We start from the raw sequence: 237,400 nt of genomic DNA, 5'->3' as shown, positions 1-237,400 counted from the left end.
TGGAAATGACCGAGTCCCCGGCGTGTCCTAGGTCCCTCGGTTTTGTTGGGGCACCTCACACTAAAATTTCAGACGAAATGGTTGCGGTAATGCGATGTACTGAGCCCTTATCGGGTACCTAGGCCCTTTGTGTGCATTCCTGAATTTCTCCTTGGAACAATCTGGGGAGGTAGGGGATAGGTGTGATCGTTGTCCCCACTTTCCAGGTAAGCAAACTGAGGCTCTGAGACGTTACGTCGTTTGTTCCAGGTTGACAATCAAAAGGAAACCTTTACATGCTGCGTCATATTACCTCGAGAGTCTGGGTCTCCGCGTTTTTCTCTGAATTCTGTGTGGAGACTTTATGTGCTTCTAATCTGTGGGCTTTATAGGGATAGATCTTTTATAGGGAGGTCTTCAGTAGCGAAGGCAGTCGTTGGGTCCCTTCTATCACCGCTTTGTCAAGAAGTTGCCGAAGAACGTGCTTATGAAAATCGCCAGTAGACTAGCCAGGTTTCGTTTTTTTTATTATTATTATTTATTTGTCAGAGAGAGAGAGAGAGAGAGCGAGCACAGGCAGACAGAGTGGCAGGCAGGGTGCAGACAGAGTGGCAGGCAGGGTCAGAGGGAGAAGCAGGCTCCCTGTGGAGCAAGGAGCCCGATGTGGGACTCGATCCGAGGACGCTGGGATCATGACCTGAGCCGAAGGCAGCTGCGTAACCAACTGAGCCACCCAGGCGTCCCCAGGTTTTGTTTTTATTTTTTATTTTTTTTTTAAAGATTTTATTTATTTACTTGAGAGAGAGACAGTGAGAGAGAACATGAGCGAGGAGAAGGTCAGAGAGAGAAGCAGACTCCCCATGGAGCTGGGAGCCTGATGCGGGACTCGATCCCGGGACTCCAGGATCATGACCTGAGCCGAAGGCAGTCGTCCAACCAACTGAGCCACCCAGGCGTCCCCCCAGGTTTTGTTTTTAAATTGTGTTTTAGCTTGCCGTAGAAGCGATGCATGCTCCTGGTGTGAAATCAATCCAGTGAAAAAGGAGAAAGTAAAAAAACCACGAGTGTGTTGTATGACGGAATACCATTCTGGACGTGTTCATTGGAACTAGGAAATGAAATTAACATATTTTAATATTTAATATATTTTAATGGCCCTAATGGGCTGCACTCAGGTTGGAAAAAAAAAAAATCAGTCAGGAAAATACAGAATAGGGAAAGGAAGAATGAGGGAGTCAGGGAACTCGATTTTTTTTTTTTTTTAGCTGTGTGCAATTTTGGTGAAATCATGAATCTGAATTCCTCCCTTGAATAAAACACTGGTACAGATTCTGTCACACCCTCTGTAAGGACGAAAGTAGGGCACTAAGGTGGAGCCAGGAAGACAGAGGCACTGTTTACTAGTTGGGGAAGCATATCTCTTCTTTCTCCAACCTCTGATCTTTGGCCCTCTGTTATATACATACTAATCTTACATCTCTGAACAGAATTTTTATCTGATCTTACTGCGTCATTTCACAGACAAAGAAACAGAATGAGAAACCATTACTTTAAGAATCCAAGATGATAGTAGTTAAATTTAGTTATCAAGTGACTGAATTTCCAACTATTCTGCTCAGTACTTTATATATACATTATCTCTTTTAATGTCACAAAAACCTTATAAGGTATCTATTTTTATTCCCTTTTTTAAAGGATGAGGGTGGGTTAGATTACTTTATTCAAGGGCCTCTGCTTATTTATAAATGACCCAGATGGACCGCTCATTCAGGCCCCAACCGCAAAGCCCAGTTTTCATCTCTGTCCTGTGTTGTTATAAAAAAATCATTTGCATATTAGGCTCGAAGGGTTCTTAGATAATCAACAGATACATCTAGCTGTTTAGCAAATTTGAATACAAATTCAAGGCACTGAAATGACTTGGTCAAGATCATACATCTAGTTGTTAATCTTCTGCAAGTATCTTTAGAACCAGAACTCCAACCTCCTCTGCTTCAGACCTGGGTCTGTGCATCTCATACTATAGCTTGCAAGGTTTTCTAAGTCTTACCATTTCTAATCTTTTAAAAGATTAAAATCCCAGAATATAAGTGACCAATGTGTTATTAAGTGAAATGCTAGGAGCACCTGGATGACTCATTCATTAAGCATCTGCCTTTGGCTTAGATCATGATCCCAGGGTCCTGGGACTGAGCCCAGCATCCAGGGTGTCTGCTCAGTGGGAAGCCTGCTTCTTCCATCTGACTCCCCCTGCTTATGTTTCCACTCTTGAAGTTTCTCTCTCTGTCAATAAATAAATAAATAAAATCTTAAAAAAATAAAGAAATGTTAGAAATAATTTCAGAAGGCACTTTAAAAATCAGCAAAATGAGGGGTGCCTGGGTGGCTCAGTGGGTTAAAGCCTCTGCCTTCAGCTCAGGTCATGATCTCAGGGTCCTGGGATCGAGCCCCGCATCAGGCTCTCTGCTCTGCAGGGAGCCTGCTTCTTCCCTCTTTCTCTACTTGCCTCTCTGCCTACTTGTGATCTCTGTCAAATAAATAAAAAAAAATCAGCAAAATGAGAGAACATAGTAGGAACATAAGTGGTACTTTCTTTTTGGCATCGAGAGATTTCAGAGATAGCTGATTCTCACTTCACTGTGAAAGTAGTTGTTCAAAGAAAAGGTGATTTTAATTGCAGTTTCATTTTCAAAGGCAGTCTGCAATGCTTTGGAGTATTTCTGTTGTTTACTTTTTAAAGCAAGGTGCCATTTTTGAGACTCTTGGTTTTCAACTCGAATATACTAATAGGCTTCTAAAAATGGAATGATTAGGAAGAGTCTTAATTTCATTAAGTGTTACAACCGCCATGAAATATTTAAATAGTTTACAAAATAGAAAGCTTTTGTCTTTTAGTTTCTGGGAAACAGTTTTACAAGGGCTTAAAGTTGGGTTCTTATTCTTTTTTTTTTTTTTAAGACTTTATTTATTTGACAGAGATCAGAGGCAGGCAGGGGGTGGGAAGCAGGCTCCCTGCTGAGCAGAGACACCCCCCACCCCCGCAGATGTGGGGCTCGATCCCAGGACCCTGAGATCATGACCTGAGCCGAAGGCAGAGGCTTCACCCACTGAGCCACCCAGGCGCCCCTTATTCTTTGCTTCTTTTTCCTTGGGAGTTACTATGTGACCTTCACAGGGGTTATTACATACCAATGGTATCTATCCAGAAGTTTGTAAGGAATCGCTTCCTTCAGGTATTTCAGAGCTATAGTGTGCCAGTCATTTGTTTGAAATTGAGAGAAGAAAGGGAACACTAGTTACAAAGACTTAAAATGAGGGGCGCCTGGTGGCTCAGTGGGTTAAGCCTCTGCCTTTGGTTCAGTTCATGGTCTCAGGGTCCTGGGATCAAGCCCCACATCGGGCTTTTCTGCTCAGGTGGTAGTCTGCCTCCCCTACCACCCCTCTCTCTGCCTGCCTCTCTGCCTACTTGTGATCTCTGTCTCTCCAATAAATAAAATCTTTAAAAAAAAATAAAGACTTAAAGTGAAGTGGGTTTTAGACAATTACTTTTCAAATTTGGTGAAAACTATCTTGGCAATTATATTTAGCACATAATTTCAGAGTTTCAAGAAAAGATTATTTGCATAATCATGATGCTGTAACTGGAAACAGACATGTTGAGTAACAGAACAAGTTATGCCTGCTTCTCCCTGGCACCATTTTCAAAGGGACATTAAACTTCTAGGTATCGACTGAAAAAGCCTGGAGGAGCTGGAAAGACTCTTCTAAACCTGACTTTTAACCTCGCTCTCTTAGTCAAGTCTATTTATTTTTCCATTTCCTCTAACTTTGCAAGATCCACTAAAGTTTGCCACTAGTAGTTGAATTTATAATTTGAACCTAGTACTATTAATGACATTTGATACTAGTTTAGAAATTTCCAGAAACCTTCTGGAAATGAGTGAGTTAATATTTGGTGGTTGTAATAAGGTATAATTGTCATTTATTTTTATCAAAAGAGTTGATATTTCAGACCAAAAACCTCTGTAAACAATGTGTGAAGAACCAGAGGTGAAATTGGTGACTGGCCACACATTCACATGTGAAATATCACTTTCATTCTTTGACTTGAAACGTTGTTTCTTGGACCATGGGGGAAGCCCATCGAATCTTCTGGAAGACAGCCACCTTGGAAAAACTAGGGCCTGGCATGTCTTAAATCCTGTGAGTCGGAGAAAAGCATCAAGTTCACTTCCCCTCCATTTGGTGGCACAGTGTGTAACTTGCTCAGCCGCAGGACAGCTGGTTTTTCCTGATTTCATGCACATCTCCATAGACCTTCAGGGGAATTCCACAATCAGGTACAAAAATTGGTTGCGTTTAAGATTCTACTCACCCTAGAGTAGCTACTTTTATCCCACTCCAACTTTTTCCACTTGACTGCTTTCTTGGGTCCTTAGTGAGAAGTCTGAATGCTAAACAAATGGCGAATTTTAAGCTAGAAACTAGCGGAAGCTATTTTAAAGGGGGAAAAAAAAAATCCCAAGAGGTTCATTAGGAATAGTACTTCAGCAACAGACAACCAATCAATTGTAGCTCAGGTGAGCCACTTTGCCACATTAGAAGTGCGTCGAGGATTGTGTTCCTTGATAAAACAAGTAAAAATCCCCCAGAAAACAAGAGGAATGGAAGAGGACCCAATATTGGGGCCCTTGTGTGCTAAGTATTTTACATATATTCTTTAATCTTCAAAGTGCTACTACAAATCTCCATGACTCGGAAGTAAGTAGCATTATTTCCATTTTTTAGAGCTCTCCAGCTTTCCGTGCAAGGCTCTCCCAGTCCGCTATCACCAAAGCCGGTGCGCGCTGCCAGCTGCTTCATTCAGCCTCAGGACAACCCATGAGGTCCCTGTTTTACCACTGAGGAGCCAGAAGCTTGGTTTAAGTTAACTTACAAAGGTCACACACACACATCTAGTAAGTAATGGGACACTAAAATCTTGATTTAACAGTTACAAAACGTATCTCCCGTAAAATGGATAAGATAGAGACACCTATACGTCAAAGGTCCTGAATGAGATGTTTATTATTTGCTAGCAGCATTAGAATTGTTAAGAACCCTAGTAGAATTCTTGGCCTCTAACTACATAGCGACCTGTCTAGGGTCTCTAATAATGTCCATGCAGTCGCACTTTCTGACGAAAATTTATATAGTCACCCACCGAGATCAGAACTTTGTAAATCAGTGTTCTTCAACTGTTCCTGAGAGGTGAATCAGGTTGGCTTAACCCCAACTGACCTGTGTAATTGACGCACTTACATACAGAGTTCAGAATACCCCTTGTGACGCACTTACATACAGAGTTCAGAATACCCTACAGATTACTAAGTAGGTTACGTCACAGTGATTTGTTCATAGTGAGAATTCTTTGTCTTAGAATTATTCCTTCACCATAAGAGAAATGGAAGTGGATTTAGTTGTTGGAAAATATTGTACTGTATTTTATCATTTTAAATTTTTTTCTGCTGGGTTCTCTCTCTTTTTTTTTAATACTTTTTACTTTTTATGTTTTTTTAAAGATTTCATTTATTTATTTGACAGACAGAGATCACAAGTACAGAGGCAGGCAGAAGAGGGTTTGCGGGGAGGGGGGGTGGGAAGCAGAATCCCTGCTGAGCAGAGAACCAGATGCGGGCTCGATCCTAGGACCCTGGGATCATGACCTGAGCCAAAGGCAGAGGCTTAACCCACTGAGCCACCCAGGCACCCCTGCTGGGTTCTCTTTATCCTGAACTGCATTTGTTTCCATTGCCTTGAAATCAGTGGTGCCTTTTTCCTTTCCTCCCTCTCTCTTTTCTGGAAGATTTTGACAGGTTACTGCCCAAACCTAATAAGGTTAAAGATATTTGCAATGTGGTCTAGTTAACCTGGTTTCAGTTACTTCTGCTACAGATACAGAGCGCAAGCACAGGCAGACAGAGTGGCAGGCTAGAGGCAGAGGGAGAAGCAGGCTCCCCGCCGAGCAAGGAGCCCGATGTGGGACTCGATCCCAGGACGCTGGGATCATGACCTGAGCCGAAGGCAGCTGCTCAACCAACTGAGCCACCCAGGCATCCCTGCTACTGTGACTTTTAATGGGTCGCTATAACTATTTCCTGCTTACTCACCTTAAAAGGTTTCACTGTCATGTGGCCTTTTTTCCTTCGGCTGTCCCTTCCTCTTCTTTACCTTCTTTAGAGCATAACATATTTTCACAACTGGTCACTCTGTTTTTGAGAAGTCTCCAAGAACTCAGTCAAGATTAGATCATTGTATTTGTCTAGGAAAATATTTAAGCATTGGCAGGAAGGAAAATTGAGTTGATTACTGAGCAAGGTCTTGTAAGTTAAGCTGCATTTCACTTACCATTTCCAAATAGCAAACTAAATTGTGAGGCATTGTTTGAAATTCTAAGCCCTCCAACTCACTCTGGCTATTAATCGGCCTTGGGAGTAAGTAGGGGGTCATCCTGATTGTTATAGTCTGGTAGGCTCCGGAGTAAAGAATTCTCAGCTGGTTAACAGTGAGAGCAAAATATTTAAACACACACACTAAAAACAAATGAGTAGGGGGCGCTTGTAACTCAGAGAAGACCAAAACAGTTTTGACAGTTTAAATTTATTGTTAACTGTGTCCAACAAAGGAAGTAGACTTGTTGGTTTATCTGCAAGGGTTTTCAGCTCCACCCTTTCATGGTGGAGAATGTAAACTTGTTGAGGCTGCTGGTTGGGGGTGGGTGGGTCTTGGAGAGGTATATCATTGTGCAGTATTTCTAAAGTGGGGCCCATTTTAGTTCAAAGTTACCTAGAAAAGCCTGCAGTATTAAATAAGAGAGAAAAGTGCAGGAGAAAGGACCCAATGATTCAACATAGCTTCTTGGGAATATTTGTGTAGACCTTTGGAACACAGAGAAAGAAAAGGAGAGTATCTACCTAAAAATCAAGTCAGGAGGAGCTTGGCTGGCTCAATTGTGGGAGCTTGCAACTTTTGATCTCGGCTGTAAGTTCCGGCCCCACTATGGGTGTGGAGATTACTTAAAAATAAAATCTTGAAAAGAAAAAAAGAAGTCTGCTGTTTCCCAACCAAGTTCCGGGTAACAGGTGTTCATTTCCTGATCCTCACCAGCACAGGGTAAGATGGACAGTTATCACCTCCATGTGGCAGATGGGGGTGCTCTGAGAGGTGGAGTCATTGTCTGAGGCCACCCAGGTAGTGCATGCGGGAGGCTGGATTGGAACCCAACGCGTTAACTGTGGACCCAGCGTTTTTCCCACTAAGCGGCAACGTGATTTCACGTCTGAGCGTTTCTTGGCTGAACAAGTTGGGAACCACTGGTTTCAGAGATCGACAATCACTGCTTGTAAGCCCCGCGTTCCTTCCCCAGCCACTCAGAGCGGCTTGGTCGCTCTCGGCCTCGACGTCCCTCCCTATCTGTACCCTCCACGGCATCACCAAACCAGGCCCCACTCCCAAAGCGCAAGTCTGCAGGTCACCTTGTGCCTCCGCGGCTGCTGGGCGCTGGGGAAAGAGCATCCCGAGCGAACTCTGATCGGCTCGAATGGGTGCCAAGGGAAAGTATTGTCCTTAAGTCCAAATTAGTGCTTGGCGCAGGGGAGCAACCTCAGGCCTCGGTAGAGCACCGGTAATAACAGGGGCCGGCTTCGTTCAAAGGCGAGGGGTGGTTCTAAGAGCAGAGAGCGTGGTCGCTAATGATAAAGTGGGCGGGGACAGTTCTCCCGGTTCCCGGTCCCGGACGCCCTCCCGCCTCCCTCTCTGCGTCCTTCTGGACCCCCGGGCGGGGCGGACAGGCTGGAGGGCGCCCAGGAGGAGGGTGGGCCGGGGGAGGGGGCGGGGCGCGCGCGTGCGCGAGCTGTCAGGCCGGCCCCGCCCCCGGCGCGGCCCCGCCCCCTCCCACCGCCCCTCCCTCGCTTCCCCCTCCCCTCGCTCTCCGGGTGTGGGGCGGGCTGGCGGGCGCTGCGGCGGCCGCGGCGGCTGCTTCCTCGGGCCATTTTGCAGAGGAGCGACGGGGAGGAGGAGCGGCTGAGGAGACCCACGGCGAGGAGCGGCGAGCCAGAGGAGGCAGCGGCCGCGCGCGTGCCGGGCTTTCCTCGATCGCGGGGATCTCAAGGGGCGAGGGGACCGCCGAGGAGGGGGACCCGAGAGCCGCGCCTGCCGCGCGGCGCGCCCCTTCCCGCCCCCTGCACCATGAGCTGGGGCACCGAGCTCTGGGTAAGTGAGGGGCCGGGCCCGCCGGGCTGGGGGGAAGGTGCCTGGCGCGCCTGGTCAGGGGGCGCGCGGGCCGGGCTGCCTCGGTGGAGGCGATGGCGCGCTGGTCGGGGTCCCCGAGGCCTGCGGAGGAGACGGAGGGGGGGGCCTGGGTGCCCCTCGTCGGCCTCGGCCCAAGTAGGAGGTGCAAGCCAGATTCGCCCTTCCGAGGCGAGGGGAGCTGGTCTCAGTACTTGGCCGCCGGAGGAGGGGGCACGGATCCGGGTCCCCCCGGCGGCCGGAGGAGGGGGCGCAGACCTGGGGCTTCTCGGCGGCCTGATCTGGGGGCGCGGATCTGAGTCCCCGGCGGCCCGGGCAAGGGGGCACGGACCTGTGCCCCCCCCCAGCCCCGGTGCTTGGGTTGGCGTCCGGGTCCCCCCCACTCCGGCGGGCTCGGCTGGAGGTGCAGATCTGAGTCCCCCCGCGGCCCGAGGAGGGGGCGCGGATCTGGGTCCCCCGGGCGGCCGGGGCAGAGAGCGCGGGCCGGCCTCCCTCTCCCCGGCGCCCCGAGGCCAGTGTGGTGTGTGGAAAGAGCAACCTTAATCCCTCGGGGCGAGTAACCGTCGCGCGGCTGACCAGCTCCGAGGGGGGCGTGGAGGCCCTCGGATTTTCCCGGCTGCGTTATTTGTTCGGGCGCCCCAGCCGCGACTGCCTAGGGCTGTTCCCCCCGGCGGCGGTGCTCCTCTCGGGGGCGGGGCGGCCTCGGCCCGGCCGGGTCTCAGGTCTTGGATTTTGGGGTGCAGAGGCGAGAAGTGGTGTCTTCCCTCTAGAAGCGAGGACTTTTGACCTGTGGCGGCGCGGGGCGCACTTGTAGTTCTAGCCGAGCAGCTCAGATCCTGGATTTGCGGCGGGGACTGCGGCGTTCGGCCTGGAGGGGAGAGTAATCCGAGTTAGGGGGAGAGCTTGTGTGACCCTGTTCAGGGGGAGGCTTCGCGGGAGAAATCATTCTTTTAACTGCTCAGAGGAAACAGTTTACAATGGGGAAGGTTGGCGGCGAGGGGAGCCCTCTGGGATCCTTAACCTGGGACTGCGGGTGGGTAAACAAGACGCGCCGTGTCTGGAACCTCTTGCTGGAAGCTCTCTCCCCGGAGCCGGGCGACCAGGGGATGCCGAGGCAGTGCACAGGCCTCCCCGGGGAGGAGAGGCTGTGGCTGGTGGCATGGAGCTTGTTTCTCTGCCTTTCCCTGGATTCCCGGGGAAATCCCTGGGAAAGAGATGGGCAGTGCGGCGTCCGGGGAGAGGAGTGGATGAAATCTCTCAGTCATTGCTCTGAAATGTTCTCAAGATGAGCCATTTCCCATGATGAACTCAAAAAGTGCCTCCTTTCGGAATTCCATTTGTAAAGGGTGTGGAGGAGAAAGTGTGGGGTGGTGGTTGCTGTCTGAGCTGAGGCCAAGAAATCTCCCGTCAAAATAAAACAAGGTTAGAGCAGCTATAGAAACAGAGCGCATCCTCCCTTAATTTATTTATTTATTTTTTTTGGCTTTAATTGTTTTTACATAACCGTTTCTTAGGCTCAGAAACAGCTACTGTCATTGACCCCAAAATCCTGAAGGCAAAAGCTCCCTTAAATTAGTGATGTATTCTCTAAACATCTTCTTGTCCAAAAGGACTCAAGATTTCAGCTGATGTTTACAAATACTCATTTTTAAAAGAAAATAACTGATGGTTTTCAGTATTTGTACATCTTAGGCAAAGTCTATCATTTAAGTGCAGTGTTTCTTTCCTCTTCCATTCCTTTTCCACTCCCTTTGGCTCTTTTTAGCTTATCTGATTTAGCAAATCAGAAGTAAATTTTATCCAGACAAGAGAAATCCTGGCCCGCTCTCTCTTCGCTTGTTCAAACGAGAGAAAGGGCCATGGAGGAAAAAATACAGTATTTTTTAAGTGCAATAGGCAGGGTTAAAGGGGCTGAGTACAACGTGGACATCCCAGGGATGTTAGCGAGTGGCGTAAATGGTGATGGGGAAAGAGAAGGTAGCTGTGGGAAGAAAAGAACAGCTCTAATCACCTGCATTGTTCTGTGTACTTCTTTTAGGGGGCCGCAGGGGTGGGGGTGGGGAAGCAAGGACAATGTTGTTGGAAATAAATAGGAACTGAAATATCTGTGATGTATGATACGAAGTCTTGATTTGGTTCAAAATAAATGGGGGTAGGGATGTTGGCAAACAGGCGTGGTGAGGAGGTGGTGCTTGTTGAAGCTGGGTGATGGGCATAGAAGGGCTCATGATGGGGTGCTTCCTACTGTGTATGCTTGGAATGTTCTACAATAAAAGTGAGTGGAAAAGATTTCTAAGGAGGGGGTGTGTGAAAAAGCATTTCACTAGAGTAGGAGCTTTTGGGCTTGAGTGGTTTATAGTTTAATAAGGGGAAAGGAATAAACACATTATTTGCACTAGTAAAAGAAGTGCAGTATTCGAGTTATAGAGTGAAATGCTAAGAGATTTAAGGGCAACAAAATGTCTCTTTTCTGCTGCTTTATTTTATCAGTATTTGAGTTTTTTTTTTTAAATTGGCATAATGAAGGATTCTGAAAAAGAAGCTTCCTGTGCTTCGGTGGTAAGAGACTGGGTGAAGTGTCCTGTTGGGCAGCGCCAGACGGCCCAGCGGAGAGCAGTCATTGAGGGTTTTCCCTGAATGGTGGCTTGGACTCATGCACGTGGGTAATGAGATAACGATAGGTTGCAAAGCCCAAGTTGGTAGAATTATGTTTCTAGGTGGGGGGAGGCCGCGCTATGGTTTGGATGGGCCTGAGTTATTTGTAACAGGTGGCTTCATAGACCTTCGCAAGTAACACCAGGTTTTACACATTTTTTTAGGGCTTTAGTCAAGATCAGCACAGGCTTTTAAGACCCATGGGTTTCTAATGGGCACATTACGCTTGCTAGGCCTGCTTTCACTGCACATCCTCCTTTAGGTGAAGAACAGCTTTTCTTTCTGGGGCGCCTGGGTGGCCCAGTTGTTGGGTGTCTGCCTTAGGCTCGGGTCATGATCCTGGCATCCTGGGATCGAACCCCATGTCGGGCTCCCCAGTTGTTGGGGGGCTTGCTTCTCCCTCTCCAGCTCTCCCATACTTGTGTTCCTTCTCTCACTATCTCTCTGTAATAAATAAAAGAAATCTTTAAAACAAACAAACAAAATCCTTTCTCTCTCTCTTTTTTTTTAAACACCTCTCTGTAGGGTTACACTTTCATATTCCAGGAAACTTTGACAAATCATGAAATGTCAGGAAGTTATCATACCACTATAAAAATGAACTCAAACCCGTAATTTATAATAACTTTATTGGATTAGCTTGTATTTAAATGGTGGCTTTCTATTTTTGTATCAGAAGTTCATAACAAATGGCTGTTTTTTTTTTTTTAAGATTTTATTTATTTATTTGAGAGAGAGACTGTGAGAGAGAACATGAGCGAGGAGAAGGTCAGAGGGAGAAGCAGACTCCCCGTGGAGCTGGGAGCCCAATGCGGGACTCGATCCCTTGACTCCGGGTTCATGACCAGAGGTGAAGGCAGTCGTCCAACCAACTGAGCCACCCAGGCATCCCACAAATGGCTGTTTTAAAGTGATTAGGATATAATTAAGTAGTTTCTGTACAACTCTTAAATTTTTATTTTTTGTGGTTTTTTATTTTTTATTTTATTTTTTTTTAATTTTTAAGTTAACTCCACATCACACACGGGGCTCAAATTCACAACCCAAGATCACGTTGCATGCTCTACTGGCTGAACCACACAGGGCCCCCCACCCCACTGCATATTATTCCCTTTTAATAAATTCTTAATTTTTTAATTGAACAATTACTGTATGCAAGATACTGGTCAACTCATGTCATGTACATTGAAGGATATCTACTTATTTTGGTGGAAGAATATAAAGCAGGTTTTAACTCTAGTCTGCAAAATCAGAGTCAGGAGAGAGATTTATGTTTCTGAGATTAACCAAACTGCATTTACTCAAGCCTTTGTTACAAAAGGTAATGTTAGGGACACCTGGTGGCTCAGTTGGTTAAGCATCTGCCTTCGGCCCAGGTCCTGGTCTCAAGGGTTCTGGGATCGAGTATCACATCGGGCACCTTGTTCAACGAGGAGTTTGCTTCTCCCTCTGTCTGCTCTGCCTGCCGTTACCCCTTCTTGTACTCTCTCTCTCTCTGACAAATAAATAAATAAAATCTTAAAAAAAAAGTCATGTTAATAGTGTAAATTGATTGCACTGGCTTGTTGAAGTTGTGACTGATCGTTGGAGAAATGGCCAAGCAAAAATTTCTCACATTTGAATGTTTTTTGTTACTTACTTACTTCGTAAAGGGAAGTGACAAGTTACTGAAGTATCACTTCAGCTTTTTATTCACTTGCTCATTAATGCAAAGTATAAATAAACCCACTGGAAATTTTAGCTTTCCTCATAATTATTCTAATCTTTGCCGCTAACAAATGACTAAATGACAGAACCCAGTTTTGTGGTCTCCCAGTGTCCTCTCTGCTATCTTCATGGCTTTACTTTGGTGCTAATAAGAAACGGAGTCACCCCAAATCTCAAAAGCAAGAAAGCAAGCAGCGAGATTTTTTAACCTGAGTTTCTAAGGCAATGCCAGGCATGCAATGTACATTTCACAGTATGTTGAATGTGGCGATACTGATGGTGGGGTGCACTTTGTAGAGGCAGCCGTGAAAAGAGTTATCTACCAACTGTACTGAGAACAACGCCTGACTCATAGTAGGAATTCAGTAAATATTTATTGAATAAACGAATGGATCTTTTTTCCCTTTTTAACATTTGCTTTTTTTAAAGTGGGAGGGTAATTTTAACACCTTTTTGCCCTTTTGCAGTCGTAAACATTTTTGATAACTTTAGGCATCTTTTTTTAAGAAAATAGTACTTCTATTAAATATATTAAATATATATATTAATATATATATTAAATAGACTTTATTTTTTAGAGCCATTTTAGTTTCACAGCAAAATTAGGTGGAAGATATAGAGATTTCCCATATACCTCCTGCCCGCAAATACGCACAGTCAGGTAACTTTTTCACTTTTATTTTTATTTGTTTATTTTTATTTTTCTTTTTTTAAAGATTTTATTTATTTATTTGACAGAGAGATTGCAAATAGGCAGAGAGCCAGGCAGAGAGAGGAGGAAGCAGGCTTCCTGCTGAGCAGAGAGCCCGATTAGGGGCTTGATGTGGGGCTTGATGCCAGGACCCTGGGATCATGACCTGAGCCGAAGGCAGAGGCTGTAACCCACTGAGCCACCCAGGCACCCCCCCCTTTTTCACTTTTAAAGTAAGGCTTGAAGACTTATCTCCCCTGGGGTTCATGGTGCTGATGCCGGCTGAGTATGAGTGTGCTTGATAGAAGAACACTTTACACTGAGTTAAAATTGTAAACCAGGCATTACTGATTCTTTCTTAATCTTGGAGTAATTGACTTAATAGTTCCCAGTTTAGGAAATGAGAATGCAGGATGCGAAATGTAGGGCAGAATTCGCAAGGACTCCTAGCTCTTTGCCTTTGTTCTTAAGCATTCAGAGATTTCCACTTGGGATAAAACATAGCCAGACCAACAGGGGAGAGAGATGTTCATAACTGCCAGATCTGTGGTGAGTGGAGCAGAACGGCCTTCGAAGATAGGCTAAATGGAGTTTAATTCTGTCATCCCTGCCTTGTCATTACATGGGCTTGGCACCACCTTTTCTGGTTAGTAGATAGAAAGCAAAAATGGGAGCTCTGGCAGTCTCGGTTCCCTCATCAGCTTGTTGACTTCACTTTATCTAGACATAAACCTGAAAATTTGTGTAAATGGCATTTTTGGTCAGTAACACTGTACTTCAGGCACTCTGACGGAGTCTTGTACATGTCTGTGCTTACCTTATAATATAACTTGTGCTTTACATCTGTGCAACACGGAAAATGCTCTCTGGAGGACTATTCAAGGATCACCCACTTCCTAGCTAAAGCTAATATTATGTTTCCTGCAAGTATTACTCATACTTGTTTCATCAACACCGCCCACATTGAAAAACAAGGCTTTATTTTGACACTTAAAAATTGCAAGCTACCAAGAATACATGAATGTCCTAGGAAATTATCTAATTAGATTTTAGAATGTGGGTGTGAAATCTTTTAGAATTAGTGTTTATAATGAAATATTTGTTTCCTTTTTTAGTAACATATACTCATACTAGTTTCAGGCTACTAATGTGTCTCGTTTAAAAAAATGTTAAAATCTGGGGTTATCTAGCTGGCCCAGTCAGTAGAGTGTGTGACTCTTGATCTCGGGGTCGTGAGTTTGAGCCCCACATTGGGTATAGAGATTACTTAAGAATTAAATCTTTAAAAGAATGTTAAAATCACAAAAGGCCAAATTATGTATATTATGTTACAGAATTTTGAGAGTATAAAAGTTGGTGGGGTTTTTTTTTTTTTGGAGAGTATACAAGTTTTTTTTGTTTATTTGTTTTATTTATTTATTTATTTATTTGACAGAGAGAGAGAGTGATTACAACTAGGCAGAGAGGTAGGCTGAAAAGCAGGCTCCGTGCTGAGCAGAGAGCCCGATGCCTGGGATCATGACCTGAGCTGAAGGCAGAGGCTTTAACCCATTGAGCCACCTGGGCGCCCCGAGTATACAAGTTTTTAATATTGATTAGTCACGGTCCTCCAACTGGACCAACTTTTAACTCATAAATCTCATCCCCTTCGTAAATTCTGTGCTAAATATATGGAAAGTTTAAACAACTTCAGTTTAAATAGATTCAAACCACCACCCACCCCCAACAACCAAAAGAGGAAACTTCCAATTTCATATTGTAAAAGTTACAATACCTGCTCACATTCAAGCTATACTATCACAATAGCTGTGTTGTGCATTTTTTGACATTTAGAACCTGCCATTCTAGTAAATAGAATGAAGGTTTTACGAAGAATTAGCTCTTAGACTAATGTCGGTCATTCAGTGTATAAAGTTCAGCAGGTACAGCCTCCCTTTGTGCTTCTCTACCCTCTTTATGGATTAGGAAAGTAGAAGTCGCTCCTCAATTGCATAAAATCTATATAGTTCTTGTGATCTTTTCGTTTGCACTGTGCCCTGTCACCTTACACACAGGGGGTGGGGAAGCAGGCTCTCTGCTGAACAGAGAGCCCAATGTGGGGCTCGATCCCAGGGCCCTGAGATCATGACCTGATCCCAGGACCCTGGGACCATGACCCAAGCCAAAGGCAGAGGCTTTAACCCACTGAGCCCCCCAGGCGCCCTGTTATGGACGTTTTCAAACATGCTTACACTGAGTAATACCATGAGCCTTACAGCCTCACCATCCAGCTTGAAAGTCATCAGTGTGTTGCTGTTCTTTTCTCTTCTTCTTGGCCCCACCGGGTTTATTTAGAGCCTCTGGTTTCCTTCACCACGTCTCGTAATGCTAGCCTGCTGCCTCCCTTTTCTAATGTATCTTTTACTATTTATTAATTTATTTTTAGAGAAAGAGAGGACGGTGGGGGAGGAGCAGAGGGAAAGGGAGAGAAAGAACCTTTTTTTTTTTTTAATTTTATTTATTTATTTGTCAGAGACAGAAGGAGAGAGAGCGAGCGAGTACAGGCAGACAGAGAGGCAGGCAGAAGCAGAGGGAGAAGCAGGCTCCCCACCGAGCAAGGAACCCGATGTGGGACTCGATCCCAGGACCCTGGGATCATGACCTGAGCCGAAGGCAGCCGCTTAACCAACTGAGCCACCCAGGGGTCCCAAGAGAGAAAGAACCTTAAGCAGGCTCCATGCCCGGTGTGGAGCCAAGCCTGAGATCATGCATGACCCCAGAGCTGAGATGAAGACTCAACTGAGCGAGCCACTCGGGGCTAACCCACTTTTCTGAGCAATTAGGCAGAGAACGAAAATTCTTCTGCCCATCTCTTAAAATGCGAAGACAGGAGAGAACCCCGTTGTTAAGTGCCCAGTGCACCTTGATTAGAGGACTTAAGTGTATCCTTTTATAAGCTAACAAGGACTGTGTAAGCTTAATAGTTTTCTCCATTTATTTATTTATTTGTTTATTTATTTATTAAATATTTTATTTATTTATTTGACAGACAGAGATCACAAGTAGGCAGAGAGGCAAGCAGAGAGAGGCGGGGGGAAGCAGGCTCCCCGCGGAGCAGAGAGCCCAAGGCAGGGCTCGATCCCAGGACCCTGAGACCATGAGCTGAGCTGAAGGCAGAGGCTCAACCCATTGAGGCACCCAGGCACCCCTAGTTTTCTCCATTTAATAAAGGAGACTCCGAGCGGTGAAGCTACTGACCAGACTCTATCAAACCACGAATGCTCGCACTCGTGCTACAGGTTTACGTTGGTTGTATTTTTGTTTTTTGTTTATTTGTTTGTTTTTTCCTGATACAAGACAAGCATAGTTGGGGAAACTGTATCTTCTGTATTCATAGCTTACAAGCCCTTTTTTACCCATTGCTCACTCATACTTCTCCATGAGTGATACCGGTTTGGCTCTGTACACCCTTTGCCGTTACTCATATCGAGAAGCCTGGAGAGCCAGTGACTCCCTGGGCTGAGCACTGCAGCCCCAGCGGAAACTGTTATGAATGAAGCATATGTTCCAGCAGGTGTCTCGTGTGTGTCTAGTGGTTCCTTCATTTTTTCAAATCCAAAGTTAATTTTTTTCTTCCTTTCTAGTTTAAAGAAATTAACTTGTAAAAGTATTAAGAGTAAGGTCAAGTTTCTGATTTCGTTGTGTCCCAAAAGTATGTCTTGCTGTAAAGTATTTTTGTTGTTCTTGAAGAAAAGCATTTCTTTTTTATTAAATTGGGAAAGAATGAAGAGGTTCTAGAAATTGACCATTTGGGGGTGCTCTGGCAGTCCCATGCAGGACCTGCAAAGTTTTGGTTCTCAGGGACTAAGAAAACAAAAACATCTCCCCTGCTATCTACAGCAAAAGAAAACATGGCACCTTTAAAGGGATCTATTCCCTTTATATTTTGTTTGCACAACCAAAACTGAGAGCGGGTTCCTGAAATGCATTAAAATACCCAGCAGGTTCTTGGGAGAAATGGTGTGGGCGTTGCCAGATGAGAGAGAAAGCACAGCAGGGCCCAGCGAGGGCTGTGCTCCTTGCCTAACCTTACACTTACTAGCATTAGTGCTGGGCAAGCCCTCGCATTTCTGTTCCTTGGTTTCCCCACCCGTAAAGTGGTATGATGACGTTTGCTTCCTCTTCCCGAGAAATCAGAAAGGTGAGTGCTTGTTTGTGAAGTGCTTTGAGAGCACTTCACAGTGAGAGGTGATGGGTGAATCCGAATTAATGTAATAATGGGGAGGAAAAAAGCTCTGTTCCTTGGAAACCAATTGCAGAATTCTGCTGCAGTCAGGACTCCTGAAAAACGAGCAATTCACTGTCCTAGCCTTCTGGTTTTCACAGTGAAGTCTTTGTCCTTCGATTTAAAATTCTTTTTACATGTTAACAATAAAATAATAGTGGGAAAATGCCTGGAAATCGTTGCTTTGGAAAGGAAGTCTGGGTGTTAGGAGACCATGAATGTTTATCTCTTTTCTTTAAAAAAAATGTTTTAATATGAAATGCACTCCATGGGGACGTGGGTGACTCAGTCGGTTAAGCATCTCCCTTCGGCTCAGGTCATGATCCTCGGGTCCTGGGATCCAGCCCTGCATCAGGCTCCCTGCTTGGTGGGGAGTCTGCTTCTCCCTCTCCTCTCCCTCTGCTCCTTCTCCCACTTGCGCTCTCCCTCTCTCTCTCAGATAAATAAATAAAAATCTTTTTTAAAATAAATGCATTCCAAAACGCTGACCATACCGATATTTAGCAATATACTTGGGTCTGCTAAGATATAATTTTAATGTTACCTCTCCAAGGGAAGTAGCTTTGTTTGGCTATTATTACCACTTTTTTTTTTTTAATTTTTTATTTTTTATAAACATATATTTTTATCCCCAGGGGTACAGGTCTGTGAATCACCAGGTTTACACACTTCACAGCACTCACCAAAGCACATTTTTAAAAAGTTATTCTGTGGGGGCACCTGGGTGGCTCAGTGGATTAAGCCGCTGCCTTTGGCTCAGGTCATGATCCCAGGGTCCTGGGATCTAGCCCCCCATCGCATCGGGCTCTCTGCTCAGCAGGGAGCCTGTTTCCTCCTCTCTCTCTGCCTGCCTCTCTGCCTACTTGTGATCTTTCTCTCTGTCAAATAAATAAATACAATCTTAAAAAAAAAAAAAAGTTATTCTGTGGTTGGGACCCTGGGCTGGCACAGTCTTTTGGGCATCTGACGCTTGGTTGGTTTTGGCTCTAGTTGTGATCTGTGGGTGGTGGGATGCAGCCTACATCTCCTCGTCTTTCTTCTCCCTCTGCCCCTCCCACTCATGCGCTTTCTCTCTCAAATAAATAAATAAATCTTGAAAAAAAAATTTAAAAAGTAAAGTTATTCTGTCAGATCACAAGAAAAAAATTGTAACTGTGTATGTTAACTAGACTGTAGTGATCATTTCACAATACATACAAACAGAATCATTATGTTGTACATCTGAAACTAATAATGCTATATGTCAGTTCTGTCTCAATTTCTAAAAAAAGTTATTCTGAAGTCACATTATGTCCCATCCCCCCGCCCAAAAGCTGGATGTTTGCTGCTTGAGACCACAATCTGATGAATTATTCTACATATTGGCTTAGTTTGAGATTGACTTCTACTTAACAAAGAAAACTAAGAAGCTTAAAAGTATCTGCCCTAGGATGGATATATATGGAAATGCCTGGCATTGTCTGGGCAAAGAAATTTGGATTTTATGAGTGTGTTTGTACATATAAATTTAGTTTTTCACGGTGACTTCAAATTTTTAGATTTAAATTTACTTAGCCTTAAAAGTAGGTTATCTAGTATTATTTGTTCTAGTTCTGTGAAAAGTGTTGGTATTTTGATAGGGATCGCATTAAATCTGTAGATTGCTTTGGGTAGTACGGGCATGTAAACAATATGTGTCTCTACCAAAATAAAAAGCATTTCTATGGTGAAGGAAACCATCAACAAAACAGAAAGATGACCTGCTGAATGAGAGAAGATATTTGCAAATGATATATGTGATAAGGGATTAATATCCAAAATATATAAAGAACTTGTATAACCCAGCACCCAAAAAACCCCACAAATAATCCAATTAAAAATGGGCCGAGACCTGAACATTTTTCCAAAGAAGACATCCAGATGACTCACAGACATATGAAAAGATACTCGACGTCACTCATTATCAGAGAAATGCAAATCAAAACCACACAGAGATATTACCTTACACCTGTCAGAATGGCTAAAACCAAAATGACAAGAAAAAACATATGTTGTGAGGACGTAGAGAGAAAGGAGCCCTTGTGCCCTGTTGATGGGAATGAAAAATGGTGTAGCCACCATGGAAAACCATATGGAGGCTTTTCAGAAAACTAGAAATTGAATTACCATATGATTCAGTAATTCCACTATTGGGTATTTACCCAAAGAACACTAAGTAGGTTCCCAAAAACTCTAAGTAGGTTCCACACCCAGCATGGGCTTGAACTCATGACCTGAGATGGGAGTTACCTGCTCTACTGACTGAGCCAGCCAGCTGCACCGAAGACAGAAACTCGAATTTGAAAAGATACATGCACCCCTATGTTTATTGCAGTATTATTTGCAATAGCCTAGATATGGAAGCAGCCCAAGCATCTACCCACAGATGAAGGGATCAAGAAGAGGTGGTGGCATATGATTTAGCCATAAAAAAGAATGAGATCTTGCCATTGTAAAAACAGGGATGGACCTCCCAGAGCATAAAATGCTAAGGGAAATAAGTCAGAGGAAGAGATCTCGTTTGGCTTCATTCATAGGTGGAACTTAAGAAACAAAACAAACAAAGAAAAAAATAAAGAGGCAATAAAATAGAATCTTAAATACAGAGAACATGCTGATGGTTGCCAGAGGGGAGGGAGTGGAGAGATGGGTGAAAGAGATCAAGGGAATTCAGAGTGCGCAGATCCTGAGGAGTGCGGAGTAATGGGTGGAATCATTATAATGTATACCTGAAACTAATATAATGCTGTATGTTAATTACACTTTAAAAAAAGATTTCTCATTGGTACAATGAGGATTTAATCATTAAATAATGTTCCATTTAAAAAAAAAAAGGTTGTCTACTTGCGTTGTTCAATTTTCTAAAGATACTAAGGTGTACATGGAGAGTTTCATCCTAGGATAGATTATTTATGTATTTATTTATTTATTTTTTAAAAAGATTTTATTTATTTATTTGACAGACACAGATCACAAGTAGGCAGAGAGGCAGGCAGAAAGAGAGAGGGGGAAGCAGGTTCCCCGCTGAGCAGAGATTCCCAATGCGGGGCTCCATCCCAGGACCCTGGGATCATGACCTGAGCGGAAGGCAGAGGCTTCAACCCATTGAGCCACCCAGGCCCCCCCCCCACCAGGATAGATTTAATTCTTTTTTTTTCTTTTTTTTTTTTTTTTTTAAGATTTTGTTTTTTTATTAGAGAGTGAGCACGAGCAGGGGGAGAGGAAGAGGGAGAGGCAGGCTCCTCACTGAGCCGGGAGCTAGACTCTGGGCTCTAGCTTTAAAGTCATACAATGGTATGTCCAAACCTAAAAGAGTACATGGGACTGGGGAGTGAACAGAGCACATGAAGAGGAGCCTAAAAAGGTAGACTGAGGTTGACAGCTATGTGAGCCCTGTGGCTTGACCTTGAGGGCACACAGCTGGCCTTGAAAGGAGGAAAGCAGGGAGTCACGTTGTCTCCTTCCTGCAGGGTGGGGGTTGGACAGAAGCTAATTGCTTTAGGCCCTGGTAGGTTCGAGGCTGATTGGGTTCATTGCATGGGTTGGAGTACAGATCAGCCCCTAGTACTGTTTTTATATGGGTGGAATTAGCTTAGAATGAATTGCTAGGGGGCCTTGGATGCTTCTAGCAGGGTGCGTCTGGGCTGGCGAGCCGGGGGATTGGGAGGATGAGGCCAATTCACCGCTTTGGCTTGTGGGTTAAATAGTATGTCAGCCTCAGGTCTGTTCGTCCCTCAGCTGGGCACAAAACCAAAGCCTACAGTCACTTCTTTCTGGTTCTCTTTCTGGTCCTGCTCCAATGGCACTACCGCGGTTGGGTTTGGCCAGGGGTCTCTACTTCGACTTTATTAAGCTAACGGATTTGGGATTTTCAATATGCCTGGAGGTGACTCCTGCTCACCAGATTCCCAAGACTGACAGATAAACTGAAATGCACATTTTAAATATTTCTTTCTTTTTTTGTTTGTTTTGTTTATTTATTAGACAGAGATCACAAGCAGAGAGAGAGGGGGAAGCAGTCTCCCTGCTGAGCAGAGAGCCCGATATGGGGCTTGATCCCAGGGCCCTAGGAATCATGACCTGAGCCGAAGGCAGAGGCTTTAACCCACTGAGCCACCCAGGCGTCCCTGCACATTTTAAATGTATATTGAGAAGTGTATCCATAAAGAGACGAGATTTTCATATTTGCTGACCTGCACGTTTTCTCCCTGTAGGCTACTCTATGTGGAAAGCTAAATTCTATACCAAGTTTCTTGGAGAGCATCAAAGCAAAATAAATTTGGATGAATTTCATGTCTCGTAGCACCAAGTTATGGAAACCTGAGGCCTCTGTCTCTTCTGGAGGGATAGATTTGCATTAAGAATAGAGTAGTCTGTTTCACACATGCTATAGAAATGGTTCCTTTTTCTTTCTTCTTTCTTTAGACAGTCTGCAGGGTATTTGATTATGTTTAGACCTTTTTAATTCAAATCTCTGTTCAGTCTTGCATCCCTGAGATTACATTCAAGGACCCAGATTTGGTACTGGGTGTTCATCAGTTTCTCACTTTATAGCATTTCCCAAACTGGCAAGTCTGAGCATCTGTCATTTGAAAAGCTCTCCTAGGTCATTCTGATACGGCTCAGGGAGCGCTGTCTCATGCTTTGATTCCTTCTCGTGCATTCTTGGTTTCTGCTCGCTTTAGTTCTTTTTAAGAAATGTAAAATGTAGCCACATTTTGGAGCTCCTTATCCCACCAGCCACTGACCAACATAAACCATTCTAAGATTCTCTTTGTATTCTGTGCTTCTCCGGTTGTGATTTACTCCGGTGCTGCCTAGTCACCACGAATTCATCCAACAAATAGTATTGACCACTTACCAGAGGCCAGACATTATTCTGGGCAAAGGGAAAATGGCAGTGAACCAAAATGTAAAAAATATTGCCCTTCTGTGTGATCTTTCTATATGTATCTGTATTTTTTCAAGATTTTATTTTTAAGTAATCTCTACACCCAATGTGAGGCTTGAACTCAAAACCCAAGATAAGAGTCTTCATGCTTGGAGCACCTGGGTGGCTCAGTGGGTTAAAGCCTCTGGTTTTGGCTCAGGTCATGATCCCAGGGTCCTGGGATTTGAGCCCCGCATCAGGCTCTCTGCTCTGTGGGGAGCCTGCTTCCCCCTCTTCTCTCTGCCTGTCTCTCTGCCTACTTGTGATCTCTGTCTGTCAAAAAAATAAAATCTTAAAAAAAAAAAAAGAGCCTAATGCTCTGCCAACTGAGCCAGGGAGGCACCCCTTTATATAATATATGTGATCATGATAAATGCTATGGAGAAAGATAAGGGTGTAAGATACTGGGAACTGAAAGATTGGGGTTGATGTGGAGGAGAACAAGAGTATCGTGCTGTACGTCTTTGCAAGTTGCCTGTTAGCTATTGACGTATATTTAATGCCAAGTCAATAGTTAAATACATGCATTTGGAGCTCCAGGGACAAGTCCAGGCTATTTGGGTCTTTTGGGGTCGGATTGCCCAATATATGTTTAGGTGATCAGAAAAACTAGAATTAAAATGGTAAAATTCTGAGCTCTTGTTACAGTGATATTCCTCCAAGGACTAACTTTATTATTACTATTTTTTTAGTAATCTCTATGCCAAATGTGGGGCTTGAACTCACGGCCGGAGATCAAGAGTCGCGTGCTCTTCTGACTGAGCCAGAAAGGCGCTTCCCTCCACGCACTCTTATTTAACTTCAGGACTCCCATCTTGTAGCAAAACTGTCATGATATGCTGCCCTTTTGGATAGTGGCTGATCTGTTTGCTGAACTATTTACCTTCCTGAGAATCATTATGTAGGACTTGTTTTATAGAGGGAGGAGTACAGGCAATTAAGAGTTGATTGGTTTTGTAAATTCTTAGAAGAGTACCATAAACAGATCTTGAAGCTTTGATGTGCTTAGAAGTAAAACTAATGCACCACTTCAAAAATGAGCAAAATAAAAACAAATGGCCAGTGCTGGGCATTCTGTTTTTGGTAATGATCAGAGAAATGAATGTCACACACGCATCATTTTAATAGGGTTTTGGAGATGGTATACTAGGGTAGATTCTACCCCTTTGAGGGTTGCCTGCACACTTGTTCTGACATTGGGCGATGAGTAGGGAATGTTCAGGATTATTCTATTCGCACCTTGTAGACGGAGATCTCTGTTGTACCCGATCCTGTTTCATTTTTCCTCTTTCTGTTTCTCAGAGATGATTTAAAATTGGTAATACTGGATCATCAAATAAATCGGCTTTGGGGAAAGATAAACTTCGAATGGTGTCAGAGTCTGCTTTGCATAGATTGCCACAACAATATTTCCCATTCCACACGTTCTTAAAAAAAATTTTTTTTTTAATTTATTCATTTGCGAGAGAGCATGAGTGAGGGGGAGGAGCTGAAGGAGAGGGAGAAGCAGACTTCCCACTGAGCAGGGAGCCGGACATGGGGCTCCACCCCAGGACCCCAGGAGCATGACCTGGGCCCAAGGCAGATGCTTAACTAAATGAGTCACCCGGGTGCCCCTCTCATTCCACATGTTTTTGTTTTTTTTTTTTAAAGATTTTATTTATTTATTTGACAGAGGGAGAAATCACAAGTAGGTAGAGAGGCAGGCAGAGAGAGAGGGGGAAGCAGGCTCCCTGTTGAGCAGAGAGCCCCGATGCAGGACTCAATCCTAGGGCCCTGAGATCATGACCTGAACCGAAGGCAAAGGCTTAACCCACTGAGCCACCCAGGTGCCCTTCCACATGTTCTTAGAATGTGACTGCTTCTGTTCAGAGGGAAGAGAGGCTTACATCCCCTCCTCTTGACCTTGGCAGGTCTTTGGACTGCCTTGACCAACAGGGTATGGCGAAAGGGACGCCCTGTGATTTCCATGGCAAGATCACAAATATGGTGTCCACTTTCGCCTTGGTTCTTTCGGGATGTTACACTTAGAACCCAGGGCCACCTTGTTAGGAAGCCAGACAGTCCACATTGTATGAAGAAGCCAACTCTAGAGGTTCCTGCTGACAGCCCAATTGAGGTCTCAGCCAACAGTGAGAATCAGCTGCTGGCCATATGAGTGAAAGGCTTCCAGATGATTCCAGCCCTTTGCCATTGAGTCCCCACAACCTGTCAAGCTTTTTCACTTGGGGCCCCAGCCATGGAGGAACAGAGATAAGTTGTCCCTGTCAAATTGCTGACCCATAATAAAATCGTTGTTTCCCACTAAGTTTCAGGGGTGGTTTATTTGACAATAATAACTAGAACAATATCCTTGGATGTCATCATAGACAATAGTAATAGCAGTAGATGTCATCGTAGATGATAGTGACACTGCCCCTCTCTATTTAGTCAACAACAGGACTACCATGTACCCTCTTATTCTTCCCTAAAGAGAAAAATAAGATCACTTTCTTTTTGAAGAAATCCCTCAGAATATGAAGTTGAAAAGTGGAAGAACATTAAAGATAAGTTTTTATACTTATTTTCTCTGATCCCCCCTGTGTCATTCTTGATAAAAATCACATTTTGTATCTTGTGGTCAAAGCCATCCACCTGCAGAAGAGGACGCTTCATTGTGATTCCCTTTTGTGAGAAATCATTTTGCCAGGGCACCTGGGTGAATCAGTGTTAAAGCCTCTGCCTTCAGCTCGGGTCATGATCCCAGGGTCCTGGGATCGAGTCCGTATCGGGCTCTCTGCTCAGCAGGGAGCCTGCTTCCCCCTCTCTCTCTGCCTGCTTGTGATCTCTCTCTCTCTGTCTGTCAAATAAATAAATCTAAAAAAAAAAAAGAAATTATTTTGCCAGTTTTTCCTCCTCCAAATCCATCTCCTCTTTAAGATGGAAGCCATGCTGATCTACTTTAGAAGTGTCGTTTGAGAAATATCCAATAAAATGCGAATTTTTCCATGTTCTGGAGGCAGTAAATCTGCCAGACAGACTAAAGCTAAACATACGGATCTAGTTCTGTCTGTGCTACCCATTCATAGTGCGTCTTCACTCTCTGAGTGAGTGACTTGGGCTAGATAGTCTCTAACGGGTGCTTATTTAAAAATCACTCTATTTTATTTTCACGAGACTTCTACAACTCAGTCAGTGTGCCCTGTTGTTCGAGAGTTCTGGTCTGGAGCCAGACTGCTTGGTCCGTAGCCTGATCCTAACTAACTGAGTAATTCAGGCATGTCATCTAACCTCAGTTCCTTCATCTGTAAAATGGGGATAATCGGAGCACCGCCTTTCTAATAAGTTCAATGAGAATGTCAAGTGAGCTAATGAATAGTTTTGAGCAGTAAATGTCTGACACAATAAGCTGTAAGAGCACTGGCCATTGTTAGTCACCTTTATGTGCTGCTGGTCCTGATAATACTTCATTCATGTCTTGAATCTCACGTCCAGAAGAAACTGAAGGGCCCTTTCCTCATTAGGGGTGTAGAAGTGATCCGTGAATTGGGTATAAACTAGACTGTGCGACCTTGAGTCCATTCAACTCCAGTGTTGTAAGGTAACCTGAATTCTGGGATCGATGGACGCTGAGAAAGTTGTCCTAGGAGTGAGTCCTAATGCGTCCTAAGTCGGGAACGCATCCATGTCAATTAGGGTAGAGTAGCTACCTCCAAGGCTAGAAGCTCTATTGGGAGATTTTATGTATAGTTCCCACACTGTAGCTCAAAGAAATGCTAATAATGTTAATAGGAGGTTTGTAAAAGGTTCCACAATTCCAAAAGTGACACATAAATAGAACCATTGGACACATTCCTTGAGTTGTCAGGCACTCTATGGGGATTGAGTGTCTTGGGTGTGACACCGTAGGCAAGAGTATCAGGGACTGTTTTTGCTCAACAAGAGCTGTTTTGGCCGAGAAACCTGAATGGCTTGTTGTATGATTTATTTGTCACTTTGGTAGATCAGCAAATAAGGGAGGTAAATAAAGCCATTCCAGAAAGACTTTCCGTAGTCAGATGCTTCGTTTCTAGATAAAAATATTCAACAAGCTAATGGAGAAGAATGCCAGCTGATGGCTTCTTTTTTCTTCGCTTTCGGGATTTCTGTGGCTGTGAAGCCCCAGAACGGTCTGGGTCAGAGGAGAATTGTCTGTCTAATTGAGTCAGAGGAGAAGAAAGCTCTCACGAGGAGCTGGAAACATTTGGCTGAGAAAGAACGTGTTTCTGATGAACTCCAGGCAGATGTAGAGTTTACCTTTCATTATCTGAAAAAGATTGAAACCTCTAATAAAGCCGATTGCAGAAATGTCAGTTGTGTTCAGTCGGGTATCACCAATATGTGGGGGTCTATAAAAAAGATCTGTTTGTTTCAAAACGGGTGGTGTTTGCTTGAGGGATAGACCCCGCCCAGATCACGTGGCTGGAGTGTGCAGCGGGGACTGTTCAGTGATTGCCAGGGTAGGCCACGCCGAAGATGACACTTATCTTGGTTTCTCAGTGTGGCAGAGACGAGGGTCACTCAAAGGGACAATGAAGGATACAGTCATATGCTCTATTTACTTGGTAGTCTTTGAACTGCGGGCCAATCCTTAGGGATCAGGCAACCTCCTAGGGAGTGAAGTGAAGATAAAGAAAGCCTAAGAGAAAAAGACAGAGCCTAGGGGGAATGTAGGATTTGCTAATGTGGATGAAAGGCTGAGTTCAGGGAAATTGGGTAAAATGCTAAATGCCCAGAATTTAAAAACAAAAACAAAAAAACCCATCCTCTGGATACTGTAGGCAGCTCCAAGGGTGCTGTGGGGAGAACACTTAGGAACCTGGATTGCCTAATACGGTTGGAGTGGGTGAGCCTCAGACCTGAGTGCAGACCTAACAAGGCCCGAACGCCCCAGAGTGGCAGCTAAATTTAGACAAGCCCAGCACTCTGTGTCTTCCAGCTGCTCATGGTTTCTCATCCTTCAAGCAAGAGAGCCTGCTGGAGCCTCAGCTCCTACTTCTTGGTCCTAGCTCCCCCTCCCCCCACCCCCCACCCAGCCCCAGCCCGAGGGAAAGAGCCTGACCCAGGTAGCTCCCTGGTCCTTCCCCTCCTCCGCTAGCCCTACTTGCAGACAGTTTCGTTTCAATAACATCCTTCATGTAGTTACACACGGAAATGAACGCTGACCGTTCAGCATGCTGGGAGTCTCTGTTAAAGATGCAAAATTGGGGAAAAGTGGTGACCTCGAAAGCATGACGTATTTCTTGATTCTTTGTGTATTTTTGAATGAGCAGCTGTGCTCGTGGTACACACTTCCCCCAGTGACCCCTGCCCTTCCCTGGAGGCAATCAAGTTTACTAGTTTCTTGTGAATTCTTCCAGGGAGCTCTCACGTGTTTGTACATAAAAGCCCCTTTCTTTACCATTCACACCTTTGGTCCCTTCCTTTGTATCACTTGCACTGTCTTGGGGGTTCTCTTTTCCTTTAGCTGCCTCCTTCTTCTTGATGTAACTGTTAATCTTTATTATTATTATTATTATCAATTTTTTTTTTTTTTTTTTTTTTAAGAAAGCCCTAGACCCAAAGCAGGGCTTGAACTCATGATCCCGAGGTCAGGAGTCACATGTTATACTGACTGAGCCAGCCTACCGATATCAGCTGGCTCTGAGCCTAACCCAAAAGTATCAATTCTTCTTCTTTTTTTTTTTAATCTCTCTCTCTCTCTCTCTCTTTTTTTTTTAAGGTTTTATTTATTTATTTGACAGAGAGAGATCACAAGTAGGCAGAGAGGCAGGCAGGGGGGGGGTGTAGGCTCCCCACTGAGCAGAGAACCTGATGCGGGGCTCAATCCCAGGACCCTGAGATCATGACCTGAGCTGAAGGCAGAGGATTAACCCACTGAGCCACCCAGGTGCCCCCCCTCTCTCTTTTTAAAAAAAGATTTATTTATTAATTTGCAAGAGAAAGAGGAAGAGAAAGCATGTGCATGGCAGCTGCAGGGGCAGGAAAACGGGACAGGAGGGAGAGAGAATCCTCAAGCAGATGCTGGGCTGAGCAGGGAGCCTGATACGGGACTCAATCCCAGGACCCCGAGACCGTGACCCCAGTCGAGACCAAGAGTTGGCTGCCTAACCAACTAAGTCACCCAGGTGCCCCCAAAATATAATGGATCTACTAAAACTTACTGTGGTCATTTAGATTGTTTTCAATATATTTCCTTATTAAAAATAGTACGGATTAGGGGCGCTGGGGTGGCTCAGTTGGTGAAGAGTCTGACTTAGGCTCATGACTCAGCAGCTCATGATCTCAGGGTCCTGGGGTCGAGCCTTATGTGGGACTCCCTGTGCTGTTGGAAGTCTGCTTCTCTCCCTCTCCCTCTGCCCCTCCGCCGCTGGCACTCACTCTCTCAAATAAATAATAAAGTCTTTTTAAAAAAATAGCACAGATTAATACTCTCATGTGTTGTTTTGCCTACATGTTTGGAGAATGGACACCAGGAACTTGGATATGCCAAACCACCCTCCACAGCGGCCTGAAACAGCCTGGGCTCTCTCTGGCAGATGTTAGAGTCCCATGGTACTCCATCCCCAGGGACGGTGTGTGGCCAACCATTTGGCTAATCAGTGGCTAAAAATGTGATGTTTAGATGTGGTTTTAATTTTCCTGCATCTTTTCAAAGTTTAAGAACCATCTTTTTTTCTGTCAGCTGTTCTAGTCCTCTATTCAACTTTCCATTTAGGTGGTGCCGAGCAGGATGCAAATGTGGTTTAACCAGTGAGCCCACAGCTAAGAGGCTAACGCAAAATGATCTCATCTTAGGTACCCAGAAAAGAGAGGCTAGATTAAATCTAATCTCTAGAACAAGCAGACTTAGACAAGAGCTTCTCTCTCTCTCTTTCTCAAGTTTATTTATTTATTTTTTTATTTATTTAAGTCATCTCTACACCCAATGTAGTGTGTAAACTCATAACCCCAAGATCAAGAGTTGCACGCTCCCATGACTAAGCCAACCAGGCGCCCCAAGAGCTTGTCTCTTATTTTTTTAGAAAAGATTTTACTTATTTATTTGACAAAGACATATCGAGGGAGGGAACACAAGCAAGGGAAGTGGGAGAGGGAGAAGCCGGCTTCCTGTCTAGCGGGGAGGCCCATGCAGGACTCCATCCCAGGGACCTTGACTGAGCCAAAGGTAGATAGATGCTTAACGACTGAGACCCCCAGGCACCTTGAGCTTGTCTCTTTTAGCACTATACCATTCACCACTTAGACTGACTACCGTACCTGTGTCCTTTTTTGTCAGACCTTTACCGGAAAAAAAAAAAAAATCTCCTAAGACGGTATTTATAACTGTAACTTGGTGTGCAATAGCAGTTGAGTTTGAACAATTGAATTGAGTTCACTCTTGGTATAAAAAACAAGAGTGTGGCTATCGGACATTTTTATTCTCGAGGATATTAAAACAGAGCCTATTGTTCTATGCCTTTAGACCTGAAGCTTTGTAAACTCTTAGTAAATTTGTGCATTTCCTAGTTGTGATTACGTCAAAGATGCCTGATTCATGTACCAAGAAGTACTTTTTTTTTTTTTAAAGGTTTATTGAGTGATTTATTGAGTGAAAGCAAAGTGATCGTACAAAGCTCCCAAGGAGGGAGGGACTTGAAAGGGTTGCCTGGGAGTTTCTAAGTCTGCCAGTTTTTAGGGGCTTGTTGGTGGGCTGTTTTAATCTGATTGACCCTCCCTGTCACAGTGAGGTTTTGGTCTTGTGGGAAAGGGTGGAGGACTCCTCCTAGGGCTGTGTAAAGTTCTTTTTTTTTTTTTTTAAGATTTTATTTATTTATTTGAGAGAATGACAGTGAGAGAGAACATGAGCGAGGAGAAGGTCAGAGGGAGAAGCAGACTCCCCATGGAGCTGGGAGCCCGATGCGGGACTCGATCCCGGGACTCCAGGATCATGACCTGAGCTGAAAGCCGTCGTCCAACCAACTGAGCCACCCAGGCGCCTCCTCTGTGTAAAGTTCTTTTAAGGGCGGTTTCCTCTTAGGGTGGGGGCCCATTGTCCCTGCCGGCCTGCCTTCCGATTGTCCCTGTCATTCCCCCCTCTGCAGAGGTCACCCTAACTGTGGTTCGCAAAGAAGGGCAATGACCGACCATAGCCACTTCCTGCTGGTCAGGGACGTTGGGTGGGGCAGCAGTCCCGGTTCCTCTCATCCCCATCTATCAGGGGGTCCCCTGCACGTGTCTGGTTTGGCTTCCACGAGAGGCTCCATCTGAACCATCGCCTTTTAGAGTTAGATGGCTTTTCCTGGTTAGTTGTCCTTAACAACGGTGGATATCCTGGATGAACCCCCAAAAATGTCTCGGGTTTTTTTTTTCCTCCATTGGTGCCCATAGTTCTTGGTCACACCACTTTGAAGAATGAAGAGGTAGACCAGAGAGTGGTGGGCAGCAAAGCAAAGTTTGTTGAGCGATAGCAAAGGATAAAGCTCCCAAGGAGGGAGGGGACCCAAAGGGGTAGCCCCCAAGCAGTACTCTTTTTTTTTTTTTAAGATTTTGTGTATTTGACACAGATAGTGAGAGAAGGAATATAAGCAGGGGGAGTGGGAGAGGGAGAAGCAGTCTTCCCGGGAGCCCGATGTGGGGACTTGATCCCAGGACCCTGGGATCATGACCTGACCCAAAGGTAGATGCTTAACTGACTGAGCCATGCAGGCACCTGTGAAGGGTCTTTAAAAAGTAATAGTAAAGATTAAAATTATTTTTATTTATTGTCACCGAAGTGAGGGATACAAAGACATTGGTTCTCTAAAGAGGTATACCTATGTTCGACCATCACATGGAAAGATGGTGAGCGTCTCAATTAGTCAGCAGGAAAATGGAAATCAAAACCACAAGATAGTACTTCATTCTGACTAGAATGACTATGTCCGAGAAAGTGGAAAATACCAAGTGTTAAGGAGGATGTCGAGACATCAGACCCCTCGTACATTGTAGAATGGCTTAGCCACTGTGGAAGAAGGGTTGGTGGACCCTCAGAAAGCTCAACAGAATTCCTGGGGGACGCAGCCGTTCCTGTGCATAAAGCCCAAAGAATGGAAGATAGATATTCTAGTAAATACTTGTATAGGTGTTTGTAGCAACACTATTCACAGTCACGAAAAGGTGGAAACAACCCAATGTCCGTTGGGGATGAATGAGTAAACAAAGTGTCATCTGTCCACACAATAGAATATTATCCAGCCATAAAAAGGAATGGAGTACTGACCATGCTACGACTTGGATGCACCTTAAAGACATGCAGCTCAATGAGAGAAGCCAGACACAGAAGGTCACATGTTATGTGATTCTATTTATATAAAATATCCGGAATAAGTAAACCCATAGTGACAGAAAACAGATCAGTGTTTGCGGGGCTGGGAAAGGGAGAAACCAGGAGCAACTGTTTCATGGCTACAGGTTTTTACTTTAGGGTGATGAAAATATTTTGGATCTCGATAGAAGTAGTGTTGCATGACATTGTGACTGTACTAAATGATACTGAATTATTTACTTTAAAATGATTAACTTTATGTTATGTGAGTTTCATCTCAATTTTCATGTGTTTTTTAAGAGTTTATTTATTTATTTAACAGAGATCACAAGGAGGCAGAAAGGCCTGGCAGATAGAGAGAGGGAAGCAGGCTCCCTGCTGAGCAGAGAGCCCGATGTGGGGCTCGATCCCAGGACCCTGAGATTATGACCTGAGCTGAAGACAGAGGCTTTAACCCACTGTGCCACCCAGGTGCCCTTCATCTCAATTTTAAAAAGGAAAAAAGATACAAGACAGATTGGTACTGGGCATCTTAGTTGTCTTTAGGAGAGTAAAGAAGTAATTCGGGAAGCGCATTGGTTTTTGGAAATTCAAAAGCCGTTGTAAATGCTGTATGAAACAATTGATCTTTAACTCTTCAGAAGGTTCTGTAAATGTTTCCCAAGTAATTAAAGGATTGCTGTGTTGTGTTTGAAGTCTCCCTCCTGACTGCCTACCTAATCATGTTGGAGAACAGGTTGTAAGGGTATATTAGGCACTATTTAAAATTGTACCCACCACATTAAACCAGACTTAAAGGATTAATTGGGAATTGTTCTTTCTGCAAATTAATTTTCCACCAATCAGTTGTGCATCTGTCTACTAAAACCAGTATTTTTTTTTTTTTTATTTTTTTTATTTATTTTTTTTTTTTATTTTTTTTATTTTTTATAAACATATATTTTTATCCCCAGGGGTACAGGTCTGTGAATCACCAGGTTTACACACTTCACAGCACTCACCAAATCACATACCCTCCCCAATGTCCATAATCCCACCCCCTTCTCCCAAACCCCCTCCCCCCAGCAACCCTCAGTTTGTTTTGTGAGATTAAGAGTCACTTATGGTTTGTCTCCCTCCCAATCTAAAACCAGTATTTACTGGCTTTTAGTCTATCCGGCTAAGGGCAGTTTTCTCACAGTGTGTGCAAAGCGTGAGCTGAGGTAGGAGGGAATGAGTGGAGCTGACAGTGAGCGGTCAGGGTTGACTTTTTCACACCTTACTGTGATTACAGCGTGTGACTGAAAATAACTATTTAGTTCTTTTTAAAAGCTACTAAAGTTAGGGACGCCTGGGTGGCTCAGTTGGTTAAGCAGCTGCCTTCGGCTCAGGTCATGATCCCAGCATCCTGGGATCGAGTCCCACATCGGGCTCCTTGCTGAGCAGGGAGTCTGCTTCTCCCTCTGCCTCTGCCTGCCATTCTGTCTGCCTGTGCTCGCTCTCTCCCCACCCTCTCTCTGATAAATAAATAAAAAATCTTTAAAAAAAAAAAAAAAAAAGCTACTAAAGTTAGATTGGCTATAAACATCATTTATTTACCTGTGTTGCCACTCACCTCCACAAACACGTGTGCAAGACACGGAATTGGCTGCCGTGGGGGACAGATACGAAGACCTGATAGCTGTCCCTAAGTTTCATAGGGATGAGGCTTCTGGAAATTGCTATAATAATTTTTCATTACCTAGAAGCCCATCTGTTCTGAATGACCAGTTTCATGGGATCTTTTATCAGGGGTGCTTTGGAAAAACAGGCAGCAATTTGACATTGTTTTGGAGAAGTCTTTTATTTTTTTTAAAGCAGAAGTGGGAATCTGTGTGAGTGGGTTCATTAATGATTTTAATTAGTCTTAGTAATTAGTCCTTAGTAATGGAGGATGTTCGAAGGAAGTCTGACTCTGTGCTGGCCTCTGTGCTCCGTGTTCTTCTCGGTTGCTCCTAGAAGCAGAATGAAGGGCTAAAAGCTGCTGGTTGCTGGAGATGATGGAACTTTTCTAAGTTCTTGAGCGGTTACCTCCCTAGAATCTTTTTAGGCACTTCAGAGCAGAGTGCAAGAGATTTCAGGTTTCAGTGAGACCGAATTTCTGCTGAGCTGGTGCGGCATATCATTAATTCATCTTCTTGTCGGTAACTCACTGTTATCACTAGCACCTTTTGGTTTTATGATGAAGTGAAATAGTTTACATGCTACAGAAATAGTCCTTTTTTTTTTTTTTTGAGATTGTATTTATTTATTTGAGAGAGAGAGAGCATGAGCATGGAGGGGCGAGGGAGAGGGAGAAGCTCCACCCCACCCACGACCCTGAGATCATGACCGGAGCTGAAACTCGATGCTCCACTGACTGAGCTGCCCAGGCGCCCCTGGAATTAGTAGTTTTAAAATGATTATTGTTATGTTTCGTCTCAAGTATACAACATTTAGTAAAGCAAAAAAGCGGAGTTGGGGAGGGAGGAATGATGCCAACACAGGAGAAGTTAGAGGCGTTTCTGAAGTAGCCTGATTGGGTGCCTGGGTGGCTCAGTCGGTTAAGCATCCAACTCTTGGTTTTGGGTCAGGTCATGATCTCAGGGTTTTGAGATCGAGCCCTGCATCAGGCTCCCTGCTCAGCTAAGAGTCTTTCTGGGATTTACCTTCTGTTCCTCCCCTCACTTGGGCTCCTTCTCTAAATAAATAAATAAATAAATAGGAAGTGCCCATCTTTGTGTGTATTGCTGAGGGGAAAATAAACCTGGGTCACAGGGGTCTCTTCCTTAAGGTGAAGTCACTGCCATGGAAGCCATTTGTTTTTTGTTTGTTTTTGGAGATTTTATTTTTCAAAGAGAGAGCACAAGCAGGGGCAATGGCAGGCAGAGGGAGAAGCTTCCCACTGAGCAAGGAGCCCGATGTGGGGATGCGGGACTCGATCCCAGGGCCCCGGAATCATGACCCGAACCAAAGGCAGACGCTTAACTGACGGAGTCACCCAGGCGCCCCTGTTGATGCATTTGTTTCATGCCAGGGTTTCAAGAGCCAAAGGAAATGTCTCCTCTTAGCATTCCCATTGAGAAATGTGATTAAAACATAGTTCTGTTGCCCAAAAGGCAAGTCATCAGAACAGCTCTAAACAGTTACTTTCCAGTTCTGGAGGCTTTTTTGTTTTTGATCTAGTGCAGGCTTGTTGAAATAGTCCAGTATTTAGATAGATAAAATCAACATTGTGCTTGGGACCACTCGAAAACCTTGAGGTTTCTCCCTGGCCAGCCTTTGCTGTGAAAGCCTAACTAGACAACAAGACAAACAAATCACACAATTGTTGACTTCTTTCCAGCTAATTATTGCCAAATTTGAATTTATGCGGCAGATTTTGGCTCCAGATGGAGTAGTCATGATGATCTGTTTTGGAGCTTTATTCATTGATTTTTGTAAACATTAGAGCAAATTATAAAATTGATATTCTGAAATATTTTCTTAAATCTCTCCATGGATGTATCTTTCATCCAAAAAAAAAAAAAATCACTATCAAACCCATAAAGACTTTTTATGAAACCAGTGCATTCAACTTGTCAGCTTAATCCAAAAATACAATGTTGGCTGCTTGATGTTGGATTTTATCTGAGGAAAGAATATATTAGTTTGATTGTCTTGTCTTTTTTTTTTTTTTTTAAGATTTTTATCTATTTATTTTACAGAGAGATCACAGCAGGCAGAGAGGCAGGCAAAGAGAGAGAGAGAGAGGGAAGCAGGCTCCCCACCAAGCAGAGAGCCCGAAACAGGGCTCGATCCCAGGACCCCGAGATCATGACCTGAGCCCAAGGCAGAGGTTTAACCCACCGAGCCACCCAGGCACTCCTGATTGTCTTTTCTGATGTATGATTTTACTATTTCTAGCCATCAAAAGGTGTTTCTTATTTGCTTGAAATAAAGTCTCCACTTCAGGTTTTCAGGGGACAGAATTTTCAGAGTTTGTAGAAATTCTGTTAATATAATCTAGCTATGATCTAGTCTTCTTTACCTCCAATTTTACTTTTTTTTTTTTTAAGATTTTAAAATTTATTTCAGAGAGAGAGCGCAAGCTGTGGGGAAGGGTAGAGGGAGAGAGAAAATCCCAAGCAGACTCCACAATGAGCATGGAGCCTGGACCCTGAGGTTACCACCTGAGCGAAAGCCAAGAGTCTGACGCTTAACCCGCTGAGCCACCCAGGCTCCCCTACCTCTAGCTTTATTGAAATGTAACCAGCATAAACAAAACATTGTGTAAGTTTAAGGTGTAAAACATTGATACACTTATATATTGCAAAGTGGTTACTACCATGGAGTTAGCTAACACCTCCATCAATCACATAATTACCCTTTCTTTTTTTGTGGTGAGAACATTTAAAATCTCTGCTGGCAACTCTCAAGTGTATAATACAGCGTTATTAACTATAATCACCAGGCTGTACATTAGATGTTCAGCACTTACTCACCCTGTAACTGGAAGTCTCTACCCTTTAATCAATATCTCCCCATCCCCCCCACCCCCAGTCCCTGGCAACCACCACTCCACTCTGTTTTGAGTTCAGCTTTTTTAAGAGTCCGCGTATAAGTGAGATCATACAGCGTTTGTCTCTCTGACTTATTTCACTCAATGTAATGCCCTCGTGGTCCCTCCGTGCTTTTGCAAATGGCAGGATTTCCTTCTTTCTCGAGGCTCAGTATGCCATTGTATGTATGCAGACCACACCTTCTGTATCCATATATACTTATTTTTAGTAGAAGGTAAGTAACTCTATGTAAAAAGAGACTCTGGATTACATATAAAATAACCCAGGGGTTCTCTGTATGCTGTATGTCACATCTAATTATACGATCTTCAGATAATGAAAATTAGAGGGGGCCTTAGCAATTCTTTTCTTTCTACAAGAATTTTTAATTAGCTGTATATGAAATGTCATTTGAATTGTCTCAAAACCAGAAGTATGTTTATAAGTTTAAAAGTACTTTTGCAGATATATTTATTCTTTCTGTTATGCCCTGGGGAAGTACAGGGCTGAGCACAGACAGACAGAGGGGGCTGCCCGCACAGAGCTTCCTAATCAGATAAATGTGGATTTATGCTCTGATTCTTGCCACAAAGAGCAGAATACATAATGTTGAGACCAGATGTGAGGAGAAGCCAGCTAAGTGGGGATTTCCAAGAGGCTTCCCTAGAGAAGTGAATCTTGTCCTGCTGATTTATGCTATCTTTACAAATAGGGCCTGAAAAAAAAATTACACAGGCATGCTGACAATTAAGTTATTCATAATTCTCAAACAGAGGCTCTGTGTCTTTTTTGTCTTTTAGCATTTCTTAGAAATGCCTGATGGTGCAGAGAAAACCATCCAAGAGAACGTTCACTTAGTTTGAGGAAATCCTGACTTTTCTGTATAGAGTGCTTTAAAAAAAGTTCTGTAATTGTTTTGTTAATCAATGTTGCTAGGAAGGAAGGAAGGAACAAACAAACAAACAAACAAACAACCCTGGGAATAAAAAAGAATTTCTCTTTTTAAAGGCAAAATACTGGTGCATGTGGAAATTTATAGCAGCTTTATCTGTAATTGTCAAAACTGAGAAGCAACTAAGATACCCTTCAATCAGGTGAATGGATAAGGCAGGTGTGATACATCCAAGCAGTGAAATATATTTCAGGCAATGAAAGAAATGAGTTACCAAGCCACAGAAAGACACAGAAGAAGTTTAAATGCATATTGCTAAGTCAAAGAGTTGTCTGAAAAGTTTACATACTCTCTGGTTCCAGCTCTGACCTCCTGGAAAAGGCAAAACTATGCAGACGGTAGAAGGATCAGTGGTTGCCAGTGGTTGGGAGGAAGGAAACCCAGAGGATTCTCAGGGCAATGAAACTTTTCCGTATGATACTGCCATGGCGGATATAGGACATTTTCCATTGCAAAACCCATACCACAAGTGAACCCTAATGTAAGGTATGGACTTACATTAATAATAATGTATCATTCAATATTGGCTTATCAATTGAACAAATGTGCCAGCCTGATAATGCAGCATGTTAATAATAGTAGAAACTGGCGGAAAAAAAATAATAGTAGAAACTGGGGGGTTGGGAAAGGAGGTGCAGTGTATGGAAACTCTGTACTTTCTGCTCAGTTTTTCTGTAAACCTGAAACTGCTGGGAAAAAGTGTATATATACACTTTTTAATAGACATATGTATATATGTATATATATATTTTTTATGTTTAAAGATTTATTTATTTATAGATTTTATTTATTTATTTGACAGAGAGATAGAGCACAAGCAGGCAGAAGCAGGCTCTCTGCCGAGCAGGGAGCCCGATGTGGGGCTCAATCCCAGGACCCCGGGATCATGACCTGAGCCAAAGGCAGATGCCCAACTGACTGAGCCACCCAGGCGCCCCAAGATTGATTTATTTATTTTAGAGAGAGAGGAAGAGAGTGAGCAAGCATGCATGGTGAGGGGAGGGGCAGGGAGAGAGAAGAGAGAGAGAGAGAATCTCAAGCAGACTCCCTGCTGAGTGTAGAGTCAGATGCTGGGCTCAGTCTCAGGACCCTGAGATCATGACCTGAGCTTGAAACCAAGAGTGGAGTACTTAACCAAGTGAGCCACCCAGATGCCCTGGGGGAAATTTTACATAGAAATTTATATAGAAACATTACATAGAAAAAAATCGGTTAAGTACACTAAGATCATTAGGTAACCTATTATAACATTGACTACTTTTTTTTAAACTCTGTTTTTTCAAAAGATTTTATTTATTTGAGAGAGAGAACTCAAGTGAGTCCACACGTAGGCAGAATGGCAGGCAGAGGGAGAGGGAGAGGGAGAAGCAGGCTCCCCCTGAGCCGGGAGCCTGATGCAGGGCTCAATCCCAGGACCCTGGGATCATGGCCTGTGCTGAAGGTAGACGCTTAACTGACTGAGCCACCCAGGCACCACAATTGCTGACTGTGTTGTTGGAGCTGTTAGCTGTTGAATAGGAAAAAAATTATCTATGGGTTTTATTTTAAACTTAAAAGAGTCTGCATTAGTTGAAGGAAACAGAAAAATATAATTTTGTTTCAGTATTTTTTTTTTAAGATTTTATTTATTTATTTGACAGAGAGACACAGTGAGAGAAGGAACAAAGCAGGGGGAGTGGGAGAGGGAGAAGCAGGCTTCCCACTGAGCAGGGAGCCTGATACGGGGCTCAATTCCAGGACGCTGGGATCATGACCTGAGCTGAAGGCAGATGCTTAACCCAGGCGCCCTGTTTCAGTATTTTGTAAGTTAACATCTATAGTAGACATTAAAAATTTCACATTTTAATATTTGCTTAATGCAAAACTCTACTGTTGAATATTCAAGAGTATTACTACTCTCTTTAAGGCTGTTTCCAGGCCAGCTCCCTCCTTTCTACTTAAAAATTTCAAATATACTCACTCAACCTTTGATTGGTGGGTTTCTGATGCAAGTGACCACCATAAATACCCACACCCCCAACCCAAAAAGCTGCTGAGTCTTTTGCTCATTACCAAGTTCTTTCATGACTGTTCCCCAACTCTTTTTCCATCTCCATAGAGGCTAAAATTACAGACCTTGGAATCACAACTGGGTTCAGATTCCAGTTCTGCCATTTACAGCTTGCTCTGTGACCTCAAGAAAAAAAAAAAAAATGGACTTGACACTGGCCTTGCCGTGGGATTACTGCAGGGGTGAAAGATACAAGATTTAGAAAGGAGCTAGCACCATGTGGGCAACCAACACCGGAAGAAATCAAGAGACAGGATCATCTTGAGTCGACAGTCTAGAGAAGCCCACAGACTCTAGAGCTGTGGGTTCAAATCCATTCTGGTTAATCACTACGGGGAGTGGATGCTTATACAAGATCTTTAACCTTTAACCTTTCTGTGCCTCTTTTATCCTTCTGGAGTTGGGATAGTAACAGTGTCGACCTGCTAGGATGGTTGTGGGGATTGAATAAACTGTGTAAGTGCTTGGACCAGAGCCTGCGCACAGTAAGGACACTGGAAATTGTAGCCACCATGACTGTTATCCGAGACCCGAACATCTATACTCAGGAGACTGAGAACTCAGGTTAGATGATGTCTGTCTCAAATGAATCTTACCAGATCCTTACCTTTGATTGCAAAAATGGGAAAAAGACTAGCCCGACTGATATCTCTAGTAACATCAGATACATTGGAATTAAACCCATTAACACCCTTGCCCAAAGATGTAGCCAGTTCGCTGACCTAGAGATTATCTCAAGTTGCCAGTACATCCTGGATCAATAAAATAGCTTGCATTTGTGTAATGTTTTGAAGAAATATAGGCACTTCCCTCTAAATTTGGGGTTTCCTATGGTCCTGCCCCAAATCCCTGGAACACTAGGATTTCCGCTTACAAACTCAGGGCGATGGACCTATAACCACCAGCAGTGTGGGATAAGTCATAAGCTCACACCATGACTAACTGATGTGCCGAAAGGGAGAGTGCAGTCTAGTGTTCAAGATGGCTTTGCCTGTGCTTTTAGGACACAAATGTTAATGGTTTGGCCTGTTACGATACTGCTGTGATGTTTAATTTGTCAGTAAGCTATTATTTAGCTATTTATTTTCTCGGTGCTGGTTTTAAGCACTTTACTCTATATTGACTCATTTTATGTCTCCGCAGCTCTAAGTTGGTACCCTTTTTTTTTCATTGCCTCTTTTGGTTTTGAGATCTCATGAGAGTCCACCTTGCTCTAGAAACCCAAACCCAGATCCCTAAGTCTGAGAAACACAGTGTTTTGCCTTGCAGTCTTTATGATAAAGTGGAAACTTAGAAGGGGTAAAATGCATACAGAGGGTCAATAAACAATATTGGTATAAATTCATTATTCTCCAAGTATGTCAGTGACATCCCAGCGGACCCCAGAGTTCAAGTTCCTTTTAGTGGCCAGCATTGCCTCAGATGGTCTGGCCCAACATGATCTTTCTGACTTCTACTAATACTCTTTTTTTCCTATAAACTTTTTTTTTTTTAATTGTGGCAAAAGACACATAACGTATAATTTGAGATTTTAACCATTTTTTAAGTGTACAGTTCGGTGGCATTACATGTGCTATTGTTACTGTTTTCTCTTCTGGGTAAGGAAACTAAGACAGAAGTAAAGTGACTTTTTTTTTCTTTTTAAGATTTTTATTTATTTATTTGACAGAGAGAGAGATCACAAGTAGGCAGAGAGGCAGGCAGAGAGAGAGGGAGAAGCAGGCTACCCGTTGAGCAGAGAGCGCGATGTGGGGCTCCATCCCAGGACCCTGAGATCATGCCTGAGCCGAAGGCAGAGGCTTAACCCACTGAGCCACCCAGGTGCCCTGAGAAATAAAGTGACTTTTTGCTGGAGGGGCGAGGGTATTGGCTGGAGCATGGGCCGTCTGACCCTCGTGCCTCATGCTGCAGAATCTGGGGTGCCGACCCCCCCCCCGCACTCCTGCAGAAAATGCCTCGTGTGATTGACAGCTCTGTGCATGCTCATTTTACTTGTTTTGGTTTGTTTTTAAAGCACAGAGTGCTTCACGTGTTGGTTACATTAGCGTTTGCCCAAAATAAATTCGTAACGAAGAAATAGGAGCTCAAACCATTGAAGTAAAGTGAAGCTGAAATAATTTACAGCCCCTCCAGAATAGAGCCAAACATGGTGGGTTTTCTTTGAAATATCTATTAATGGTTACTTTTACAAAACTTGAATAGCTTCTGGCTATTAGGAGAGCGGACTGCCCTGTATAATTAATGAAAGGAAAACACTTACACTAGGATTATAGGTAACTAAACATTTAACTATCTCACATTCCTTGGCAACACCTTAGGAAAGGCAGCCATGCGCCAGAATTTTTTTAAAAACTTTTTTGCACCTGATCTTGGGGACTTGAGATCTCCTAATGGAATGACTGGAAGAAAAAAAAATCATATATATAACATTTTGTATGAATGTGCTTTTTGTAAATACCATTTTCAGTAGCTCCCTGGGGCCAGAATATTCTTCTGTTGCTCTTAGTCGGCATGCCCCAGCACTTGGGAGAGCAGCTGGCACACATTCTCCTAAAATCCAGAATAATAAACTACAAATGTGAAGTAAACTTACTCTGGCCATAGGCTGGAAGGAATTACACAGCAGGATTGCAGTGATGGTTGGAGAAGTTTCCATGGACTAGTTCATTCATTCAGCAAATACTTATCAAAGGGTACACAGGTGGTTGTGCATGTGTGTCTTGACTGATGGGGCAGGGTGTGGGGTCAGGTACAGGTGAGGTGCGCCGAGTGAGAGAGGTGACTAGTGTTAGCACTCCTGGTAAGAGCGCCGAGAGCATGGGGGCGCCTGGCTGGCTCACTTGCAGAGTGTACGACTCTTGATCCCGGGGTTGTGAGTTCAGGCCCCCACTGGGTGTATTGATTACTTAAAAATTTTTTTTAATGTTTAAAAAGAGTGTCAAGTGCACCTTTGGGAAGTGGGTTAGTGTAAAGGTAGCAGCACTTGGCAGTAGACTCAGGAATTTGGAGGAAAAGACAGCCAGACATGAATCCTGGATTTCTTTTCTTCTTCTTTCCTTCCTTCCTTCCCTCCCTCCCTTTCTTCCTTTCTTTCAAGGAGGCTCCATGCCCCACATGGGACTTAAACCCATGACCCCCCAGGTCAGGAGTTCCATGCTGTACAGACTGATCCAGCCAGATGCCCCTGAATCCTGGATTTCTACTTAATGTTCTGTAACGTATCAGTAGAGACATTTTTCCTTTTACTGAAAACATCAAACTTGAGTAAAATGGCAAGTTTATGCTATTTTGTCATTAGTTACTACTACCAAGAACAGAATGGTAATTCCCCAGTAAAGTGATGTAGAACTAACTTCATAAGACATTTACTTCTGTGATTTCCTTAGACCCGTTAATTACATTGGTATAATACTACATTGATAATCAGGACAAATGCTCACTGAAGAAAATTTTGAACCCACAGAGAAGTATAAAATAGTGGTGGGGGGGGATCCCTCATAGTTCTAAGCCCCTGAGATAAACACACATTCATATGTCTCCATGCCAAAAATGTCTGTAAAATTTATAATTAATCAAACCAGGAACAAGTATACCAAAAATGACAGAATTAGTATGGTAGCCCCCCCGTGTATGAAGGGATTATGCAAAATATAAGATTAAAAACAATGTTCTAGGGACGCCTGGGTGCTCAGTTGGTTAAGCGGCTGCCTTCAGCTCAGGTCATGATCCCAGCGTCCTGGGATCGAGTCCCACATCAGGCTCCTTGCTCAGCAGTGAGCCTGCTTCTCTCTCTGCCTCTGCCTGCTACTCTGTCTGCCTGTGCTCACTCTCTCTCTCTCTCTGACAAATAAATAAAATCTTAAAAAAAAAAAAAGTTCTAATAAATAAATAAGTAAAGATTAAGAAGTGGAAAAGTGGGGCGCCTGGGTGGCTCAGTGGGTTAAAGCCTCTGCCTTCAGCTCAGGTCATGATCCCAGGGTCCTAGGATTGAGCCCCACATCTGGCTCTCTGCTCAGCAAGGAGCCTGCTTCCTCCTCTCTCTCTGCCTGCCTCTCTGCCTACTTGTGATCTCTCTCTGTCAAATAAATAAATAAAATCTTCAAAAAAAAAAGAGGAAAAGTTATGGGGCGCCTGTTTCAGTCGGTGGGGCATGTGACTCTTGACCTTGGGGTTGTGAGTTTGAGTCCCGTGTTGAGGATAGAGGTTACGTAAAAATCAAAATAAAATATTTTTTAAAAAAGAGAGAGAAAAGTTACAAGTGGAAATTTCAAAGGCTAATGAACATATCTGAAAAGGTTAATTTCCGAAATAATGAAAGAAATGCGTGCATAAAGCAAGTTGCTTACCAAGTAAGCAAAGCTTTCTTCCTCTTCCTCTTTTTCTCTGTTGGTTGGTTTTTGTTTTATAAATGGTGATCTTCAGTCCGGGTCAGGGTTCAGTAAGATAGCAGGACCCTGTTGGTGAGCACGGAATTTGGTCACCTTTCTGGAAGGGATTTGGGCCACAGACAAGGTGGTTTTCAGCCAGGATGCCTCAGCACGGCTGGTCTCTGTTTTGACTGGATGGGGAATCTATTGGTAATTGTTTATTAAATACTTTGACGGTCAGCTCTGCTAATAGGTATCCATGGGCTTTTAAGTGTTGCTATCTGAAGACCTAGTAGTTCTTATGGGAATGTAAATTTCTTTATAGTTCTGTACAGTAAAGGTCTACTGGTAGTTAAGCTCCGTGAGAATAGGGAATTTCTGTCTTCTGTTTGCTGCTATGTCCTTAGTTCCTAGAATAGTGTTTGACATATAGTAGGTGATCGATAAGATATTGTTAGGTGAATGAATAGGTAAATGTGACTTTGGCATAGAATAGAAACAGATAAGTGTGATTTTGGCGTAGGTTATGTTGGTTACCATAATATTTCGTGTTCTCAAAGCCTTCATAAACATTTTACTTGAGGAAAATTATCTATTATGTTCCTGTGGCGGTTTGTGAAAAATATTTTTGGCTTTTGGACAATAATAGTCCTGGATTTTTTTTTAAGGTTTATTTATTTATTATTTTACAGATAAAGAGATTGGGACAGTCCGTGGAGCTGGGTGGGGGGCTGGGCAGAGGGAAAGGGAGAGAGCGAGCCCCAAGCAGACTCCCTGGTGAGCCCAGGAGCAGGATGTGGAGCTGTATCTCACCACCCTGAGATCATGACATGACTGGAAACCGAGAGTCGGACACCTAACCAACTGAACCACCCAGGTGTGGCCCAGTCTCGGATTTTAAAAAAAGGTTTTCCTCTAAGTGTGGCATCTTTAACAATCAATAATCAATCCATACTTGGGTATTAAGAGATGCCCATTTTCTAAGAATGTTTTATATTTTCTATGGGAACAAAATAGGAGGTCCATCAATCAAGGAAAAAGTAATAGTTCAGTACTTGATATAATAGATTTTTCTGTTGACTTCATTTTTGCTTTCATAAATGTTTTAACTTCAGTTTTGACCTCCAGTTGGCAGAGGCTTGAATGATCTCAAGTTTCTCTTTACACTGAAGATTTTCCCATCAACCCAGATTTAAACTAACAATTACAGATTAATTATGGCATATTACAAAAGAATGTATGGAAACATGTATGTATACAAAAACAGCAGTAAAATGAACCCGGGCGTACATTCCACCCAGGTAAAGAAAAATTACTCTGCCCCCCAGAAGCTTCCTATGGCCTCTGATCACATTCTTCTCCCTACTTGAGTATTATCCAGAATTTTGTGTTAAAAAATATTCTTGGGGCACCTGGGTGCCTCAGGGGCTTAAGCCTCTGCCTTCCGCTCGGGTCATGATCTCAGGGTCCTGGGATCGAGCCCCGCATCGGGCTCTCTGCTCAGCGGGGAGCCTGCTTCCTCCTCTCTCTCTGCCTACTTGTGATCTCTGTCTGTCAAATAAATAAATAAAATCTTTTAAAAAAATTCTCTTGTTTTTCTTTTTCTCTCCTTCCTTTCATCTTTCCTTTCTTTTATTTTTTAAAAAGGTTATTTATTTATTTGAAGGAGAGAGAGACAGAAAGAAAGAAAGAAAATGAGTTGGGGGGGTAGAGGGAGAAGGAGGATCCCCGCTGAGCAGCGAGCCCGATGCGGGACTGGATCCCAGGACCCCAAGATCACGACCCGAGCTGAAGGCAGCCACTCAGCCAACGGAGCCACCTACGCACTCCTCTCTTGTTTTTCTTTATAGTTTTTTGTCACTTATGACTGTTATCAGTAAACAATATATTGTTTAGTTTTTCCTATTTGGAGACTTTATATAAATGAAATGAGATGGACAGTTGAGTTTTTTCTAGTATTTTGCTGCTATGATTTGCTGCTACATACATTCTTACTCATGTCTCATTGTGCGCATGAACAAGAATTTACAGTCTGGGTTCTAGACCTTAAGATATATATGTAGGGGGCGCCTGGGTGGCTCAGTTGGTTGGACGAATGCCTTCGGCTCAGGTCATGATCCTGGAGTCCCGGGATCGAGTCCCGCATCGGGCTCCCAGCTCTTTGGGGAGTCTGCTTCTCCCTCTGACCTTCTCCTCGCTCATGTTCTCTCTCACTGTCTCTCTCTCAAATAAATAAATAAAATCTTAAAAAAAAAAAAAGATATATATGTAGGGAAGGAATACCTAGGTGTAATGCAGGGCCCAAGTTCACCTTTACTAGGCAAAACCAGTTTGTTTTCCAAAGTTCCCAGTAGGGTGTGACCCTTTCCATTGCAATGCACTGTTAGCACTTGTATTTTCTGACTAAATTTTTGCCAGGTTGGTGGGTGCGAAATGGTATCTGACTGTAGTTTTAATATGCCTTTCACTGGTTACTAATAAGGCTAAGTATCATTTTGTGTTTAAAATTCTTCTTACTTTTGTCCCTTTTCCAATGGAGTCATTTAGTCTTTTGAAGAAAACTGATTTGAAGGTATTCTTTCTATATTATAGATAATAATCCTTTGTTGATCCTAGTGTCACAGATACCATCTCCCAGTTTATCCTTTATCATATCACTTACCGTGGGGTATCTCTGCTTGACAGAAGTTTTTAGTCTTTTTTTTTTTTTAAGATTTTATTTATTTATTTGAGAGAGAACATGAGAGAGAGAGAGAGGCACAAGCGCACAAGTGGGGTGAGGGAGAGAGGGAGTAGCAGGCTCCCTGCTGAGCAAGAAGCCTGATGCAATGCCAGGCTTGGTCCTGGGACTCCAGGATCGTGACCAGAGCTGAAGGTAGACTTTCAACCAACTGAGCCACCCACGTGCCCCCCAAATTTTTAGTTTTTATACATTCAAGTTTATTAATTGTTTTTCCTTTATGGTCTTAACTGTTACATTTAGATCCTTAACCTATCTTTAATTAGTGTTTGTATATTATAAGAAACAGAGATTTGATTTCATTTTTTTAATAGATATTCAGTTATCCAGCACCCTTTAAAATTATTCATTTATTTATTATTTTTAAAGATTACTTTTTTATTTGAGAGAAAGTGCGCACAGGAAGGAGGGACAGAGGGAGAGAGAAAGTTAAGCAGACTCCGATGAGCACAGAGCCCAGTGTGGGGCTTGACCTCACAACCTTGAGATCAAACAACCTGAGCTGAAACCAAGAGTCAGATGCCTAACTGACTAGGCCACCCAGATGCCCCTAAGGATGTTTCTTTAAGTCATCTCTACACCCAACGTGGAGCTCGAACTCACAACCCTGAGATCAGGGGTCTCAGGCTCCCTGCACCTTCCATGGGACAGCCTGTTCTTTCCTCATTGGCTGATGGTGATGGTAGTGGGGGCAGTGGTGGTGGCCGTCATTCACACTTGGCCCAGGGCTTACCATGTGCCAGGCAGTGTTCTCAGCACGAGATAACACTTAATCCTTACAGTAACCCCACACATAGATCCTGCATTTAGCCCCATTTTTTAGATGCAGAAACACAGGTTAAGTAGCTTACTCCATGGAACATAGCTAGAATGCCAAAGAGCCAGAGCTCAGACTAAGCCATTCTAGCTCAAGACTCCAGGTCCTTAGCCACCAGGTTCTCTGTGTTTTCTGTATGGCTTCCTCTTTTCCATACGAAATTGTTTTTGCATACCCTCGTTCTGTGCCTTGCATTTTCCTGCTTTTCTGCTCCTGGTTGGTACCACACAGCTTCTTAATTAGCTTTATTATGAGTCCATGTACAGTATAGCTCTAACCCCGACCTGTGCTTCAAGTGTTTCGGCTCTTGCTTGACCTTTGCAACTTCCATTTGAAGCTGTGAATGGTGTTCTCCAAAAACTTGCTGGGGTTTTAATTGAAACGACACTGAGGGCGCCTGGGTGGCTCAGTGGGTTAAAGCCACTGCTTTCAGCTCGGGTCATGATCACAGGGTCCTGGGATCGAGTCCCACATTGGGCTCTCTGCTCAGCAGGGAACCTGTTTCCTCCTCTCTCTCTGCCTGCCTCTCTGCCTGCTTGTGATCTCTGTCTGTCAAATAAATAAAATCCTTAAAAAAAGAAAAGAAAGAAAGAAAGAAATGACACTGAATCTACAGATGATTTGGAGGAGAGTTAATATATTTACAGTAGATAGCCTTCTAATTTATGAACAGGGCTCATACCTCTCCATTTATACCAGTTTTTTTTAATGCCTGCTTTTTTTCTTTCTTTCTTTATATTGTTTGGCTAAACCATTTTTTAAAATGATTTTATTTATTTATTTGACAGAGAGAGACACAGCAAGAGAGGAAACACAAGCAAGGGGAGTGGGAGAGGAGAAGCAGGCGTCCTGCTGAGCAGGGGGCCTGAGCTGAAGGCAGATGCTTAACGACTGAACCACCTAGGTGCCCCAATGTCTTCTTTTTAAAAAGAGATTATTTTTTTTTTTATTGAGAGAGAGAGTTTGCGCAGATGTTGCGGGGAGCAGAGGGAAAGATGAATTGCAAGCAGACTCCTGCCAAGTGGAGAGCCAGACGCGGGGCTCGACCCCACAGCCCTGACATCATGACCTGAGCCAAAACCAAGAGTTGGACACTTAACCGACTGAGCCACCCACGTGCCACTTATTTATTTATTTATTTTTTAAAGATTTTTATTTTGGGGGCACCTGGGTGGCTTAGTTGTTAAGCGTCTTCCTTTGGTTCAGGTTATGATCCCGGGGTCCTGGGATCGAGCCCCATGTCAGGCTCCCTGCTCGGCAGGAAGCCTGCTTCTCCTTCTCTTCTTCATGCTCTCTCTCTTACTTGCTCACTCTCTCTGTCAAATGAATAAATACATAAATAAAATCTTAAAAAGAAACAGATTTTATTTTAAAGTAATCTCTACTCCCAAATGGGGCTCGAACCCGGAACCCTGAGATAAAGAGCCTCACGCTCCACTGACTGAGCCAGCCAGCCAGGCACCGCTCATTTAATCATTTTATTTTGTTTACTTATTTTTTTTTAAAGATTTTTATTTATTTATTTGACAGAGAGAGAGCACAAGTAGGCAGCGAGGCAGGCAGAGAGAGAGGAGGAAGCAGGCTCCCTGCCGAGCAGAGAGCCCGATGCGGGACTCGATCCCAGAACCCTGAGATCATGACCCGAGCCGAAGGCAGAGGCTTTCACCCACTGAGCCACCCAGGTGCCCCATGTTTACTTATTTTTTAAAGATTTTATCTATTTTTATGGAGAGAGAGCACGAACAGGGGGAGGGGGAGAGGGAGAGTGGGGCAAGCAGACTCTGTGCTGAGCGTGGAGACTGACGGGGGGCGCTCCATCTCAGGACCCGGAGATCATGACCTGAGCCGAAACCAAGAGTCAGATGCTTAACCAACTGTGCCATCCAGACGGCCCTCATTTAATCATTTGAAAACACAGGCTGTAAGGCACAAAGAAGTCTTAGAGAGAAAGAGGGATTGTATTAGTTGGCAAACACTCAGAGCCGTTCCGTGGAACCCTGGCTGCGGTCTCCAAGGCCCTGGCTGATCTGGCCCCTGGCTTTCTCCCTCTTTATCTTCACGCTGGAGGGAGACGGGGCGGCCTGCATCTCCTTCCGTGTGCCGTGTTCTTCCCTTCCTGGGGCCTCTGCACCTTCTCTTCCCTCCGCCTGGTCGGATGCCCCTCCTCTGCCTTCTCCCGGCTTCTCCCCATTTTGCGTAGCTGGCTTTCCCTTTTCCTTCTTGTTTCAGCTTCAGCATCACTTCTCCTGAAAGGCTTTCCCTAATCCCGCATTCAGAACCGATCCCACGCTTCTGTGCTCCCACTGCCTTTTATCTTAATTAAAACTTCACTTGTCCTCTGGAATTCTAGTGTCTGGCACAGAGCTCAGCTCATGGTCTGCTCTCAGTAAGAAGTGTTGAATTCTTGCAATTTATTGGAAAGACACAGGGTTGTATGGGTTAGATTGAAAGTAACAGACCCAACGAGAAGGGTTTTTTTTTTTTTTTTCCTAATTTGGCATGCACAGGGCCAATTTTCACCTCTTAGGTCCAGCACCTATACCTGGAGAGTTTCTGATTGGCCTATCTAATCTGTCACCTGGGTCCTTCGCGTGGGATGTTCGACTGTGGCAGTGGGCTGGAGAGTTGGGATCCCGTGTCTTAAAAAGAGAACACCACCCATGCATTTGCTTAACCATCTTTTTTTTTTTTTTTTTTAAGATTATTTATTTATTTATTTATTTATTTGACAGTGACTCAGTGAGAGAGGGACCACAAGCAGGGGGAGTGGGAGAGGGAGAAGCAGGCTTCCCACTGAGCAGGGTGATCAATGCAGGGCTCCATCCCAGGACCCTGGGATCATGACCTGAGCTGAAGGCAGACACTTAAGACTGAGCCACCCAGGCGCCCTTGTTGAATTAACCGTCTTTACTTAAAATTAGAAGTGAGTTCCTTGCTAAGTGTTTGGAAAATCTTCTGCACTGATATTAACTAAGTTTCAGGTGACAGGGCTTAGAATTTTTTTTTTTCCCCTGTGATATTTCTGTACTATTTTGCTCCCCTTCCCCACACACATGGAAATATTTATAGAGTTGAGCAATGAGTCAGGCCTTTAAAAATCTGAGGGTTGTTTTTTTTTTTTCTCATTAAAAATGTAGCTGATACGCTTTGTTCTCATTTAGCCTTTGGATCGCCTTCAGTGTTCTGGTATTTAGAGCCTGGTTTCTTCCTTCTTCCTCTCCCTCTTACCTTCCTCCCTTTAGTTGGTCTTGAACTTCTTTCTTGGGGGCGAGAATCACCTGTAGAGAACAGTGTGGGATGTTGGAGAGGTATGCCTCGCTCTCCAGGGTTTAAAGAAAGGAACAGGGGGCAGCGGAGGAGGGCGGATAACTGGACTCTTGGGTCTGCTGGTTGAGCAGGCTTGGGACCAGGTCATATACAGTCAGTCTCAATGGAGCGGTTGTGCAACCACCAGGAAATGAACAAGTAGATTCCGTTTCCAGGCCAAAGCCAGACGCTCCTGATACTGAACATTTGCGCGGAAGATGTTCATGTCGGGACGCCTGGGGGGGCTCAGTGGGTTAAGCCTCTGCCTTCGGCTCAGGTCATGATCTCAGGGTCCTGGGATCGAGTCCTGCATCGGGCTCTCTGCTCAGCGGGGAGCCTGCTTCCCTTCCTGCCTCCCTGCCTACTTGTGATCTCTGTCAAATGAATAAATAAAATCTTAAAAAAGAAAAAGACGTTTATGTCACAGTCAGGGCTGGACCAAGCCCCTCTTGCATCCTGTCACAGGGAAACGGCATTTCTTTCTTAGAGCGAGATTTTGCTTTCTGTAACCGGTTTCTGTCTTTCCAGGAGACTGATTGGTTCAACCCACTCTGTTCCACATTAGAGCCCTCTTCCCAGCCCTGGGTTTTACAGCTCCGTCATCTTTCCTACCTTTCCTCTTCTGCTTGAGATACTTGACAATGTCTGGACAAAGGAGTGATTTTTATGATCGCTTTAAAAATGACTTGTTTTTTAAAGAGATATATAAAAATAAAAATGACTTTTTTTTTTTTAAAGATTGTATTTATTTGACAGAGATCACAAGTAGGCAGAGAGGCAGGCAGAGAGAGAGAGAGAGAAGGAAGCAGGCTCCCCGCTGAGCAGAGAGCCCGGTGCGGGACTCGATCCCGGGACCCCGAGATCATGACCTGAGCCGAAGGCAGGGGCTTAACCCACTGAGCCACCCAGGCGCCCCAAAATGACTTTTTTTTTTATTAATGAAAAAAGTAAACACTCTTTAATCCCCCCCCCCTTGAAAAGCATAGTCTTGTGATCTCTGTCGTTCAGTATATTTGGGGTGGGCACAGGTGTTTATATTTGTTTGTGGGTTGCTTTTGCTGTATCCAGGGGAGTGGAGGGGGGAGAAAGTGACTGTGGTGTTCTAAGAACATTGAAATAATAGGCCAGAGCTTATTGCAGCTTCTTAAAGGACTGCATTCCATAGCAGTCTCCCCTCCAAATCTCAGCCGCTCAGACTCCAGGAGAGTCAGAATTCTGGTGCTTTGGGCATGAGTTACATCTTTCTCTTGTCATTTCAGGATGCAGTGCTAAGACTCGGCCTGGGCCATCCCTGCGTCCATCAGCCCCAAGTCGGCTGCTGTCCACCCCATTCTGCCTGGTGTACGTCCCCCACCGGCCTCCTTGTTGCCTTTTTACACAATCGAATTATTGTCCTAAAACATGAAAATGCAGCTTTTCAGATTCTGTGTGCAAAATTTTCCACATTGTTTCTACCACTGACTTCATCTACGTGCTGTTGCCCCGTCGGCTTCTGCTAAAGTTTGGGTTTGTTTTTTTAAGATTTTATTTATTTGAGAGAGAGAGCGAGAGCGAGCACGAGGACAGAGAGAGACAAGCAGACTCTGTACCGAGTATGGAGCCTGATTTGAGGCTCAGTCTCAGGACCCCAAGATCATGACCTGAGCTGAAATCAAGAGTCAGACGCTCAACTGATTGAGCCACCCAGGCACCCCTGAAGTTTTTTTTGTTTTGTTTTGTTTTTATTTTTTTATTTTTATTTTTTTTTTTAAGATTTTTATTTATTTATTTGACAGAGAGAGATCACAAGTAGGCAGAGACGCAGGCAGAGAGAGAGAGAGAGAGGAGGAAGCAGGCTCCCTGCTAAGCAGAGAGCCCGATGCGGGACTCGATCCCAGGACCCTGAGATCATGACCTGAGCCGAAGGCAGCGGCTTAACACACTGAGCCACCCAGGTGCCCCCTGTTTTGTTTTGTTTTTAACTCATGCATATGTTTTCATCCTGTGTTTACATTCTTACTTCTTGGGTTCAGAATGCCGTCGCTGGAAGGAGCCATGAACAGAATAGTTCCTTAGTAATTTCATTTTCGCAACAGAAACAGAGTTAGATAGATTATGGCTGGTGATTGAGGCAGATATGCCTCCATCGGTAAACCTGGTTTTGTGGCAGTTTTTGGACTTGCATTTTAGAGATTCAAAGTTCAGTAAAACTGTCCATTGTGGGCACTTTTCCTTCCTCATGAAAATCTTTTGTATTAACTTGACTGTCCAACTTGACACTGTGATGTTGGAGCTCCTCTTTTGTTAATTATGTCATAGACTCCTGCTTTTCAACCCAATTTTGGGGGAGAACCCCTCCTAATTCAGAGAACCTGTTTCAGAAATAGCAGATGAATGTGTGATTTTACAGAATCTCTGTCTACTTGGTATTGTCTAAGCAGGTGTCTGTGCTCCTCGAAATAAACCACCTACTGCTGTCCTTGACCTTTTATTTTTATTTATTTATTTTTTTTCCTGAGTAAACAGTGACTTTCCTTTGGGTAGTAGTTCTTCATCACGTCAATTTTGATGCTGTCATGGTGAAAGTATATATTTTGGTATTTCTATCTTTTTAAAAAAGACTTATTTATTTGAGAGAGAGAATGCGCGTGCCAAGTGGTGCAGTAGGAGGAGGGGTAGAAGGAGAAAGGAGACTCAAGCAGACGTGCCCTGGTTTCATGACCTGAGCCAAAACCAAGAGTCAGCTGTCAACTAACTGAGCTGCCCAGACACCCCAAAAATATTTCTGCTTTTGACATTGTATGTGAGAAAAATTCTTTCTCCTTGTCCATGGAGATTAATTGAAGTCTGTTTCAAATTTGAGATCTAGAATTTCAGGTGGCATTTGTGATGACACATTTTTGTTTGTAAAGTTTTGTCAAACTTTTTTTTGTTCCTATATATACAGCTACTTTAATATTCAGAACCTAATTGATTTTTAAAAACATTTTAAATGGAGGTTTTGTTACATTTACTCTGGGTAGATCTAGACGTGCTGACACTTTTCTCTTAAAGATGCGAGGAAGCTAATACCAGTAATACCATCCCAAGGGATTCTGTTCAGATAGAGCCATTTATTTTATTTTATTTTTTTTTTTTAAGATTTTATTTATTTATTTGACAGACAGAGATCACAAGTAGGCAGAGAGGCAGACAGAAGAGAGGAAGGGAAGCAGGCTCTCTGCTGAGCAGAGAGCCCAATGCGGGGCTCGATCCCAGGACCCCGAAATCAAAGGCAGACCCGAGCCAAAGGCAGAGGCTTTAACCCACTGAGCCACCAAGGTGCCCCCAGATAGAGCCATTTAAAGTCTATTACTCCAAGTGCCCTAGTCCTTTGGAAAGTGGATTTATCCCGAATTAGAGTATCCTAAAACAGTGGTCTATACAGCATGGACAGAAACATACCCAGTGATATGGAAGAGCGAATTCTCTTCACTGAGTGAGTCACTTGGGGAGAGATTCGTGGAAAGCTGGCCTCAGGATACCCTCCTCTTGAGTCTGAGCCACTGACACTGACATAACCTCAGCAACTTAGTATCTTACCGGATTGGCTTGTTCAGGGGACTCTGAATTTGTGTCAGTTTAGTACACTTTCTAGTGACAGGAAGTATAATATTAAAAACTTGACCTATACTGTGGAGAAAAATTTCCTTGAGGCAGACTTGGGTCTCCTCATTTTATTTAATTTATTATTATTCTTTTTTAAAGATTTTATTTATTTATTTGACAGAAATCACAAGTAGGCAGAGAGGCAGGCAGAGAGGGGGGAACCAGTCTCCCTGCTGAGCAGAGAGCCCGATGCAGGGCTCGATCCCAGGACCCCGAAATCGTGACCCGAGCCAAAGGCAGAGGCTTAACCCACTGAGCCACCCAGGTGCCCCTAGTAACTAGCTTTTCTGAAAGTACTTCCTGGGTCATTTCTTTTGCAGACTTTCAAAGAAAAATCAGATTTCAGCAGACAACTTCTTAGGCATAGCCAAGAGTCTTCATTCTCCAGGGACGTAGAGAGACCAGTCTCGACACCGACCGATGAGTCGCTCTTGTAGGTACAGGAAGGCAACATTTGTATTGAACTTGGTGATGCTTTAGGAACTCTGATGAAGTTACAACAACCCAGACAGCTGCCCTGGTTCATACTTCTCTCGCTTCGGTCTTCCGCGTGCAGACAGCCAGACCTGAAAATGATCGATTGGAAAATGCAGTAACTGCGTTTGATTAACGCACTCGTGCTCCCCTCGTTTGTCCCTGCGGCCTACTCCGCGTCCTGTGGCCGACAGCTCCTGCCGTGAACCTTTGGTTGGAACTCGAAGAGCAGTAGGCGGTCAAGAGGGGGTATCGCCTTCCACCCAACTCCTTGGAAACATCCATTGCCGTTCTCTTGGCAATTGCGAGTTAATTCCTGAGCGTATATATAGTTGGCACTTAATAGTACATTAAACATCATTTTCCATTAGGTCATATATGATCTGCCTTTCTTAATCTTTGGAAACATGAAGCTTTCAAAGAGAAATTGTAGAGCGCATGTCATGGGGGACGAGTTCTTGCAGTGCAGCCCCTGGGCCGCCTCTTACGCAGTCCGCAGAGTCAAAACTATTTTCATAATCACACAAAAACACTATCTTTCTCACGGTGTGGATGTTGAGGCTTGTAGCATAAAGGTGGTGACGGGAAGGCTGCAGGCCCCTTGACGCGAATCAGGGCAATGGGTCAACTCAGCAGGTCTTGTTTCTTAACTGTTAGAGGTTTTAAAAAAAAAAAATCCCTTTTATTCAGAAATATCCTCAGTGGTGGTGCCTGGGTGGTTCAGTCGGTTAAGTGTCTGCCTTTGGCTCAGGTCATGATCCCAGGATCTTGGGATCGAGCCCTGCGTCGGGCTCCTTGCTCAGCGGGGAGCCTGCTTCTGCCTTTGCCTTGTGCTCTCTCCCTCTCTCTGTCAAATAAGTAAGTTAAATCTTTTTTAAAAAATTAGAAATAAAAATGCCCGCAAGGAAACAGTAAGAGGAGTAATTTTATTAAATCTCAACTGTTGAGTATACACTTTTTGAATAGTATGACAGGATGGGAAATATGCCTAAAGCACTTAGTGTCGACCAGGATACTTCAGTGATTGCGTTGTGAGCTGGACTAACTTGTTTTTTCATGGACACCATTTTTACTTAAGAGGACAGTTGGCACGGCGCCTGGGTGGCTCCATCATTAAGCGTCTGCCGTCGGATCAGGTCATGATCCCAGGGTCCTGGGATCGAGTCCCACATTGGGCTCCCTGCTGGGCAGGGACCCTGCTTCTCCCTCTCCCACTCCTCCTGCTCGTGTTCCTTCTCTCACTGTTTCTCTCTGTCAAATAAATAAATAAAATCTTAAAAAAAAAAAAAAGTTGGCAGATGAACTCGGGCATTTGGCAGGTATTTTCTCAAAAAGGAATAATTGAGCCTGTCCCTTTATTTATTTATTTATTTAAAGATTTTATTTATTCATTTGAGAGAAAGAGAGAGACAGAGCACAAACAGGGGGAGAGGCAGAGGGAGAGGAGAAGCTGACTCCCTGCTGAGATGGGAACCTGACCCGGGGCTCCATCCGGGGACCTGCCTGGAGATCATGACCCACCCGTCTGAGCCACCCAGGCACCCCAAGCCTGTCCTTTTAAGGAAACAACTGTTTGTTGCCAATGATGGAATTCTACCTTTTAAGTGAAAATTGGTATTTTGGGAAATTCGTATTTGCCACTGTGACCTTGACAGCTCCCCAGTATTTAAAGCCGCCTCAGATTCTTGACCTCGGGTCGTGAGTTCAAGCCCCATTTTGGGAATAGAGCTTACTTTAAAAAAAAAAAAACCCAAAACATAATAAATAGGGTGCCTGGGTGGCTCAGTCAGTTAAGCAACTGCCTTTGGCTCAGGTCATGATCCTAGAGTCCTGGGATGGAGCCCCGCATCAAGCTCCTTGCTCAACAGGGAGCCTGCTCCTTCCTTTCCCTCTGCCCCTCCTCCCCACTTGTGCTCTCTAACAAATTTTTTTTTAAAGATTTTATTTATTTATTTGACAGAGAGATCACAAGCAGACAGAGAGGCAGGCAGAGAGAGAGGGGGAAGCAGGCTCCCTGCCAAGCAGAGAGCCCAATGTGGGGCTCGATCCCAGGACCCTGGGATCATGACCTGAGCCGAAGGCAGAGGCTTTAACCCACTGAGCCAATCAGGCACCCCACTCTCTAACAAATTTTTAAAAACAAATAAAAATTTAAAAATAAAGACATTGGAAAAGATGAGATAGGTAGCAATATAAACAAATATGATTTGAATATATTTTTTAATGAAATGTGGCAACATTTGGAAGATCTGCAAGTTATCAGTGACATGATACTTTGTAAATGGTATTTTCTAAATAATGTTACACAGTCACATGTAGGCAAAAGATCCATTCAGAGCACGAGATCAATGAGTGCATTTTATTGTAACCTGATGCGAAAAATTCTTTGGGTTTCAGATTTCATATTGCAACTAGCCTTTAAGAAACTACTATTAGTTGAGTCTTGGGGCGCTATCAGGAGGTAGCCAGCATGACCTAAAAAGGCTCTTGAACTTCTCCTCCACTTTCTTACTACATATGTGCATGAAGTCTTATTTTTTTGCATGTTTCAGCCAAAGTAAGGAGTCGACCAGATTGAATTCAGAAGGATCTGAGCATCCAGCTGTCTTCTATGAAACCAAACATTAAAGAGATTTGCAGAAAAGTAAAACAGTGCCAGTTTTCTCACGTTTTGTTGTTGTTTTGGAAAGGAAATTTCTTTTTAAAAAGAGCTGCTTCTTTTGACATGGGATGGATTTAGTGTCGTCTTTTTTTTTTTTTTTTTAAAGATTTATTTATTTATTTGACAGAGAGAGATTACAAGTAGGTAGAGAGGCAGGCAGAGAGAGAGGAGGAAGCAGGCTCCCTGCTGAGCAGAGAGCCCGATGCGGGACTCGATCCCAGGACCCCGAGATCATGACCTGAGCCAAAGGCAGCGGCTTAACCCACTGAGCCACCCAGGCGCCCTAGTGTCGTCTTTTTAAATAAATTAATAAGCATGTTTAAAACTTGTTTTTAATTTCTGATACAGTAAATATTGATGGTCATAACCCACATAAATAAAAGTTTTCAAAGGTTCTTAATGATTTTTAAGAGGTCTGAGAGGGCCTCTTAATGATTTTTAAGAGAGCAGAACTGCTGTCCTGTAACATCACAAAGGAAAGGGTCCATTTTTGCTAATGGCCCCATCTCCAAAGTGCCGACTGTTTTTTTTTTTTTAAATATTTTATTTATTTATTTGACAGAGATCACAAGTAGGCAGAGAGGCAGGCAGAGACAGAGAGAGGGGGGAAGCAGGCTCCCTGCTGAGCAAAGAGATGCGGGGCTCGATCCCAGGACCCCTGAGATCATGACCTGAGCCAAGGCAGAGGCTTTAACCCACTGAGCCACCCGGGCACCCCCGAAGGCTCTTTTTTAAAGGGCCCTTTATAATATTTGCTCACAAAGGAGTCTTTTTAAGATTTGGAATGTTTTTCCATTAAGTTTTCCAGATTTTGGTCAAGAATGTAAGTGGGTTGATTAGTTTTTCATCTGTTTTGAATTTGCTTTTAGCTGCTGTCAGAAAACTCCATGCCGTGGCAATCCATGTGATGGGAGGGGTAGAGTGTGGCATCATTAGGGAGGTTATAGTATTTTAAAAAATTTTATTTGTGACAACATGTTATTTCATTTTTTTTTTTAAGTAAGCTCTACACACAGCGTGAGGCTCAAACTCATGACCCCAAGATCAAGAACCGCATATTCCACCTGCTAAACCAGCCAGGCCCCCCAAGAGATGTTCTAATATAGCATAAAAAGAACGATCCTAGATTGACAAACAAGTACTAGTTTATTTGTTGCTACTGAGTAAGGTTTTTAGCATCAAGATCTTCTATCTTATTTTGACCTTATTATAGCTTGCAGAATGTTCCTGAATACAGATAACTTTATTGAAAACATATTGTTGGATTGGGGCCAGTAATTTTTAAGGTAGACTCAATTCAAATGTAGATTAAAAAAAAAAAAAGAATTTCGGTATCAAAAGCTTTTGCTCTGTATTCTATACACCAGAGCGTTAAAAAAAAAAAAAGAACCACATACTCACAGGGAAAAATATGTAATGAGATTATCATCAGGACAATTTAAAAGCAGATGCTGTTAGCAAGCTTTCTTTTTTTTTAAAGATTTTATTTATTTATTTGACAGAGATCACAAGTAGGCAGAGAGACAGGCAGAGAGAGAGGGGGAAGCAGGCTCCCTGCTGCGCAGAGTCCGTTGTGAGGCTCGATCCCAGGACCCTGAGATCATGACCTGAGCCGAAGGCACAGGCTTTAACCTACTGAGCCACCCAGGTGCCCCTGTTAGCAAGTTTTCAAGGAAACCCCTTTAACTCCTGAATATAGTAAGCCTCTGGGAATGGGAGATGAACCAGGACTCAAATGGAGGGAGGGGTCTAGAAAGGCACTTGTTTTTTTTTTTTTTTTAATATTTTATTTATTTATTTGACAGAGATCACAAGTAGGCAGAGAGGCAAGCAGAGAGAGAGAGAGAAAGAGGAGGAAGCAGGCTCCCTGCCAAGCAGAGAGCCCAATAAGGACTCGATCCCAGAACCCTGAGATCATGACCCGACCTGAAGGCAGAGGCATAACCCACTGAGCCACCCAGGCGCCCCAAGGCGTTTTAAAAATAAATAGGAAACTAGCTATGAAACTAGGTTAGCAGAGGGTTACCAACCAGCCCAGAGCTTTAAACAAGCCTTGCTCTGAAGAGCTAGGAATGATTTGTAATCATGACTTGAATTGTTTGTATATTTGTTCTCTGAGTAGTTTGAAGTGACCTACCGTCTTGTTTACCCTATCAATTTGCTTGACCACCCTTGTCTATATGGAGGATATAAATAAATCACCTTCCTGACTAGTATTCCTTGAAGTAGAAACTAGATGTCCGTGGAATATATTATTGGAGGCCAAGAATCAATGAAAACCTTACAGAGTTGTCCCTTGTTTTTTATGATAATGTAAAGAATTATTAGATTTGAAGACGTTTTGCAGTGATTCTTTTTCATGAGAAAACCATTCCAGTAAGTTAAAACCTTAGTTTCTCAACCTGTTCTGTGGGCCTGGGTGGAAGTAAGAGGAGATGAGTTTTCTTCAAGAAGAGAATTTCTTGGAGAAAAAATGTTTTGGGGGGCGTCTAGGTGGCTCAGTGGGTTAAAGCCTCTGCCTCTGGTTCAGGTCATGATCCCAGGGTCCTGGGATCGAGCCCCTGGGATCGATCGGTCCTGGGACTCTCTGCTCTGCAGGGAGCCTCCTTCCTCCTCTCTCTCTCTGCCTGCCTCTCTGCTTACTTGTGATCTCTGTCTGTCAAATAAATAAATAAAATCTTAAAAAAAAGAAAAAGAAAAAGAAAAATATTTTTGGCTCTGCAGGGCCCCCACTCCCACCCAAGGTGGACCTCTAGGGAACAACTTGGAATGGAACGCAGAATGAGAGCACGAGGACCGGTGTCCATCAAGTGGCAGATGCTAAGTTTTAAAACCAAGCTGAAGTTTGGCACCGACTGTGTCCTTAGGATCTCACACACCTGCGATAGGATTAAACTGTGGCTTTGTATTTTTTATACTCGATTTGACTCTTCTCCATTTCCTGTGATCCTCATGACTGAATTGTGAAATTAGGCCGTGACTGATTCGGCATCTCTAGGCAAATGGCTACATTTTGGCTACATTCTGCGGCCCCAGGTGGTGGAGTTCCAGGCTGGGGCCAGAACGCGCATATTTCTCTTTTCCTGCCGTCTCCCAGGAGACAGCGGACACAGTCCATCTTTCCCTTCCCTACAATGTCGCACGGACACTCCTGTCGCTTTCCCAGGCCTTTCTGGGCGCTCCCAGAGGCCAGGCCCCTCTCCGCTATCAGGGCGTCGCGGCAGCCCGTGTTGCTGACCTTCTCCGGGAATCCCTTCAGACCCACCAGGTCACAGCCCTGCCTCCTTGAGCTCCGAATGGGTCTGTGTTTGCAGCTCCCCTCTGGACATGTCACTCCCTTGGGCATTGTGTTACGTCACCCCAGCCCCTCGATTCTCTCGTCCCGGGAGCCAGAGGCAGGGGGGCCCCCAGAATCTCGCCCCGCCCTCCTATTCCTTTCCAGCCTCCTCTTGCAGTCGGCGGCTGAAGCTAGTGGATTCTAGTTGTTATGGGTCTGTGGACCCTCTGCTCCCGTTTTCTCTCCTCTGGACTAGGGAACACTCTCCCGGCTTCCACCTCCTGGCCATTCTCAGCATGTCTGTGGGCGTGCCTCTCCTTCCAAGTTCAACGGCTCACTTGTGTGCACTGAAGAGGCTAAGCTCCTTCACTCTCTCTGTTTGAGGCCTGGGGTGATGGGCTGGGACTTTTTCCAGTTTCTTACCCACCACCCTTCTTCCCTTGAGCCCTCCCCCCGGCCCCCCACTTTCCCTCCAGAGGGACAAGTGCCACCCCCCCCCAATCCCCAGATTCCTGGATGTGTCCTCGCCTTTGCAGTAGCTGTTGCTGAAATACCCACCTCCTCTCATTCTTCCAGGCTAGGAACCTCCAGGCGAGATGGGGCTCTATTTCTGTGCATTTCAGTTCCCCGGCTCCTTTCCTAGCCCACACGGTGTGGGTTTCATAAATGTTCGAATGTTTGAATAAAGTCCGCATGAGTCATTTCATTTATCTGTTTGAAGAAGGCAGTATTTTGTCACTCTTTCTGTTCCCATTTGCTTGCCCCAAATTTCAGAGAGCTGGTTTGAATTAACTCAGAGGCAACAGGTGAGGTGCTGGCGAGCTCGACTGAGCTGATGTGTGTTTCAGCTCTCGGTTTTTGGAATCTGGAAAAGATATTTTCCTTTGTACCAGAATGTTAACTATATCCCCAAACTGTGTTTCTAACATGAACGAATGGGTCAGAGTTCAGTACCCCGGGCAGTTTTCAAACCAAATTTGGTAATGTTGATTTAAAACGGCTCCACAAGAAAAGCACCCAGTACAATCATGGAAAATACTAGAACTGCTTTCTGTACCGCCACATATTGTTGAGAGAATTGTTCCCTGAAGTTATATTAATCGCAGAGAAGGATTCTAAAGCTCTCTCTCTCTTTGTTTTTTTTTTTAAACAGGACCAATTTGACAACTTAGAAAAACACACACAGTGGGGAATTGACATTCTTGAGAAATACATCAAATTTGTAAAGGAAAGGACAGAGATTGAACTCAGCTATGCAAAGCAGCTCAGGTAAGTCGATATTAAAAAAGGTTATTTGTTAATTGCAAAATGGATGTAGTGATAATTTATATACTCATTTATCCTGTGAATGTATAGTACTTAAATATTTTCCCCCTTTTATGTAAGGTAATATTTCAGTTAGAAACCATTGCTTTTGGGGCGCCTGGGTGACTCAGTCGTTAAGCATCTGCCTTCAGCTCAGGTCATGATCCTAGAGTCCTGGGTTCAAGCCCCGCATCGGGCTCCCTGCTCCACGGGAAGCCTGCTTCTCCCTCTCCCACTCCCTCTGCTGTGTTCCCTCTCTTGCTGTGTCTCTCTCTGTCAAATAAATAAATAAAATCTTAAAACAAAACAAAAAAAACCTTGCTTTTGATAGAGAAAATTTATTTTCATAGAACAATAAAAATAAAAACTAAGTTATTGCTATTAGGCTCTGTTTTTCTTTTTCTTTTCTTTTCTTTTTTTTTTTTAAAGGATAGTTTTTGAATTTTGGGGCTACTTTTTTTTTTTTTTTCAAGAAAACTCCTAATTGAAGTGTAATATATAGAGAGGTAGAAGTGCATGTCATAAGTGTATAGCCCCAGAAATCTTCCCAGAGTGAACACCCCCGTGTCATCAGCTCCCAGGTGGAGAAATAGGCAAATCCAGGCCCAGAGGTCCCCTGGCCCCTTCCAGTGCAACACCTTCCTCCCATGGCTGTTCACACTTCTGACTTCCAGTGACACAGACGGTTTTGCCTGCTTTTGAACCTCATGCGAAAGTACTCACTTATTAAGCACTGTTTGCGTTTGGCTTCTTTTGTTCTACTTTAGGTTTGGGACAGTCATTTGTGTGGCTGTCTGTGGGGGAGCTTGTTCCATTCACTGGTGGTTGGTCTTGGGTGTGTGAGTATACCACAGTTCACCCACTTCTCGGCCACCAGGCTATTGCTTGGCCCCTTTTTGGGGATACGAACTCTATATACACCCAAGACTGGAATTGTGGGGTCACAGGTGTTTAGCTCTAAGTAGATAGTTTTCCAAACTGCTTCTCCCGATCCACGCTCCATCTAGAAGCCTGTACGAGTCCCGTGGGCAGCATTTTAAAAGTGCTTGGACCGCTTACATATTTAATGGTGAAATTATCCGAGGAATCTGTGCTTTTAGCTAGAATGTGTAAAAGTTGTTGGTAGAATGAAGCTGGAACTGGATGTAGTGGTCACAATCTTTAATGATTTCTTGTTTGGTGGAATGGGTTGGTGCCGATTGTTTGAAGATCTGTTAAAGATCCAGATGACTTTTGGTCTAGAAACATTTCGTTTGAACCCAAAGAGTGTCTGCAGAAGGGATATGTCAGGGGCCCTGAGAGAAGGTGGATTCTCCTAGAGCTGGTGTTGTTTACAAATAAGGCCCTGAGGGTACATGTGGATGTTTTTGTGAATGACACGTGCTCTTTCCATTGAGTAAATCAAACAAAAACCCATTGCTCAATGAAACAGGCTTATGACTTGCTGAACCCAGGTCGATCTCTGGCACTGCGTGTGTGCATCCGCCTCCCATCCTGAATGTAGCAACAGGGAAGGGGCTGCTTCGTCCTCATTAGCCAAATATCACACTGTTCATCGTAATGCCCTTCGTGGGAAAATGGGTTACATAACGTCCTTAGCCAGAATACGGTCTCACTGCATGGATTTACGTGTTTGTTCCCTTTCTTCTTCTGTTAGCTTACACTTGTCTTCCCGGCACCTTTGTCATGATCCTGTTTTGTTCAGGAGGTTTGGGAGTAGATGCTGTTAATTCAGCTTTTAGCAAATGTCTGCTCCTTTCCGTGTCACAAAGGGAAAGGGCTTTCTTGGCTCCCCCTCTGAACTGCACCTGGCTTCTGGCCCTTTCTTACCGTCCTAGGTGAGGGGCGGAGGATGCAGGTAGCAAAAGGGGGGGGCTGTTGGAAAAGAATGCAAATTCCAGTGTGGGTTTAGGGTCAAGTGCGGTGGCTCTCCTTGACTGTGTACCCTCTTGTGGATCACAAGTTGAAGTAGATGTCAGGGTTCTCACGGCAGCCTCTTGAGAAGTGCTTTTCCTGAGATTTAAATATGTATCTAGTAGGCTCTGTGCCCAACATGGGGCTCAAATGCACAATCCCTAGACCAAGAGTCGCATGTTCCTCTGACTGAGCCAGCCAGGCGCCCCCTGAGATGTATGTATTAACATTGTTTCATTCCATCCCTAGGCCGTGTCTGAATTCGTTCTTGTTGGCAGAAGTTGATGTACCGGATCAGGAGTAATTGAACTAACCCTTCAGACTGGTCTCCTCCCCCTCGATACTGAGCCCTTAGCCAGGTCCTCAGTGCCAGTACATAAGCCTCCTTCCTGTCCTTGGCTGATTTGCTTGCCCGCTCACCGAAGAGACTCCGTTCCCCTTTTCTGCAAACCCAGCATCTCCTTTCCCATCCTCGCCACTTGTTTGCTACGTCCCCGAGAGCACGGAAGCAGTCAGAAGAAAATGTCCTGAGACTCTCAGCATCTGTGCCCCCTGCCCCGAGATGCTTCTGTCTACATCCAGGCCTCCCCTCTTGTGCACTCGGTGTCCCCCCTCCCTCCGGCTCTGGAACCGAGCCCCAGTGCTTCTCTCTCCCACGTCCTCAGATCTTCTCTCCCGGGTTATTATCCCCGTCGACACCCGAGCACGCCATCATCCAAAAACAAACTTTCCTGAGATCATTCTTCCTACCCGGTGCCACCGTTTCTTTGTTCCCCTTTGCAGTCAAACGTCTTCAAAGGGTTCTTACTTGCTGTCTCCAATCCCTCCCCTCTCGCTACCTTAAACTCACTGCACACCTCTCTGCCAGCACTGCCCTTTCAGGGCCCCTGTGACTTCCGTATTGTTCAACCCAATCGCCTGTCCGCAGTCTGGCGTCCTTGACCTATCGGCGGCTTTGACGGGGCGGATGCTTCCTCCTCCTGGCTTGGCCTCAGTCTAGTCTTCTGGCTTCCTTCCTCCCTCACTGGGAACTCCTTCTTAGCATCTCACGGGGTCCTCTTTGCCTCCTGCCTCTTCACCCAGTATGCCCTAGTTCCCAGTCCCTGTCACCTCCCCCTCTCGGTCTGTGTTCCCTGGGTGCTCTCATCTGGCTTTAAGTGTGATCCACGTGACAGTGGCTCGCAGGTGTGTGGACCTCCAAGCTAGCCCTCTGTCCTGGACTCCAATATAGATTATGCATTACCTCCTAAAATCTATCTGAAATGGAAAGTGTCCGAAGCCGAAGCTGCCCACCTACAGTGTGCGTCTGCATGGCCCGGCTTTTCCCATGCACTTGAAGGCAGCTGCTCCTTCCCTGTTAGGTCAGAAACCCTGTTCTTCGTTATGTCAGAAATTCCCTCTTTCTCTGCCACTACCCCGCCCCCATCCCGTGTCCCCAGTGTAAGCCATCAGGAAGTCCCAGTGACTGTACTTGGCAAATTTACCCAGGATCCGACCCCTTCTTCTGACCTGCACCTCGGCCGCTGTGGTCCAGTCCCCATCACCTCTCACCTGGGTTATTCCGAGGCTTCTAACTGGTTTCTCTTATTCCCCTCTTATCCCCTCTTGTCTGTCTGTTTTCCACAAAGCAGCTAGATCATGGCACTCTGTTCAAAATTCCAACGACTTCCCATTTCACTCTGTAAATCCAGAGCCCTTAGCATGGATGTCCTGCAAAGCCCTATGTGACCATATCCCCCAACCTCTCTGACGTCTCTTTCCTCCTCTTCCCTCTCTCTGCTCTAACCATACCAGCCTCCTTGCTGTGTTCTCTCCTGATGCATGATAGGAACTCAGGAAATAGTTGTAGGAAGGCTGAATCGAGACGTCCAGGTCTGAGATGTTTGGTCCCCACTGCTTCAAGGAGAATCATGTGTTTGCATAAGCTATGAGAGCTGATGAGGGCTTACCAACAAACAGAACAACCAACAGTGTGTGAGCAGAGTACCAGGGGAGCTCAGATGAACAAGACACCTTGGAGCTCACCTTCTCACTGTGGAAAACAGACCACATGCAAATAAGCAAACAAGATTTTTTTAAAGATAGCATTTATCAACCCAGGTAAATAAAGCCAGTGGTGTAATAGAGCGTGATAGTGGGTGGGGGTTACGTAGCTAGACTGGCCAGGGAAAACCTGTTGCTTGAGAACGGAAACACAAAGAGAGAAGACCAGCATGCCAAGGTCTGGGTTTAGCTCTTCCAGGCCAAGGGGTCAGTGAGTGCAAAGGTCCTGAGGTGGAAACATGTTCAAGGAATGGAAAGGCCAGGGTGACTGAAGCATGGTCAGCAAATGCTTGCTTGAAATACCAGTGTGATTTGAAAAAGCAACACGATCTTTTTGGAGAGATTTCTGGTATTAAATCATTTTTAATTTTTTCAGCATTAATTAGAGGAAAAATAATGCTAACTTAGTTTTTTTTTTTTTTTTAAGATTTTTTAAAATTTATTCATTTGACAGACAGAGATCACAATAGACAGAGAGGCAGGCAGAGAGAGGACAGAGCAGGCTCCCTGCTGAGCAGAGAGCCCAATGTGGGGCTCAATCCCAGGATCCTGGGATCATGACCTGAGCTGAAGGCAGAGGCTTTAACCCACTGAGCCACCCAGGCGCCCCAGTTTTTTTTTTTTTTTTAAGATTTTATTTATTTATGTGTCAGAGAGAAAAAGAGCGCACAAGCAGGCAGAGTGGCAGGCAGAGGTGGAGAGAGAAGCAGGCTTCCCGCCAAGCTAGGAGCCCGATGCGGGACTCGGGCATTGTGACCCAGGACCCTGGGATTGTGACCTGAGCCAAAGACACCAGCTTAACCAACTGAGCCACCCAGGCGTCCCTATGCTAACTTATTTTAGAAGCAGTGGGTGTTCATTGGGGCTTTGATTTCTGTAGGTTGGGGGGTTGGCAAACTACAGCCTATGTCCCAATCCATCCACTGCCTGGTTTTATAAATAAAGTTATGCAGAAACATGGCCACGCCCATTCATTAATGTGTTGTCCTATGGCTGCTTCTGAGAACAATTGCAATTGACTAGTTGCAACAGGGACACCTGAGCATGACGCCCTTCCAAGTGTAAAATACTATCCGTCTGACCTGTTTCAGGAAAAGTTTACTGACCCTTGCCAGAATTACTATTTCTTCAAGGCAATGTAAGGTCGAATTCCTAATCAAAGTTTAAAACATTCCATATGACCTATAGAAGAGAACCAACTATCGGTTGCCCTTAGCTCCTGTTAAAAAAGCTATATTATTTGTTAGCCAGATAATGAATTCACATGATTAAAAATGCCAGAGGTAGAAAATGGTGTGCAGGTAAGGGTCCCTTCTCTTAACCCTGACCCTGGGGACAATAAATGTTATCAGTCTCTTGTTTATCTTTTCCAAGAAATTTTATGACACCGCAGGCAAATGAGGGTGTGTTTTCTTCCTTGCTTCCCGAGCAGTTCCGTGTGTCCTTGTCTCTCTACATCCTGGAGATTGTTCCGAGGACTCATTATTTTTGCGGTTTTACAGTATTGCTATGGCTTGGTGGACATGTTGATTGTTTCCAATTGTTTGCAACTCGGAACAAAGTTGCAATGCATAACCTTGAGTAATGCACTTGGACAAGCCGTTCCAGAAATAAAGTTCCTGAATGTATCACTCTGGTTCTGGTAGAGTTCACCAAGTTGCCACTCAAAGGCTGTGACCCTTACGGCTTATGGCACAGCGTGGGGCAGTGCCATTGACCTTGACCCTCAGTGCTCCTTGGTACCAGTCTTGTCCTGTCTTTGCCAATGTGATAAGTAAAAATAGGAGAGTCTGAGCCCTAGTTTGTGTTTCTCTTATTATCAATGAGGTTGAGCCTGTTTTTATACCTTTGAGTCATTTATACGTTCTTTTTGGTGAACCATTCATGTCCTGGCCAACTTTTTTTTTTTTTTAATTAGAGTTAATTGTCAATAAAAGGTAATTATGTAGAAATCATTTTATAAAATATATTGTGTATACAAGGAATTCCACTTATATTTACTTTCACCATAAAAAAATACATACAGATGGAACTGAAGGATTTGCTGAACCATAAATATTGAATTCTTACAAGATTTAGCAGAAAAATTATTAAAAACTTGTAGGATGTCATTACTGGTTTTTGTTTTTGTTTTTTTTAACTTCTTGTTATAACTTTAAGCAAGCTCACTTGGCTCACTGCTAAGTAAGAGAAAGGAAATAATCTTTACATGTTTTGCTTCCTCTTCTAGTTGAGCTATATAATGTGGTCTGTAACACAGTCCCACAGTTAACTTGTCTTAATTCTGCATTTATTTGCTTACTTACTTATCATTTATTTCTTTATTTATTAGAGAGAGAGTATGTGTGAGCATGGTAGGGGAGAGGGGGAGAGACAATTTCAAGCAGATTCTGTGCTGAGCGCAGAGCCCGATGCCTGGAAGGATCCCATGATCCTAACATCATGACCTGAGCCAAAGCCGAGAGTCAGAGGCTTAAGCTGAGAGTCAGAGGCTTAACCGACTAAATCCCCCAGGCGCCCCTTAATTCTGTATTTAAATATAAATGTATGCTCACCTCCATTCGTCCTAGCACAACCTCTCCCCCTGTCTCTTGGCATCAAGAGAAATATGAATATTTCCTTCCCTAATAAGAGTTTGTGGAGTAATTCTCCCGAGTTTGTTTCTGTTTGAGAATGTCCCCATACTTGATAATAATTTGACCTGGTTATTCGCCAGTCATATTTTCGTCCTCTCCAAACTTTGTCGCTGCATTGGTTTTTGGTGGAAAAGTCTGGGGCCAGCCAGATTTTTTTTTTCTTTTTTTGTAGGTGAATTTTTTTGACTATATATGTGAGGAATTTTTTGTTTGTTTAGCGGTTTGATGGCATCGCCAAGCTCAGCCTTGTTGATCATTCTTGGTCAGTTTCCTTAGAGCCCATTCACATGCAGATCCAATCCCTCATTTACTTCGGGATCACTTTCTCCAGTTACATCTGAATATTTTTTCTGTATGATTTACTGGCTTTATATACTTCAGAGATACAGCTTTTCCTTATGTTAAAGTATCCGGTTCTTTAGGTAATCTTTTCTTCTGCTTTTGTTAGTTGCTTTCCTTACAATGATCATCTCAAAGCTTGCTTCTGTTACATTTGATACCCAGCCCACTGTATACATTAGTTCTGTAGTGGTAGCTTCCGTTCTTAGTTCATTTCCTTACCTTTGCAGTCTGTTTGAGCCCATGGCCTGGGAATTCTCGACTTCATTGGCTTTGTGTTTTTATGAAGTTTTCCTGTAGTGTAAAATATTCTGGAGGGGTTTGCTTTTGTTTCTTTTGCTTCCTTTCTTCCAGATTGTTTGTTTGCTTGGTTTTTTGATTTGTTGTGGGGTTTTTTTGTGTTTCTTTTTTTTGGGGGGGATTCCCTCGCTCCCTTCTTTTTGTTCCTCCGAATCTTTCTTCCTTCCTTCCTTCCTTCCTTCCTTCCTTCCCTCTTTTCCCCTTCCTTCCTTCTCTCCTGTATTACATGTCCTATGTTTTCGCCTCACTTATGTTTAATATGGGCAGTTCGGCGAAACAGTTGACAGAACGGACGCTAGAGCCCCAGTACCTGGGATGCATTCTTGATTCTTCTGTTCAATCGTCGCACAGCTTGGGGCCCATCCTGTCTGTGCTTCATCTTTTTCATCTGTAAAATGTGAATAATAGTAATTCCTCCTTTCCAGGGTTGTTAAGGGGGCTTCATGAGATACGGCACATGAACTTCCTAAGCATGCTTTTCTTACCCACCTAAGCAACCCTAGTGCTGCTGTAGGTTCTGATAGAGGGTAGGTGAGCGTTCCTGGCCGTGCTTCTAGAACGGTTGGCCTTTCCCTCTGAGCTCTGTTACGGGGTAAGGGTGAGGCAAAGCATCTGGCTTTGTACTTTTCATCTTTGAGACTCTGAGTGTGTTCCAGAACTCTGCTAGAGGTTGTGTTTGAGAGTTTAGTCCGCTAGGTCAAAGATAATCCTCGTTCCTTTGGGATGCCTAGGTTAGGCGTGATCTCCCGCGGGCATCCAGCTTCGAGCCCTGGAGCGTGAGGATCCAGGTGGTGTGACCCCTGCTCCTGCCTGAATTCTGGAACCTGGGTGGTCAGCCTGCACATCTTCTCAGAGCTTTCCTGTCACTGTCCTCGATTGTTTACTCACCCTTCAGTGTATATTGTCGAAACTGATATTAAGGGTTTTATGGGCTTATTCCTACCCCACTTCACCCCCGGCCGTAGTGGCAGCAAGAGTAGGGACAGCATCCTTCTCCACGGCCCCAGAATCTTCTGTCCCTCACCACGGTCGCCACTTTACAAAGTGCGTAGACTGAAATTATGCTTCTTTCCCCATGGGCTTGTTTTCTGCTGTTGATCATTGTCCTGGCTTTTCCTTCTCACCTCTTGTTGGGAAAGCACAGTTCTCTGATTGAATTTTATTCTGCTGTCTTTGTCTGGAAGTCTTGTGGTGAGCTTTGAAAAAAAAAAAAAGAAAGAAAGAAGGAAAGATAGAGAAAAAAAAAACCAAACACATTCTTGGACCCAACCCTGGACCTTCCATTTCAGAGAGCCTGGCACTGGGCCCAGGTATCTCCTTTTTTTTTTTTTAAAGCTTCCCTGTGGCTCTTCGGATCAACCAAGTTTAAACCCAGTATCCTTATGAAAGGATTATGTTTTTCTCTTACCTTTTCATTAGCCTGTCTGAAGAACAAGTGTAATACATAAAACACTTAAAATTTCTCAGAAAGATCCCATAAATTTAAAGCTGCTCTTTGTGGTTTATTTCCTTGCTTGTTTTTAAGTGACCCCATACAAAATAACTTTCATCTCTAATGGAGATGAAAGTTGATCCTTCTGTCTAGTGGTCCCTGAGAGAAAAATTCTCATTTTCCCTTCCATACCTCTTAAGCTTTTAGTTTTCTGTTGGCATTTATAGAGTGAATTACTCACTGGTGCTTTTAAGAAGCATTTTGAATGCTGTATATGCCAACATGGTCAAAGTGAGACTCATTCATCCCAACGTGACCGTCTCCACAGGTTGTCACCCACAACAGACCTCCCCCTATTGTCTTTAATCCCGTTTCGGTTTGGACTGGTGAGAAAGAACTAAAAAGAATTCTGGTTTTACCTGTCTCTAGTCAAGCTATGTTTCCTTCAACTAGATATAAAATTTAAAATTCTTTTTATGAAGGCTTAGGACTGGAAACTGAAAAGAAAATGTGTATTTATTAAATTTTTTAATTTATTTTTTAAAATGTGGAGTGGGTTTTTGCTTGTTTGTTTTATTTAAGTAGTCGCTACACCCCACCTGGGGCTCGAACTCACAACCCCAAGATCAAGAGTCTCACACACTTCTGACAGCTCTGGGAGGTTGAGACCCACGTCAGGCTCCTCGCAGGGCATGGAGCTTGCTTAAGATTCTCTCTCCCGCTCCCTCTGCCCCCGCCCCCCAACTCCTCTTCCTCTCTGCCAAAAAAAAAAAAAAACCAATCAAATTAAAAAAAAAACACATGCAGCCAATAGGCTTTTTAACACTCCAACTTCCCATATATTCTACTCTATGTCTATGTGGAAAAGAACCTCTTGGTTTTATAGTCATGTGCTTTCCATGTGTTCCCCTTTCCATCCTGGCCACCTGTTAAGTACGATGGACTGTTTTTACTAAATCTGCCTTTTAAGGAGTGACTGTGGTGAACCATCTCGCTGTACTGTGCTTTCAACAAGGAAGATTTCTCTCCTTTGCATTATTTGTGTCTTTAAGCCACATTATTAATGAATTAATTTATTTATTTCAAAGATTTTATTTTTGAAGTAATCTCTATACCCAGTGTGGGGCTCGAACCACAATCCCGAGCTCGAAAGTCACATGCTTCACCTGCTGAGCCAGTCAGGTGCCCCTAAGCCATATTTTTAAAGGAAATGTTTTTCAGCATCCTTTTGGATCTAGATTTATTAGGAAAACTGTTCTATGCGTCCAGAGTATCAGCAGAGAAAATATGACTTGGTTTATTGAAGCATGGGTCACACCAGAGCAGCCTTCAAGCAGGAACGTTCTCTTCTCATCAGTTATTAATTATAATTAATAGTCAAAAATTAATTAAATTTTGAAATGATCATATGCTCATGTCTTCATTTTACTTTTATTTCATTACTATTGATGATATTACTGTTATCATTACTATTTTAAGTAAGCTCTGTGCCCCACGTGGGGTTTGAACTCATGACCCCAAGATCAACACTCACATGCTCTACTGAGTGCACCACCCACGTGCTCTTCATATCTTCATTTTATTTTATTTATTTTATTTTTTAAAAGGTTGTATTTATTTACTGGTCAGAGAGAGCGAGAGCACAGGCAGGGGGAGCGGCAGACAGAGGGAGAAGCAGGCTCCCTGCCGAGCAGGGACTCGGGACTCAATCCCGAGACTCTGGGATCCTGACCTGAGCCCAAGGCAGATGCTTAATAGACTGAGCCACCCAAGCATCCAATAACTTCATTTTAAATTGCAACAATTGATATTCTGTTGGGTGTTATATACTGCATCAGAAAACTTGAAGGGGCAATAGAGGTCATTTCATCCAACTCCCTTAAACTCCCAGATGACGCCCAGACTTGCTCACTGATTTGTCTGGGTTCAACCCATCCCAGAGCAATGTCTTTTTTTTTTTTTTTTTTTTTTTTTTAGATTTTTATTTATTTATGTGACAGACAGGGATCACAAGCAGGCAGAGAGGCAGGCAGAGAGGGGGAAGCAGGCTCCCCGCTGAGCAGAGAGCCTGATGTGGGGCTCAATCCCAGGACCCCAGGATCATGACCTGAGCCGAAGGCAGAAGCTTAACGCACTGAACCACCCAGGCGCCCCTTTTATACTGAAGTCCATTGCCTCACGTCATCTAGTAACACCTGTTAGAGATGTAATCACATCCACTTTGTATGTAAAAAGTACCATGATCAAGATTGTAAACTTATGATGGCACATTTTTCTAGGCGAATCTGTAGATTCAGGGAGAATAAAAGAAAATGTGAAATAATGAAAGTAGCTACTAGGAAAGAGGAATAGAAACGGGATAAACAGGGAAGTGAGTACTGCATTGTGGTCAAGTGAGGACCCCCGTCATGGACCGTTAGTCAGCCTCTCCTGGCTGTTGCCACCCAAGTCAGGGGTGGGATCCATGGGAGTGAGTTTCATTTTTTTCAGGGTTACCTCCTGGTTTTTGTGTAAATTTAAGTGTGTTAAATGTAAAGATTGTCTGGATTCTTGACCTGGAGGCGAGATTAGAAAGAGAGATGTGAGTGATTTTGTCTCATCTGAGTGTGGTCAGTGCAAATCTCCTGGGCAGGCAGGTCCTCCTAATTAAACGTCTTATGTTAACAGCCCCTAAATTCCTTTCCTTTTCATTAGCTCTTTGCAGGAGCAACCACACAGCCCTGACAACATGCCTTTGGCACTTGTTTTTTTTTTTTTTTTTAAGATTTATTTATTTATCTTAGAGAGCACGAGTGGGAGGGGCAGAGGGAGAGAGAGAATCTCAAGTAGACTCCCTTCTGAGCACACAACCCCGAGATCATGACCTGAGCCAAAACCAAGTCAGATGCTTAACCACGGTGCCCCCTAGGCACCCGGTACTTGGATTTTTAATTTGAGCATTTGGACATAGTCCACATGCTTTTCTTGGATCATCGTGAAGATGATCGGGAGGGAACGGTGGCCCGGAGGGAAACTCACCCTCAGCTCAGTGCTGCAGATGAAATCGGCCGCAGGTGCACACATGGTCTGTACTCTCCAATTAAAGTCAGGTTGTAACAGCCAGGTTAGCATCAACTCCTGACCCTTTCTGTTCTCACGTGCTCTACCTTTGGGGTAAAAGATTAAAAACGATGCAAATCTTTCACAACCAGAGCTTTATCTCCCATGCAGAAAAGATGCAAGGAAGCAGGGGCACCTGGCTGGCCCAGCTGGGAGAGCTGGCAACTCTTGGTCTTGGGGTCGTGAGTTCCAGCCCCACATTGGGTGTAGAGATGACTTTCTTTAAAAAAAAGGAAGGAAATAAATGGATTTCAGCTGCGGACATTTTGCGTTTTTTTTTTTGTTTTGTTTTGTTTTAACTTACGCACAAAGCACTGACTTCATCTCTCATTCCCGATTTCTCAATCATCTTTCTATAGAAGGTGATATGTCTGCATTTTTGTTTTAGGAACCTCGCAAAGAAATACCAACCTAAAAAGAACTCGAAGGAGGAAGAAGAATACAGGTCTGTTTAACGCTGATAATTATGTGCTGGTAATCTTTACACCGGCCGTGATGCTGATGAAGGAAAGGGGAAAGGAAATGTACAAAAATAAGCTGCATTCCCCACCCGTGTTTGTGCTAGTTTTTAAATTGGCATCAAGAACGGTAAAAACCCGGCTCGGCTAACTTGCGCTGAGTCACTAGACCTATTCCAGATTGTTTCAATTAAGGTAATTGGGAAAAGCTCAGAATGTAATCTCAGCAAATACAGGAAGTGAGGATTGTGCATTCCATGGTCTTGATTGGCTTTTGTAATGTCAGGCGTCTCTTTGAGAAATCTGTCCATTCCAGTAAGCAACTTAGGCACCTTAGCATGGACAGTGCAAAAGTGTTAAATCTCCAATTTAGATCTAAACACCCATTGAATTAATGCATAGTTGGCATGTACGGTATCTGGGGTCATATTTGAACCAGGATTAACGAGGCTAAATACTGCCTTACATAGAGCGGTTCGGCTTCACAGAATGTAGAGTGCTTCAGTGGTAATTAATTCTGAGCCATTTCAACGAGAACGCTCTTATGAGTAATGAACTTTTGGGATCCTATGGGACATTGACGCACATTAACCTGATTTTAATTAATATTTCGTCAGCACATACAGTGTTAGAACGGACGGGGCCCCTGTCTGAAAGCGTGGCGTGTGCTCATTTCCGTAGGTATACGGCTTGTAAAGCCTTCCTTTCCACCCTGAATGAAATGAATGATTACGCTGGGCAGCATGAAGTTATCTCCGAGAACATGACCTCGAACATCACTGTGGAGTTAGCCCGCTACGTCCAGGAGCTGAAGCAGGAGAGGAAATCGGTAACAGAAGTTTGTTTTTTCCTTCCTAAGAGATGGACCAGGGGCAACGGGAATACTCCTAGAAGCTTTCAGATTAAACACAGTCCTATAACGTGGTGCGTCTTGAACTGAATCGTGGAAAAAGTTATGGACCCTGTTCCTAGAAGGTGTTTCTAGGTCTTTGCAAGGGTCCCTCAGACACTGAAACTTATCTGAGGACACCCCTCCCCCCCGAATAAAATCCCTAAGAGGAGTTTAAATGTATTTGAGGATCTCACACATAAAAAGAATAAGCGATATCAGGTAGTCCACGCGGCGTGGAATAAGGAGTATTAACTTAAATGCTTATAATGTGTTCACAAAAGCCAGAAAGATGATCTCAGTGCCATCAACTGTTTTCTGGGTCCTCGAAGGAAGAGGCCCTTTTTGGTCCTCCTGCATTCATTATCATCTTATCATAGCTCTTACTGTTAACAAAGGAGAAAAACATGCACTCACATAAAGTTTATTCATAGTCAAGGTTTTGTCCTAAAAGGTTTAATTGTAAGCTGCTGTTCGTGTCCTTGTTCTCTGATGGCTTACACAGGGCATCATAATTTGTTAGGAATAAAGTACTAAAGCTGCCCCACGATAATGCTTTTCTCATTTAAATCCAAGTCCACCATAATTCTTCTGGTGCCCTGGACATGCAGGAACCAACAGAGAAGGTGGGATTGCTACTGAACAAATGGAAGAGATGTTAAATAATAATCATCAACATAATTACTTAATTGCAGTTGTGATTGTTGCTGTGAAGTATGCGTGTAGGTGCCACAGGAGGAGATGATAGGAGTACCTAACATGCTTGTGCTCAGGATCGGGGAGAAGCTTTCCAGGGCCCTAAACAGCCAACGTTTTAATAAGACTCAAAGGATGAGGTAGAGTTGCCTGGGACAAGCAACGGAGGTAGCAGCCAGTGCAAAGGTCCTGGGACAGGAAAGTTTTTGGAACATCTGAGGAGTTTACTTCTTTCTAAGTAAGCTATAAATAGGTAGCACATAGCTTTGGGCGAGTTTAGTAGTTAGGAACAGATATATGCCTTAAGAACAACCATTGGTTTGAAAAACAAAGCAAAAACCACGGGTTCATAAACTGAGATGACATATTTTATCTGTTCACATTAGAGCAGTGGATCTCAACTGGGCACAATTTTTCTGCCTACCCCGGCAACACTTACCAGTATCTGGAGATAGTTTTGACCGGCCAGGGGGTTGCCATTGGCATCTGGTGGGTAGAACCCAGAGATGCTCGTAAATATCCTACAATACACAGGCGGCCTCTCCAACAAAGAATTACCTGCCCCATAATGTCCATAGTGCCCAGATTGAGAAACCCTGCACTAGAGCCCCAAATTAGATGACAGCATCTTCCAGACCGTTCATTAAAGATCTTTTCTATGATGGAAAGGAAGCAGTGCACAGAATACTGAAGTTCAGAATGAAGCACAAATGTCTAATATAATCATAAACTAAATAGAGTAAATCTGAACTTGATGTTGGACTGCTTCCCAGGTTCTTGAACTTCCCTCAACCTTGCAAAGTTTATACCTTCTTCCTGTTTGTTTCTTTGTTCAGTGCTTTGTGTCTTTTGACTGACCTTCAGCTACCCATGTAGCTTAGAAATTTAGCAAACACCCTAAACCAGAACTTTCTGCCTTTACTTTAGTACAGAATATAAATTCTGTTTCTGAAGTGAATCATGAGATATGAGCCCACATAAACTGGCTTCCTGTTAACTTTGTTGAATGCCTCTCTTCCAGCCACATGGCCCCCTTGCTATTGCTCAACCTCACCCTGTGTCACCCTGGCCCAGGGCCTTTGTACTGGCTCTGTTCTCCTTCGAAACCTTTGGCTCCAGATATCTACAGAGCTCGCTTACTGACTTCTCAGGAATAGCGTCTTCTTGAGGTCTGTCTTGTCCACCTTACTTAAAATTACAAAGTCTCTCCTCTCTTTCCCCGCCTCATTCCCACCACCTTCCCTGCTTTACTGTATTCCCATAGTGCTTACCAACATCTAACACTTTATATATTTGTTTTCTTTCGTCTCACACTAGAATGTAAGCTCTTCAAGGGCAAGAATTTTCTTGGCTCCTGTCGTATCCCAAGCACCTGGAAGAGTGCCAGGGTGGAAGTAAGCATTAGGAAGTAGAGAGGAGCCGTCTTAGACTCAACTTGATTCACTTTGTTCTTGGACTTTGTGTCATTAGTGGAGGATCCTTGTATTTCCTTTTCATTGTTATGATTGGGTCCTTTTGTTTTATTCATTCACTGCTAATCATGTCTTTTGTACAGTCCGTCATATCTGTAGCTTGAATTCTGTTCCTTTTTTAATCAGGAATTATAGTCATTTATAGAGTAAATTATAGGTGATACAGAGACACATTAAATAAGATCTGCAGTTCGTAGTGCTCCTTTTATTTTAGGGAGAATTACAAGCACACATCTGAGTCAGATGTTCCACTGGGAAGAGCGACAACCACCGGGCTCTGGAAGCATTTCGTAATTACATGAAATGACATTTTAGGAAATTGGGAACCCTTTTAAAGTTCTAGAAAGAAAGAATAGCCATACGTAAATGTGTATTTGTGGTGTTTCAATGGAATGCATCATGAACCTTTGTGCTTTTTTCCTACATATTTATCATTATTTTGAATGACCACGTAATGGGCCATTAGGTTGTATATTGATACGCGGCGACTTTAGAAATTATTCTGGTTATATTGTCTGTTTAATTGTTTCGCCTTGAGTCTTCATTTTTGTGGATTATAATAACTGAGAGCTATTAGGCTTTACATTTTCTCTTCACAGCACCCCTTCGGGAGGGCGGACAGTGACACATTTTATCCCAGACCAGGAGGCTGGAGGCAGCAAGGTGGGGGTCAGGCCCTTCCCCGGGGGGTGGCTCTGTGTGGCTCTCGGGGCCATGCATGTTCACATGCGTGTTTTTGTTTCCACTGAGTGACGTTCTTTAACTTACATTCAAGGATGCCGGGTTAGACAGTGTCCGCTTCTTCACGGGCAATCAGCTCTAGGTAAGGCCCTCCTTGAGGTTGAACCATAATGACCAATATTTCTCCTTTAGAGCTTTCCCTTTGGGCTCCTCTGACTCTTATTAATGAATGATCTTACTTATTCTTGAAAAGATGACTCGTAGGGCACCTGGGTGGCTCAGTTGGTTAAGCAGCTGCCTTCAGCCCAGGTCATGATCCTGGAGACCCGGGATCAAGTCCCAAGTCAGGCTCCTGCTCTGTGGGGAGTCTGCTTCTCCCTCTCTCCCTTAACACCCCCCCCCATGCTCTCTCTCTCTCTCAAATAAATTAATTAATTAAATCTTTTTAAGAAAGAAAAAAGTGAAGATGACTCTTGGCGCGCCTGGTGGCTTGGTCCGTGAAGCATCTGCCTTTGGCTTGGGTTATGATCTCAGGGTCCTGGGATCGAGCCCCACATTAAGCTCTCTGCTCAGCAAGGAGTCTCTCTCTCCCTCTGTGTGCGCTCGCTCTTGCTCTCTCTCTCTCAAATAAATCAATAAAAATCTTTTTAAAAAAGATGACTCTTATTAAAAACACAGCAGAATGGGATCTTCTCTACTTTGTGGTGACATTTGTGACCAGCGGAAGTGACACAACAGAGCTGGAACTCAGATCCAGGTCTTCCGGTGTCCCAGCCAGGGGCCTTGTTGCCATGCTGCTGTGAAGGGCTGACCGCGTGCTGCACATCTTCCCTAGGAGAGGGAGAGCCCAGACCAGCTGTGTGTCCACAGCTCCCTGGGAGGCTGTCAGGCTAGGAGAGGAAAGGATGTTCTGGTCAACAAATGGGCTTGGGATTCAGGCAGCCCCACCAGCTGTGACACATTAGACTGGGTTCCGAGGGCTCTCTGAGCCCCATTCTGAGTCTAGTGAGCTCCTCGCTGAGAAAGGAGTTGGATGCAGGACTCGATCCCAGGACCCTGCCACCATGACCTGAGCTGATGGTAGACACTTAGCCGACTGAGCCACCCAGGTATCTCCCCTCGAGTGTTCTGATCAGGGTTTATTACAGAAAGCAGGAAGGTATACAGGCTTCCCTGAGACCGTATGTCATAACAGTATGGCCCGGTGCATTTAAAAAGAACTTTCTAAAAATGTAGAATTGGTGGACAGCATTGAAATGAGAGGCTTTCACCATTTTAGGTCTAGCTAGTAATTCTCAGAGCTAACCAGAAATCATGTCTTGCTTAAGTGCCAGTCTTAACCATTAGTATAATGCGTTTTGGGCCATTTGGTACAGCGGCGAAATCCTGTCTGCCCAAAGGGATGATTTCAAATTTATAGGATTACTGCTGGATCTCATTACTGCATATCGAGTCATTTCCAAGTTCAGTTTGGAATACTACTGGAAAATTATTTCTCCTCTAGATTTTGCTGTGTTTGAATAGATGAATCTCTAACAAGGGTCTTTGTGGTGACAGAGCTCATTCTGTAAAGAATGTTTCCTTCCTTTGAAAGGAAGGTAGTAAGAGGGAAGTAGAGGGAGAGATGGACATTCTTCTCATCCTGGGGGCCACTTCATGATAATGAGCCAGCTGTGTGTCCTTGAAGTCTTAAAAATCTCCCATTATAAAACAGAACAACACCTGCGGTTCACGTTCTTTGGAGAAAAGGTGGGTTTTAGGCAGCCATGTCCACACCTCCCTTGATCCCATAAGACGTGCAACTCTCCCACATAGTATCTTAAGGAAACAGTTTGTTCCGAGACACAAATTTATAGGCTCGTTGCTAGGAAAATGCATTGATTTTTCAAGAATAACTTTTTTTTTTTTTTTTTTTTAGTTTATTTGAGAGAGGAGATCACAAGTAGGTAGAGAGGCAGAGAGAGGGGGAAGCAGGCTCCCTTCCAAGCAGAGAGCCCGATGTGGGGCTCGATCCCAGGACCCTGAGATCATGACCCAAGCCGAAGGCAGAAGCATAACCCTCTGAGCCACCCAGGCACCCCAGAAATTAGATTTTAGCAAGGTACTCACCTTCTCTTTAGAGAGAATCAGTGGCCTGTCTTTGGGGAGAACATAAGTCAGAGTACACACTGCCGGTTCCTTTGCTTTGTATTCAGTTTTTTGTCTACAGATGTAAATTATCAATAAATCTGTACTATGTGACAATATTTGGGATTTACTGGTGTTCAGGAGAAATTACTGGGAAATCAATATTCTTTTTTTTTTTTTTAAAGATTTTTTTAAAATTTATTTATTTGACAGAGAGAGACCACAAGTAGGCAGAGAGGCAGGCAGAGAGAGGAGAGGAGGAACAGGCTCCCTGCTAAGCAGAGAGCCCGATGCGGGACTCGATCCCAGGACCCTGAGATCATGACCTGAGCCAAAGGCAGCGGCTCAACCCACTGAGCCACCCAGGTGCCCGGAAATCAATATTCTTTATGAGGCAACATGATTAGTTTTAATGTGTAAAATCTGGAAATTTTTATACTTGCCTGATTTTCCTAGATTTTGAGAGATTTGCAATAAATAGAATAGTCATCTCTTTTAGCTGACATGCAAAAAGAACTTCTGTTTCTTTTTTTTTTTTTTTTTTTTTTTTTAAAGATTTTATTTATTTATTTGAGAGAGAGACAGTGAGAGAGAGCATGAGCAAGGAGAAAGTCAGAGGGAGAAGCAGACTCCCCGTGGAGCTGGGAGCCCGATGCGGGACTCGATCCCGGAACTCCGGGATCATGACCTGAGCCGAAGGCAGTCGTCCAACCAACTGAGCCACCCAGGTGTCCCAGAACTTCTGTTTCTTGGGGCACCAGTGGCTCAGTCGGTTGAGCATCCAACTCTTAATTTATGCTCAGGTCTTGATCTCCGGTCGTGAGTTCAAGCCCTGCGTCAGGGTGTGTGGAGTCTACACCCTCCTCCGTCAGGGTGTGGAGTCTACTTTAAAAATTAAAAAAAAAAAAAAAAAAAAAGAACTTCTATTTCTTTTATGTACTCTTCCCCCTTTTTTGAAGGGGGGAATGTTATGATTCATGTATTAATTGTCAATATTTTTAAAGAATGTTACCAAAAATCTGGATTAAAGAACAAAAACTTGAAATTTTTAAAAGTAAAAATCCTCATTTTTTTCCAAGTTATTTTCTAGGTGTCACTTATAGACACAAAGATATTGATGTTTACAAAGACTGATATAGACATGTATATGTAATATGTCTATATAAATATATTTCCTATATATAACAATTAAGCATATTAGTCCTATATGGATATAACTTACATTTTTCTTTATTCCCCATTTAATTTCATAAGCAGTTTTTATTTTTCTGCATGAAAACAGGTAGTTTTCATCATTAGAATCTTAGTGGCTATGCATTATTCTAATGCTCGTATCATTCACTTAACTAATTCTTTACTATTTGACCTGTAGGCTATTACCAGTTTCGGGTTATTTACGTACTTTTAGTTATATAAAGAGTACTGCAGAGAACTCGTTTCTTTCATAGCTCTTTTGTGCGTGGGGTGGGCACCGTTCCTCCAAGCTAAATTCCCAGGAAGAGAGTACGAGGTCGAACATACGTGATTTATGGTTCTTAATTAAGCTCTGGTCATTTACAAGAGTGATGGTCTTTGAGAGAAGTGTAGATGAGATTCCTAAGTCACGGAAATGATCAACGAGGTTGTGAATTACCCGATCTGAAGTGTGGGTAGTTCAGAGTCGCTATCAGATAGATTCCCCTATAAGAATGAGGGTAAAGATACCCTTGCTGGCGATTTTTGCCCATTGAATCAAGTTGTTAAAGAATTTCGGAGAGGTGGTTTGGTTCAGCTCGAGCCTTTGAGTGTGTTTCAGGGTAATGCACGGTGATCACCGCGAACCGTGTAAGAGGGATTTTTATAGAGATTTGTAGCTCCAGAAGGGGAGTCAGGAGGTGCTGGCCGACATTGACTGGAACTTCCAAGCAAGCTTTTCTCAGCAGGTGGAAAGTATGGTTCATTACCAAATATTGCCAGGAACAGAATCGCTTTTTGGCAGCGGCTATCTGAAAAGTTCTAGAGGAAACGATTATACAGTACCTTCAATGACTCACTAAAATTTTTATAAACTCAGAGAGTGCTTACAAGACCCCACATTACTTAGGTTGGCCAGTTATATCTTTTCCCTGAGGTCCCAGAGGTGTTTAAAAATTGATACTAAAAGATACCATGGTCTCCAAGTTAGCTATTGGGTAGGTCCTATTTAGGAACTTAGGGAAGGACTTAATATCCTATAAGGCAGTTTTGTAGCGTGGACTGACCCTACTATGCATCAAATATGTTTTTATAAGAGATTTCAGCAAACAGACAAAGCCTAGCGTGAGGGAATGCAGAAACTAAAACGGTCTTACGTGTGTGATCAAGTCATTACAAGTCAATTTCTGATCTTTCCGGTCCCATTGAGACGCACCTGGGGTGCTCCGTTATAAAGCCAGGCAGGACCTGTGAGGAGAGAACACAGAAAGCCAAGAGGGACTTTTCGATTTCATGACCTGGAGAGGAGGGTTTCCATAATACCTCCTCTTTACTGGGGTTACCACCTTTATTTAAATAAATCCGAAAGCAGGGAGCCCTGTAGAAGTTGCTGGTCTAATGCCTATGTCCTGCTGGTGGGACACCCACGGATAGCTCCTGGTTTAATGTATCTCTAGAAGGTGTATTTGGTTTTGTTATGTCTCCTTTGTTTTGGGAGGACATGTGACAGGCGCGTGCTGTTCATCAAGGCCCTGTCACCGCTGTGGTTCTGTCATTTGCAGAATCATTAAAATTTCACCCGAAATTGTGGGCTAACATACCTAGTTATAACATACCTAGTTATCAGGAGGCTGACATTCTGCTCTTGATTCCCTGGATTTGAAGTGCAGCTTTGGGTTTTGTGGTGCTCCCTCATGAGCTAGAACGAGACCTTCTTTTTCTTCTTAGAACCAGGAATTGTTTCACGGATGTTTTGTGTCCCAGCTGACTCTCCTGTATCCAGGTACCCACTTGCCATTTCCCTGGATGAGCCCGATGCAGCATCTCCGAGCACCCCCTTGTCGGGGGAGGGAGTGTCCCTGGAGCCCAGCAGCACTAGGAGTGATGCCTAGCTGTGCGATGCAGAGGGCTTTTTATCCCATCCAAAAAGAAACTGTGGATCCCCCAAACCCCTTTATCATACCCCTGTTCCAGTCTGCATTTCCTCGGGTCGTTAAATGGCACTCCTTGTTAATGTAATGGTTCTGGCCCAAACAATAGGGCGTCCAGGACTTCTTTTTCCTTCACACCCCATATAATATGGGCCCTGTCTATATAATACAGATCAGGTCCTGTCCGCTCTACCTTCAGTAAACGTTCTGAATCCAAACCCTTCTCACCCCTCATCCGGTCCCTCATTGTCTCACCTGGAGGACTGCCCCAAGCCTCCTACCTCATCCCTCTTGCTCCCAAGGTCTGTGGCGCAGCTCCCCGTCTCCACCTGTGCCACCAGCTGTCCCGTGAACAGGTGCAGCAACCTCCTCCCTGTCCCTCCGCCGCACCTGCCCCATTCGGTGCGTTCTCCGCACGGCAGCCGGTGCAGCCTTGTCATCCTGCAGACAGACCCCGTCCCTCCCTTCCTCGGTCCTTCCCTAGCTTTCCCTCACCCTCGGCGCGGCCCGGGAAACCGCTGTCCGCGGTCCAGCCCTTGCCGGCTTCTGTCTTACCGCTCATCTCGGTCTGATGACGTTGGCATCAGCCGTCGAGGACCACAGGAAGCCCGTTCCTGCTTCAGGGCACCTCCACTGCTGTTCCAGCCGCTCCGAAGGATCTTTCCTTCCCTAGACCTTTGCAAGTTCACGCCTCCAGTTTGTTCAAAAAATGTCATCCGGATCTGTTGAAAATGCTGCTGCACCCACAGCCGCCCTCTCTGTGCCTCGTCCTCTTTCTCTTACCACCGTGGCCACAAGGACAGCACCCAGCATGGGCCGCACCCTGCACCTGGGGGCGTGTAATTCATATGTGTGGAATGAATAAAGTTGATTGTAAGAGCTTTCAGCCTATTGGGGAAGGATTACTGCCTCTAACGTCTCACCCTCGTCAACCTGGCGCCTTATCTGAAACTCTTACTGATGGTGATGCGCATTGTCTGGGATTGGAAGTCCGGGATTGATACCCTCAGCAGGGGTCGAGTGAGGGGCATCACTGCTCCATGTTGGTCATTTTCAGACTCTTTCATCCTAAGAGTTAATCAGGAGGCGCCTGGCTGGCTCAGCCCATAGAGCATGTGACTGTTGATCTCCGGGTCGTGAGTTCAAGTCCAAAAAAGAGTTAATTGAGATTCTTCAAAAACAATCAGAATTTTAAGGAATGTGAGAGAAGGGGTTATTCTGAAAGACAGATACAAGCCTCCTGGAGTCCAGGTGAATTGTCAGTGTGTGGAGAGGTCTGGGTAGCAAAAGCCGGCATGAGAATGACAGGAGCTGTGGGGAGACGGCACCCCAGGAGAGGACAAAGGCCACTTGGCACCGGCTGCTGGATCGCACGTGGGGTCCCCTGCCCGGTGCCCAGATGGTCGAGGGGATGGGTAGGGTTAAGCAACTGAGCCTGACACTGGGAGGTAGTTCACTGGGACAGTATTTGCGTTATAAATAGATGGAGGAAAATGGACCTTCCTGAATAAATCATGTTTATTTAATCCTGTGACCATCCCACACAGATCAGAATGCGCTGCCATCACCAACGCTTCTAGGTCTATGGTTTGGGGTTGCGGTGGCTCCCGTGAGCGGGACTGACGGTGGTTGAGTTTCCTTCCCCGGTCCCCAGCCATGTCTCTGCAGCAAGGATTCGTAGTTGTGCTAATTAATCCCGAGTCAGGCTTGGAAGCTGCTCAGACCCACCACGCTGTGGGTTTTGAGGAAATTATAATATTTGTCACAGACATATTTTCTGCAAGCCCCTTTTTTCTTTGCCCTTTTCAAGTCTTGTGTTCCTTTGTTTTCATCTGGGGAATCTGAGTTTTATTTAAAATTCCAGATGGTTGACTGTCCTCAATTGAGTGTTTATTCTCTCTCTCTCTCTTTTTTTTTTCCCTTTTTTTCTGGATTTGGCTGTTCTCACATCATTGCCATATTTTGCTTTTTTATGGAGTTTTAAAAATCAGTGGTCTATTATATATAAATAGTGTAAGAACGAGCAGCTGTTGTACCTAATTGTGGAGTGTGAATGATAAACATTTTCACAGTCTAAGGGCGATCTCTTGCAGCGCAGTAAAACCTTCTTGGAAGCTTTGTCGTTGTAGTTTTTCTTAAAGTTTGTGCTTGCTTAATTTAGGTTTCCTCTGATTCTTATCTCAGCGGCCCCTGCTTACTGGGAGAATCCTAAAAAATCTGGAAGGATGCTTTTATTGTATACGTAGACTCTACCCGTATATTTTTAAGGTCTAACCAAAAAGTTGAAATGAAAGTAAGTTTCGCTGTCTGCTGAGATACCATCAGGCATTTTCAAAAGTCTGTTATTACTGCTGAAGAGAAATGAAAGCACCCTGCTTCCAGGAGAAAGTCAGCCGCATCTCTCTGGGTCCCCAGAGATGCCATTTCCCATCTCTGCTGATAGGAGAAAAGCACTGTGATGACTTCACTTTGTGGCTCCAAAAGACTTACTATCTTTTTCTAGAGAACAATTCCTCTTTATTTAGAGCTCGGAGGCACACTTTAAAGAGACACACTTGCTCACTGTCCTGGGAAGCAACGCTTTGCCATTGTTTGTTAGGCACACTTTAAAGAGACACACTTGCTCACTGTCCTGGGAAGCAACGCTTTGCCATTGTTTGTTAATAAACAACACGCACATCTGGCAAGCCGGTCTGTTTGTTTATCTTTGTAACTGTTAGCTAGCTTTTCCGACTGAAGGAGGAGAGAGAGAGAGAGAGGTGGCCCCAGATGACTGCTGTCGAGGTCGTGGTACGTTCAGGACGGTCAAGAGGCCTTCGGTACCACTCTCTGATTTCCTAAGGGCTCAGGCACCACCACGTACCGGGAGAGATACGTTAGAAGGAAAATCACGGACACCTTGATTTTTCCTTATGTCACGGGAGACATTAGGATCTCAAGTGTAGTTCTCAGATGGTTGTTTTAGTCGGACAGGACTGCGGCCAAGGAGTCCTTCGTGGGAGAAAGCTTCTCTGTCAGGTCAAGGTGCACAACCGTGCTTGAAAAATAAGATGATACTTATTTTTGAGTATTAAATGAAGGAGCAGGGAGAAAGTTTACTGTGTGGGTTTTCAATCAAAATCAGCCTTCTGTTCCCAGAATATGACTCTGTGTGTGTGTGTGTGTGTGTGTGTGTGTGGGGCATGGGGGGAGGGGGAGTACCTATTGTCTCCAGAGAAGATTCCTTTGATGATACAGCCGACTCAGCCTTTCCTGGCGGTGCCTGTCACTTTCTGCGTATTCTTGTGTGTGTTTCCTCTCAGCCCAGGCCTGGCCTCGCATTTTGTGAAAACACCCATTTCAAGACCATAAACCTAGAGCACAGGTCTGAGTTTGGTGCTAAGGGTTTTTTTTTATGTCTTTATGTCTGTCTTTAAATCTCGAAGTAAAACTGGGCCGGGGGATAGGGAGATCTTTCCAGCAAATCGCAGAACACAGTAATTCTGCTTGCGAAATGGGGGATCGTCCTCTTGACAATTCAGGAATGTAGCTTCTGACCGGGCAGGGCTCCAGGAGCCAGAGAGGGCACCGCTAAGCCTGTTCCTCTGCCTCGCTGTCCGCTCTCTCTTCCCCTGACTCCCTGCCCGCAGGACTTCCCTCCCTCCTGCCCTCCATTCCGTGTTAAAGTGATGTCTGTTTGGCTTTCAGAAAACCCACTTGCCTTTTGTACTTCCTCCAAGGTTCAGGATCTTCCTAGCTCTGCCCTCAGCCTCCTCCTTACTTCCACTGCCTCGATCCCCGCCTTGCTTGTTTATTTCTAGCCTGAGACTCGATCTCCGTTCAGTTTCATCCCTACGTCTGTTATGAAACTTGAGGAATGAAGCCCCCAGGGGGCTCCTCTTGGATTCATGGAGACAAAAAAAAAAAAAAAAAAAAAAAAGAAAAAGATATTGCTGGATGGGTAAAACTTGCCACAAAAAGGAACTTAACAACAGTGAAACGTGGCCTCAAAGGAGAGAGAGATAAGAAGAACGCTGTTGTTAAAAAACCAAAATCTGATTTCGTCTCCTCCTTCCTGTCCACCCCCCCAACCCCCGGTCCCCGGCCCTCCTTTGTGGCTCAGCCGGGCCCTAGGCTCTGACTAGGGGAGGATGGAAAGGTACAAGGCTACACGGAGGGGACCTGTTCCGCCTGTCCTGCTTTCTGCTTTCTTTCTGGCCATGGACCCCCCCCACCCCGTACCCCCACCGAGGTTTATACCTTGTCCATTGGAACACAGATGCACATTGACACCCAGTCACTGAAGGAAGGTTGTCTAGTAAAAGGAGCATTTACCCTGGAGAAGCAATAGTGCTCGCGCAGGACCCTGGGGCTAGTCAGGGTGGGGAGCTGCTGTGGCCCCTCGATCTGACGGGGACAGGGGAGAATTGTAGGCATTTCCTAGGAGTGCCTGACCCGAGCTGTGGCCTTAGGTCGAGGACCTAGCCAACCTGGAGCATCATAGCGAGAGCAAGCTGCAGATAGATAGAAATTCCTGCCCTCTGCTATGCCGGAACCTCTGTGGCAAATCGGACAGAGCCCGAGGGCAAGGGAGCCTGCATGTGGTCCATGCAGGTCAGCCTCTTGGGACACAGTACAGGGCAGAGAACGGATCTGGGAAATTCCCACCACATTGACAAAGTTGGTGACGTCACAGTTGAAGGCTGGGTCAGGATTTAGGAAACCCTGGTGATTTTAGGGCCCCGGATAAAAAGGACCCTGTTTTCTTCATACTTCCATATGTTTCTAGCTGGTCTTTCCTTGGGGTCCTATCTCCTTTGGTGATCTCGTCCAGGCTGTAGCTTGACATCGAGCTCCCGTTAGATGGCCTGTAACGCTGATCGTTACAGCATTGGCCGCTCTCTGGGTTCTCCTGCAGCCATCCAGCAACCTGGGAGGCTCTCCACTTGGGGGTCTCCTAGAATGTCAAGCTCACATGTCGAAAGCTGTGTCTGATTCCCCTCAGACCTGCTCCCCACCTGCACGGCTACCCTGTGGTCAGGGTTGGAGAAAGGCTCCTACCTAGAACCTTCCTTTACATAACAGGGCACTTCTGTACTTGGAATGACCCATGGCTCCCAGCTCATTCAGGCCACAAGTCTATAAAATGCTACGCAGTCTGGTCCTTTCTTCTCTGACCCCCTCTCCTGATATTCTCGAGGCTCACCCTGGTCTAGCCCCCTAGGATCCTTACTAGTCAACACGATGCACTTACCTGCCTCAGGGCCTTTGCATATAGCAGGGGGGAATGAATTTATTTTTAAATCTAAAAAGGCCTAAGTCATGGAAACATCCAACTACACAAAAGTTTTATACAAATGTTTGCAACAAGCATCATTCACGACAGCCCTAAACAGGGAAAACCCCAGTGTTTATCGATTGTGAAAGGATAAACAAAATGTTTATATATGTCCAGACAATGGAATGTCACTATGTCACTTGGCAGCAAAGAGAGATAAAGTGCAGATACACGTGACAACACGGATGAACCTTGAAGACATCCTGCTGAGTGGACATTATGTCCTAATGGAAACATCACGTCAGTCACAGAAGGAACTCATATTGTATAAGTCCATTCACAGGAAATAACCCAGAACAGGCAAATTTATAAAGACGGAAAGTGGAGTAGTGGTTGCCTCGGGCTGGTGGGAAGATGACGGCTCAGAGGTCCGGGCTCTCTTTTTGGAGGATAAAAAAGAGTTCTCAAATTGATTGTGATCATGGTTGCGTAATTCTGTGATTACAGCAAAGGGCGGTGAATTGTACAACTTAAGTGGATGGATCGTGAGCTACAGGAGTTCCTTCTCAAAGCAATTAAAAATGAATATGTCTTAACAAACATTGCTGTCTTTTTCCAAGTGCTGTATGTAGGTCTTAGAATTCAGTATTATCATATCTGAAGTTTTAAAGGGAACTCTGACCGTTTGCATGTTCACTTCCTCTTTATTTTTTAACCCTTTCCTTTCTTTGGCGTGCACGTGCTAGATCGTATTTCAGTATGATTGGGGAGGAGGGGGTGCCTGGCTGGCTCGGCCGTTAGTGCACATGACTCTTGATCTCAGGGGCCTGAGTTCAAGCCCCACGTTGGGCATGGAGACCACTTTAAAAAAATGAAATATGATTTTAGGCGGATGGATCTTTTTCTCACGTACGAGTATGACAAAGAGGGTGCTAATCCCCACGTGTTTTCTGTTTCCAGTACTTTCACGACGGGCGGAAGGCACAGCAGCACATAGAGATATGCTGGAAACAACTCGAATCAGTAAGTGCACAGCAGACACTGGAGAAATGCCTGTAGACTTTCGATTTGAATGTGAGCTTGCATCGATCCGTAAGTGCAGAACAAAAACACCAAAGGGATGGATGCCTTTAGAAATCTTCTCCATTTTGAATCACCTTTATCTCTAGACACCATGATTGAGACTAAAGTGTGGAGCCCAAAGAGCTCAAGCAAAGTGTTTCTAAAAACTCCTATGGAAAGTATAAAAGTTAGAAAGCTGGGGTGGAAATAAATGCAGATTTTAGAAGAGCTCTTTGACTTTCGGATGTATATATAACCAAGCAGCTTAGAGGAGAAAGCTCTTCCAGTGATTGAGACAAAATGATACGTTCTCATAGGAATCTTATGGTTTCATTCCCAACTGCTCCCTGTCACCACTTGCCTCTGCTTTCAGAGTAAAAGACGCTTTGAACGTGACTGCAAAGAGGCAGACAGGGCGCAGCAGTACTTCGAGAAGATGGACGCTGACATCAATGTCACCAAAGCAGATGTGGAAAAGGTAAGGTGGTCGTGAGCTCTGGCCTTTCCCTTCCTCTGATGTCTGTCACCGCTCCTCCGGGCTGCCAGTCCCCAAGCTCTCCTTTCTGATGTCCCCACTACAGGCCACTCAGCCTGGGATCAGCTGGTAGCATTTTGTGTCACGGGTTGTGGGGACCAGAAGCTGACTTCTGGGGAGTCTCCAGTGTTGTGATTGGAGCAGGTTGTAGACTTGTGTCGTCCCCAGGATGAAGACAGGAGATTTAGGAGTGGCTCATGGCGGGTGGGGAGCGTGGTTTCCGGAGGCTGTGGCTTTCTCTTAATGGCTTTTCAAAGAAAAAGTCAACCCCTTTAAAAGCCAGAGCAGACCGGTTCTGCGCCATCTGGAAGAGCTCTGCTGCTTCTAATGCTTCCGTTGGGGAGATAAAGGGACACACAGGCTGGCCTGATTTTCTAGGTGATTCATTCAGGTTCTTAGCGGGTTGCATCCTGGGCGTCCCTCAAGGGCTCTTCTCTAAGTGGACTTGCGTCGCAGTTCGGAATGTGGTGAAGTTCATACTGTACCTGCTTGTGGTTCCCTATCTGTTTTTCCCTAGAAGCTGAGTTTTCTTTTTCTAAAAGTCATCAATACAGTGTAAACAGCATTAGACTGTTAAAGGACTGTATTCATCCCACGGCTGCCTGGGGCTGTCTGGGCGTCTGCAGCGTCATGTTTTACGTAGAAAGAGGCACAGCGTCTTCATAGATTTCTTTCACTCTTGCCAGATTTGTGGGAGATGAGTTTAGTTGGAAAATAGTGTGGATTACTTAGTTATTTGTCCAAGTCTGCCAGATTCCTTGCTTAAAGCTTCGGTACATGTTAGCATGGCTTCCTCGATAATGACCTAATATATTTAAGTGCACACCAATGTCTCTGAGCAGGAGTGGGGATACTTTCCTGAGAGATATATTAATGTGCTGGTAAAGTGACCATAAATCACCATTCATTTGTTGTAAATTCCTAAGAAAGAGCCAGCTCCCCGAAGGATTGAAAATGTGACTCAGATAAAATAGATTGATCCAGAGTTGATCAAAAAAATCATTTGGGGCTAAATGTTGTAAAGGTATGCATTCTTTATAAAATATTTTACTACCTAAATGTAAAATCAGAGTGATTTTTATTCGAGATTTTTTTAAAAGATTACTTTTATGACTTTTCTTTTTTTTTTTTAATGAAGATTTTATTTATTTGACTGAGCCAGAGAGTAAGGGAGCACAAGCAGGGGGAGGGGCAGAGGGAGAGGAAGAACCAGGCTTCTCTCTGAGCAGAGAACCTGCTACAGAGCTAAGACCCAGGACCCTGGGATCATGACCTGAGCCAAAGGCAGACACTTAACCTACTGAGCCACCCAGGCGCCCCTACTTTTATGACCTTGCCTTAATATAAAAGCTGCCCGGGCGCCTGGGTGGCTCAGTGGGTTAAGCTGCTGCCTTCGGCTCAGGTCATGATCTCAGGGTCCTGGGATCGAGTCCCGCATCGGGCTCTCTGCTCAGCAGGGAGCCTGCTTCCTCCTCTCTCTCTCTCTCTGCCTGCCTCTCTGCCTACTTGTGATCTCTCTCTGTCAAATAAATAAATAAATAAAATCTTTAAAAAAAAAAAAAAAAAATATAAAAGCTGCCCATGCTGATTACAGAAATACCTGAAACTGCAAACAGCTGAAGGGAAAAAAAAGAATAAAACATGCAACTATTATTAATAAAAGGTAGTTTACCTTTTAAAATAATGTATATTATATAAGTACAGTGTAAAGAATAGGAACCAAAAGAATACTTGTAATCTACAAGCTAGCTTAAGAAGAAAAATCTTACTCATGCCTTGGAAGTCTGTCCCTAACTTGCTGCTCCTGGTCCCCTCCCTACAGGGGTATTTTTCCCTTAATTTGGTGTTAATCGCCTCCTTGCTTTATGTCCCAGCTTTACCACAGGTATATGTATATTTCCAAGGAGTAATATTTATAATTTTGTCTCTTTTCCATCATTATATAACCAAAATCATACTTTCATTTATTTTCTTTGGACTTGATTTTTTTTATCCACTATTATGTTTTTTTACTTAATTCACATGGAGTATAGAACACGTGACTTTGGGGCGCCTGGGTGGCTCAGTGGATTAAAGCCTCTGCCTTTGGCTCCTGTCATGATCCCAGGGTCCTGGGATCGAGCCCCACATGGCGCTCTCTGCTCAGCGGGGAGCCTGCTACCTCCACCCGCCGCCTCTCTACTTGTGATCTCTGTCTGTCAAATAAATAAAAAAAAAAAAAAAAAAAAAAAAAAAAAAACACTTTTATGAATTCAGGTTAGAGGCAGATGCCTTGCTAAACTCTCTTTTTTATTTCCACTTTGGTTTTTTTTCGGTTTTTTTTTTGTTTGTTTGTTCTTTCTTAGAGATAGTCGTATCCCAGCAAATTTCTTTTTCACTCCTTACGGCTTTTTTTTTTTTTTCTTATCTTGCTCTGTTGGCAGTGACCATCATTATGGGGACAGGAACAGCCGTTGTGGCCCTTCTTATCTGGATTCCGATAATGAAGAGAGTACTTTAAATGTTTCTCCATTAATTAGTGCACGATTTTAATAAACCCTTAACAAGCTCAGGGAGTCCCTTCTTTTCCTTTGTTGTCAGGAGGTTTTTTCCAACTTGACTTGATATTCAATACCAGCCAATACTTTTTCTGCTTCCTTTAATCTGTTAATGTGATAGACTACATGAGTCAGTTTTCTTATATTGAACCAAATTAGCATTCCTGTGACAAATCCAGCTAGGGGGTGATGGGGTTTTTAAAATACTTGATCTGAATCTGTTTTGTTACTATTTTACTGAAGCAGCTTGAATCTGTGCCCACTGAAATTGATCTGTAATGTTTCTTGTCCCTCCTAGTTGGCTTTACTTAGTAGTTTCAGAGTGTTGCTTTTTTTTCTCTTCTCTGAAATAATACATGTGAATTGAAATTAATTGGTTATTGACTGTTTTGTAATTCTTCACTGTGGGAAAGTCTCTAACTACTGAGTCGATACCTTCATCGTCGTCTGCTTCCTCTTTGGTCGATACTGTGGGTTGTTATTTTTCTAAACATAAACCCACTTCATCCTAAGCTTTCAAATTTATTGCCTTAAAGTTGCCTGTAATATTCTCTCACCTTACTGTTTGCTGCCTATGTGGTTGTGTTCCCCCCTTTATTGACTCCCAGTATTGCTTATTTATACCATTTTCTCTTGGAAGATCAGGTTTCTGAAATCATTTTTATTCACATTTTCAAGAACCCCAAATTTATTGTTGTGGAGCTTCCCTTGTCTTTTTTAATTTTCTGTTTCATTTCATTTCTTTTTCTTCTTTGCCTTCCTCTTTGGAAATAATTCTCTTGCCTTTTCAGAGATTTCTTTCTTCTTGCCCACCTCATTTCCGTTTTTCGTCTTTTCTAATGTGAGCATTTAAGTGACCCATTTCTCAGGGCGCCTCAGTAGCTCCGTGGGTTAAACGTCCGACTCTTGATCTCAGCTCAGGTCTTGATCTCAGGGTCGTGAGTTCAAGCCCTACATTGAATCTACTTTAAAAAAAAAAAAAAAAAGTAACACATTTCTCACTTCCGTACAATTTTATCCGCAACCCACATATTTTGGTATGGAGTACTACTGTTGTTTGTTTCCATTACTATTGAATCTCTCCTGTGATTTATTTGGAAGCCTGTATAAAAATTTCCAGTTGTGGGTGGCTGGGTGGCTCAGTCAGTTAAGTGCCTGCCTTGGGCTCGGGTCATGATCCCAGGGTCCTAGGATCAAGCCCCATGTGGGCTTCCCTGCTCAGCTTCTCCTCCTTCTACCCCTTGCACCCCGCTCAGGTCTCTCCCGCTCTCACTTAAATAAATATATATAATCTTTTTTTTTTTTTTTAAGATTTTATTTATTTACTTGACGAGAGAGAGATCACAAGCAGGCAGAAAATCAGGCAGAGAGAGGGGGTGAAGCAGGCTCCCTGCTGATCAGAGAGCAGGATGTGGGGCTCGATCCCAGGACCCTGAGATCACGACCTGAGCCAAAGGCAGAGGCTTTAACCCACTGAGCCACCCAGGCACCCCTATATATAATCTTTAAAAGAAATAAAAATTTTCAATTATATGAACATGTAAACGTATCTTTTCAGTATGAATTTCTGTAATTTCATTGCATCATCATTCTAGGAAGTCTGAGTTTGAGTCTTGGGTGTTTGTTGAGACTTGTTTTATGGCCCAGTACATGGTCCGCTTTTATAGGCGTTCTGGAAGTAGTTGAAAAGAGCATGTATTACCCATCTCTATGTATTTTCATTAGATCCAACTTGCCGATGATGTCACGCAAATCTTCCCATCGTGAAGTTCTGTTGTTGTTTTCTGCCATGTGTTGTATCATTTTTTGAGAGAGATCTGTTACTTCTCTGTGCTTTACTTTTCCTGTTTGTCAAAAGGGAACACAGAACAGGATTGACGGGAGGATTAACAGGGTCAGTACGTACGGGGGACTCAAAGCCGTTTACTGCCATGGTCGGTAATCCCCAAGTTAACCATCCTGATGATGGCAGTGGAAGAGCTGTCATTTTCTCTCATTTTTTTCTTCCATTGTAAAGTTACTTTAGGAAAATATTAACTTTAGGGCTGCCCACTGGCTCAGTGGGTAGAGCAGGTGACTCTTGATCTTGGGGGCGTGAGTTTGAGCCCATGTTGGGTGTGGAGATTACTTAAAAAATTAAATTTTTTAAAAAAAAGCTTTTAACACATAAATAAATAAGTAAATTTTAGAATTGTAGTATCTTCAGTGTGTTTTGACTTTTCATCCATGTGTAGTGAACTTCTTTCTACCCTTACGTTTTATACCTTGAAGTCTGTTTCGCCTGATACTTAGCAGCTCTCTGGGCTAGTATGTGCCTGGCAGATCTTTCCCAAACTTTCTCTCTATTACTCTGTTACCCTACCTGCTTCTTTGTCCTTGTATTTGGATGGGTCACTCAGAAATGGCACATGACTCGATTTCTTTTTCTTTTCTTTTTTTTTTTTTTTTAAAGATTTTATTTATTTGACAGACTGAGATCACAAGTAGGCAGAGAGGCAGGCAGAGAGAGAGGAGGAAGCAGGCTCCCCGCTGAGCAGAGAGCCCGATGCGGGGCTCGATCCCAGGACCCTGGGATCATGACCTGAGCCGAAGGCAGAGGCTTTAACCCACTGAGCCACCCAGGCGCCCCTCGATTTCTTTTTCATCCAGTCCAATGGTCTTTTCCTTTTCCCTAGAGAAAGTTTGGGTTCATGTATACCATCTTGTCTTGTTTTCTCTTTGTATCTCTCTCTCTGCATTCCCTCACCTCTTGCTCTGACACTTCTTGCCTTCTTCAGTTTTGACGTTTTGGTCTTGTTTCACTTTCCTCACTCCATCTTTTGCCTCTACGAAAGATTGGAGATGATCTATTCTCTTTCTGTGCTTTTATTGGTTAGCCTAGATATTTTAACGTACGTATTAAATCTAAACTACAAAGTAATTTGGAATCTTTACTAATGTTTTCCCAAACAATTCTTGGGTCATTGCAGTTTGTGAGTCTCTGGGGTTCTATTATACAAGTTAGGCTTTCATAATTTTACACAGTCCTGTAAGTATGCTTTCTACTTTCTTTGTTCACCATTCTTTTTGTATCTGAGATCTTATTCCTTCTTCCCAAAGGACATCCTTTGGAGGTGCCTTTAGCAGAAATTTATTACAGTAAAATCTCAGTTTTTGTTTGTTTGGGATGATTGCTACTCTCATCCTTGAAAGATGATTTCTCCATGTATAGACTCCTAGGGTGATTGTATTATACCTAGAGGAGGAACTTAATTCTACCATCTTGTGGCTGTCTTTTGTGTTAAGTTGTAGAGGGGGAGAAGCCAGCCTAACTGTTAATCCCTTGAAGATAACGCCCTTTCTTCTTGGTAACTATGGAGATTTTTTTTGGCGGGGGGGCGTCTTAGTTCTTCACTGAAATTTTACTGTAATGTATCTAGCTGAGAATTTCTTTTTTCTCTTTTTTTGACTTGGTGAGTTTATTGGCTCCTGGTTGGAGCTTTCCCATGCGTGTCTAGCTACCATTCTGCTAGTTCATCTGGAACTCTGATTATTAGGTGCAGGGTAAATTTTACTCTATAGATTCTACAAGCAGGATTCTACTCTGTATGTTCTCTGCCTGTTAAGCTCTATTTCTGTTTCTCATCTTTTTGTCTTTCTCTGCTATGCTGCATGTAATTCCTTCACATTAGAATTTTCATGTCACTAATTCTCTCTTAAGCTGTGTCTAATCTGTGGTTTAATACATCCACTGAAGATGGATGAAGATAGAAGTTGTTACATTTTCACTTCTAGAAGTTCCTTTAGACTCTCTTTAAAATCTGTGTAGTCTTTTTGTTATTTTCTTGTGACTTTGTCATATTTTACTTCTTGAAACATATTTAATATACCGATTTTATATTCCCTATTTAATGAATTTCAGTGTCTACGTCTTTGTGTATTGATTCTTCAATTTGTTGTTTCTGCTGACTTGCTCATGGTGACTTATTTCCTTGTGTGTTTCTGTGATACATACATTTCTGCTATAATGTCATAAATGCATTGCTACAAAACTTATGTTCTGTAAAGACATGGCTGAAAAAACCAAACTGGGCTTCTGGGGGAAAATAGGCTTAGAAACAGATCAGTTAACAGTGACAGAACTTTGTAACCAGACCACCAACATAACAACAGCCCTAGTAAAACTAGGCATCTGTATCGAGCACCACAACCCTTGTCCTTTAAGACGCGAGTCTTTCAGAGTATTAAGGCCTCAGACATGTAGTTTCTTGGGGGAATTCACATATGATGAGACTACTTGGGTCAAAATGAAAAAATCTGATCCATGCTGGAGTTTTTGGTATCATCCATTGTTTTCACACTAGGGTAAATAGCTTCCCAGTTAACATTAACATACTGTGAAAACTGCGCAAAGAAAGGGCTTTCATGTTACACCAATGTCATGGTCCTATATTTCAGTCCTATAAGAAGGTAAAAACCACAGCAGAAAAACATGTGAGGTATAGAACAGATTGTGTGATTATGGATATGCGTTCCTTGGGATTTTATCTGTGGCCAAGGTTAAAGTGAGTTCTCCAGGGAGCTGGCATTCCCTTGGGTCACTTGCCAGCCAAGACTGCGTCAATCTAAATTTCCAACTGGAGGTTTGAGATCCACACATGCTGTGTGAGTTCTGGCCCTTTGTGTGGTTCAGAAATTTCCATGATGATTTTTTTCCCTTTGTTTATCTCCCTCAGGTCAGACCCAAGTTTGTTATCGAAAGTGCTATTGCTGGGTCCAGTTACGGCTTTAGGACTTTCTGATAGGTCCTGGCCAGATTGACTTGTTCTCCTTGACTCTTACTTTTTCCAAGGATATATTGTGTTTCTGTATCCCGAGAGCATCATTTTGTTATTTTTATGCAAGTACCACTTACCTTCTCTCTAAGGATATGATCGGTTACCGGATTTTAGCATCCCAACATTGGAGCAGGTAAAGCAGTGTCAAAACATTGGAATTCATAAGTTCTTTTGCCTGAGAGTGTGACTTGGAGCACTGTAATTTCCCCAAACAAACAGCGGTTTGACTGTTATATCCCTACTTTGTTTTTTGGTGGTGGCGAAGCCTCCTCAGTATCAAGCTGAAAAGATACAGTGTTTCAGTTCTTCTTGCTACATAATGTAATTACCCATTGTGACTTCTGACAGTCTTTGAATCTAATATAAATGTCTTTTCCCCCAGTTTCCACAAATGATTAAATTATCCAGTGGTCTTGGAAATAACTCAGGCTCTCGTGCAGCAGTCGGCTCTGCGGCACTGGGAACCCTGGGACTGGGTTAACCCTTCCCACTATCAGCAGAATGGACTTGTCTAAATTACGTTTGGGTGTGATGATACAGGAGAAGGGACTGCATCTTTTCCAAACTAGTACTGAGGATCTGGGTTTGAGCCTGATTTTCTTCTTTTTTTAAAATTTAAATGCCCCACACTTTTCATAAGCGCTGTGTTCAGATCATCTAAATCTGTCCAAGTCCGTGTGCAGCATCTATAGACTCTCGCTTTGTGCCCAGTGTCCGTGTGTGCCCAGATACTTACTAATTTGCTTACAAGAGGGTTTTTGTTGTCCTTGAGGCACCCAGTTTAACTAAAAATAAATTTATATTTATATTTATAAAATAGAAAAAAAGTGTTAGTTTTTGTCTTTGGGCAGATGAATAGATTTGGATGTTGTGAGGCTGGCCATGTTCCTCAGAGGAACGATGAGGGGAGGAAATAGCTCAATGGAATGGATTTTACTGGTGATGAAACTCAAGGAAGTATGCAGTCTCTTTTCTCTTGCCATGATGCAGCTGTCAGAAAGTTTTGAATGTCAGGACTTAACATGGGTTCTAGTGAATGGGAATCAGGGGATCTGGATTTGCAAAAGGACCAGTATATGTTAGTTTGAATAGGTCAACCTGGGGCTCATGACCCATGTGCTTAAATTGAAGGTAAAACCAGACCCTTTCTTCCTCCCTTTTAATGTGTTGGAAAATATAGCCCTTATCATCTCTTTGGTAATACTGAGAAGTCCAAGTACTCCAAGGAAACATGGGAAAATCAAACCATATATCTTACTCAAATATAGGGTCTCTTATAAAATAATAATGAGGAGAAGGTGAGAATATTCTGTGCTGTCGCACCTCCCCCCTTTCCAGGTCCTCCTCAGAGGTGATCACTCTTGCAGCTTGATACATGTCCTTCTAGAACATCTAAAATAATTACTGTTGTTTTTATTGGCGGCACCTGGCTGGCCCCCTTGGTAGAGCGTGCAAGTCTTGATCTCAGGGTCATGAGTTCAAGCCCCACTTTGGGCATAGAGCTTACTTTAGAAAAAACGTTTTTTAGTGAGGTGAATTTAGTAAAGCGGCCACATCGTAAGTGGACAGCTCCGTGAGTTTTCACATATACATGAAATCATGCACCACCACCTAACATAGGGGACGTTTTTAGAACCCCAACAGGCTCCGTTGAACACTACCCCACCCCAAAGGTAACTATTATTCTGACCTCTATCATACATTAGTTTAGCCTGCCTCTGTTCTTCGGACGAATTACTCAACACATGTTCTTTTGTCTGGCTCCTCTGACTCGATATGTTTGTGGGATGCATATGTTTGTTGCGTATGGTCATAGCTTGTGTTGCCCTTTTGTGAATCCCATGTGGCGTGCTGTGTGGGTATACCACAAGCTGTGTATCTGTTCTCCTCTTGGTGGGCATTTGGATTGCTTCCAGACTGAGGCTAAGTTAAGGAAGAAGCTGCCGTGGACATTTTTATACATGGCTGTTGGTGGACCTGGTCTCTCACTTTTCTTGGGTGTGGCGTCCTGGGTCATGGGTGCGTACCTGGCTCTGGCAGGATGTCAAAGACATTGATGAGGTAGTCGCATCGACGGACACTCCTCTAGGGGATTGTCCCTCGTCCTCACCAACAAGAGGTGTCTGTCGATCTTTTTACTTGAGCCTTTGGGTGAGTGTGGAGTGGAATCTTTCATGGTTTTAGTTGGCGCTTGCATTTTCTGGATAAGGAACGATGTTGAGCATTTGTGGAACCACGTGAATAACCTCTCGTGAAGTGACCCAGTCCTCTGCTCATTTTAAAAACAGATTATCAGGACGCCTGGGTGGCTCAGTCCGCTAATGTCTTCGTTCTGCTTGGGTCATGATCTCAGGGTCCTGGGATCGAGCCCCACATTGGGCTCCCTGCTCAGTGGGAAGTCTGCTTCTCCCTCCCCCACTGTCCCTCTCCCGCCCGCTCATGCTCTTTCTCTCTCTCTCTCTGTCAAATAAATAAATTAAATCTTAAAATAAACAAATAAAATAGATTTTCTTCCTTTTGGTATACAGGTATTCTTTATAAGTGTGTATTTATATGTGATTAGACATATGTTCATAGGTATGTATATAATTATACAATATATTTTTATGTCTGGCTTTTTTTTTTTTTAGATTATATTTATTTATTTATTTATTTGACAGAGAGAAACACAGTGAAAGAGGGAACAGAAGCAGGGGAAGAGGGAGAGGGAGAAGCAGGCTTCCCGTAGGGTAGGGAGCCTGATATGGGGCTCGATCCCAGGACCCTGGGATGATGACCTGAGCTGAAGGCAGGTCAGGCCATGTCTGGCTTCTTTTAATGAATACAACTTACTAATTTTAATAAAGTCCAATTTGCCAGTATATATTTTTTTAAAAGATTGGTACCTTTTGTTTTCTGTTTAAAATATCTTTCCTGGGGTGCCTGGGTGTCTCAGTGGGTGAAAGCCTCTGCCTTCAGCTCAGGTCCTGATCCCAGGGTCCTGGGATCGAGCCCCATATTGGGCTCTCTGCTTAGCAGGGAGCCTGCTTCCTTCCTCTCTCTGCCTGCCTCTCTGCCTACTTGTGATCTCTGTCTGTCAAATAAAATAAAATCTTAAAAAAAATAAAAAATCTTTACTTACCCAGTAAAGCCTTTTGATGTGCCTTTAACTGATAGGTGGGTGATGCTTTATCTTACAGTTCTCGTCATTGCTGTCAAAATATTGTTGTGCAGTGGAAAAGCCTAGACAACTGGAATATTATTGTTTTCAAGTCACACATTTTTAAGGATCATGCTTAGTAGTACGGAGAGCCTGTGTTTTGCTGGTTCCATCTCTCAGAAGCGCAGTGCCATCAGAGCTGACTTGGTGCCAAAGGACCATTTTTCCATCTAGTTTCCCTTTTGTTCCAGGTTTAGAGCATAGAATGTAGACAAATGGGCAACAGATTCCTTTTTCATAGAGTCCATATTTCAACCTTTATGTAGTTTGGGGATTACTTTGGGAGACTCAGAATTTTAAGTAACTCTCCATACAGTTGGGGTTTTTAAAAGATTTTTATTTATTTATTTATTTGACAGACAGACCACAAGTAGGCAGAGAGGCAGGCAGAGAGAGAGATAGGGAAGCAGGCTCACCGCCGAGCAGGGAGCCCCATATGGGTCTCGATTCCAGGACCCTGGGATCATGACCCGAGCTGAAGGCCAGAGGCTCTAACCCACCGAGCCACCCAGGCGCCCTTGGTTTATAACAATGTTTCTACTAATTCTTTTCTTGCACTTTGCTTCTCCTTGGTACAGCTTTTTACCCAACCAAATTCTGAAGTTGTCTATTTCTGTTTTCACATGGAGTTATCCTATACCTATTTTTGCTTTTTTAAATTTTAGGGAATTCTACTGGAATCATGACTTCATGGTCTCAGTCTCGTTTTCAAGAAATATTGAACAGGTTGAAAGATTCCTAAATTGCAAAGTGATCTCATTCACTGGTCATCCCCTGACCCATTATCTGCCGACTGTGTGCTGCCCAGTTGCGGGGAGGGAACGAACACCAGCACATAAGCACACATTCCTTGACTTTAAGGAGCTTGCCTTTCATTTTCTTCCTGGTACTCCGCTCTCCTTTTTGTGAATTTTCCCATTGCGCCTCTTCAGTAGCATTTTGGTGACAAAGCCTTTATAGTCGGGTTTTATCTGTCACTCTGCTTTGGAAAAATAACAACGCAGACAGACTTCAGTGAAGAGCAGTTCCTAATCTCTGCATTCTGATGGACCCACAGTTGGTTAGTGTGGTGTTGGGATGGAAAAGGAAAAGGTTATCAAAATGAATGGAATGTGAACTAATATTTCTGAACAGAGAGAACAGTGTTTTCTAAACGCATGCCGTACACGGAGTTCATCCATGTCAGGCAATGAATAATTCCCTTTCTCTAATTCGCCCTTGCCTTGTGACTGTTGGCTCTTACATAATTTCTAAATGCAAAATAGGATATTGTTTAACAAAAACTGCAGTTAGTGGTTACAAGTAGCTACAGTAATCGTTAGTGAGTTCAAGTTATGTTTTTAAACTCTGGGTGTCAGTTTCTCCTCCTCATAGGTCCAGCTTCGTTAATCTTGTATGAATCTTCTCCTGCCAGCATCTAAATTTTATAGGCAGCTGCTTGCCATGAAACAGTTAACATGACTTCTTTATTCAAATTCATTCCAATTCTGAATATTGACTAACCAGAGGAATTCTCTGTATAATGGGAGAGGCTTCCTTACTGGGCATACTTGTGAGTGTTGTTATATAACCTGATTTGAGGGAATGTTTTAAAAGTTAAATTAAATTCAAATCCTGACCATCAGTACTCAGAAGAGCGGGTCAGTTTCTCAGGGAGTTTGCATTTCCATTTCCGTGTAATATTATGGCTTCTAAATGACATGGCCGTAAGCTTTCTAGGCTTTAAATTCTACAGAGATGTCCCTATAACGAGGTAGATTAGGAACTTCTGAGCCACTTATGAATGAAGGTAGAATTGTAAGGAGTTGGGACAAAACTTCATGTTTCTAATTATAATAAAAATACACATGGGCTCTTTCTTTATATCCTAGGTTACATAATAGAATATTTTAAAGAGAAAAACAAAATAATAATCCATGCTAATTGTACATAAGAATGAAGGCATTTACTTCGAGTGATGATCAGTTTGATAATTCTCTCAGTAAAACAAACGAATGGTAGCAGCTGGGGAAGGTTTCTTGAGCTGGAAGCTGTGTTGAGGGCTCTCGTAAGCCCCGACAGGGCAGGCTTGCTTGTGTTCTAACTGAAACCGGATGAAGACCAGAGTGTTAAATTTTTTTACCATTTGGGGAAACAGTCTCTTGCAAGATGACTACTTTAGTCATTGTACGTATAAGGAATTGTACTATTAAATTTTTTCACTGCCCTTGCTGTAACTATGAGGTTTGACATCTTTATTGAACATGGTGATATCTTGAGTGTTTTCCCAAATTTGTTTCATATCAGACATCTCACTGGTTATCTGAAGGAATGGTTCACTGTAACAATTTAGAAAACAACAAAAAAATTATTTTGAAAGAGGAAGTGGTTGGTCTGAACGCAGGAAATACATTTTGCAACTGCAGCTTGATCTTTTGGTTTAAGATGCTTTTTTACTTACAACGAGAGAAAAATGTACAATTTCAAAGCAACTCTCAAAGACGGGTATTGTTGCTATAAGTGGATCAGTGTTCAGATCAAAGATTCTAGAGAAAACACCTTTGTTACTCTCTTGTTTATGTCTCTATCTGTAGAGTTTACATTCTGAGTTTATTTTCTCCCAGGTTGCCTGTATTAAATGAACAGCCTGAATGGTTTTGGTTGTTTCCATTCTTAATATTTGTCCCGGGTGGTGATGGATATATTTTCCTCTTAATGCTTCTCACGGGAAATGGAATTTAATGGAAATTTTCTCCAATTATTAGATGCGGAGTAAATGTAATTATATTTAGAAATGGGACATAACTTCAATCTGTGTCATAAGTGAATATTAGTAGGATGAGTTGTGTGTGTGTGTGTGTGTGTGTTTTTTTTTTTTAAAGATTTTATTTATTTATCAGAGAGAGAGAGGGGAGAGAGAGCGAGCACAGGCAGACAGAATGGCAGGCAGAGGCAGAGGGAGAAGCAGGCTCCCTGCTGAGCAAGGAGCCCGATGTGGGACTCCATCCCAGGACACTGGGATCATGACCTGAGCCGAAGGCAGCTGCTTAACCAACTGAGCCACCCAGGCGTCCCTGTGTGTGTGTGTTTTTAAAGGCTGTGGCATTCATGTTAGTTTTACCATTAAAAATGAATTTGTAGGGGCACCTGTCTGGCTCAGGTGGTAGAATGTGCAACCCCAGATCTCTAGGCCATGAGTCCGAGCCTCACGTTCAGTGTAGCGATTAATAGATAAATTAATAAATAAACTTGGAAAAAAATGAGTCTGTGATAGGAATGTTGAAACATGCAATTATTTACTACAGTTAAATGTTCCACACAAAAAGTATTCAAGTTTTATTCAGCTCCAAGTTTTAGTTCGTCGGCTACCCATTGCTACTATCTCTGTATTGTAAACTGTAATTTTCACTTACATGTTTCTGAAGTAAGTGGTTTTTAAGCTTAAAAAAATATATATATGGAGTTTGGTTCAATAAACATCCAAAAAGAAACAAGGGGGTCAAATGTCAAAATCTCAAGTGTGTCAGGAATACTGGGGTGGAGGTACTACCAAAAGTGGATTTATGTAGAGTTGAGATAGTTCAGAAAGTCTCTTCATTGAAATATTTCCAGTATGCGTTATTTCATTTACATTAAAATGTTGACAAGGGAATCTGCCATAGCCTTGTTTTAGTGTTCCGGAAAGCATCAACTATCGACTAACTCCAAGTTAATCTGCCAACATAGCAATAGAACCCATTAAGACAATAGGTCATTCTCCTATCCCAGATCTGACAATTAAGATGACTTAAATAAAAATGATATGTGGGCACCCAGGTGGCTCAGTGGGTTAAGCCTCTGCCTTCGACTCAAGTCATATCTCAGAGTCCTGGGATCAAGCCCTGCATCTGGCTGTCTGCTCAGTGGGGAGCCTGCTTCCCCCCCTCTCTCTGCCTGCCTGTCTGCCTACTTGTGATCTCTCTCTCTTTCTCTCTGTCAAATAAATAAATAAAAATCTTCCAAAAAATAAAAACGATATGAATCTAAATATTCATATTATGTATGAGCATATGAATATGCATATAAAATAAAAAGGAATTAAATACATAAAAATGATACTCACTTATTGATGTGTGTGTAGCGTGAGACCCTTTGCACTTGCTGTTCTAAAGGCTTTCCTATGCCAACTCAATAAAATATTTTTATTTTATTTTACTTTTTTATTTTATTCTATTTTATTTTGAGGGGCAGGTGGATAGAGGCAGAGGGAGAGGTAGAGAGAGAATCCCACGCAGGCTCCACGCTCCGTGCACAGCCCGACTGAGGCCTCGATCTCACAACCCTGAGATCACGACCAGAGCCAAAATCAAGGGTTGGTGGCTTAACTGAATGAGTCACCCAGGTGCCCCGTCATTTAATAAGACATTTTTCATTTGCAGTCGTAGTGACTGGCCTGCTTGGCCAAGAGCTTGTTCTTAATCTTGCTACTGGGTAGAAGTGGGTTTGGGTCTTGTTTTCGCCGCACACTAAAGGTCTGGCACAAGGCAGTTTGCTTCATCGCTGAGCATGTTTCCTAGTCTATGAAATAAGGGTAAGATTGTGCACCTCAGGGGCTTGTCTGGGGGTTTCAGTGGTATGTGATCTACAGAAGGAGAGGCCTGTTTTTGGACCACAGTCAGTTGGTCAACACTGTTGTCATCATCTGTATTTTGTCTATTTGTGTCCTTCTCTTTTGATTACTTCTGGCTCCTTCCTCCTGCGTCTCTCTCCTTCAACCTACTGCAGATCGGTCGAGTATATTTTGCACATTCTAGGCATGTGGGCATTCCACAAGAATATTTACTGAACAAATAATGCATAGCATTGATAGGATTATAATAGGTACCCATCACGAGGGCCTTGGTTAGCCAACAGTGACGAAATGGACAGACAAGGAAAACTTGAGTCCATTGGAGAATAAGACAGGGTATCCTATGTCATGTCCCCACCTGCATCGTGAAGGTAATTAGAACAACAGCAGTTTTTTAAAAATTGGTTTATGAGCTACATCGTATGTGTAAGATCACCCAGCCCTCTGAGCGGCAAATACCAGGAGTTCAAAGCCGCTCATGGATTCCGCATCTGTAAAAGCTCTGTGCAGATTACAGGTTGCTGAGAAAGGCGTGATGATGGAATTGGGGCATGAGGATGAACAATGTATAGTAGAAATGGAAAAGATGGACCAGACAGAGAACAACTGAGTGGAAAGAACCCCACGCAGGGCTCTGAGGGGAACATGGTGCCCGTGTTGACCTGCCTGGTGGGACAGGGGGCTGAGCAGGATCTCCTGGGGAGATGAAATGAGAACAGATTATGACAGATATTAAAAGAAAAGCCAAATGGAAGAATGAAGGTGACCCTGATGAAATGCTGTTGAACCTCCTTCTCCAAAAACTCACACTAGAAAGATGCTTTATATTTTCTAAAAGGCCTTTAATCCCTTCTAGAATTCTTTTGTCCCTCTCTAGATAAAAAGAGTAAGGCTATAAGCTGTGGAATTATCATTAGCCATAAATGGCCCTGTTGGATATGGGACAGCCAAGACTGATGCACATTTCTATACCTCAGAGTCAGTTCTTGCCAGGGGACCATATGGCTTCGCTACTGGGTCATGTTAAATGAGCTCTCCACTGTTAACTGCTGTTCTTGCCTATGGAATTACGCGGGTGATAGTGAGTTGGCGTAGAATGATGAATAGCAATTGACAGGAGGCTCCATATCAGGGAGCCAGGGAGGAGAAGCAGGGATTGTGCTGGACTAGGACGTCCAGGCACCATCTGTCTACCATTCGTCCTCACAGCCTAAACATATAAGGCAGACCCAGTGCTGCTACTTCTTACATATGATCCCTTTCTGGGTTACATTCCCTCCTTCCTGGATGATAGGTTGTTTTACTTTATCTTTTTCCATGAGGGTTTGTGAGCAGTAAGTTCATTATGTGAAATAACTTTATTTTGTCTTCCCTCCAGTGTGATAGTTTAGCTAGGTGTAGAATTCTCTGCTGCCGGTTATTTTCTCTCAGCATATTTTGAAACATCATCCCACTGTCTTTTATCACTGGCCATTCCTCTTGGGAAGCTGGCAGTCTGCTTAACTGCAATCCCTCTGTAGACACTTGACTTTCTTTCCCTAGTTGTTAAAACCTTACCTTTGCCTTTGGTGTTTTGTAGCATCACTATGATGGTTGAATATATATAATTTTTTATTTTGTGTTTTTCTCCTTGGGCCTTCAAATGGGAGGTTTTTTTTGTTTTGTTTTCCTTTTGTAAATGTAGGAACACCTTCCAGGTGTTAACTCTTAAAAAGTTGCCCGTGTTTCATTCTTCCCCATTGTTGATCCTGGGACTCCCAGTAGCTGTGTATGAAACTTCTTGTTCTGTTTATTCCACAGGCTTCTCAGCTTCATTGTCATTCCTTCCTTTCTTTATCTCTGTATCTTACATTTTGTGTAAATCTCTTAGCTACTGCATGAATTCTTCTCAGTTATCTGTTACTTAACTCATCTATTACATTTTAAAATTTCAATAACTGTATTTTTTTGTTTCCTAGCATTCCATTTGGTTCTTTCTCAGATATCCTTTATCTTTACAATGTTATTTTCTTGTGAGCTCTATTGCTTCTTTTTTATTCCTTTAATTGTTTTAAATATTCTTGCCCCCCCCAACAAATAAATAAGGGGTGGGCACCTGAGTGGCTCAGGTCACGATCCCAGGGTCCTGGGATGGAGCCCCATTTTGGACTCCCTGCTCAGCAAGAAGTCTCCTTCTTCCTCTCCCTCTCCCTCTGCCCCTCCCCTTGTGCTTTCTCTCTTTCTCTTCCTCTCTCTCTCCCTCTTAAATAAATAAGTATTTAAATATTTTTGTTTTCTATTTTCTCCCAAATTGTGCTTTTACCTCAAGTTCTTATGGTGATAATTTTTCTCTCTATTGGATCACCTCATGGTGGTTTATTTCCTTGTGCATCTATGATTACTATTGTCTTTTTCATATGAGTGTGTCTTCAATAGGGATGGTTTGTTTGTTTGTTTTTTTCTTCTGAGAATCTCATAAAAGCAGGATTATGTGAAACCCAGCAAGGTCTTACATTGGTTTCTTCCAGACAACCTGGGACTAATTTTTATATGAATTACTTGGATTGAGAATTCTTGAGCCATCTGTATAATACTTGCAAGTTTAAGATTTTGTTTCACCGAGGGTGCACTTCCTGTACTCTGTCCCACAGCCTGAGACCTTAAGCTTCCTTGCTGACTTCTCTGGTCGCTAAGAAGTTTTGTTAAGTGTCACCCAGCTTAAAAAAAACAAGGAAGATTTTTAGTATTAAACCTTACTGATTAAACATCTGTTGTGACTTGGGTGCTAAAGATGGTTTAGCTGCTAACCTACCACCAAACATCAGGTTTCTTTAGAACAGGAAGCTTGCATTTCTTTCCTCTCCCTGGGGAATGTAACAGGACTATTTTTTCTCTCTTCTGAGGGATGGATCTTTTCCAGAACTGCCTTCAGTATTTTTGTTCCTCAGTGTAGCACCACAGCCATAAGAGATCTCGTGATCCTTTGGGCATTAACTTTCTAGAATCTAGACTGTCATTTTCAGCCATATGTATCTGAAACCTCAGGAGTGTGGTATTCTGGAGTGCAGTTATTAAGGGGGGAAGGAGAAGAGAAAGAGATCATCAATTTCTACCCTACCACAACTGAGAACTCAAGTCTCTTGCCAATGACAGTGCACTAGAAACCAGGAAAAAGAAGGGAGACAAGTCTTAGAGACCATGATTTATACTTTACCAAGATCCCTGAGCTCATACCGCATTTTTGACCAGCCTACCTTGGGGCTTTGCCAACCTCAAGATGAACAATATGAACATTGGCTTCTCTTTTAGCAGAAATGGTCACTTACCTTGAGTAAATAGATATTTCAATTTCTACTTTTCAAATGAGGCAACCAGGGTATAGGGGAACAGAAGGCCTTTTCTTAAAACTGTTTAGCAAGTGAATGGCCCATGTGGGATTGAGATGCTGGTCTCACTTGCTATCTTCCCATGTTCTCTCCTTCTGTTTCAGTGGCTGTGCACCAAAGTAACCTACGATACTGGGGCTAGAAGTTGTAAGACTGTTAAGGAAAAAAAAAATCCGGAAATTGCTGAAATATTTCAAGCATATTTCTTTGGTTAACTTATTTTGAAGTTTTTCTCTGTTTTGTATTTTCGCTGCCTTTATAATTTATCAAAGACAGACTCATTGTTTTGGCAAGTCCCAGGCCTGGAAGGCTCCAACAAAAACTCCCAGCACTCCATCTGAATAGGAATTTTTAAATGCATTCTTAGTCTTGAATTTGAAAATGTATTCTAAATTCAACAGTTTGCTGGGAAATTTAAACAATGCCATTTATCATACAACAACATTGCTCTAGACAGAGAACTCTTTCATCTCTTTCCTTGTTAGTATCCCTCCTACTACATTATCTTTTTAGAGCTTTTTTTTTTCTTTTTCTTTTCTTTCTTTCTTTCTTTTTTTGAATCTCAAAGGCGAGCCATATCTCTCCATATCCATATCTCTTCAGTTTCTAAGTTCCTGGAATTCAGCATTAGAATTCGTTTCTTTACCTAATCTTTCCGGCAAAATAGAATTCCTTAATCACTCTTTGAAGCAGTGATCACTATTAATATTTTATTTTTATAATAATCAAATTATGCTATGAATACTGTTTTTGAAACGTAAAAAAAATTTTTAAACCACATACAGCTTTCACTTTCTCTTATCATTAAATACTCTTCTACAGTTTTTTGTAATAGTCTGCGTCTTAGCCAGGGTATGAGATATATTTAACCAATGACATTACTGGGCATTTGTTTCAAATTATGTCTATTATAAATAATATTGTGCTGGATATCTTTCATGAACATTTAAAATTTATTTCATTAGTGGGGTGCCCGGCTGGCTCAGTCGGTGGGACGTACAACTCCTGATCTTGGAGTTTGTGAGTTCGAGCCCCATGTTGGGTGTGGAGAGGACTTGAAAAGGAAATAAATATAAAAATGAATGAACGAGTAAAATGGTTTCATGAGGATGAATTTCCCAGAAGTAGAATTGCTGAGATAAGAACTAGGAAAGATAATCTTTACAGACAAATCGAAAGAGAAATCCGGTAAACCAAATAGAGTTTTCAGAGATTCTCTACCAGTTGCTGGTTTTTGCTTTTTTTTTTTTAATTTGTTTGTTTTTTATTTTTTAAGATTTTATTTATTTCTTTTGACAGAGACACAGCGAGAGAGGGAACACAAGCGGGGTGCGGGGGAGAGGGAGAAACAGGCTCCCCGCTGAGCAGGGAGCACTGCGGGGGGCCACCAGTGGCTGCTTTTATGGGTCTCAAAACTACCCAGAAAATAGGTCACAGTATTCAGCGGTCCCTTCCTTCCTCACACCCTGCCAAAGCCTGTGTGCTTCTCATTAACCCGGCCGTGGCCAAAGGAAGGGTGAGCTGGCGGTTGGAGCTCCTTGCTACTCTGAGAATCACCAAGTTTGCCAGCTGTCCATGGGGCATCGTTGTAATGTGCTGGTGTCATTCGGTGGCATCACTACAGCTGTTCTTCTGGAACTTTCCATTGACTTGCCCCAGCTTGCCTTATCTGCTCTCAGTGTTGTCACAGATCACAAATTAAGGACTCCAGGTTGTCATGTTCCCAGTGATTGTCAGACTGTGGAATGAAATGGGCAGGCACTTCGACTTTCTAAACCCCACAGTTCTGTAAATTGGAATTATTTACAGCAAGCAAATTTGGGTAATCGGGTGAAAAAAAGAACTAAAGGTAGAGAAAGGCTGGATAACCCAGGTTATTGAATTTTATTAGTTTAATTGTATCCACTGTATATATTTTTTAAGACTTTACTTTTTTAGGTCATCTCTACAGCACCCAGCGTGAGGCTCGAACTCAAACCCCGAGATCCAGAGTCACTTGCTTTACCGACTAAACCCGCCAGGCTCCCCAGTTTTATCCACAATGTTAAGTCAGTGGCTTAGTTGGAAGAGGGGTGAATTTGGAGCCAAGAGCCCCACTGGATCCTGGCTGCACCTGCAGCCCTGGCTGTGTACCCTTCTGGATCCCAGTGATGGCGGCCAAGACCCGGAGCTGCCCCGCGTCTCCAGCTCCTGGATAATAATGATGGGTAGCCTGGCAGTGGTGCAAAAATCATGAATTCCCAGTAAAAATCTCAATTTAGCCCCCTTTTCCATGCAGCCTAAAATACACTTGGTGTCTCTTTATTATAATGATGAAATAAAACATTGATAGAACCGCTGCTCGGGAAAACCTTTACTGTCGTTGGAGATACCAGTGGTAACTGTGAATTATTTCACACTGCTGTCCCCAGATTTGGGGGGTAAAGGATGGGCCTTGTAAATGTGTTCTATAACATGCGTTTAACAAAGGAAAAGAATGGCTTTCCAAAACCTCTGAACGCCACTGCAGGAAATGGCTTATCACTCAAGCAACAACCGTGTATATAAAAATGCGGGAGGTCTGCAGCCATGTTCAAAAAATTAATAAACCTTATTATTTATTTATAGTAAATACATAAATGGAATCAGGGCATCTTTGACCATTTCTGTGAAAAGGTCAAAAGCCATGAGCGGCCCTCAGAAGAGACGTGAGTGTCTAATTTCTTCAGCCAATCGACCGTGTGCCCCGCTGGAGAGCGAACACATTTCTTAGGACGCCTGTGCCCTCTGCTCCTGACGGCTGAGACCGGCAGCAGCGAGCGTTGCTTCCTCCCCTCATATCTGCAACATTAAGGGAGAAAATAACACTGAACTGGACAGGAAGTCGCAGCACAGTTTGGCCAGGGCTAATAGTCTAAATTTAACTAACTAAATGGATTACAGTATTTTTATCTTTAAACCCATTAGGATTTAGAAGCATCAGGCTGCAACAGAGTTTCTAAATTATTGTTTTCTTTATTTAGAAACTGCAACTCTGACCTTTTGGGGCATCCAGCTTTCTTCCCGCAGGACTTGGAGTGGGGAGGGTGTGAAAAGTCAGTGAAGTCATGCCCAAGCGATAACATACATGGGCCTGTTTGGACTGATTTGGGGGAGATTCCCAAGGGTCTGTCAAAGAAATTCTAAAGTTTAAATTCGGTCTTTCTGATTGACGGCGAAAGTGGTCTAGATCTCATTCAAGGATGGCTGTGATTTACAGCCTTAGGCGATTGTGGCCATTCTGTACTTTTTTAGAATATTTTCTCTAAATTCTATGACTGACTCATTAAAAAAAAAATCCTCTGAACTTCCCTCTGCCCTATAGTCTTGTTGCTCTGAGATGCAGCGTCCTGTATTCTTAGAATGAGAACTTTAATTTAATTGCAAGATACAGCTTATGGTGTGGCCTGGGAAGGAAGTACCTCTTGAAGATAATAGTCACTATTTTTAGACTGACTTAACAGAGAGAGAAAGAGTGATGTTTACAGTCTTCCTTTAGTCTTAGACTAGGAGATGCACTCTCTCAAAGTATCTTGTTACTTGCCAGTTACTCCAGAGTTTTCGAAAGCCCTTTTAAAGATATTTTTAAAAATGTATTTCTAATGAGTAACTGACTCAGCCCTAGGTTTAGAGAAAGACTCTTTCTCGGTTCCATTGCAAAATAAATATAACAGCTTTACTAAACAAAAATAGATTTTCCATAGTAAAACTCGCTCAGAACAATGGCACATTCCTGGGCCTGGGATTCAAAAGTGGGTATTAATTCAAAGCAGCTGGACGCTGGGATTGAGAACAAGACTGTCCTGTCTTCGTGCCTCAGCCCTGCAGAATTTGATGTGTGACAATATTTTACTGCTTTTAAGTGTGAGAGGGGGTGGGGGAAGAGAAAGACTCTAGAAAAATTTCAACAGAGACTATAAGAAATACACACTTTGCAACCTTATGTCCACATTTTTGCATTGAAGAAAAACTCGCAGAGAGATCATGCTTCTTTAACATAAAAGGTAGACCTGTTCCCTCTGATTGTCTGATTTGTTTTCTTCTACACGACTAGCATTCCAGGGCTGGAGTTTTACACGTTTTTCCCAATTTCAGCTTCTTCCACAGTCTAGGGGCTCCCTGGTTATGTCTCGGAATCACTGCAGATAAAGCTTGTAAAGGGCATCGCAAAATGGTTATGAGTTAATGTGCTTACAAAAGCGGTTATATAACCCAAGTGAACACATTATTATTAGAGATTTAGGGGAACTGAGAGAAGAGGACCATGGCCACTTCCAACCAGAGGGTGGTGGGGTACCTCCAGCAGGGCGCCCGCCGGTTCTCATGAGTAAAACATTCCATGGTTAGTGTGATGGGTTAATCGCCAGGAAGCTTGTGTCTGCTCGTGGTATGTGTGTGTGTGTGTGTGTGTGTGTGTGTGTGTGTAGGTCTGTACGTGCAAACCTACACATGCATAATGATGACATTCTGCTCTCTGTGTCAGACCTTACACTATTTAAAAAACTCAGCAACTTAGAATAATATCCCCCAAAATAAATAAGGGGACTCCTGTCTTGTTACTTTTATTTACAGAGGAGATGAGGAAACAACCCACCCCCTCCCCCTTGAATTTTGGTAAGACTATTTCTGAGGAAGTTTTGTAAAGGAAATAGAGAATTTTTTAGAAATCTGAGGTCTACCTCGGAGTTTCCTTGTTTTGTTTTGTTTTTTCCATATTCATAACAAAGTGATACATGTTAAACTCTTAAGTAATTGAAAGGGTTAAAAGGCTCTTTGCGTTGGAAGCAGTAGGGGAACAGATGGTGTGCACGTAGGTGGGGAAGCTATGATTGAAACAGAGGAGAGCTAGTGTAGACTGGAAGGGCATGGATTTTTGAGGGGAGCTGGGGACTTAACATTTTGGGGACCAGATTATTATAGTTACTAGTGGACACGGTAGAAGCAGAAGCCAGAGTGTATGGCCATAGGAGGAAGTTAAAAGGCTGCCCTCAGGGGCGCCTGGGTGGCTCAGTGGTTAAAGCCTATGAAACCTCTGTCTTCGGCTCAGGTCATGATCTCAGGGTCCTGGGATTGAGCCCTGCTTCGGGCTCCCTGCTCAGCAGGGAGAGCCTGTTTCCTCCTCTCTCTCTGCCTGCCTCTCTGCCTACTTGTGATCGATCTCTCTGTCAAATAAATAAATAAAATCTTTAAAAAAAATAAAATACTGCCAACAAAGAGGACGAATATGGCCATTGAACTAACCAAGGGGAGATGAGAAGGGGGTAAAACTGGTTTTGAGATTCCGAAAGGCCTTGAGAACTTCAAAGTTTGAACTTCAGGTAATAAGGAAATCAGTTTGGAAATATTTAGATGGTTAACCTCTGAGAAGTGTTCGAGAAGAGAATGAAGGAGGCAGCAGTGAATGACCACGCTGGGCTTTCACCATCATGCAGATGAGTGGAAAAGTGTCAAGGAAGTGAAAATCAGATGAACCCTCCGAGTCCCAGAGGCAGGAAACCATAAGGAACACCGAGATGCGCAAAATCTGGTCGTGGACACTACCGATGATCAGACAGCAAGTGGGCCGTCGACTTTTCCTTTTGAGCATGTCGGTGTTCTTTTTTGTCCTTTTAAAATATGAGTGGGTTTGGGGTGCCTGGGTGACTCACTGGGTTAAAGCCTCTGCCTTCGGCTCAGGTCATGATCCCAGAGTTCTGGGATCGAGCCCCGCGTCGGGCTCTCTGCTCAGCCGGGAGTCTGCTTCCTCCTCTCTCTCTCTCTCTGCCTGCCTCTCTGCCTACTTGTGATCTCTGTCTGTCAAATATAAATAAAAATCTTTGAAAAAATAAAAATAAAATATGAGTGGGTTTAGTAAAACGAAACGAAAAAGAAACAAAAAGTTCCTGTAGTTACGCTGGAACAAGGCCCTTTTCCTGTTGTGTTTTTGGCTTGGTGGGGTAGCCGGCCAAGTCACCTGCAGGCCAAGCCACTTCTGCATCTGGCAGGGGCTAGTTTTTGCCCTGCAGGAAGCTCAGAGTCATTTAGAGATTCAGGAGGTCATATTTTTGAAAACATATCCAAAGCGCTAGATGAGTCCACAGTGGGCTCACCAGCGTAGCCATCAGTGGTATTTGTAGATGACGTCAGAGTTCACAGGCTTTCTGTTCAAGCTTTAAAATCAATTCTGCAGGGCGCCTGAGTGGCTCAGTGCGTTAAGACCTCTGCCTTCGGCTCAGGTCATGATCTCAGGGTCCTGGGATCAAGCCCCACATTGGGCTCTCTGCTCAGCAGGGAGCCTGCTTCCTTGTCTCTCTCTCTCTGCCTGCCTCTCTGCCTACTTGTGATCTCTATCAAGTAAATAAAATCTTTTAAAAAAAATGTATACTGAAAGTAAGCATCTGCATGCTTCCCTGGCACAGTTGTGGAGCGTGCAACTCTTGATCTCTGGGTTCAAGCCCACACTGAGTGTAGAGATTACTTAAAAAAAAAAAAAAAAATAGGGACCCCCGCGTGGTTCAGTTAGTTAAGCATCTCCGTCAGCTCAGGTCATGATTCCAGGATCCTGGGATCGAGTCCCGCATCGGGTTCCCTGTTCAGTGGGGAGCCTGCTTCTCCCTCTGCTCGTGCTCGCTCGCTCTCTGATAAATAAATAAACATGTTTAAAAATAATAAATAAATAAAAATAATTTAAAAATAATAAACATTGCAGAGATTATTAGAAAGGTCTGTTTAGATCAGGGCTCCTGTGCCTTTGTAATTCATGAACCCCACTGAGAATTGGATAAAAAAAATTTATGGATTGGGGCCCCTGGGTGGCTCAATTTGTTAAGCATCTGCCTTCAGCTCAGGTCATGATCTCAGGGTTCTAGGATTGAGCCCCTCATCGGGCTTCCTGCTCAACAGGGAATTGTTTTTGTTTTGTTTTGTTTTGTTAAGATTTTATTTATTTATTTGACAGAGAAAAAGACAGCAGGAGGAGGAATACAAGCAGGGGGAGTGAGAGGGGGAGAAGCAGGGAGCAGGGAGCCCAATGCGGGGCTCTATCCCAGGACCCCAGGATCATGACCCAAGCCAAAGGCAGATGCCTAATGACTGAGCCATCCAGGTGTCCCTCAATAGGGAATCTTGCTTTTGCCTCTCACTCTTTCTCTGTGCACTCTCTCTCTCTTTCAAATAAATGAATAAAATCTTTTAAAAAATTAATAGATTCCCTCATCCCCTCCTTAAGGAAAAGGAAAAAAATATATATATATACACACACACACACATATACATACATACATACATACACACACACATATATATAATATAAAGTATATGTACATAGCATAAAAATATATATATAAGCATAGGTTCCCACAAGGCCCACCTAGGTAAGATAAATATGTGAATTGGGCCAAGTGCAGACAATAAAGAAGAGAGACACTTGGGTCAAACTAGAAAGTGATGCCAAGTGAAGACAGAGAAGGGTAGGGTTGGTGAAAAACTAGGGTACACAACCTTACCTAAACGAAATTCAAATTCCAAACAATTTCTAGAAAATAACACCTGCCTGGTAGAACACATTGGAGGTAAAGTGGACTGCAGACCCCTCTGGTTTGCAATTCTAGACTCTTATCCTATGTAAACATGGGGGTCTTCTCATTTTTTGCCCCAAGGCGCGACAGCAGGCTCAAGTACGACACCAGATGGCAGAGGACAGCAAAGCTGATTACTCATCCATCCTCCAGAAGTTCAACCACGAGCAGCACGAGTATTACTATACTCACATCCCCAACATATTTCAGGTAAGTCATTCAGGCCTCTCAGATCGGCTTTGCCTTTAGAGACTCGTGTCTTTGGAATCCTGATGGCTGGGCTTACGTTCGGAGCATTTACAGAATTCTAAATTCCCTCCAAGTGAAGCCACTTTTGAAGCATCCAGGGAGTGCCTGGGTGGCTCTGTCGGTTAAGCATTTGACTCTTGACCTCAAGTCTTGAGCTCAGGGTCATGAGTTCAGGCTCTGTGTTGGGGTCTGCTCTGGGCTTGGCGCCTCCTTAAAAAAAAAAAAAGAAAGAAAGAAAGATATATATATATCTATATCTATCTATATAGATATTGATAGATATAGATATCTATTTATGGCATTGACTGGCAATAAGATGAAATATAATATTACATATTATAATTTGTATTATTATATATAATATGAATCTCAAGGTCAGTGACCTTTGCAGTTGTCCTCCGTTCACGCCTGTAGCCTTTCTTTGCCAGTCTTAGAAGTGCAATTCTGAGATTAGCGCCCTCTTTGCTAAAAGGAGCATTCAGATCACAAAATGCCAACTTAATTTTAGGAGTCCTAATAGAATTCATACAGTTACAGGATTTGAACAAATACAGTCCTTGTCTTTGGATTGTTTTTCTTTTGGGCTACTCTAGGTTGTCAGAAGTGGCATGAGTAGAGTTGGAGACATGTTCTCCCACTTTGTGAATCTTTCACCACTTGTGTCCGGTTGTGGAAAAAGTAACAAGTATTTGCTTCTTCGTGTCTACACCTACCACATACAAGAGCCTCCAGCTCGCAGGCGGAAGATACACTAGTTACCTCTCAGCCCGTGTTGGGTTGAGACCATTAACCAACACCAGGCTTTTGGTAAACTAATTACCCCAGTCAAAGGTAGGGAGATGTTTGGTGTGTCCCCAAGTGACATCAGTGATAGAAGCACTTGAGCTTGGGGTTCTCTCTGAAATTGGAGAGGAACCCTGGAAGGTACACATTTGGACAGCCTGACCACTCTAACATACGTGTGCAGCCGGTGAAGAGGGAGCCGGTCATCCACTCCAACCCTACCGTCTGGCTGTTCCCATCCCAGACGATTTGCTCAAGGTGACAGTACTGCTGCAAACAATTCCCGTGAGTCACAGTGGACCCGATTAATTTCGTGCAAAATCTAATGTTGCAGAAAATACAGGAGATGGAGGAGAGGAGGATAGTAAGGATCGGGGAGTCGATGAAGACGTACGCGGAGGTCGATCGGCAGGTGATCCCCATCATTGGGAAGTGCTTGGATGAAATCGTGAAGGCAGCGGAGTCCATCGATCAGAAGAACGTAAGTATTCCAGTTTGGACATGATCTACAACGAAGGGTTTCTGGTTCCATTGTTTCTTCGCCGCCGTCCACAGCGAATCATCTCGAGATGGGTGGCTCCTCCCAGGGTTCGCGAGTACTTTGCAGCAGTAGTAACAGCACTTTCGAGTGTTCTGTTGTGCCTTCAGTCTTCTGGATGTAGCTCCCGAATTTCTTTTCCAGAGAACACAGATAAGTCTGAGCCATTGCAGAATGGTCAGTTGGCCGAGTTACCCCCATGCCGGGATCTGGTTCTGTAGGGCACTGTTGACATTTTGCTGGCCGGAAAATTCTCTACTGTAGGGGCCTGTCCTGAGTGCTACAGGGTGGTTAGTAACACCTGTGTCCTCTACTAACCAAATGCCGTTAGCACCCTTCCCTGGTTGTAACGGTCAGAAGTGTCTCTGGATGTTACCACATGTCCCCTTTGGGGCACTGTCGTCTCTGTCTGAGAACACTACTCAGGGCCAGTATCATTCATTCGGATTACTTTCCTAGAAACCTATTTCCCTCAACAAAAATATCAGCTAGGACACCAACATAGGCTTTTACAAACATTTCATTAATTTGTAAAACCAAATATCTAAGAAAAAGCAATGTCATAAGTATTATTTGTCGTAAGAGCGTCTTAAAATGAGTCTAGGCAAGAGATCAAAGCCATCTTTCCTGTGAACATGCCTTAGTGTATAGATTCTTCCTCTAAGGATGTTCTAGGTGTATTACCATATTTAAGGCCATCTGTGTAAAAAAATAATTATCGACCCAATGTGCAGAAATACTTCAAATATGTTAACTAATAAGTGTTTGTAGGAGGAATGGTTCTAGTAGCAAGCATTATTTATTTTTTTTATTTTAGGATTCCCTGATCTCTATTTTATTAACATCTGTTAACCTGGAGCTTCCATCTTCGGTGATTTCAGCTAACATTTTTGGGGAAAATTTCTAGTGCTTATTAATTAATGGTGTTTACCTCACAAAACTACATTATGCTAAGAAGGAGTCGCAGGTGATCAAACCATACTTTCCTTATGCTGAACACATGTCTTGGTTGAGACACATGTGACTGGTCATGCCCCCAGGCAGTCCGGTTTTTTTCATTTTCTTGCCACTGTTACTTCATCAATTTTGGACATCTCTTCATCATCCGTTTCAGACAAAGTCATTTTTTTCTTTTTTTCTAAAGATTTTTATTTATTTATTCAAGAGAGAGAAAGCATGAGCAGGGGGAGGGGTAGAGGGAGAGGTAGGCTCCCTTCTGAGCAGGGAATCCAACTTGGGGTTCTATTCTGGATGGTGGGATCATGACCTGAGCTGAAGGCAGAGGCTTTAACCCACTTGAGCCACCCAGGTGCCCCAAAACAAGCCTGATTTTAACTTCTTATATTAGAAGCTTAGAAATGTCTTCTTCCTTGAAACTTCACAATTTTACAAGATCATGTCTGAATGATGGTTTCCCTTCATCAGTTTTATCTGGGAAATTGTGAGCTCCCTAGATTTATAGGACATTTCTCCCATTATGGGAGACTTGTTTTCCTGTTCTATCACTGATCATTCTTTTTCACCTATGACCTTCATGCTAATTACAAGGGTCTCTTCTAGGTCTGCGTTCAAGTTCTTATTCAAGAACTTAAACTGTTAGCAGCACCGGCCCCCACTCGACCACTCTCCTACCTGCTGTTCCTTCACTTGAGTCCCAGGAAGCCACACTGTGATGGCTTTTCCCCTTACTGACTCAGTCTCCTTTGCTTGTTCTTCTTCTTCTTCTTATATCTAACTTGGGTGCACCTCTGGGCATTGATCTTGGACCTATGTACTTTATGCCTTTGCTCCTTGGAGTGACCCATAGACTTTCGGAGCGTGAAGTCCCATCTCAACTCTGAATCACACGTGTGACATGCCCAGCCTGGACCTGTCCCTCCACGGCAGGTTCATACATTCAGCTGCCAGGTGGCTTCTCCACTTGGATTCTACTCCGTTCCTCAAGCTCAGCGTACCCAAGGGGGAACTCCCGATCTGTCTTGCCAAACTTGCACCTCTCATAGTCTTCACTGTCTCCGTCATGGCATTTCCATCCTTCTGGAGTCAAGATCTTTTTCTGACACCTGCATTAATTTATCAGCCAATCCTCTTGGCTTTACCTCCAAAATACATTAAGAACCCACAGAGCTTACCTCCTCTGTTGTTACCCTCCTGATCCAAGATCTCCATGAGTTGGGTTGTGCAGGAGCAGCTTGGATTACTGCAGGAGATGCCTGATGTCTCCCTACCTTTGCCCCCTCCCCCCGCCATTCTTAACACAGAGACCAGAGGGCTTCCTTTACAATAAGTTAGATCACGGGTCTCCTCTGTTCAGAGACCTCCGTGAGCTTCCGTCTTACAGGAAAAGTCAGAACCACTGTGGGCTCAAAGCCCTGAACGATCTGGAACACGCTCCCTCCCTATTTATCTGTCTGATGTCACCTCTTCTGTATTCTCCCCCGTGCTGTGGCCACAGCAGCCTGCTGTTCCTCAGAAACTCCCCAAGTATGCTCCTACTGTGTTCCCTCTGCCTGGAGTATTCCTCCCACAGACATCTGCATGGCTCATTCCCTCGGCCTCCTTCAGGTGTGTCCTTGAATGAATGTTTCATTTTGCTCTTTTTTGAGAATTCAAGGGTCAGATATTTCTTAATCCAAGCAGATCACCTTTCCTGGCACGTTCCCTTTCTCTTTCCAGACATCCTGCTCTGTTCTCCTGGTGCGTCTCGAGTTTATCTTCTTGTGCAGGTTCAGCTCGTAGCTAAGGTAGCTGTGGTGTTGCTGCTTTTGATTCTTTGCCGTTTTTAGTCTAGCTTTTCTTTGCTCACACACTTGTCATCTCCACGTCTTCGTGTTTAGCTGCTGGCCTTCAAAATTTTCATCTTGAGAAACGTTGATGGTATTTCATGACACGGCTCCCCGAACACTTACTGCACACCTACTTCCTTCCGTGCAGGGGGTGCTCACCACGACCCACCGAGGAGAACCTTGAACCCAGGGAGGTGACAGCCTTGCCCAGGGCCACACAGTGAATGTGTCCATCTGGTTCCGAAGCCATGTGCTTTCCCTTAGGCCCCTCCCCCCGACCTTGTGCTTTTTATTTCTAAAACAAGCACCGTTTCTGGCAATGTTCGAATCCTTTCACTCACTCACTCACTCTCAAGGGACAGACCATAGCAAAATAAATGAGAATCTATTTTTTAGAGTGTGCACATGGGATGAGCATTTGGGGGAAATCGTGAGGTAGGAAAAGAATGCTAGAAAGTGCCGGAGGGGACGGGGCTGGCTCTTCCACCAAGAGGTTACATTTGAGCAAAGAGTTGAAAGAGGTGATTGAATAATTATTTGAGTGGGACAGAAGGACGGAAAGCTCCCCGCTCTGTCAGCCCCTTCTCCAACAAACTGGATGTCCCCTCTGCCCCTTGATACAGTCTCAGAATCACGTGGTTACTGAAAAGGTCAAACTGGTTTATTTGTGTATGGTTAATTTCCATTTATATCAAATGACCATGTTTCATTAGAGCACATCAGTGAGTCACTGGCACACCTGGGCTTGTAGATCTGAACCTGCTTGCATATGTTTAACCGTAACGGGAACAGTGGTGTCTTACACAGGGCGGTTGGTTTTTCCTCTCACGTGAAAGATGTCTGCAGGCAAAGGGCTCAGCCCCGGCTGGACAGCTGGTCTGTAAGTTCTCAGGGACTCGGGCTCCTCCTAGTTCACAGCTTTGGATGGTGTGACCTTCAAACTCTGCATGGCTTCTGGAGCGCCAACTATCACATCCAAATTCCAGAAAGCAGAATATGGAGAAAGGCCCGTGCTATCCCTTTAAAGAGTCTTCCTAAAATTACACACCATCCTGGCTGCATCTCAGAGATCTCAGAGGTCAAAACTTAGGTGGCCACCTCCTGTTGCCCAGAAGGCTGGGGAATGAAGCCTTCAGGTAGGTGGCAGGGTGTGCAACTTAAAATCAGGGTTCCTATTCCTGAGAAGAAAAGACAGTTGGCTATTGGAAGACAGTTGGCAGTCTGTGGCCCATCTCCAGAGTAAGGGATAACTAAAATAGCTATATACCCTACCGACTGTGGGCTTATATGAAGAATTGAGATCTTTCCATATGGTCTTCTGTAGTGTCCTTTTTTTTAAGTCAGTTGATCATTGATTTCAATTGTTACTACAAATCACATGTGCTTTTGTAATGCTTTATGTATGTATCTATCTGCCTGTCTGTCTATGACATTCTGGTTATGATTGCCTTACACGTTTGTCTGTACCACAGACAAACCCTGAGAAGGTGTAGCACCCAGAGTTCCTAGCAGAGTGCTTGGACTCAGGGGCCTGTGGAGTAGGCATTCGGTTCGTTGAATTTTTTCAGCAAACATTTATTGCACACGGTTCTCGCCGGCACCATCTCGGTCTAGGGATACAACAGAGGAAAAACAGACGAGAGCTTGCATGTGGATGGGGGAGAGTCTAAGAACAAATGTATCCATAAGGGAAAATCCTACAATAAATATAATTTAATATGTTATATTATTATATATATTTATTTTTATATATTATATCATTATATATCTATTAAAATTAATATCCCTGAACCACGATGAACCAAAGAAGTGATAGAGATTACCTACTCTTTGATTTGATTTTGTGTATGCTAAACTACCTTAAGAACTCCTGGTGAGAACCACACTTTTGTATTACTGTATTTTTCAAGGGAAGTGCCTAACAGTGGCTCTTTTTTCTCTGCTTTTAGCAGAGTCCTTCTTACTTAATATTTGTTTCTCCAGCTGCAGAAAAATGGCTGTTGAGAGTATCTTCCCATCCAGCTAGACTTGTAGCTTTACAAATAGTGCTTATTCTTTCTAATGATAAAACTAGGGACGCCTGGGTGGCTCAGTCGGTTAAGCATCTGCCTTTGGCTTGGGTCGTGATCCCAGGGTCCTGGGATCGAGTCTCGCATCTGGCTCTCTGCTCAGCGGGGAGCCTGCTTCTCTCTCTGCCTCTGCCTGCCACCCTACCTGCTTGTGCTCTCTCTCTCTCTCTGACAAATAAATAAATAAATAAATAAAATCTTTTAAAAACTACCATTAGAAAAACTCTGTTACCAATCAATGTAGATATAATTCTGTAGATAACTATAGAGATAAAGTTCTTTACGATAGCCTCTGTATGGGGCCATCATAATTCGTTGTGTAAAAAGTATTCGCACGTGTCTGCATGCATTTGTGTTTGATGGCTATAATTTCAGGATTCCCAACTGGTAATAGAAGCTTATAAGTCCGGGTTTGAGCCTCCCGGGGACATCGAATTTGAGGATTACACCCAGCCGATGAAACGCACTGTGTCGGATAACAGCCTCTCGAATTCCCGAGGAGAAGGCAAACCAGAGCTCAAGTTTGGTGGCAAATCCAAAGGAAAGCTATGGCCTTTCATCAAAAAAAATAAGGTACTGATGGTTGGACCCAGCGTGAAATGAATTTTATAAAGTGTGGCGATTGTCTCGGTTAGTCTTTAAAAAACAAAATCAAACCAAACTAAAGAATGTAAGCCTGTAGTTCACAGAATGCAAAAAAAGAGCTAGCGTGCTATTTAAGAACCATGATTTCTCTTTGGTGGTGGTCCCTTTGCCATGGCCGTTTGTCTTATTTCGGATGCATTGCCACCTGACTCCTGCCATCCACACTAACACTGACCTCTACTGACCTCTTGGCCATCTCCCATCACGCCTTTCACCGCTAAGTCCACTAGCCGCCTGGTCCCCTCGGCTGGGAGAGGGGTGCTGTGCGGGATTTCTCCTAACAGCTGATCAGCAGCTCTGATTCGAAATCGTGTCCATGGGTTAATAGCTTGGGTTTTGACTTCACGTTAACATGTGCCTCCATGAACATTTTGCGTTTTCTTTTGGTAGCGCGGTCGTAGGCGCGGGACAGCGCTGACCTGGGCGTCCCGTGTGGTCCAGGCACCCTTACTACGCTCTCCCGAGAATAACTGCATATTTAATTTCCCAAAGACTGTCTTGCTGTTTTGACAACTTTGGCATCTAAGGTCCTCTATGTTGTCCCATCCAGCTCTGGTGGTTTTAGGTGGTTTAGAAATCTTGACCCTTTTCTGGCCTTAACTGGTTGAGCGTAACTAACGTAGTTTTGCATGGGAGAGCCTGCATGAGCTTCTGATCGCAGATTTCTTGCTCTTCTTCCGTCGCTTTACTGACTAAAACCTCCACTTTTCGTCATGTTCTACATGTTTTCTTTTGGACCATGGCCTAAATATGTAATCGTTTGTGTTTTACTTGCTTTGGATTTCAAATATGATTTGATGCTTATTTTGTTTTGTGTCTTATCTTCTTGTTTCTGATTTTACTCTCACTGCTCCATCTTACATGTAGCTTATGTCCCTTTTAACATCCCCCCATCAGCCTCCCCCTCCCCCCCCTGCCTCTGCCTCACCCTCTGCTGTTCCCAACGGCCCCCAGTCTCCCAAGCAGCAAAAGGAACCCCTCTCCCATCGCTTCAACGAGTTCATGGTCTCCAAACCCAAAATCCACTGCTTCAGGAGCCTAAAGCGTGGGGTAAGTTCTGCTCTGGAATCCTGTCTCTTGTGCGCTCTGGGCGCATGTGTCGTTCTGCATGACTTATTTTGTTTGTGAATGAATCCATTGTGTTTTCCCATAACACGGAACAGTAAGGACCTGGGCTTCACCGTAGCTAGAAAGAAGAACCCCAGCGGGGGAGGAGAGAAGTAAGAAGGAAGCAGAGTGGATAGAAAGAAGAAGAGAAAGCGAGCCGGCCGGCCCAGAGTCCTCTGGGTCTCGAGCACATTTCAGAAAGGCTTTCTCCACTTCCCTTTGAAAACATCTAAGTCATTAATGTTCTACCTTGATTTTACCCAAAAAGGAAGCTTAGATTCGGTTTCCAAAGCCAGCGACATCCGAGATGAGGAATTGGAAGTCACTGTAGATGCAGAAAACATTTGCTTGATGGTTGCTGAGAACAGCATGAGGGTCACAGAGCTGCTTCTGTCTGAGCTAAGCCTCAAGGTTCGAGGGGGAAATGTCCGAGGTTACGGTGGTTTCTTGAGCTGTGTTGGGGAACTTAGAAGATAGTGAGAAAACGTTGGCTGGAAGAGGCCTAAGGCCAGATTTATCGTTAGAGGTGGAGATAATAAGCAGCTGACATTTACTGAGCGCTGATGGGGGACCAGACTCTGTTCCGTGGTTGTCTTTGACTGCCCTGTGAGCCTGGGCACTATGACATCCTTATTTTACTGGTAAGAAAACCGAGGCCCCAAAAGATGAGGTTAGGAAGAGGTGAAGTCAGATAGCGTGCTCGTCGTCCGAGGTGCTGTGACGTCCACACTCGGGGAGCATCCGCTAGGACAGGGTTGACTTGGTAGTGGACATCCTCTCGTCTCAAGCTTGCCCGTTCGGTTAGGAACACCTGTGCCAGACGCACAGGGTTTTGTGCAGCTGATCCAGGAACCAAAAGGAGTTTCCCGTTTGGTTGCGAGGACAAAAGTGGAATAAAGTCATTTGGAGCCTCCCAAATAAACCGAACTGATCCATGTAGTCAGAGCCATCCCCAGATCGAGGCATGGCGGTCAGGAGTAAATGGACACGTGGACCCAGTAAGGTCTTTTATCCCAATCTGTGGGGGCTGCAAGGCAGTGGCTGTGGGACGTGTTCTTGTAGAAACATAATTTTTACTCTTCCCTTCCTTTGGGTAAAAAAGAGTATCAATGTATAATAGCTGGGACTAAAACGAGGGGTGGGACATATACTAAAATTGGAATGATACAGAGGAGATGAGCACAGATGACATGCAAATTCTCGAAGCATCCCGTATTTTTAAAATAAGTAAATAAGTAGAAAGAGGGACAACCCCCCCCCCCCATTCTGTAAAGGATACAGATAGTCGGCGAAATTATCTCGTCTTAAGGTTCCCCAGCATATCAGGTTAAGAATTAGCAATGTAATTTCCTCAAGATTCCAAGAGAGCCGTTGTTAGAAGGCAGGGCGTAGCTTCGGAAGTGGGTGATGGACCGCGTTGAGCTCTATAATGAGATCCCAGTTCCGGGCTCGATCAGGCTGGCTTTGAAAACTCCCCTGCCATCCCACTTACTCCTGGAAGAATGTCCAGCATCTGGCCAGGGTGTTTTTGCAACACTTTAAAGTTTTATGTTAACTGTAAGTCAGTTAACCCATCTCTCGGCCACTTGCAAGACCTTTACCAAAGCACTCGTTTATTCTGTTTCTAACAAGTACCTCTGCATGGTCTTTTGGAATCTCACGATGGAGTATGCGGAATATTTGTGATTGTTTACCGTTCGTTTCTGTGTCTGTGTCATTCCCTCAACACCACCACAGTGTGTTGGTTGCAAATGGTTTTCTGAATCTGTATTTCATGATGTTCTCTAAATGTTTGGGGAAAGACCAAAGAATGTCAGTAATCAATAAGTGTATGAGAAAGACGGCTAGGAAAAATATACCCCTTTAAAAAAGGGGGGGGATGAGGAATGGGTTATTATGATGATTTAGAGGAAAATCCCTCTTTTAAAAACTGTAAATGAGCAAAATGAATTTTATTGCCTACTCTTTAAATCTGTGCTCAACAAAAACTCGGTTAAAAAAAAATTTTTTTTTTTCTCCCTGCTTTGTTTTCCTGAGAGTTAACACACACGTTCTAGGATGTTCTAGAAGAATGAGTGAATAAATAGAAACATATTTCTGCTTCCTTCATTTTGGGTCAGCCTGTTCTCAGTGAGGGTCAGGTTGGAGGTCCCTTCCTTCAGGAAGTAGAAGTGAACAAAAAAGAAAGAAAAAAAAAAAAAAAAGGAAATGCATCACAGAAGTAAAATTAGGAAGTTCAAAAATGAAAAATAAATCTGAAGTTTGGGGAAATAAATTTCATTTTAAAACAATCTCAACAGAGAAGGTACACGGATTATGGGGGCCTGTCATGAAAACAATACTGTTCTTCTGTTTCCTTTATACCTCATTTAGAACTTTAAGACTGTTGTGCCAAAGATAGGACAAGTGACCTAGAATAACAGATCTGTGATTTTAACACATCTATTAATTTATTGTGTTTTGCAGCTTTCAGATCCAGATTTCAGTTTTTGTTCCTATTATCCGAATGTGTGACCCCTATGCAGACATTTCTTAGCATAGCTGATTTTGTGTCTAAATAATGAACCAGGATAAAATATTTTTGTTGTTGTGAATCACCGGCATCTGTAAGAAAATCTTGTTTCATTGAACATTTCTAAAGTATGCCACCGAGCTTTCCTAACCATTTCTTCATCTTTACCTAAGACAAGGAAAAATGAAACCAGACAGTGTGGTCTCTGCTTGCAATTTACAAATGTAATTTTGTAGTCTTAAATTAAGATTTCTCTTTCTGGTCTCGACAAGGGCCTTCTAATTCTAAAATATGGGCCCATTGCCCCCCATGTGTTAGATTTCATGGCATGGAAAAAAATCCCATCGCAGTTGATCAAAAGGTTTGGAAAATCCTTACTGATTGTTTGTCAGATGTTACAATTTTATGGTCACTTTAATTTTATTCATTTTATCTTGTTCTCTTGCTGATTATTGGCAGACTCAGTCTTTCTGTTTTCACAAAGAACTCATGAAGAGGACAATAGGGAAACCCACGTATGCTTTTGAAGCTAGGGACTATGTTGTAAGTTGACCTGTGACGGCCAGGGCATTGAGTCATGGCTCAGGTACTAACCCCTCAGACAGCACCAAGACTGGGGACCCGGCAACGAAATTCTCCCCTGGGTGACCTGGACATGGGAAGAGCCAAGTTATTACTATAAAGTCAGCCCCAAGTTACTTCATCTGGAAAGCTCGGGTGGGAAAAAGGAACCAACTTCCCAAGAACAACCAGGCTTCCCCAAAACGGCAGTGGACGGAGCTTGGCTCTGCCTGCTCTTTGCCGATCGTGACTGCCGTCTGAGAAGATGTCCACGGGTGTGATTCTAGGGCAGAATCTCACCCATAACCACAGCCGCAGAGCGTGGTCCCAGGAGGACATTCTTACAGACGGCGGTCGTGTAGATCGTGCGAGGACACCCCCCCCCCCGCCCCCCCGTGTGAAAGAGATGGATCCGTAAGGGGGTCATGCCGTGAAGCTTGGGGAACCAAAACAATCATCGGGGTGTGGGCGAGGTCACAAAGTAGTCCCGTGACTTTCCACGGACCATAATTCAACCGTTACTTCTGTACTTATTTTCACTGTCCCCTTTCTTCGTACTTGAGGTTCGTACCTGTGGCCGTGCAGTAACACATGGACCCGCTGGCTCTGTGTCCCCTCATGTGTTATTGACATGTGTGGCTCCCAAGGCTCCATACTTGTTGCCTGAAACTGACCGCTTTCTAGTTCCTCGGATGTCTCGCGGTGCACCTAATGCAGTCTTTGCAAGTATTTTCTCAAAGGCTTCGGTTTCCCATGTTAAATGATCTAACTGGCTGGCTTACAGCTTAAGATGGAAAACCGGTGTCTGATCGTTATGAGGATACCACACCCCGTGATGGTGCTTCTTGTAGAGGGCCCATCACTGTCCACTTCAGAAGACGGCGTTTGGCTCAAAAATCCGGGATTTCCTATGGGTACTCAGATTTATTTTCGATCCTAATGACTCGTTTTTATTATGAAGTGGTAATCATTCCTGTGCTGTTAGTTTCGATGTTAGAATTCTTCTTTTGGAATGCTTAAGAAAGAACATATAATTGATATGCTCATGTAAGTAACGGAAGTAGCCGAAGAGAGAACAGGTAGTGTATGTAGAGAGTTCAAGTGTCAGGTGTTCGAATTTGCCACTTTTAGACGATCCTGGGTGAGAAAACATTTGTAGGGGGTAACGTGCTTTGCCGGGGAGATATTTGCCAAGTTTTCCGCTGTGCACCCTGAGTGTTGTCTGTAAAGAACTCAAGATGTGATCAGCCGATCTGTGCTAAGGCTCACAGGAGGGGCCACAGGGAGAGTCAGGAGCACGCCTGTACCTGCTGCCTCGTTCTCCCAAAAGTTTTGTCTTGCTGCCTCTTAAAGTCTTTTCCCCCATAGGGGCGATTTCTTTCAAAGCTTAATGCCTATTTGAAAAGAAGTGTCCATTTTTAGTTCATCTTAAGAATAAGATTTTTTAAACCTGGTTAAGGAATTTTTTAACGCCCTGCACTCCCAATTTAAAATCAAAGGGCTCGTTCTTTGGTCCTTGGTCTCCAACATATTTTTGATCCTACTGCAGCTGCCTGAGCTTTTAGAATTGACAACAGCTAAGTTAAAACGCACCATGCTCTCAAAACACTGCTTCCCGGCCATAGAGTATATCTCACCTGTTAACGAAGAGCCAAATGTTTCTTTCTTTCTTTTTTTTTTTTTTTTAATAATTTGGAGATGCCCTTTAATCTGTTTTGTGTCCAGTAATCACTCTACCTTTGCTAATCTCCAGGCCCAACAAAATTGCACCTGCTGCCTCCTGATAATGGTCAGGAAATGCAGAGCAAGGAGTGCCCCTCAGTAGTTGAGATAACTGGGAGTTTCCTAACAGTAACTCTCAGGGCAGCTACTCCCGTTAGCTTTCCAGGTGCTTTGTAACCCCCGTGGGTAGGGCTCAGAGTGCATGTGAGCCTCTGAACACACCTTCCACAGTGCGGGGGTTGGTAAGCAATGCAAGGGCATCGTCCTGCCTCCGGCCTGGTGCAGAAAGGCTTTCTGGATCCCGCAGATGGTTTCCTGGAGCAACTTCCAGCCCCCGGTTACCCGTTCACCCACTCAAGAGTTTGCCTTTGTGTCTTTGAGAAATGACAGTCTTCACGTTTATTAGAGTTCCTTAAGATAAATAAATACGTTACTTACTGCGGAAGTCACTGCTCTTCAGCTCCCCCCTGTGAGTAAAACTTTCCATGTGAAATGTGGTGAACAAAAGCCTGTGTGATTATTTTTGTCTTTTATTATCAGCATGTGTCACCAACTGCAAACTTATTTCAGCTTATAACCAGACCGATGTGACCCACACAGAACTGTGAACAGAACCTCTCCTTTTCTATCTTTATTTTTTTGCTCTGGCAACGTGGCAGTGAAAGGAAGGTTTTGGCAGGGGCCAGACCCTCTTGTGAACGTTTGCACAGATCCACTGCAAGTCATTTTCACAAGCGACAGGTGAATTTATGTGTTATGTTAATACGGTGCAACTGACCGAATTCCTCTTCTTCTGATGTGTTGTCTCTCTCTCTCTTTTTTTCCCCTGTTACCTCTTCAATTTTTACATGAAGCTTTCTCTCAAGCTGGTAAGCACAATTATTCTATGCATGTCCCAAATCTAATCAGGTTTTTTGGGTGTATGTTTCTGTTGCGTATGCTTTCGTTGGTGTTTCTTCAGTAGAGCTGTGCAATCCAAAGGTCCAAAATCCACTGGGGGCGATCTTAATCTTTTCAAGTTGCTAAGAAAATTAACGCTTAACTCATGATTTGGTCTCCTTTCTTACTGGGGCCTTAAGAGGATGGCAGATATTAATAAACTTTATTTAAAATGTGACCAGAAATACACATATTTGATATTGGGGAGTTTATTTGTGGATCATTTGGAGTAAAAGTAAATTTAACAGCTAAAGATGTTCTCCCTGGGAGCCACAGAAGTAGGTGAAAAGCACAGTGAGCCCGAAGGAGACAGGCAGGAATGGTGCCAGTCTCAAACTCAGTTCCAATGCAGCCTGGGAGAATTACAACCCATGGGATCTTTAAGTCGCTATATAAATATGTGGGTTCCTTATGCATAGCTGATTTAAGAAATCACAAGATGACTTTATGGACAGTGAATTTAGTAAATTCTAAAATAATTTACTTAGTGTCTTGTGTTGTTCCTACCTAATCGCATAGCCCTAGTAAACAGACTAATCATTAAATTTATTAAAAGAAACTTTTAACTCTGTAACCCCTAACTGTATGTCAGAGTTACATAGTATTCTAAGTTACATAGTATTCTAAACACCACAGCTGAGAATGTCTTAAAATTATGGACAATGATACACTGTAACAATTCACCCAGGAATAAGGTCAACTACTTTATGCATTGCTGTTGATGATGCAGGATAAGAGTTTCTGGTGGTCCTTATCTACACATTTGTGTGTTTGTACATGGATACATATACATGTGGATTTCCAGAATTTTTTCAACCTGACTCAGTATTTGGCAACCAGCCCAACCCCAGAGAAAACGAATATCTTGTTAAATGGAACATATCTTAGACTGTGAAATAAAATCCCCAGACGAGTCCTTAATTAAGGTCTCTACGAGAAGGAAAACACTCTAAATGTTTCAATGAACTGAGTTGGGCAGCAGCATGGATTTGGGAGGAACTGGGTGAATTAAGTAGGAGTCTCTCAGGTACTGGGGTTTCTTCCTTGCCCTGTCTGTATTTCTTCTTTTGCTGAAGCGCTGGAAGCAAAAGATAACAGTATTAATAAAATTGGGCAGTCTTTCTGCCTGAAATAGAAATCATTTGACCAAGCTGGTATGGAACTGTTGCTTTTTACCATTACTTGGAAGCCAGTAAAGAAGGGAAGTGTTGCCCAAAGATGCCTGGAGTGAAAAAGGTGTGAACTCCAAAGAAGCCGCTTACACTTCTTGTGCTTGTAGCTTGTGCTCCTGTGGGGAGAGGCACAGAGCAAACGTTTGATTCCAGAAGTGTGGAAAACAAGGTCCTTCCAGAGCAGCAGCCACTTAAAATATCCCCACACACGTTGACCCATCTTGCAAAACCAGTGCCACCCATGGGGCCAGTCTGTTTCCAGACTGGACCACAACAAAGATTTCAGAAAGTCTACTCTGAGTCAAAGCTGGAAATATAAATTCCTTCATTGCAAAACGAATCCTAGGTCAGAGTATTGCTTAAAGTCATCCAAGACTTAATGGCCTTTCAAGGTACTTCCAGACACCTAACACTCCTTCAGATCTAGAAGAAGCCGTGACCTCAGCCTCCAAGGGCAATGCAGTTTGTCTGAGGCACAGTTCATGAGATTAGTTTCTAAATAACAATACAGAAACATAGAATACCTATCGAAAGGGACCTAACTTATTCCTTTAGTTAGTTAGTTAGTTCTCGTAAGTAATTGAAGTTACAAATTTTTTGCTGTGTAAGGAATCTGTTTATAAGTCACAAGTGTTTATACACCCCTGCAAACTTTACACATGCTCACAGTCTACCCCTGAATCCCGTATGCTGGCCATCCATCACACAAGCCTATTCAAATGTTTGTTAATTAAAATCCAATAAAAATGTAGAATTCAGTTCCATGGTCGTCCTGGCCACATTTCAAAGGCTCAGTAGCCGTGTGTGGCCGCCGTATTCACGAGCGCAGAGATGAGAACTTTTCCATTCTTTGTAGGAAAAATTCTTTGGGACTCTTAGCCCGCAGTTCAGCTTAGTAACTATTAATGAATTCACATTGGCGCCCTCCCTGCCTTTCCTGGCTTCCGAAGCAGCGCGCCTTTTGTTTTATGGCATTCCAGCCCTGAAAACAAAACAAAACAAAACGATCCCCTCAATTTTAGAAAACACTCTGATGTGATTTAAGTAACCTCAGCAGGAAGAGAAGGTGTTGTGCTTTTGGGCTCGGTGCTGGAGCTGAGCGAAGTGAAAAGCACACGATTCAGGTTCCAACCCGAGAATCGCCCGGGGCCGGAAACAAGCAGCCTGATTGATTTCTGTGCTGAAAGATGAGTTTGGGTCATTTTCGCTTTACAGGCAACTGACCTTGCTTGGCTTGCCATGACGGACTAGCCACTTGTGTTCTGGTTTCACTCCTCTCTCTCTCTCTCTAACACACGCGGGCACGCACACACACACACGAGTCTAAACATCAGCCAGAAGGTGTGCGCGTGGCCTTGCGGTAAGCGCGGTTGCATCGCACCTCCCGGCACAGCAGCCCTGGCGCTCGGTCCCAAGCAGCCAGGGAGCCGGGGTCACCAGCACCATGTCAGCTGCTTTGGCCAATTCAGCTCGATTTTGGAATTACATTCCCCGGGTCCTCTCCTTTCCACCCCCGCGCCCCAGCCAGCCTGTTTCATTGGCTCTAAAGTAAAATCTCTTTTTAAATTTCTTGGCTTATCCCTGGCGATTGAATCCATTTCTCTTTGTTTATGAAAATCCCTTCATGGAATCAAAGGCACTTGATCCCCCAACAGCTCTAGCCGAAGCTCCTGACTCGTAAGCACCTGGAAGAGTCTGGAAGCTCGCTGTTGGGGTTTTCTACTGAGACCGTACGCACCGAGGAAAGATCCTAATTGTTTCTGAAAGGGGTTCCAGATATCAAAACAGGCTCCTTCTGCTGGATTGGAAACAGCTGGCATGGCTTTCGGATGCTGGGGAGTTGGTGTGGAGGTCCGGGAGCCCGTTCTATGTGGATTTTCTGAGGTCACCCTACAGATGTCAGAAAGGAGTGACCCGACTTTTAGAGGCAGCGGAGGGGAGCGTGCAGGGGGTGGGGGGGAGGGGGAGGATAGATGTTTTAGTGACCCTTCCCCCCACATACCTGAGGGACCAGACGTCCCATCTGTCCCTTGGTGGGGATGGAAACTTTGGGCCTCAGCCTGTGTGGGGAATTGGGAAGAAAGACCCCGGATAGGGAGTAAAGCGGGGCGTTCAACACGAGACCGTGGAAGGGGGGCACTTGTCCCTGTGCGGTAGGAAAGGAGCAGACACCTCAGATGTCCTTCACGCTCCAGCGCTGCCGCCAACACTGACGGGCAAGGGAAGGCTCTGCCTCAGAGTGTGGTCTTCCTCGAGTCTTGGGGGGGCCGGAATTTCTTCTGCCCCTCCCCGTCTGCAGGCTTGCTGCTTGCCTTGGCCGAGGTGGTTGGGCGAGCGGACCTGGACCCCGAGCCGGTGTGTGGGACTTCTCTGCAGTTTGCATGCATCGATCTTACGTCTCAGCTGGGTGTCCTGGGAAAGAGCTTCCCTCTTGGTCATGAAAACACACGCGGACCTCGGCACCCCCGGTGTCTGGGGGCTGCGTCGTGCAGGCGTCCTGTGTCTGTCCTCAGGGACGAGCGCGGGCTCATGCCTGTTTGTGTCCGCAGGGTGCGACGCCTGAGGATTTCAGCAACCTCCCACCGGAGCAGAGAAGGAAGAAGCTGCAGCAGAAAGTCGATGAATTAAATAAAGAAATTCAGAAGGAGATGGATCAGAGGTAGCGTGGAGCGACGCGACTTATTACGAGATTCGGGTTTAGTGTGAAAGATGGGAAATCCCAGATTAGCTTCAAGAAGAGTGAGGATTTCAGCGGTGTGGGGTTTTGTTGTTGTTTGTTTGTTTCTTTCACGGAGGGTCTACCGGATGGCTTCATTGCAGAGCGGGAGAATTCTTTTAACAAATAAGTTTTACTCTGAGTTTGGGGAACAAAATACATTTGGTTATCTGGTTTTTTTCTTCCTCTGTATTTCCATACTTCTTTTTTTTTTTTTTCCCCAATTTTTATTTCTTTTTAAGTTTTAAATTTTATTTCCAGGACAGTTAACATCCAGTGCTCTGTGAGTTTCAGGTGGACGCTACGGTGACCCAGCATTTCTGTGCGCGACTCGGGGCTCATCGCGATAAGTGTCCCCTTCTTCCCATTCACCTGTTCTGCCCATCCCCCACCCTCTTTTCTTTTAATTACAAGTATGTACAAATGAGGAAGAGGAGCGTGGCGTGAGTCCCACCCCCCTCCCTTGCCCCACATTCTAGTTTAGGGTCTAAAATAACCTTGTCTTCCTATTTGAGGATAAGTGACAGCCTTCCCAGAGGTTCTCACGTCTCTGTACCTTGTTGTAGAGCCTACTGATAGTGTCTAGAAAACAAATCACGTTATGTCTTATTACACACACCACCAGCCGCCTGCGGGGTGTGATGTTTTCCCATTCTTGAGAAGCTCCTGTGTCAGGATCCCACGGCTGGGGTTCCCCGTTTTCTGAGCCGTTCTGTGAGTTTGACCCCAGGATGTTGTATATGCAAAAAATAAGACGAAAAGAGTTGATAATCTCTTCATTTGCGCTTCCCTCCCCACATTTGTAGCCCGTAGGTCTTTGCTGTCACTTAGGGGCTACTTGCTAGTGATCCTGATGGAAAAACCACTTTCTTTATTGTCTCTCACCTTATAAATTCTCACTGAGTGAATCGGGGAATCATTCATCTATTTGAGATTTTCTAAAAGATAACTTGAGGTTTTGTGGCCTGTAAACAGGCCAGAGAGGGATTCTACATAAATTTCATTGTGGCAAAGCTGGAGTTAAAATTTGGTAATGCGAAAAAGTAAAATAAAATAAATAAAATAAAATTTGGTCATGCAAAAAGCCAACAAACAAAATCGGTGGTTTTATGGACACTGTTACTGTGCATAACAAATAGCAACACAGATAATTAACTTTGTTCTGTGTTAGAAATACACCTCATGAGGGATGCCTGGGTGGCTCAGTTGGTTGGACGACTGCCTTCGGCTCAGGTCATGATCCTGGAGTCTCGGGATCGAGTCCCGCATCGGGCTCCCAGCTCCACGGGGAGTCTGCTTCTCTCTCTGACCTTCTCCTCGCTCATGCTCTCTCTCACTGTCTCTCTCTCAAGTAAATAAATAAAATCTTTAAAAAAAAAAAAAAAGGAAATATACCTCATGAGATGAAAGTTTTCTTTATCCTTTTTATTACACGCAGAACCAAATATAAAAAGGGTCCTGCATGTATCAACCCGTTACACCTCAGCCTGTGGAATAACTGAGCAGTTATATTCCGTACTGGAGTGAGAAGTTCTGACTCAGGTATTTGAAATGACATTGTAGAAGGTCATGGACACTGTTGTCCAAGAATTAGGTAGAAAACTTTCTCTGCCACTTGGGTTGTGGCCGTAGAAGCTGGTTAACCTTTTAACGCTCACAGCGGCCTTGCTGGTAAGAAGGCCAGTGCCAGGGGCGCTGGATGGCTCAGTGGGTTAAGCCTCTGCCTTTGGCTCAGGTCATGATCTCAGGTCCTGGGATCGAGCCCCGTTCTAGCTCAGCAGGGAGCCGGCTTCCCCCTCTCTCTCTGCCTGCCTCTCTGCCTACTTGTGATCTCTCTCTCTCTCTCTCTGTCAAGTAAATAAATAAAATCTTACCAAAAAAAAAAAAAAAGTCCAGTGCCATTTAACGGTTTACTAGATGACTATTTATTGAGCATTTACTGTGTGCAAGGAAATATCCTAGACCCTGGGAATAAAACGATGAACAAAACACATGAAAACATCTGCTCTCACGCAACTTATGTCTTGTCCAAGAGGAACAAGGCAGGAGTCATCAAAGCACGAAGCATGAGGGTAGATTTAAAATACCCTGGGGTTCAGGGGCACCTGACTGATTCAGAGGAGTGTGTGACTCTTGATCTTGGGGTCGTGGGTTCAAGCCCCATGTGGGGTGTAGAGATTACTTAAATAAATAAAACTTAAAAAAAATTTTTTTAATACCCTGGGTTCAAACCTGGTTCCACCTATTTCTTTTTCTTTTTTTTTTTTAAGATTTTATTTATTTATTTGACAGACAGAGATCACAAGTAGGCAGGGTGGGAAACAGGCTCCCTGCTGAGCAGAGAGCCCGATGCAGTACTCGATCCCAGGACCCTGAGATCATGACCTGAGCCTAAGGCAGAAGCTTTAACTCACTGAGCCACCCAGGCGCCCCTGGACAAGCTTCTTAACCTCTTCTTGATCTTTTTTTTTTTTTTTTTTTTTTAAAGATTTTATTTTATTTATTTATTTGACAGAGAGAAATCACAAGTAGATGGAGAAGCAGGCAGAGAGAGAGAGAGGGAAGCAGGCTCCCTGCTGAGCAGAGAGCCCGATGCGGGACTCGATCCCAGGACCCTGAGATCATGACCTGAGCCGAAGGCAGCAGCTTAACCCACTGAGCCACCCAGGCGCCCCCTCTTCTTGATCTTAACCTCTTAACCTTACCTCTGTTTCCTCATCTTGAAAAGGAAGTTAATAGGATTAAATGTGTCGGTATATGGAAGGTACTTGGACCAATGCCTGGCACATAGAATCTGTAAAATAAAATGAGTATGTTCAGTGTCAACAGACTACATGTCCCAATTAGATTTTCAGACTAGACAAAGCTACAACAACCCCAAATCCACAGCCTATAAAAGGCACAGCTAACTCATAAGGTATTTAAAAAAAAAAAAAAAAAACACCCCAACATACAGGTATAGAAAGGTTGAAAATAAGAGAATGGAAAAAGGTACTGGTTGACCAGTGCCAGCCAGAAGATGACTGACTTTCAGGCCAAAAAAACCCCTCAAACTATTCAGCTTAGGAAGGTCAACTTCGTAACATTAAATTGAATTAAAACATTAAATGTTTCAAGGAACAAACAGTTCAGTTTAAAGCTGTAGGACTGTACAATCTTAAAACATAGAAAAGGTTATACTGTTAACCCTTTGACATGAGTATGTACAAGAAATACAAACATGTCGTTGGAAGAGATTTTTTTTTTTTTAAGATTTTTTATTTATCTGACAGAGATCACAAGTAGGCAGAGAGGCAGGCAGAGAGAGAGGAGGAAGCAGGCTCCCTGCAGAGCAGAGAGCCAGATGTGGGGCTCGATCCCAGGACCCTGGGATCATGACCCGAGCCGAAGGCAGAGGCTTAACCCACTGAGCCACTCAGGTGCCCCGTTGGAAGAGATTTTTAATGCAGTTCTCTGAGTGACTGGTAGAACAGATTAACAGATTCAGGATAGAATTTTTTTTTTTAATTTTAAATCTTTTTATTAACATATAATGTATTATTTGCCCTAGGGGTACAGGTCTGTGAATTGCCAGGTTTACACACTTCACAGCACCCACCATAGCACATACCCTCTCTAATATCCATAACCCCACCACCCTCTCCTGACCCACCCTGGCAACCCTCAGTTTGTTTTGTGAGATTAAATCTCTTATGGTTTGTCTCCCTCCTGATCCCATCTTGTTTCATTTTTTCCTTCCCTACCCCCCAAACCTCACATGTTGCCTCTCAAATTCATCATACCAGAGAGATTATATGATAATTTTCTTTCTCTGATTGACTTATTTCAGTCAGCATAATACCCTGTCGTTCCGTCCATGGTGTTACAAACGGCAAGATTTCATTTCTTTTGATGGCTGCATAGTATTCCGTTGTATATATAGACCCCATCTTCTTTATCCATTCATCTGTCGGTGGACATCTAGGTTCTTTCCATAGTTTGGCTATTGTGGACATTGCTGCTATAAACATTTGGGTGCATGTGCCCCCTCGAATCACTACATTTGTATCTTTTGGGTAAATACCCAGTAGTGCAATTGCTGGGTCATAGGGCAGCTCTATTTTCAACTCTTTTGAGGAACCTCCATGCTGTTTTCCAGAGTGGCTGCACCAGCTTGCATTCCCACCAACAGTGTGGGAGGGTTCCCCTTTCTCTGCATCCTTGCCAGCATCTGTCGCTTCCAGGACAGAATACTTAAATAATATAATTGACAAAATTGACCTCAGACATGTCTATCCAATAATTTCATGGTGCACATTCTTTTCAAGCACACATAGAACATTTCTAACAACCTGAGCATATCCTGTTTTCACAAAGCAGATCTCAACAAACATCCAAGGCTGGACACCATTCAAGGTGTGTTCTCCGAAGCCTGCAGTGAAGTTGGGTACCAATAACAAACATTGAGAAACTAAGAAATGTAGCTCTAGATAACTCAGAGACTAAAGAAGAAATCATGAGACACATTGGAAACATAGACCTGTACCCCTGAAACAAATAATACATTATATGTTTAAAAGAAGAAAAAAAGAAAAAAAAATACACTGAAAGCGCGATTAAAAAAAAAAAAGACATTGGGAAATAATCGGAGCAGAGCTGAACCTGAACCCATATTCCACGCACCACTGGGCTGTCACTGAGGCAACACTCACAAAGGGAACTTTATAGCTTTCCATATGTATTAAAAACAAAAAACACTAAGCATCAGTGAGCTGAGTGTCTATCACAGGAAGTTAGAAAAAGCACAGCAGATTGAACCCAAGAAAACAGAAGCAAGAAAAGAGTGTAAATTAATGACACAGAAAAACATACACACTCAACAAAAAGGATCAGCAAATCCAAAAGTTGGTTCCTTGAAAAGACGAATAAAGTTAAACATCTATGGAGACCTATGAGGAGAGACAGGAGTTGGAGAATCAGAGGTAATGAATCTCGACAAGTCTTTGGAAACGTTTTGCTGAGAGATGGGGCAGTAGCTGGAGGTGTAGCCATAAGGTCAAGAAAGGAATTTGGTGGGGCGCCTGGGGGGCTCAGTGGGTTAAAACCTCTGCCTTCTGCTCAGGTCATGATCTCAGGGTCCTGGGATGGAGCCCCGCATCGGGTTCTCTGCTCAGCGGGGAGCCTGCTTCCTCCTCTCTCTCTCTGCCTGCCTCTCTGCCTACTTGTGTGATCTTGTCAAATAAATAAATAAAAATTTTTTTAAAAAAAGGAAGGAAGGAATTTGGTAAAGGCGGACATTACAGTTTGTTTGTTGTAAGAGCATTTATTCATCTCAGATACTTACTGAGCATCTGCTGTGTGCCCCGTAGTGCCCCACCCCGGGGAGATACCAAGTTAACAAAAGAGCTTGAGCCCATAGAGCTTCCTTCCAGAGCTTCCATTGAAGTAGGAAGAGACCGAGGATGAACAGTAATAAGCGTAATAACAAACGTATGGAGTTGGAAAGTGACTCACGTGGTGGGAAAGAAGGAAGGGGAGCGGAGTCAGGGGGCAGGGAGTGCAGGGGAGATGTGCAGAGGGGAAGCGGAGGGGGCGGGGGATACCCACAAAGGCTGGGGCTGGGCTGGGGGGGCTCAGATGCAAGGGGGGGGCGGGCCCAGGCCCGATGGGGACTTTGGGAAATTTTCCTCCTGTTATTTCTATAGTTTCAGTTAAACTATTTCCCATGACTCTAACTGGGTTTGCTTCATTGGTCCTATGTTGTATAACAGGTGCCTTTTACTGAAGCTCATTAAAGTTGGCCCCTTACCACTTGCAGAGTCATTTGCTCTAAACTTTGAACATCTCCGAACCCTACCGAACCCTATGGAGCCAGAATTCAAAATTAATAGAGCCTTTTGGTCCCAGAGATAGCCCCAGGCATGGTGGCCACACGCCTGGAGGGATTATCCGTTCAGGCCGCTGCGGGCCGCTGCCCTCCGGGTTCAGGAAGGGCGTGGGGCCTGGCGATGGGTTGCCTTGAGGCTCGGTTGCCCGCTGTCATGGACACCAACTGTGGGTTTGGCTTCTTAATAGTTAAAAGAGTGTGTCATAAAATTTCCCAAGCAGTTAACTGTGCTCCTGCACGAGGGGAACGCCTGGGAGCCCGTGGGACCCAGAGTGCCACTGGAGCTCTGTTTCCGTCGTTGGGGGCGAAGGCAGGGCCGTGACTGATTTGTTTCTCAATCTCAGAGGGCAGTGGGAGGTACCAGATACCATTCAGAAAAGGCAACCGAAGTTTTAATACCCGTCTCTGGATTATACAGACCTCGGGAGCAGAATTCTCACGGAGTTTTAGGATGAAAGCAGCTCCGAGGACTCCCCTCCGACCTGCGCCGTGATGCCATCATCCCGTGTGCCGGCGCGTGCGGCGTGCGGCGTGGTAGGAGAAGACACTTGGCGGATGACCTTGACCTTTACTGTGTCCTGCTCCCTCTTTCTTTCCAGAGATGCCATCACAAAAATGAAAGATGTTTACCTAAAGAATCCTCAGATGGGAGACCCTGCCAGTCTGGATCACAAATTAACCGAAGTGAGCCAAAATATAGAAAAACTGCGACTAGAAGCCCAGAAATTTGAGGTATGGAAACGCTGTGCGTGAAAAGCCCTGTTGGAAGAAAAAGAAACCGCGGAAAGGCTGGGTGTCGTGCTGGGTTCATGCCGTAGCACACCAGCGATTCGCGAAGACATGGCTGGAGGGTGTCGGGAGGGGGGAGGTTGGCGAGTCATGATAAAAGGAAGAGTGGTCACACCCCCTGCTGTTCTGCCCCTCGGCACGCCTTCGGCCCAGGACTCCCCTAAACCCAGCACTGATCAATGTATTTGTACGCCTTGTCCTTTGTGCTTGGCTTGGTCGGTCCTGTTCCAACCCCTGCCGATGAAGGGGACAGCTGTGTGTGGGCTGTCGTGAATCCAGAAGTTAAAAAAAATCAAGTCAGATACATTACGGTTCTTCCAAAGAACCCATTATCAAAAGGTTATAGAGGTGACAACCGCTGAGAGACACCAGTTAGAAATGAGTAGGAAAGATAAATACTACAGTTTTTTTTTTATTTAAATTTAAATCTTTAAATTTATTTGAGAAACAGAGATCACAAGCAGACAGAGAGGCAGGCAGAGTGAGAGAGAGAGGAGGAAGCAGGCTCCGCAGAGAGTCTGACGCCTGTCTTGATCCCAGGACCCTGGGATCATGACCCGAGCGGAAGGCAGAGGCTTTAATCCACTGAGCCACCCAGGCGCCCAAATACTATAGTTTTTAAGGAGGGAGAGAGAGCACTCAAGAGCGATGGGCAGAAAGCTGCTTTTACCCACAAATTTTGAGGCTACAGAACATTGAAAAATAGAGCAGTGACTGATTGTGCCAGTCGGAATCGGTTGCTTCTAGCAACGAAGGGTCAGATACGGCTTTTTAAGACTCTTCCCGGCATCCGCCAATTAGTTAGAGGGTTTAGAACCTCGAAATGTCCTTTCCTGGTCATTTTTCTCCTCTGGCCTTTTCTTTCGACACAATTTTAAATGTTGCCCAAGATAAGTTTATCTTTTATCTTAATTTGATTTCTTGGAAACGCATTTCTTTACCCTTAAAAAGAGAGACTCACTCCTCAAAACAAAAGGTGCACATAGCTTTCACACTGAGTCTCTGCTCCAGTGGGACAGGAGCCCCTTCTCCAGCGGGAGCTCACGGTCACAGAATTTTGGAGCCAGAAGGAACCAGAAGCGACTTACCTGATCTCACACAGCTGTTTTTAAAAGCCCAAGAGTAGTGGGGCACCTGCGTGGCTCAGTCATTAAGCTCCCAATGCTTGATCTCAGCTCAGGTCTTGATCTCACGGTTGGGAATTCAGGCTCTGCACTGAGCTCCACACTGAGCATGGAGCGTACCAAAAAAAAAAAAAAAAAAAAAAAAAGCCCAAGATTGTAACACAGTCCAGGGCTCTTTCTGCCACACTGTGACAGTGGCCTACGCCCGCTTGCTTCTACTTCTCCAGCGTGAGATGCACTGGGAGCCGTTGCGTGTGGGCACTTGGTATAGCTGCATGCAGAGACACAGGGGACCCCCCCCCCAAGCGTGTGGCCCTTCTTGATCAGCCTCAGGGACCATCGAGCCCCCTGAATCTGGGGACTCTTGGGTCGGACCCTCAGCTGAGCTGTCTCTGGTGGCTTCTGCTTGCAGGCCTGGCTGGCGGAGGTGGAGGGCAGGCTGCCGGCCCGCAGCGAGCAGGCCCGCCGGCAGAGTGGAATGTTCGACGCCCAGAACCCGGCCACGGTCAACAGCTGCGCCCAGGACCGCGAGAGGTACAGTATCTGTGCCGCGCCTGCCGTCCAGCGGGGGCAGATTTGCTTTGTGTCCATGTTGCAGTTCTGGAGTCTAGAAACGAGCAAAGGCACTTGCTCCGTATACCAAGGAGCCCAAGATGCCAGACCTGCCCTTTCCCCGTGGCGTGGGTCCCTCGGCCCACATGGGGTGGCAATGGAGCATGCAGGGTGACCCGAGATGGCCTTGGTGGCAGCGGTCGGGGGGGCAGGGGGCGAGCACTTCGCTGGGCAGTCGCTATAGTTGCTGCGTGGTTTCCTCTCTTGAGCAGCCCGGATGGCAGTTACACGGAGGAGCAGAGTCAGGAGGGTGAGGGGAAGGTGCTGGCCACGGACTTCGACGACGAGTTTGACGAGGAAGAGCCCCTGCCTGCCATCGGGACCTGCAAAGCCCTCTACACATTCGAAGGTGACCCACGTCCGCCTGGTTCCCCTGTTGTGCACACTGTCCCGTCTGCTGTGACTAGACCTTCTTCTGAAGCCTTCCGGATCTTTCTCGGTTGTTTTACCCTGTGTTCCGCTCACCGTCATCATCATCAGTATTTGGTTCAAGGCTGCATGTTTTGCCCGTTGGTCCACCCGATGGAACAGCGTTCATGCAGCTTACTTGCAGCAGATAGTGTGGAATACTGATGATTTTTTTAAAAATATTTTATTTAGGGCGCCTGGTTGGCTCAGTGGGTTAAGCCGCTGCCTTCGGCTCAGGTCATGATCTCAGGGTCCTGGGATGGAGCCCCACATCGGGCTCTCTGCTCAGCGGGGAGCCTGCTTCCTCCTCTCTCTCTCTGTCTGCCTCTCTGCCTACTTGTGATCTCTCTCTGTCAAATAAATAAATAAAATCTTTAAAAAAAATTTAAAAATAAAAAATAAAAAGATTTTATTTATTTGACAGAGAGAGAGATCACAAGTAGGCAGGCAGGCAGGCAGAAAGAGGGGGGCAGGAAGCAGGCTCTCCACTGAGCCCGATGCGGGGCTCCATCCCAAGACCCTGAGACCATGACCTGAGCTGAAGGCAGAGGCTTAACCCACTGAGCCACCCAGGCACGCCGTGATGATTTCATCCGTTCATCCAGTATCTCCAGGAGATCCTGTCTTGTAAAGCCCCCAGAGGGATGGGGTAGAGGATGGGTTGGTGTGGCGTCCGCCCCTGGGGAGCGAGGACAGACACACATTTGGGGGAGGTCCGCTGGTGGCACGTACTGGAGGTGGGGTACGGAGTGCTGGGTGCTCAGGGGACAGGGCGCTCACGTCCTTCAGAGAATTAATTCAGGGAACTCTCCAGGCCTCTGTGCATCAGAGGGAGGAAGGCGAGGGAATCGTGGGCTCGTGGGGCTGGAGCTTAGACGTCTGAGGTGGGAGTGATAGAATCTGAGACTAGGAATGATGTCGTTGGGGGGTGAGAGAGTCGTCTGGATTCCATCTGGCAACACTTGAGGAGCTGTTGAAGACGTTTGAGCGGGGCGTTGGTACTGTTCGAGCTGCGCCTTCGGATGCGTCTTGTCACGTGTGGGGACCAGTGGGAGAACAGGCATGAAGGGTTTGAAAGATTAGCAATTAGCCCGGAGTCGCCCGAACGATGTCGGGGAGAAAGACACACAGGATGGTGTGGGAGAAGCAGGCTGAGCTCAGGTAGCTTTGGGAAGCTCTGGGACAGAGGGATCTTCCAGATCTTCTCACGACAGGCCACCTGTGTGGTGGGACACGAAAGCTCCAGGTTCAAGGTCGCCATCTTAATCTCATTCCCACGCGTCGGCCCCACCCCCACGGCACCCCTGTAAGCCGCTCCCCGGCCAGTCTGCCCTTGAGAACGCTGTGTGAGCAGTGGGCGCTGTTCTGGGGGCAGTGACCTCAGCAAGTGGTCTTGGGGACCCCAGTTAACGAGTGGGGACAATGTCTGAAAGGGTGTCATTAAAGCCATAAGCACACGCTCCCTGCAAGAGATGAAGAGCAGACCAAAGGTGTCCCCTGGAGAAAGATGTCCCCTGGGGAAGCACTTGGATTCCTGGAGGGGGGGGGGCTTCCTGGAGGACTGGAGAAGCATTGTTGGGGGGGTGGGTCTGGAAGCTTCTGCGTGGGACGAGCCCTGCAGGGTCCACGCGTCTGTCCCTCCCTCACTGCCCCTCTTCCCTTGCTAAGCTCCGCCCGGCTTCGGCAGGAAGCCTGACCCCTTCTGGTGTTGCTTCTCCAGGTCAGAATGAAGGGACCATCTCCGTGGCTGAGGGAGAAACGCTGTACGTGATCGAGGAAGACAAAGGTGACGGCTGGACGCGCATTCGGAGAAACGAAGACGAAGAGGGTTACGTCCCCACCTCGTACGTCGAAGTCTATTTGGACAAAAATGCCAAAGGTGCTAAGACTTATATTTAATACAACTTAAAAAAAAAAAAAAAACCTGTAAAAAAAAAAAAAAATTGGAGTTGTCTGTCCCCACAACTATGACTGTTCCGGGCGGTTCTTCCAAAGCCGGAGGACCCCGGAGTGCGAGCTGCCCCGTGGCCACGTGGTGGGCTGGTGGGCGCTCGGCACCCGAATTTCCTTGGCCGGTGTTGACTAGAAAACGTTTCACTTGCTCGTGGAATAGGACACGGAAAGCTGCCAACTGCCAGTTTACAATTTTGTCATTTGAACTCAGATAAACAGTTCTTCCTCTGGCAGTATCTGTAGGTATCCAAAAAAAAGAAAAAAGTTGCCTTCTCGCTTCCAATTGCTATTTCTGAATTTTAAAAGTTCACACACATCAGCAGGGTGGGTAAGACTCCCGTTCTGTTTCTCTCTCGCAACTGCGGTGAGCGCAACCCCCTTAGGATGTTACGTTTTGAAACTTCGTAACTTGAGCCACACTGGTTGGTTTGGTCTTACAATCATTTGCTTTGGAGGAAGTCATCAATAAAACCTCCCCCTCCTCGAGGAAAGAATAAGACGAGTCCTAAATTGGTACTAAATGTGTGTATTTTTCCTTCAACGTGTTTAAGATCATTGGTAGATGGTCGTGTTTTCCTCTCCCGTCTGCATGATCCCAGACAACCAGCTGAAAACTGGAAAAGCTTGGTTAGCGGTTAACCAGTAGACTTGTACACGAGGCCCTGAGCTGCCCGCTGCCCTTGACAGAGACGATCAGATGCCCTAGTGCTGTTTTGGTGACTGACCAAAAACCCAGCGTGCTTCTGCCGGAGCTTTCTACACACAGACCTCCCCCTCCCTGGAGGACTGGAGGCTCACTGCTTTTGCAGACGTGTTTTGGGTCGGTTGGTTTGTTTTTTTAATCCTTGGCATCTTTAAGACCCAAAATATGAATTTACTGAAAAATCATTTTAGAATTGCTTGCTCGTTTTATTTTACATAATGAACCATAACCAGACTAAAATATTTCACGGTCTTGAAAGGGATCTGGGTGGGATTTGCATTTTTTTAAATCGGCAGCAGCGTAGGTAGTAAAATCGACCACAGGTGTGCCCCGCCCCAGCTGTGCGCCCATTTCGAGAATCTACCATGCGGTCCTAGAGAACCAGCTAGCTATGAAGGGCTCACGACCGAGAGGTCAGGTTCTGATTTTATTTGGCTTTGAGAATTACTTATTTTTGTCCTTCCTACTTTTAAATAGGAAATTAGCTCCTTGCTTTTACACTGTGAGCTCCTTTTATAAGCGCAAATCGATTTCAAGTTGATTCTACAAAAAAAAAAGCGGATTTTAAAAACAACAGCAGGGGATCCCGATGTTACCGGTTCTTGTGGATTCTGTCAGAAAGTTTTCCTCATTTCCCCAGGACCACCAGAATGGAACTTCATGAACGTTCATGACAGCCTGATTTTTAATACACGGTCTGTTGTTAAATACTGATTGGTTGCCAGGAAGTTGCAAAGACCGTACAGAGCCGTCCCGTGTACCCTGCGGCAGGTGGCCCCCAGTGGTGGCTTCTGAGGGACCTGCAGTACAAAGGCCCAAAGCGGGAAACGGACATTGGTCAGCCCGCTTTTTTAAAATATCATTTTGTGATTCTGGTTTCTTTTGCCTTGTTCTGCCTTTACTGACATATTATCGATAAAGCCATTCACCCCGGACCCCAGGCCCCTCAAGAAAATTTGTTTCTGTTCCCCTTTGTGAGTATTTGCCACAAGTAGCTCGGCTGACCCTGCTGAGGCCGCGGGGTTCCTCCTCTTCATGAGCTGGGGGAGGTGACAGCGCTGGGCATGGACCCAGGGGAACAGGGGACCTCAGCTTTTAAAACCAGAGCGTTCTGTCTAATGATGGGACCCGGTGCCAGCCCGTGAACTGCTACAGGAAGTGAACCAAACACTGACAAAGTCTTAAAATGGCCAAGAGGACCAGAGCCTTTGGAAGCCTCCCTTGGAAAGTATTGCATTCCATGACGTTGTTGTGGGTTTATTTATTTAGGTGTTTTGTTTTTTTTTTCTTAACAGTTGTGCAAATTTGATTCAGAAAACGGCTCAGTTGGTTTGTAGGGCCAGGGGTGGGGGTGGGGTGTTGATTTGGGGTGCATAATTGAATACTTGTGATGTTAAGTTGTGTGCCCCAGGCCCTTAGCACAGGCAGCTGCGGATGAGGGATGGAACAGTGCCTCGGTGCCAGCCGGTCAACACACCAAGTATTAGAAGTCCTGAAACTACTCCCAAAGAATCAGAATTCCCATTTCTGCCCAGAATATGCTTGGGTATTTTTCGACCCCCTCCCACCACCCCTGGTTATCTGCTAAAATGAAAGAAGCCAAGTCTCGGCTTGTGGGTAAAGTTTTCTCCTTTTATTTTAGAGACGCATTTCGAGGTTCCTTGTATAGGCATAGAAGCCTGTCTTCCCCACGGGTTTCTAAGCTTGCGGGCACCCCCAAGAACGCTGCCTCCCACCAGACCCCTCCCAGCCCGAGGGGCTGCTGCTTCCTCATGCCCAGAACTCAAAGCACTTGTGTGTGTGTGTGAGTGTGTGTGTGTGTGTGTGTGTGTTGTCTACAATGTGACTATTTAATAATTGCCAAAATATTTAGACTAGAGGAACGTCCAGTGGTCAGTTGGATCGCGACTCTCTTCTTTGATGGTTCAGTTTGGTTTTTTAAGTTGCTTTCTGTTAAATATGTCCGAAATCCCCCCGCCCGCCCGCCCCCCATATATTTGTATATACTGCCGTTTAAAAACTAAAAGGATGACTTGAATTCCTTGTTTTAACGTTTGACTCTCTTGTCTGTTTGTTTTATTGGTGATTCTGCTGCCTAATGACCGTTTTTGTTTTGTAACCGCTGGGGAGGCCGGAAGGACTAGGTCCCCCGCCGGCTGCTCAGCCTTGACTTTATTGTAGACACTTGTGTTCTGAGTAAGTTTTGCTCCACCGCGGCCAACATGGTTGTCTCTCTCTCTCCTCACCCTGAAAGAAACGAATCTGTCTGGCTCCTCCTGGTTGTACCCTCGGTATCTGCCTCTCTAATAAACGTATTTTTCTCAGTGTTGTGTATTTTAAGTGATTTTTCACCTTTTCCGAGAAAATGATTCTGTGTAATCTGGGCATTTAACTCTGTTGTCTTGAGTCCTGGGGACCTTTTCCGGCCAAATGCTTTTTTAAAATTCTGCCCTTCCCCCCGCCCTTTTAAATGATGACACCTGCTCTGTCTCTCGCCCTGTGTGCACCTGAGGGCTTTCCGAGCCTCTGTCTCCTTCCTCTCCTGCCCCCTCCGGATGAAGAACTTTCACTGTTGATTGCTGAGTAACAGGTTTTTTCTTTTCACCAAGATTTTACTGGTTTTTGGTTTTGTTTTTGTTTTTGTTTTTTGGTGAAGCGCCGACAGTGTCGGTCAGGGGAGAGAATCAGGCCTCGAAATTCCTTGCATCCGCCTGGAAAGCGGGTTGCATTTCTTTCTTCCAAAGCTCAGCGGACCCAGAAAGAGGGGTCGGGGGTGGATGGGCGTGGGTCTGCCGCGTGGACCTCTCTTCCCCCTGAAGGGAAGGCTGGCCCCTGAGGCGACCAGAGACCGTGAAAGTTCCTTATCTCCGACGTGTGCCCCGTGGTAACACTCCACGCTCTAGAGCTGTCCCCCTCCCGGGCGGTGCAGACCAGATGCCCGCCCCGGGCCGCCGGCCTCCCTCTAAACACTCTTTCTCTTTCTGTCTTTTTGTGTTGTAGATCCCTAGAGGCGGTTGCAGGAGCCAGAGCCTCGGTGAGCCTTCCCCGGAGAAACCCTTCGGTCTGCTTGTCTCCACAGGCCTGGGCGCCCGCTCGCGTAGACAGCTCCCGGGCCGGGCCGGGCCGGCCTGCGGTCCCCTCTGTCTTCGCGGCCTGAAGCCACATCCTCTCCTGACCTGCCACGCGGCTGCTTGCCTTTTCCTTTCTTTGCTCCCGACAGCATGCTTCTCGTGGCCCGTCGCCCCCCGTGGCCCCGTCTGGCCACCTCTCCGGGGGCAGGTCTGTCCCTGTCGCCGTCCCCACCCCCCCCCCCCCCCCCATGGGGCCACAGAAGGCAGCTAGACGCGTGTTCCCTCCTTCCCGGGCCCCTGCCTTGGCCCTCAGTCTACCTGGCGCGTCCTGGCCTGTCCATGGTTCACACTGTGCCTTCCGTGAAAACTTCGCCACCGGTCTCCCCCCGGGAGACTAACAGAATCTGGACAAGGAGGGTCAGGCTTGCGCTGGGCAGACTGAGCGCCTGAATGTCACAGGTGGGTTCCCGGGTCCCGAGTCCCTTCGGTGGTCCTTTTCTGCCTAGGGGTCCTCGCCTCATACTAATCATCAGCTCTTGCAACATTTCCTGGCCTGAGAGGGTCCATGGGGCACACGCAGGCACACAGCCCCCTCTGTGGCGTGCACGCTTACACACACACACACACACACACACACACGTTTTGATTTGGGGCTTGTGCTCCGTGGCCTGAAAGGTCTACACTGGAAGTCAAATTCCATCTCTTGAGGGCCACACGCAGAGGCTTGTGTCCTGCCATGGAGTGAGGGAAGGTCCCAGCCCACCGTCTCCCCCACCATCGCCCTGGGAGCGGGGGCCGCCGGGCAAGGCACTTGGCGGAGCCAGAGGCTCACCTGGGCGCTAGCTCGTTGCAAAGTGAGAATTCCCGAGATTCCCATCATAGGATTCTAGCACTTTCCGCACCAAAGACCCCGTGCTGCTGGCGGTCCTTCGGGTGACCCTGCGGCTTCTTATGTTCTCACGTGCTCCGCGGGCCATGGAGACTGGATTGAGTTGGGTTTTGAGCGAAGTTCCCTTCCTCTTATGGATCCTTGAGGAAAACGTGAGACCACGTAGCCCATGGCCAGGCATGCCTTAGGGCGGCGTAGCTTCCCGTCTCTGGTGCCGACACAGTCAGTCAGAAGTCACAGGCTGTGAGTTTCTGTGAATGAGAACCATCCGAAGCCCAAGAGGGAAATCGGGCCTCTGTCTTCTCTCGTGTGGCTGTTGGTACCTGGGTGGTCACCTCGAACATCCTTCATTCTCCTCGACATTTATGAATCTAAGACAAGGATGTCTTCCGGGAGCCGAAGGGACAGGGACAGGAAGGACAGGTGCTAAGGGATGGGCCTGTGTTCAGCGGCCACAAAAGGGTTCCTCTCAGCAAACCAGGGTTGACCACGACTGCACACCTGCTTCTGAGAGCAGCTTGGTGACAAGAAACCTCCAGCAGGCAGATGCCTGGGGTAAGCAGGTGACGAGGAAGTGGCTTTGGGTTTAAAGGCGAGCGAGTGAGCCTGAGCCGCCCCCTCTTCTGTCTTTCTGTCTGCGCCTCTGTCTCTCGCCCTGAAGGGGGCAAACCCTTCAGCAGAAGACCAGCCACCCACCTGCCCGAGGGGCTCGGGGCTGCTGTGTCAGCAGCGCACCTCCCCTCCCCACGGCGGCTGCCCACCTCCCCTGCAGCGGGGGCCAGCGCCTCGTGAGAGGGCTGCTTGTGTGTCCTTGCAAACCAGCGGCTCCACAGAGGGCTTCTCCACCAGTCGGGGTGGGGAGCAGGGAGTCGGTATCTCCACGAACTCCCGAATCTCCCCAGGCCAAGCGGACCGCTGTCTACTCCGCAAGGATGCTAAATGGTTTTTTTAAATCGGTTTTCAGGCCTCGGGAATGCATGTGCATTGCATCTTCCATACTCTGGGGTCAGGATAGATTCATTTCTCGCAGCGTAGGGAAAATGGTATCAGCTACAGTGATTTGTTCTTTTAGTGTCTGCTAAGCCCAGTATAGACTATGCTCGTATCTTGTAACCCCTGTGCCTTTTTGTTTTTTTTCCTTCTGTACCGCCTGCGTCCAGCAAGGAACGGGTCATAGGTGCTTCTCCGTGTTAGCCTTGGTGCGCTCCTTCCGGCGGGGCCGTGCGGCCGTGTGGGAAGGGGGGCGCTGCAGACCCGAGCTCGTTCAAGGAGATGAGTTGTTAGAGGGTAGATGAGGTGTCTTCTCTGCTCTGGGGATCCTCCTGGGAAATTCGTCTAGAGGACTGTGGACCAGTTCCCGTAGAGTAGGGGAGCTTCCCCATCTGCTCCGGGGGATCCCCTCCCTCCCCTCTTGGCCTGTCACTTCTCCCCAATGCTAGAATAGTGTTATTGTAAGAATGACTAAGTTTTAAGACAACCTGCCCTGAACGTGACCTAAAGACAACGTGAAAGGGAGGAACTTGTCATTTATCCTGTTTTTCCTTTGCAAGATAAAAAGGCACGGAATGCTGTCCTGGGATTTTCCTTTGGGTCTTTCGCGCACGCTCCCCTCGGGAAGCTTCCAGGCTGTGAGGCTCAGGCCAGATAAGCTGTAGCTTATCTCGAGGGCAATAGCCCAGGGCCCCCGCTTAGGCGTTCTGGTGACATTGTAATTACGGGAGAGAGTTCAGTGCACGTGGAAAAGTGACATGGATGCTGAGTATTTTTCCAGAAATCTTAGTTTCATACTTCCTCATGCCTCTGCCTCCCTGCGCTTGTGACGTCAAAACACTTCTTTAAAAGAGCGATCCAAAAATCTATTTTAACCTGATGTTGAGCACCTTTAAACGTTTTGGTTTATCTGTGTGTGTGGCACTAATTCTCAACTTTGGAGGCATTTCAGTGTTGTAACGGCCCCCTGCCATTGTGAAGGATCTGGAGTTGCCCGTTTGTCTCTGGAGATGGAATTAAACCAAATAAAGTGCTTCCATTGGAAGGCTTATATTGACCTTGTAACTATATGTTAATCCTCTAAACGTTAAATAAAAGTATAACCTCTGTTATGTTGTCATGGGACTATTTCTGACACGAAGAGGGGACCCCGGGCCTGGAAGCAGGCGGGGCCCCGGGGCTGGGCCCGTGTGCCCCTCACTGAGTCACCACGTGAACCCGGACAGTCCCGCAGCCATCCACTCCGGCCAGGCTTGCCAGTTGTACCCACCACCCCATCTGCTGGAGGACAACAAGCTGCCTGGGACCCTGTGATGTGGGATTCGGGTCGGTTTGGTGCAGGGATTGGGGTGGGTGGGGCTCCTTAGGAGCAGCAAATGTGTTTTCTGTGCATCTTCGGCAGTCGGCTCCTCTAGGTCTTCAGGGCTCCCATTGTGGGGGGTGGGGGAGCCAGGACCACAGGGCACGTTTGCTTTCTGTGGGCAGTCCGCTGTGACCAGTGCTGGAGCCCACCCTCTCGGGAGCCTGGGGGCAGTAACCAGGGGCTCCCGCGACACTAGAGTGGGGAGGACCGCCAGCCCTGCTGCTTGCGGCTGTGCGCAGCGGGAGGCCCCGATTCCAGGTGCTGGGGGGGGGGGATCCCAGCCCAGGCTTTGCGGGGAAGGTACAGTGATTGGTGCCCACACCTCTTTAGGTCCTAAAGCCCCTCAGAGCCGTTTTAGAATAGTCCGGAGGGAGTGAGGCTGCAGAGGTGCCAAAAGGCGGGAGGCCACCAAGAGGCTGGGCTTCACCTTGGCCCCAGCCTCCCCCCAGAAATGGATGTCGGTGGCCTTCAGAAAAGCAGGGGCTCCTGACTTCGAAGGCAGCAGCGCGGCAGGGGCCTCGCCGGCTCCGCAGCCCGCCCCGGGGCAAGGCCAGGCCTTGCGGGCCTCCCCCCTGGCCTCACGCCGCACCCAGGCCGAGCCGCGCGGCCGCGCAGGTGGTGGCGACCCCTAGCGGGAGAGGGGCCAGCACGCGAGGGGAAGGACGCCCCAGGGCAGGACCCGGTGTGTGCGCGGGGTGTGTTCAGGGGCCCCTCTTTTAGTTAAAGGAGAGAGATCTCTGGAGTTGCCGGACCCGCAGGACAGCCCGGACATCCAGCTCTGAATCTGCAGCCAATGTGAGGCGCTGGGGGCCTGTGCGAGGGGGGCGCTGGGAGGGAGGGGTTGCCCAGCCAGCCAGCCTAGCCCAGTGGGGCTAATGTCCCCGTGTCCTGGGCGGTGAGGAACCCCCATCCCTGGCTGGAGGAGGCCTCCTCTTCCCTCCCTGGCCTCTGCTGTGCTGTTCTGAGAAGGCGAGGCAGTAAGCCTATGGCTAGCACCTTCTCGGACCCAGGATTGAAGTGCAAACCCGGCACTCAGCAGCCACTTTGTGAACACCAGGAGCTGGTTCCCGGAGGTGCCTCTGAGAGGCCCTGCTTCAAACACTACCTGTCCAGATGGTGCAGTGAGGGACCCGTACTGGAATGACCTCCCGTCCGCTGGGGGCATTGATGGGCCCCACAAGGTGGAGCAAAATCTGAGAAAGGCCCCAGCGTGCCCTTGTCCTCAGAGCTAAGGGGCCAAAAGCTGGGAGAGGAAAAGTGGGGATCTCCTCATTCGTAGCTGCTGGGCCCCAGGAGGAGACGGGGGTCGGGAGGTGGGAAGGATCCCAGGCAGCATTCTGCCCCTCGGCGTGCCCGCCCCCCCACCGCACCAGGCTGAGCCCTGTCCCCACTCCCGGCTCCCCAGACCCCACCTGGGCCAGGCCGCTCGCTGGTCTCAGATCCAAGGACGGGCTGGAGACGGCGTCCTAACACGTCCCTGGGCCAGCTCTCCAGAACAGTGTCCTGCACCGTCCCCGGGCCAGCTCTCCAGAACAGTGTCCTGCACCGTCCCCGGGCCAGCTCTCCAGAACAGTGTCCTGCACCGTGGACTGCCCTCTTCACAGCCTCTCCTGAGGGCCTTCATCTCTTCCACACCCTGCTCCTTGGCGGCAACCAAGGCTCCTCTCCGCTGCAGAGAAGAGAGCCAGAGGGAGGTGTGATTCCAAAACCCCACTCGCTTCCCCCAAGGCTCTGGGGGGCTCCAAACCAGGCGGTGTCGGACTGGCAGATTCATTTGTGTTTTGCACTGAACTTGGGCGAGAACAAAGGTAGGAAGCCATACTCCGGGGAGCGGGGACGGGGGGCTGCACCTTGCAAATGCATTTTCTGATGCAGGTTTGTGAGCAGAAGCTGTGCCCAGGCAGCAGCTGGGAGCGTGTGGGCGCCCCCGTCCGTGGGGGGAGGCAGACTCTGGCTCCTCTAAACGGGGCTGCTGGAGAGAGACCCGGCCCGATTGGGGCTGGGGGGCGCCTGCGGAGGGAAGACAGGAGGTGGCCTCCCCCGCTGCCCGCTGCTTCGCGGCCTCACTCAGGGTGGGAAGTGAATGAACACACACAGTCTCCTGTTTTGTCTGCCGATTCCAGCCTCTGAGTTTGGTGGAGCCCCTTAAAGCCTGGTGTATCGAGGGAAAATAGGAAGGAAAGACTGAGGTCAATTGGTACCTCCGTTTTCTCCCCAACCTTCCTGCCGTACAAGAACCGAGTGTCTCCAAACCTCCGACATCGGCCAATGCCCCGGACGGAACTTCTTCTTTCTCATCTCCCGCAGAAGACAAGAAAGGCCAATCACAAAACCCGTACCACGGAATTCCGTGTGCACGACGTCCCAGTGGGAGCGGAGCTGCGCGGCAGATGCGGGAAAGCTAGAAAGAAGAGCGAGGGATGAGAGACAGGCCCGGAGCTTCTTCTGGGGCGGGACGAGGTGGCCACTGTGCTCGAGGGAGCCGTAGGGGTTCACGGGGCTCGGGGTGCTCACAGCGGGGGGAACCGTTCCTGACGCCGAGCACCGTCCGCGCCCGCTCGCGTCTGATGGGCTTTCACAAGCATGTTTCAAATAACACAAAACTCTCCTATTCGTCTCTCCCCACCAAGCCCCAAGGAGTGTAAACAAAAACCAGCCAAAACCACAGGGAAGATAAAACGCGGGGAGCTCCCCAGGCAGGACCTCAGCAACCGCGATGCTGGGATTCAAGGAGCCGATGTCCGCTGTCCGCTGAGGAGGGAACGGCTCCTCCAGCCGTCGAGCCCTTGCCCGGCCCCGGGAGGGTGACCCCAGCCCAGAGGGGTTATCCTGAGTGGCCAAGGCGCCAGTACGGGACCAGCCCATGGATGTGCTGGCCTTACTGCCACCCCCACAACTGGCCCCACTTCTCTGGGGCCAGGGCTGGTTCCAGGAAAAGGCGGCACACGTGCGTTCGCCGCCTCCCTTCCCTGTCCGCTCCCGCGGCCCCCAGGGGCGGGCTGGTTTCCGAGCCCTGCCAAGCCCTCTCCTGTGTACGCTGGTGCGGGCGGCTCATCTGCGCACTCCGCCGCACCCCCAGCGCAGGCCCCCCACTGACAGCGTGACCTGCCGCGGGTACAGATGACAGCCAGGCCTGCGGGGATGCATATGTATTTATTAGGACATTCTGAACACCAACAAGGCCGCGCCGACGGCGGGGACAAGTTTACGACCTGGCGCAGACTCTGTCACCAGCAGGGCAATGCCTGGCCACCCAGCCCCGCCGCAGGGACTGGCTGCAGCAGGAACTTTCAAGACTGTAGCAAGCGTCAGGGGATTCCAGAGCGGCTTGTTCTCCAATGGTGATTGCGCGCTGCCTCGGTGGCGGAGGACCCGGGTAGAAGGACCGTAGAGTGAGCTTCCCGGGCTCTGCCGGAATTCCAGCCGCATCTGCTTCTAGAGACTAAAGGCCACGGTGTGTGGGGGCCCAGGTCCCAAGGCCCCTTCCCCACGCCCCCTTCCCTCCAGTCCCAACGAGGTGGGCATCTCGCCCCAACTGCTTCGTCCAGGGGCGTGGGTATCCCCAGAGGCAAGCCCGGCCCCTTGCGCTTGTCCCAGCGCCCCAGCGTGGCCCGTTTCAGCATCCAGAATGGGCTTCCCCGGCCGATGTGAGAGCTGCCCTGGCGCCACATCTCCCCAGGCTCCCCGTGACAGTGTGGTGAGAAACAGGGAGCCACCCCCCCCCCACCCCAGGGAAGCCACATCCGCAGCAAAGGATAGTGACGCAGGGTACTTCTGTCTCATCATCTGGTTCCCTGCTGGGGACGGCGACAGCCAGTCCGGGGAGCCAGCTCGGCAGCACGGGGAGCCATGGACCAGCTGCCTCCAGAAACAATCTCGCTCAGCAGAACCAACCCCCACCCTGGGTCCCCATCACAACAGAGTCCAGAATCGTCAGTCTGCAGGAGAAACGCTGAGAGCAGCCCAGGGTTCCGGAGCCTTTCTGTGACACCAGGGAATCGGGCCAAAGCGGGGCCTAGGGCAGAGGCACCCCCCGCTGCTCCAGCTCGGCCCTCTGTGCCCCAGCTTCCTGCTCTGCGTGCTGGGTGCTGCGCAGCACCCAGAGCTCCTCCTGCCCTGTGGTCTCTCGGTCACAGCCCCTGACTTGGAGCTCCAGGGACCCAAGCTGGGCCTGAACAAGCAAGAGGGCAGGTGGGGGACACAACGGCCTTGACAAGTGGACACAAAGACCCAAGTTAAGGAACGTCGTAGAGCCCTGGTTGTTTGAAGAGCCCGCAGCAGGTGTATTTCCTGATCGCGACCTCACTCACTGGGACCCAGATAACTTGCTGCTTCTGGGCAGAAAACTTTCTGCCTGGATCTCCCCAGCCGCCGCCTCTCTTCGGGGCACACACACGCCCTCCACAGGGAGAAGGGCCAAGGCGGGGGCCTGTGGGGACACTTGGGTCACTCGGCCCAGCGGGGCTCACGAGAGGGTTTTTCCAAACAGTCTCCCGGAAGGTGCGTTCAGGGCTGCGTTCTTCCAACACACGGGGGGCGGGAGAGGGTCTCTGCAGAGCGAGGGGACTTACAGGCTGGCCCAGCAGGTCACATGGCCCGGGTCTCGGCTTCAATCTTCTGCTCCCCATGCAGGCTCTCTGGGTCCTGGAGCTGGGCCATGCTCTGTCGGATGGCGATCTCGGGGCCGCCGCCGTACAGGTTGTTCAGGTAGACCCAGGTCTCCTCTGAAATCTGCCCATAGTCAGCTCCTGCGGGGCCCCAGAGGCCAGGTGGTCGGGGCTGCGCCTGCGCTGCCCACTCACCTTCCCTGACCCCAACTCCCGCCCCGAGAGGCCATGTCTTGGCAGGGGGCTCTAGGAGCTCCGTGCGCTCCCGTGCAAAGCTCTTCCAGAGCAACCTCAGGACACTCCAAGGGACGTCGCTTCTCCAAGGACCCCGGAAGGCACATCTCTGGCTGCCACCCGTTTCCCAGGGTATGGGGTGCCCGCAAAGGGCAGGCAGAGGCTGGCACAGGGCCTGGGTAGGACAGGCGGGGGCTTCCAGTGGGACTGTGACCAGCAGCCAGGAGGGACCGTGGGGAGGCCAGGGCTGGAGGCGGCGAGACTCACCCTGCTTCAGCTGGATGTGGCCGCTTCCTTTGACCTGTGCGATCCTGCTGTTGTCGATGGGCCCGGGGGGTTCTGGAACAGACCCAGCTCAGGCTCAGCGCCTCGGAGCCTCTGCGGCAGCGGGAAACCCACCTGCCCCCACCATGGCCCTCCACCTCTCTGCAGGCAGAAGCCATTCTCAAAGTGTGACTCCGACCCCATGACCCCGGAGAGGCTGTCCGGGGCCCACAGGGGCTGGGTGACGTGCTCACGGGGGCACGGGCCGGGCACCGAATGCTGGGCCATCAAAGCAGGAGAGCCGGAAGGGACCTAAGGCATCCCAGGGATTTCTGGGACTTTAGACCCTCGCTGAGCACCATCCCCTAAATCACGCAGCATCCTCGGCAACCACGTGACTTAAGAGCTGTTTCCAGAGGCCAGGGAGAAAGTGCCCCAGGAAGAGCCAGCAGAAAGCAAAGCTGGGGCCTGAGGGCGGGCTGCAACTCTGGAGCATAGCCCCGGCCCTACACCAACACCAGGGAGCCCCCGGGCCCCTCCCCTCGCCCTGAGGCCTGACTGGTGCTTAGGCCCCGAAAGGCCCATGTTGGCCTGCTGCTGGCCCGGCCAGGCCCCAAGCGCTAGTCTGGGAGCCCGTGTGTGGGGCTCGAGGGTGGGAGGGTGTGCCGTGGGCAGGACAGAGCTCGGGCTCAGCCGTTTCTTGCTGGGGCCTGTGGAGGCTTCTGGGAGGCTGCCTGGTTCCAGCTCTGGAAAGTGAGCGGTCAGAGGACACCGTATCCACGTTCTTCTTTCCCAAGAGCCTGAAGCCATCTAGCCACTAAAATCTTTCTTTAGGGCAAGCAAACCCCCAAAGAAAAGTGCCCGGCAGGAGGGAAAAGCACCCGTGGGGACAGGACACGAGGGAAGGGACAAGGAAGACCACGCCAGTCCTGCCGCAGCAAGAAGCCCCCCCCCCCCCCCGGGGGCAGGGAGAACAGGGGTGCGGCTGGGCCAGGCCGTGCTACACTCACCGGCGTCCTTGCCCTTGCCCTTGACAAAGGCCTCCCACTCCCGGAACCACTGCATGCTGATGCAGTAGATGACGCCAGGGGACTCCTCGGCCTGGAAGGCTTTGTTCAGCTGCGCAGAGGGAGGGGAGGGTCAGCCCCCTGCCGACCGCCCTGTCCCCCCGCCCTCCCCACCTCTTAGAAAAGCCTGGGCACTCTAGGTAGAAAACTGGGGAGCTCCCAGACAAGCTCGGCGAGCGCTCTGCCGCGGTCCCAGCCCCCCGCGTCTGCAGGGGACACTGAATTTCTTCAGCTGAGGTCCCAGGCCGAGGCCCCCCCCCGCCCCATTTAAGGGAAAGCACTGACTTCTTCCGTTAACTCTCCTGACATGTCGTCTTCTCCTGGGCACAAAGCTCAGCGTCCCTTAATGTCTTTTACCCACGCTCCACTCCGGAGGGGCGGTGGTCCCCAGTCACCCTGTCCCCAGCAGCCCCAGGCCACACACACACACACACCTGCTTCCACTGGCCATTTCGCCACTTGTTTTCACTGAATGCACCTTTCCACGTCACTCTGTACAGCCCCACGGTTCTCACTAGCGGGGAGATCTGCCCCCCAAGGGACACGGCCAACGTGTGGACGTGATTTTTGCCGTCATTGGCATGCGGGGGCCAGGGACGCTAACTGTCCTTTCACGCACAGGACAGTCCCCGCAGCAGTCACCCCGCCCCGAGCGGCAGGGCTCTCTGTCCTTTCCACGGCGGCTCAGCAGCTCACCCAGCGGATGGACCTGAGCCTCCGGAACCTGACCCTCCGGCCAGCAAAGCCTTCAGTGTCCGGCCACTCTGTGCTCCCACGGGACAGGTCTTCCACGCGGAGCCCAACCCCACAGGGCTCCTCAGTCCCCAGCTCCCCACCTGTCCCCCACAGAGGCCCCCATCCCTCCCCAGTGCCCCTGACCATGCACACCTTAATGAAGGTGTCGATCTCAATCCGCCTGCGCTTGGCCAGCGCCTCGATCTCCACCTGGCAGATGGAGCACACGTACAGATGGTTCACGGCAGGGCCACCCCCGAATCTGCGCCCGGAGGAAGGGCAGAGAGAGAGAGAGAGAGCGAGAGCGAGCGAGCGCACCCTGAAGGGAGAGTTTCAGAACATACCAGAGAACCAGGACTGCCCTCTACCTGGCAGCTTTCTCCTGCTCCCGGGGGGCTCCCTGATGTCTCCCCTGGCCCAGCCGCGGAGCAGCCCTGAGCGCCCTGGTCAACAGACCATGGCCTGTTGACTTTCCTGTCGCCCTCAGACTGGCAGGGGGACCTGAGTGTCAGCAGGCCCACGGAGCCCGGCGGCCACTTGCCCCAGGGTGGGCGTGTCACAGAGCTATGTTTACAGGCTGAAGGGCAGACTAACAATCTTGCTTTCCCTCTTGGCTACCAGGCAGGAGCTGCTGAGGCCCGTGGCCCACCTGGCCAGACCCTGGGGACAATGTCAAAGGGAGGCAGAAGCTGGTCCCTCTGCAGGCAGGAGAGCGGATTCCCACAGGATATGGGGACACACTTCCCTGTGGGACCCTGACCCACCTGCCTACCTCCAGGCTGAGTTTTTGCACCCGACCTGCCAGCGGATGGCAAAGCCTGTCTGGGGAGCGGCCTCCTGGCCTATCTGACTGCTCTCCCAGGGGCTCACATCCTGCCTGCCCATCTGCACGGTGACCCGGGCCCAGGTGTCCGCAATGTGAGAGCCCCGTTCTGGCCCTGAGGGACTTGAACCTGGAAGCCCAGGCCACCCGAGCCGGGCAGCTGGAGCCAGTGCCCCGGGGACTCTCCGTGAGAGGGACCCGCGGGCCACGCAGGAGCCGGTCTCCCTCCCTCCCAACAGTCAGGGTCTGACAGGCGCCCCCAAGCATCTTCTCCGCGGGCTTGTGCAAGGGAGGCTGACGGCTGCTTCTGGGCAGCGTGGGCCCACGGTGGCCTTTGTTCCCCGGGCTCCCCCCGCCGCACCGGCAGCGCCCTACCTGTTGTACAGGTGCTCCCACACGTTCTGGGGCAGGATCACCACCAGGTCGTCGATGTAGTGGTACTTGTGCGGCGGGATGCCTGTGGAGGAGGCGCAGGGAGGGAGCACCAGGGGCTCGGCCGGCTGCCCCCCGCAGCCCCCACGCCCCGGTCCCGGAGGAGGCCCCCTCACCTCCGTGGGAGCAGAGGAACGTGTGATTGGTGATGGGCCCAGGCTCGGCAAACGTGTTGAACTTGTTGAGCCATTCCCGGGACACGTAGAACCGCAGCAGGCTGGGCTCCCGCATGGCAGCCAGGGACACGACCTGCTGCCGCTCCCGCACCGCCTCCTCGCTGCTCTTCCTGCCGCAGGGCCGGGGCAGGGGGGCGGCAGGGTCGTTCCGGGGTGGTGCAGGGTGGGCAGAACAGGGGTGGGGCGGGGTGGGCAGAGCAGGGGCGGATAAGGGTAGAGCAGGGGTGGAGCAGGTGTGGGGGCAGGTGTGGGGGCAGGTGTGGGGCAGGAGTGGAAGGGGTGGGGCAGGGGAATTAGGAGCAGCTGTGTCTGGGCTCCCTGCCAGGGGTGTGTCCGCAGCCACCAACCACTGCCCTCCCCACCCCCAAACCCCGTAGCAGCCCGGCAGCCTCTCAGAGGCCCCACTGCCCTGGCCCGAGTGCTGGCCACGATGGCTCCATGGGAGCGCCACGGAAGACCCAAACTCAACTTCTTGGGTTCCCTGCTTTCCCCACGGCCAGAAGGTTCTTTCTTACAACCTGACACCCTTACTGCCTAGAGCCTAGAACCTTCCAGGTTCCACCTCCCTCCAAAAGCACCCGGAGCAAAGCCCCAGAGCACAGGGGCTGGCCATCCCAGGCTCACAGGCCACCCATCTGTCCTTGAGCTGGACTACGCCCCACTGTGACAGCTGCCAGGGGACCTACCGGTAGAAGAGCACATAGGCCTCAGCGTTCTGCACCACCGTCTCGTGGACCTCGGTGACATACTGGTCGTCAAATTCGTACCACTGCCCGTTGATCACATTCTGGCAGTAGGCGATGTAGTGGCCACCTAGTGGCGGGAGGGGCAGGCTGATCACAGACACCCTGGGGGACAGGGACAGGGGTGATGTGGGGAGGGGAGGGGGCTGACTCACTGCCTGCTGTGCCATGGTGGCAGATGACCGAGAGGAGGTCGTAGGTTGTGATCTGGGACTTGCACTCCTTAGCAAGGAACGGACGCAGGTCAAGTCCCTCGAGGGGGAAGGTGACGTGGCTGCTGATTTTGAACGAGTACATGACCTCGTGCCGGAAGCGCTTCAGGTGGATGCACAGGATCTGGAAGGCAGGGAGGAGGCGGCCGTCACTGCAGGCAGGGATGCCCTGAGCCCTGTGACCAGGAGGGGGCTTGGGGCCGGGCTCTGGGACACCCACTGGCCACTGTTTGACCCACTCAGGGCTCGCCCTCCAGGCGAACACAAGAAACCGAACGCCAAGAGCCTTCCAGAGGCCCAGGCTGGCTGAGGGCTCCCGCCTACTGAGCGCCTGGACACACGGAAGAGCTCCACATGGGAGCCGAGTTGGCCCGTGGCCTGTCCCCTGACCAAGGCACACGAGACGGCAGGGCCATGGAGACAGCGCGGGCAGCCAACACAGTCCCCGAGGGCAGCACTGGTCCGTGAAAGAAGCTGACCGTCAGAACCCTGACCACAATTTTTTTCCACGCGGGCTTCCAGAACCTGCCTCCCGGGCCACACTCCTCTGTGCTCTGGCCACACGGCCCTTCCTGGGCTTGGCCAAGCCCATTCCTGCCTCCACACTCTGCCCACCTGCTCCTTCCCAGCTCTCCCTCCACAAGGCTGACGCCAGCCCCCGTGCTCAGGGCTCACGTGACCCTCTTCCTCAGAAAGGCCTTCCCCAGCGCAGACAGCATGGTGGCCCTGTCCCTCCCCACACACCTGCCCTCCTCCAGGTGGCACCCTCTGCCCCACACCTGCAGAGCATGGGGGAGCTGACAGAGGGTCCCAGCAGTTCTCTCGGACAAAGCAGCAGACACCCCCCTGTCCCAGGCCTCTTCAGCTCAGGCTCCCTGGGATACAGGGTGACCCACTGCGCCACCGCACGTCAGTCAGCAGCAGAGAGAGCAGGCGGGAGGCTTCTCCACTCACCTCAGGCAGCCGCAAGACTTTACAGTACTTCACCCCGTTCCGCAACCTGGCAGGGAGGAACAGGGGAGAAGCAGTGAGTGTCCTGGTGTGGGGACAGAGGGGCCCAGTGAGCACCCTCCCCCCACGGTCACCTCTGTGAGGTCTGGATCAAACTCTCTGAAGGAACCGGGGAAACACGTGGGACACAGACAGACCGAGGGGTCAGAACGGGAATTTGGGGAGAAAGCCCAGAGCACACACACTTACTTTTTACACCGTTCACAGCTGTACATGTTGTCACCTAGGGCAGGAAATGCAGACAACGGTGAGTGGCGGCAGGACGTGGGAGCAGAGGTGGACATAACAATCTATACTTACGGGACACAACCCGATACGCCGCCTGCAAGAGACTCGCTTCAGCTCTCAGGGCACACGGGCTGAGAGAGAGGGATGGAAGACATTCCCAGCAGACAGAAAGCAACAGAGCAGAGGTGCGTCTACCGACATCACATACAACAGATTTTCCGTCAAAATCGGCCAAAGAGACAAAGAGGGTCACTGTACAGTGGCAAAGGGTGATATGCAGCCAACGCCACAGCACCTAGATATTTCAAAAGAACATTAACCAAACAAGTAAATTGTAAATGGAAGGGACAATGAGTCAGCAGGACAATAATACTTAACACTTTAATATCCTACTTTCAACACTGGGCAGATCATCCAGGCAGAAAATGACTAAGGGAACTAGACCTGAATGACTACAGGCCAAAAAGACCTAACAGACATATATAGAACATTCCATCCAACAGCACCGGAATGCACATTCTCAAGTGCCCACAGAACATTCTCCAGGATAGCTCCAGGAGCTGGGCCACAAAGCAAGCCTTAATGAATTTGGGAAGATGAGTGTATTTCCAACCACAGCGGTATAAAACTAGAAACAATGAGCAGGAAGAGAACTAAAAAATTCACAAACAACACACACGTCAACAACCGACAAGTCGAAGAAAAAAATCAAAAGGGAACTCAGGACGTATCTCAAGACAAATGACAATGAAACCGCAATGTACTAGCATATATGGGGTGCAGCAAAAGCAGCTGTAAGAGGGAATTTCATAGCAATAAATTACACTAAGAAAAAAGATCTCAAATGAACAACCAGACTATACCTCAGGGAATTAGACAATGAAAGACAAACTCAGGACCAGCTTGGCAGGAGGCAGGAAATGAGAGAGATTACAGCAGACGTAAGTGAAAGTGAGATGAAGAAAAGAACAGGAGGGCGCCTGGGTGGCTCAGTGGGTTAAGCCGCTGCCTTCGGCTCAGGTCATGATCCCAGTGTCCTGGGATCGAGTCCCACATCGGGCTCCTTGCTCTGCGGGGAACCTGCTTCTCCCTCTGACTCTGCCTGCCACTCTGTCTGCCTGTGCTCGCTGTCTCTCTCTCTGACAAATAAATAAATAAAATCTTTAAAAAAAAAAAAAAGAAAAGAACAGGAAAATAATCAGTGAAACTAAGAGTTGATTTTCAGAAAAGACAAAATTGAAAAACTTTTAGCTAGGTTAGCAGAGAGAGAAAGAGAGAAGACAAGTAAATTGTAAATGGAAGAGCACTCTTGGAACTGACGCCACAGAAACACGGAGGATCATAAAAGGCACGAGAGAGTAAACTGTACACGAACAAGCTGGACAGCCTAGAAGAAATGGGAACATCCCTAGAAACATACAACCTGCCAAGATTGAATCATGAAGACAGAAAAGATCTGAATAGACCAATCATGAGGAAGGAGATGGAAACAGTAATAAAAAACAAACATAAAACTGCCCAATAAATAAAAGTCCAGGACCAGATGGTTTTGCTGGTGAATTTTATCAAACATTTAAAAAAAGAATTAACACTAATCCTTCTCAAACATTTCCAAAAAACTGAGCCGGGGGCGGGGGGTACTCTCAAACTCACTTTAGGAGGCCAGTAGCACTCTGATATCATAGTGAGATAAGCACATGATAAGAAAAGAAAATGACCGGCCGATATCCCTGATGAATATCGATGGAAACTTCTCGGTAATATTCTAGCAAACCAAATTCAACATTGTATTAAAAGGATCACACACCATGTTTAAATGGAATTTGAATGTGGAAGGTAGGTATAGTTTATCATACACAAATCAATACACACGATACTCTACATTCATTGAGTAAAGGATAAAAATCAAATGATCCTCTCAACAGAGACAGAAAAATCACTTGACAGATTTCAACACCCTTTCATGATAAGAGCTCTCAACAAATTGGGTGTAGAGGGAACATACCTCAACATAACAGAGGCCATCTAAGACAAGTCCACAGCTAATAACATCCTCAACAGTGAAAAGCTAGAAGTTTTTCCCCGGAAATCGGGCACAACAGAAGGGTGCTGCCTCTTACCACACCTACTCAACCCAGTATTAGAAATCTTAGCCAGAGCAATTAGGCAAGAAAAAGAAATAAAAGACATCCGAATAGGAAAAGAGAACGTAGGAAACCTAAGATTCCACCAAAAAACTGTTAGGACGAATCCATGACAGAAAATACAGCCCAAGGTTCCTGGCTCAGAGCCCCTGAAGTCCTTGTACTTTCCTAAGTACTAAGAGCACTGGGAGCATCATTTGTTCTGGCATTTGCTCTCTGACCCTGCTTCCTGCCACAGGATTCGTAAGTCCCCTGGAATTTCCTAGGTAATGATGGCGACTTTTGTTCTAATGAGGTGACTCTGGGGCACCTGAGTGGCTCAGTCAGTTAAGCCTCTGACTCTTGGTTTCAGCTCAGGTCGTGATCTTAGGGTCATGAGATCGAGCCCCACATCGGGCTCTGTGCTCAGCATGGAGTCTGCTTGAGATTCTCTTCCTCTCCCTCTGTCTGTCCCCCTACTCACATGTATACTCACTCTCTCTCCCTCTAACATAAAAAAATAAATAAATAAAATCTTTCAAAAAATAAATAACAAGATGACTCTGGATGGTTCCAGAATCAGGGCTGGTCACCAGAAAGACCAAGCCATGATTAGAAGTTGGGAAATTTCAGCCACACTGGTGTTCTACAGAGAGGAGTTCATAACTGATCACGCGTACGCAAGGAAGCCTTCATAAAATCCCAATGGCGTGGGGTTGGGAGACCTTCAGAGCTGGTGGATGCATGGAGACCAAGGGAAAGTAGGAGTTCAGAGGCTGTGGAAACTCCACACCCCTTCCCACATACCCTGCCCTATGCAGCTCTTCCACCTGGCTATTCCTAAGCTACAGCCTTTTACAATAAACCAGTCACCTAGTAAGTAAGGGCTCTAGCAAATTTATCCAACCCAAGAAGGAGGGGTCAGAACCTTTGATCTATAGCCGGTCAGTCAGAAGCACAGATGACAAGCAGGACTTGTGATGGGCTCTTGGGGAGGGGAAGTCTTATAGGACTGAGTCCTTGACCTGTGGGATCTGATGCAGTCTCCAGGTATCAGTACCACCACTGAGTTGAATTCTCAGTACCCAGCGGGTGTCACATAGCTGCTTGGTATGGGAAAACCACCACGCATCTGGCACCAGGAGTCAGGGTGATGGGACAAGGACAGAGCTGTTCCTACACAAAGACCAAACTAAGTGAGAAGATCCCGCATTCATGGGTGAGAACGACAAATACTGTCCACCCAAAGCCATCTGTAGAGTCCATGTAATCCCTGCCAGAAGTCCAGTGACACTGTCCACGGAAGTAGAAAATAATCCTAAAATTCATACGGAACTACAAAAGATCCCAAACGGCCAAAATAATCCTGAGCAAGAACAAAGCTGGAGACACCACATTTCCTGACTGCAAACTACGCTACAAAACGACAGTCATTAGCACAGTATGGTACTGGCAAAGCAGCAGACACACAGACCAAGGAACAGAATTGAGAGCCCAGAAATAAACCCGTGAGTCTCTATGGGCAACCGCTATTTGACGAGGGAGCCAGGAATATTCAACGAGGGGAAAAGAGAGTCATTCAGTAAACGGTGTTGAGAACACTGGACATTCACATGCAGAGGAATGAAACCGGAGCCTTGTCTCATACCCTGAAATGGATTAAAGGCTTAAACAGAAGACCCGAAACCATACAAGTCTAGAAGAAAACATAGGAAAATGCTCTTTGACATTGGTCTTGGCAACGCAGGTGTGGATAGAACACCAAAAGCAACAAGACCAAAAATAAACCAGTGGGAGCACATCAAGCTAAAACGTTCTGAACAAAAGAAACAATTTGCAAAATAAAGCAGCAACCTACAGAACAGGAAAAAATATTGAGAAACCATGTGTCAGATAAAGAGTTAATATTCAGAATATGTAACGAATTCATTCAAATCAAGAGCAAAACAAACTGGGGCGCCTGGGTGGCTCAGTGGGTTAAGCCGCTGCCTTCGGCTCAGGTCATGATCTCAGGGTCCTGGGATCGAGTCCCGCATCGGGCTCTCTGCTCGGCAGGGAGCCTGCTTCCCTCTCTCTCTCTCTCTCTGCCTGCCTCTCTGCCTGCTTGTGATCTCTCTCTGTCAAATAAATAGATAAAAATCTTTATAAAAAAAAAAAAGAGCAAAACAAACAACCCCCCCCCAGATAATCCGTTCAAAAAGTGGCAGAGGACCTGGAGAGACATTTTCCCAAAGACAAACAGATGGCCAACACGTACATGAAAAGATGCTCAACAAAACTCATCACCAGGGACATGCAAATCGGAACTGCGGTGAAATACTACCCCACACCTGTTTTAGAATAGCTATAATTAAAAATATTTTTTTTTAAATGAGGTAACAGGTGTTGGCAAGGATGTGGAGAACAGGGAACTTGTGCACTACTAGTGGGAATGGAAATTGGCACGCCATCAAGGAACACAGCATGGAAGTTCCTCAAAAAATTAAAAATAGGGGGCGCCTGGGTGGCTCAGTTGGTGAAGCATCTGCCTTCGGCTCAGGTCATGATCCCAAGGTCCTGAGATCCAGCCCCGCATCGGGCTCGCTGCTCAGCCAGAAGCCTGTTTCTCCCTCTCCCACTCCCACTGCTTGAGTTCCTTCACTCGCTGTCTCTTTCTGTCAAATAAATAAATAGAATCTTAAAAAAAAAAAAAGAAAAATAGGACGGCCGTATGCTCCAGCAATCCCACTGCTGGGTATGTATCCCAAGGAGATGAAATCGGTCTAGAAGAGACAGGTGCACAGCCATGCTGGTTGCAGCAATATTCACAATAGCCAAAAGGCAGACGCAACCCATGTGTCCACTGAGAGATGAACAGATAGATAACACGTGGTCTATCAGTGGAATACGACACAGCTTTAAAAAAGGAGAGTGCTGCCTGGGTGGCTCAGTCAGTTAAGCGTCTGCCTTCATCTCAGGTCATGATCCCAGGGTCCTGGGATCGAATCCCACATGGGTTCCCTGCTCAGTGGGGAGCCTGCTTCTCTCCCTCTCCCTGCTGCTCCCCCTGCTTGTCAAATAAATAAATAAAATTTTAAAAAGAAGTAGTAGTAGTAATAGTAGTAGTAGTAGTAGTAGTAGAAAAATTAGTAGTAGTGGTGGTAGTAATAATAGTAGTAGGAGGAGGAGGAGGAGATTCCTGGCATCTGGGTGGCACAGTCGGTTAAGCATCTCCCTTCGACTCAGCTCATGATCCCAGAGTCCCAGGATCAAGCCCCACGTTGGGCTCCCTGCTCAGAGGGGAGTCTGCTTGTCCCTCTCCCTTTGCTCCTCCCCCGGCTTGTACTCTCTCTGTCTCTTGCTCATTCACTCTCTGTCAAATAAATAAATAAAATCTTTTTAAAAAGGAAGGAGATCCTGACACCTGCTACAACACGGATGAACCCAGAGGATGTCACATTGAGTGAAATAGGCTGGTCACAAAAAGACAAACACCGTATGAGCTGACTTAGATGAGGTCCTTAGAGCTGTCAAGTTCAGAGACAGGAAGTACAAGGATGGGCGCCAGCGGCGGGGGAGGGGAGAACAGAGAGTTGCTGTCTTGGGGTAGAGAGTGCCCATTTTGCAGAATGAGAAAGTTCTGGAGAGGGACTGTACTACAGCGTGAACATAGTCAACACTACTGAACTTTACGCCTCAAAATGGTTAAGATGGTGCATTTTAAGTCATGTATATTTTGCCACAATTAATTTTAATTTTTAGAAGAGCTTTCCCAAAGGTCTGTTAACATGCCAACCACGCGACAGAAAAATGGGAGAAGCACAGGATTGGGAAATTTCAAAATAGGAAATAAAAAATCGTCAAAGCACTTACGAAAACTGCCCAAACTATTGGTAACCAAGGAAATGCAAAATTAAAGCACGCATTGTTTCTGCCCAACAAACTGGTAAGCAGAAGCAAGAGAGGCAAAGCCCTACGAGCGCTCTAGGCAGTGGGGCTGGGAGGACACGCAGGCCCCGGCCCGGCCTGACTGATGGGGGCCTGTGGGGAGGGGCGGAGGGATGTGGAAAGGCGGAGGTGGGTGTCACTGACAGTGAGTTCCAGAAAGCAGCCGCGAGCTCACCCGGCAACCCCCTCCCCGGCCCAGCCCACTCCACTCACCCTTCAGCTCATCGGCGGCAAAGAAAGCAGCAAGGCAGTCCTCCAGGGTGACGACCGGCCCCCAAAACCAGCTGGGGGTACAGGATACCACAAACCTAGGGAGACAGAATGGGGGTGGTGTGTGCCGCCAGGGCCCAGGCAAGACTAAGACCTGGTCACTTGGGGCCCAGGGATGCATCTTGGCCGGGTGGGTGGGATGAACACCTGGGACCGGCAGCCCAGTGGCCCCAGGAGAGGGACACCACCTCCCCCGAGCCTCGTCTTCCCACCTGTGAAGGGACCTTGGTCACACTGGCCCGTCCTCCAGGTAGATGGGACCCTGACATCACGTACGTGTAAAGAGGGCCTCGTGGCACACAGTGGGGGCTCCCGAGAGCTGCCCACCGCTCCCCCCACTGGGCCAGGCCCCTCTCCAGCTGCCGCCTGCTGACTCCCTGTCGTTACCTGCCTTCAGTCCCAACCCAGGCCATCCCAGGGTGGCTGAGGAAGTCCCCACCGCCCCCTCAGGAAACAGCTGCACATCCAGCTGTGGGTGCCTTCCAAATGCCTGAACTTGGCCCTGCAAATGCCTGAACTTTGCTGTTCACGGTCTGTTGCCTGCCAGGTCCAGGGCAGTCTCGGGTCTGCCGAAGGCGGGAAGGTGGGAAGACAGGTGCACCTCCGGATATACTCCACGATGAAGGCGAGCCAGCCCTGGGCGGCATAGCTGTCCCCGCAGGCGCCCGGCTTGGCCGGCACGTTCTGGTAGATGGCCGAGTGCAGCTTGGCCAGGTCCTCCTTGCCAGGAATGGGCAATGACAGGTCCTGGAATGTCTCCACCGTGGTGGAGACCTGTGGGGTTGAAGGTCAGCCTGGGTTTCCACCTTCCGGGGCTCCACCCTGCCCAGACCAAGCAGAATCTGCAGCCTGAACCCCAGCCACCCGATGGCAGGTAGAGGACAGAGTGTCTGCTCCCCGTCCCCTGGACCCTGGCACCAGGCAACCAGAGCCCTCCCCCTTCCAGAAAGGCAGGGGCCATCAGGTGGAGAAGCCACTCCCCTGCCCCCACCCCGAGGGGGGACCACCAGGCCCCTGAAGGCTGGGCCCTGGCTCTCCACTCCCAGGGCTCACCCTGTCACAGGTGAGACACTGCACGAGGCTGAGGATGGAGCCGTTGAAGATGTCGGAGATGACGCTGCGGTAGGGCTGCTCCTTCCGCCTGCGGCTGCCGGCACTCAGCACCTGGGCTGGGGGCATAGCATGGGACTAGGCCCAGCCCCACCAGCCTGTCTGGGGTAAGGGGCAGCACTGGGGCTTGCTGGGCCGGGACTCGGGGTCCTGTGTGCGTCACGTGTTGGGATATGCAGTTCCCTCCCAGGGCCTCGGTCATGTCAGTAAGAGGGGCAACGCCCGCACCCCTATGGCATTAGAGGAGGGCTGGGAGGCGCCGCTGCTCAGACGCCCCGCATTCCCAGCCCCAGCTGCATGTGTGGGTGCCCCGCAGACCCCCTCCCTGCCCAGTCCTGCCAACCTTTCTTGAGCACGTACGAGGGCCCCATCCTCACGGGGCTCGAGCGGGGAGGGCTGCCGGCCAGCTTGGCGTGGCCCTCGTGGTGGTGCGCGGGGCTGCAGGGGCGGGACGAGCTGTGCATGTGGGCCTCGTTGTCTGGCTCTGAGGGCAGAGAGGGGACCGCTGCTGGGCTGCGGTGGGGAGGCACGTCGGCTCCACAACCCGGCCAGGAAGAGGACCCACTGGTACCTTCCAGGGCCCAAGGCCCATTGTATGTTCTCTGCCCTCTGCCCACCCCGGCCCCCAACCCAACCTGCAGGACACCTGTCCTCCAGTGTCATGGGGGTGCGGGGCGGCCGGGCAGGCTGAGCCACACCCCGGTTCGGAGCGGGTCCGGCCTGCTACAGGCGTGTAGGAGGTGCTGGACCAAGTGGCTGTCTGGCACCTGGGGTCCGGAAGGGGCTGGAGGAGCCCGGCAACGGTGGCTGGGCCTCCGAGGGCTGGTCGTCAAGGGCGGCCATGGCCGTGTCCACATCGGCGTCCTCGTCCACCTGCTCGGAGCTGGCGCGCTGCTGGCCCCAGGAGAACTTGCGGTCCTTCATGCGCTCCTTCTCGGAGATGGCGCGGCCCGCCTCGTCGGGGATCAGCAGCTCCGCCTCGGCCTGCGAGCTGGCCCCGCTGCGAACCTGCCCGTCGCCCTCACCCCGGTCACTGCTCGAGTCGCAGGACAGGAACTCGTCCTCTGACGGGCTCCGGTCACCCTCCCGCTTCTCATCCGTATCGCTCGAGTCTGAGTCCTGTGCCTCGGCCAGCACCGTCGCAGCCGCCACCTCCGGTTCCTTGAGCTCCTCGTGGAGCTGGTCCATCAAGCAGCGCAGGAACTCCTGGGTGTCCTGGAAGCAGCGGCTGCATCAACAGGGCTTTCCAGGGCGGAGGACTCTGCTGCCAGCGCCCCGCTGCTTCTGGGGGCAGGGACAGCAGTGGATCCATCTCTGGGCCCTCACAACACCCGCTAGAGACCTACGGAGCGGCCCTAACAGCCTCTGTGGCAGTTCCATCCATCCCCGTCCTAAGGTGGACACAGCAGCCGGAGCCTCCCCTCCCACCATACGGCCGGCCGCGAGGTGGCAGAGCCGCGCCCCCCGCCCCCCAGCAGGTCTGTGTGATGCCCCAGCTCCTGCTCCTAAGCACCCTGCCGCCAGCTCAGTGCGGGAGAGCGGAGGGGTCGCGTTCAGCCTCGAAAGTCACCTCGCTTCCCATAGGAGGGGACTCCAGGGATGGGCAGGGAGCCTATGGAAGCAGGAAGGGGCCCCCAAGACGCAGGTGCACGTGAGGGCTCAGCTGAGTTTTGTGGGGGTGACGCCAGCCGCCTGCACCCTCCAGCTGTCCTCTGGGCCTCCCCGCCCTCCCCGTCCACCCACCAGGCCCCTCAGGCCCCCCCCTTCCCTTGCCACTGCGGCTTGTGGTAGGGCACAGGCTCCGGAGGCCAGATGGCCCCTCCCAGAGATGTGGGCACGACGTGTCTAAGCCGCCCCTTCAGGCTGGCTGGGCGTCGAGTCACAGCTTTGATTCTGGCCTCTGACCAGGTCACCCAACTGATCAGAGAGCCCGGGCAGCGCGGCTCCCAACAGCTGACCACGGGGCCCAGCCGAGCGCCGGACCCCCAGGTGCTGCAGAAGGCCCGAACACCGTGGTGGCGGCTGGTCTCCAACAGCCGGGGGGGCCAGGTGCCATGCTGGGCCACGGGGTTCAACGACATGCCCCTCATGGCGCCCGGCATCGGCAGCAGTGCCCCCGACCCCCACTGGCCGACACGGTGCCAAGCCCCCCCAGCCCTCCGTCACGGGCATGGAGACAAGGGCCTCTTCCTCTCGGTCCTGGGAGACGGAAGGGAGGCTCTGGGTGGATTTCCTCAGCAAAGTGCTGAACGTGAAGATCAGAGTAATTAACCACTAGCTTATCCTGCATGAGGGAGCAGAGAGGATTCGTGGGTCCTGTGTCAGAGGCCTACAAGTTTCTTTTAAAAAACAGGCCCCAGTACACCATCTACTTTTCTCTCTGGTTCTTCCTTTTAACACAGGTATGTGTTTGTTGCTAAAATCTGTGGTCAGTCCGTGGTCATGAACAGAGGCCCACAGCCGCGCCCATGTTTCAGACTCAGGAATGTTCCCTGTGTTACATCTAAGAACCAGAGACAAGGATGCTTCTGGAGTCCAGGTGGGTGTGCGGCAGCAGCCCAGCTCCACAGGGCCCTCACAGAGAGCCTGGGCCATGGTTCAGCTCTGTCTGAGTCCTGCCCTGCCGCTCTGTGCTGTGTGACCCGAGCGAGCTGTAGAACCTCTCTGAGCCTTAGCCCCGTACCTCTAACATGGGGGTGACGACAGAGCCCACCTCAGAGGGCTCTGTGAGGATAAACAGAGCTGTCCTTGTGGGGCGCGGAGGGACAGCTTAATGAACAGTGGATGGTGAACCGTGATCATGGAGGGCATTATCACTGCCCGGGAAGAGCGGCGTTCGGGCAGCACTGGACTCCTCACGCGGGCGTTATCTAATCGACGGTGTGAGCCCAGAACACCCAGCGACCTTGGCCCAGGAAGGGATGGCAGGGAGGGTGCTGGGGGCCGACGGAGAGGCGGGAGGCGTCCCTCACCTGACCGCGGCTCTGCCCCTGGCCCCCATGTTGGGGACACAGGAACGGCCCCGACAGGTCCAGCTCCTCCCACAAGCCCAGCAGTGAAACCCCAGGTTGTGTGGCAGTCTGAGGCAGGGGACTGGACCCCGTGAACGAGCCGCTCTGCCTGGAACTGGGGCATACATGGGCTTGCACTCCACTTCGTTTGGGCCCCATGAGTTTAGACGGCAGAAAGTATCACTGATTTCCAAAGGGTTCCCTAGACTTACAAAAACTTGTAATCAAATGTTTCCTTTAATAAAAGTGAAATTCTGCCTGACTCTACAGTCAGACTGCCCGAGGTCAAATCTCCAGCCTTGTGGCCAGGCAAATGACTTCTTAAGCAGGAGGCTACTGTGTCCTCACAGACACGAAGGGCTTAGGCAGTGAGGGGACCCGCCCCACCACCCCGAGCTGCACTGCTATTTCCCATGCCGATCTCGGCTTCGGAGCCAGGCCTGCTAATAGCCCCAGGTGTCCCCCGCGCAGCTCCGATGGCTTACCTGCTGTGCATAGCCTCGGAACATCGGGTTGACTAACTTGATCCCGTGAGACAGGCCGGTGGGAACCACGTAGCTTGGGCTGTAGGAAGACCAGACCCATTAGTGCAGGTGGCCCACTCTGAGCGTCCTAATCCCATCAGGGTTGCTAAGGCAAGTGGCCTGGGGCAACGGATCAGACCCAGTGAGCGGTCCCTGGAGCCCCTGCCGGTTCGCACATCCCCGGAGTCACAAGGTACCAGCTACCAGGCAAAGACTCATGATTGGTTTGGGCTCATTTCCCACACAGGCCGGTGGGAACCACGTAGCTTGGGCTGTAGGAAGACCAGACCCATTAGTGCAGGTGGCCCACTCTGAGCGTCCTAATCCCATCAGGGTTGCTAAGGCAAGTGGCCTGGGGCAACGGATCAGACCCAGTGAGCGGTCCCTGGAGCCCCTGCCGGTTCGCACATCCCCGGAGTCACAAGGTACCAGCTACCAGGCAAAGACTCATGATTGGTTTGGGCTCATTTCCCACCCATCTGGGACAAGCCTTGAAAACTGTTTCCTTTCTGAAATACTTCTTGCGGTTTTTTCCTAATTTCAAAAGCATTACGTGTTCATTACTGAAAAGTCTAAAATTTCAGAAGAGCCCAGCAGAGAAACATCACCGCTAATAGCACCACCCAGAGATGACTGCCATCAACATTTCCAGACTTTTCCAGGAAAACACACACACAGAAAATAAACCTAGCAGAATTCTGACAGAACGGGAGTTATACTACATCACACTGTTTTATAATCTGCTTTTACACTCGGCATATTTCTATGAACTCATTTTAAGTTATTCCCAATTTTCCTGAGGAAACAGGTCTAACCCAAACTTCTGGTCTGCAAATTCATTTCACACTGAGCTAAGCCCCTCTGGGGTCGTCACCAGCCACCGCCTGTGAGAGTCTCTCCCGCACGCATGGTGGCAGGTAGGACTGGGACTAGTCACGGCACGTGTCTGGGCCTCGGCACACAGGTCAGGGAAGTGGCTACAGGCTCGGGGCAATGCCACTTTCAAATTCAAGCTCCTTGAGCAAGACACATAAACTCTCTCCAAGCCTCAGTTTCCCCAATTTGTAAAACGAGGTTGCCGCGCGGGTCACCCAGGTGACAAGCACACAGTGAGGGGCTGAAGGCACAGGGAGTGCATGGTTGAGGGGCAGAGAGAGAAATCCCGGGCCCCGGGCGCCTGCCCAAGGTCAGGGGCTCAGTCACTCACCGTCTCCTGTGCCAGACCTCAGAGACCAGCTTCTGGTAACTTTTGCACAGCGCTGGCTTCTTGTCTGTGCGCACCAGGCCTCCGCACTCCAAGAAGAACTGGGTCAGTGGAGGGCTAGGGGCAGGGTGCGTGGCATTGGTTAGAAAGAGCTGGTGAGAGAAGCAAGAGCCTACGGTGGGGGCGGCGGGGGCATGCTGCTGCCCTTGAGCCAGAAAGGCCTGCAGATGACCCATCACAGGGTGAATTGGGTCTCCCCAAATTCCCATGTTGGAGACCTCAAAAGGTGACTGTATTTGGACTCATAATTAGGTTCAAAGGAGGCCCTCAGGGTGGGCTCTGGTCCTATATGACTGCGTCCTTCTCCCAGGAGGAGATGTGGACACAAACACGCCCAGAGGGAGGATGACATGAAGACACAGGGAGAAGGCAGCCATCTGGCAGTCAAGGAGAGGGGCCGCCCCTCCCCCTGCCCCCACCCGCACCTTGACCTCAGACTTGTAGCCTCCAGAACTGAGAGAGAATAAATTTCTGTTCCGAGCACCCTGCCTGCCATGCTCTGTTACGGCCGCCCCGAGATGCCGAAACAGCCCCCATCCCTCTCCCAGGGCTGCAGCGCTGCCGGCTTCGGGGGCCGTGTGGTCAGGGGCCAGCTGCTGCCTGACAGAGAGAGCGCGCCTGTCCCTGACCCCAGCCCACTCCGTGGAAACCTTCCCCAACCTGAAGGCATCTTCCCTTTTCCTCAACTTATCTCATTACTTGAAGCAATACATATTCATTGTAAAAACACTAGAATGTCTAGAGATGGGCAAATAGTAAGTGACTTTATTATTTATTTATTTATTTATTTTAAGATTTTATTTATTTATTTGACAGAGAAAGATGACAAGTAGGCAGAGAGAGAGAGAGGGAAGCAGGCTCCCCGCTGAGCGGAGAGCCCGATGCGGGGCTTGATCCCAGGACCCTGAGATCATGACCTGAGCCGAAGGCAGCGGCTTAACCCACTGAGCCACCCAGGTGACCCTATTTTTTTTTTTTTTTTTTAAGATTTTACTTATTTATTTGACAGAGAGAGATCACAAGTAGGGAGAGAGGCGGGCAGAGAGAGAGAGAGGAGGAAGCAGGCTCCCTGCGAGCAGAGAGTCCGATGCGGGACTCAATCCCAGAACCCTGAGATCATGACCTGAGCTGAAGGCAGAGGCTTAATGTACTGAGCCACCCAGGCACCCTCAGTAAGTGACTTTAATCCTATCTTGTGAGGACAACTACTCGGGAAGATTCTCGGCATGCATCCTTCTGGACGTTCCTACGCACACATCCCCCCCCTCCCTCACACAGGCAGGCACCAAGTCCCTCCCAAGCAGGACACCTATGTACCAGGAAATGCCCTGGCTTCACAGTTAACAGCCTATCCTAGACAGAAATGAGGAATCCAGGGGCGCCTGCCTTCAGCTCAGGTCATGATTCCGGGGTCCAGGGATCGAGCCCCGCATCGGGCTCCCTGCTCAGTGGGAAGCCTGCTTCTCCCTCTCCCACTCCCCCTGCTTGTGTTCCTTTTCTCGCTGTGTATCTGTCAAACAAATAAATAAAATCTTTAAAAAAAAATTCAGGCTGCCTCCCCCAAATGGGACTGCGGCACACAAAGCTTCACAACCTCCTTTCTCCCCACGGCCACATTCTGACCCCTTACGTTCAGTAAATACTGTCCTGTACTCATTGTAAATCTAGCCTGTAAATGGGGACCACTGGGGTGCCTGGGGGGCTCAGTAGGCTAAGCATCTGCATTAAGGTTCAGGTCATGACCCCCGGGTCTTGGGATAGAGCCCCACATCAGGCTCCCTGCTCAGCCGGGAGGCGGTTTCTCCCTCTCCCTGTGCCATTCCCCACTGCTCACCTCTCACATAAATAAATAGATAGATAGATAGATAGATAAAATCTTTACAAACACATGTGGACCATCAAACCTTCCCGTGAACACAGGATAGAGACACCCCCCCCCACCGCCCCAGGCAACATGCTCCACACCTCAGCCGACCTTCCTAGGACTAATTCTGACAGGAGGGACAGCTGGGCCAAAGGCCATGTGTGTTTTTACGGTTTTTGATGTGGATCCGTATACACGCATCTGGGGGTAACATGCACGACAGAGCCCAGGGGCTGCGGCCACCTTCAGGGCACCCGGCGACGGCTCCAGGCCCCCCAGCCCCTGGGCGAGGGCACCACCTACCAGTTGGACAAGGCCTGCAAGGCGGCGCTCATGTAGCACGAGTTCCCGAGGTTCTTCATGCCCGTGAGGCCTAGGAACCAGTCACACGGGGGAGGGAAAGTGAGGGCCCTGCCCCTCCCAGCAGAGCTGCGGCATCATCCAACCGGGGCGGGACGGGGGGGGCTGGTGTCCCGCCCCAGAAATCTGCCAAGTACGTTCATGTGTTTCTGCTCAGGAGAGCTGTGGGTCCCTGAGAGTTTCAGACAGACGGACCCTTCCTCCCTCCACCCAACTTGGCCCAGCGTCCGCCCCGCACAGGTGAGGAGGCAAGGGGCGGCAGGGCCGGCCCGCGTGGGGTCACGGGACTGAGGAGCGGGGTGAGGGCTGGCAGGCCACTGGGACTCAGCCGGACAGCCGGCACTCCAAGGGGAGCCACTGGCCGTCAGCCATCAGGCCGTCGGTCGTCGGTCGGGAGGCCCTCCCGGCCCATAGCCGAGACCCCCCCATGCCCCACACCACGGCGCCCCCCGTCCTGGGGTTGGGCTACCTCGAGGCTTCAGGTCATCATCCTCGGACTCGGAGTCTCCTTCGTCGGCCACAGCAATAGGGACGGCTTTCAGAAGGTGGGAGGGCAGGGGGGAGTCCTGTGAGGGAGACTCCGTGTGAGGAGCACGGGGAGGTGAGGCGGGAGGGGTGGGGACAGAGGCCCATGCGGCCCCTCCCCCCGGGGGGGAAAGGAAGCCCAGCCCCCAGCCGCGAGTCGGCACCCAGTCAGCCCGGCTGAGCAGAGGGCACCCCAGAGCCGGCACTGGTGGCCCCAGCCCGGGAACTTGTATTTTAGTTACAATAATGAAAAAATTATCTTATTTGTAACAGATCTGGAAAAAAAAATAGAAACGAAGAATAATGACAATGTAAATTTCCTGAGATAATTCGAGATGTCCACGCATAGCTTGCAGATTTTTAACTGTTGCTAGGCACAGGCCCCCAAAACAAGCTACTGTCCATATGCTGTATGATAGTCTTTTGGGGTAAAAATCATAAACATCTTCCACGTTTGCAAACATCTTTCACAAACACGCAGGGAGCGCCTATGTGACAGTGGCTGTGTCAGTGTGGGGGAGGCAGGCACACACGGACACGCGGGGTCCCCCGGGCTCTCACTGCAGCTGGTAGCTGGCCGGCCCCAATCAGCGCACTGACCCCAGCCCGAGGCTGCCCTCCATACGGGGCCCACTGCCTTTAAGTGGGGCGCAGGGACTGGTCAGCGCCTCGTTAGACGGGTTTCCAGGCCTTTCCCAGAGAGCACAGCACTGCAGTGACTACTGGGGATACAGCTTAGAGCTGGGGCAGCAGGGGCCCCCCACAGGCCCCAACCAGGCTCCCACAAGTCCTTGCACACAGCCTCCCTATGGCCTGTGGACTCCCAAAGGGAAGCCCTTCCCATGAGGGTGTCTGTGTCCTCAACCCTCCACGTGAGCCTTGGCTCAGGGCTCAGCAAGCATTTGCAGGCACTTGAGAACACTGCCCGGGGACAGGTGCCATCTGGGAACCACCATCCCGGCTCCACCGACGCCTGGGTCACAGGCGTATGTCACTACCTCCGGCACTGACTCCATGGCACCCCCTTACCTGCTCCGAGAACCTGGGTGAGGGGCCTGCCGGCTGCGCTGCCGGCCTCTGCTCTAGGAACACCTCCTTCTCGCAGGCGTAACACCACACCCGGAATGTGGTCAGGTTCACCGTCAGGTTATGGTTTTTTGCCTAGAGGGCAAGATCCAAAACGAGGTTGAGGATACACTGGCCCAACAGGGGCCCCACGGCAGCTCGGGGCAACCTCGGTCAGGACAGAGGCCTGGAAGCTCAGAATCTGCTCACCCCGCAGCCGGGGACACCTAGGGCTGCCGCTGACCAGATACCCGCAAGGGCTGGAGGCTCGCACCGGCAGATCAGCTCGCGCTTCCTGCTGCCCTTAGACCCATCTTACAGACACGGCCGTCGAGGCCCAGAGGGGGCAGACGGAGCTGAGAGGCCGCAGAAGCAGGGGCTCGGATGCGGGGCCGTCTGCCCGCGGGGCCCATGCTCCCGCCACAGCTCCCGGCCACAGCTCCCGGCCACAGCGCTCACCTGAGCATGAATGGTACTGTGGTCGGCAAAGGATTCTCCGCAGCCAACGTAAGGGCAGGAGACCTGCGGAGAGAGGGAGGGAAGGAGCAAGGATGGGGCTGGCCCTTTCCACCACCAGGACCCACAAGCGACTGAGGTCCTGTCACCCCGCAGGACAACAGCTTTATACACCCTGTGGTTCCAGCTGAACGGGACAGCTACCGTGCCAGCTGCCCTGGCCTCTGAGTAAGGGGGAGCAGGGTGCCCTGGGCTACTGGCCTCCTGCACGAAGCCCAGACAGGGTCACAGTGAGATGGGAGCCAACTGAGGCCTGGCTGCATGGCGCCCAGACCCATCCCCTCACTCTAGTGCCTTCTTGACTTGGGCCCGGGGCCTGAGACAACCAGGCCCCGTGTCCCCACCTGACGTTTCCAGCAGCGCCCACCAGAGACAGATGCTCCCAGCCTAGGGTCTAGACCAAGCTCCCCGCCCCCAACGGTGACAAGGATGGCTTACCTGGAGACAGGCCCACAGGTTCGGTCCAGCAACACCACACGACTGACAGACTCCCTGTGCGAGGGGAAGAGCCGAGCGTGAGCAGCCCAGGGGGGCCACTCCAGCCAGAGGCGCCAACGGCCGGACCCCAAAGCTCTCCACTGAAAGACTTTTTATACCTTGGAAAGGCTTTCACCAGCCTGCCAATCTGCATGTCCCCCCTCGCAGGGCACTTCACACTTCACTTCTGAATTTTGTTTCATTATGTGCTGCAAACACATATTCTGTAAAATCACTTGAAACTTAAATCAGTGGACCCATTAATGTGCTCTTAACTCACACCCTCCTCTCTTCCTTTGAAGACTGTGTAAGCCTTTCTCCCCACCCAGACCCTGGGCTCCGTGAAAGAGGCGTGGTCTGCCCAGTCTACCCCTGTGACTTCCCAGCGCCTAGCACAAACTGCAACGTGGCTACGTCTGAGGTCCCCAGAAAACACCGAGGTTTCTGGTCTTCCGGGTGACAGAGCCTGTCCATCAGTATCTCCCCTTCTTGTTTCAGTAACAAAACGCACGGATTTGGGCTGAGCACATGGCCAGCCGACTGCAGACTGTTTCTCAGCCCCCACTGGGGTCACAGGGCTCAGTTCTTGTCATGAGATGACAGTGAAAGTGATACATGCCGCTTTTGGGCTGTGCACACCCCTAGTTCCTTCTCCTCCTTCCCCCGGCTGGAATGTGGATGCGAGGGCAGGAGCGCAGGCAAGCACCTTGGTCTCAGAGATGAAAGTCCTGTGGTAGGGCCGCCCTACCACCCTACCTAGCTCGGAACGATTCGGTGAGAGAAAAAGAAATGTCTCTCTCATTTAAGATACTGTATTTCAGGGTCTCTTTGTTACAACTTAAAATGTGCCCTACATAAGCCTGTGTGCACATGTCTAGAACAGCAGTTCCCAGCTAAGGCTCCACAATGCCCAAGGGACCTCCGTCTTCTGAAGTGGACTCTGAGGGCCAGGTCTGACAGCAGTTACAACAAGGGGCTCAGTCAGAGCGAAAGGTCTATGTACTGAGGAGGACTGGGCTCCGTTCGTCACACACGGTTCACATCACCCCACCAGTCCGTGCAGACCTCCCTCGGACAGATGATCAACTGAGGCTCAGAGGTCCTGCCGTGCTACGGAGCAGGCTTGGGACGGGGAAGCCGGGGAGCCGGGGCTGGAAAGCAGGCCTCCCCCCACCACGCTCCCTCAGGAACATCTCATTGGCACGAAGCCCAGTTTGTGGCCATGTCTAAACTCGGAGCTCCGCGTCAGGCTGAGGTTAAGCAGGCTGGAACTGGGGTCCGCAGCCCGACTGGGACTCCCGCTGGGGGTGCTGCGGCCAGCCCGGGGAGCCGTCGGCAGCTCTGGACCTTCCTGAATTTGCCATCTCTTTTGTGTTTTCCTGATTTCACAATTCACTTCCTTCATCTGGGGCTTCCTCTTGCTTTCAGTCATTGGGATGACAAAAGTGTCCCAGGCTTTTAAGTAGGCTCTAAGTCCACGTGGGGCTCGAACACACAGCTCTGCCATCCCGAGTCACACACTCTCCCGAATGAGCCGGCTGGGTGCCCAGGACACTTGTTTTAACAGTGCAGACGATGCATACATGTTACACACAGTCTGAAGTAGAGGATTACCGTATAGTAAATCTATGTGCCAGAATAATCAGACACAGGTCCCTCCACATTTTCTACTGATACAAAAGCATATGCATACTCTTGGGGAAGGTGTGGCTTTAGGAAAGATCAGATCATACTGTACATGTTTCTCCGACACACGCTTCTGCCACCTTTTTATGGTCATCGTCCCGACTCTGGACACGGACATCACACCGCGTCCCCCGCAATGATCACACGGGCCCACGCCGCGGGCGCAGCGCAACTGACCCCGTTCCCCTCCTGATGACTACGCGGAGCGCCGCCAGCTCCCTCCTCTGGCACGTGCTGCTCTGTGGACACTGCTGTGCTCGTGTCTCTGTGACGGTACTTACGTCGCTGCTGGACAAGTTCCCCGAAGGGACAGGAACGCCGACCCAGCCCCACCGCGCGTGGGTCTCCTTCTCTCCATCACGGCAGCTCCGAGCCCACCCGCCTGCGGCTTCTCTGGCGGACAAAAACACTCTCATCCCACCCCCTCAGCAATCGCCCCGAACTGCTCGTGAGGTTAAGCATCTTCTCTGAGGAGTTTCTCGGCCATCCGCATCTCCTACAACCCGCCTGACCTGTTCATAGCCCTCCCCCTTCTGGTGCTCTAAAACAATCGTTTCAGTTTGTAGGGCCCAGGATGCTCAGGGCAGGGTGGACGACATGCTCCCCGAAACACGGGCCCGAGACAGATGCTCCTCCAAAAGGCTGCTGTGCCCCAGCCCGGATCTGCCCTCCTCGCTCGCCAGTTTGAGCCAGATGCCCCCTTCCTGCCTCCTCTGGAGGAAACTCCCGTCGGTTGGCCTCGCTCATTCCTCCGCGCAGAGCCCGGGGTCAGTGCAGATGCACCGCAGCCTCGCTCGGCCCTCCTCCAGACCACAGAGAAGCGAAACTACTTCAGAAGAAGCCGCAGGTACTGAGAGCGCCGGATCCCTCCCACGGGCCCAGGCTAAGCTCAGGCCAAAGGCCAGCCGGGACTGCGGCTAACGGGGAGGCTGAGGGACCAGCATCAGGTGCCCGGAAAGAAGAGCCGGACGCGAGTCTGGGAATCTGACCCCAGACCCACTCCCAGGAGTGCGCCCTCCGCACGCTCTGCCCCGCACCCAGCAGCACTCCCCCGGGGCCACTCGTCCCAGCATCACATTGGCCACATCAAAGAGCCACGCCGCCACCCACAGACGCTGAGTCCTGCAGCCCATACAACGAGACACCAGGCAAGGCCAGGGCCAAGAGCGAGAAAACTGTCTAGGTACCAGGGCTGAAAGAGCTCTGGGACAGGCTGTCTGGTGAACAGAGCAAGTTACAACAGCGTCTGCAGTAATGCTACCTTTTAGGGAACGCAGAGGAAAATGAAAAATAAGCATATTTGCATAAAGAAACTCTGAAAAGGTCCAGAAAAAACTCCTGTAAGTGGTGCCCTAAAGGGGGGAAGGGGAGGGTGAGCACAGAGGGCGGGGGGACTTCTTGAGGTTGGTATTTTCATGTTGTTTGATTTTGAACCACAGGAAAGTATTACACAGATTCAAAACATTTTTCCAGACAAAGACACATCCTCCCCACTCAGAGAGGCCCACCATCTCTCACTGTGGGCCCCCCCAGGGCCCTCCTCGGGTCACATGTGTCAAAATCTCCGTGGGCTCTCAAAGCATGATCTACGCCCTGCCCTGAGAAGGCTCTGGGCACCTGCGCCAGCCTCTAATGCGCAGAGCATTAGCGGCTCCCAGATGGAGTGAGCTAAGTACTAATTAATGGCCATTAGGATGCACCCCCCCCCCGAAGGCCTCCCGAACAGACGCCAGGCCCTCCATTTACACAAAAGCCTAAGCAGAGACTGTCGGGAAGCCAGTTCTTCCACTGCCTTTGGAAACATCTGCATCTCAGGAACGCAGGGCCCCCGGGAGTGGCTGCCAGCCTTGGAAGGTCTAATGCTTTACCTTAGATTTGAACACCAAGTCCTCCTTGGTCACCTCCCCTATGGAGTCAAGGTGAGGGCAAAGGTCCCTGGAGTCCCCCATTCTGGCCTGGGCTCACCTATGAGAGAATGCAGGGAGACTGGGTTAACAGCAGCCGCTGCGGGAGGGAAGCATGGGCTACTGGCTCAGTGCACAACTTTGGTCTCGGGCCCTGGCTCTGCCACAAATCAGGCGATGACTCGGGGAAGCTACTTAACTGCTCTGAGCCTCACTGGCCTTCTCTGAGAACTGGGCGTGATGGTAATATTGATCCCAGTGGGTTGCTCAAGGACTCACAAATGGGCATGAGTAAAACTGGTAATTGTGAGTAAGCTCTGTGGGGTGTGCCGCCGTCAGCTCTACCGGCTGGGACACCATCCTGCAGATACACCAAAGATGTGGTACCATTGGGGGAAGCTGCGTGACATTTGTGGCAACGTCCTGTGAGTTACAATTATTTCCAAAGAAAATGTCAAAAAAGAAATACCTGAATTTGCCTCAGCCACCCAAAATTTTGGCAGAAATCGCACCCAGGAATCCGACTATTGATTCTAGCTCCAAACTGTTGCCAAAAACGTCCAAACCAACCAGAGATGACGTGGAGCCCAGGTGGCTGGATCAACAGCAGAGGCTGCGTGTCCTGCCGAGGGAGGCGGACCCCCGCTCTCCCAGAAGGCCCCAGCCACAGCTGCTGTTCCCGGCGGCTGCTAAGGTTCCAGGTAACACCCGAAGTGGTCTCCCGGCATTACTTGACTGCAAACTGCCCCAGCCATCTCCCAGGCAGCTGTGATGAAGCCCCATTTTATAGATTAGGAAATAGAGGTTCCTCCTTCTCTTGGGTCTCACAGAAAGGAGTGCGAGGCCAGGGCTAATGCCCAAGCTGGTTGGACCCGCGAGGCCCCGCCTGTGGTCGCTCTCTTTCCACCTTGGGAAAGTGCAAACACACGCAGAAGCAGACGGAACTGCGTGGCTCACTCCCACGGACCGTCTCCTAGCTTCACCCAACCTCCCTCTTCCTTTTGGCAGCAGAACCCACATACCCTATCATTTCATCTCAGCATGTTCTTCTAGAAGATAAGGACTTAAAAAAAGAAAAAAAAAGATATAACCACAATCCCCTTATTTCACCTAAAAGACTTCCCTCCTGGGTCCGGGTTTCAGGCCCCCCGCCCCTCCCCAGACAGGGAGGCTGCAGGCCTACCTCTGTGTAGAGCGCCACCCCCAGGAAGCAGCTGACATCCGCATTCTCCGTGGACAGCTGGCAGTGGTGGGCCGCGCCTGCTGGGGTGAGCGTGGGCCTCCAGCAGGGAACCTGGAGTGGGGAACAAACCAGTGGACTTCATGCAGCTCTGTTATTTCAAAATCCCTCTTTGCACTGACCAGAGGCTGAAAATAGGCCCGAATTCCTCCGGAGGAGGGCAAGTGAATTTTTGAACATTTGAGGCATCCACGGGCTGGACAGGCTCCTCAGTCCATTCACAGGGACAGTAATAACACACCAGTCCCAGGGTAGCTCGAGAAGGCTTGTGCAGAGCTGGCAAATAGGACCTGCCCCTCTTTGGGGGTGTTGGGCCCTTCCTTCACTAGCCACTGCTGGGCATCATCTCTATGATCCCCGAGAGCAGAGACCTTCAAGGGTCTGTAAGAGAGGGCCACAGGCCTCGCCCAACTAATGCTCCCTCTGGCTGCCACTGCCTGTTAACCCTCTGGACAGAAGGTCCAGCCCCTTCCACGAATGCCCCTGGGACCCTCAGGTCATCCTTGGTGCCTCCCGAGGATCCTGTGTTGCTCAGAACCCCCAAACCCCAAGTCTTGAGCAACCCCAGGCGAGAGGCACAACTAAGTCCATCCAAGTGTCGCCACTGCCCCCCCTTGCCCTGCTGGGCCACAGTCTCCCAGATGCGGGCAGTTTGAAGAGGGAGAGGCAGTTAGAAGCTAACATTTAAAATGGTCACATGACAATGACAAGCTCAAGGTTCTAAATTCCAAGCCTCTTCACTCAAAGGCAGATTTTTAGGTTTTTTGTTGTTTGTTTGTTAGTTTTTTTCATTTCCACCAAGGTCAAGTGCACCAGGCTGACAAGCTACAATACGGTGAGGACACTGGAGAGAGCGGGGAGGAAGTGACTTTGGTGTGGGGCCCATCTCTCCAGCTGGATGGCAGAGTCGGCTTATGAGCCTGATGCCCAATACCAGGGGTGGTGCCCAGGACAAGGATGACAGCGATGGGCCCATCCGGAGGCACACATGCAATCAGACTACTTAAGTTTCTCCAACTTGAGATAGGGGAAAGGGAAAAAAAAAAAAAAAAGAGCCCTGTGGCTAACAACCCTCCATGTACCCTCACTGACCCTGTTTTATAGAAGACACAGAGCTGGAGTTCAGTATCTCCAGGACTAAGCCAAGGTCAACCCTCAGCTAGTCAGTCAGTCCTTGGGTGGGTCCTTGATCAGACTGGTACAGAGCCAAGCTCTGAATCGGGGCTTGACGAACCTTGTCTATAAAGTATTAGGCAGTAAATGATTTAGGCTTTGTGGGTCATGTTTATCTTGATCACATATTCTTTGTATTTTTTTCTTACAATGTACTAAAACTCTTTTTCAAAAAAAAATTCATAGCTCCAGGGCTTGGCAAAATAACCCAGGCCTGCTGCCAGAGTTTTGCTACCTCCTCTTCTAAATCAGTGCGCTGCTGGGGCCTCCCCAAAATAGGCCCAGACCACTGACATTCCCCACCTCACTGCACACAAATCACCAGTTTAAATGAGGCAGATAGCAAAGAAGAGTCCAGAGGGTTAAGGGGACTCCAGATTTTTTCTAGGTAAGTAATCAGAGTATGTGCAAAGACAGAATGACAAAGGTATGTGCTGTTTATAATGGGGGGAACCTAAGGAAACAGTAATAGCCATTGGACAAATAATGACACAACCAGACTCTGTTGTACACTGCAACCACTAAAAATGTATATATTGAATCTTCCTATTCATGAAATTAGATTAGATCTAAATATAGAGGAGAGATAAACCATGTTCATGGATTGGCGTACTCAATATTAAGATATCCATTCTGGGGGGCACCTGGGTGGCTCAGTGGGTTAAGCCTCTGCCTTCTGCTCAGGTCATGGTCTCAGGGTCCTGGGATCGAGCCCTGCATTGGCCTCCCTGCTCGGCAGGGAGCCTGCTTCCCCCTCTCTGTCTGCCTGCCTCTCTGCCTACCTGTGATCTCTCTGTCAAATAAATAATCTTTGGGGCGCCTGGGTGGCTCAGTGGATTAGGCCACTGCCTTCGGCTCGGGTCATGATCTCGGTGTCCTGGGATCGAGCCCCACATCGGGCTCTCTGCTCAGCAGGGAGCCTGTTTCCCACTCTGTCTCTGCCTGCCTCTCTGCCTGCTTGTCATCTCTCTCTGTCAAATAAAATAAATAAAATCTATTTAAAAAAAAATAAATAATCTTTAAAAAAAAAAAATCCATTCTGCCCCAAATTGGTCTACAGATTCGATGCAATCTCAGTGAAAATCTGAGCAAGCTTTCTTGCAGAAATTGTCAAGCTAATTCTAAAATGTATACAGAAAAAAAAAAAAAAACTAAAGGAGCCCAAACAATTTGGCAAAAGCACAAAATCTGTAGACTTATATCATCTGACTGAAGACTCTTTATAAAGGTTTAGTAATCAAGTCAGGGTAGCATTGGCTCGAACACAGACACGTGGCTCCAGGGAACAGAAGCAAGAGTCTGGAGTTAGACCCACACATATGTGGTTGAATGATTTCAAAAAAGGTACTGATAGGGGTGCCTGGGTGGCTCAGTCAGTTAAGCATCTTCCCTCAGCTTGGGCCCATGATCTCAGGGTCCTGGGATTCAGCCCCGCACTGGACCCCATGCTCAGCAAAGGCATCTGCTTCTTCCTCTCTCTGTCCCCCCACTCATTCTCTGTCCCCGCCACTTCTTCTCTCCCTTACCCTCGAATAAATAAAAATTTTTTTCAAAGGTACTGATATAATTCAATGGGCAAAAGGCAGTCCTTTCAACAGAGGCTCTGTATATGGGGGGAAAAAATAACCTTTAACCCCTACCTCACACCTTACACAAAACTTATTTAGAAATGGATCACAGACTTTATGTAATTGGTGGTCAACAGAGGGTTTAAAAGATCCTCCCTTTCTTCTAATTCTACTCCAAGTTTCTGGCAGAGTCAAGTTACTCTAAAATACATCCTTGAGATGCTCCACTTGCTTTTTCTTTTTCAAACTGCTGACATCTTCCCCCAATTCTTTTTCCTCTAGTTCTTCATTTGCTTGTGGCTGCCAGAGCTCAGCTTCAGAGCCCTTCGGTTTTCCACCTTTTCCTCTGGCCTTCACACCAACGAGCTGCTGCATCTACAGCTCCTCCAGCTGAGCCACGAGCTCCCTCCTTCCATGTGCACCGGAGGGCTCTGGGCAGCCACCCTGGCTCCTGGCAGCTCTGTCCTGCTGCCACACATCTCAGCACCTAGGTGATCAGGGACATCATCCAAGACCTGCACATGTGTTCTTAGAAACACACTTTTTGGGATGGTAAAACCCCAAGGTCCACCGTTCTCAACCCCGACAGCATCCTGCCTGCCTCCGACTCTTCTGCCCTTCAATTCGTTCTGCGACTACTGCCTGCCACAGCAAGAGGTAAACAGTCCTTCGTGTTTTTAACAAGCTTTCTCTCTTCCTCCACTTCTGTTTCCGGAAATTTATGTTTTTTTTATTTTTTTTTTAAAGATTTTACTTATTTCAGTGAGTGAGTGAGTGAGAGAGAATGAGTGGGGGGAGGATGAGAGGGAGACGGACAAGCACAGTCCCCACTGAGGGGGAAACCTGCTATGGGGGTCAATCCCATGACCCCAGGATCATGATCTGAGTCAAAATCAGATGCTTAACTAAGACTGAGCCATCCAGGTGCCCCAACACCACCTCCTTTGATTAAAACTCTCGAACTGTTCTGGATACACAGTCTCATCTATTGTGGGGGAAGCACCTCGATGTTCTGGAGACGACAAATCTGTGAGGCACAGGACTTGATTAACATCCATGTTCCAAATCCAGATTCACCTACTGCCATCATGTGAGTTCAAGCCCCCTGCCCACCGATTTTTTGTACACGTGGTTTGGGAGCTTTGCAAAGCCCGCAGAACCTTCGAGGTCCGTCTGTGGAGCCACCACGTGCTGCTGCAGGCATGCCTCCCCCAGCAGGGGTGGACACACGCTACGCCACATCCCTCTCCCCTCCCCTAGCAACCCCGACATGGCCCCGGCAGCCAGTTCTCCTGACCTCAGACTTAACAGCAGCAAACATTAAAACTCTAGAACTTCTAGGGGAAATCCTAGGAGAGAAGCTCTGCCACTCTGGCATCTGCAAAGGTCTTAGGACATGGAAGGTGTTCGTTATACGAGGAAGCATGGAAAAAACTGAACTTTTTTCAGGTGCCTGGGTGGCTCAGTGGGTTCAGCCGCTGCCTTCGGCTCAGGTCATGATCTCAGGGTCCTGGGATCGAGTCCCGCATCGGGCTCTCTGCTCAGCAGGGGCCTGCTTCCTTCCCTTCCCCTCTCTGCCTGCCTCTCTGCCTACTGTGATCTCTCTCTGTCAAATAAATAAATAAAATCTTAAAAAAAAAAAAAAAAAAAAAAAAACTGAACTTTTTTCAAAATTAAATACTTTTCTCTTCAAAAGATGCTGTTAGGGGAATGAAAAAGCAAGCTACAGTCTGGGAGAAAATGTTCACTGTACATGTATCTAACAAATATCCACGATATATGAAGAACTCTTACAACCCAGAGAAGAGTAAACTGCACAGTTTTGTGAAACAGGAGAAGGACGGAGCAGGCACTATACCAGGTAAGAAGGGCCGACAGACACACAAAAGCATGCTCAGTGTCCTCTGCAGAGAACACCTCACAGCACCGAGGACATCCAGAAATAATAGAATCTTTAACACCAGGTGTTGCTGAGGATGTGAAGGAATCTGCCTGTATTGATAGGACTGTAAAATAGTATCAAAAGCTGGAAAAGAGCCGAGCAGCTTCCTACAAAGTCAAGCTTACACTTATCCCATGACCCTGCGATTCCACCATTGGCTATTTGCCTGGGAGACGTGAAAACACACCTCCACACCAAGACTTGTAGGCAAACATTCGTAGCAGCTTTAGACGGCACAGGCCCAAACTGCAAAGACCTCCCAGTGTCCAACTGCAGGAGACTGAAGCTAACGGACATTATATTCATCTAACGGGACACTACTCGAAATCAGAAAGAACGTGGGTCAATTCCAGACACATTAAGTTGAGCAAAGAAGTCAGATACGGAAGAGTCCACATTCTAGGATTCTCTTTGATACAGACAAAACTAACGGAAGGTGTTAGAAATTGGGTCAGTGGTTGCCTGGGGAGGAGGCGGAGGCTACACTGTTAAGACGCCCAGAGGGAAGGGTCCGTGGTGTTGTAATGTTCTAGATCTTGACTGAGATGGGATTTAGCCACGGCTCTGTACCTGTCAAATTTCAGGAACTACTTCCTTAAAGCACATGCATTTTACTGTGTGTAAATTATAGCTCAACAGAGTTAACTAAAAGCCCTTTATTATTTTAAAGATTCTATCTTATTTTTAAGTAGACTCCATGCCCAACGTGAGGCTTGAACTCATGACCCTGAGATTAAGACCCACATATTCTACCAAAAGAGCCAGCCAGGTGCCCCTAAAAGATTTTATTTTAAAGTAATCTCTACACCATGTGGGGCTTGAACACACAACCCTGAGATCAAAACCTGAGCTGAGACCAAGAGCTGGACACTCCACTGAGCCACCCAGGTGTCCCCCACAATAAACAATACACCCCAAAGCATTAAAAGCAGGGACTTGAATAGATATTCCTACACCCGTGTTCATAGCAGCACTATTCATAAGAACCAAAGGAGGAAGCACCCCAAGGGTCCATCAAAAGACATGAATAGACAAAATGTGCTCTATCCATACAACAGAATGTTATTCAGCCTTAAAAAAGGAAGAAAATTCTGACTCATGCTACAACAAAGATGAACCTGGAGGACATTACACTGGGTAAAAATAAGCCAGACACAAAGAAGATAAATACTGTATGTTTCCACTTCTCTGAGCTACCTAATGTAATCAAGTCCAGAGAGTAGGAGGAGAGGGAGGAGTCGTTTGTTAACGGGGACAAAGTTTCAGTTTGGGAAGAAGGGAAAGTTCTGGAGACGGGGGGGGGGGGGGGGGGGGGGGGGTCCGTTCCCTCTCAAGAATGTAAGAAAGTTCTGGTGACGACTGCTCAACAGTGTAAATGTGTTTAGTGCCCCCGAACCCCACACCGAAGATGATTAAGGAGCTTCATTTTATATGTATTTTAATGAAATTTCAAAATAAGATTTTCAAAAATAAATAAAAATTTCAGAAGTTGCAGACAGAAAGAGAGGATGACACTGTTAAAAAGACATTTTAAAGTGGGGGTAGGGGGCTGAGAGAAATAAGCCAATCAGAGGAAGATAATTATCACATGATCTCTCTGGTATGAGGAATGAGAGGAGTGGGGGTAGGGAGGGAAAACATGGGACAAGATCGGGGCGCCTGGGGGGCTCAGTGGGTTAAGCCGCTGCCTTCAGCTTGGGTCATGATCTCAGGGTCCTGGGATTGAGTCCCGCATCGGGCTCTCTGCTCAGCTGGGAGCCTGCTTCGCTCTCTCTCTGTGCCTGCCTCTCTGTCTACTTGTGATCTCTCTCCGTCAAATAAATAAATAAAATCTTTAAAATAAAAAAATAATGGAACAAGATGGGATCAGGAGGGAGACAAACCATAAGAAACTCTTAATCCAGGAAACAACAAACTAAGTGGGGGGGAACAGGGTGGCTGGGTTCTGGACATTGGGGAGGGCATGTGCTATGGTGAGTGCTGTGAATGTGTAAGACTGATGATTGACAGACCTGTACTCCTGGGGCTAATAATACATTATATGTTAATAAAAAAAAAAGAAAGAAAGAAAGAAAGAAATGGGGGTAGGGGGCACCTAGGTGGCTCAGTTGGTTAGCCATCCGACTCTTGATCTCAGCTCAGGTCTTAATCTTGAGGTTCAAGTTCCTTGCTGGGCTCTATGCTGGGTGTGGATCCTACCTTAAGTAAACAAACAAACAAAGTGGAGGGAGGGGTGGGGAATGCCGAAGAATTGAAATCCGAATTGAAATCCGTAATGAAGAAAGATACTGGTCCCCCTTGGGCCCTGCCATGCCATCCACTGTGACTGTCCTCTCTCCACTTCACTGTCCCCTGACTGGGAAAGGCACCTGTCGGTCACCCTGCTGAATGCAGACCCACCCCGCCCCACCATCCTCTCTCTGAGGGAAGGCCCCCTGTCCATCCTGGTCCATATTTGGCCTGGTCTGTAATCACGTGGGTCACTTACCTGTTTTTTTTGGCTAACATCCGTTCCCTCTCAAGAATGTAAGCCCCGTTCTGTTTTGTTCACTGCTCTATCCCAAATACCCAGAATGGCAACTGGACAGTGACTTCCAGTACACAAAGCTGTAGGGCGCCTGGGTGGCTCAGTGGGTTAAAGCCTCTGCCTTCAGCTCAGGTCATGATCTTGGGGCCCTGGGCTGGAGCCCCAAATCGGGCTCTCTGCTCAGCAGGGAGCCTGCTTCCTCCTCACTCTCTGCCTGCTTCTCTGCCTACTGGTGATCTCTGTCAAATAAATAAATAAAATCTTAAAAAAAAAAAAAGTACTCAAAGCTATAAAACACTATCACAGGAAAATTCCATTTTGGTAAACTAATCTCACTTTGCGCCTACAACAAAAACCATTATCATCATTCCAGGGCGGATGGGATCGAGTGATTTGTGTTCCCTCTGTCGCTTGCTTGCATTTCAACAATGAACTGGTGTTGCTTTTGTTAATACATGTCCTGATAGGTTACGGGTATTATCTTTAAAGTTTCCAAAATAAAAAGAACGAACATCTGGCCTCTTTGGTACTTAAGGTGTCCCTCCTGGGCCCTTGTTTTTCCCCAGATCCCTGGCAGGGCGCTGAGGGGGCACGACTCTACCCCTGGGGGGGGGGGTCCCCAGACCCTCAGGGTGTGAATAGGATACCTGAGGTCCCTATTAGAGAGGGGGTAGCACGTGAGTGGTCCCAGAAGCTCCAAGAGAGGAAGGGCCTCTGCGGCTGAGCAGCTTGGACAGCTGACCTCCCAGCACGCGACTCACTCACTTGAAGATCTGCTCTTAAGGCTTTTGCTTTTGTCTCACTAAATTCCGGGCTGGGTTAAAATTTTCATCTCCTTCCACCAACCCTGTAAATAGAAAAAGGCTTTTTGTGTGGCTTCAATACAATTAATACACACGTCTGTAGAAGCTGGAGAACGTGGACAAACACAAAATGGCATAATGGTCACCTGCGATGATCTTGGGGGCGGGGGAAGATCACTACCGTGTTGGTAAGTCCTGCTCCCGTGCAGGAAGGTCTAATTTACAAAATGAAACTAGAATATAACAGAGTTTGCATACAAGGTTTTTCTGTTTATATCATGTACATTTCTCCTGTCACTAAACTTCTTTGCAACAACTTCATGTCTAATGGTTAATCTCCCACATACAATTTAAGCTACACCTTACTTTGCCACTTTCCTACTCTCAGAAGCTTAGGCTGTTTATGTGTGTGTGTGGCCATTATCAATAAGGCAGTGAGAAATATTCTGAAATATAAATCTTTGACTACATCTTTGACCCAGGAAAAATTACTAGGTCAAAATGTATGTGCTCGACGGGACACCTGGGTGGCTCAGGTTTAAGCCGCTGCCTTCGGCTCAGGTCGTGATCCTGGGTCTTGGGATCGAGTCCCACATCGGGCTCCTTCCTCGGCGGGGAGCCTGCTTCTCTCATTGCCTCTGCCTGCCTCTCTGCCTGCTTGTGTGTACTCTCTCTCTCTCTATCTCTGGCAAATAAATAAAATCTTTAAAAAAAAAAATGGATGTGCTTGAGGCTCTAGATACACATTGACCGGTTTCCCTCTAGATCCACTACATAAATGTATCTGCCTACCAGCAGTATATAAGCATGCCCAACATAGTAAGTTTGAGGTTTACTAACACTTTTTTCCCCAAAGTTGATGTTTAAAAACATCAGTTTGTAGGAAGGGCAAAGTTAAGCAGGAGCACTGTAAACTTTGGGTGTTTACTCTTCTGCACGCAGGACCCGAGATGTCAGAAGTGCCTGGTCTACGAGATTGGCACTCTGCTTATCTTGGGTGCCTACAAGCTTTCACTTCGTTTTATCTTGGTACCCAACTGGCCTGACTTGGGGTAATGGAACACAAGCCAGGTTTGGGGCCTGGCCTCATGGGGCACAAAGGCCTGCATTTCAACCCCAGGGTAGCTATATGTAGCCACCAGGGATGAAATTACTAGCGGCAGCTGCCTTCTCCTGCTCTTACCCGTGGTCAACTGCTTCACTTACGTTAGCTCTGGGCCTGACCCTAATTCCGGAAGGAAACGAGACAGTGAGCCCTGTGTTCGGCCCCTTGCTGGTCCCTCGCAAGCTGTGTATCTTTAGATAAATCAGTTGCCCCTCAGTTTCCGCATCCATGAAATGGGGACAAAGCAGGCAAACAGTATTACAGGAGGGCGCAGGGAGACAATGCATAAGGAGAATTTAGCATTCTGATCATGTGGACTTCCAGGGTGGCTCAGAGTCTGCATTTCCGGGCAAAGCAAGGACGCTCAAAAACGTTCTGGGCTATAATTTGTGTTACTGGCCATGCTTTATAGATCAGGGGACTGAGACGGGTAGGAATGTGAGTCATACGCCCAAGGGTGCCCTCCATCAGCTGCTCAGCCGGGGCTCCGGGGCCCAGGACAGCGCTGACTCTGACCAGGTGATATGCCCAGGGCTTCTCCTACACTCTTCATGTCAGGAAAGCTGTTTCTCATCTTAGGGCAGAAGAACAGAGGTCCAGACACAGGAAGCCATTTGTCCGAGACCGTACAGCGAGGAGGCGACACAGCGAGGAAGGAGCCAGGCTGCATCTGCCTTCACAGCGCTTCCCACCCTTGCCTCTGTGCAAATAGTTGGAGTGCACACAGCAGGCACCTAATAAAGACTGAAAGGGCAGGAAACCTATGCTGCAGAGGGAGCTGGCTCCCAGGAACAGGCCCTCTGGGAGCCGCTGTGCTGCTGGGAGTCAGCAAGTCATCTCTCCCTCCCGAGTGGCCAGGCCAGCCTCCTCTCCAGGGGCAGAGAAAGCTGGCGGAGGGAGGCCCTGGCGGGTCTGGCCCAGAGCCCACCCACTGCAGGCCCCGGGCGAGGCTTCCGAGAGGGTTCAGCCGCAGGAGGGCAGGCACTGGGACCTGCAGCAAGGAACGGGGAAAGTAACCCCAGGCAGGCAGCCCATCTGGGCCTGGCATCAGCTGCTCAGACCAGGCCTAGGATGCCCATTACTCATCATTTTCCTGGCAGTTCTGGCCACCTACTCCTCCCAGCTAGGAGGCCAGTTCCTTAGGATGGGAGACGGGATGCGGCCAAGCCCCCGCCAACACAGAGACCTGCCATGGTCCTTATTAGACCAGCCATCCCACACCCCCCACACCTGCCCACACCCCTCCATAACCCTCCGGCTCTCAGAGGCTCTCTCCTGCCCTCCTCTCTCAACATTTCCCCTAAAGCCCAAATTCATCCCGCCCGTCAACCCCGTCTTAATTCCCCAAGAATCCAACGACCTCCTCCTGACTCCCAAGCAGAACCCTCAGCTTCCTCCTGCCTTGACATGTCTTGCTTGCCCCACACCTCCGTTCTCCCACATCTCCAGTTCTAAGCGACCTCACTGAATCCTGACCACCCTCCTGGAGGGCCAGCAACAACTGAGAGCTAAACCCATCTCCACTTCCATCACTAAAGGAGGAAAGGCTGAGACTCAGAGAGTAGAGTAACTGGCTAGAGGTCACACACCTACTGAGCCCCTGATCCAGAATCTGAACTTGGGACTGCCCACCCAGAAAGTGCTCTGAACTCTCAGCGCCACGGTCTTCCCAGCAGCCCCAGCCAGCCTGGAGTAGGGATCACCTCTACTCCTCCAAACCAAACACCCACATTCGGAGGGCAGCTCCCTCTGGCCTCCTTCACAAGAGCCACTTCTGAGTCATACTTCAGAGCATTTTTCTGCTCAGCTTAAACTCCTGAAGTCTACGATAACACCCCTGAAGCCTAGCACTGCAATTTGTTGCAGGCTCTGGAAGAGTCAGTTAATTGGAGAGGGCATGGGTTTGGACCACCCCAGGCTGGCAGTCATTGGGGGTTAGCAGGCTGCAAGCAGTGACTGACCCCAGTCACGGAGAAGCCACAAACCCTGGAGTGCATAAGTATAAGCGGAAACTCAGACTAAGACCCCTAAAACCGCAAAGCAGGAAAGGGTCAGACAGGTTCACACCAAAGGTCACATAGCCAGTAAATGACAGAATAGGGACCCGGTGGGGAAAGAGACTCCAAGAAGGGAAGGCTCCTACCCAGAGTCACCAGGTTAGGTGGCAGAATGCGGGCCTGAACTGAGGGTCAGGACCTGTAACTCTGTCCACTGCTTTATAATGTTACCGATCTAACCCCAAATGAGAATACACCAATTTAAATTTGCAACTCAATCCCCCCTCCCATTCATGATTCTCTTGCCTCGCTCTATTTCCATACCACTCATCACCTTCTAATATACTTTACATACTTAATGTTATTAGAACCTGAAAAAGGGGCACCTGGCTGGCTCAGTTCGTTGAGCTCGACTCTGGATTTCAGCTCAGGTTATGACCTCAGGGTGGAGGGATCGAGCCCTGTGCGCAGCGGGGAGTCTGCTTATCCCTCTCCCTCTGCTCTCCCCAACCCCACCACTCATGCTCTCATTCTCTCTCTCTCTCTCTCTCTCTCTCTCTCAATCAAATAAATAAATAAATAATATTTTTTTTTTTTAAAGGAAAGAAAGAATGTCCACTAGATCAAGGATCTTTAATCTCTTTTGCTCCCTGGCATACTTCAAGCACCTAGAACAGTGCCTGCTCCATATAGTAAAAGCTCAGTGAATATCTGAGTAAGTAAATTAGTCCAGCAAACTTTTCTACTGAACACTTAACTAAGCCACACTGCAAACTGCAACTGCTTTGCTCTGTCCCAAGTCTACTTAGACATTAATGTTCACTGAACCCCGAAACAAGCCAGGCTCCAGGAAGGAGCTCGCAAACCAACCCAAATTCAAGCCAAATGCGTACATTTCCTTAAACAACCAAACTCTCCAAACTACAGCAGGACACATCTCTGAATGGAAGAGAACCCACATTTCCCGGCAGCTCCCTCTGAGAGGCCGTTTTATCTAACCCCCCCCCCCCGACCACCCCCAAAAAAGGCCCAGCGAGACTTGGAAAGTCTGCAGCCCCTTAGCCCAGCCACCCATTCACAGCTGCTACTTTTCCAACACCGCTTTTGCTAAACAGGTCTCAGGGAGACCAGCCACAACCCAAGGGCTGAGGGGCACTGGGCACTCTGGCCCCCCAGCTCATTTGTACCAGACTCTCTTCCTGGGATGGCAGAGGAGAAGAAGGGTCCAGAAATGTCCTTGGCCTTCTGGCCCTCTCCCTGGTGCTGTCCAGTACCTCCTAGTGGGAAGGTTGCTGGGTGGGCAAAATCAGAGTCACCTCTGGAAGGGTGACATCTGCAGACACGGACCCCTTGGGTTCCTGCAGCAATTCCCGGGGAGCCTCCCCTTCAGCCAGCAGGGACAGGGTGTTCCGCGATACCCAGGTGCATCTGGGGTTGGCTGAACCAGACTGCAGAAGGCAAGACTTGGAGATTTGAATATATGGCTTTTGACCAAAGCCAAAAAGCTGTTCCAAGAAGTCCTGAGTTCATTTGTCTCAGTCCAAGGGACAGAACAGCAATCTCAGGAGGGACTGTTCCAGAGAAAAGGAAGGTATTCCAGAAAGTGCTGCCCTGCATCTGCATGGTCTTCCAGAAGAGGAAATCAACACAGTCTCCGTCAGCCCCTCCCCCCAGCCAAGGAGCTGTAATACCCGCCGCTGCAGCAAACATTTACTGAGCTTCTCCTGTCTAGGTATCCTGCCCAACCTGTAGCAGAGGCGCACCTGCCACGGACCCCTACCCCACCTTCCAGCTGTTTAACCTTAGGCTCCTATGGCCTCTGTGAACCAAAGTCTCCTCATTCGCAGAATGAACGATAACTCGATCTACTTCCTAGGCTTGCGGTGGGAGTTCACGGAGATAATGCTTAGCCCAGTGCCTGCCACATAGTAGCGCCGTGCTTTCAAAGAAAAGGACCGGCCTATACAGAGAAAAGGAAAACTGTGTAAGCGGTTCCTAAAAGTCCTGTAAACCATCACGGACACACTGAGTTCTCTCCTAAGCGTTCGTTGCTGCCTGTTTGTTTTCAAATAAACTTAATCCTCACAGCATCCTCGAGGTGGAAAGGGCGGAAGGCAGGGCGACAGTCCTCGTGACAAAGGACGACAACAAGGCCCCCGGAGGTCCGGGGAGGCGGCCGGCAAGCACACGAGGAGGGGCCCTCTCCCCTCAAACCCTCCGGAGCGGGTTCAAAACATGGGAAGCGGGGACGAAGGGGCTGGAGGCCATCATTAGCGGGGCAGCCGGCGCCAGCACGTTAGTTCCCCACTGCTAAGAAGTGCTCATCGTTTATCCCTAAAGAAAAAAAATGCACGTCAGGGCCCAGACCCTGGGGAAATAAGTCAGCGCCCCGAGACGCCACACTCGTGCTTTCAACGCTGGGCCCGGCCCCGCAGAAATAAAAGAGATGGCGGTCCCTGTTCCGGAGAAGCAGCGAGCCCCCCCCCCCCAGGGCTCCAAGTGGGGCCCCAGAGGACACCCCTGGGCGCCGGCCGGAGGAGGGGAGAGAGCGGCGGCGGCCGGGGGTCCCGGGCTCCGCTCACCTGGCAGCGGCGTTCTGCGCACCTGGCAGAGCCAAGCCCCAGCCGGCCCGGAGCCAGGCTGGGGTGCCCCTGCTCGGAGAGGCCCGGCCCGCCGAAGCAGCCGGCGGCGGCCCGGAACTCACCTGCCGTCGCAACCGCGCCGCCACCGCTTGTCTGTCAAGCGCGCTCACAGCTGCACAGCGCAGAGCCTTGGGATCGGCGGGCCGCGTCCCGCCTCCTCCCCCTGGCAGCCCAATCAGGAGAGGGGGACGCCACGGGTGTGGGTGGGGCTAGGCGGGCTGTGCAGGCCGGGGGCGGGGCCAGGCGAGCTGGGGGCGGGGCCGGGCGGTGTGCGCTCTGACCTCACTGCTGCGCGCCGGAAGCCATCCCGGCCACGGTACGGGGGCTCGGCGGCGGGACAGCGGGGCCGGGGCGACCATGCCGGTCACCGGCAAGAGTTTCCGCCGGCGTCGGGCAGACTCAGAGTCGGAGGAAGATGAGCAGGACTCAGAGGAGGTTCGGTGCGTTTGGGGTGGGACGTCCAAGGGGCAGAAGAGAGAGCCGGCTGTGGGACTTATTACCGGCTAGGCTCCTCTTTGTGAGCCGAGATTGTTGTCCTTCTCTGCAGACAAAAACTGAGGCTCCTAGGGGATGACGCCGCCGCCTCTAGGCCGCGCAATTGGGAGAGGTGTCCCCACGATGCACGGTGGATCTGACACCCAGTGGGCCTGAGCGCAGGGTCGCCTTCCGGACCATTGTGCTGGCGGCTTAGCGTCTGGGCAGGGGTGCCAATAGAGGCTGCCCTTGGAGTCTGAGTTCCATGGAGGGTCTCTCAGTCTGTGCGTTGCCTTTTTTCAGATTAAAACTAGAAGAGACCCGCGAGGTGCAGAACTTGAGGAAGAGGCCCAACGGGGTGAGGTGGGTATCGCGCCGGGGGACCGGGAGGAGGAGGAGGTGGAGATGACAGAGACCCGCCCCCGCCTCGGTCGCCATCACAACTCTCTCAGGCGTACCTTCTTCTCTTGACCCTCTGTACACCTTCCACTGCCCTCCAAGGAGTCCACCCCTCTTCATTTTATTTTATTTTTTATTTATTCCACTGTTGTTTAAAGAGGTTTAACCAGGAGATGGCCTGAGCTGTGTGGTGTTGAGTTTTACCCCAGAGGAGCAGAAATGAGTGATTAACTCCTACTTTTATTGCCCCCGATTGTGAAATGCCCGTTGGTTGTTAAGAGTTTGGAAAATTTAGAAAAGTGTAATCAAGAAAATAAGCAGCACCCATAATTCTCCCATCCACAGGCAACCAGTGTTAACACTGAATGTTCTGGCTGATCTGTTTTCTTTCTCTTGTAAAGGTTGTGAGTACTTTTCTTCTATGCTGTTTTTCAACTCACTTTCACATTTTGGGCATCATGTGGTTTATTTTTCCAAAATCCTTTTTAGTGGCTGCATATTAGCCCACCACATACATGTGCCGTAGTTTGCCAACTAACCTCCTACTCAGGGGTCATTTGTAGGGGACAGTAGGTCATTGTTTCACCAAACAGGAGTGCAATAGGTACTTTTTTCTACATTCGTCTTCAGCTTTGTGTTCTCCAAAGGCAAAATCTTTTTTTTTTTTTTTAAGATTTTATTTATTTGACAGACAGTAGTAGGCAAGTAGGCAGAGAAGCAGGTAGAGAGAGAGGAGGAAGCAGGCTCCTCGCTGAGCAGAGAGCCCGATGTGGGGCTCGATCCCAGGACCCTAAGATCATGACCTGAGCCGGAGGCAGAGGCTTTAACCCACTGAGCCACCCAGGCGCCCCTCAAAGGCAAAATCTTAATGAGATTGCCAAGCCCAAATAGTATCACTGGCCTTGAAGGAGAGTATACACCTTCACTGCACACCCCCCCCCATCCAGCATCTAAAGTGCTTGCTGAACTCTGTTTTATGCTTGTAGGCTTTTCCAATTGTCTTTGGTGCCCACTCCTCAGATCTTGCCTTTGCTCTAATGTAGCCACATACAGACTTTCTAAGTGTATTTCCTCATATCTCAGTTATGCGATTTCTATCTCTATCTCTCACTCACTCACTCTTCCTCTCTGTCACTCTTTCTTTTTGTTTTTGCTCAGTGCTGTGGCCCTGCTGGTGGGAGAAAAGGTACAAGAAGAGACCACCCTAGTGGTGAGTTGTGGGGGCCTCCCTGGGTAATGGGGAGCTGTCGCTGCTCTCCAGTGGGTGACTGTGTTAAAACAAACAAAAAAAAGTCCATTCCCAATAATATAGATGCTTCCTCTCAGCTGTGTTTTGTGCTCATCCGACTTTCTGCAGGATGATCCCTTCCAGATGAAGACAGGCGGTATGGTGGACATGAAGAAACTGAAGGAAAGAGGCAAAGATAAGTAAGTGTAGACCTCATGGAGACACACACTGACCTGTAGCCTCTGCCTGGGTCTATGTGACCCCAGATAGTGGGGGCCTGTAACAGCAGCTTTAGTGGGACATCCTGAAGTATCCTTGGTGCTTTATAAAAAGTAGGTAGCTTAAAACCAAGTGAAAGCAAAACTCTTTTTTAAAATTTTATTTCTTCATTTGAGAGAGAAAGTGTACGCCCATGCACACGCTGGGGGGAGGGTGGAGGGAGAGCGAGGGAAGATCTCAAGTGGATTCTCTGCTAAGCGTGGAGCCCAGTGTGGGACTGGGACCCATGACCCTGAGATCATGACCTGAGCTGGAATCAAGAGTCAGATGCTCCCGGTGCCTGAGTGGCTGCATCAGTGAGGCGGCTGCCTTCAGCTCAGGTAATAATCCCAGGGTCCTGGGATCCAGTCTCCCTGCTCAGCGGGGAGTCTGCCTCTCCTTTTGCCCCTCCCCCTGCTCTCTCTCTCTCTCTCTCTCAAATAAACCTTAAAAAAAAGGAAAAAGATGTTCAATGGACTGAACCACCCAAGCACCCCAAAAGCAAAAACGCTTGAAAAGTTAGTTTAGTGCGCTGTGGCCATTCTCCTTCATAAAGGTGAATTGTTTAGTGTGTTTCAAACCTATGTGGAAGTTTTGTTTTTCTTCTTTTTTTTTTTTTAATGTTTTTCTCTCTTAAGAAACGCAAAAATGCAATTATAAAAATAATAGAAAAGCAAGAAATAAAAGTATCTACTCATTCCCCAGAGAAATCTCCAGAGGACAAGTTTGCTTGCTTCTATTTCTTCTTATTTCCATATCACATATATATTTTTTCCCAACCAGAAGCGGGACATACTGTCTGTATGTGTTTTATTTGTATAATATCGATTGCAGCCTCACTGAGTTGTAACTTTAAGACTCCGCTTCATTGCTTCTTCCCTTAGGATCAGTGAGGAGGAAGATCTCCACCTGGGAACATCATTTTCTGCAGAAACCAACCGAAGGGACGAGGATGCTGACATGTAGGTATCAGTCTGGGTATTAGCGATTCGGAGTTGGCTGCAACTAGAGTGTAAGATGTTTAGTTTTAGATGACATTTCTAGAATTATCCAAAGGCAGCGGGGAGCCCGATGCAGGGCTTGATCCCAGGACCCTGAGATCATGACTTGAGCTGAAGGCAGATGCTTAACCGACGAAGCCACCCAGGCGCCCCAGAAACAACTAATTTTCAAGACAAGTTTTGTGAATCTCCTGGCTCCCTCCCTGAGGTATGTGACTTTCTCGTTTCAGGATGAAGTACATTGAGACAGAGCTGAAAAAGAGGAAGGGGATTGTAGAACACGAGGAACAGAAAGTCAAGCCGAAGAATGCAGAGGACTGTCTTTACGAACTTCCAGAAAACATCCGCGTTTCCTCAGCAAAGAAGACCGAAGAGATGCTTTCCAACCAGATGCTCAGTGGCATCCCCGAGGTGGACCTTGGCATCGAGTATGTTTCAGACCCCTGGTCTGGTCCCTCTCCTGCCCCAGCCCCCCGAAAAGCGCTCTGGTTTCCAGTGAAGGGGACTGTTTCTTGCCTATCTCCTTGGAAAGCCACAAATACACAAATAATAACTATTTTCTCTGGCAAGCTGAGATACGTGTGCCAACAGTGTCTCTGAAGGATTTGGTCAGTGTTATTAGACTTAAGGGAAAGTCTCCTGAACGCAAAAGTTAGATATTTTGTGTATTGAGACATAATCAACATGTAACATTATATTGGTTTCTGGTACACAACATAATGACTGGATATTTGTATACAGGTGTTTATTTTTATTCAGTCTCTGTTCACAGCCCTTAAGATAATCAGACCCTTATCTTCCTCTTTTATTCTAGCAGGAGCAATGTTCAAGGTTTACCAGCCCATGATCCTCCTTTTTATTTTTTGCAAAACATCTGTTCTAACATGGGATCGTCATGGAAGAAATGCGATGGTCAGAATCCTCTTTGGGTGTAGTAGGAAGTGGGGAGACTTCTGGATTCTCACCTCTTTTCTGGCCTTACTAGCTCTGAGCCCTAGGCAATTCTTTTTTCTTCTTTGAGGCTCAGTTTCCTCTTGATCAGAAGAGGACAGTACGTCCTGCATCTCCGGCAGCTGTGAGAACACGTGAGAACACGTGTGTAGGAGAGTGGTAGGTCAGCTGTAGAACACTGTGCTCTAGGAGCGGATCTCCTTACACAGTGGTGGCTTCCAGCCTGACCGTGAATTCTGTCTGAGGACCAGAGGTGAGAAGGTCTAATACACAGCATGGCCCCCTTCTCCCCACAGTGCTAAAATAAAAAACATCATTTCCACGGAGGATGCCAAGGCCCGTCTGCTGGCAGAGCAGCAGAACAAGAAGAAAGACAGCGAGACATCTTTCGTGCCCACGAACATGGCTGTGAATTACGTGCAGCACAACCGATGTAAGCTTCTCTGGGGAAGTAGCCCTGCCCCACTGGGGAGGTTCCCTGGCTCCCGTATTTTGTCTTAAGTGTCCCCTGGGCTCTTTTTGATCCAGTTTATCATGAGGAGCTCAATGCCCCCATACGGAGAAACAAAGAAGAGCCCAAAGCCCGGCCCTTGAGAGTGGGGGACACGGAGAAGCCAGAGCCCGAGCGTGAGTACAGCAGGGGCCGCAGGGCTGCCTGGAGCGGTCATCGGGGCCCGTGGAGGCAGGGTGGCCTCTGCAGGGGTGGAACGTGGGCTTTGGGGCCAAGACAGCCAGGTTCCACTCCATGCTCTGGACCGTGGCCACTGCCTTCCCTTTTCTAAGCCTCCAATTACTCACCGGTCCATGGGGACCATCATAAAACCAAATATTTGGGGTCGCTCTGAAGATTCACTGGGCTGTCAAATTATAATAGAGACTTAGAAATTTCAGTTATCAAAAATTATTGACTTCAATAATCAAAATACATTGAATGTTACTCACAACACCCAAAGATGAGTGCCATTGACGTTTTTATGGATAACCTTCCAGGCTTAAAAGAAATTACGTATATAGAAACATACAGCAGATGGGACGTCTGGGTGGCTCAGTTGGTTAAGCAGCTGCCTTCGGCTCAGGTCATGATCCCAGCGTCCTGGGATCGAGTCCCACATCGGGCTCCTCGCTAGGCAGGGAGCCTGCTTCTCCCTCTGCCTGCCACTCTGTCTGCCTGTGCTCGCTCTCTCTCTCTCTCTGGCAAATAAATAAATAAAATCTTAATTAAAAAAAAAAAGAAAGAAAGAAACATACAGCAGATACATATTTAATAGGATCTCACAGTGTTTTACTCGGTAGTGTGCCCTGCGTGTCTCTCCGTGACAGTAAATACATAGTTGCCCGTTCAGTGGCCACCTCATGTTCTATTGTGTGGATTTACTGCGGTTCCCTCTGGTTGGACACTTAGGTTGTTTCTCATTTTTCCTGATTTAAAGGCTGTTTTGCCTGTATTATGTCCTTCGCTCCATGCCACGAAGTCGCCAAACGCTCCTCCAGGCGTGCGGCGATTTGTTCCTCTGCTGGCAGCGTCCACCTGCGCCCCTTTCCCTCATGCTCGCCAGCACCGGGGGGGGTGTCGCCTTTTTTATCAACAACGGGATAAAATGGCGATGCTGGTAACATGCAGAAGTTGCTGAGGCTTCTGAAACATCCAGACTGTTTTCCCTTCCCTCCCTCTTGAGAAATTATTTTCTGTAACGTCCCAGTTGCATAGTCTTCAGTTCCTGCAGCTTTGTGTCATTCACACACGGTAAGCAAGGACTTTGGCGTCACCAGACTCAGGTTCCAATCTCAGCGTCCCTTCCCTTTCTGAGCAGTAGTGTGGAAGTCACTTGAGCTCTCTGGACAGTGATGGCAACAGGCCCCCGTTAGAATTGGGGGAAAGAAGTTGTATCTGAAAGTATCGGGCACCAGGCTTCGTGCTCAGTCACACTCTCACTGCAGTTGAAAACACCCTCCGACTGGTCACCTCATCTGTTGCTGTGTAGCCTAGGCCACCGTACGGTCACCTGACTCCAACCTCTATTTATTTATTTATTTTAAGATTTTGTTTATTTATTTGACAGAGATCACAAGTAGGCAGAGAGAGAGGAGGGGAAGCAGGGTCCCTGCTGAGCAGAGAGCCCGATGCGGGGCTCGATCCCAGGACTCTGGGATCATGACCTGAGCTGAAGGCAGAGGCTTAACCCACTGAGCCACCCAGGCGCCCCCAACCTCTGTTTATTTTCATTCACTCAGTAACAAGTATTCACTGAGGCCCTACTATGTTCCTGTTCACGGTGGTAGCACCTGGGCCTCCTGTGGGGAATGAGACCGGCGTGGTCCCAGCCAAAGCAGAACCTCTCAGCAGTTTCCAGCATGGCCAATGGCTTTTCCTCTTTGCCTTCGCAGGATCCCCTCCTAATCGCAAACGGCCCGCTAATGAGAAGGCCACTGACGACTATCACTATGAGAAGTTCAAGAAGATGAACAGACGGTACTAAGGGTGTTGAAAGGGAAAAGTGCAGACTGGGACGTAAAATGCAGCGTCCCCTCCGTTCCCCAAGGCCCACCATGCCACACCCCCGCCGACAAAAAGGCTTCCTGGACAGCAGTTTGCTCATTTGCTAGCAGACTGGTCCCCAAACAGACCCTCTTAGCCCTGCTGCTTACCTGCTGGATTTTTCAGGCACCGCATTTATAACCTTTTGAAACAAAACAATGTGTAGTTTCCCTATTTGTGGGCAAACTCTATTCTTGTGAGCGTTGTTAAGTCTCGTTTGTAAATATGTTGACTTTCTCTTAATATTGGCTCTGGGTCAGGAGGAAACAGCTGTGTTCAGAGTGAGATAAAACCCTTTAGATTGTGCTGTTCATTATTATATATGCAATCGTGTCTTCTACTTTCCAATATCTGGAGTTCAGAAATGCATCCGTCACTATTTATGCTGGATCTAGCTGACAGCAGAAAAACCTAGGATGGGGTCAAAGGGACACTGGCATTTTCTGACTTTTACAAAGTTACCTATTCCTTTTCAATAAGAAAGAAAAAATTTATATCATTTTCAGCACTTGAGTATTAAATATGAAACAAATCCAACCTTCCTGTTTGAACTGTGTCTCCTTCTACCAACACTAGGTAATGTGTTGGGAGCCTGGGGCATGGGCAGCTCAAATGCGGAACCGTGTTCCTGAGAGATTTTTCTCATTTTGTTTAAGAGATGTGGACAGGATCCAAGCCGTGGGCTGTGGGGGGCGGTGCCCCCTGGGCTGTCATTTTCCTGAGGCACTTAACACAGGTCAAGACAAGAAAGGATGAGCAGGTTGGTTGACCTCTGGGCTGATTTTTAGAGTGGGTGTTGTGGTTAGAGGACTTTGGCTTTAGAGTCAGAGCTGAGCTCTGCTCACCGCCTACTGTACCCTCGGACCAATCTCTTTTCCTCTGAGCCTGTTTTCTCATCTGTAAAATGGAGATAGTTTTTATTTTTGTATTCCTTCCGCTATTAGAATGCATGATCAGTGAAGGCAGGAATCATGGATGTCTTGTTTGTTTTTTTCCTCTAGTCCCCAGCGTCTAGTCCATAACCCAACACCCGGGCAGTCCTCAAAACCATGAATGAATGGGTGAGTGAGGGCAAGTAACTTTCCCTGGCAAAATCGGACGAACACTGCCTCATCCAGGCGCTGAAGGTCAGCAACAGTCATAAATCACGTTGCTGGTATGTATCCTTCATATGTCATGATAGCACTCTGCCTGTGTGAGTATGCTCCGCCCCAACACATATCCCCAGTCTAAGCGTATAAGAACATCACATCCCGATAGCGGGGAAGCCAACCAAAGATTTGACCAGCCTCCCCGAAACTGTCAAGGCCATCAAAACCAAGGAGAGCGTGAGAAACAGTCTTAGCCAAAGAGGAGCCTGAGGAGACATGAGAACGAAACAGAATGTATCTTGGACGGGACCTAAATCAGACATGCGACATCAGGTAAAAACTAAGGAAAAATGAACAAACTTTCGTTGTATCAATATAGGTTCATTAATTTTAACAAATGTAACACACTAGTATGTTAATAATACGGGGAATTGCGTGGGAAGGTATAGAGTTATACAGTCTTCATTTTTCTATAGATCTAAATTCGTTCCCGGAAAACAGTCTTTGGGGAAAAAAAAAAAAACAAAAAAAACGCCCCCAGCGGCCTCCGGCGCTCACCTCCCGGAAGCCGGAAAGGGCTCCGCCCGGCACAAAGATGGCGGCCGCGACGACGTAAAGAGGCCCGCCCCGCACAAAGATGGCGGCCGCGGCAGGGAGGAACCGGAAGCGCATTCTGGCAGTAGCGCCGGCCTGGGGCAGCGCGAGAACGCGCAGGGAGGCGCGGGTCCGGGCATGAAGCTGGGCCGGGCCGCGCTGGGCCTGCTGCTGCTGGCTCCGTTGGCGGTGCGGGCGGTGGAGCCTATCAGCCTGGGCCTGGCCCTGGCCGGCGTCCTCACCGGCTACATCTACCCGCGTCTCTACTGCCTCTTCACGGAGTGCTGCGGCCAGAAGCGGAGCCTCAGCCGGGAAGGTAGGACGGGCGGGGCGGGCGTCGGAGGCGGGGGTCGGGCGGCAGGCCGGGGTCGGGGTCGGGGGTCGGAGCCGCAGCCGGAGCGGCCCGGGCGGAGGGGCGCCCGGCTCAAGGCCACGACCACGGACGGACCGGATTTGGCCGGAGAACCGAACAGGGGGGCTGCGGGCCGGGCCGCTTCCTCCGCCGAGAGTTTCGCTTCTTCCCAGCCAGAGGCAAGAGGGGCGGTGGGAGGTCTTCCCGCGCCGGGAGCGGCGGCCGAACCGCAGCCCTGCGGAGCGGGGCGCGGAGAAGGGGCAGGGCCGGCCGGGGGAGGCCTCCAGGCCCACGGCCACCTGCGGGCCCAGTGCTGACCTACGTCAGCGTTTCAGCCCGCGCTCGGCGAGCTTAGCAGGTTCCGCGGGCTCTCACGGCCTGTACACTCGGCTGGACTTCGGCAGACGCGCCGACACTCCCTCCCTGACTAGCTTTGTTTCTCCCAGCGCTGCAGAAGGATCTGGACAGCAAGCTCTTCGGACAGCATCTTGCAAAGAAAGTCATCTTAAATGCCGTGTCCGGCTTCATAAGCAACCCGAAGCCGAAGAAACCGCTGACCCTCTCTCTGCACGGGTGGACGGGCACGGGCAAAAATTTTGTCAGCAAGATCATCGCGGAGAATATTTACGAGGGTGGTCTGAACAGTGACTATGTCCACCTGTTTGTGGCCACGCTGCACTTTCCACACGCCTCCAACATCACGCTGTATAAGGCAAGAGCAGAATTTTGGAATCTTTCCTGGATGATGCTGGGGTGGCAGCGGTGTCTTTGTGGGGTGGGTGGGATTTGGGAATTCCGTGTTGGAGTGAGTGAGCCCTGAGTCTTCTCTTCTACAGGTGTAGGTTCCCTTTGAAAGGTGTGGAGGTTCGGGAGGGTTTGAGGTTGTGTGGAGTGGTTACACCTTCTCAGCTCCGTGGTGGTTGCTGAAAATCGGGCTCTCCAGGAATACTCTTTTTAGTAAGTGGGGTTTCTAAGTAAGTGGGGTTACATGGATGTCATCACATCCAATCTAAAGATCATGACCTGTAACTCATTTTGTAAAACAGGAGACATTTCTAGAAAGGCCTGAGGTTGTTCGGCCAAAGTGTTGCAAACTCCTTGTACAGTTTAACTCACTGATAAATAAGAGCCTGGGCTTTGGCAGCAGACACACCTGGTTGTGAGTCCTAACTCTCCCCACCTGGCAGCTGTGTAGTCTTGGGATTGAAGAAGGCCGGTGTACACAGGATATCTATTAATGTCGCCATTTTAATGACAAGGACCAGGAACTCAGTGACACAGCACCACTAGGATAGCCACACAACAATCAACATGGGGCTCTGGAAGTGGGCAGAGCCGGCTTCACATCCCAGCTCTACCGCATACTAATTTTGTAATCTTGGGCAAAATGAGGAAGCTGTGTGCCTCAGCCTCCTTATCTGTAAAATGGGTATGATAAAGCACACTGTGGGGAGTTCTGAGGAACCAAGGAGCTTGTGTGGGTCAAGTTCTTCTCAAGGTGCCATACCCCCAGCAAACACTTCATATACTGGGCCATCGTGCGAACAGTTGTAGTGCTGATGCTTGCACCGCGTGTTTGCTGCACTTGCTGAGAACTTTGAGTGGCTTTTGCCCCTTGTCATTCAGGACCAGTTACAGTTGTGGATCCGCGGCAACGTCAGTGCCTGCGCGAGGTCCATCTTCATCTTCGATGAGATGGACAAGATGCATGCGGGCCTCATAGATGCCATCAAGCCTTTTCTAGACTATTATGACCACTTGGACGGGGTCTCCTACCAGAAAGCCATCTTCATATTTCTCAGGTAAGGTCGGGGCCGGGACCTGCTTGAAGAACTCTTTGAGCCCAAGTCCGTGGGCTTTGGCACAAAACCCAGTCCTCACTCCCCGGAATTCTGTTGTAGCAATGCTGGAGCCGAAAGGATCACAGACGTGGCTTTAGATTTCTGGAGAAGTGGGAAGCAGAGGGAGGAGATCAAGCTCAAAGACATGGAGCCAGCCTTGTCCGTGTCCGCCTTCAATAACAAGAATAGTAAGTGCCGGCGCTCCTAACCCATCACATTCGTGATCCTGCGTCCCTGAGCTGTAGGTCCTCAGCCTGGCCATGGCCTGGGAGCTGGCTAGCAAGGCGGATTCTCAGTCCCTTCCCTGATCTACTGAGGCAGAATTTCTCAGAAGACTCTGTGTTAAACTTTAGGTGACTCTCCGTGTTTTCTTTAGCTAAATCCTTTTCCTTTATGGAATAAAAGCAGCCAGGTGAGCAAGGAAGGCTGTTGGGGTGCCTCCAGAGGAGAGGGTCTGTCGGGTCCCTTCCTCCTGTGTGCTGTCCTGGAGCTCTGAGATTCTGTGCGCAAGATCAAAAGCCAAGCAGCAGTGGGCCCGTGTTCTGCACTGGGCGCCGTGTTGAACACTCGACCTGCAGATTTCCTTTGATCTCCACAGTAACTCTTGGGGTAGAAACTGTCATCATCCCCAAGGAAATGGAGGCCTAGAGGGAGCTGCTTGCCCAAGGCTACCCAGCCTGTTTGGTGTCTCTGGTCCCCAGAGCTGAGCTTTTCACTGCCCAGCTCGTGATTTTTCTGGTGAACACACACACCTTTGACCTTGAACCCTTGGCGATGAGAATTCCCCATGATGCAAAATGACTCACCTGGTAACCTGGGAGCCACGCAGGCTGACTGTTACCATTTAAGTCTGCTCTGTTCAGGTTCCTTTTGAGCTTAGAAAACAAAAGTTCTCCTTTGAAACAAGAAACTTCTTCTACTGTAGAAATACACGAACAGTATGGGGGTGTTGTGTGTCCGTTTGTGCAGGCGGAATATTACTGATGAAAGCCCGGGTATTTTGTAATCTGTTGGGTGGTTCATTGGCATGCGAAACAGTAGGAACACATGCACTAGAAACCTTAAGCCTGAATGCTTTAGCAATTGAGGCCGGTAGCTTGGGACCCACATTCTGGGGAATTACAATGAGTTCCTGAGTATAAGCTTCAGAATCAAGCAGACTTGGCTCAGCTATTTACTGACCACAGCCCCAGGCAGATGGCTGAACTCATTCATTCATTCCACTGGTGTTCATTGAGCACCTACTTGGTGGCAGGTACTGGTCCAGAAACAGGGCACAAAACAATGAACAAAAGCAAATCCTTATCCTCATAACAATAAACAAAAGCAAATTTTTATCCCAATAATCATAAATAAGGAAGGAAAGGCATCAGATGATGGATTTCGGTATCTGTATAAAGGTGGAGATATCTCTTCCTCTCCAGTAGGTAAAAAGTAAGTCAGTGATGGAGGTTTGGGGGTGCTGGAGTGAGTATAGGCTGCAGTTTCCAGTGATGCGCTCAGGGATGGCTCATCGTGAGGGTAACACTTGAGCTGAGCCAAGGACTGAGGGAGTGAGCCATGTGGCTACCACAGGGAACAGCATTCCATCAGAGGGAACAGCACATGCAGGGTTACCGAGGTGGGGGAATGCCTAGGGTCACCGTGTAGACTGTGGCAGTCCAGGAAAAACAACAGGATAGGGGGTTAGATAAGAGGCAAGGCTTGCATTGGGGGTGCTGGTCATCGGAGGCCTGGAGGGCCCTAGGGAGGCTTTGGGTTTGACTCCCAAAGGAGGAGGGAGCCCCTGGGTTGTTTGGAGCAACAGCGTCATGACCAGACTTGGTTTTAACAGGACCACGCTGGGTGCTGGGGGGAGAGTGGACTGAAGGCAGCCGGGGCAGGGACCCTGGGTGGGAGCTGTGCAGCGGCTTGGGGGACAGACGCTGGTGGCCCGGCCCCTCATGCCATCAGTAGAATCGGGAGACACAGCGGGATGAGGATGCATTTTGAAGGGAGAAACCTACAGACGGCAGGATGAGATTTCCTGGATCAGTGTGGGGGTGCGAGAGCGCCGGCTCGGGGATCCCGCTTGACCAGGGAAGGGTGGTGCTGCCATTTCGGGGGGACAGAGTGCAGAGTTGCAAGTATGTGGGGCCGGGTGCCAGCTGGAGACAGGTGTGGACCGTGAGCGAGGCACCCTTGTAGAGAGATGCGGGGCACATGGCTGGCCGTTCCAGTGGGGTGCTGGGGCAGGGGGCGCCAGTGGGGCAGTCCGGCCGAGGGTACAAACTGGGGAGCGGTTCGTAGATGGTTTTTCAGGAGACCCCATCTGAGATCATTGTTCCGCCAGAACACTTTCCCGATAGTCGGTTTCTTGTCGTGCTGCTTCCTGCCAGAGGTCACCTCCTCAGCCGGGCCATGTCCGCCCACTCTGGCCCAGGAGCCTGTCCTCCATGCCCGCTCGCCCCATCTCGGTGCTCAGAGCCCCAGGCACTATCTGAAATCGTCCGTGTACTGCCTTGTCGGGTTGTGAACCCCTGAGGGCAGCGTCCGTGTCTGCCCAGGGCCCAGGGCTTGCCCGACGCAGAGCAGGCCTTCAGGAAAGGAGCTGCCCCCGTTACTGCTCGGCCACTCGTTTTGTTTCCTCCCACGGCCAACTTCACCCCAGCCAGGCAGTGAGATCTTTATTGAGCACCAGTTGTGTGCAAAGCGCTGCTGGGAGAGTAGAGCGGATGCTCCAGTTACGATTTGTAATGAGAAATAGTATTTGCTCTCTGCCTTCGGGCACAGATCTAAAGCACTCAGAATTTCCGAAGGGACAAGAGCCATAAAGGTGTTTTGATATTCATAACAGAGCCACTAACCACACCTGAGTTTGACTTGATGAGGTGCCTTTGGGGAAGCATCTCTCCTGGCACTTTCTCTGAAACTCTGCCAGCCTGGAAAGTTGGTCCCCGCTCCCTGCGCACCGCCCTGCCTCTCTGCGTGTTCCCGGCACTCTGGGCTGCGCGCCTCTCTCCTGCTTCAGATCTGTAGGTGCATCTGAGATGCCGCCCCTGAGCCTGAGCCCGTGGCTCCTGTGCTTGGCTTCCGTGGGGGCATTGAGCTCCCGGGTTACACGGGACTCACTAGATGGCGGGCTCCGCCTCCGGGTCTGGCCCCCAACAGACACCCGGTGGACGTGTGTCTGATGGATGGGCGGTCAGGTGGACAATGACGAACACCACCTTTCTCTTTTTCCCAGGTGGCTTCTGGCATAGCAGCCTGATTGACCGAAATCTCATTGATTATTTTGTTCCCTTCCTCCCCCTGGAATATAAACACCTAAAAATGTGCATCAGAGTAGAAATGCAGTCCCGAGGCTTTGAAATTGACGAGGACATTGTAACCAAAGTGGCTGATGAGATGACATTTTTCCCCAAAGAGGAGAGAGTTTTCTCTGACAAAGGCTGCAAAACCGTGTTCACCAAGTTAGATTACTACTACGATGACTGATGGCGGCCTGGAGTCACTGCTTCGAGTCGGAGAAGAAGGAACTCAGCACACAGCTCTCTTCCCGGACCTCCCCTAGCCCTGTCCTCTGGAAGAGGACTGAAGGAAACGCTTCCTGTGGGACAGGACGGGCATTTTCCTGGGCCATTTTCATCCAGTGAAGCTTGATGGCATCAGACCCTACAGATCGTGGACTTCGGAACAGCCCCAGGAGCCTTTAGCGGAGGAAGCAGGCAGCTCCCAGGCTGCTCGGCCCAGGGCTCATGATTTTTTAAAAAATCATGTTTTAATTTCAAGTGTTTCTGTTTCAAGGAAGGACGTCTTAAGTTTTACTGAAAATGTAGTAACTTTATTTAAAATGGTTTTTAACATTATGAGAAACTTTTCAGACTCTACATTGCTGGCTTCGTGTTTTTTGTTTTTTTAAAAGTTCCTGTCACCATATCGTATACTGTGATGTCTTTACTGCAAAGAAGTCCAGGCCCGGGTCCTTAGCACGTAGTCCCTAAGATGGCATAACTGGGGACCGAGGCAGGAGCAGTGATCAGACCTATCATGGGCTGACCATTGCGAGGGGCACTAAAGTGTTTATTATTTTTTTTTAAGATTTTATTTATTTGATAGAGATCACAAGTAGGCAGAGGCAGGCAGAGAGAGAGGAGGAAGCAGGCTCCCCTCAGAGCAGAGAGCCTGATTTGGGGCTCGATCCCAGGACCCTGGAATCATGACCTGAGCTGAAGGGAGAGGCTTTAACCCACTGAGCCACCCAGGCGGCCCCGCACTAAAGTGTTTAGATAAAAGCAGGAGTGTGTAAGAGGGGACACACTGAGGCAAGTCACAGATAAGCCTTAAATCCCCTTTCCAAGGGTTTTGATCTCAGTAACATTGTGAACTGTGGGAATAGCAACATTGTGAACATTGTTAGAAACAGAGTTTCCACGGGAGAGAAGTATTTCCAGCTTCTCACTTGCCAGGCCTTCAGCCTTGCAAAGGAGGACCCTTCTCTGCTTCCCATTCCCAAAACGAGCCCCACAAACTTGTCGTCTGGCAAGTTCGGCCATATTTTTAAAAACTATATTTGTTGCTAGTTGCTAGTTCTTGTTAATGAACTCCCAAAACTTATAAGTTAAACTGCCTGCCCTCCTCCCAGTCTACCCTGTGGATGCCAAGAACAGTGTTTTTACTTATAACTACAGAAGAGCTACCGTTTTACAATGATATTGTGTAAAACTTGTGAATACATCTTAAAGGAGGGGAAAAAGCCTCCACCGTAGGTCTTCGGTGCTTCAGCTGTGAATGAAGACCCAGCAGGTGCAATGCACAGCCTAACCCGAGGCCTCTGAGCCTCCTGATGGCTCTTGCTCTCTGCTTAGCAGCACTGGGCTTCACGGAGCTCCTGATACCCAGCCGTGGAGTTCAAGTCCAGAGACACAGCCTCAGCTACAGGGGACTAGGCATACCTTGGTGTCCACGGCACCCTTGTGCACCTACAGCAGGGGTGGGGGTAGTTCCTGTGGGCTGTGGCACTAAAGTGCTCACAGACCCATTTTTTGCAGGACCAGAGGACCAGCTGGCACTTGCCACCACAGGACTTTGTTCTGTGGGACCTGGCCCCAGAGAGGCTCTTTAAGGGCATCCAGGCCTCCTAAGTCTGGATGGCTGCAAGTGTTGGAAGTTTTAAGATTTATTCATTCATTTGAGAGAGACCAGGAGCATAAGCAGGGGTGAGGGTCAGAGGGAGAGGGAGAAGCCGACCACCCTGAGCAGGGAGGCCGATACAGGGCTGGATCCCAGGACCTTGGGATCATGACAGGAGTGGAAGGTAGAGGCTTAACCGGCTGAGCCACCCAGATGCCCCATGTTGGAAGGTTCTTGATGTGGAGCAGAAGCTGACCTGTCGTCCTGTCGCCAGGGGTCACAGATCGATCAGGCTAATGACTTTCAGATGTCAGCCCCAGCACCTGGGCGCCCCTCCATAGGGAACATGGGAGTCCCCTGACTTCCATCTGGCAAATTCAGTCTTTGTAGATGAGGGCGAAGTGGAAACTGCACGAGGCTGGGAACAGACCTGGAAAGTTCTGTCTCAGGACTTGAGCACCTTCAGTTAAGAAATGGTGGGAGCGGGTGGGATGCTGGGTTTGAACTTTCTAGGAAGTAGCTGGCTTGTCCTCAGTCCTGGAAAGGGGGTTGGTATTAACGATCTGCCGACAGAGAAGCGCCGTGGACTGCACTCGAGCAAGGACCTCACGGGACGGTGCGGGCTTCCGGCTCGGAGCCCGGCCTTGCTCAGGTGCAGAAGGTCCAGCAGGAAGCCCTGTTTTCCCACTGCCTCCGTTCCCTTCCTACGTCAACTTCAGGAGCAAACACTTGCTAGAAAGAAGCCCAGCTCTCCCTGGAGTTTTCATCCGTGGAACTGTGGCACAGAGCCCATCACCCAGTCCAGTGTCACTGTGCGTGTGGGTGGTGGGGGGGGACCAGCCCTGAAGGTAAATACTGGCCAAGTGACACCGACTCCCCGCCAGCTGGTCCGGGATGTGGTGCGCATGACACCCCGAGCTGCTGGACAGCCTTTCTCCCAAGCTCAAACTGTTCAGAGTTACCGAATAAACTAGGGAAAACAAAAAAGTTTGTAAGTGACACGTCACAGGATAAAATGTAGGCTTTATTTCCTATTCAGTAGGTCTACCTCTTCCACCGGGTGAGGGACGATGTGGCCAGTCATGGCCTCTAACGGGTGCAAGTCCAAAGGTGGCTCACACGTGGTGAGTGAATTGCATCACCCTGAACCGGGAAAAGCTTGTCTCTCCCTGACCAGACACTCGAGGGGTTAGGAAAGAGCTGGAACGCGGCTTCAGGGCGAGAACAGGTACAAAAAATTTTAAGCCTTAACTGGGCTTTTTTTTGTGTTTTTTCAAATCTGAGAGCCAGCGAGCACACAAGAAGGGGAAGCAGCAGGCTGAGGGAAATGGAAATGCAGGCCCCCCGCTGAGCAGAGAGCCCGACGCCAGGCTCGATCCCAGGACCCTGCGATCATGACCTGAGCCAAAGGCAGAGACGCTTAACTGACTGAGCCACCCGGGCGTCCCTAAACTTGGCATTTTTAAAAGACTAAAAGTGACCGTCTGTAAGGCACTCCTGCGTCACGAAGATGTGCCTTCCGCATCTCACATATAACCACACCGCGCGCTGTTCTTCTCAAGGGTCTCTGGTCAGGTCACAGCTGTGACACTGACACACACACACACACACACACACACACACACACACACACACCCCAATTCACACAGGCTGGATTGTCTTATTTCCCAGTTGCCAGCACGGTCCAGCCAGAGAGGGTGCTCGTCCTCAGGGGACACCCGGGACCAGCCGCGTCACACGGTCTTCGTCTGACCTCCAACTTCGACCAGCTATTGCCATGCACTGAAGGATAAAAATGCATAGTTTTTGTAAAGAGTTTCTGATCAAAGGATAGGCAGTTACTCCATTTTTTGGTATCCTTCCCATATTTTAAAATAAGCCACGTCCTATATTTTTCTGTTATACAAGATTCACAAGTAAAAACATCATAAAAAACCTACGTATCCTTGAGAATTCTAGCATTTCTGGTGTCCAATGCCGACATTTCTTTGGCAACGCAGAACCCGCCGGCTGACCGCTCTGGCACGTAGCATCCACGGAGACCGAGCTTGTCCTGTGGATTTCAGATGATTCTCCGGAGTAAAGTGAGGGATCAACCCACGCATAAACTGTAACTGACATCTCACCGCGGGAACAGAGGACTCAAATGCAAAACCAAGGGCCTCATTCTGATTGGACTCTCGTGATGACATGCAATTGGGTACAAATCTGGCAGCGACTGAAGTTCAGGAGCAGAAGAGGTACCAGGAAGACGGAGATCAACATCAAGTGAGAGAAGGCAGAGGAATTCCAGGACCAGCCAGACCAATGGACAGACCGTGAGGCAGCCGGTCCTGTGTTGCTGCAGAGGCCTCGGCCAGAGACCCCACGCCACAGGCCGCGAGGTCGCCTGGTCGAGGATGCTCCTAGTGTGCAGGCCCGCATCTTCCTGGACACTGCCTGTGCCTGAAGGTGCCACCGATTTCAAGTGAAAAGCCAGTGAACACTCTTGGAGGTTTTCAGCAAGTGCAAACCGAATGCTCCCCAGGTTGCCACAGGGCCCTTGCACTCCCTGAGTTAGAGCTGCAGCTTCTGAGGTGTGGGTGCCGTGGGGTCAGAATGGGTCCTAGATCTCACACAGCTGTTTGCAAGGCACTTCTGTCAAGGTCAGCAAGGGGGGTAGGGGGCAGGATTTTAGTTCATCGTCCACCGCAGTTCACAGATGGACGGATGTCCAGTCCAAGATGACAAGTACACTCAGTAGGTTAGTGTCTGTTAAAACTCAACTCTCAGAAACTTCTATGTCCCAAAAGTCCACAGGTGCAAAGTGCAAACCCCACACAGGGCTTCAAAGTGCTTCCAGAAGGCAAGACCCTCATTTGCTGAGCTCCCAGCGGCCTCTTACCCCGCTTGAGTCAGACATCAGTGAAAATCCAACCGTGACTGCACGGTCTTACAGCCCTTGTCTGAGTAGATTTTCTCGCTTTTGGGGAAAAATGTCATTTCCTCTGCCACTCTGGTGACAATGTCCTCATCTATGACAGAGCCGCGGGCCCTCATCTCCGCCCGTATACACATCTTCACGTGTCTGTACTCCAGGGGGAGGAAGGGGATGAAGTAATCGATGAGGTTTCGGTCTATCAGTCCGCTGTGCCACAGGCCACCTGCAAAGCAAGACACAGCTGGGTCTTCCCATCACTGTCCCTGCCACCTGGCCAAGCTCGCTGCTCTTAGAGGGCCCATTCTGATCCCAGCCCACAGTACATTCTTCCTGTCTCTACCCCCTCGAGATTCTCTTTTTATCAAGCGTGCAACAAGTCTGTTAAGGTTACCCCCACTAGGGGCGCCTGGGTGGCTCAGTGGGTTAAGCCTCTGCCTTGAGCTCAGGTCATGATCTCAAGGTCCTAGGAGAGGGTCCCACATCGGGCTCTCTGCTCAGCAGGGGCCTGCTTCCCCCCACCCCTGCCTGCCTCCCTGCCTACTTGTGATCTCTCTCTGTCAAATAAATAAATAAAATCTTTAATAAAGAAAAAAAGGTTACCCTCACTACCTTGCTCCTGCTATGGGACGTCCCTACTTCAGCGAAGCCAGAGAGGCACAAGGACTCGGAGGCTTTGCAGAAGGCGTAGAGGAGGAGGAGGCTCCGCTGGCAGGGTTGGGGGTTCCTCGGCCTGGGAGACTCACTGTGTTTATTGTTGAAGACTCCGACAGACAGCACGGGTTCCAAGTCCTTCAGCTGAATGTCTTCCCTCTTTCTTCCCGCCCGCCAAAAGTCAAGGGCAATCTTAGTTATGAGGTCCCCACCGGCATTGCTGAATTTGCCAAAGAAGCAGAGTAAAAATTACGTGGTAAGATTCTGTGTCCAGTCAAGAATCACACCTGCTCTGAGTTTCTTCTTAACTGGAGGAGTATTTACTAAGTGCTCCTGGACAAGGACAAAATAAGCGTCTGCCTTCACAGAGCTTGAAATCTGCTTTTCGAGAACTTGCTGCACAACGCTGACTTCTGATAAGCCTCGGATGCACGGGCAGGTAACGAAACTGCCAGTGACCAGTAATATCTAATTCATTTTCTCAGGCCCTCCCGCTCCTTGCCACGCCGATGGTAGCAACCGCGAAGCAAAAGAAATAAAACATTTACTTTCGCCAGGCACCTTTGTCCCTGGGCAACTGAAAGCTCACGGTTGCCAGGACCTCCTTCTAGCACCGGGAGAATGAGTGCCTTGTGTGCCCCCAAGAAACCACCTCGCGCTGACCTGAGAAAGATGAAGATGGCCTTCCGGTAAGACACGCCATCCACCTGCTCGTAGTAGTCTAGAAACGGCTTGATCGCGTCGATGACCCCGGGGTGCAATTTGTCCATCTCGTCAAATATGAACACAGAGCTCGCACACGCACTCACGTTACCCCGAATCCATCCTTGTAACTGGTCCTAGACCAACCATAAAAGAAAGAGGGTGCAGAGGCTCAAAGGAGGTGCTGAGGGGAGCAGCACAGCACTGTTCCCCCACTCCGCAAGAGGGCAAGTCGGGCTCTCTGGGCCTTCACGGAGAGCTCTCGGAAACGGCATCCTAATCCATGCACTGGGTAACAGCTTTTCCAAAACTTTATCTGTAAAACGTGGAAGCTGACAGGAAAAACACCTCTTTGCCCCCTACCACCTAACTCAAGTAATGTGCGGAGTGTGACTTTTTAAAGGTATAAGAGGAGCAAGAAACATGAATATTACTTGGTCATGGTTAAGCAGCCGATCATGTCCGCTCACCATGGCCTGAAGGCTCAAGTTAATTTTAGCAGACAGACAGAGGGATAAGCAACTGGAAACTGAAACACGCTTGCACAGTGCCCCAAACCAGCACTTGGACTGACGCAGTGAAAAGAGCTGGTACTTCATGGAAAGCATTATGCCCTATGCTTTCCCAAGACAAAGACACCCAAGCAACAAGTCCTCTACCCCAAAACGAGAAAGGCTCTAGAGGCCCCCCTCATCTAATTACTGTATTTCTAGAGGTTCATGAAAGGATTTGGAAAAACAATAACTATTCCTTCTTTTCAGCAATCTTCAGGCTCAGTCTGTGCGGCCAAGAGCCACTTTCACTTCCCTTTCAGTTCAGTTTCTGTTTGTCATTCAGGTCCTCCCCCAACAGCAGAACTATTAACCTTTACAAAGACGACCTAGACAACTTAATATAAATTAAATGTAGACAAAGTATCTCCAAAGGATGAACGGGCTTAAGAGTCAGTTCTTTGAGGCTTGCATTTGAAGAATGAAAGCAAGGCCAAGGATTTGAATGTAAAGGAAGAAAATAAAAGCGACTGGGTGGGGCAGGATCCTCTGCGCTATTGGTGGGAGACCTCAATGAAACCACATCAGAACCAATCATTTAAGAGGGCTCCGCTTCACCAGGGGCTGAGAGGAAACACCGAACACGCCCATTCATTGCAGAACGTGGCTGCTGCCCCAGAAACCTCGAATCTGGAGATTTGGGCCCAAGTTTCTGACTTGCTACAAGAACAGAGAGATTGTAAGGCACAAAAATCCCCTCATGGCTCTTTAAATGGAAATAACGTTTCCTGCCCCATTGTATCATTTTGGAATCAAAGGAGAAAAGCGTTGTAGGAGAGCTCTGCAACAGCAGAGCGTTACTGGGGACGAGCGTGCCTTAACTCAGTGGGGGCCCAGGGCTTCTGCAGTGCAAAGGGAAGCAGCAGAGGCCGGAGTTAGTGAGCAGGTTGCCCAGACCAGTCCTAGTGTCCGGCGGGCGGGATCAAGGGATTCTCTTGCCTGGTACAGTTTTATCTGCTGCTCGTGAGGAAAGTGCAGCGTGGAGACAAACAGGTGGACAAAGTTACTCTTCAGGCCTTTTGAGTGAAGATTTTCTGCCACAATCTGGCTGACAAAATTCTTGCCCGTGCCGGCCCAGCCATGTAAGGAAAGAGTCAGCGGCTTCTTGGGATTTTTGTTGTTCTTGAAGCCGGTCAGCGCCTTGAGAATCACCTCTGTGGCCAGATGCTGCCCAAACAGCTTCTTCTCTAATTCCAGCTTGAGGGCTGCAAAAGCCAGCCGGGAGAACAGAGAGAAAAATACACATTAGACAGGCACCAGAAGAGCAGCACTTTCCCCAGCTGGCCAGAGCCAGAGGCACGTATTAGCAAGCGGTCCAGCAGGGCGTCTGCCCAACCCCAGGGCTGGCCCGGAGGCAGAACCTCGGGTTGAAAGTCACACGATGCCACTTCTAAGGATATGCATTAGACGGATGTCATCCTCAATACTCCAGTGTCTGATAAGGAAGCTAACGTGTTCGTTCATCCAAGGATTAGCCTTCTCTTGACCGAGCTACAGGCTGTGCCCCAGCCGCCCCTGCTGGCTTGTAAGAAAACCAAGGGCCGAGTGTGGGCTTTCGGGGTAGCCGCCTCACGTATGAAAACTACTTAATAGGACTGACATGGTGCAAAGCGCTGGGCGCGGGGCTTTCGCTTCTTCTTACTGTACTCGCAGGGAATCCGGGGCGTTTAAGAAGGAGCTCAGGCAGATCTCCACGATCTGGAGCGCGGGTGTCAGAGAGCAGGGCTTCCAGGGCTGGATGTCGGACCGAGACCCCGTCGGTGCCCCCCGCCCCCGCCCAGCTCAGGGTGAGCGCCTCGCCCCTCGCGGGCCGACCCGCCCTACCCGACGCGTTGAGCCGCTGCTCCTCGCGGCAGCACTCGGCGAAGCGGCAGTAAAGGTCCTTGTAGGACAGGTAGCCGGTGAGCGCCGACGCGGCCCCGATGGCGATGCCCACGGTCATGGGCTCGAACGCCGCCACCGCGTGGACCGTCAGCAGCAGCCCCAGGGCCACCCCACGTCCCAGGCGAGCAGCCCGCCACATCGCCCCACTCCTAGCCCGCCAGCCTGCGCGCCGTACTGCCCGCCAGCCAAGAGCCAGGCCGGACTTCCGGCTGCGTCACTTCCGCCCCGCAGGACCCCCCCGCCCTGCCCCTCCTCCTTCCCCGGGACGGCCATATTGGCGGAGGCGGGGCTTTGTACCGCCATCTTTGTGCGGGGCGCCGCAGCTGTGCGGTGCTTCGGCTTTCGCGAGCCCCATGCCTGCTTCTCCCCGTTCTGTGTCCTAGACCTTTTCCGAGCCCCCGCACTTGGCTTTGTCCCCCTGGAGCTGCAGGGAGCCTTCCCACGTCTGCCCACCTGCCTGCCTTCCTGAGACGGCCGGGCTGCGCTCTGCGGGCCCCCCCGGGGGCGGCACGAGGAGTGCCGGGCTCCGGCGCACGGTCGGAGCCGCAGCCCGTCGCGGCCTTGCGCAGGCCTGCGAGGCCGGCCCTTCGGCGGGTGCTGGGAGGACCGCAGGGAAGCAGCGGGGGTCGGTCCTGGCCGTGCGCGGCCCCCGGGCAGGCGGTGGGAGCAGCCCGGGGAGCAGGGACGGCTTCCGTCTAAACTGGGAACTCGAGGAGCTTCTGGAGCAAGACGGGAGCAGGGGAACGCTTGCCCGGAGAGCGGGCGGTGCGGGGGGGGGGGGCGGGTATTTCCCGCGCGGGAGGCCGGCGAGAAGGAGCGCGCGGCGCTAGGGGAGGCTGGAAAGGGAAACCCTGCAGGCGCCGTGGGGAGTCCGCGCTCTGTGCAGGAGGCCGTGGGGGGCCACGGAAGATGGCCCACGGGGGGCGGCGGGGGCAGAACGGAGACCACCCTGGCTGTTGGGGTCGGTGAGGACACCGGTCCAGGGGATCTTGGCCCAGGCTTTCCTGAAACGGGTTGAGTTGACCCCTCAGCCAGCCGCTCGACAGATGTTTGATGAGCCCTGGCTCAGTGTCCGGTTCGGTGCCACATGCTGGGGACACAGCGGGAGCAGGGCAGAGGCCCGGGCCTCGCAGAGTTCTCGGTCGGGGGCGAGGGAGACAGACGGGCAGCAGGTGGGTCACCGCCAGTGCGGTCCGTGGTGTGACGTGGGACGCCCAGAGGAGGCACCTTACTCAGTCTGCGGGTTCGGGGAGGCTCTCCTCTCCTAGCTCACTTGAGACCCGAACAATGAGTAAAATTGCTGTGGGCCTAGATTCCGTTGGGTATGCTAGAAGAACAGAGTATCATCTTAAAATGTTAATGCATTAGACAGGAAATTGGGTCTTTTGTAACCATATAAACTTGCGATGAAAATGTTCAGTGTCGATCTATGTATGTATGTATGAGCAAACGCCATGTGAAGACCCCTCCCTGGAAATCATACCCTGCTTAGAAGGCATTGACTTTTTTTTTTTTTTAAGATTTCATTTATTTATTTGGCAGTGTGAGAGCACAAGTAGGCAGAGTGGCAGGCAGAGGAAGACTGAGAAGCAGGCTCTCCACTGAGCAGGGAGCCTGATGCGGGGTTTGATCCCAGGACCCTGGGACTATGACCCAAACTGAAGGCAGACGCCTAACCAACTGAGCCACTCAGGTGCCCCAAAGGCATTGACTCTTCATCCCCATGTTAACTCTGCATTTACTTTAAATAGTTGGTGCCTCCCTTCTGGATTAGTAGCTCCCAGGAAAGGACATACATATGGACCCAGAACTTTGTTCTCTGGCAAAATGGCCTCCTTCCTCGCCACCGTCAGCCTCTTCGTTGCCACGCCTTCCCTGTCTCCCACCCCACAGTCCTGTCCTGCCCTGAGGCTCTCTTCTAGACCCCTTCTGTCTCCCTGCTCTCTCTCTGGGTGAGATGCCCCAACTTTCTCCCTCAAAACCCTGCATCTGGCTGGACATCTCCATTTGGCTCTTCTCCAGACATCTCAGTACCCAGACAAACAGAAAACTTGACTGTTTTCTGCCAATGCCCCTCCCCCCATGGTCCTTATCTCAGGAAGTGGACCTGTCTTCCACCAGCTGCATAGACCCAAAGCTAGTGGTTGTCCCGGATTCTTTTCTCCCCCAGTCCTCCGCCTCTAATCCATCGGCAGGTTGCTGACCCCATGTTCAAAACCTCTCCAAAGCTCTTCAGTCATCATCTCCATCTCCTTGGCCACCCCCCCGTCCAAGCCTCCATCATGGATGGCCACGGTAGCCCTGTAGGGGGTCCCCTGCCTCTGCCCTCCTCCCGGATCTGTACTGCCCATGACAGAGACAGGTGGTGTTTTTGTAAGGGCCTATTTAGCCAGAGCGGCCCCACCTCCGAGGAGCAGCCATTTTGCTGTTTATGCAGTAAACCTTAAATTGACCCTGCCCTCCCCCCAGGGGAACTTATTTAAAAGCAAGTCCAGGTAACCAGTCTGGGGTAACAAAGCCCAAGTACAAGGGTGGCTCAGGTCAGGTGGAGATAACAGCTGGAAATGCAGGAATGAGTCGGGTGGAGATATTCAATCAGTAAAGCACGCAGACTGTCTCCCTAGCTACCGAGTGTGGGCCCCGCCTTTTGCGGGGGGCAATTCTCACCAAGGTGATAGGCTAGTGCAAATGTCTACTATGGGGTGAATTGTCAATTGGCCACCCATGTGTGACCTAGCATGACTGTGCAGCTTTCTCTGTATTGCAATCTCATTGGCCACCTGTGTGTGGCCAGGCTCGACTACAGGCCTTTGTTCTATAAAAGTTAGTCTGTGAGGCAGGGAGGGATCGTCCTCTCTTGTAAGGGGGAGGCCCCGACTCATCTGTTTGACGGTCGGTTTGATTCTCCATGCTTGGTGCGAAATAAAGCTTTGCTGGACCTTTGCTTTGTATCAGTCTTGCTCCTTTGACCATGGACCCATTATTGGGGGACCCACATTGGGGACCCAACATTTTCACGACAAATGGGATCGTGTCACTCCTGCGTTCAGCCTGCCCATGGCTTCCAAAATCCCTTAAGAAAAAATCCACCCTTTTTATTCTGACCTCAAAGCTCTACCTGTTGTGCCCTGCCTTCCTCTCAGACCTTCACATCCCACATACCTCCTTGTTATCAAACCCACAGCCTCGTCTCTCTCCTGAGCATCCCGTTCTTTCTGCCCCGACTCTTGCTTCAGAGTCTCACCTGGCTAAGATCTTCCAGGCCTCAGCTTGAGGCCCACCTGCTCTATGTAAAGTAACCTCACGTCCACCCCTCGTGGCCCACTGTCCCTATCACCCTGTTTGTGTCCTTTCCTAATGTCACTGTTGGGCTGGCAGAAAGGGCTACTTAAGATGGCGAAAGTCCCCGCCACAAGACCTGAGCTCGGACAGGAGAACAAAGGCCCAAGCAGGAATCTGAGACCCTCCAGCCCCAGGCTCCCATGGACCAAAGGGACCCTGACAAGCAGGAATCTGAGACCCCTGCCCCGGGCTCCAGTGGACCAATGGGACCCCGATGAGCAGGCGAAATATCCAAATAAGGGAAACTTGCCAAAAGACCCCTGAGCTCCCCTCGAGACCCCTTAAAAGCCCCCTTCTCCCTGCCTTGGGCGCGACTTTCCCCACTCTGCTTTCCAGAGTCGCGGAACCTCGCCCGCGGGTGCCCACCTCCTCCCGGCGCAACTTTCCTGGCTCCCCTTCTCCTGAGCCCTGAAACTTCGCCGGAGAGTGTTTTTAATAAATCTGGCCTTGCACCCACTTTGCCTGGTGTTGTGTTTATCTCGCTGGAAAAAACTTTACAATCCGTCTCTTGCACTGGACTGAGGGCTTCAAGAGGGACCTTATCTGCTGTGTTCTGTTTCTCTAACTCTCAGAACGGTGCAACATATACAGTAGGCGCTCAGTAAACATGTTTAACATCCAAGCATAGCATACAAACTCTGAACTGAGGGCCAGATATGCCACGATAGACTAAATGTTCCCATCCCCCAAAATTCCTATTCTGACTCTGACGGTTTTAGGAGGAGGGGCCTTTGGGAAGTAGCTGGGTCACGAGAAAGGAGCCCTTAAGCCCATTAAGATGTTGATAATTGGGGAAACTGGGTGAAGGCTATATGGAAACTCACTGTACTATCTGCAGATTTTCTGTAAATCTAAAATAAAAGGTTTCTTTTGTTTAAAAAAAAAAGCAGTTTTGTTTGTGCTACTGTCTGACAATCAGTGATGTTGTAAAAATCATAATCACACAAGATTTAATTCTCCTAAACTGAAGTTGTTTTGTGAAAGTGTGTAAATTGCACTTGCTGGACAGAAATGCTCGAAAGACAGAATGTAGCATATGTGAAACGGGTAAATTATCTATCTCATATCTGTGAAAAGGTGTGAGGGGTAGGGTGTGTAGGACACAGAGTCAGGAGCTCTGGACCCTTCATGCTCTGGCACTGCCCTTGTAGAGAGAGAATCTGATTGGCCCAACCTGGATCAAATATCTTGACCTTGGATCAACTAACCATGGACAGGGGTGTTGTGCCAAAGTAACCCCCAGTTTGGACTGTTCTACACATTTCTATGGCATTTTGTATCCCTAAAATGTATTTCCTGACTTGCCATTTGGTCATTTATTATGAAGCTAACCACTGGAATCCATAGAGGGTGGGAAGATGGCCACAAGAGTAGAGGACCTCCAGGCCCCCTCACAAAGAGCTCTCTGGGGGACAAAGACACACTGGAACCCCAGTGGTGGACATAGTTGAGCCCAACAGTTGCTTTCCAACTACATAATCATTCTGATGCTGCTTTGTGCTCCATTCCTGCTCTTTTAAGAAAATTTAAAAATTTTTAAAAAGAACATGTCTTTCAAATGGACAAAAAATTACTACCATTTACAGTATCTTAGGATACATTGCCTTAGAATGGGAACCTCCAGTACTCTGAGGTCTGCAAGATGGATCTAGAAACCTGGTTTCTATAGAAAAATGAAGACTGTGTAAGTCAGATGAGGAAGAAGGTAGCAGCAGCCAATGGCTCTTTTTTATTAATTGCTATAATACCGTCTTTCGGTGGCTGAGGGAGTCTTATATTTTCTTTAGACATTGGTAGGCACCAAAAGTCTCATAGGACAACTTCGATGCTATGTGAATTCTGCCATTTTCTTCACACTGATGAGGCTCTTGGGTGACTACCTCATTAGAACTACTACTCCATTCATATTAATTTTTGTTACAAATCTTACAAAGGGGAGTGATTCTGGGCATTTAGATCCACATTCTGTCCTAAGGCTGTCTGTTTGGTTTTCATAAATTGTCCAAGCCTGTGCTGGCTGCCGTCCTGTGTCACGGTCACTGGAAGCCCGGCGTCTTCTTCACCCTCCACTCAAACCCCTGGCCCTCATGTTCTACCATTCCCTTTACTCTTTGTCATCGCTCTGTTGCAGCATTGCTTTCAGTGTTTAAATTGTTGATTGAAAATATTCAAAACCACCAGCTTGACTCCTCAAGGCTGTCATAAGTTGAAAGAGCGACCAGAAAAGTCTTGGAAGGGTGCGATCCTGCTGGAGACTGGGCTCGGCTCTCTGGTTTCCCGGCAGGCTGAGATTTTCAGGACCCGAGACAGCGCCCCCTCCTGACCCGCACCTGTTTCCCCGGGAGCTTTGGATTTGACTGTCAGAAGAGGTGAGCCTACCTGTTAGCTTGTGAACCTACCGGAAACTGGGGAGACCTGGGGAGGGAAGCACTAGAGGGTGCTCGTGAGCTGCTGGTCTCAGGACTCAGAGAGGGCCATTCGAATCCTGACTCTATCACTTACTACTTCTGCGACCTTCACAAGGTCACAAAAAATACTGACAACAAAAAAAGTTCAAAGGCTAGATTATTTAAAATGCTGATTGTTTACATTAAGCCCTGTTCTCATCCAAGTCTTATCAATGTCCATATTACCCAGAGGGGTTCTCCTGGGGTGCGTTATGGTTGGTGTTTTCCTTTGTTACTTTGCACACAATGATACCCAGTTTGTTTCTAGGAAATCTTACAGCTATAGAATATTACATATGCTTTTAAACAGCTTTGTTGAGCTAGAGTTGACATGCAACAAACTGCGCATATTTAATGTGTATAGTTAGATAAGTTTTAACATCTGTGTATACCTGTGAAACCATCACCATGGGGACCATCACCCCCAGAAGATTCCTCTCTCATTTTTTCAGCCTTCTCTCTCATCTTCCGTCATGCCCCCTCTTCTGCCAGCCATAGATTGGCTTTTAATCACTGTAGATTAGTATGCTTCTCATAGAATATTGCACGTTTTAGAAATAACATTATGTATTTGTGTGTGTGTGTGTTAAGTGCTTTCTACTAAATGCCAAGTTCTGGGTGCGTGAAGTCATTATCTCAGTTAATTCTAAAGCACCCTGCGAAGCAGCAGTGGAAATCTCCATTTTACGGATGAAAGAGTTGAGATCCAGAGGGGTTAGCTAATGTGCCTGAGATGCCTACTACAGAAGACAAGCTGCCCAGGTTCAAATCCTGCTTCTGCTATGACCGTGTGTATGACCCTGGACAGGTTACTGAACCTCTCTAGACCCGGTTCCTCATTTGTAGGATGTTTGTAACAATAGTCTCTTCCTTACGGGGTTGCCCTGAGGGTCACTTGAGATGATGAGTGTCAGGGCACCTAACTGAGCAGGGCGCTCCGGGGGGATGACTAAACATGTGGTCATGGCGTGGGAAGTAAATGCAACCAGATAGATGTGCAGTGCACGATGCGAACCGGGGAGCCAGGAAAGGCGGCGTTGGTGTGGGGATCAAGGCTTCTGGAAATGTACCTCCTTGATACCTTGAACTCCTGAACCACTATTGTCTGTTCTGTTCACGTTGGAAAGTGCTCATCTATCTTCTAGGACCCAAAGTGTTCCTGTGTGTTGGCAACTGTGCCTGCTCGCTAGGGATTCCAGTAAACAAGGAAGAGTCGGTGCCGCCCAGCCGGACTCCCCTCTGGTTGTGGGAGTGGGGCACATCATCCCAGCAATTAGAGTTCAGTGTCCTCAGTGCCATGGCAGGGTAAACAATTGCCATTGCCCACTTATAATCCCTTGAAACTCTTTTTAGACTTTATTTATTTAAGAGAGAGAGAGAGCAAGTGAGAAAGAACAAGCAGGGGAGGAGCAGAGGGAGAGCGGGAAGCAGACTCTTCACTGAGCAGGGAGCCCGATGTTGGGGTCAATCCCAGGACCCTGAGATCATGACCTGAGCTGAAGGCGGACACTTACCTGACTGAGCCACCTGGAGGCCCCTCCTGTGAAAGTTTTTCATCCAAGTTCTATCAGCGTCACCTAAGACTGACCAGCTGCCGCATGGACACTTCTTTATAAATACAATATTATTGAAAAGCGCTCCAAGGTATTGCTACTGCTACTGCTACTGTTGAAACACTTCTCTGAAAGGTTTCTGAAGAAGCTTTCTCTTCCTTGTGCTTATAAGTACTGCTCTAGTCCCTCACTATTGTTCCCTGACCGCCACCCGTCCCCCAGTCAACCACAGAAGGATGGACCAGGGCGGGCTCTGGAATGACTGGCCTGGCTTGCAAGACCGGCCACACCACTGCAGGCCATGGGTCCTTAGCAATCGCTTATTTCCACTCGAGTCTCAGATGTTCACTCATGAATTCTCTGCAGAGAATTCAGAGTGTTTAACTAAAAGCTGGCTTCTTCTCCCCACTGGGACCCAGCCACCCTCTTTGACCTCCTGAAAGGGTATGGGTCCAAGGGCTGCCAACCCCCTTGATAGCAGAACGCTGTGGGCAAAGGAAATCCGCTGCCCAGAGGGATCATGTTGCTGAGGTCCAAACCCAGTGCTGGGGAAGATGATTAATGGACGGCATCCATAGAGACTGTGGGTTTCAAGCTAAAGAAAACACTGGCACTGGAGTAAGCAGCAAAAGGAAGTGGATCCTCAGGCGGCAGGAGACACACAGTTCCTCACGGAACGTGCATAGGAGCTGGGCATTAAGGGAGGGACATGAGTCAGGCCCGGAGTGCCCGCCTCTCCCCCTCCTTCTCTTCCACCGCCTCTCCTTTGTGGATCTCCCATTCTCTGCCCAGCACCTGGCTTTGTGTGCGCTGCCCCAGACACCCAGAGACCACACGCTCACGGCTTCTTCTCCCCTCCCCACTCTCCACTCCAATTCCAAACTCCCAGGGAAGGGATTCGATTGCCCCGGCCTGGCTCAGGTGGCCCCTGACCCAGCCAGCTGCAACCTGGGGTCACCTGGGGTGAGACCAGGACAGCATCCCCTGGTTTGGAACAATGAGGAAAGGACCGCTCCCCAAAAGAGATCCACCTCTAGTACGGATCTCACAGTCTCCCCTAGCATGGCCCCCATGTCTGCCCCGCCGTTCTCCCTCGGCCCAGCAGCACTGCTCAGCCCCGTTCCAAACCTAGGTCCTTTCACTCATTCACTCAACCTGAGAATTCTTTCTTCCTCAGCCTTTTGTTCTGCTCAGACCTTCAGTAGGTTGGATGGAGGTTCTCATAGCTGGGGGAGCGCCATCTGCTTTCCTCCCTTTACTGATTCAAATGTCAATCTCATCCAGGAACTCCCTCGAAAACACACCCAGAAATAACGTTTAACCAACTATAGGGGCACCTCATGACCTAATCCAGCTAACGCATAAAATTCACCATCGCACCCTTCAGAAGAGACCAAGCCCTTCTCTTTGCACCTTCAGACTGGTGACAGTGCTTTACCCCTGGTGGGGAAGTGGGGCGTGTCTTGTCAAGAATGGCAGAGGGGCTCAGATTTCACCCTCTTGCAAATTCACATGCTGGCTTTCCAGGTTCACAGAGGCTGTCAAGGACATGAGCTTCCAGGTCAAAGATAGGGACTTTGTTACTTCTGGCACAGATGTCAATGAGTTTCTGTGAAACGAATGGAATGGTTGGATGGTCTGCAGTCCTAAGCTACACACCCAGGAGACGGCAGTCACCTAGATCTTTTGGGGGAGCAAAAGCCCCCCAAGGTCAGTTCAAGAGATAAGGTCGAAAACATGACCAATTTGGCTATAGCTGGCAAAGTTGAAGATGTGTGTGCCCTATGACCCCAAAATTCTACTCTTCAAGCCTTTCTCGTGTTATGGCATGTGAACGCATGAGTCTGTCCTACTGGGGTCAGTGGAGGGGCTGCTGGGTGAGGTGACGGCATTCAGGGCTCTGGCTTCCCTGGGCTCTTCCCCACTGCCCACCTGCAGCCCATTCATAGCATACATGGTACAAGCCCAGCCCTAGAAGGACTCACACATGTGCACAGGAGACACATTTGAGGATGTTTGTTGAAGCTCTGTGTGTAATATTAAATGCTGGAATCAAACCTAATTTCCCATCACTAGGGGAATGGGGAAGCAAACTACTGTAGAGTCCTATAGTGGAATATTATGTGGCAGGTAAAAATGGATGAACTTAAACTATGTGTATGAATGTCTACAAGTTTCAGCAACCAGAGTTGAGTGGAAAGTGGCAAAAGGATACGGCACAGAACACCATTTATTTATCTATTAAAACGTACCTGTGCTCCAACTTCAAGTCATAGTACAAAGCTGTAATCAAGGCAGTGTGGTACTGCCACAAAAATAGACACATAGATCAATAAGGCAGAGTAGAGAACCACAATTATATGGTCAATTAATCTTCAACAAAGGAGGAAAGAAGATGCAACGGGAAAAAGTCTGTTCAACAGATGATGCTGGGAAAACTCGACAGCTACATGCAAAAGACTGAGACTGGCCCCGTTTCTTACACCGTACACAAAAATAAATCCAAAATGGGTTGTGCACCTACCTGTGAGCCATGAACCATACATCTTAGAAGAGAGCACAGGCAACAACTTCCCTGACATCAGCTACAGCAACATTTTTCTAGATATGTCTCCTGAGGAAGGGCAATAAGAACAAAAGAAACTTCTGGAACCACAGCAAAATAAAAAGCATCTGCACAGTGAAGGAAACAATCAACACAACTAAAAGGCAGCCTACAGAATGGTAGAAGATATTTGCAAATGACATATCTGATAAAGGTCAGTGTCCAAAATACATAAAGAACTGATACAACTCAACACCCAAATCCCAAATTATCCAATTTAGAAATGGGCGGAAGACATGAACAGACATTTCTCCAAAGAAGACATCCAGGTGGCCAACAGACCCATGAAAAGATGCTCAACGTCACCCGTCACTGGGGAAATGCAAATCAAAAAAAACAGTGAGCGATGACCTCACACCCGTCAGAATGGCTTAAATCAACAGCGCAAGAAATGACAAGTGTTGGCAAAGATATGGAGAAAAAGGAAACCTCAGGAAGTGCTGGTGGGAATGTAAACCAGGGCAGCCACTGCAGAAGACAGTAGGAAGGGTCCTCAAAGAGTTAAAAATAGAACTATCCCTTCAATCGTATAATCACAGTACTGGGTATTTACCCCAGAAATATAAAAACACTAATTCAAAGGGATACAGGTACCCCTATGTTTGTTGCAGCATTATTTTAAATAGCGAAATTATGGAAGCAGCCCAAAAGATGAACAGATAAGGAAGATGTCTCACACACACACACACACACACACACACACACACACACATGGTGGAGTGTTATGCAGCTGTAAAAAAGAATGAAATCTTGCCATTTGCAACAACGCCGATGGAGGATCTAGAGAGTATTATGTTAAACGAAATAAGTCAGAGAAAGATCAAGGAAATCCCTCTCATATGTGGGATTTAAGAAACAAAACAAGCAAAGGAAAAAAAGAGAGAGAGGGACAAACCGAGAAAGAGACTCTTAACAGTAGAGAAAACTGCTGGTCACCAGAGGAGGGATGGGTAGGGGTGGGTGAAACAGTTGGTGGGGATCAAAGAGTATATGTATCGCGATGAGCACAGAGTAACGTATGGAATTGTCGAGTCACTGTGTTAGACACGTGAAACTAATATAATGCTGTGTCCTAACTAACTGAATTAAAATAAAAATTGTAATAAAAAATATGTATGTGCTACACGTTGTTTGTGGATTCACACATGTTTAAAGTTAAAAACAAAACATGGCAAGGAATTGATGCATCCCAGTTTCAGCATCGAGATGACTTTTGGGGCAGAAAGCCGAAGGGATGGGGCTTGGAGCTTTCCTTTTATTAAAGACACGGAGAGCTAAAGGGACTACTATAGCAAAATGTTATTTCCTTCGATGAAATAGTTTACAATTAAATATGAGAGTTCAAGTGGCCACGAGGAGGTAGCTTGAACACATCTGGAGAATCTGGTAGCCTGAAAAATGTTGTATTTTCGTCCACGAAGGAGGGGCTCCAAGGCGTTGGTTTCCCCAAACCTTGCCTCACCCGGAGGCTCTTCAGAAGGAGGCTGATGTAGTTCCCAAGTTTGACCACTAGATGGCGCCAGTAACTTGCCCCCAAGGGAGAAGCATGTTTTTGGTTTGTTTATTTGTTTGTTTTTGCATGTCAGAGGCAGAGGCAGAGGCGGAGAATGTATCTGAGAGCCAGAGAGGCAGGTAGAGGTAAAAAGCAACACCCGGAAAACAAAAGGACCCCTACCTGACACAGTAATCCCATTCACTGGTGTTAATGAAGCGTCTATTTCTTAATCCTTGAAATTGTCTAAGAAGCAGTTCTTGGGCATTAACAGGGGTCCGGGTCCTACCCACACGTCTGGCTGATGGCATTTTACTCCTGTCCACTGAATGACCCAGAGGTGTATGTACCCTCTGGAAGGTGGGATGATCTCTTTTTCCTCTCAAGCGTCTGGACTTCAGCAAAAATACCTTGTTTCTGACCAGCTGTGTGATCTCGGGGGATTATCCCAACCTCTCTGGGCCTCAGTTTTCTGATCTGCCATCTGGGATAGTAATAGTACCTGCTCCGGACTGTTAGAAGGGTTAAATGTGATTACACACACGGAGCCCCTGGCACACAGGCCTCTGCCAAATGGAAGAAATGTTAGGTGCTAAAACCCAAACCACTCTAAAGTGAGTAATTCCAGGGAGGGAAGATGAGAAGTCAAGCCAGCAACACAGAGAACAAAGTTTAATGCTCTCCCGAGGGAGGAAGATAGTCCCAAGCACCCAGCCATGGGGAAGGAGAGTTGTTGGATTTGTGATGAATGTGTAAAAGGAGCAGCTGGAAACCCCAAGGTGTTGGGGTGGGGGGGGCGACACAATCATTTGCCTCTTTCCCTCCTTAGACAAGTGTTAAGAGGCCAGCTTCCTGTGTAGGCCCCCAGACATGGTGGTGAGTAAGACAGACACCCCCGCAGGGATGTTCTGCTCCCGCAGGGAAGCACAGCCCAGTCAGGACAGAACAAATATGTGAGGGTTTGGGGACAAAGGGTGTGATGCGGGGATAAGATCATGAGTCCGAATCATGAGGCCCGGTGAGTCCACCAGAGGTGGGCAGGCCTGTCCAAAATAAGCCTCTGAAACAAAACAGAAGACTATTAGTCAATCTGTTCTGGCCCAGTGACATTTTCAAATAACATAATCAACCATATTTGCAAACCATGTAGCTCACTCTTTTCAGATGTGCAACTCGGTGATTTTTTTGATACGTGTACCAAGTTATGCAACCATCACCACTCATCAGCTTTAAACCAACTCGTCCCCTCCGTATGCTCCCTCCTGCGTATTTACCATTATTTCCTGTCCCCACCCCAGGCAACCACAAATATACTTACTGTCTCTGCAGCTTTGCCTTTTCTGGGTATTTCGCGTAAATAGGTCAGTAACATATGGTCTCTTGCGTCCGGCATCTTTTCCTGAGCTCCGTATTTTCACAGTCATGACTACTCCCCTTTATTGCTGACTCGTATTCCATTATAAGAAGATTTTGTTTGTGTCCCATTTCTGTCTTGCCCATCGCATTTTAACCTGGGGCTGGGGCGTGGACTTCACACCTCCTGTCAGCGTCTTGACATGACATGCGCAATGAGTGTGTGCGGTTTTTATGGGAGAAGCTCCGTCATTTTCACGGACTCTCCAAGGGTACTGTGACCAGCCTTTCATATATGGAAACATGACCCGGGACTAACTGAGGTTGGTTCAGTGAGATCCAACTAAATTAGGTGGAGTTTTTTTTTATCACTTTGGTCAAAGAAGGAGGACCTTTGCATGGGAACATTGCTCAGAATGTCTCCTGGTAAAGGCTGGAGGGCAGTGGCCAGCAATGACCAAATAGACGTGATCTTGAACCAACGTCCAGGTTGCCCTGGCTCCGCAAGGCTGGTGGGGTTAGATGGTTCTAGACGTGTGCTCGTGGCAGTTCTCCCTGGAGCCAGCATTAAGAAGAATGCTAAGGTTCCCAGGCTAGCCCACCGCATGGGTTAACACCCAACCGTGTGGCCCAGGCTGGGGGGCGATATAGGGGAAAGAGAGGGAGGGGGGAGAACGGCTCACAGCCCCGTCCCTAATGCGACAAGGTAACACGAGCCTCCTGCTTAGAAAATTGGTAGCATTTTATTTGGGGCAGGGGGTGGGGGGGGGGATCTGAACCGGATGGCTGGTGGCTCAGTTGGTTAAGCATCTGCCTTTGGGCTCAGGGCATGATCCCAGAGTCCTAGGATCGAGTCCCACATTGGGCTCTCTGCTCTGCGGGGCGTCTGATTGTCCCTCTGACTTTCTCCCCTTTCGTGCGCATGCTCGCTCTCTCTGTTTCTCTCTCTCTAAAAACAAACAAAAACCGAACTTACAGAAAAATGGAAAGATACTACGACAAACGCTTACATGTCCCTCCCACGGATCCATGCGACGTGAGCCCACTCTCACCGAGCCACCTCTCTTTCCCTTTGCTGATCCATTTGAAGCCCTTTGCGGACATCAGTAAACTTGAACCGTAAACCCTTCATGGCGTCTTTCCTACGGGTAAGGACAACACCTGTAAACCACAAACCACTACCCCACACAGTTTAGTTTCAATATAACACTATTATCAATTATACAGCCCACATTCAAATTCCTCCAATTACCCCAGTACTGTCCTTGAGAGAGGTTGTTGTTTTTTTTTTCCCCCTTTTTACAAGATCCAATGAAGGACTAAGCCTTGCATTTGGTTGTCATGGAAGCCAGATTTGGAACTGAACCAAAATTAATGAAAATTGCTTGCCTGTGTGAGAACTCGAGGCGGTCAGGTGCCCGAGGGAAGGACGGGACACAGGGCTTCTCGGGGAACCCTCAGACCAGCCGGGTGGGGGCTGCCGCCTACGTTTATAGAGGAGAGGCTGGAGGTCATGTCCTTATCACAAGGCTGCACTGCCATCCCCTCCGTGTGGTAGATGAAAATAAGGCCGCAAAGCCTTGCGCCAAGTCCTCCTGCTTGAGAGTCGGGGAGCCGGGATTCGAACCCGCTCTGGTCGTCTCTAACCAAACCAAATGCACAATCCGGTGGCAACCCTGGGGCGAAGCCAAGACTCAGGGCCCCAAGGCGCACGGTTCCGGGGCGCGCGTTTCCGAGGGGCGAGGTTCCGAGGGGCGAGGTTCCAGGGCGCAGGGCTTGGGTCCCCGCCTCCCCGCGCGGTTTCCTGGGGGTTGGGGAGGGCATCGCTCCTCCACCTGAGACCCCACGTAGGTGTTTTGAAAGACGCCGAACAACAGAGAGGAGGGTCTGTCTACCCGCGGGGCGAGGAACCTTAGGCTGCCTCTCCTCGCTTCCTTGGACTTGAGCTTTTTTTTTTTTTTTTTTGAAAAAACTGTATTTAGATTTAGCCAGCTGGACTCAGTTTAGATGATCCCAATTTTGTTGGCAACATCCAAAGCATCATAGTCAGGGGCCAGCCGAACGTATGCCTTCTTCTCTCCATCAGGCCTGATTAAGGTGTTGACCTTGGCTACATCAATGTCATAGAGCTTCTTCACAGCCTGTTTGATCTGGTGCTTGTTGGCCTTGACATCCACAATGAACACAAGTGTGTTGTTGTCTTCTATTTTCTTCATGGCTGACTCAGTAGTCAGGGGGAACTTGATGATGGCATAGTGGTCAAGCTTGTTTCTCCTGGGGGCGCTCTTTCGAGGGTATTTGGGTTGCCTTCGGAGACGCAGAGTCTCGGGTCGTCGGAACGTAGGTGATGTGCGGATCTTCTTTTTTTTGTGACTGTGGACGCTCAAAGCCTTTGCTTTGGCTTCGGCTTTGGGAGGGGCAGGGGCTTCCTTCTTAGCTTTCGGCGCCATCTTCGTAAAAGGGATTTCCCGGACTTGAGCTTTAACAAATAAAATCAAAAGCCCCATAATGTATGCGTACACTTTAAAATATGTATTTTTAAATCACAGAAACAGGACACGTGCGTGAAGAAAATGAGAAAATACGAACACGCAAAAATAAACAAGAATGTCACATCCCCTCCACCGCGACATCAGAGCTGTTCAAACACCAGCCTTCCGGATCCTTCCCCGGCCAGGGGCTTACCCAGCCTAGGGCTTTGCTTTCCCCGACAATGGAGACCCCACGCGGCAGGATCATCGGATGAGAACGTGCTGTGGCTTTTCTAGGAGAATGTCCCTTGTGTCCGGAGGGGCCGATTTAATGATCCTGGTGGGATTTCATCTGGGGGACCAAACCAAACAGACTCTTTGAGGACCTGCTTTAATCTGCCAGTGACTTCCAGGTTTCCATTTCAGACAATTCTCACCTTACCCAAAGCAAGATTTTATTGAAGATTTCCCAGTTAAGCCTACCCTGTGTTCCATGGCTGCTTTGTTCAAGTCCTCTGATTGTATGTCTTCAGGGTTCTAAGCTAGTGTACCTTTTGTGACAGTGACCTGTTGGGGAGAGGGGGCCCGGCGCTCCAGGGAAAGACCCACCCCCAGGTGTGTCTCTCGGTGTGATGGAACGCATTCCTCCGTCCCCCTGATTTCCTCTAACCTGGCAGTGAAAGCAGGGTTGGGTGGTGTGGAATATGAGCCTGTGATTAAAATCTCCCAAAGTCTGGGGGTGTCAGAGGGGGCTCAGTTTGTTGAGCTGGTTTCTGCTTGGATTTTAATCTCCAGGCCCTGGCATGGAGCCCCAGGTCAGCCTCTGTGCTCAGCGAGGAGTCTGCTGGAGACTCCCTCTCCCGCCCCCATCCCCATGCTCACAAGCTCTCACTCTCTCTTTCTCTCTCTCTCTCAAATAGATAAATAAATCTTTAAAAACTAGAAACATAGGGACGCCTGGGTGGCTCAGTCGGTTAAGCAGCTGCCTTCGGCTCAGGTCATGATCCCAGCGTCCTGGGATCGAGTCCCGTATCGGGCTCCTTGCTCTGCAGGGAGCCTGCTTCTCCCTCTGCCTCTGCCTGCCATTCTGTCTGCCTGTGCTTGCTCTCTCGCCCTCTCTCTCTGATAAATAAATAAAATCTTAAAAAAAAAAACTAGAAACATAAATAAAATCTCCCACAATACAGAAGTGTGTAACTAAGGAGAGATGGTCAGTCCCCTGCCTTCTGGTCCTTCTCTCCAGAGTTGCCCAGTGACTGGCCAGCTGTTCCTACTTCTAGAACTTTTTCTCTGCTTTTACAAATGGACGGCTGTTTCTGTGTGTGGATATTTGCTGTTATTTGTACCAAAAAGGAGGGGAATGATACTATAGCTATTGTTCTAGAACTTTTAAAAAAATATGACCATTTCTCCCTGTTTTGGCCACATCTCCATGTCTCTCTCTCTCTCTCTTTTTTTTTTTTTTTTTTTAGATTTTACTTATTTATTTGACAGACAGAGATCACAAGTAGGCAGAAAGGCAGGCAGAGAGAGAGGAGGAAGCAGGCTCCCAGCTGAGCAGAGAGCCCCGATGTGGGGCTCAATCCCAGGACCCTGAGATCATGACCTGAGCCAAAGGCAGAGGCTTTAAGCCACTGAGCCACACAGGTGCCCCCATATCTCTGTGTCTTGAAAGTGAACCTCTGTCAGTATAACCTAGGATCACATTAATTTTGCTGCCTAAAAGCCATGTGTCTTTTGTGCATGAGTTGCCATTCATTAGTGGCAAGTGTGGGGACCTACATGCAAATTCTGTGG

General features: G+C 47.7%; 6 protein-coding genes and 1 long non-coding RNA gene across 24 annotated transcripts; 3 read left to right on the top strand and 4 right to left on the bottom strand.

Moving 5' to 3' along the window:
• Positions 1-7,921: 7,921 nt before the first annotated feature.
• FNBP1 (formin binding protein 1) lies at positions 7,922-151,386 on the top strand. Of its 13 annotated transcripts, XM_045082583.1 has the most exons (17): positions 8,056-8,229; positions 61,798-61,913; positions 74,101-74,157; positions 74,852-74,999; positions 89,357-89,419; positions 89,832-89,936; positions 116,155-116,283; positions 117,440-117,586; positions 122,874-123,071; positions 124,011-124,193; positions 129,900-129,914; positions 133,706-133,815; positions 140,338-140,470; positions 142,064-142,185; positions 142,473-142,612; positions 144,392-144,550; positions 148,328-151,386. In XM_045082583.1, exons 1-17 carry the CDS (start codon positions 8,206-8,208, stop codon positions 148,333-148,335), a joined length of 1,857 nt encoding a protein of 618 aa, XP_044938518.1. In that variant the 5' UTR covers positions 8,056-8,205; the 3' UTR covers positions 148,336-151,386. The 13 variants fall into 13 exon arrangements, with proteins under 13 accessions (XP_044938530.1, XP_044938518.1, XP_044938524.1 ...); XM_045082595.1 differs by lacking the exon at positions 148,328-151,386 and having other exon boundaries at positions 7,922-8,229; positions 144,392-147,651; XM_045082589.1 differs by lacking the exon at positions 148,328-151,386 and having other exon boundaries at positions 124,098-124,193; positions 142,476-142,612; positions 144,392-147,651.
• Positions 151,387-154,774: 3,388 nt separating this feature from the next.
• Positions 154,775-197,953, bottom strand: USP20 (ubiquitin specific peptidase 20). 5 transcript variants are annotated; one of them, XM_013058638.2, is made up of 26 exons: positions 197,858-197,953; positions 183,982-184,092; positions 182,763-182,859; positions 179,170-179,223; positions 178,675-178,737; positions 178,180-178,311; positions 177,095-177,191; positions 176,569-176,638; positions 174,345-174,458; positions 173,099-173,177; positions 170,370-170,817; positions 169,946-170,086; positions 169,546-169,661; positions 169,094-169,266; positions 168,436-168,530; positions 162,134-162,167; positions 161,888-161,933; positions 160,877-161,057; positions 160,665-160,791; positions 159,919-160,088; positions 159,746-159,827; positions 158,701-158,809; positions 157,756-157,864; positions 156,749-156,820; positions 156,212-156,388; positions 154,775-155,082 (listed from the first exon to the last, which is right to left on the bottom strand). In XM_013058638.2, the coding sequence occupies exons 3-25, from the start codon at positions 182,841-182,843 to the stop codon at positions 156,228-156,230; spliced, it is 2,754 nt and encodes a 917-aa protein (XP_012914092.1). In that variant the 5' UTR covers positions 182,844-182,859; positions 183,982-184,092; positions 197,858-197,953; the 3' UTR covers positions 154,775-155,082; positions 156,212-156,227. The 5 variants fall into 5 exon arrangements, 4 of the variants coding, with proteins under 4 accessions (XP_012914092.1, XP_004757175.1, XP_044938515.1 ...); XM_004757118.3 differs by having other exon boundaries at positions 154,775-156,388; XM_045082580.1 differs by having other exon boundaries at positions 154,775-156,388; positions 197,736-197,867.
• A 120-nt stretch (positions 197,954-198,073) lies between these two features.
• On the top strand, positions 198,074-205,179 carry CUNH9orf78 (chromosome unknown C9orf78 homolog). Its single transcript, XM_045082579.1, has 9 exons — positions 198,074-198,235; positions 198,573-198,632; positions 199,827-199,878; positions 200,026-200,096; positions 201,039-201,116; positions 201,386-201,583; positions 202,403-202,539; positions 202,635-202,733; positions 204,492-205,179. Exons 1-9 carry the CDS (start codon positions 198,153-198,155, stop codon positions 204,581-204,583), a joined length of 870 nt encoding a protein of 289 aa, XP_044938514.1. The 5' UTR covers positions 198,074-198,152; the 3' UTR covers positions 204,584-205,179.
• Positions 205,180-206,373: 1,194 nt separating this feature from the next.
• On the top strand, positions 206,374-212,389 carry TOR1A (torsin family 1 member A). The gene is made up of 5 exons (XM_045082577.1): positions 206,374-206,643; positions 207,126-207,391; positions 208,306-208,481; positions 208,581-208,708; positions 211,747-212,389. Exons 1-5 carry the CDS (start codon positions 206,466-206,468, stop codon positions 211,995-211,997), a joined length of 999 nt encoding a protein of 332 aa, XP_044938512.1. The 5' UTR covers positions 206,374-206,465; the 3' UTR covers positions 211,998-212,389.
• A 2,249-nt stretch (positions 212,390-214,638) lies between these two features.
• Positions 214,639-220,552, bottom strand: TOR1B (torsin family 1 member B). Of its 2 annotated transcripts, XM_004757120.3 has the most exons (5): positions 220,281-220,550; positions 219,396-219,661; positions 217,867-218,042; positions 217,296-217,423; positions 214,639-216,775 (listed from the first exon to the last, which is right to left on the bottom strand). In XM_004757120.3, exons 1-5 carry the CDS (start codon positions 220,477-220,479, stop codon positions 216,534-216,536), a joined length of 1,011 nt encoding a protein of 336 aa, XP_004757177.1. In that variant the 5' UTR covers positions 220,480-220,550; the 3' UTR covers positions 214,639-216,533. The 2 variants fall into 2 exon arrangements, with proteins under 2 accessions (XP_004757177.1, XP_044938513.1); XM_045082578.1 differs by lacking the exon at positions 217,296-217,423 and having other exon boundaries at positions 220,281-220,552.
• An 11,874-nt stretch (positions 220,553-232,426) lies between these two features.
• On the bottom strand, positions 232,427-233,287 carry LOC123392812. The gene is made up of 2 exons (XR_006607510.1): positions 233,098-233,287; positions 232,427-232,839 (listed from the first exon to the last, which is right to left on the bottom strand). It is a non-coding gene; the product is annotated as an uncharacterized LOC123392812 (long non-coding RNA).
• Positions 233,288-235,135: 1,848 nt separating this feature from the next.
• Positions 235,136-235,603, bottom strand: LOC106006271 (60S ribosomal protein L23a-like). Its single transcript, XM_045082906.1, has one exon. It carries the CDS (start codon positions 235,580-235,582, stop codon positions 235,136-235,138), a length of 447 nt encoding a protein of 148 aa, XP_044938841.1. The 5' UTR covers positions 235,583-235,603.
• Between the last annotated feature and the right edge of the window lie 1,797 nt (positions 235,604-237,400).

Source organism: Mustela putorius, unplaced genomic scaffold, assembly GCF_011764305.1.
Source record: "Mustela putorius furo isolate JIRA1106 unplaced genomic scaffold, ASM1176430v1.1 tig00000596_pilon_pilon_pilon, whole genome shotgun sequence".
Classification (NCBI taxonomy): domain Eukaryota; kingdom Metazoa; phylum Chordata; class Mammalia; order Carnivora; family Mustelidae; genus Mustela; species Mustela putorius.
Note: the sequence above shows the minus strand (reverse complement) of the source record. Positions and strands in the feature narration are given on the sequence as shown.

Bases quoted from the DNA above. Each gene is read 5' to 3' on its own strand.
- FNBP1 (XM_045082595.1), top strand. From the start codon at position 8,206: ATGAGCTGGGGCACCGAGCTCTGG. The intron at 123,072-124,010 runs GTACTGATGGTT...TCTTACATGTAG, and splicing joins CTTTCATCAAAAAAAATAAG to CTTATGTCCCTTTTAACATC. The intron at 133,816-140,337 runs GTAGCGTGGAGC...CTTTCTTTCCAG, and splicing joins CAGAAGGAGATGGATCAGAG to AGATGCCATCACAAAAATGA.
- USP20 (XM_004757118.3), bottom strand. From the start codon at position 182,843: ATGGGGGACTCCAGGGACCTTTGCCCTCACCTTGACTCCATAGGGGAG. The intron at 178,738-179,169 runs GTAAGCCATCCT...CTCTCTCCGCAG, and splicing joins ACCTGTGGGCCTGTCTCCAG to GTCTCCTGCCCTTACGTTGG. The intron at 169,662-169,945 runs GTTGGCAGGACT...CTATGCCCCCAG, and splicing joins CTCGTACGTGCTCAAGAAAG to CCCAGGTGCTGAGTGCCGGC.
- CUNH9orf78 (XM_045082579.1), top strand. From the start codon at position 198,153: ATGCCGGTCACCGGCAAGAGTTTCCGCCGGCGTCGGGCAGACTCAGAG. The intron at 198,236-198,572 runs GTGCGTTTGGGG...GCCTTTTTTCAG, and splicing joins CAGGACTCAGAGGAGGTTCG to ATTAAAACTAGAAGAGACCC. The intron at 198,633-199,826 runs GTGGGTATCGCG...GTTTTTGCTCAG, and splicing joins AAGAGGCCCAACGGGGTGAG to TGCTGTGGCCCTGCTGGTGG.
- TOR1A (XM_045082577.1), top strand. From the start codon at position 206,466: ATGAAGCTGGGCCGGGCCGCGCTGGGCCTGCTGCTGCTGGCTCCGTTG. The intron at 206,644-207,125 runs GTAGGACGGGCG...TGTTTCTCCCAG, and splicing joins GCGGAGCCTCAGCCGGGAAG to CGCTGCAGAAGGATCTGGAC. The intron at 208,482-208,580 runs GTAAGGTCGGGG...ATTCTGTTGTAG, and splicing joins GCCATCTTCATATTTCTCAG to CAATGCTGGAGCCGAAAGGA.
- TOR1B (XM_004757120.3), bottom strand. From the start codon at position 220,479: ATGTGGCGGGCTGCTCGCCTGGGACGTGGGGTGGCCCTGGGGCTGCTG. The intron at 219,662-220,280 runs GTAGGGCGGGTC...TGGCTTTTGCAG, and splicing joins GCAGCGGCTCAACGCGTCGG to CCCTCAAGCTGGAATTAGAG. The intron at 216,776-217,295 runs GTGAGTCTCCCA...CTTGCTTTGCAG, and splicing joins AGTCTTCAACAATAAACACA to GTGGCCTGTGGCACAGCGGA.
- LOC106006271 (XM_045082906.1), bottom strand. From the start codon at position 235,582: ATGGCGCCGAAAGCTAAGAAGGAAGCCCCTGCCCCTCCCAAAGCCGAA.